Raw genomic sequence first — 278,273 nt, 5'->3', positions numbered from 1 at the left:
AATAGTGACACATTGCAAGAACTGATAAATTTTTTGTATTCAGAAAATATACACAAACACTAATGCTGTGGGGAAAAAATCTGTTTTTTTAAATGATTTTGGTTAAGGCAACAGAGAAAAAGTGAAAAATATTTCCCTTCATTATTCAGAACTTTATTGCACGAACATTTTCCATCTTTATATAAACCGTAATATGCAGTTTCTTGATCTTAAACCTTTTCTAAGACTGTCGTATTTTATTCTAATATATGCAATAATAGGTTGATTATTCAACTGCATAAAAAATGCAGATCGTGCCCAAATCTTTGCAATATTAAAGCAATATTTTCCAAAGTTAGCAAGACTTTTCACATTTTCAAGTATTCATAGATTTGGCAGATAAGAAAGGCTATTTTTCACATTTCAAAATTCCCATCCTCAATAAAAAATAAAAAAAAAAGTATGTAATACATCTGACACCTTCATTATTTCAACCATGAACTCCAACTCACCTCACGCTATACCTTTCAGTACAATCATAACCTGTCTCAGCCGCACAACCACCCCAATCATGCAACCATTTCTGTTACTACAACAATAGGAGTGTATCATTTTACTGAATGTTCATCATTTTCTGTCCAGATTTATTCATGTCAAGATTAATAACTCATTTTAGTGCAAAATGCAAAGGTAATGAGAATGTGACCATGCAGGTCTGCAAAAAATCCAGGTCTTCAGTTCCTGAGGAAGTGAGACAAAAACCCATTGTTGTATACAAAATGTAAACAATAGGAAATTATTTCACAGTTATATATTGTTTTTATTAACAATATAACCAGAAGCTAAGCATAAAGGAGAGATAGAATTGGTGACTAAAATAGGATTTACACTTTATGCGCTAATATAACTGGAAACTGCAAAAACATCCCCTTTTGCATATCCATGGATATATTACCTTTGGCACACCACGAAACAATTTTTTAAATCAAGTACTAGTTATATTCCTGAGCTCTTTTCCAATCCAGAAACAAAACAACTCGATCTCTGAGGCACCGGCTTTCGCCTTTTAATGAAGTCAACCCAGACTCGGCTTCTGCACCGTGTCTGTGTCTCGCCCACGAAAACAAACAACATCCAAACTTTGCAAAGATGGATCTGCAAAATTGTGGTTATAAAAGGAAAGAGTTTTTGCCAAACACTGCTAATTCTGAGGAGAAAGTGTGTGTGTGTGTTAGCCTGGGGGCAGTGCTGGAAATGCAGACTCTTCCTGGAAGGGGCTGTTCTCATGTGTCCAGATCAGCTCGTGAGAACCCTCTGGTTTTCATGAGTTGGCCGGAGCTGGCGATCACAGTGCAGGTTTTCTGAAGAATACTCAGAAATGCATGAACGGATCAAAATACTGCAATGGGGTTGTTTTTCTTTTGAAGAATTAAAATTATATTACGCTTAAAAACTCAAAAATTTGATTTTGCATGACACAGGCCCTTTAGGGAAAAGCAACCAAAAAGGTTGTTCATGTTCATACCACTTTTTTTATTTACTTTTAGGCATGAAATTTGGTGTGGACCATTGACTGTAAATGAGAACTGGACCGAGTGAGTGTGACGTTATACCTTCAGAAAATGACGTGTTTCCTTCTCCAACAAAATTACGTCATTTCAGTCACCATTTTCCAAATTCCAAAATGATGGCACCAGAAATCATCAGTGATCAGTGACTGGTCTGAGTTGGTCTGAGTCCAAATTTCTACTCACTCCAATCAGGCGTGAGAGCGTTAGAAGACCACACCCCTTCCACTGAAAGTGGGTGCGGGAGAACCTGTCAAACGCTTTGAACGTTTGACGTGAGACCACCTACTTAGATTGAGATATCACTTTTCAAACTGGGGCACTTAGCAAGTTAGGAGGGTGGAGGCCGTGTGGTTCGTAGGCTTCAGTGTAAAAGCTTGCTTGGGTTCCCACCAAATGTATCCCTTCAGTTTGAACATAACCCATCCTTACAACTTAGAAAAGGCCTGGTTGTTGTTTTATCTTCACTATTTTCCCGTTAGTTATTTTGAAATGTGGAAACCCCACAAAAGTGACTTTTGGGAGAACCCCACAGAAAACAGCTTAATTTTTCACTTCATTTCATTTGGTTACAGCAGCTCTCAGCTTTGGTGACCTGAGCTGTGTGATTTCCCCCTGGGAAGTCACAGTGTCATTTCAGGGGTGGGCTGCTGTAGCGGTCTGCCGCTTGCATTTTGTGGGCTTCCCCTTCATTCGCTTCCACTGCTTTGCCTCAGACCTCTGCTGAGTCATCAGTGGTGTGATTTAACTGAGAAATTTAAATGCAAGGGATGTTTAGGTGTTGCATGTATGAATGTATAAGTTATGTGACTGGGGGCATCTGTTCCCATCATCCCTTTATGGGATCAGTCTCTCTCCTACCATTTGTTGCGATCAAGGTGTATGGGTCTCCTTGCCTGACGCTGTGCCTTCCCCTCAGTCTTGCCAAAGACATACTGCTAACCCCAAGGGGCAACCCCAATCTTAATGACGCACTGTTCTCTGAAAGCTTCTGGATGCAGTTGGCCCTTCGTTGCTGGGGGGGTTACTGGATGCTGTGAGGCATGGAGATCTGATCTTGTAGGTGGGTGGGAGACCTTGTTGCATGGCCCCGACCCAGCACACTAACCAGCTGGGATTGTTCCTTCAGACATGAAGGAACACACATTTTATGAGTTGTCGTTGGTTGAGTGTGTGAAGTCAACACCCTTTGGTTTAGGTCATTTGGCTGCTAAGGTCTGATAATTGACTGCATATGAGAACTGGACCAAATATGGCGGCCTGTGACTTATACAATTATACACAAGAAATTTTAAAGCACTGAAATATTACATTGCATACGTTTGATCAGGACGAGTTGGGCCACCATTTAGATGTGATAATTGTATGTAGACAAACAGAAAAGTTTAACATCCGCCTTGATATTTAATGAATGAGCTATGGTTGAGTTACACAAATTCAATGTGAAGGAGAGGCTTATGATTCAACAGGCAAATATCTGATTCTTCTTCTTCCACTTTCGGCTTCTCCCATCAGGGGTCGCCACAGCGAACGAGTCGCATGGTAGATTTGGCAATGTTTTACGCCGGATGCCCTTCCTGATGCAACCTTCTCAAACCGGGCTTGGAACCGGCAGAGGTAGAGAAGGGAACAGGGAGCAGCCCGGAGTCGAACCCTGGTTTCACGAACGGAAGGCGCCGCAAACCAGCACGAGCTAAACCGGCTCCCCCAACAGGCAAATATCTGATGATCTTTTTAAAAATCTTACTTCCATCGTAATAGATTTTAGTAAAGGTTTCAGAAGAACCAGGTATGTTGCTGGAATCCTAGTTTCCCTTTAAGTTACTGACTTCTCATTTAAAGATTAATTTGCTCAGTTAGACATTAAATAGGTGGTAACCAAGCATTAAATAGTTATATGATGCCTTTCCGATTCCTATCCCAGAGACACATGCAAATGTCACTTAAAGACAGTTTCATGGGATGCACTTATGCTTTTCATAGCAACTGGGCTAAACAGGTGAGATGATACTCCATCATTATCCCCATGAGAGCAACCGTGTGCTGAAATCGGCTCCTTTGTGCTGAAGTGTAATTATTCCAGAGGAATCTTCACGGGATGAAGTACACCAAATGGCAATAGTTTTGTTTACCCGCCCTATATGTAACAAATAATTGCATAAATGTCACGTTTCAGCTTCAAGTTCTAATCTCACAAATCTACCATAAAACTTGTTCTTCAGCAATGTTACCTAAACTGGGCTAAAGTAATTGAACCATTTAATGTTTTGTTAAGACAATTTTCAGTTCTGAATTAAAAAAAAAAATCAATGGTAGAACCTCTAAACATGTGGTTTAATTGGATTAAGTTTCTTCATTGTGTGAGATTTGCAGAGACTGCAATCACCCAGAGCCAATTCTTGCTGACTTGGGTTCAGCAATGGGGAGAAATGCAGACAAACAAACAGTGTTATATCAGGTTGGATGGCCCGGCTTCTTTTTGAACGAGCTTGTTCCAGAAATTAGCCCCATTAGCAGAAACAATTTCAGTTTTTACAGCTGACTGAAACACTATCAGACAGAGATGTGCGTTTCAGGCAAAGTGAGACAGGAGCACCTAAGGCAGATGTGCAGAATAATTCAAAAAAGGATAAAATGCACAGAGAAACAAAAACTCGCAAATACAATCTGCTTGTATTTTTCTCCTAAATAACTTGATCTGGTAATAGATCTTAAAAGCAGCTTTTGCACACAAAAGAAAAAGCCCACTCGTCTACTATGAAAGTGTTTTGATGGGAAAGACAAATCCTCCATGTCCTCAGTATTTCCTTTCCTTTCATAACACATAAAAATAAAGTTGGATAAGAGTAGAATTAAAGAAAAAAGGTGGAAGACAGCCAAAGGAAAGGAACATGGGGGAGGGGGGTGGCGGTCAAATTATCAGGAAAGAAAATAAGAAAAGATAAAAAGGACAACTGATGAGACTCTGGGACAAAAATAAATTAGTATCCTCAAAACACATATATATACATATTTTTTTTAATTTTGGCTTACATTTTTCCTTAGCAGAGAATTCTTGATCGTATTTATCAATTAATTGGCAAAGAATTTTTAGCAATGTGTAGCAGAAGCTTCTTGAAATCAGCATTACAAAATCTTTATTTATTTCAGGAATTCATTCTATTATACTTGCCTATTGATAGATTGTGGAGAGATTTCGACTGCAACACACTCTATAGCAGTTCAATTTTAACTGATTAGGTTACACACAGACCATCATCTCAACAATGAACCTGCAATGAATAATTTCTAGTCATTTTAAAATTAGAAATTGTGTTTTTTTTGTGTGATTTTCTTTTAAGATGATGGAGGACATACACCATAGTTTCAGCACCAAAGTTTACTTAATTTCTAATGAACTACTGTCACTCTGCAGAAACTGTATCCTGGGAAATGAGACAGGTTTTTTGTTTTTGCCTAAACATTTCATTGTCATAATTAAAAGACCACTGGGAATGCTTTTACTGTAGATCAACAGATGATCGCTGTGGGTCTTTAAAGGGTAACAGGGAGCACTAAAGAAATCTGCTTCATGTTCTTGTTGGATTGCACTTAAAGCATCTTTTTCTTGCCAAAAATGCCAAATAAATTTACTTTTTTTAAAGCTTTTTTCAAGCTCCTTTTTTACAGTACGGTGCATCTGGATAAGTGAAAGGATTTTGGTTGGTTTTGTGCACCATTACCAGAACCTTAAAGGATAAAGTAAGCTACTTTTTTATCTTGCAAGAGACAAACTTCCTTGCTCACAGATCACAAGGTTTTATGTCTGAGAAACGACGTATCTGGATGTGCGTGGATAGTTGGGGGTGGGGTGGGGGTGGGGGGTATTGTTAAATGTGTTTCACAGCTTTTATTTCATTAAGTTTCTAAAGAAAGATTTTTTTTTATTTTATTTTAACCGCCATGAATATCCCCATTGCACATGCGCTTAATCAAAGACACACACTTACAGAACACATTAGTCACACCTGTTCTAATCAATTCTCCACTTACTTTAATACTCGAGATGAACTTCACCACACAACTTAGTGTCTGCAAAAGCCTTAATGCACTGACCCACCGCAATTTGATTGGCTGAGGAGATGTCTGCCTCAAATTGAGTAGGTGTAACTAATGTTCTGACCAGTAGCTCCTTTTGTAAGAGAAGTTATCAAGAGGATCCGATAAATACAGCTGCAGGGGATTTATAATCATATTTTCCTCCTTTTTTACAGTACGGTGCATTAAAGCTAAAACAAAGGGACAAACTGCTATTTGAATGGCTTTGAGTCATCACCTCTGCAACTACACCCCTGCTTTAAAAACGTCTTTAAAAAAAGACAAAAGTGGTATTTGAACAAGTGTAAAATACCAGTTTCTGTTGCAATCCGAAGTATTTGTTTTTAAGAGAATCCAGCCTCTACAAAGAACTCTGCTCTAATTTGTACACTGCAAAAACAGACCCCCTAGAAATAATAATACAACTTTTCAAAAATGTATTTTTAAATAAGCAAAAAAAAATCTGTCAATTGGATAAGAAAATGGTTTTGCCAAGAATTATTATGTTAAGAAAAATATTCTGGTCACTAAAGCTACAACACGCGGTCATACGACCACTTCCAATTAAAAGTGTATGCAAACGTGCAATTTGGGCTTCCACTATCAAAACTATTGTGTTCAAGCATCACTACGCACACTTTTAAGACAATTTACGGGATCTACGCATAAGATGTCCATTCACTGAACACACACTGAAATCACAACTATTTGAAACTTGATCATGAAGAACAAATTAATAATTGTGGTTTGTGCATGGCTGTGAATATATGACACCAAATTAGACCTGTGAAAGGAATTAATAGTAGATTTGTGAGACTTGGACCGCTTCAAAATTTCGCTAATAAATCAGTAACAAAAGGAAAAGAAGAAGAAGCCCCTGCCTGTTTGCCCAGTGCGGACACCATGGGCGAAATGCATGATCATAAAACCCCATTTGGCGCGTTAGTAAACGTGCGTCACACGCCCAGTGTAAATGCAGGTAAAAAGAATCCAGTAGCGGCAAGGAACATTGTTTCAACAGGTACAGTGAAAAAAAGAGGCCACATAAATAAGTCAGAAAGTCATAAAATTGTTTTCTAAAAATAAATAAACTGGCAATTGGATAGGAAAAATAGTCTTAAAGAGAAATATTATTTTAAGAAAAGAATGATTGTCACAAAGACATTTCTGTTTAAACCAAGAATATTTAACTATTGAAAAAGTTTCTTGATAAGATTATTTTTCTTACTAGACATTTCTTCTTGAAACTAAGGTTTAATAACCCTCCCTAATGTGAATATACTAAAAACACAAAACATTTAGAGTTGTAGAACTTTGCCAAAACCTAAACTATTGCTCTAATTTATCCAGGACTATCTGCTGAAATCTGAGCTTTTCCTTTTAATTAAAACAGTCAGAACATAATACCTGGGAGTTTTATGCGCAATCCAAAATCTACCTATGCCCTGTGGCTCTATAATGATATAGGAATATTTATGAACTTTGAACTCTTTAAGCTTTATAGATGAAGATGAAGAAATTAAATTATATTCTGGATTTGTAGCTAATCAAAACTGACTTCATTTGCAAACAAGTGACACATTTTTAAGAACTCTGCAGCTTTTTTAATCAGCTGGAGTCTGCTTACATTAGTTGAAATGCCTTGTTTATGAGTTTTTTCTTTCAAAATTGCAGCCCCAAAATACAAACATGAATTTATTTATCTGCAGTATTTCTACTCCCTATTTTTACCTTGGTAATATTAAGTGAGTGAAAGAAGCAGTCACTCAAACTTTACATGCAATTTGAAAGGCACAAACCCATGACGAACACCTCAAAGATCCTCACAGTGCTGGATTTACCGTCTGGAGATGAGACACAAGACAGAACAGATGGATGTATACCTGCTGATTTTACCTAGCTCTCTTAAATCACCCAACAGCGGGATATTGCTGCCATAGAAAGTGTAATATAGTGTTGCCCATCTCCCATGCAGCACCTCCCTAATCCCTGAAGGTGAAAATCACATCCTGACTATAAGGATGCAACAACATGTGATGATTAAAATGGATGATTCTGTAGAGGCGAGACAATATGAGACTTACAGACCCACCCAGAGAAAGTAGGGAATAGTTGAAAATCTATTCTAAGTGCCTTATCGAAAACAATTTCACTCAACAGATGGGCTATTTTTCAACACTGTATTTGTATTTGCATTTATACCAGATGGTAAATGGGGACAGTTGGCTTGTCTGTTTGCCTGTGTCAACATTTCAACTAAATTTCAAGAAAGAATGTCCAGGATATCATTATAAATGCCATATATTATTTTATTTATTTAAAAATAAGAAATAAATAAAAAAAGCTTAATTTCCTATTTACATGAGGTCTGGAAAAGTGTCTCAACTTAAAATATTATCGTATATTTCATATATTTAATAGTGGTTGAAATGTAAAACTTTGATCTCTCTGCTCTCACAAAACAAAGCAGAACATTTTTATTTAGTTATAAAGGTAGTTATCCCTACAGAGCTTTTATTATAATGGCTAACAAATTCATAAACTGCACATTTAAACTCAATATTAAAAACACTCACACTAAGCATTTCTTTAATATGAGTTTGATTTTGTAAAATGACCAAATCATTCAAAGTTGAGTATGGTTTAAGAAAATTAAATTTATTTTTATATTACAAAAATTATGATTATTGAAAGAACCCAGATTGAGTTGATTCCAGCTTTATGACATGTCACATTATCCTGCTGGACGTGGCCATCAGAAGATTGGTAGACTGTGGTAATAAATGGATGGACATGGTCAGCAGCAATACTCAGGTAGGCTGTGGTGTTGTAACCATGCTCAATTGGTACTAAGGGGCCCAAAGTCGGCCAAGAAAATATTCTGCACACCATTATACCTCCGCCAGCCTAAACCGTTCATACAAGGCAGGATGGATCCATGCTTTCATGTTGTTGACGCCAATTTCTGACCCTACTATCTGAATGTCCCAGCAGAAATCCGGATTTATCAGACTAGACAATGTTTTTCCAATCTTCTATTGTCCAATTCTGGTGAACCCGTATGAATTGTAGCATCAATTTCCTTTTTTTTAACTGACAGAAGTGGCACCTGGTGTGGTCCTCTGCTTCTGTAGCCCATCTGCCTGAAGGTTGGACATGTTGTGCCTTTAGAGAGGCTCTTCTGCAGACCTCAGTTATAACAAGTATTTATTTGAGTTCCTGTTGTCTTTCTATCAGTTGGAACCAGACTGGCCATTACCTCTGATCACAGAACTTCTCTGTAAATCCTACAGATGGTTGTGCAAGAAAATCCCAGTAGATCAGCAGTTTCTGAAATCCTGAGACCAGCCTGTCTGGCACTACAAAACATTTCATGTTCAAAGTCACTTAAATCATCTCTCTTCTCCATTCTAATGCTCGGTTTGAAATGCAGCAAATTGTTTGACCATGTCTACATCCCTGAGTGCATAGAGTTGCTGCCATATGATTGGCTGACTACAAATTTGCATTAACGAGCAGTTGGACCGGTGTGCCAAAAAAGAGGCCAGTGAGTTTATATAAATCCTCATTTGAAAATCTCATAGTTATGTACTTAAATACTCAGATTTATTATAAAAAATTTGACCTTGGTTAAGACTAATATTTTGAAGTAAATTGATACATTTAGATAAATATGCAACATTGCAATGAAAAAAAAAACACTAATTTTTCTGTGAAAGCCTCTGTATTGCATGTTGTACTGACAACATGCGCTGACTCTTGGTCATTCGAGAAAAAATAAGGCACATCACATTCACAGGGTCTGAATGCTCACAACTTTCTAAAGTTTAGGAGGAAAAAAAGGCATGTGCAGTGACTTACAATATGTTAAGTGGCAGTTCTGTTTGTCAATCAAGGGATGCCCGTCATGGCAAGGATGATGACTGGCGAATGGCCCACAATCTATTCCTTTGTGATCGATGTATTGGGCACCCCTCTTCCATATGATTTTTTAACCCACTAAAATGCATCTTTAGATCATTGTGACAACATTCAGATTGCAACCTGAGATGTCGGATTTCACAACATAGGACTAAATAAAAAGAATGTATTACATGTTCATTTATTATTTTCTTGTAATTCTTCAAGAGGAAATGTGTGTCTTTGACTTAACATGCTAAAGTAAGTCCCATCATTTTTCAAGCTTAATGAAGGCAGTGACTTCCCTCATGTCTCCACATAATTTGACATTTAAGCCCTTCAGTTTAAGCAGCTAAATTAAGTGTCTTGATGACCCTCTGCTTAAGCAGCTTGATGAACACAGTTCCACTTCACTTCAGTATTAAAATAACAAAAATATGAAGCTAATTTATTCACGCTTCATGTTTGATAATAGCTGCGCAGAGACCTAATGAAGTAAACAACAGATTCTTTTTCTTGACATCATAATATAGATATGACTTTTCCACGCTTAGTAAAATTGTAGCTATGGATTATTACATTGTCTCATCTCCATGGTTTTCTATTTCAAGCCTGCAATGTTTTTTTTCCATCAGTACCTCTAGAGAGATTTCTAATAGAATAGCTTGAAAACTTTGCAGTCAAACTTGTGACAAGAGAATCCCATCAATTATTTATTGTTTAAAAGCAAAGTAATCATCTGTTTGATCAGGTATTCCACATTGGGCCAAAGCATCGAAATCTTTTTCAGATCTTAGGATAGTGAGGCTCTCATTAATCTGCCCTACATAGGAAAACACTAACAGAATAACGAGTGAGTGTCGGTTAAACCCGGGCAACATTTTCAAACACAATTGCTGCCATTTATTGTATCTGTTATCCATTAGCTTTTAGTTTAGCTATTCTTATGCATAATGAAAAGAAGCCATGCAGAATGGCACAGGGTCTCCTCTTTTAACGGCAATTTCAGTGAAAACTGGATCAAAATAAACTGACTCATCAGCACTCACTTGGTTGTCATCATTTCCTTTTAGTTTCTACATACTGCTCATTTGCACACGCTTGCTTGATTTTGGAAAAGGCTAAAACATTGACAGATTTTTTTTTCTTCCCAATATTTCAGAGGAAAGAGTGACTCCACGGACAGAATACAGAAATGTGCTGAGCTGTAATTTACTTCCAGAAAGAGATGATAGTAGATTGAAAAAAAACAATCAACTTTAGTCACTTTATTTACCTTTAAAAGTGTGAATGCAGGCCTTTAGTTGAGAGGAACAGACTGTTATGTCGTGATCGTATAAGTTAAAGGAAGTTGGTGCTCTTGTGATCCCATCTATTAGGCTTTCTCAGAACTTAGACTTTATTCTGCAAGTGGTTGGAGCAGCACAAATTTTGTTCTGGAGATAAATATGCTAGAACTAAGATGTTCCTTAAGATACAGCAGAACGTTGTGTTATTTGGATTTATTCTTTGAAGTAGTTCACACCTGTGCAGCTTTTGCAGCTTGGGTTGGCTGCGTGTCTTAAAATGGATCCAGTCTTTTGGTTGTACTTGTTCTAAACATTTAAATAAACACTTTGATCATCATTTGATATACTGTAAAGGCTTTCCCATGGATCTTTTAATTAGTATTACATATTCTTTTAGCCAAAATTAGAGAAAAAAATAATCTGTCAATTTTGAAGACACTCTTTCTGCAGAGTGACAATAAAAATATGAAATGAGGAATATGCCTCTGTGTTGGGACCACTGGCACAGAGCAACCCCGCCCCCACATCCCATCACCTGGCTGTTTTACATGCTCTCTCGATACCTCACATCCCCAACATTACCATTGCAACAAAGATGGCAAGCAATATAGAAGCTATCCAGCTGTACAGTTTTGACCCAGATGCCAGGCCAGACGAGGAAAGCAAAAAAGTACAGGAACGTAGTCGTCTACAAGTGGATTCATCATATTGGTGTTAAGCAGAGAGATTGTCCATTTTCTATGTCTTAAATATTAATATATCTTTTTTAATCAAATACTCAGAAGCTTTATTTTAAGTTTAATTTTATTTGTACATGCCCTCCATCATCAGAGAAATGCAACAAGAACTTGTTAAATACACAATTTTCATTGAACTAGGTCTTTAAAAGTAACAACATTTCTGATTCTGTGTTCGATTTTGTTTGTCTTTTATTTTTGTCTTTTATTTACAGACCTGATATTAAATTTCATATCAGATGTTCTACTCAACTCAACTATTTCCAAGAAATATCATCCATTAACTTAGCTTTTCAATCTTTGCATGCATTGCACATTCATCATGTGTGTAGTTTGAATACTTCTAACCACAACTTCTAACCACAACAAAGTCTTACTTATTATTATTTTAACTGTCTCGGCATCCAGAACGTTTTCTTTTTTGCTAATTGCCTTCATAAAGAACAAGTTTTGTGTTTAGGTTGTCAAGAGGTCGTCAAAGTGCTGGAAGAATAATTATCGGTCAATTGATGTCTTTTATTAATTTTCCGCATGAGCGTGTATTTTTTTATTTATTTTTTTGCTATTCACCGGCATTCTAATTAAAGGTGTTTTTTTTCTTTTTCTGGTGCGGTACTGAATGAACTCCACTGGTGTCATTAGTAAAGCCCTTGTTCTGCCTTCACCATGTAACTGTGCTCAGCAGAAGCCTTTTCAATATTAACTGCCTGCTGGACAATGAAAAGCTCAGAGGTTTATGATTCACTACATGACTCAAATGAAGGTTATTCTTTGCTCTCATAAAGCACTTCACATGTGCTCTCAGATCAAATGCTATCTTCACTTACCATCTTTTCAATTTAATTTGTGCTGCACTAATTCCCGATGGAAAGTAACTTAAGAAATGGGCAAATGCAGACATAAGTATGAAGGGAGAAAGTTAAATCCGTCTATGTTTGTGTGCATGTGTGTTTATGGTGGTGTTGGTTTGTCCAGCACCATTATGTCTGTGTTAGCACAGACGAAAAACATTATTCACAAGTCAATAACTAATTTTCCTGTTTTGTCAGGTAGAACAAAATAGAGAAAACACTCTACCACCCTGCCTCACAATCCACCAGTGCCTCTTCTTCGTCTTTTGTGTTTACTTGTCTTCTTTAAAACACATCGTTGTTGTCACATAAATATTTTTACACATACGGAACTGTCTGTCATATCATTGGGATCTAAAAGTCAGTAACAGATAAATTTTGTTTCTTGGTGGCTTGAGGTTCTGCATGCCATCAATCATCCTTGCATTTTGTAGACTCCACTATCAGCCATCATCATGGTCTTTCTAAACTAGCTCTGAATTAGATCATACTGGGCTGATCTGTATGAAAATATTTGCATATAAAAATTCATAACTATTAGACGATTACAGTATTTATTACACTGTGTGGCCCATTTACAGACATCACGTCTATGAAAAAGTTTGAACAGAAGTTTGCGAGAAATTTGCCAAATATTCAAACAAAAAGTTTGCATATTTGGCAAGTGCATTATGCTAAGTGGTTACATTTTGATTTATTTTGTCTACAAATAAACATATTCTTTGATTTGGATTTATAATTAAAAATGTTATATCTATTTAATTTATTTTTCTTTGTAATCTGTGTTTTTACTAATGATTAATAACCAATTCTCGGTTTAAAATCGAACTATATGTTACACCATTGACCTGAACCATGGAGAAAGTACATTTCTACTGCACACGTTTGCATATGCTTCTGTTGAAAGTGTCAAACAAAGGTCTTGTGCTAGATTTAAGGATGATTTATTATATATTTATTGTGCCAGGCTTAAAATAAGCCAACTAATAGCTTGTTTTCAGCTGCATTTGATTAGCTTTCTGCACGGTTACTACTAGGCTTACCATAAATTAATGTCTTTTTTACTTTCTTATAATTTTTCAATAACCAACCCTTTAATATTTCTTTAAAATATGTATTTTCATTTTTTTATAAGCACTTTGATTTTCTTCATGCACAAAATGAGCTATACAAATGAACATTGTTATTTGTTTCATAGCAAATTAAAAAAAGGATTTTTCTGAATTTTGAGGGTTTTTTGTTTTTGTTTTGTAATACCCAAGTCATATACTGTATGTAAACAAAATTCTAACACAAAAAAGTGAGTTCGGAATGGAATCTTGTAGAATATGAATCATTGCATCCCTAGGTTTCAGTGGGTTGTTGTTTTCAAAAAAAGCTGTATTTTTTTCTATTTATTGTAATTGAATTGAAAAGGTAAGCTGTAAGTTTGAAGCACAATTAACTGTTTGAATCATGAGCCAAATGTTTTTATAAAATCAAACTTAATTAATTGTAATAAAATACCTTCTTTCTCTCCATTACTGGTAACCATAATGCAACTTCTGCTTGTACACACTGGTGTGTGAATTTGTGTTCTGGGACAGAAGCTCCACTTATACATAATGTAGAGAAAAAGAAAATATGTATTGAGGTGGAATGGATCGTTGAGGCGAGACGCAAGTATTTCTGGCCTACTTTCCTCCCAGCTTGTTAAAAGCAATTGTCTGGACAATCTGTTACCCAGCCTGTTACTCTTGCAGCTATAGTTGGACAGGACATGCTCTCGTACCATCAAACATTTTATTAAACAAGCAACAAACAAACTGGCGCTGACGCGTAAAGTTTTTCAAACACTGAGGAAGGACACCTTGTAGTAAGGACTAAAAGGAACAAAGAAAAGCACACACATCCATGTGCTGTTGTGTAAATTTGTGTGGATTTATGTTTTTTAGAGACTTCATATTGTATGCCGCGAGCGTTCAGTGTCTTTTGTTGTTAGAAAACCAAGCACCATAAGGTAAAATCAAACAAGAATTGATGTTTTTAGGGGTGTTTTTTTGTCCTCTGAGAGGAAAAAAGGAATTTCGATCCATCTGCAAGCTCCTACTATCTTTGCCTTTCCTTTAGCATTTAAAGAAAAATCCCACAGACAACAGAACCACAGCTGAAATAAAGCCTCTTATAGAGTACCCTTTAGCCGTCGACTGCAGCGACAGGATCAAACTGAACACTGCACTTGATTTTCTCAGCCTCCCAAGAAAGGAACAGAACCACTGTCAGGCATTTGTTCTGCTCCCTCTTTGTCTTCCCCCGAGATCAAAAGTGAAGTTAGAAAATGTTGTGTGGTTATAGGAAAATTCACGGGTCAGAGCTGGTAAAATTGTTCCAAAGGCCTGCATTTATGTGGGAAAAGACGGGGCACCTTCCATTACTTGAGGGTGCACTTTAATAATCGTTTGGGTTGCCAACACATAGTCGGCTCACTTTCAGTTTCAGATGGAGAGCAAACCTCTCTCAAACCATCCCCCAGTTTTGAAAAAAGATCAAAAGGAAGACGAGGCTCTTTTGAGTGGAGGGCTGGAAACCAGGTCACTGTTGTGCATTAAGTAAAGGTTAATGGCCTTCAAGTGTGCATTATCAGAAATTAAAGCATGCCGTGGAAGCCTGAACCACCCGACCAAGGCGGAGGATGGTTGCTTCCAATAATGCATACCATGGCCACCTACAAAAGAAATAAATATTCAACCAGTTTTTAGTACTTTATTCCTGTTCTTTTTTCAGTTTAGATTGCTGTTTTCACAAAAAACTGACTGTTATGTGGTGCGGCGCGTTGTCACAGTAACGTGGCAATGCGCCGCTCCGATCTTGACCGCAGGAAAGCGATATAAATGCTGATCATCACGATGTGTATAAATAAAGCATCAGTTCAGAGAGAAAGTTCACCTCTTACTGTGTGTTTTTGTCCAGATGATGAAGCTAAAGTTTGTTTTAAAGAAGCTACCGCAATTATATAGAACATTTAAGCTATGTGACCGGAACTTCTTTTTAGGTGTTCATTATCCCTGTGTGTTATCACTTTTTAATGCACACCCAGCAGCCAATCAGAATCGAGAATTCACTCGGACTATGGAATAAAGCTAGAAAATGGCATAAACAGGTTTTTAATCCTTATTTTTGTCATCACTGACAAAAGAGGTTGATGAGTCCTGTCCAAAAGATGAAATCAAATGATGATGTTATGTCAAGTAGTGACGGGGAAAGTCATTCGTGAACTTCTAAAGGTTTTTAATAAAGAGATTTTCTTTTTAAAACACTGAAACTAGAAGAGTTGGGACCAAAAAAAAGAATCATGATGGGGGGAAAAAGCAGGGAATGACTGCCAGAGATATTAAAAGCCTCCTCTGGTCCACTGATGAAAGACTAATCATGATAAATGCTTCTTAAGAGTGGCTCATTTTGTGTTGCAAGAGACACACACTCACACACGTGTGCTGAAAGTGTCGAGAACCACTTTGCTTTAAAAACCATTTTAACCCTTTTTTGTGTAAAATCTATTCAGACCAGCTCATGTGGAAAAAAGGCTGCAGAGTAATGGAAAGAAGTGAAAAATATCACCACTGGGTGTTTTACTCACTTCCTTATCATTTACAACACTAAAAATGTGTTAATGGGTCTGTTTGAATGTAATCAAAAATATGCATCAATACAGGCTACAGCTAAACACTGCAACAATATTCTATTTTCTATATTTAAAACATTTTTGGGCATATATTTTCTGCCTCTAGAGGTATGGAATGCATAAAAAGTTGTTTAAATGTATATATATATATATATATATATATTTTATTTTATTTTTTTTAACTTGTCCTGTCCAACAGCTGGGCATGCAGATGAGAGCTGAGGGCCTCTTGTGTTGGACATATTTTACTTTAACAACAGGGGTTATTAATCTTCAGACAAACCAAAGGTATGTCTGAATAAACCCCTTTTGTAATTGAGGCCAAACTTTATTAATTTCAATCATGTTTGAAAAACGTTGGTGTTGGACCAGACGGGAAAGGAAAGACGGGAAGAAGAAAGAGGGATTTTAGAGAGGGGGGGGGGGGTAGGAGGGTGATAATAGGAGGGGGGGATAAGACCATGAAGCAGCATAGAGCAGCAAGTTTACTGGTTGTTTATCATTACGGTAAGGTTCAAATGTAGTACAAAAAGGGCGGGGCCTGTTCACACACACTCAAATATTATCAACACACCTGCTAGCTGCAAAAATGTCCACATGTCAACATGTACACAAAACAGATAGTGTTCACACACGCATACTTATGCCTTTAAAACAACTAGTGTGAAATATTTCATTAGTTCAATCATGCAAACTATTAGTGCAAAGGTGAGCTAACACCTGTGCTCAAGTGAAATTTATATTTCCATATAACGACAAATGGCAAACATTGAAAATGTACAAATCTTTACACTGAACAAATATAAAAATCTACATGCAAAACAACATAAACAACATGCTTTGGTAATGCATCGATTTTTGCATCCAATGAAAAGCTTTTTTTTTTTTTAAATCACATTTTTAAAAACATACAAATTTAGAGTAATTTTAAACATTTGGTTCATATTGTAGCATTATGTTATATAATAAACTCATACCTTTTCTTTGTTTTGACCATTGACTGTATATGAAAACTGGACTGAGTGGCGCCGCCTCCCTTGTGTTCGAAACAGGAAGTGCCCACTGGTCCCAAAAAGCCAAAATCCCTCAGACTTCTATTGAGAAATAAATAGCTATTACTCAGTCATTCTATTAGACAGAATAACCGTTCTTGCTCTGATACTTTTTTTTTTTTACATGTTCTTGTAAATCTTAATTTTTCTTTTCATTATAAATTGTTTTCTGTAGTGCAAGTTAAGTTATAGACTGACCAATCAGATTCCCCCCCAAAAAAGTAGCTGATCTCACGTGGAAACATTCAAAGCAGTTGACAGTTTCTCCCAAGCCCACTTTTAGTGGTGGGGGTGTGGTCTTCCACCAAGCTTACTCCTGACTGGCAACAGTGGTTGCCATAGAAATGCTGACTCGGACAGACTGGGACTAATGACAGCTTACCGACAATTTCTGCTTAAAACATGGCGACATCCGTACAGCGAAAAAAAGGTGAATAAATTGACTTCATTTAGTTGGAGCTTTTTTCATTTTCTAGGGGTAACGTCACAGTCACTCAGTCCAGTTACAGTTTTTATCAGTATGTTTTTTTCAACCATGAGATTTTCATTCATCAAGGACTCAAGAAAAATTCTGAAACTAAATGAAATCTACTGCCGTTTTGTTTCATCTTGACACAGTTTCTCCAGTCCCATCCAAATTGATGAGAATGTAGGAAAACCTAGGGAGCCATTTAAGCCCAGATATGTCAACAGATGCAACCCACAAAGCCAATGACCCACACAGAGGACAACAAGGTTTTTTCAGAAGGATCTCTTAATAGATTTTGGACCTTTTAAAACATTTGGTGCAGCTCCATAACCTCTGTGTTAAAACTGTCAGCTACATTTATTGACATCATAAGAAGACATCTTGTTCCAATTTGATGAAATGGCTTTCTTGTCCTCTTTTTATTACAACAAATATTTTATTTAAAAAGGAAACATTATTAAAAGTAATTCTCTAAAATTCAATAGCACTAAAAGACTTTCACATGCACCTAATATATTAGGAGTGTAAATAATAAATCAGTTCAATCGAAGAATTGATTAATATCCCTGCAATCCCACCTGATACATCTGTTTGACACAACTTGTTTATTGAATCGATCTATATTAAATAATTTCAAAATAAAATAAATGGATCTCATTAATATTGGAAAATTTATTTGGATTGAGGAAGGGTAGGTTTAGTTTACAATAATGCAAAAAGGACCATGTGCCATCACAGCGGAAGACACACATATGAGGGCACCAAAAATGATTTAGCCAGTGGGCTGAACTTTATGAAAATGTGAATGGATTTGCCATTTATTTTTGTTTTCTTGTTTATTTGTACACATATTTAATTTACACTTGATTATCTTGCAGGAAATGGAAATCTTCAGCTGCACTTTAGTACCCAGGTATTTATGTCTGAGTCACAGTAGTTGAAGTTTTGTCTAAAGATGTTCTGGATCGATTTTAGGTCAAAGAATGGGATTGTTCAAAATGAACTAATATCAATTTTATCGAAAACCTCCATTTGTGGTATGAATCGAAGCATCGTTAAAATGAAACGTTACACCTCTAGAAAATTTACAATTACACTACAGACATCATCTCTAGAAGATTCTCCTGCATGAAGGAGATGCTTCCTCCAGTGAAAGACTTCAGCCTGTTTTCAAAAACTCTATTGAGAGGAATGAAAGCCAGTAAAACTGTGTCCGCATCACATTTCAGCTTCTTTTTTGATTTCCCTGCCTGCAGTAATTATCACAACATGGGGAAAGATACTCAGTAACAGCACATGCGGAGGATGTTAAGACCATATTTCTTAACACCCAAAAAAAATATTTGTCTCTGCAGCTCGGGCACAAATATCTTTTATCGCTAATATGTTTGTTGCAAGTTTAACAAAAAATCTCCAAGAGGTTAGGATGTTCAAATCCAGCGTTTTTATTGAGAGAAATGTTGATGTGTATTTTTGCTGTCAGAACATCAGTTTGGGATGTTAACAGATCTTGCTACTTTAGTTTAATTGAGCTCATTGATTTTTCTGGATGCAACCAAGACACAAAGCCAAGAGCCAAAGAATCTTCATATATGTCATTATCCACCAAGTACTAGTAGTTCAAATGTGTTTTTGTTGTGTGCTGTCAAATTATAACATTTTTCACAAACCAAACTGGCTGGAAACTAGTGTGTGGTGCTGATTTACTTTAAAGGCAAATCAATACCAATAGCTGCAGCTCTCTGTGTGGTTTTGGCGTTTTTTGTTGTAAAGTGTTTGACCTTTTGCAGCTAATAGATTAAAGGTTAAGTAGTTAAAAGGTAATCAAACTAATCTATGGTCCTTTAGTCCAAGTGAGTTCAGATTACCTTAATATTCGCCGTCTGTTGTACTGCAATATTTGAAAAACAAGTACAACATAATTCTCATATGTTCATTGGTGCTTTAGTACAAATGAATTACCTAGAAGGTTTTTCATCCCTAAAATTTTAAAACAGTCCTGAATTCAGTTAAATGATCTGTTACCTCTCAATAACTAGGATATGGAATGCCACAATACACTGCTGTTTAAAAATCAAATTGGGTTTTGCCGTTGGTGTTTACATAGCTTTGTTTCTTAGAAAAGGGATGCCAAGTGAAAGGTCAAAGATCATGACTCCACTTCAGCTTAAGGGGATATCTCTGTTAAATGAACTAAACACTGGTGATCATTGCAACCTGGATAAAACAGTAAATATAATAAATAAAATTTTAAAAAAGGACTGCAGTATTTTTTGCTAAGTTTCTGAGTAAAAATACCCTCTAGGGCTAAACATTCAAAAATTAACTTGTATGTGTGTCCCAAAACAACAGTTTTTTTTTCCAACTTTTTGCATGCTCATTTGTGTCTCTTTCTGTCCTCGCTAACCTCATTGTGTTAAAGCAGGTGGCAGCCTTTTTTGAGTCTTATTATTAAGGTTACATTAGCTGTTTGATATTGTTATTATTATTAATCATTGTTAATAGTGACGTGTGAATGCAAGAGTTTAGAAAGCGGAAGCCAAAAGGCGCACATGTTTGTGTTAACATAGACTCTTTATTAAAAGCGGTCACTCGAGCCTGGTATGAACGTAGCACTACGCCGGGCTTGGTGGAGGTTTTCTAAAAAAAAAAAAAAAGGAGGATGAAGAATTCAACAGACTCAGGGATTTCTGGAGTTGTAAAGAGTATATTTGACTTGTTAGCAAGCTATGGTTATCTTAAAAATTGTTCATATGCTGCACTAACATACGATTCCTTCTATGTTTTATGAAGCCTAATAAGCATCAATGTGCTACGGTTAAGGACACATTTATTCAGTATATTATTATCTATTCTGGGATTATGATTTGCCTTTCAAAATTAAATGTCTGCTCTTGGTCCCATATTTTGTTAAATTTCTCCCAAAAGTGCAAATAATATATATTATTTTTAAATTCATTTTTAGGCATTTTTTGGCATCTGCTACGTATACTCCAGAGCAACCCATAAGTCAGAAATATATGATAAATTACGAGTGAATTGGAATTGCATACAGCAATTTACTGTTTTATATACAGTAAGGACCATAAATATTTGGGCAGAGACACCTTCTTTCTAATTGTTATGTCATTATGAGTGAAGCAGATAAAAGGCCTGGAGTTGATTAGAGGACTCGTGCTTGCATTTTGAGGATTTTGCTGTTAACAGACAACATGCGGTCAAAGGAGCTCTCCATGCAAGTGAAAGGAGCCATCATTAAGCGGAGAAAGCAGAAAAAAAAACATGTGAGAAATTGCTACAGTATTAGGAGTGGCAAAATCAACAGTGTGGTACGTCCTGAGAAAGAAAGAAAGCACTGGTGAACTCAGCAACGCAAAAAGACCTGAACGTCCACAGAAGACAACAGTGTTGATGATCGCAGAATCAATTCCATGGTGAAGAGGAACCTGTTCACAATAGCCAACCAAGTGAACAACACTCTCCAGGAGGCAGGCGTATCAATATCCAAGTCTACCATAAAAAGAAGACTGCATGAAACCAGATACAGAGGGTACACTGCAAGATGCAAGCCACTCATAACCCTTAAGAATAGGAAGGCCAGATCGGACTTTGCTAAAAAGTATCTAAAAGAGCCAGCACAGTTCTAGAAAAACATTCTTTGGACAGAGGAAACCAAAATCAACCTCTACCAGAATGATGGCAATAGAAAAGTATGGAGAAGGCGTGGAGAAGCTCATGATCCAAAGCACACAACATCATCAGTAAAACACTGTGGAGGCAGTGTGATGGCCTGGGCGTGCATGGCTGCTAGTGGCACTGGGACACTATGCGATAAAATGGGCTTGCCGACATCTGGCAGTCAAGCCCATGAAATGAAGGGATTGTATTTAAAAATTGCTTTAGTTTTTCACATTGTTATGCAATCTTTTTGTTCAACCCAAGGAATAAAAGCTGAAAGTCTGCACTTCAATGGCATCTGAGTTGTTTTATTTAAAATTCACTGTGGTAATGTACAGAAACTAAATTAGAAAGAATGTGTCTCTGTCCAAATATTTATGGTCCTGACTATACCTTGTTTGCTGTGTATATAACCTCAGCTATTTTGCCATGGAGCCGTATTACAATCATTTTTTACCACTAAAGAAAGAAGTCACCCCTCCTTATGGTGCAAAGAGTGGCGGCGAGCAGAGACAGTCGGAGGACTTTGTCTGGAAAGAAAGTTGCTTTCTGGATTTTTCCTGAAGTGGCTGCAGTAGAAACCGCCTTGGTATGCTGATTCATGGGTGATATAAAAAGAGCGGTAGGACTTTCAAAGTGCAACAGCAGTTTTGTTTTGGAACTTCCAACAGAAGACAGTGTTCGGCTTCTGCTGCTTTGAAGTTTTAAAACAACTCAGGTTGTGCACTTCACCGAGAAGTGTGCGCGATACTGTCAGAGGTTTCCTGACAGGATTAGACGTGTACTTCTCTGTGTACTCATGTTTGGCTGAGTGCAATACAAAAAAAAAAAGGCAGATTTATATCAAATCACATCAAACTCTCGTTCATTCATCTGCCCTCCCACTGATCCACAGAAACAGAAAGTGAGTGACTGTTGGTTGTTCACACATGATTTACAACTCACATTAAAACAGGAATGTATTATATCTCAAATTCAATTTAGCAAGGAGGCAATGTCAGCACTTTTCCTGTCATCTCCAGTGATGGGAAGAGACGGATGGATGGGACGACCTGCTTTTATTTAACTCAGATTCTCTGGTGGTTTTACCAACCGTACACATTAACAAATACATACCGCACTTTAGGCTTAATGCTGCCAGGGTGGTTCTTGATCTAATCTTGGTTAGCATTTGGGAAATAACTTGTTCTGCTCCCCACAGCGTAAGAAGATAGAAATGGCAGGGGTTGTAGGACAAATATCCGTCATCTGGCAGTCAAACGCTATAAAGAGTCCTACATTTCAAGTGCCATCAAACTTTTGTCACTTACAAGCTTTAAATTTTAAAGACTAGGTTCAATACATTGTTTTGTACATAGACAATTATTAAAAGATCTGGGTAAGGGAGAAACAAGTAGTGTAAATTAGTGATCCTCAACCTCCAGGTCATAGACTAGGACTGGTCATTTTTTCCATTGAATTTCTATTCCGGTTCCGAAGAAAGTTTTATTTTGGAAAACAACTCGAATTTCCAGACCTCACCTGCTGCTAATAAAGTTGCTTACATGCTACATTCTCATTCATTATAGAAACTACCAGTTTTAGTGACCATGACCCATTACACCTTAAAAGTTGGACTAGGCTGAAGGTTGCTGTAGCACATTTTAAGGTTCCTACTGAGCACAAATAAAGTTTAAACCAGCTGCAAATGAAAAAAAAATGTTACCCCCAAATTTTAAACAAAACTATAGGCTAAAGAAAAATTGGCACCTCATACAGGCCGGTCTATTAAAATATTGTCTGATATTGAACCAGTCCTTGGCTTGAAAAAGGTTGAAGACAACTCATCAGACTATGCGATAAAATAACTTTTTGGATTTTGGGACTGTGTAGTTATCAATAAGTATTGGTCTGACATACATGAACATCTGCAAAATGTATTTTTTTTATTGTTTTCCCCTTGTCCTTTGAAAGTCTGTTTTTGAGTAAAATTGATGGCCTAGACAACAAAAATAAGAAACTGCTCTACATTCTACTGGCAGCCAGTAAGAAAGCAATAACCAGAAAATGGCTTAAACCTGAGCAAGCAACGACAGAGGACTGGATTGATGTGGTACAACGAATTTGTATAATGGAAAGAATCTCGCACTCATTACAAATACGGCTGGATGTCTTTTACGCTACTTGGTCTATATGGACAGAATATGTTAAGCCTGTAAGATCAGACTTCATCTGAAACTTCACTGAAATCATGTCATATCATTTATGTTTTAAAAATCCCTGCTTCCTTATGTTCCTTTTTTATTTATTTTTTGTTCTTTTTTTATTTTTTCATTAAAAACTGAGAAAGCAAGAACATTGTAATCCGTCAAAACAATGTACAATTTATCAAGTGCTTTTTCAATAAAAAATAAATTTGAAAAAAAAAAAAAATTTTTGGGAAAATAGCTTTTTTTCAGAATTCCAAGATGTCTCAGATAGATAGAAATCCCTTTTACTCCAACCAAACTGCAGTTTATTTCAGGTTTTTGAAAGCGTATGGTTCTACCATAGCACTTTCTTTGGTAGGCAAAGAAAGTGTGGGCACTAATGATAGGAATTCAGAAAAACTGAAAGGACTCAAGCTAATCAAAAAGGCCCTAAAACATTGTGAACAAGCACGGTAGGAAAAGAAAAATGGTAAAAGAATAGTGTGAGCTGAAAAGAAGTTTTCGTTTCATAATAGATGATAAAGTGCATTTGTTCGCTCTTGCAGCTGACAGGTGGAAGGTTTAACCACCAGGTCCCGGGAGGGAGAACGCGGTCCAGACAGAGAGCTGTGATATCTTGGCCGCCACAGGGAAGAGAATGCTTAGCACCTATTAACTACACAGAGCAAAGCTGGAATATAAGGTTGAACCACTGCCTGGAGGTATGGGATACATTTCCTGTCAGATCTTTTATATTGTTGTCAGCTCTAAGGTGACTGGGAGGAATTTAGGAGGATGGAGATGTAATGGGCAAATTGTAGAGCACAGGCAGCTGAGCCGACACAGGCCTGTGGTGTAGAAATGCCTGCTGCTTGGACAAGGACTGGGGCTCAATCCCCGGTGAAAAAAAGACGGATTTGAAAGATGTTGTAAATTACTTGGACTACGTTGTGGCACAGTGAGGTTTCAAAGGTCGACGGTGATCACATTTAGAAGTCTGGCAGTGATGGACTGGGGTCGGGGTAGTTGTATTACGCAAGTTCTGGGGGTCATGGGTTTGAATCAGGGAAAGAAAAGAAAAAACTGCACAATATTTTGATGGTGCCCAAGCTGCTGAGCAGTTGGATAACGAGTGAACAAAGACTTAAAAAAAAAAAAAATCCTAAACACGTCACGATTAGATACGAGACAACCTCAAATTTGAAATGGGGAGTGAAAATGCAGAGAGGCATCCGAGGAACCAGCTTGCAGACAAACTCTTGTTTCAAAATGTGTTGACAGCTAAAAGAAAGGCAATTACAGTCTGTGGAATGGCTGACTGGATGACTGAATAACACGTGTCATTATGATATCAAAGGGTAAAAGGAAGCAGAGACAGTACAAAAGCTTGCTTTTCAAAATGCACCACAGGGAATTCACTGAATAAATTCCGTCTGCTTGACTACCTTTGAAGGTGACAGTCATTGTCATGAAAGACAGATATTTAGAGCGGTTATGAGGCACAGATTTTGTTTTGTTTGTTTCTAACTCTTATCATAAGCACCTGGTTGATGCTTTGAGATGATACTTCCAATCCTGTCAGACCTCTTTTTGGGAAAAATGATGCCGAAAAGGCCAAACTTCACTTGAGTGACACGTGTTTTTTTTTAATGCAGATTGAAACGCATAAAATAATAGGATTACATTTCCAAACAACCCAGGAGTTACCTAGCATCATATTTATTTAGCCATGAAAATAGACAGTACAGCAAAAGTAATAAAGCACTGGAGTCTAATATTGCAGTTCATATTTTGTTGATTGTAAAGTTGTTGTTTTTGTCATAACAACATATTTCCCCCTGCACCGATCCTTTTTCAAAATTACCAAGACAGTAAGTAAATACTGGATTTTCTGCACTATAAGACGCACTTAAATGTTTTTTTCAAAAACATAATCCAGAGTGCATTATATGGATTCATTCTTGTTGTGTTTACTCAGTCTAATGTGGAAAATGTGTAGTGTTACAAAAACGTTTAGTTAGCCTACTGTGAATGCAATCAAAGTCTGACAGACGTACGGACTCATCTCTGACTCTTGTCTCTTGACTTTTAAAAAAAAAACATCGAGATCCCACGGGAGAAGGAGAACACTGAAGACGTCATGGAATGAGGAGGAATCCTGTCAGGAAGATAAACCAATCCAACATCTGTAATCCAAAGGCAAATCACAGAGGCAAAAAGAACAGATCGATACACCAAGAGGACAGACTAAATCCTAATCAGGGACAGAAAACAGGTCAAAAAACAGAAGAGCAAAACTATGAAAACTGTGAAACCCTGGAATATGACCTAAGGCACAACAAACTGGCAAAGAGTGGACTGAACTGTCAATCCCAAATACTGTGGCTCACGGATGGAGAGTGTGAGAATGGAGAGCATGCAAAACAAAACTCACCACCGATCATGAGAGTTCATCCAACCACTTTCAATCTAAACTCTGTTAACGCGCGTAAATGCATATTTCGGGCTTCCACGTTCAAATCTCTTGCGTTAGTGCAACCACGGGAGTTTCTACCATTTTCAGGTCCCACAGCCATTGAACGCAAGTTTTGAAAGTTAAACCAGGTTGAACTTTGACCAATCAGGGACTCGGATTTGATAGTAATGTATGGATGTCATCCCTTTATATCTGTTTGAAAGTTAATCATGGAGGAGGAACTAAAAATTGCGGCCAAAATTCTGTGACACCAAGTCTTTCATATATCGGAATATACTAACAATGCATTCATGAAGGCGTGTTCAGCGCTTTCTTGAACGCGTGTCACATGCTTGGTGAGAACATACTTTTAAAGTTTAGTGAGTTTTTTTGCATGACATAAGTTTGAATACACGATTCATTGACCATGCACTTTTTAATCCAGTGTGACCTATAGTGGGAAAATAAGTAAATTATGATATATTTAGAATTGCTTTTAAATTTGAGTAAGTTATTTCTTTAAAAAGAAATTGCTGTTGCCCCTGTAGTGTAATTAGTAGCAAACCTCAGCTTCATAAATAAACCGCACATTTGATGTGTAGGTAAATGGAGGAGAGCTGCCTCCATTCACTTTTTGTTAAAGTCTGCAGTGCTGTGTTGCCTAACTATTTTTACCTTTTGTTTCATGTATATCTGTCTCTCACCTGCTGTCCTCATAAACTATGCAGCTCAGCGGTGATTTACCTCTACTGCATGTCTGCTCTCAGTGTGGGATTTTCCCTTTGAGACAGACCAAGCCAGCCAATGCAAAAGTGCTGGGTGTTCCTTCTTCCCTCTGAGGGGAGTCAAACTAGGTACGCACACCCATACTGTGAAGACGGGTGAAAGAGACGAAGCAGAGGTGTCGTAAATATCAGTTTTTTGTGTTTTTGCAGCAAAACAAAAGTACCTGTAAATATGAATATGGAAATATAAAAAAAATCTTTTTGTTGCATTACTTTTGGGAGACAGATCAAAGTTTGTCTTTGTCTAGGGTGAAAAAGCACACATTCGGGAAAGTGCTGACAGGTCTAGTGTCTCCACTCATATAGGAAGGTCAACGAGTGTGATGGTGCTGCAAAAGGCCAAATGCATTTGGGATGATAGTAGGGATGGATGAAGTTTGGGTGAAATGATCACAGACTGGGTTGGATTGGGGTAAAAGTGTCAACTAATCGGAGGAAGTGTCAGTCAGGTCGTGGCTTTAATGGCCTGAGAAGACAAACTTTTTCATCAGGCCTACTTCTATGTCTGCTGCAGGCAAGAGGCAAATGGACGTCAGGGGCTAATTTACATATTCATGGAGCCTGAATGCTAAATGAGGCAAAGGTGTAGAATTACAGCCGTACCTTTAAAGACATAAAAAAAAATTTCAGTGGGGGAATTAAAACCTACCAAATAAGTAAGTTCTTAAAAAGCTTTTTCTGGGTTCCTTCATTATCTGAAAAAGTGAGAAACGTGTTGAAGTCTTATGCCTGGCTGCTGGATTAAAATCATTATCTGTTCACCAAAAATAAAAAAATGAGGTGCAAGGCCAAATAATATTGGCCATGAAAATTGTTTTGCAACAAGCTCCCCGCTCTGCTCAATTCTGATGCATCCACTTGTAGACAAACAGATCCATGTGGGTCATCGTTTTCTTCATCTGAGCTGGCATCTGGCTTAAAAACTGTACGACTGGATAGCGCCAATTTTGCTTGCCATTTTTGTTGAACCACTAATGTTAGGTCTGAGTTGTGAGGTTGGAGCGGGACAAAAAGTGTAAACCAGGGCAGGCAGGGTCGTAGATCTCGATGACCAGGAATGAGCAGCCCTGGTGTGAACAGATGAATGACGGGAAATGAGGGAGGACTTGTTCCTCACCAACAGTCCTACCCACAACTCAGAGATGAATTTCTAATAAACCACTGCAGCTCCGCAGAAACTATGTCCTAGAAACTCGCCAAAAGCAATTTATCTAGCCGACTCGTAGAACACTCATTGAGCTAAGAAATGGACTCATAGCTATGGAAACTCTCAAACATGTCTGATTTTAATATGTGAAAACACAGAACTCAGGCGGGTTTTTATTTGTGTTTTTTGGAAAAGGAAGAAGAAGCCGGAACTTATCTTGGTTCTTTTCATGTTATCCGTCACTGAAAATGCACATTAGGATTTTTTATTTATTTATTGCAGGCACAGTTAAGTTTTAATAAAACACCATGTGGCATCGAAATCACCAGTTCTTCTCTGCAAATGTGGAAGATATGTGGACTTACCTCTACCTGGTATTCATTGAAAAGTCAGCTAATGGCAGTTCGGCAGACTAGCATCCTCATAGAAATCCACAATACGTTCATTTATGGACTATCACAAGTCAGTTTGCACAAGTCCACAGTGTCACAAGAATTTTAGATTAGTGTCTAGTTCTTTAATGCAACCCCCCCTCCGCCTTTCAGTAATCCCTCAAAGATAGCTCGTCTGTATGTAAACCTTAATTTCTTATCATTTCCAATTTCTACCCGGAGGCTTTTTTAATACTTTTTAATACTCCACTGTTCCCTTGTGGGTGACTACATGCTGTCTCAGCAGTGGACAGACAAAAGCAGCAAGAGACACATGGTAAGATTTGGGGGCTTAGTGTCTATGGGGGGGGGGTGACCTTATATTGTTCCGAATGCATAAGGGACTCAAAAGAAAACCTAGGGAAGGGAATCTTTGGCTTAGTAGTTCTTAATGCATAAAATGAATTTCTTACCCATGTCAATTTGCCTGCCAGTCATTCAGTCTAATTCCCTCCATTTCACCTATGAATAGCAACAGCCAATGTGTTGTTTCTATGCACTTTTCTTTGCAGCCCATAAACTGATGTCGCAGCAAGACTTTGGGTATGAGATAAAAGTGACGATAAATTAGAAATTTGGTAAATCTGACTGCAAGCAAGAAAGTCTGAAAGGGGTGAAGAGGACAAATTTATTAGTGAGTGTGTTCATGTGAAAGAGATTAAGTGTTTGTGTGACAGAAAGAGATGGTATCCCAGCTTTTAAAGGCAGGTGCAGTTGCAGAACGCTGAGCACAGTTAGCTTTTCTCCCAGTAATTGCTCCTTGCCGTAAATGCTAATTTGGTGTCACGACTGCTTGACTGAGTCCCAGATGGGATTTTAAAAGTAGCCAGCCTCTGTCTTATTTCATTATATTTAACCCACCTATCCACAATCTCTTAGTGCATTCAGTGTAACGTGTGTATACGCTTGCGAGGTTGAGCTTAAACCATCCATTTCATTTGTGATTAAACAGCATTAAAAAGCCTGTGGTCTGTTTTTGCTGCTGAAGTATTCATAAAAAAAGGGCAAAAGTTTACCAATTTTAACCACAAACAAAGCTGAATATTACATTGAAACTGTAAAGACCACCAAAATCCTATTAATCCTTGCTTTGACTACAGGAACCCTGTTGGATATCTGTTTGTCTTCACATGAAGATGCAAAGCATTTTGAGATGTTAGCTGTGATGCATTTGAAGCCTCCCAGCGCTGTGGTAAAATTAAAATCACAAAGCTGAATATGAGAGCATTCCTTTTGAGCTGGGAGATTTAAAGAGTTCAAATTAACTCCCATTACCGTGGGTTTAACCTGAAAATCGTGCCCCATCATTTTGTTGTTTGTTCCAGGTGAACTGCGCAGCTGTGGGCTTGCTCATGCATGCTGGAAGTTAAAGTATGTTGGAGAGATGTTTTATTTATTTTTTTAAAAAGCTTTCATGCATCCTTCTGTAAAAGGAAAAGTATATTTATTTAAATTTGAATTTAATGGTTGCTTCTGCACATTACAGACAGTGTTCACCTCTGTTATAATAGTGAGCATTCTTATTCTTTCATTCAAATACTAACAGAAAACTTAAGCATACAAATTTGGGATGAGGTCTTAACTAAATGGATCTCAAAAAAGGCCCTTGCCCATAAACTAGAAAGCGTCTACATGGGCATCTCGCCAAAACCCTTTTACATTTCTGAATTTAAAAGGTACCTCTATATATGGTGGCTGCAGGGCAGGTTATATTTAAAAAAAGATATTATAAGCTTGCGTACAGCCTTTTTAATTTAAATCTTGATCACTCTAGCATTTGCATGGCTCTCACATAACTCACCAAAATACTTAAAAGTTCATGCACCTTTGAAAATTGTGTATCAAACAGGGTGTTCGTGAGTTATTTTAGAAAGAAATGCTCAAAGCCCACATTTCAAGATGGTGAAAAAGAAACACTTATGGATACAGTAATAAAATGTAACTACCCTACAATTATATATGTTCATAATTTGGGCTCTGAAAACAGGAATTATGTCTATAAAACTATGAAAATTGAAAAGAAACAATAAAAATGTGTGGTTTTAAAATGCAAAAGTCATGTTTCATAGAATCATGACACAGATTGAATTAGTTAAATGTGTTATTTCTTGTATTTTTTATGTTTATTTTGTATTGACAATGAAAGTTTAAAATGTTATGACTAGAAACAGAATATCCTAAAAGATCAATCAAAAAAGATATTTTTCTACACAAGCCTCATGCTATGTACATACCATGAACGGTGTGCGATGCACGTTCAAGAACGGGAAATGTTGAAGTGTCGCAAATCCAGTAAATCTTTCTCCAGCTTGTCAGCAGAAGTGCTCCAGAATTGACTGTAGTGTTCAGACGTTTAAGAGCAGTGGACTAACACCAGCAGATAACACAGTACGTAAAATTATCACTGACACATTGTGTCCAAGGTCTTCGAATTTTATATACCGATACAGCCAAAGACAATCATCTGTATTCCCTGTTGTGTCACCATTTCTTGTGCTTATTTACTGCCTTGCAAAAGTTACTGACATTTGGGGTACTGGATGTCCTATGGAGGTAGTGCTCAAATCAAAAAGATATAAAGAACGCTACTAGGTGGAGTTAAGCAGCTGTCCCCAAGTCAGAACAAATGCACACTCAAATTTTTATTGTTGCACATTGTAGGCAGGTCTACAGGAATCATCATTACAAGATAATTAGCTAAAAGGTGCATATAAAACATTATTGCCAGATTCTGAACTAAGTATTTATAGCCTGGTAGAATACACAAGTTTCTAGCCTCACAAATTAAGCAGCCTGTTTAGCTGAAGTAACTTGGTTGATGCTTGAAGTGATGAAACACAACCCACTTTCAGTGAAGAAAATCCATCTTAATAAATGTCCCACAAGACCAAATGAAAAAAATGCATTTGCTGCATTACGATGTACATTGCTAAATAAATAAATAGAAAAAAAATCAACTGGTCAGCGTTGAGAAACATTGTTCCCTATTTGCGCTTTAAAATTATAAAGGTTTGGTTACTTTAGCATAACTGTTTATCCCACCAGCTTACTTTTTCTTTCCTATAGATTCCAGTTTCTCACAGACAGATATAGGTTTTTATTTTGCGGAAACAAGAATCCTCCTGACTTCTTGCTCTGCAATGAAGGATCCAGTTCTCTATGTATGGCATTCTCCCGGATGGGACATCTCATTATGATTGGCATTAGAGGTATCTTGTAGCATTATTTATTTTCAGGGTGAAAGGACCGTCTGCTCCGAAGGACTCCTCGGACACCAGCCGATGTCATTATCCCCGGGATCAAAAACACATACTTTGCTGACTATCATGAGGTCTTCCTATTTCACATTTTCCTCCATTCTTACTTATTTCCTATCTTCATGGGCGTTTTTTTTCTTCATATTTTTGTTTCAGATGAGAAAACCACAAATTTGACTTTTTTTATCTCTTGAGCACTCTAATTATGCTACATACATGCCTTAGGGCCAACTTTAGGAGGCGTAAGTGAATGGGAAAAAACATGCAATGATGAGGTGGGGCATCAGTAACTGATATCAATAAGAACTGCTCTTATATTTCGTTTTTTTTATTGCCTGATTGTGGCATGGGAGCATATTTTGACAGTAATGATTCATGCCCCCAAGTTTGCAAATAAGACTCTTATATTGCATATCTTTTTCTTTATTTTTGCATATTGTTTATCTTTGCTCTGTGTTCAGTCTGGAGAGGGCAACTGTTCTTTTCTCCTATTTTTCATCTTCCCAGAGCTCTAATGATCTGCCATTTATTTTCCTCGTGGGAAATGGTGATGGTGCATATCAAGTTTAGAGCATTGCGATGATGCAGAACCCCAAGTAAATTATAAGTCTGTGTAAAAATGATAATTTTTTTCTGTTTTGGCTAAATCTGTGGGGAGTCAATACCTCAACAGTGGGTAATGACATTGTGCAGCTGCAGAAGGCTAAAATAATAGAGCTTATAGCTTATATTGCTCTTTTCAAATTATGAATTTTTACCTATGCCTTCTCTGTATCTTATTTCCCCACACTGATATGTCAAAATAACAAACAGAAAAAATATATATAAATGAATTAAGTCGAAATTATATTTTTATTTTTTGCTGCTGCATTGCTCGTTTACTGGAAAGAATCCATAAAACTCAAAGCCATCAGGCAGGCCTAAAGCTCATGATGACATTAAAATGTTTCGTCCGAGGAAAGTCTACAGTAGTCTATCCTGACATTGTCAAAGTAAGAAATAAATTAGTTTGGACGCCCTGTCAAAAATGCAACTTTTTTCTTTTTTTTTTTTTTTTGACTGAAACTTCCTTTCATGGGGAAGAGATGCCACTCTTGGCATCAATGTTGGTCAGAGAAAGAGATTTTCAAGCCCTCTCCCTTGATCAATATGTTTCCTGGATGGATAAACTAGCCGTTTGTTACAGAACTTGTATTCGACTGCCAGCAATCCAAGCAATCAATAAGTCAGTCAGCCCACGGCTCAGAAAAGTCTGCATCTGATAAATCAATTGTGCTCCTCATATACTCAGCCCTTGACTCCCATCAGAGGTCAGTTGTTTATATCTAAAAACACAATGCACACTGCACTCTTATACCATTGGTCAGAAAACAACAGAGTGCTACAATTTGCGAAACTTTGTTGTTTTTTTTGTTTGTTTTTTTCTATGATAAACATCTATCCAATAAGATTTTCACAGATTTATTTTTTTGTTTATGTAAAGCTAGGGCGGTTTAGGGGAAATAACTGGGATGTCCTAATGTTGCAATCACACCCAACGCAACGTCTGCATCAAATTCCCTTTGGACACCTTTTTTTTTTTAGTGTAAAATTTGTTGCAACTCTTCCCCTAAGAAAATGGTCATAAATTGATGCTCCAGACGCATGTGGGAGCAGCAATCGCCTAAAGTTTGCAGCCTCGTCGCTACATGGCAGCATTGACTTTATATGTCATTTATAATACACGGAAGAGGCAAACAAAGTTGAGAAATATGACATTTATATTAACATGTCACGCGCCAAAGCTGAGTCCCTGATTGGTTGACGCCAAATTCAGGCTTTTGAACTCTCAATGCCAGAATCATGCCATGACAGCCAAAAACGCACTTCTGCCAGACCGTGCTTCAAGACTTCTGATTGCGTCTGTACATTGACTTAACAATGAAACTGGACACTCCAGATGTGCAAATAGTGTTGGGTTTTAAAACACCTGTAACAACTGATTTTCCTCCAATTTTTTTAAATTATTACCTTTCAATGAGATTTTAAACCTTTTTTTCGAAGTGTTGAGAGAGCAACACCCAACACATTAATAAATTAATTTCCTTTTGGTGCTAAAGGTTTTGAATTTTACCTTTATTTCCTGCAGTTAGCCACGAAAAAGTGACTTTTATAAACTAGTTTCCAAATGAATCATTTGGCCATGTGAGCTCTCTGCATTTATACATGAAAGGTAATTTTCTAGTTTATGAAACAAGAGAAATGTTTGTTTCAAACAAAAGAAGATTTTTCAGCCAGTGAATAGAGAATCCACAGAAACCTTTGCACAATTTTCATTGACAACTTGAGTCAAAGAGGGGGAAAAAAGGGCTCTCTATATGGTCTCATTCTTGCAGCAACTCCTCATAAAAAGACCGCTGGGCCTTCCAATTCCAAGATGTCAACTATAAAAGACCTGTATTGTAATTTGAAAATGAAACACTCATAATAATACTAAGCATGTTGTGTGTGAGTGTGTTCAGATCGAACCTAGCCACAGTGAAAAGAGCAGAGAGACCTGGTACTTATAATTATTCTTGTAAGACTGAGATATGCAATTATAATAAAAATAGACAAATGTTCTGCAGTAGTTAACCTGTAATTATATTGTACTTTCAAAGATAGGACTTTAATTTATGGTCACTAAAATATCCTACTGTGTAATTACACAGAACTTTGGTATTACAGGCTCAAGTAGTCATCTCTTAGTACCTACTACTAATTTTCAAGAATAACATGCTCAGTGTATGTTTATGCAGGACTATTTGCATAATTCCGTAAGAAGATATTCATATTTATGTACTGTAGATCAGTGTTTTTCAACCTATTTTGAGCCAAGGCACACGTTATCCTAGACAAAAATCCCGCAGGACACAAGTATCAAAAAATTAAAAACCTATATAGTCTGCATTGATGTACAGTCCCTCTGCAATCTCACATGCCTTTTTGTGATAATTGTGGCAGAAAAAGCTGGAAGTTGCAGCTGTTTTTCAACTAAACTGAATTTTCAACTAAATTATTTGAAATTTACCCCGCTAGTTGTTTTGTCCCTCCAGTTTATTAACATGCAATTTTATGTAACCTCACAAAAAAACGAATATATTCTAAGTAGTGATTTATGTTTTTTATATTTATTTCAATGTTAGTACAAAGGCAACCGTAATTTTTAAACAATTATGTGATCACAATATGTTTGATAAATTTTACACAAAAAAAACTAAAATTATATTTATGTTTTCTGTAGCTACACAAAAAGCGAAAATGTTGACGTTTTATTAGTTGCTCTCTTGTCTTTATCATGGATGAAGTCTTTGAAAAATGTTTTATTTCTTTTTAGATGATTAAATTGTTTCAATATAGTTGAATTGTTTTTGTTGGCACCTTGCCTTAATCCTATTTCTTAAATGTTGTTATTACTTTTTCTTAAATTTAACATAAAATGATCCAAATTTCATTAGAAAAGTGTTTTAGTTAGAAAGATAACTTGGACCAAACACTGGGATGTTTGGCTGTTAATAAACACAAACCTTGAAGGAGAACTAAACTGTTGACCTCTGATTTCATCAAGAAAATTCAAAAACTGTTTCATGTTTAACAGGGAAAAATCATTGTACGCTGTCACTTTAAGTAAATGCATCATGGGAGATGTAGTGCGAAAACTGCTGCCGATGGCAGACATACTCGCTTCTCTGAGCTCCATCGTTTTGTTCACTTGTTCCACGGTCTGACACCGGATCCCGCGGAAAGCGACACCACTAAAGACAAGCTTTAGCTGGTATTTTTGTTGGAACTGAGAGAATTTCTGTGCAGAATCAGAACAAGGCAGTGAAGACTTTAACCATTTCTGATTGTTCAGACTGATGATGTATTATTAAGCCTCCAAGAATGATTGGTGGAGACAGTTTAAGGGGCGTGACTTTTCCGAAAACAGAGCTGAAGCTGCAGCTAAATCGCGGTACTATCATTCTTATCAAAATGTCTTTAATAAAATCGAATAAACACAAAGAAAAAAGTGTTTTACGTATGTTTTTAGATCAGAGAAAATGGGTAATTTCCCACAGCACACCTGACCATCTCCTAGACACACTAGTTTGCCGCGGCACACCGGTTGAAAAACAATGGTGTAGATGTTTATGTCTGGAAAACAGTACAAGACACTTTATTTTCTTCTAAAATTGTCAAGTATGTGAAGGTTGAAACTGCTGGAGGTTGCCAGCGGGGAAAGAACTTTGAAAGCGCTCACCCAAACTGTGTCACCTCTTCGTTTTGCCATTACAGTTGTTTTGTCGTACTGCATGCCGTCAGATGTCACACTTTACTCAGAATTTTGTGAATAATTCAGTGGCAGTAAGGATGCTGATGTTTACAGTCAGCCTCTTTCTCATTTTCTCTTTTGTGGTTAATTGTTTCCCATTGTTTTTTGTGTCGATGCAGCACATAAAGATCAATGAGCATTCACAGAAGACGGTTAAACAGCAAACTAGATGCGGGACTGTAGAAAGGTTTATCCCCACAGCTTGAACTCTGTCACAAATTAGTCATGCTGAAAAAGAACTCATAGAAAAAAAAAAAAAGCTTGTCTTTTGTTTTAAAAAATTATTTCATATTATTAAAATTAGCTGTTAGTCCCAGTGTTCTGGACTAACAATATCATAGGGGTACAAGGCAAATAATAGCAAAGAATGGACTGATGCATGAGCTTTTAAGAAGACATTTAAAACTTGTATCTGTTCGGTAAAAAAAACACTTTTTTCTAACTTGAAATTGGCTCAAATTTCCCAAATGGAAGCAATTTTGTCATTCAAACATTTTCAATTATGCTAATTTAAGAGTAAAGTGTTTAATAGAGTGTGTCTCATGTTTTTCATTAAAATAAAAAGTTAGGTTTAGTAAAGTTCAAACAACAGTTTAATGCCAGTAACTGTAATAGCGAGGTCTTTAATAAAAGGGGGGGAGGGGTATAAAGAAAAAAAAAACATTCACATAAAGTTGTCGTACTGTGCAATTTAACCAGGAACTAGACCTTTACAATAAAAATATATGGTTCAAGTAATAGAGTTTCTACGTCCCAGAAGAGTCTTCTGTCTGGCGATGCCAGTTTGGCTCAGAAGGATGATTGCTTTGGGTGCTTGTGCTCATAATTTTGTTTTCTTTCTCCAGTGTCAGTGGCATGAATCTTGAACCCCAACTTCCTTTAGTTATAGTTTTTAGTTGTGCATTTGTATTTAATTAATCTCATAAGTATAACACGATTAAAAGACAAAACAAACTCCATTTGGTGGTAAAATACACTTTTCTAAGCTTTATTTTGTTTACACGCCTTCAATGACTATCGATTTTTCTTCCCACATTGAAGGGCTTTTGCTACTGGCGTGTCGCCTCAGTGCCCAGCAATTCAGAAAAGTCAGTCAGTGAAGACAAACTGCCAACCAACAAAGCTTCTCTTCTGCGGGCCAGTCAATCACTCTCAAGCTAGATGATGAGTTTAGAACAACGTCATTTTTATATATGAGATATTGAATTGTTATCTCATAGATTGTTATTAGAGACCAAAAATGTTACAGTATTCTTTTTAGTTTTGGCACAGCATTTCCCCATTTAACTGATGTTTTCTCTACCTTCAGGGCAATGGAGATGGGAAAACGGACCCAACATGCCATTAAATTAACCAAAACTGTCTTAAGTTTGGAGTTTTTTTCTTTGCTTTAAAAGAAAAAAAGGCCCTCAGATAAACAATTCTTTGCGAATGTGTTGCTTTTTGGAGACGTGATAAAAATTCAGCAGAATAGCATAATCAGCTATAGCCACTGTAAAATTGTTCTCAGTCACATAGAAACAGAAGAATGCATCATTATTCTAACAAGGCTGCAGAGCAAAATGCCAGGGAAAAATCGATCACTGAATGCAGGGTTCAGTTCAGTTAACAACTAAAAATCAATAAGTATTATATTACATTCATCGAGAGAGTAAACACAGATGTCCTCCTCTATGAGCTAAACAAATAGCGAAGATTTATGTCCCATTTAGACTTAGATTTCAAGTTAAAAGCTCCATTTTTTTTGCTTTAGGATACAATGCATTCTGATGAGTAAGAAAGAGATGCATGAAGTTTTTGTCTAATTCCATTTCTGTTTCCTGTTTCAACATTTTACCCCATTTGAACAACAGTTCAAATGGGGTAAAAATGTTTTTAAATATTCTTTAGAGGAAACCGTCAAAAAGAATTACCGTATTTTCCGGACTATAAGTCGCACTGGAGTATAAGTCGCACCAGCCCAAAAATGCATTATAAAGTAGAAAAAAACACAGATAAGTCGCACTGGAAAATAAGTCGCATTTTAACTTGCACAACCTTATATGACACAATCATAGCAGACTGTTTATCTCATAATTTCACAGTAATTCTTTCTCAAACTTATTTATTTATTCCTTTCATGAAGCATCATTGGCCAACTAATACTCTGTTTTCATCCTGTATTTGTAGAAACAGTTGTCATTTTTATTGCATTTCTGAATCTATGAAATCATTGGAAAATAGAATATTATGTTGTTAGCCTTCAAGATCTTACTTTAAAAAAAAGTTTGCTGATTCTCTGAGTCACTTAACATACTCTTAACACTTAACATACCTCATACATCAAATTGACCCAGGAACATCATCTCTGTTCCTCACAAATGAACATAACAGGAGGGTTAACAATGTATTTATTTCCATTTATTTCTAATATAAGTCGCTGCGGGGTATAAGTCGCACCCCTTGCCAAACTATGAAAAAAAGGGCGACTTATAGTCCGGAAAATACGGTATTTAGTTTTTTCTTTTTATAAACAGCAGCACCCACTTTACTTAAAGTGTTACTCTTTTATGAAGTCAATTTTAAACAATGAAACGCGTGAACGCAAAAGTCCTGAATGTGGAAGCCCGAAACGTTCATTTACGAGTCTTTAATTTTGGCTCAACACTGTACAGATAGCTGCAATTTTGCTCACCATTTTTGTTAATGTCAGGTTGGGGTTGTGAGGGACTGCAAGCTAACAGGAAAAAGTGTAAACAAATGGCTGTTGGGAAGTAGAGGTAGGCTTACTCCATGCCAACGGCTCTGCCCACAACTCGAAGGCGAATATCTAAAAAAAACTTCTGCTGCTCTGCAGAAACAATGTCCTAAAAACGACAAGTTATTTTGATTTTGCTTGAAAACTGCATATTAATGCCAATGTAACTGATAACTGGAAGTGATTTTAAAATAGATCAAAAGAAGATCCCACTGAGACTTTAAATTGAATATTAAGACATTAAGAATTTAAAACATTAAATCTAATTTAGGTCGGTATGAGCAAAGAGAATGAAACAAACAGCCAGAGAATGTAATTTCTTGCTCTACACATGATTTGGTTGCCATAATCCCCATTGTACTAAGTTTTATTGGGTTTTTTTAACAAACCATGCAGTTTGCTTCAAGGGGATTTCCACTAACCAGTTTTAACCACTATGAGTTATCCATATTTTCCAGCCATTTCTTCGTAGATTTGAACTTTTCGATTTTCCTGTACAAAAGGCATGAGCTGATTTGTCAGCTGAAGTTGAACAATTTGCAACTAGTTCATGACCTTAAGACACAGTGAATCCTAGAAATGTTTTTTTAAGTGACATCACATTGACAAGAAAACAATTTATGCTCATTCACCAGAATTCAAGCCAATTTAATACTTGTTAAGGGCCTTTTTTATTTGTTCAATTAAATGTAAAATCATTTAAGACTTATATGGATCCACAGCCACCCTGTGTTTTAAAACTAAATACATAAAAATAAAATAGAAAGTACAAGAATGTGAGAAGCGGCTGTGAATTAGTGTGTTATTCTACAATCAGCAGCGTGAGAGTCGAGACTGTGAGGTCTGTTATGCTGTAGTATAAAAGCTCTGCTCCAAGAGACAGCAGAAGTGTTCTACATGCACACAGGCACTCAGGGGGAAGATTGCTTATAGGTTAAATCTTGCCCGAACAGCAGCTCTTGCAGGGTAATCTATTCCACTCTGTGTCTATTCCATTTTCTTCTTTTTGTTCCTTCCGTTGCTTCTTCCATTCTAAGTGTCTTGTATTTCCTTCACGCCTGGCTGATTCTGTCTTTTCTCCATATCTGACGTTTGAGAGCCCAAGATGAGCAAGAATTCATTAAAAAAAAGATAATAAACATTGCCAAGATGCAGAGGAAAACAACCGGGATTAGGAGAGAAAAGAATTGCTCCAAAAAAAGTTTATAAAAAAGTTAAACATTAAATGTTTCACCATGTATTTGTTAGAATTGTCATTCTCTCTCTTGTTGAACCATTTGAAACTTATGTACCTTTAAGGGGAAGTTTAAAAAAAAAAATCTTTGAATTATGTAATACATTTAAAAAAATGTTTAAACTTTTATTATTAATTTTATTATTATTATTCTTTGTCTGTTACATTAACCGTTTGGATGTGGTGTTAGAAATTGACAGTCATATTGCGTTATTGCAAGCCTTTAATTTGACAACAGTATAGATGCAATTACACCGGTGCGCTAAACTGCTTGCTAAGAAAATAGATGTTCATTCACTGTTAGACGTCTCTTTTCCTAAGTGTGATGTTTGATTTTCATTACTAAATATATGCATTAAGCGTCCCAAATACTTAAATTATGGGATCAACATTTAAACCAAAACATAGCTTTTAACATGAGATCCTGCAAACCTGAACCACTGGGAAGCAATCCCATAATTTCAGATTCCTACTAATGCAACAGTCCAGAACATAGATATTAGACTTCATGACCCATATTCGGTAGGTTACACAGAAATATAGATACCACTCTGATAGCTGGAACTTTATACATTTGCATAATTTGCCACCAATAACAAGTGAAAGTTTAACTAATTTCTCCAAAAGTGAAAAAAAAAAAAAATTTATGATAATGTAAAATTGAGTTTTGACATGGTTAGTTAATATTCAATTTTTATTTACTGTACATTTAATTAACATTTTACTATATTCACTTTTACATTTCTTAGTGGAAGTTTAGAGACAAAAATAAATAGGAAAAATGAATTTGGTTTTCTTTGCTTTTTCTAAATGAATTTAACCCTTGTGCTATCCTAGGCCCGTTAACGATGAGTGTTGGGTAATCTAGACCAGTGTTTTTCAACCTTTTTTGAGCCACGGCACACTTTAACCTTGACAAAAATCCCGCGGCACACCAGCATCCAAAAAAATAGATAAATGAAAAAAAAAAAAAAAGCTCAGTCTGTATTGATCTACAGCCGCTCTGCAATCTCACATGCATTTTTGTGATAATTGTTGCAGAAAACGCTGGAAGCTGCAGCTGTTTTTTCTAAAAGATGTATTAAAAATTAAGTCAAAAGATTCAAAAACTGTTTGATGTGTGTTCGTTGTTTTAAGACGTTAAGAGGAGAGACTCATTGTGCGCTAAAACAGTCACTTTACTGCATCATGGGAGATGTAGTGCCCGTAATCCGCCGACCGTAGAAAGACCAGCGTCTTTGAGCTTCATTGTTTTGTTCACTTGTTCCAGTCTGATACCAGATTCTGTGGAAAGCTACACCGCTAAAGACGAGCTTTACTTGGTATTTTTGTTAGAACAGAGAGACTTTTTTGCGCTAAATCGAAACAAGGAAGTGAATACTTTAACCACTTCTGATTGGTCAGACTGATGACATGTGATTTAGCCTTCAAGAATGATTGGTGGAGACAGTTAAAGGGGCGGGACTTTTCCTTACACACTTATAGCTGCAGCTAAATCGCGGTATCCCGTTATTCTAATCAAAATGTCTTTAATAGAATCATATAAACACAAAGAAAAAATAATTTTATGATATTTCACATTCTTAACTTCTCAGTGTTTTATCAGGGTCTGTTTGGATGAACAAAGAGCTGATTTCCTGGAGATGGAAAATGTTTTAGATCAGTTAATGAGGGCAATTTCTCACGGCACACTTGACCATCTCCCACGGCACACTAGTGTGCCGCGGCACACTGGTTGAAAAACACTGATCTAGACCCACTAGACAGTGCTCTGAACCTTTTTTCTTCAATGATTTGTGATCTTCACTGGTGTCCATGGACTACATGAAATCCTCTCCACCTTTATCCACCTTTGTCATGGTAGGGAAAATAGGTCAATACAAGGGTGGGGTCATCTGGACCCCATAAGATAGCACCAGGGTTAAATGCTTTATTTTTTGTTTTAGATTTTATATTGGATAAAACCCAATGACAATAGTTCAACAAACAAAACAACAGCAAAAAAAGCAATGACACAAATAGAAATATAACAAAGAGAAAACAAAAATCACAAGGCTAAAAGCCTGGTGTTTGATTGAGCCCACAATGTGGATGCGTACCTGGTAGGACTGCGTTTAGGGTTTAAAAATAGTCCTGATGTACCATTATCCAAACTAAAAAACGTATTAATTTAACATCAAACACTAAAGAAGTGAACTACTTTGATTCTAACCGCAGTCTATAATCACAATTTGCTGATTATTTTGAGCAGCAGTTGCCCGCACCCCTTGTTTTGGTTTTGCATCAGATGAGCAGTCCGCAGGGGGAGAAACGCCAAACAGCAGGGAAGGTTGTCTCAGCTCATGTGCATGTCTGTTTACAATATACATGAGATTTTTGATCCAATCCAATGGTTCTAGCAGTTCTAAAATGCCAGCATGGGGATGTTCTACATAACTTTGTAATTTATAATAGCAACAATTGTATTAAATGAACCAAAAATCGAATCTGGCAATTATTTAATGTATATTAATTTGTGTCTAATTATTTTTTATAAAAAATAAAAAAAGCACCAGTCCCAATTTTAAACATTTTTTCTTTGTTGTGGTCCATCAGAATCTGAAAGATTCCAAAGAAAGGAATGAAAAGGAACGACGGAAAGACGTTCTGAATGTTATACAAAGGAACATAATTCTAGAAAGAAAACTTTTTACTGATGTGGTGAGTTGGACTTTCTGGGAGTTAAATCCTCCCCACCACTAAGTCAACAGCGATAGAAACATGTTAAGGTAACTCCCTTACTAGTAAGAAAGCGCAAAGCCTGCAAATTACCCTTAAATGTGGCAGCCAAAAACATGTCTCTAGGATCCTCCCCAGATCTATCTGTGCAAAATGAAAGACTGTACCCCTACGAGACAAAAATGGAAGTGCTAAGCAGAGCCTTGCAGCACGACATCTGCAATGCTACAGTGTGGCCTGAACAGGATAGAGTGACTCATCAAATCCCTGTGCACAGGTCTTGGCAGTGGACATTTCCAAAGGCCAGTCGGGATCAAAGCCCCTTGACAAGCTTAGAACTTGTACACACTGATTGGGGACCACTGCTTTTTGACCAAAAAGTCCCTATTGGATGACATGGAAAACCCTTCCAGATTAAACAAGTTATGAACATCAGTTATGAAAGCAAAAAACTAAAAGACATTTAATGAGGTGAACTTTTCTCTTAAGGATTATAACAAACACCTTCACATTGATTTTCCAAACAAATTGTCAATAAGAATATATTCAAGCTGCATAGTTGATTATAAAACAATATTTTGCACATGGAGGCAAAAACATGATGGAAAACAATTTAAAATGTAAAAGACTGCTAATTATTGAGTAAGAAAGCTTGTTGGATTTTGAGAATTGAATGTGCAGATCAAGAAGAACAATAAACAGATTTAGCAGTTTATTAGAGATAAATGTTTTGGGGTTTTTTTGGTCCATATGAAGTGGACTTGAAGTAGATTTCACCAACATTGTTGACTTTGCTTCAGAGAGCTTTGCTAAATAGAATATTCCTGAACATGTTTTATTTGTTACCTGTAATATCCTCACCAAAGACACAAGCCTGTGAAAGAAACTGTAAAAGACTAGCAAATAGCCAGGTCAAGTCAAATTCACAATGAAAGTTGTCTGTGTCATTGGAGAGACACCCTTTCCATGTTATCGGTCCAACAGCCTTATCTAGTCACCATGTCCTTCTCTTCCTTCAGTGTGCAACGTTCACTGATCTGCAGTTGAGAATGATATCATTGTCAATTGACTCTGAGTCTGAACTAATAAAAAATAAAATAAGTTTTTTTTTTTTTATGTAACTTTTTCCTAGAGAGTTCCCTCGTTTATTGCAGGGGTTATTATGTTCCACAGGTGAAATCGGTGAAATAGGATTACAAAAGTTGTAAGCCCCTCACTACACACTTTATACACTTATCAGAAAGGCATGAACATTTTCATGCTTTTCCTTCTTGTAAAAACTTTGAGAAGTTCAAACCTTTGCAGAAAAAAAGTGTCCAGTATTAAAGAATAAAAACAATTAAAGCCGCAAGCGGCGTTGTATGGCCCGCAGACGCAACCCGCCTTCCACGCCCAATTCTACGCACCACCGCCTCCTTCACCGCCCTCACTGCCCAATCTTCATAAAGGCTAGACAAAACGGCATTTGCTAATTATGCTAACTATGCTAGATATGCTCATGTGGCTAAAAGTGCTAGCATTGCAATCAGCATCATCAACTGACTCAGAAAAACACATTACCTAAAATGCTAATTATGCTAACTATGCTAGCTACGCTAATGTGGCTAAAAGTGCTAGCATAGTGATCAGCATCATCAACTGACTCAGAAAAACACATTACCTAAAATGCTAATTATGCTAACTATGCTAGCTATGCTAATGTGGCTAAAAGTGCTAGCGTAGCGATCAGCATCAACTCTCTCAGAAAAACACATTACTTAAAATGCTAATTATGTTAACTATGTTAGTTATGCTAACATAGCTTAAAGTGCTAGCATAGCGATCAGCATCATAAACTGACTCAGAAAAACACATTCCTCCATTGGTGAGAGCTATATGTCATAAGTTGATAAAAAACCCACTTTTTCCAAAATTGTGGCTTTTCTGTTAATTTTATCTCCATAGCAACCATTTTATGTTTCGGTCCCCTCGGGAGGACGAACAGATTGACGTCAGTTTCGGACAAATCGATAAAAGTAAACTTTTTGTTGTCCTTAGCAACAGTGGTTTTATGCTAACCACGCCCACATTCCTTATATGTCCAGATCCAGTGTTTTTCAATGTATTCAGTTTCAGGCATTAATGCATGCATTCAATTTTCACTGTATTGTATTGAAATGCATGGGAATTATAACACTGCGCCACTTTGCTAGCTTGCCACGCGCACGCCATTCAAAATCTACAACTTCTAATTCCAACATTTTTTCCACAGTAGCTTGCCATTGATGCCCAAAAAGTTTCGAGACAATCGATGAAAATGTCAACGACAAGTTTACGTTTGAATCCGGTGGTAAAGGTGTTTTTTATAGAAAATTCAAGATGGCCGCCTTTTCCCGAGGTCAAAGGTCGACGAAACTCCAGAGGTGATTGTAGACTTACGCTAGGGACATGCGCGTCAAATTTCGTGAAAATCGCTCGAAAAAAAGTTCATTTTTCCAAATTGTGTAAAAACGCGAAAAACTCAAAATGGTAGATTTTGGCACAAAATGGCCGCCAAACCGTAGGTCGTGTCGCCATCACGTAATGATTTCAAAACTTTCTTTGGATATACCCGACAAAGTTATCTGGGTTTCGTTAGCCGATTCTTAAAAATAAAATCCGAAAAATTTTTTTTTTGCCGAGTCAGCACTTTTTTTTGCGATCGTTTTTTGTTTACCACGGCCACATTCCTTTATCGATTTTGTCGTATGTGACATCGTTTTGTTCAGTGTGGGTCAGGGAATCGCATATTTCAGTTTCAGGCTATTCCGATAAAATATGTGCGAGCTAGCTAAAATGGCGACGGTTGCGAATTCGCCACGCGCACGCGTTTCAAATTCTACAACTTCTAATTCCAACATTTTGTCCACAGTAGCTTGCCATTGATGCCTGAGAAGTTTCAAAAAGATCGATAAAAATCCCTAGGACGAGTTTTCGTTTGTATCCGTTACTAAAGGTGCTTTTTTATGAAAATTCAAGATGGCCGCCCCTTCCCAAGGTCAAAGGTCAACGAAACTTCATTGGTAGTTGTAGAATCATGGTCTTGGCATGTGTGTGCAATTTCGTGAAAATCGCTTAAAGAAAAGGGTCGTTTTCCCATTTTGTCAAAAAACACAAAAATCGCCATTTCTCTGTGTTCGCCACAAAATGGCCGCCAAGCCGTAGGTCGTGTGGCCATCCCATAATGATTTCATAACTTCTCTGGGATATATCCAACACGCGTGTTTTGGTTTCGTAACTGTATTTCAAAATATTTTTTTTTGGCCCCATAAGCGATTTTCGGCCCATTCATTTTTTTTACGGGAACGCTCGCCGTGATGTCATCGTTGTGGGGGAGGTGACGTTCTCTTTGCCGAAAATTCATTTTTAATTTATCCCAGGTGTGTGCCAATTTTGGTGAGTTTTCGGGTATGTGGCGGGGGTCAAATTTGAGCTCAAAGGCGCGATAAGAAAGCGGAATAATAATAATGAAACAAAGCAGAAACAATATAGAAGTTTTTGCGGTTAGGATTTCCTATGTATTTCAATGCGGCCTGTCTTTTACTATAGGCTGGGCATGTCTGTTTGGCTTTAAACCTGTCTTTTGAGGGCTTTTTGGGGCTTTTTTGTGTTTTTGTCGTCATTTTTGCGACTACAATTTTTACGTTTTTGCGTTAGTGTTGTGCGTGTGTGTGTGTATTTTTGTTGCGTTACACAATTGTCGTGTTGTTGTGTGCTTTGGGCGACTTTTGACCCCATTTTTTGGCGTTTTGACGCGTTTTTTTGACGTTTTGGACCTTTTTGAGTGTTCGACCCTCGTAGCAGTTACAATATGGTCCTTGCACTCTGTGAGTGCTGCGGGCCATAAATATATGAGCACATGAAAGATAAACGATTGATTGACAAGGTCAACACCCATCAGAATGCAGAACACAGTTTAGGAAAAATAGCATGCATGTTCCAAAATCTCCCATGCTGTCAAAAACCTCTTAAGTGAAGAGATGGTGGGCAAATATTTTCTAAAACACTCTCTCAATTGTATGATTTTACCTAAAAATTGCTACGACAATCCTTATAATTAGTATTCAGTGGATGAACCCATTGTTCCCTTGAACTAAAGTCATGTCTGGGTTACTGTTTGCTTCTCGATCATTTCAACTGCTCTCTCACATGTATTGACACCATTGTGCTCAGAAAATGAGAACAATCTCCAGCCAGCAGATAGAACAACAGAGAAGCAGCAGAGCTGTCATCGATAAGAAAAACAGAAGGCAAAAAAGCAGAGAAAGCAAGTTCAGTGTAAGACCTTCAAAGAACCTACAACTTCAGAAATAAAAGCTTCCAGAAACACTCTCAGACACAACACCAACTAAAAACCAATTAAAGTCTTCTTTTGTTTACCTGTCTACTATAGAAATTACATTTTCAATAATGTCAGTTTCTTCTTTTTCTTTTTTAAAAAGAGTAATAAGTCTTATTTTTTAAGTTGAAAAAAATAATAATTTTGGTCAAACGGTTGATCTCAAACAGATGTACAATCACATAATTCGATTAAGATGTAAATGTTGTGTTAAATCAACAAACTTTGCAGAATAGTTTAGGTTGAGGGTCTTCCCAGTCCTGCCAAAAACTGCATTTTTCCCATGTGTGCCAAAAACCGTCACAATGTGAAAGAGTATTTGAGTCTAGGATCATCAGTTTAGAGAAAAAAAGGGAATATCTTGAAATTTGAACTAAACTACATCAACACAATTAAAAAATACTTAACCCATGAGATCCCATGGTGACATCAGTGTAACAGAAAAATATCAGACATGGATTCTGTGGTCCACTTTGTTTGTGATAAAATACACAGAATTTTACTTTTGAGAAAGTGAAAGTAGGTTTTGTTTCTTATGGATTAATATTTAGAAGAGGTGGTCTTGCGTTCAAGTGCTATTTTTAAAGGTTATCTATTTTTCAGTCTATAAGTTATGCTCAATTTAAATTCTAACGAAAGAAATGAAATAAGATGAAAAATATGAAAAATAATCTTTTTTTAATATGCTTAAAAATGAAAGCCACTTTTTAAATGAAATAAAAAAAATTATGTTAGAGCTTTACTAGTAGAGCTTTACTATTTGCTTAATGTGATGAGGCAACAGAAAAAATGCATTCACATATCAGAGAGGGCTTGAAAGATTAAAGTACAAGAAATATCTTCATGTCCCTAAAAGGGCATGAAAGAAAAGTTCCATCCAATATTTTGTGCATGGATTTTCTTTTTCAGAAAAACTGTAGCAAATGTGAATTTTAAAGATGAAGAATTAATACTGCAAATGGTAGTTGAGATTTTACCTTTTACACCGAGCTAAAAATGTCCACTATGTATACGCTACTGATATTAAAAACCTATGAATGCAGATCCTCTAAAGATGGCCTGAGCACGTAGGTTATGAAAATGTATTTCCCCGGTTTATCTGTGCTGCAAGGATGAGGGAATTCGTAATGTCTTTTCTCATCAAACTAAAATTCCATCTTTATAAATGTAAACTCTAGTATCCAAAAAATCAGAGAAGCATGGTCAAGACTAAAAGCTTGGTGACTTAAAGCCAGGCATAACTAACAAATATCTACGTAAAAATAAATAAATAAATAAATAAATAAATAAATAAATAAATAAATAAATAAATAAATAAATAAATAAATGAATAAATGAAAGTGTCATTTTTGACAAACAAGGAAAAAAAATTCAGAAATGGGAGTATTTAAAGTAATTTTACATAATCATAAGGATGATTGAGGGTTTTGATGTGTTCCAGGGAACTCAAAATGGCACCATTATATCTTTGAAATCAGTTTGGCTTTGAACCTCAGTCATCAAAAAAAAAAAAAAAAAAAAAAAAAGGCAAAAAATTAACTTCTCTGAAAAAGCAGATATATTAGGGACATAAACAAGTTTGTTCTAGTCATATCTATGTATGTTCAAAATGCAATATGGATCTGTTAAAATGCCGAGATAAGATCTCTGACATTGAACATGTGGTGATAGCGGAGCCAGTTAGTTTGATCTCTCAGACTAATTGTGCATTTTGTGGTAAAAGCACCAGATTTGGCATGGATGTACTTTTGGATCCCCTCTTACAGAGAAGCATGTTAGTCAAAATGGCAGCCGTTTGTAAAGATGGCCACGATACACTCAATTACTACAAAAATATCCAAGGTGTATTTGGCCCAGTCTCAACAATAGGTGCTGTTCATGGACAAAATACAGCCTTTAAACTTCAAGGGTGCTTACAGAATACTGTCATATACAAATACACACACACACACACACACACACCCACACACCCACCCCCGCACACACACACACACACTTACATATATATGTACATATCAAATCAAATCAAAGTTTATTTGTATAGCACCTTTAAAACACAAGCCATTCAAAGTGTTTTACAAGATGAAATTTAAAAACAAAGGACGAGACAAACAAATATGTAATTAAAAACCGGCACAATGCCAACAGCCTCTCCCCCCTCCTACACACACACACATATAGTTTTTTATATATACACGCACAATTAATATTTAATTATTTTATAACTGGCTCAACCATCAAGTCATTTGTAGATCAAAATTGTGTGAAGGTGAATGTAGGGGTATTTTACCCTCCAATGATTTTTGCACTCTCATTTACTTACTTCATTTTGTTTGTTTCTTTGTATACATATATCACAGTTTTTTTTTCAACGTAATGTATTGTTGTTAATTTTAGTGTAAAACACATTTGTTTTGATTTATTGTTAATGTTTTTGTCTGGAGGCCTCTGGGTGGGAGAGCGGGATAGGGTTATTGGATTGTTTCCTTATTGTGTTTTGAACTGTCACTTGAAATGTTTCGATAAAAAATTCTTAACAAATATATGAATGTATAGAATGTAATTCAATGGATAGATTTGATAAATAGAATTCAAAATCATATATAGACTAAGATGTAGACTAAGTCATCTTTCCTTTTTAAAGGGCTGTGTTTTTCAAATTTGTAAATTTCCCTCAAAAACAGAGAGAAGTGTTCTAAAAGGAAATAAAAATAAAACCCGGCACCACTGAGGCACTTAACCTGAAAAAGACCTTCCTGTGAGGTTAAAGTGTCTGCTTCAGCATGACAATAATGAACTAGAATGGAAATTTATTCTTTAAAGAAAGCAGAAAAGTGAAGAGAAACAGAGTCGAGGCTAAAGGACAGAGGCAAGGTTCAGTGTTTGTGGCAGATTTTAGATATTGAATGGTGTTCAGACTTTCCCACTAAGATTACTGTAAGGTCATGAATGTTTTCACAATGATGGTAATATTGACTTTGATGTGTAAGTGGGAAAAAAAACAAGGACAAATTATGGATTTAAAAATCGAGATTGGTTAAGATCAAGATTGAAAACACATTATGTGTACCGGTAGATTTTGGACTAAAACTAACAACATTTAACTGAATAAATTGATTTAGATATTGTACTGTAAAACACAGGACAAAACTCAAAAAATCTATTTATGAACTTTTTAGAATATTTAAATACATTTTTTTTATCCCTGAAGGCAAAATTTAATAAAATAGTTAATTGTCTGAAAAAGAATTGAAAACTGATGCAACAATTGAAAAACAGAAAGCAGAGGGGAGGGTTCTTGGGTGTAAAGCTTTTATATAAAAAAGTAATTATGCCTAAGAGTCTAAATTTGGTTTGCAAATTTGTAAGATTCTCTGGAGAAAGTAAAAACCAAAGAAAGGCAAGACAAGAGCTATTCTGAGTCCACAAATAAACTGACAGAAGAATGGTGGCAGTGAAACATAAGACCATCCATTCATTAAACTGATTGATTCATTGTCAGACGTTGTGTTGATCTGTGGGTTTAGACAACACAGAAACCCAAGAGCCTGGGAAAGCGAGGGTGAGGAAGATCAATGAAACTTTGACAGAAGAATAAAGGAAAAAGGAAAAGGTAGACAACAAAGGAGAGATTTTTATTGAGATTGATAGAGGTTTCTGTGTCTACAACACAGAAACTGTATCAGTATGAATGACATGCAGACAGGAAATGATTTTATAAACAGTGAAGAACAAAAACATGCATGTGTACTAAATCTACAAGAAATTTAGATTTAGTTTAAGCCGACTATTGTGTTATGACTTCTGAACACTGAGCAACAGTTTATTTTTGACCCTGATACATGGTGTGCAAAAGTCCTTTCCATCTAGCTGTTCAAAATAACCACTAAAAGTTTATCTTCACTTTTGATCCAAGCCCCAGTTTATTGGTACCACTGGGAGTTTAGAAACATCTCCCCCAGGGGCATGACAAGGCACCATGTGCAGCATCCTTCACATGCTTTGGCAGGTCCCACAGTGGCTCTCCCATGAACTCTTCCAACCAGTTCTGGCAGGTCAGTTTAATCCACCCTGGCTCTCTCTCTTTTTTTCTTTTTTTTTTTCTGAGGTGAAACAAGATGAGTGAGAATTATGTGGCGCCTAGTTTTGCACAAATCTGTGTGATATGCCCTGGTGAAAAAATAAAATGATTTTCAGTTAAAGAGTCTTACACCACCAACCCACACGTTCACTACACTATCTGCTATTTTACACCTCAGGGTGAGGCAAACCCCAGGACAGCTGTGTATAATCAGGAGCATTATTAATTGATTATGTGTAAAATTGGTCATTGGCTTTTTGTTAGATTAAAATGTTTCCGTCCAGCAATAATCTGGCAATGGCTGGGATTTGTCGTCACATTTGCCGACCCTTGCAAATCTAACATTTAAGGGTGATCATCATCTCTGCCTTTGACCCAGTACTATTAGATAGTTCAGACTTAATCATCAAAAGCTCAGTGGCCTTGTGTCTGCCCTGAGACTGGAAGGTTGTGAGTTCAAATCCAAGGTAGAGTCATACCAAAGACTGAAAATGGGATTAAGGGGTTGGATTGGGGGGTTAAACCATTGGCTGGATGGCTCAGTTGGATAAATTCAGGATTGGCCAGAGGGTGCGATGAGCTCCATCCAAGTCCCTTCGCACTACTGCCTAACAATGTCACCACAAGGTCCCAAGTATCCCAATTCCAGATAAAATACAGGGTAGTGTCAGGAAGGGAAACTCTCTGTCAAACCACAAATCAGTGAAAGGTGATTTGCAGTGGCAACTCCTGAAGGGATATGACGAAAGGTGAAAATTGGGGGGTGGGGGGGTTAAACCAGCAAATGACTCCTTAGTGCAGCTGTGTCTGCAGCTCACTGCTGCCCCAGGGGATGAGTCAAATGCAGAGAACAAATTTCCATGACTCCCACTGAACAACTATGCATGACAACTAATTGAACTTCAACTTTTTTTTAATGACTACATCTAAAGAAATAGAGATGTATTGCAAATGCACTAAAAATGAACAAGAAAAAGGAATATCCAGTGGTTGTAAACTGTTTGAGGATTCAAGGGTGTTAGCAGTTATTTAACATTCCTGTTGTTTCTTAACTTTATAAAACGAAGGAACTGATTTTATGGCTGTGTTGTCCACACTCTGATTCGCCATCACATCACACTTCATTTCAAAGACAGATGAAAATGGCTGCCCCGTATCGCTCTTGTGTCTGGTCCGTTCCTATAAAAAGATGGGTCAGATTCTTTGGCAGATAAAAACGAAAAGTGGCCTACTTAGTCCCTTTTTAGATGCTCATACCTCTTGCAACTGCATCAAAACGAGCTTGAGGATTTGACCCCAAACTGAGCAGTACTCCCCAATGGCACTTGATTTGGATTGTTGAAATCATTGACACCATAAAAAACAAATCAGCAGAGGTGAAACAAAATGTCGCATGAAAAGTAATTTCAGAAGCCTGAAAGAGGGAAACAAACTGGCCAAGTTCTGAGTAAAGGATAAAATAAATCAGGTGCACTCTGTATATATACGAGGTTATGCTAGATAAAAGATTTTTTTTCTAAACAAGACAAAAGGGAAGCCCAATAGTTAAAAAAAGAGGAATCTTTTGAGAGATGACAATGTAAGTTGAAATAATAATAGGGTGAATTAAAGACAGAGAGTCCATGATAGCAGGAAAAAGTTTGAGTTTACATGCCATTTATGTCTCCTATTCCGTCTCATTATCTGCCACAATGACAGGTGTTCTGAGAAAGGCGTGAGAAGGATAATAATACAACACATGTACCCACGGATAGACAGTGTTCAATTGAAGCAGAAACAAACACCCGTTTCACCGTCAAATGACCTCGACAAGAAAAGGAAATCAAGATGTTGACAGCAGAAGTTTCATGCTGAGCTATTTACAAGCAGGTGGTAATTTAAAAGAAAAATTACAGGTCTTAGAATCTAAGCCACGGAAGTTAACACTGGTGTTTATCACCAATCATTCTCTTATTTTTTTGCAGGTGAGAATCTGCCCTCCTGGCTTCGAAGTATCAAAGAGCAAATGCGATTAGCAGTGCAAATGAGAGAGCTAAAAATGTAAAGAAAAGAAAAAGGAATATTGAATGTTGCAAGAAAGGAAAATTTAAACGCAACAAAAGTTTTCATACAGTTATTTAACTAAAATATGCTTAGAAGAGGTCAAGTAATGTGGACATTTTATGTGTATTTTTTGGTCAAAAGTGACAGAAATTGGAGGTTTTTAAAGACAGCTCATTTGTCACATAAAATTGACAATTCATTTTCATTGCTCAACTTTTGATTTTAAATTTTTTTTGTCACCAGTTTTTGTAAATCACAAGGAACCACACCTGAACAAACAGGTAAAATCTATGATGCAAATAATGTTATTGATGTGAGCCATGAAAGTGAATTCTAAATAAGAATGTAGGAGCCTAAACTTGGGGCTTTTCTCACAACTTAATGCGTTTGCTCAGATTGAGGAGCTGATGTACTTTAAGGTTATGAGGACAGGGTACAAATAAAAGAAGGGAACGGCTGAATTAATGCAAAGAGCAAATGTAAAAGTAAAAAGAATCAACAGATTCTTGATGAGAGCATATTAGCCTGAAAAATTGATAAGCTAGTAGGACAAAGAGGAAGTATGAGAGACAATACAATTCCAGTATTTGAATTAAACTTGTATAAATTGGTGATTCAATAATTCAAATTGTTTTGAAGGAAATTTGATATTTTTGGTTTATTTAACATTGCCATTTTTTGCTGAACTATGTTATGTTTTTGACCAAAGTGGTTTAAATAGAACCAGTGGCAGAGCAAAACATTTTGTATGGGGGTGGGAGGGGGACAGACTATGGAAGGGTGGTAAATGAGAACTGCAGATGGAAGGCCATTACAAATGAAAGGATCAAAAATGTGTATTTAAACTGTTTATTGTTCTTCATATTAATAATAAAACAGCAGTTATTTTCAATGAGCTGCTATCAGAGTAATAGCAGAAAATACAAAAAATTTGTAGAAATTCTAGAGGATGATGTGGAATTCAAGCACAATAAGACAACTGCAACAACAAATATATAAATACACAAATATTCTCAAAACAGTTTCTTTAAAAACTTTATTATTCATTTCCAATAAAGAGTTCAAGAACAATGGGAAATTTAACTATTTAAGTACCACCAAAAACAATGCTCAACTTATTTTTGAGAGAGTTCCAGGCAACAGTTTTTATGTTTTGCAGCACACTATTTCACAAAGATGACTAAGCGGTCCAGCGCTTTTGCACATTTTTTGTCAATACTGAAAATGGCTTGATTTCTCAGCTGTAGTTGCACAAGTGATATTTTAAAAAAGGATTAAAGTTGGAAAGCAGTGTTTACTTCCTGTTGTACTGACAGGTACAACAATAGCTGGTTTGCACAGGCAAAAAAAAAAAGCTACTTGAAAAGGGCCCCAAAATTTCATTTCTAAATATTGCTTTTGTTATTGTTGCAATGCTCAAAGAAGCTTATATTGATGATTTCGTGATCTTTGTCAATAATGATACTAATGTTTATTAAAAAATTAGGGGGGCAAAGTTTTTTGTTTGAAGGAAGCACCCCCTCCCCCCCCCCCCCATAGCTCTGCCCATGAATAGAAAAAAATCTTTTAATTTTAATCAATCCACTTTTTATCTGTGCTGTCAAAAATTCTGTATCTGTGAATATATCTACATTTCCCCCAACATTTTCTCCTTTGACAGCATCCTTTCAGGTATTGCCTAATAACCATTACCTTCTGCAAACAGTTGTGCAGAAAGCTTCCTTGGAAATTCCAAACTGAAGAAACTAGGAAAACAGATGAAGAATTAAATGATTAAAAAAAAATGACAAGATGAGCGGTAAATATTTGAAAGATAATGGACTACAAAGGCTTGCTAGATGTGGGGAGAAGGAAAGACAGATCTGATCAAACATTCAGTGGGTGTTATGGAAAAAAGAAAGGGAAAAAAATGGAGAAAAAACTGCCAATGAAGAATGTGCAGAGTCCAGAATTTATTTATAGATGTATTCATAAAACATGGCTATGGAATGAATGGTTTTTCATAGCATGTGTGGCACACATGCACATGTGTGTGCCCCCCCCCCCTACATTGGCCAAAATGTGCATGCATACCTGTGCGGAACCTCACCCAGACAGGACAAGCACTGACTGATGAGAGCATGTTTGTTTTAACGAGCATCCAAAGTGGATTCACCCTGAGAGAGATTTGCTTTCTCACTTTATGCTGCTCCTGTCTGATGATATGTGAAGCATACACCATCAGTCTGCTGCCTGTGTGTTTGTATACCTATGGGTTGCTTGTGTGTTTTGCTTATGTGTGGTGTGCCTGCATTTTTAGTTTGGAAGCGTTCGTGACACAGCTGAGGAAGAACGGAGTGACAGCATTTGTGTCTGGAAGAGTGAGTTCTAGAGTGTTACATACAATTTGCAAAAAGGTCAACATCACTAAATTTAATTACATGGGAATTAAATATCTTGAGAAGATTTTTGAGATTTTCTGAAAATGGGAAAAAAGTGGGATAAACAAGGTTCAAATTTGCTCAAGTATACTCAGTAAGAGACAGTATGTGTAACTGACAATTAAAGGTCAATCAAATCATTATATTCTACATTTGTTTACTGTTTTGATGGGGAAATTCAAAATAGAATGATGCAATTGTTGCTCCTTGAGGGAGTCAAAGTTTCAAGTCACAACGGACCGGAGTACACAGAATTATCAAGGTTAATCCCCTCCGTTTTTCAGGTGGAGCTAACATTTGACCTTTCACAGTGGAACTAAGTGATGTTAAGCAGTTTTCTCCACACGGTTGTCTGTCGAAAATGAAAGATCAAACCCTCTGACCTTTGGATGTCCCCCCCGGTTGTACAGAGAGGAATCAGCTGTTGTTTACTGCACAGTCCTCTTCTATTAGGAATCCTGTTAAAAATGAATAGTTTCAGTGATGATTTTTTTGTCGCAATTTATCCAGTTTTTGGATATAAACCATGAAGGCATTTGAATTACCTGGTCCAATATGCACTATACAACACCCAAAAATTTACAGACAGATCAAAAAGTGTGAGTCAAAGGTTACTTACAGAGTCAATAAGCCCACTGGGAAAAAATAATTGAGTCAATAGGAAGCCCAAAAGCACAGAACAGGTGAAACAAATAAAGTTGATAACAGAGCAAGCTACCAGTAATGCAAAGTGACATTACAAGAAGTGTAAGGAGATGAAATGCCAGTGTAGATAGAAATGTGTGAAATATTTTTTTTCTTTTTTTTGTTATAGATTCTTAAACAGATTAACACCTGTGTATGTTTTTCCAATTTTTTGTATGTTTTCCAGGTATTTTCCACCAGCAAAACCTCAGTTTTCATCCCATGCCTTCGCCTCTGCTTGGTTGCAGAGCAGAATAGTGTGGACTTGTTCAGCCCGAAGCAGATCTGTAGAGGCTTTTTCCTATTGACACATGGAGCAAGCCAGACTTTTTTGCTGCCTTCTAAACAGCAGGAGACCACAACCGCCAAATGGTGTGTGGAGGCAAAATCCCACTTCTCATTTGGCTGTGTGCCATAAATAGAATCCTACTGGAGAAGTGGGGGTCAAAATTACAAAGATGGCACTTTGTGTGTAACACTAAACAAGAAGCCTTGGATGATTGGGTCCATTGAAAGGATGTAAAGTGCTGCGAGAAAAGATTCCAACAAAGGAGTACAAAGTTAGGAGGAAAAAAAGAATACAGTTAAAAAGAGTTTGATTAACAGTGTTTGACTTAGCGTTCTCTGTGAAAGATCCAGTAGGTATCAAAGAAAAGTGGTGGAAATTTGTAAATGAAAAAATAATCAGGTGTAGATATTGATAAGGGCGTATTATTCTCTTGAAACAGTTTCATGTCACCACCAGATGGGACAGTAGCAGGAATTGTGGGGAAATGGTTTCTGGTTCATCTACCTTGTTAAAGGTCTCCTCTTGTAGAAAGATCAATGAAGCAGTTAATTGCCTAACTGTTATTGCTCCATTAAACCCAATTAGAAAGACAGAGGAAGAAAAAACTTAAACAGATAACACAGTGATATGAACCACTGTAAAAACAGATTTTATCACATGTAAAATCATATTTTATTTTATTTTATTTTTTGCTCATTTTTACAGCAGTCTTAGCACAATGCAATAAAAGTTCCAATCCCTAAAAGTGAAAGTATTTATAGTTAATTTTTATTTTTTATTTTTTTTGTGTTTGGTTACATTTCAAAACACTAACATTTTTAATAGTGTTAAATCATCTTTAAAAAATGACAAACTTAAAAAAGCCAAGGACACATCATGGTTGGTACAGTCTGTGATGTTTATTATATTTATGTATTTATTATTTTTTAAGTTATTTTGATAATTTCATTTTATTAATTTAAATTAATTTTAATGTGTTCTGTCGTGTTGAAAGACCAATTTCTATTGAACAGAAATCTGAAGTGCAGAACCCCCCTGACCTTTAGGTGTCGCTATAAGAAAAACAAGACACTTCTTCCTCTGCTGCGTCGCCTCTATTGGATCCTCGTTTGCACATGTTGGTTGTTTTCAATATTTATGGCGGAAGTTACTTCAACCTGTAAGTTTTCGCTGCACTAATATTAGGAAAAGTTGTCGGAAAACCGACTTGCTTGGAGTCCGCATATCTCAGATAAAATACAGATTAATATGTTCTATTTTTGTCATAGCATTTCAGACTCAAATTGTTTTTCTCCGCTCCGTTATGTTTTCGTGCAGCTAAGGAGTTTGGGGGGATCATTAATCCATTCATCACCAGCAGCACAGCGATGTCGGATTTCTCGTTTCGGGATACATTATTGGCGCATATTTATCTTTTTTCTTATCGTGTCTGTGTAGTTAGAAAGAACATAATCCCCATTGAGCGTCGTTATCCTTTAGCTAACGTTTCAAAGGAAGTCCACGTCACTGAATGAATTTGCTGCCCCAACCTGGTGATCTGACTGCTGTGAGTGTGACATGATCAAAATTTGTCTAAAATACTCAGTAAATTATTGATAGTTTATTTTTTGAGTTAGAGATACTTCAGACTTGCTGCATAGCTCCTTTCATCATATTTAAATGTCTTAAAGTCACATAATAATAATATTAATAATAATACTAAACTTATAGAACTTTTTTCTGACTCAAAATACAAAGAAACAGAGTATTTATTTATTTATTCATTCATTTATAGATTCAATCATATTTATTTGTTGCCACATTTACTTGTGGAGTTCATGTTTTATTTTGATCAGACTGATTGTTTTCTAGAATCGTTAATGTTGAATATTAAATATTAAAGAACTGTTGGCTGCTAATATTAACAAGATATTCGTTTGTGACCCAAAAGTAGTAGTTTCTATTAGAATTATGTTTCTCTTAAAAAGCACTCAGGGAGGTAATGGTTGACGTTTTGTGGCAAAAGGCAGCTTAGTTTTTCTTTACAAATAGTTTGTATGGATAAAAGGGATTCAGTTGTCTTTGTTTTGACAAATAGTCTTACAATTCGATACATTGAATTTATTTAACATTTGTGTTTGGTTTGTTACAACAAACAAGGATATGTATATGAACAATTTGGTCATTTGGGATAGAGACTTGGTATAAACAGTATGCTACTCTTTTTCAGTAAGTTTTCATAGATTGTCTGAGGGGCTCAGATAATCATTAAAACGTAATCTATTCAGTTAATGCTAAACCTGGTTATCGTTTTTTTTTTTTTTTCACTTTGTTCTGAGTTGCTTCTTTCGGGATTATACTTTAACCCCTCTCACCCTCTGTGGGTGGTTTCTCCTCCAACCTCTGGTCCTCTACTAGAGGCCCGGGAGCTTCAGGATTCTGTGCAGTATCTTAACTGTTCCTAGTACTGGAATTATCTGGACGGAGATGTCTGATGTTTTTCCAGGGATCTGCTGTAGTCACTCCTCCATTTTATGGGTTTAGGGATTATTGTCCCCAGGTGCTCTGACTACCGCATTTGATTATCACTTCTGCAAGTGGTTTCCATTGGCTATAAGGGTGGTTTTCCACAACCTCATTGGTTTTCTTACGAAGGCTTTAAGAGTCCTGTTAATGTGGTACAGCTCCAAGCACTCAGTGATCCATGTGTGTGGCATCAGGTCATAGGAATTCTTCTTTATTGTAATCAGTCCAGGCTGTGCACGGGTTCACCCTTCCCTTAACCATTTTGGGTGAGTCCCATCTCTTTAGCAGCTGGTTTATTTGTGCTGCTGAGTTTCTTTAGACCGTATACATGTATCATGTCAGGGCCTGGTGGTGTCCTGTTCTTCATACCTGAGGCTCTCTCTTGGATGTCTGCCACTGTGATGGTTACTGGATTCTGTTCAGGGAGGTTGCTATGTTCTTTTCTCAGAGAAACCAGCCACTGGGCATTGTTGTTACTGTATGTGCTGTCTCTTTCTCCCATATACTTTTCCAGTACTGTTCAGATAACAGTCTTGTTGTGTCTTCTGTTATGACCATGTATTGAGCGTACATTTTTGCAGGTTGAGATGCAAACAGCCTGTTTATCCATCTAGGTTCATTGTCTCTTGTGTATCTCTTAAACCCTAACCCTAAAACAAAAAAAACAAAAAAACATTTATGAAGTTATTATAATTGTATTACACTGCCTTGCATCACAGTCTGTATTTTTTCTTTTTAATCTCTTCCAGGTTTGTCTTAGTTTGCTAAAAAGGACATTTATCTGTGAACCTTCGTCATGGATAAGGAGTGGGTACCTTTGGACTGCCTGTTACCTTCTGGTAAGCCCTTTACACTAAAAAGACGACTACATTTAAAAGTAAGACAGGACAGTTGGAGAAGCAACTGGTTGTAAGTTGTTTATTTACATTTCAATGCTATAACTGGTTAGGCTACTCCAGAATCTTGAAATGGTTCTTACGAAGGCAGTTTTTTGTTACTTGAGAGATGGGTTTGGGATCATTGTCATGGTGGAAGATCCAGCTAGGTTTCACCCTCAATGTTCTCTCTGATGGAAGCAGAGTTTTGAACAAAATCTGACCATAGATGGCCCCATCTATTCCATTGTCCCGTTTGTCCCATTTGCAGAAAATCATCCCCAAACCAGGATGTTTCCACCCCCATGCTTCACAGTTGGCATAGTGTTCTTGGGATGCAATCCAGCATTCTTCACCCTCCAAACATGGCAAGTGGTGTTTATACCAAAGAATTCCTGTTGCCAGCAAAATAACACACACTCTTTGACCGTTGCGCAATTAAGGTCATTTCAACTGATTATGACGTGGAGAAAAGCTGCTTTGTGTGTTGCATAACGACTTGTCAAAACGCAGTGTATTTGAACTCAGAACTCTTTAGGTGATAGAAAATGTTTGTTGTCTTAGCATGGGGTGGAAAGTCTTGCATAGTTTGCATATGGTCGTCTTCTGCTTCATGTTGGACTTCTTGAACCAAAAATCAAACCAAATCACAGCCATCCCCCATCTTTTTGGTAAAAATGCTTCTTCTTGGACTGCGTCTGTTGTAACTCCAGGCATGCAAGTTCAGCCTGTTGCACGCCCATGGTTCCCATTCTCATGAGTCAAATATGTCGCAAACCTACACAAATAAAAGAACAAAAATCAGCATCTTGTCATAAAAACACAAGACAGTTTCTCTGCGAAAAATCTCTTTTTTTTCCATCTTTATTTTTGCTTAAATAAACCGTTATATTGATATATTTGCTGTAATAATTGTTTTAGTTAGGTTAGAAACAACAGAAACAGTAGAAGAGATAGACACTTTTCTATCATCCCAAAGATATGTATCGTCAAATCGCCCAACACTTGGTTGGGTGTTATTTAAGGTTGTTTGACAGTTGTCTTTTATACAACTGATAACCAGTTCAAAGGTGCCTATATACATGTAAAGAGTGGAGGATAGAAGAGCTTCTTAAGGATGCTAAAATGTGCGTATTAGTCCTCATCTTTCGGCAAGTATATTTGTTTGTTTCTCTACTTTTTTGGACTTTTTTAGGCAATTTAAGTATGCATAATAATCCAGCTTCACCTTTATGTGTTTGTATGAGGAAGAAATTGAGCTTGCGTAGAGCTAGAGGACGAGCTTTTCCCAGTTCTGTCAAAGTGAAGTAGGTCGCTTAATATTTTGTCCTGTGGAGCAAACAAAAGGCTCAGTAGGGTTTGTCCCCATGTGTCTCCATGGGAAGGCTTGTTGCATATTTCCATATTTCAAAAATCTCAAGAGTAATCCAAATAACTAACAGACTTTTTTTTTTTGTAGAATAAAAGTTTTTACTCATTGAATTTGCCTTCGATTTCTTATTTGGAGTCAACTATAAAATACTGGTTCAGTCAGTGCATTGTTAAATGCTTTCACTCACTCCTGCATAATAGTGAGGCACATTTTCAATGAAGGTTTTTTTTTCTGTATTTGATGAATTTTTAATATATTTCGGCATTTTCAGTTTCATTTTTTGCAGGATCTTCTTATTTAGACTCCCAGAGGAGATTATAAAAACACCCCCTGGATGTCTGCATTTTAAAAATCCCTCGTGTGCACTGTTAGCCTTTTAAATTTCAACATTTTCATTTTTAAATGCCTATTACTGGCATATATATGTGTGTGTTAGCTTATGGGCTTGGATTTAGTTTGTGTTTGTAGTATTTATGCTGTCTGGCTCTTTTAAGAGGATCCCAAGGTGACATTTCTGTGAACAGAGAGCACGGAGGGCCGCGCTCCTCCTTGTGTTTGCAATTCTCGATGCGAGGATGTGAGTGTTTGTGTGACAAAGGGTTATCTGAAAAGTCACGGCTGGTTGAGTTTGTCTTTTGTTCTCTGCACACTTCCGGGCAATTAAGAGACAAGACTGACAAATCTGCTCCTCCTCTTTTTCTCTCCTCACCGTCCCATGTCCTCCTGTTTTTTTTCTTTCTCCTTCGCTGTTATATCCTTCTCTTTTCTTTCTTTTATTATACTTGGGTGGGGTTGACTTTTGAAGTGACCTTTAGTTCCTTCTTTTTTTAATTTCGACTTCAGAAAATCTCATTCACTCCAATGAAAATTGTTTTTTTCTTTTTATCAGTATGGAGGACATATTTCAAAAAATAAGCTTAAACTGCTCCATATGTTAGCAGCTCCTCTTTTAGTCTTCAGTAGAGGAAAACTTTCTTTTTGTTTTCCATCTAGAGAAGTAAATGACAATTCCAAAGGAATGGTCAGTGCATTTGCATAAAGCCATAGTGAAAACTGCCCTTATGGGCGGATAGGGGCTGTCTTGACAACCTGATGGAGCACGTAGGTGACCCGCTCAGAATATCAAAGTCGTGAACGTAACTCTGTGAGCTTGTAGAGGGAAAACATTCACACAGTTTTCTACAGGCATCCTGCGAACGGCAGGTCGCCGGCGACACTTAGACAACACGTAAGAGTAATTAAGGGTGAAGTAGGTGAGACACAGGCATGTAAGGCTTTTCATCTTTTCAACCCCGACAAATCCTACGCACTGTGAACGTAGCCTGTTAGTGCTGTTCAGGTGATAAGAGTGCACTCTTGTCATGCCCCTTGCAGACTCTGTGTTTGCAAGCTGGCTTTTAGAAATAAGAAAATTGACAATCAGATTGTGTGGGCATCTTCAGCACACCCTGTGCTGGTGGAACTTTGGGGTCAATCAGTAAATGCACCTTACTAATGGTAAGGCCAGGTCTCTGAGCGGTGACAGTGCAGGACGGATGTGCTTGTCAAGGTCTAAAATTATGAACTAAGTCACTATCCAACTTCAAAGTTGAGAACTTCTACTATGTCCTCAGTGAAAAATACTATGTTTATGTACTAATAACTTAGAAGCTACACAGTAAGAATACACAAATCCTTGCGAGGATATAACTTTGGCTTCTGTATGAATGATATTGTTTTAATAATACATGATTAGAATGGTGTTTTATTATAAAAACATAGAAGACAATCGAGTTTCATGCTCTACTGTAAACTGTGTAATGGGGGGGCGCATGAGATTTCTAAAATGCGGTTGGCGTGACCACGGCTGAGCTAACGGCCCCAGCTCCGTGGGCAGGGCTTGAGAAGTGCGTGCCTCTGGATGACGCGGCTGCCTGAGTGGACCACGGAGTCGGCAGCAGGCGCTATGGCAGGACGGCTGGTTCAGACGGTGCGTCTCTGTCTCGCTTCCAATCGAGCCGGCACGCTGGCCGGCCCGGGCCTCAATAAACGCTCCAGTGAACCGGAGTGGTCATCCGTAGGGGACCTGGGCACTGCGGGGCAGATGGCAGAAAGAATGTGCGCTCAGTGTAGTTTAACATGCATTTGCAGTAATGAATGTCTCAGTGGGTGTTCGGCCATTCTGCATGTCAATCAAGTGACATACCTCACGGTGAGAATGATTATTTGCTGATTGCAAATTTCTAAAAATATGATAATTTTTTTTTTGTTTATTTATCTTTGATGGTCCGTGGTCCACCCACACGATCGACGTAATGAACGCCCCTGGGTAAGACTCTAATGGTTAGAGTGTGACGAAAGGGCGCAATATGACTGCATCACCCCTAAGTCATAAGTATGTGCAACTTCCATTATACATCACCAAACTATACATCACCATACACTTACCACACATAACAATTATTTCTTCCATTTTATGACGTCCCTTGAGGTGTCCTCAAAGGAACTGCAAGACACACCTGTGCTCACCTTAATACGACCCTGTCTGGGCCCTGACAACCCAAAAACCTGCAGCATCTTTGGGTCAACACCCGTAGAGGTGCTTGTGGCAAAGGCTTTACTAACAGAGCAACAAAAAAAGGTAGGCGAGGTAATAAATATGCTGCCTTAGGAAAGAGAAAAATAAATCTTCCATCTTCTAGTCCTTCTTCTGTTGTCTTTGTTTGTCATTTGTCACAATGACTGCTTGTCATTTGTCACACAGTGACAGCTGGTGTGCACTCTGCAAAACTAAGTCTTACCAAGTATATGTATCTAATTTCTAGTCAAATGAAACTAAAACACAACGTATTTAACGTACAAAAAACTATTTTCTGACAGAAATACTTGTTTTAGACAGGTTAGAAAGTTGAACATCTATTGCCAATGAATAAATCACATGTTTTCATTCAAACACTACTTGGTGAGTCAGTTAGTTTGAATAGTAATTTAAGTAGGGTTTGATAAGATTTGGATTGGGTCAGTGTAACCCAGATTAAAAAAATAATTTAAAATAGAAATCCAACAACATTTCCCTTTAATAAGTAATTGGATCTTGTGAAACTGGTCGAGGTAAGTGAAAATACTCTAGTCCAGGGAATTTTTTTTTTTTTACAGGGATGCATGTACAAGCATAAAATCCGATGGGGAATGCTTTAAAGTCTCAGAAAAGCAAGACTTGCATGGAAACCTCTTTTCTAATGTTTTTTTTTAATTTCCATCTCCATGTGGAGGGTTATAGTGACCTCAATCTAATTAATTTGTTCCAATTTCCTCTTGATTGAGGTTGTCTAGAGGCATGAACAACAGCTTTCACTCTGTATTTTAAGGATACTGTTTGAAGGTGTGTGATTCTGGTAAAACTGTGCTGATTTTTTTTAGATATATTGTGTTGATGCTGCCATTTATTGTGTCTAAGTATCCACTTTTTTCTGTCATTTCAGGCACACAGAAAATCTGTCTGATCATTCTGAACCAGCCTCTGGATAAAAACTACCTGCATATTCTCTGGAGTAAAGGTATACATCTTCCTGCTATTTAAAAAAAAAATAGATCAGACAAGGCCTTTTTACAAATGTATGGCACCAAAATCCTATTTCAATGCATTGGTTTGCATTGAGCAGAAAATCCCCACTTAGTGAGGCTGCCTGTGTAGCCTACACTCCTTAAAACTTTAATTTGCAGCCATGTTGCTGAAAGTGCTCCTTCTCCATCTGCATCTTCAGCTCCACTGTCTTTTGATTTCTACAAAGAAGAAATATGCAGCCTCGTTCTGAAGTTACCTTTGTTGTTTTTGTAATGATTTCTGCAGCCCCTCCACCTGGAAGCTTATTACATTTAAACCCCAGATCATTTGAACTGATGGGCATTGCCATTAGAAATGGGAAAATAAAGTATTAAACAATTATGAATTGACTAGAAAAAAAGGATTTATTGTTCATTTTGATAATGAAATGTCAGATAGTAATGATGAGTGATGATGAGGAGCAGGGGGTTTGGGCCAAGGATATCACTCATTTATGAGAGGAGCTTCTTGCCTACCTTTCTCTCCCCCCCTTTGTGTGTCTGCCTTTTTGCAACAAGACAGTATTGCACTTCTTAGAAACACAACATGCCGAGTGCTACTGAGAGTAAGAGAACAAAACAGATTTTACATTTTTATCTTTTTGACAGGAATGCTCGTTATCCATAATTGCCATAAAACCCATTATTTCTCAAACGCCTGTTGAACAAGCAGAATATAAAATTGCAGACGTGATATATTTAACCGCTGAATCTGGAGACAAACTGATCGCTGCCATATGGTGCTTGTTATGATGTAAAATTGCGACGAACAACCTCTAGAAAAGTGCTAATTACACTAAATGTAATGACTGAACTGAGTGAAGAGGATGAAGGATGTCATGGGGCTGTCTGTCAGTTTACAAACGAATTAAAACATGCTTGAAGACCCACTTTATCATTTAGGTACAAGTATTAGAAGTTCCGAATCTTTTTTAAACACAGTTGCTAAATTCTGTCTTGGGTTTGAATGGAAAAGTGTGTGACAATATATATTTTTTCAATGACTTTGTTCTTGTTTGCGCTTTTTCTTGTTATAATTTTATCGTGCCGTATTTGAGAGATAGATGACCTCTCAAATGTTGGTGTGCACCCATTAGTTAAAGCGTAAAGTCATAGAAACAATGACAAATTATTTCTGCACCTTTCTGCTGGCTTGACGTTAGGGATACATTTTAGGCATGTTGTGGGCCAAAACCAAAGTCTTAAAAAAAGAAAAAGGGAGGAATTTGGGAAATTAGAGACTGAAATCAACAGTCAAATCACCAAACAATTCACGAGTATTCATTACAGTCAAGGGCCGACTTGGTCAAAGATATGTGTGAAACAAAAACGGGGCAATAACGGCACTTCCTGTTCGAGGTTGGTTTTGAAGACAAATGTAGCTGGGGCTATCTCAGGTCAGCAGGTCACCGCTCGGCTTAAGCATGAAAGTCCCATCAACTCTCACATCTTACACATTGTTTTTTGTCTTTGTGTTTGGATTTAAGTCTAAAATACCTGTTCTGGAAAGGAAATTCAGAAAACTCTGGTTGTTTTATGCTTAGGATTATAGCATGATCTTCCGATTGACTAAAGTCAAACTACCAGACCACAAGAATACCGGTAGTTTAATTACAAGAACGCTCAGGTTTTTCGTTCCGCCTGTTTGCCCAGTTTTGGAAATATCAGAGTTTGGTGTCTTCATATTTGGCAAAGACTATAATGAATCACTGTGGTAAAAGAGTGGGCACTTTTTCTTGAATCACACTGCTGTGATAACTATGTCCCTGTTAGGGCTTCCCCCAAAAAGTTCAATGGGAAAGCAAATCAAACCAAATCAACCAAATGACATTTCTCACCAAATGAAACCACCTGTAAATGTCTTATTAGAACTACAACATTTAAATACATCTGAAGGGATTTATTGTGTTGTGCTTTGTACTTTTGTGTTGTAAGGTTTGAGATGCTAAATACCAGTTTTACTGCTGCATCAGTTTTCTCTTGCTTAACCCTGTAACACTGGAGATGTTGCACTTTGACATACCGTAAAGCTTTTGTGAATCAGCTGATTATGATGCATACAAAAACTATCGGCTTTGCATCATTATGCAGCACCTTACTACTAATTTGTTTCTCTCTGCGCCAGAGTCAGCTGATTTACATGGATTGCATTAACATTTCACTGCTGTGAAGTGTTGCATATCAGCACAAGGCTGTTTTTCTGCGCTGGAACTACATTAATTGCATAAACGATTGAAGAGTTACGGTAGTCGAAAGAAAAAGACAAACATTGGAGCTAAAGCTCAGGTGTTAAGTGGTTAATTTAACCAGATAGGATTTAATGAGTTGCAAAAAGTTAATAAAAGTTGTAACCCTCAGGCAGATACACGGTGAAGCTGGAAAGTGTGTGCACTGCTCCACATCTCTTTGTATTGTACTGAATTTGAAGATTTAATCGATCGTTGGGACAAAGGGTCTTCTTTGCAAGACATGGCTCTTTCAACACTTCTAGAGTTGTGAAGTCAAAGGCACAAGGGTTATTTGAAGGGCACTGTATAATCTTCAAACATGCTCTAGCACAAGATAGCTTCAAAGCACTTTAATAGTAAATTAAAAACTAAATGCATATCTAATATCATTTTTTTTAGAAATGTACATGGTTGTTCATGTACTGGCCCATTGTCCAAGAGAACTCTATCTACATCTGTTCATCTTTTTGCTGTTCCATTCTTACTGAGAGGCAATTAGTCTGAAGAAGACAACATAAAAAGCAAATACTGTGTGCTTGTCTAGGCCGTTACTTCAGCACTACACCCTAAAATTGTTCTCACAGTTGAATAACTCTGGAATGAAGACAGTTAATAACCCATAGGACTCTGAAAACGACTGTTGAAAGAATCCACTGCAAACTCTTAGCTTGACCGTCATATTCAGGTGTGCAAGTTTAATGAATGGCACTTTGTTTTGCAATAGCAGATTAATCTTTCCTGAGGGCAGTTCTATGGTTGTGGTTTAGGACGCTGGAACTTTGATCAATTTCTATCTGCACCCTGCTGATCTTAGGTGTGCTGGAGGCTAATGTGCCACTTTGGTAGCTGATTTAAAAAAAAAAAGAAGTCATACTGGGAAAATACCAAACACAAGCAAAGATTCTAATCATTTTATCTGGATCAAAAAAACAATAAAAACTGCACACATACTAATTATAGACCTTATCACCAATAAGATGCATTCTTGAAAGAATTTTAAATAACCCAAATAACTTTCAAGGAAAACTGATTAGGAGTCATTATAATAACTTCAGATGGAATTTTAATGAACAAGCCTTTGATATTCTTATCAGTTTAGCAAAAGACCCAGGAGGCACCTGAGCTCTTTCCACCTTACAGCGGTCGTGCAGTTAGATAAAAACAGCTCTCTTGGTTTTAGCTGTCAGAATGGAGGACCTCCAAAAATCATTCATGTCATTACAAAAACAAATGGTCTCATCAGATTTTATGCTGAAGGTTGTTTGCCCCCAGAGACAGAAACACTTTGAGTTTCCTTTACAACCCTCTTTCTCTTTTTTTTTATTTTAAAGTGCTCCATTGGTGGTTTTACATATTTTCATGAATATTATTCTATCATGAAAGACATATTGGTTACCCAGCTGCGTCAAATAATGCAGCTTCCTTGAGATTTGAAAAATGGTGGCTTAAACATTTTTGCCATCAGTGCACATGGGAGTTGAGAAAGTTTTGACAGACTGTTTCTTGTGTGTTTTGGGCAGATCTCAGATCTCTCACAGCTTGGTAGTAAACATGCTTGTAGCAAGTTTATCATTCCTCACTTGAAAAGCCATGTTTTTTTTTTAATGGTGCACGGGTGATAAGCAGATGCTGGCATTCTCAAGATGTCTCAGTGCGCGCACCCTCTCCAGATGGTTGTTCACCTGGAGGCATCACAAACAAGTCTCCATCTTTATAGACGCTGACATTACCCGTCTCACACGAACCTCTGATGTGCTGCCCCTGGGCCCCCAATTCCTCACCTGTGGGGAGAGGGAAAGCAGCAGGGTGCACAGGGGGGGGTGATTGGAGCTACAAGAGCGCAACCCTGATCAAAGGAAAACTCATTTACTGATGCCGAGTGTGGTGTTGTTCAGTTGAATCATGCTGCTTATTTCACTCATGCACCCTCTCACTTATTGAGTTCATCAGTCAGATGCTTATTCACTCACTCACCTTCTCACTCAATCACCTTGAGATGCCTCACCTGCTCATTGTGCAACAGCACAAACAAGAAGTACAATACAGCAATCAGTCAAGATTATCCTCGCTGCAGAAGAAGCAACAAAATGCGCCCCTGTTGATTAGAAGTGCCTCAATTCATCATTTAATGATGCTGAGTTGTTTTCTGGAGTTGAAGTTTGAGAACTCACCTTAACTGCAAGACGAACACCAGCCATGTCACTGAAAAAGTTGGACAAATGTTTTACTTTCCTACACCAAGAAGACATACCACGTAGAGTTAGATGAATAAGGTGTCAACATTTTCAAAACTGCCCTTATGGGTGGATATGGGCTGTCTGTGGGCACAACATTTTAGGATCGTGAACCCTGTAGAGCCAAAATGTTCATACACATTTAGCGAAAACGTAACATGCAAGGGGTAAGTAAGGGTGAAGTATGTGAGACGCAGGTATATTGTACAGATTTTCAATATTTTCAATCCCCCATATCCTGCACACTGTGCAAGGGACCTGTTAAGACTGTACTAGTGATAACTGCGCACTCTGTGTTTGCAGCCTGACTGTTAGAAAAGAGGAAATTTGTGTGGACATGCTATGGGCACTTGGTTATCACCTACAAACTTCGTGTATGCAGCATTTGTGAGCAGTCAGAAAGAGGCCAGTAGGCCCACCTCACTAACAACAAGAGTGGGGCGTAAGGGCATCACCCATACGTCATAAGTGCTTGTAACTTATATTACGTCTTAGAAATACTTCACAACACACTTACTACATGCCCAACAATGGTAAGTTCAATTGCCATGGCATCACTTGAGGTGATGGGCCTATAGGGAACTGCTTCTATCTGCGCTCCCTTTAAGAGGTAGCCGCTCCTGTCCATGACCCTCCACGGGTTTGGACCACCCAAAAACATTCAGCACCTGCACTGGTCAGCCCATCACACGCATGTATGTGACTGAGGCATAAGAAGTAGCTTTAACTCAGAATAATGATGAAGGCTGGTGTAGCCTTATAAAGCATTAGAGAACCGTTGGAGAAAAATGATAATGCTGCAGCACCATGTAAGGAAAAGTTCAGAAATGATGATGGAAGTGGAGAAGAATAGGGGTGTAGGGAAAAATTGATCCGGCAGTATATTGCGATATTCCATTTGGCGATACTGGTACGTATTTAAAACGCTGTCAAGACTTTATTTAATTATTTATGGGTGTCATTCAGCATCTAACTCTTGTTTAACACGTAAAACACCGACTGCTAGTTCGTAGCGTCGCACATTGGGCGTCTTTAAGCACCACAGCCAAACAAGATCTTGCGAGAAACAGCTTGTGTTAAATGCTTAATGTTCAGTCAGCCTTGCAGTTTTGTTCTTATTCAATTCAATTCAATTTTATTTGTATAGCCCAAAATCACAACAACAGTCGTCTCGATGGGCTTCAAAGTAAAACATGAAATCAAAAGGATCACGAATACAAAGAGTTCAATAGAAAAATACTAAAATGAACTAACAAACTGACTAAGCTATACTGGCATCCCTGCCCTTAGACCCCCCTTCGCGGTAAGGAAAAACTCCCAAAAAAACCGGATTCCGGAAAAAACGAAGAAACCTCAGGGGTGCCCACATGAAGGAGGGATCCTCCCCCAGGACGGACAGGCGATTTACCAGAAATCTTAGAGAAGAATTAACTTATCTAAATCTACAACTACATATATAAAAGTCCAGCAGACGAGCTTCATCCAGCTGTGGTTGTGGGGACAGTCAAAGGCGCGAGTCGAGCCGGAGACAGGAACCACAGCCAGGTGTAGGAGCAGGAGCAGAGACGAGGTACTCGGTCAGGCACAGAGCAGAGACGAGCCAGAGATGAGCCAGAGGCAGGATCCACAAACTAAATAGTACACGTCTCTTATGAGACGTGTACTACTTAGTTTTTTCTGGGCATGGGTACCAAATCGAAACTCTGTGCCACGTTGCTGCCAGTACCATACAAAAGTGTGGATTGTGGTGCTTTGTATCGCGATATGTATTGTATCAGAGAATAGGGTAGAGATGTGTGCTGATAAACGAAGAGTGTGCATTAGGGCATCATAATGGCTGTAAACTTTTTACACCTCTCTGTGACCATTTGCCCTCTCCTGTTCAGCGCTAAAGCACCATCTTGACAGGCATTAATCCTCCCCACAAACTTCATCAATAGAAGCTTGCCCTTAGATTAGCCTCTCAGCAGTGACGGTAAGTGTGCACATCTACCTTTTTTACATTAAAATCCAAAGGTGTGTTTCAAAAAGAGTACATACAGTTTTTAGCCACATGCTTGGAGATGTATTATCCATCATGTGGATATGAGTGATTGACAAGGAGAGTGTTCAGCAACCTGCTGGGAGGGATTATGATGACTGGTATACTTACAAGGTCATCGCTGTCAACTGTTCCCGCTGTCCCAACCCGCTGTCATACTGCCATCAATCATTAGGCATCTGCATCTGCCGCAACCCGAAATCCACCTGTAAACATTGTTCAAGTCTTGCATATGTGACTTAAACGTTTCACATTTATGGAAATGTTTTGTGCAGTTTTGCCGCTGCACTTTAGTTACTAAAGTGTGTGTTTGTTCTTTGGTTTGCGAGACATAAGTGGATCTTTCCAGCACTTTACACTTGTGAATGCTTATTTTTTTGCATGGCATCATTTGGCTTCTGTGTTATTTTTCAAAGGAACATCCACATGCGATAGGAGCTTCAGGCATTAGTTTCTGCTAAAACATTTGTTTATTTGCAATAACCCGTGCAATAACCCTGTACAACAACTCACAATGCAAAAGATAACCTTTGCACATTTTTATTATCTATTTATTTAGTTTTTTTTCTATTTTGCACATTTCTTTTGCACATCTTTTTACCTGCACTGTTCTGTAAATAGCTTTTTAAATTATACTACCTTGATGTTTGCATTTATGCTACATTTTCTTTGTTCTTGTTTTTTTTTTTTTTTATTTCATTCTAAGTCTTTTTTTCCCCTCTGCTATCAGTTGCTATGGTGACAAACAAATTTCCCACGTGTGGGATCAATAAAGTATTTCTGATTCTGATTCGGATTATTTTCTCAGCAGTTTCAGTAAGAAAATCAAATAGAAAAAGAAATTATTTATTTTCTATAGTTATTCTGTTGTTCCAAGCACATTTTTAAAAGAACATCTGTCAGAATAATGGTAAAATCCAATTTGACTGCTTTAGGGATTAGAATAATATTTATCCTTACAATAAAAATCTAATGAACATTTCACATCACAGCATAGTCATGTTAATAAGATTATGCATGCACATTCCATAACAGTTATGTTCAAGTTTAGAGCTTTTTGACTAAAAGAAGAAAAAGGATCCTAAAATAAATCTCAATTTTCATGCAGTTGCAAATTAATTTTGTCATCTAAAGTTTGTCACCTTATGACACATTTGTTTGTTTTTTTGGTTGACTTTTTGCAATAAACATTTTTTTTTGAGTTAGTGTTGCTCAGCCTCACTCTGATCATCTTATTAGTGACTGAAAAAGCATCTCCTAGTGGTCTTTTAATCATGATTGTGTCCTTTCTAGCCAAAATCAAACAACTTATATCGTCTGCAGAGCAGCAGTTTTTGCCTGCTCCTGATTCACAACAATTTGGATGAAGAAATACTCAGAAATGCAATTCTGAACTTAATCTTCTTTATATGTGTCCTCCATCATGTGAAAAATGCCACAAGAACACGTGAAAAACATCAAAAACATGAGTGGGTCTTTAAGGAAATCAATGACTCTACCTCAGACTAACAATAGTCTCTACTTTTCTCTTCATTGCTGACTGGAAAGGACAGCACCTCCATAGGGATCTTTCTTTAAAAAAGAACGATTGAGGCAAATGCTACCATGTTTTTTTTTGCTTTCAAATAAATACTCTCTGAATACTATTTTCTCGGTCTTAACTTACCAACAATCTGACAAACAATTTGATGTCTTGCAGTCAACAAGAGTTCAGGTGAGGTTTCCCACTTGGCACAAGCAGACTGACGAAACAAACCATGTTTGGAATCAATGTCAGAAATAATGACTTTTCCCAATAATTAAAAAAAAAAAAAACTCTTTTTACCAAAGTTTTGTTTTGCTCAAATTTACTTTTACATTATATATTCATACATATTTCACTCAAAGTCAGCATCATATTCTGATAGTGAAAGGCTTTTGTTTCTAGAATGGACCGAGCTGGTAAAAAGTAAAAAAACACATTTGCAAGTGTTGCCTGTCTCTTTGGTGCAGGCTTTAGTTAGTTCACAACAAGGTACGAGTAGAAAATATCAGCTGGTCCTTTGAAGTTCTCCCCGGTGTGCACCACAAAAGCCCCAAACAGAAAGCAGACTTTAAAAAAATAAGCTTCTTATTCAGCATGAATCGAATCGAAACCATGAAAGAGCATGCATTTGCATGTCATTTATGGCAACATGAATAACATCTTAATAATCATTTTAAATAACAACCTGTTTGGACCGTTTACCCAGGGGGTAGCCAGTGTGGACTTTATTCAAACTTTGGGCTTTTCAACAACATGGCAGAAATAAATGCATTAGAAATGGTAGAAAATAATAGATTTCGTTTTACTTGGTGAGAAAGTGTTGTTTTGTGAACTGTCACACCTTTTCCTGCTATAACCTACAACTGTTCAGAAAAGCCTACATTTAAATTTGAATTTAAAAGCTGAAACTCAGAAACCACACTTTGCTTAAACATGTCCAGCTGTTTTATTGGAAAACCATAGATTTCCTTTCTAAGTTTGACTTTCACTATGGGATTAACTGTCTAAAATGGTAGAGTTAAATAATTTTGTGGTGCTCAGACTAATGTTTTCTCTGCCTGTCTCCCTTTCCTCAGCGCTTTTGAAAGCATGTGCTGATGGAGCTGCCAATCATCTGTATGAAGTAACTGCTGGATGTCATGACAGGTAACTTAGCCTTATGGTCACATTAGGGCTGGAGGATATGAGCAAAACTTGCGATATGCGATATAAGTGATCAATATTGCGATAACGATATAATTTGCGGTATACAAACAAATAGCAAAACAACCAATGCAATCATTGCAACAGTTTAAAAAAATATATACTCCATATGACCCCATTGACGTAGGAGGCAAACATCTAACATAAAAGGACCTCTGGTGGTCGGACGGGGAGACAGAAGCTTGAGTTTTGACAATAAATCGACTCATCGATTTGGTTGATTACTCACACCCATAGTTCTTTGCCAAGAAAAAAAGCAGTCACTGATTATAATTTGTAAAACAGTTTGGTATGACAGTGGAAGCTTCTGAACCATACTGTCCATCCACATCCATGCATCAATTTTCTTAATCAGTTGTATCCCTTTTGGGGTCATGGAGCTGCCAGAGCCTAACCTGGCTCCTGTCTGGCTAAGGCGGTGTATACCCTGGACAGGTTGATAGTCTGTCGCAGAGCCACACTCTACAGTCAGGACAATTAAGAGTAACCAATCAACCTATGAAGCATGTTTTTGGACTGTGGGAGGAAGCCGGAGTTGTCCATCCATAGTTTTCTAAATTAATTCCATGTTTGTGACTGTACACGTGTGCGATTCAGAGTGATAACCCGTTTATGTGTGCACTTTGATGAAGAAGTGTAGGTGTACTACCTGTAGCAGCAGCTTTTTCAGACTAATGGAGGACTCCTGTCAGGACAGCAGATGGATGTGGGGATCATCGGGTCCCTGAAGTGTCGAGACTTTCACATTAACACCCAGAGCATGAGCCTGAGTGAGCATTTTCACCAGGGTGTGAATGGGATGTTGGAGCTCTCTATTTTTGTCTGTGAACATATTCTTGTGATTTTTCTCATCGCAACAACCATTATGAATGTTCCACATTAAAGCTTAGGACACATTTTTGCTAAGTGACACTGTTTAGACACATTTATGTCCTTACAAAGAAATTCTAACCAGTAGTTTAAAATGACAATCCAAAGCTAAAATCCAATAGAAAAAGGTCAGACTCAACAAAAGTCTACTATTCAAACATGTTTTGGGTCTATGTAGCTAGTTTATATTCATGAAAATTGTACTTAAGTGAAATTTTTATCATGCATTTACTTGGAGAAAATCTGTGAGACAAACATATATGTTCTAAATTGTTTTACTGTGATAATGCTTAAATTAGTAATTCTTGAGTATTTTAAAGTGACAAAAATGTACAGCTCTGCATTTTATCAAGAATTCGTGATTTACAATAAATTTACTATAGATATTGTAAAAAAAAAAACATTAGATAGATAGATAGATAGATCTTTGTCATCTTCACACATACAATGAAACTAAAAGTGCCCACAGGTCATTGCAGCAGTCATGCATTTAAAAAAAGGTAAACAACTTACTATTAAAATAATGAATAATACATAAAACTACACAGAAAATGGTTCAATATGTGTTTAAATTGTTAAAAAAACGGATAAATAATAATAACCTGTTTAAGGCAGTTGGGGAAAAAAACTGGATACATTTATTTGTATCTTGAACTAGTGTTTGAATTCATCTTACAATTTTTTAAAACAACATGCAATATTATATAACATGTTTTTTTTTGTCTTTTAATTTGTACTCAGGACACTTTTTGTGAATTCTTGCTATTTTTTTTTTCAACGTGGCACAACATAATGACTGAAATAATGCCCTTAAAGACTTGATAACTAACAGTCACATATTTTAAATATTTGTAAATAACATGTTTGGCAACATCTGTGTTTTGGTATTTGTCATATTTGCAAACAAAAATAATTAAGAGAATGCTATTTTAGTATACTTACAAAAGATGGCAACGAAGGGGGAAAAAATATCCTCAAGTTGATGCAAAATGTTTTATTAATGTACTAGACACTGCAACATTTTACAAAACTGCTTCTTTTTTTGAAAAAAATACTTTGAGAAAACTGCAAAGTTGGCAGCAGTGAGAAGCTGTCAGCAAGTATACAGCTATTGTGACAAAAACAGGGGAAAATGGAGACTGGGTCATCCTATGAGGGAGAAGAAATGCTCAACCTGTCATGGTCTAATGGGTAAGATAGACGTTGGGTTGTATTAACATGAATTAGGGCTGCATGATATGGGGGGGGGGGATTGTATACCTAATTCTATATAGCAATAAACATTATTAATGGTTTAGACGGAATAAAACTGGGCAGTAAATAAGTGATAATTCATCTTTTTTAGGTAAAACTACAAGTAGACTTACAAAAATAGCATACCACACAATCCTAGTCTGGTCCAAAACAAAGTGTAATTGCTTAAAATGAAACAGTAAGTGCTTTTTGAGTTAAGTAGTGAGAAAGTTGTTGTTTTTTTTGCAATAATAGTTGAAAAATCAAAAACTCTTCTCTCGTTCACAGTAATTGGTTATAGATTTTGAATCTAATTGCTTAGCAATTAGCAATATCTTTCTATTAACATTTGGGAGAGTTGAGTAAGTGTGTTGTTTGCGGACAAAAAAAGAGCATGTGTATTTTCAGTGATGGTTTAAAACTAAAGTAGATAATACATTTTAGCCTGTCAAATGAACTGAGCATATATACCACGGATAAGTTTTGGTCTGATGGTAGAGGCATTTTTCATATGCTGTGTGACACTGTAGATTCATCCTGTGACCTCTGTAGTCTGAGCTCTGTCAGCAGTCTGCACAGTGGAGCTGTCAGGCCAGCTCTTTCTTTAAACTCCAAAATCAAACATGTTCTAAAATGTTCTGTATAACAATTTGAGGCTTGAGGAGAGGAAGGAGAAGGGGAAAGGAAACACAAAAGGGTGGGGATGTTCTAATATATCAACAAGCCAAAACGTGTTTAACCACAAATGATAATATTAATGGGCCAAAGAGAAATAATGGATACAGAAAAGCAGGAAAGTGCTTCAAGTAATCAATCAACTCTTATCAAGTTTGATAAGATTGGAGCAGAAACAAGAACAAAACAGTACCTCTTCACCTCAATACAATTGAAGAATTGAAGACTACTGGTAATGTGGAAATAGAGAAGAAAGAATTCAAAAACAGCAAGACTACAACAAAAGGGAGGGTAATTTGCATGAAATATTTCTTAAAAAAGCAAGACAAATAAGTCAAAAAATGTTCTGCTGGACTGTTTGCTGAACGTTTGTGGTTTTTATTGTGTTGCTGGTGTCATTTTGAGATAGGCAATCTTACCAAAGGATTATATCTTCTTTGGGAACACAGATTTCATTAAAACTGTAAAATAACAGTAGTAGTTAAATATTGCGCACAAAGCCTATTTTGGCCTTAAGCTTCGCTCACACCGGGGATTTGAGGCACGTTCAAGAATGCCCATGGTGTTCACACTGGAAAAGCAGGGAGGGCTTTCTTCTTCTTCTTCTTCTTCTACTATTTAGTAGCACATGTTTGCCACCTACAGTATGAAGAGGGTTGGTGAATAATTTCGATGCGGTGCAAATCTCACGATTTGGGCACCAAACGGAAACGGTTCGGTTCATTACCAATGTCTGTGCAATGCTGGATATGGATTACCATCAATTCAGGACAGTAGCCTTGGTTTGTCTTTTATTTGAAAACAAACATCAACATCATCAGGCTCGTGAGTTGGGTTTGGGGGGGCTGAGAGCGCAGGTTTTTAGTAGAATCCTTAGAAATGCGTGAACCCATCAAAATACTACTTTGGGGGTTCTCTTTTGAGAAATGAACATTATAATACAGTTAAAAGCTCAAAAATGATCATGCATGGCATAGACCCTTTAAAAACATTGAGTTTATGAGCTAAACAATACACTTGAAGCTGTTGTGTGATCTGGGCTCAAAAGAAGTTAAGTAAGTCAGGGGAGAAATGAAAGAAAGGTGTTAGAGCTGGTTCACAGTGTAGCTCACGGTTGAACAGGGAATTTCAGTAGTCTGTCATTGTAAATCCCTCAGTCTCTTACATCTGTGCCCTGGCAGAGTTAGCAGGCTGATGCCACTGACAGCATGAAGTTACGAGTTGCTGTTCTCAGTTATTACTCTCACATAGATGTGGTTTCTTACGCTTCACCTATATTTTCATCTAAAAACGGGCACAGGCTTCTCCAATCGGACAGAAACAAATGACGTTGTTGCCATTTTGTGTTACAAATGCTTTAAAGGGGATTTGCGTATTCACCTGAACAAATGAGAAAGCTACACGGTTTGGTCCGTATACTGCAACAAATCTGTGTCATGAAAAGTACGAGACATCAGTGATTGGGCGTTAATTAACAGTTTCTTCATTTTATAAAACAGAGCAGTGATTTTTGAAACGCTGCCTTTCGTAGCTGATTTGTGATCAGTCGATCCTGAAAAACAATCGGAATCGCTGACTGTAAGATATGCAGGATGGACCAGGATTTTAGTTATCCATCTATAATTGTGATTTTCGGCCCCTAAAAAGTGTCTGATTAAAAACTAGACGCTTTCTCACCTGTGGCAGTGCTAATCCGTGCAACTTCATTGCAGCTTTGAACACACAAATAGAAAATCAAATCAAATGAAAGCAGATGATAAGCTATGTTACAATAACAAATATTGATACTAACATAAACCATAGAAACGGTACTGTTGTGGGGTCGGGCATCATTCTGGCTGACATGTTGCTACATGGGAATGGATCGTCTCCAAAAATGCCATCTATGCTCTGCTGTTAATGTTCTTTTTTTAAAATAGCACAATGATATTGATGGACCAATCAAGGAACTCCAAGATGCAAATTTGGAGTTGACAAACAAGTTGATGACACAATGATTGCTACATCCATCATTTCTATACAGTCTAATTGGTATTGGCTACAATAAAGATCTCATCAGTGCACAGTGTTTCAAAAAGATGTTAGGCCTCAGTGCTCAGGGACATTTATATTTTTTCCAGAGCTCTTTTTCTTAAAACTATAAGACTGTTTTTTTCACGGTTTAGTATACTTTTAACATTTTTAGATGCTGCACTTAAATGTTTTTACAGATGCTTAAAAGCAATATAATGGGTTGTAAGAAGTTATTTGGCATTCTCTTAACAATTAGATTTGGTTGGAGGGACTCTTTGTGTTTTAAATTGATGTTTGATACATAAAGGCTGTAACAGGTATCTGAATACTTGGATATTTGGGATTTGTACATTTGAGGACAAATATTTTCAATGTCCGAGATCTTTATAAATACACACAGTCGAGGTGCTGTAATTATTGCTCTTAAATGCTGAATTATTTTATATCCATAAACTAAACAGACCAAATGTGCTTCTCTAACGGGATGTCAATAAATCTTCAAAGGTATCAAGTGTTTCTTGTACACAGAAAACTGAGACTACAGTTTTGTTTACTGAAATAATTTCTGAAAAAAATAGCTTTAAATATAGTTGACAAATTTAAACATATTTAAAATCTTGTGATCTATAATGTGACATCTTTGACTCTCTGCTAGCATGGTGGAGAAGTTGTACCAGAATGTTCCTGTAAATGATACTCAAACGTTTTTGGTATTTCCACTAATAATGGATAAAATCAGTTTTTAAAACATGTTGGTTGCAAACACTGTTGTCAGTTTAGATTAAAGGACAGTGAGAACATTTTCAGGATTCGTTGTAAGATGTTATAGGGATATTTATGTTTTTTTTATTGCTTAGGTTAACCCGGACGTTGACAAAGAATCTTTTGAGTGAAATTATTTAGTGACTAATACCATTTCTTTCTTAAAAAAACTTTGTTTTTACCTGTTATGTTTTGCTGACTCTGATCTACTTTTCTAAATAATGATATAAATGAAGGTACATTTGTGATATATTTATATTAAATAGTCTCTGAATTTGTCAATAGAGATAGCCACCTAAGTAATGATCCACTGCCTTACTATATACATGAAGTCCAGGATCAGTTGAATACCTAAAGTCAAGAAAATGCCACACATCCTGTCGTCATTCAAACCTCGTTTTTAATATGTGTTTCGTGAAGATAAGCTATGTTATTTCCTAAAAATATCTAGTGTAGCTTCGGTTCCATTCAAAGGAAATCATGTAAATAATGACAAGAATTTGGGGAAGAAAAAAAAGCATGCCGGTACTAGGTGCAGTGTAAAATTGTTCATGTTTGCCTGTCACTGCGTGCATCAAAAAATAATGAGGATAATAAAAATTTCTGCTCAGCCTCCACACTCACTGGTGCTGTCACAAGAACAGAGTGGGTGGTTGGCTTCCTGCTGTTAAAAGAAAGGTGCCACATAATTTTCTGTCAAAACACCCTTAATAGTAGATATAGAGTATGTGGAGCGGAAAGGGCGCTTCAGGGGAAAGGCTTTTTGCTTCCTACTACAAGTCAAGTGACAGTGATTCCACTTCTCCATGAGGTGTGCTAAGGAAAACACAGTTTATCTCTCTGATCCTGATAAAAGCTTCATCCTTTTTCTTTGCAAAAAAAAGACCCCTTTTTAAAGCAGTGACATAATCATCTAATGCAGAAGTTATTGAGTGTCTGCTTGTTTTTCGGTTTGTGTGTATGTTGTTCTCTCGCCGCCCTGTTCAGACCTTAATACTTCTAGAGTATTCTGCTCTTTGATGATACGCCGCTTGAATCTATGCCATTTTAAGCTTGAACACTGCATTCTTTTAGGATTTACTTATTTCTTTCCGAATGCTGTTTTTGCTTCTTTTTCTGGTGAATTCTAATGAATGCACCCATTTATGGCTCCAACCCTTCTTTCTTTGTGCTTTAGGTTTTGTTGATTCATTTTTACTCTCTGTATTAAATAACTCTTTGACTTGGAACCACTAAGCAGCAGAGTGATGTTTGTGCCTGATATCCAAGTATCAGAAGGGAGTTTTATGTATTTTGAGCTCTATAGCAGTGTTAGTCATATGTAGATGAGTATTTCTTTTTTCCCCCCCTTTTTACAGTGATCACATACAGTCATAATTTCTTAAGACATTATGTTACTAGGTTATATCGTCAACAAGGTTGCAATAAATTCAGAAACTGAGCTAATTGTAAATATTTATAATATTATTGTCTGTTTCTTAAGAATTGCTAAGTATATTTTATTTATTTTGAGACTTTGAAGTGAACCATCCATTAGCAAATAGAAATCCAAAGCCAGTTGTCTCACACAAGACATTTTCCTTAATTAGTATTCCTGAGAAACATCAAAACAAAATAAGGAAAGGACTCCTCTTTTATGTTTGCTTTGCTAGAAGCTTGGGAGCCAGAATGTTTGCACCTTTCTTTAACTGTTCTTAAGTAGTTCTGCTGGAAGAAGATTTCTGATGTTGTTTCTGGAATCTGCTGGACCCACTCTTCCAGTTTTGCAATTCCAAGTTTCAGCTTCAACTTGTTTTGAGTTTTTCTTTCATGTCTTGTAGAATTTTCAGGCATCAGGATGTTTTTAGCATTCAAAACTGCTGCTTCTATCATCATTTTTCTGACGTTTCCTTTGTCCTATTATGCAGTAGCCAAATCTACAAGGAGATTGGATTGTAAGAACGATGTTAGAACTCGTGTTCCTGAATAATCTTATGACTTTATTCTAACCCTCTCATATAGTTAATAAAAACAATAAAAGAAAACAACATGAAAATATCAGAACCAATTGTTACTATTTGTAAATAGAAAAAATGTCTATGTGTGAGGACAATGCATGTCTATGTAAAGAAACAGTATGTATTTGCAATAAGTGTGAAAATTATAGGTTATACGTATGTCAGAGTGAGAGTCTAAGTGCGTGAGAGGGTCAGAGTGACTTATGTCTCACATGGCCTTTCATTTTATCATCCTACTTTTAACTGGACCTACATTTTTCTTTCTTCAAATCAAAACTGTATTTCGCCTCATTATCACTCTTAATCAAGTCCTCTGAGAAGTCGAGAGGGTGAGGAGATGGATAAGAGGGTGGGAAATGTGGGAGGAGGTAATTTTATTCAAGCAGGTCTTATAACATTTACAGTGTATGATTTGAGGGAGATGCAAACATAAGCAAATGTGATTGTGTCAGTGTTTGACTAAGCTGTGGTGTACTTATGCAGAAGAGGCTTTTAGAGTACAGTTGTGTCAGCATATTATTGTCTGTATCCTGGTTTGGAGGAGAGAATGCTGTCAACCCTCAGTAAACATCATTTTCAAGGGCAATTTTCCAAAGAAGAACTAAAGGAAATACCTCTAAAAGTTGTGCTTTTTTCTTGTCCTTTTGTTTAATCATTATTTTTAATATTTCTTGTGTTTTTCCAACATGAAATTGTAACACACGTCGGATAAATTTTGTACTTTGGAAAATTATTGTTTAAATATTTTTCTTTAGTGCTTTTGTGTTTGAAAGTGACATGCAAAGTGTAGTTGATGAGCATGGGGAACTGGGGTCTGCCAATTTCCATTAAGGCTTTGCACTTTTGAATTCTCGTAACATGTTGCAACTTTTTTTGTGTTTAAATTTCCTTTATTAAAATTGGCCTAATTAAAAAATTAAAATTACATTCATGTCTTTTTCTTTTCTTCTCCCTTGCTCTCAGTGGTGAGCCTTGTAGGCCAAAGCATAATAGAGGCTTAATAAACTTAGCAAATGTGTTTTGCCTGTGGGAGGTGAGTGGAATATTGACGATATGTGGCTCTTACGGTACTAATCAAAGGTACCTGATTAAGTGGGGAATTAGACATTGTTTGATCAGACACGGAGTGATTTAGTAACTAAACAGAAAATACACACATTTTCATATATGTTGGATGTATCCCACAAAGTACTAGGATGTGTGATGTGTTTTTTTTTTTTTTGTAGCTCAGTAAAGTTGATGGTTTCCTGTTGCCGTTGTTTCACAAAATGGTGTATAGACAATATATGTGTATATATATTTAAATTAAATTAGTATTTGTTTGTTTTTTTAATTCAACAATAGCAAGGCAGTGAAGCTACTGTGCCACAATAATCTGAGGAATAGAAAGAGCTGTTAGTGGCAACCAAAATATAATGGATTTTTCCCTTAGCAAAGTGTTTCTCAAACTCTAGCTTTCAGCACAGGCAAAGTATGAAGATGTAAGAACCAGTGAACCCTGTGCATTGTGCATGGTGATACATTACGACACTGTTTTTCTGAATATTTCTCACTTTTCCTTTAAATGAGTGAAACCCTCAAATTTGCTGCTCTGTGTTGCTCTGTTGCATCAGCCAATGCACTGGCATTCATCCTATGATGTGGGAGTTGAGTGTCAATCTTTGAGTCTTTGTGTCAGGTGCTTATTCAAAAATGTATACATTAAACATTAGACTAAATTTGCTTAATCAATTAAACCCAAACCTACTCTTCTTTGTCTTTCAGCTGCTCTCTCTATGGGCCACCAGACTAAATCATTCTTCTCTATCTAACCCAATCCTCTGTATATTCCTTGCTTACACCAATCACCCTCATGCCCTCAGTATTTTCATCTATTAACCTCCTCTTTGGTCTTCCTCTAAGTCTCTTTCCTGGTATCTCCAACCTCAGCATCATTTTACCAACATAATCGTAAAAACATAATGTTTTTATTCCTGATTCTATCCAAAGAGGACTTCGACATCTTCATCTCTCCTGCCTCCACTTCCTCTTCTGGTCTCTTGCTCTAACAGTCTCTAAACCATGGCTGCTGTCACCACAGCCTTCTACAACTTTTCTTTCAGTTTTGTTGACACTCTTGTCACAAATCACACCTGGAACTTTCCTCCACCTATTCCCAAATGCTTACACACACTTCTTCATCTCTTTCCCATACTCTCTGTTGTTTTGGACTGTTAATCCTAAGTACTTAAAGTCCTCGACCCCCCCCCTCTACTCCCTGTTACCTCACTGTTCCTCGCATTTACACAGACATACTCTGTCTTGCTGTGACTGACCTTCAGTCCTGTTCATTCCAGAGTAAACCTCCACCTCTAGATGTTGTTCAGCCTACTCCCTGCTTTTACAAAAAAAGACAATGTCATCTGCAAACATCATGGTCCACAGAGAGTCCTGTCTAACTTCATCTGTCAGTCTGTCCATGACCGCAGTAAACAAGAAGTTCAAAGCTGATCCTCGCAGTCCCACTTTTACCAACTACACTTGGATGTTTTGAAGAAAGCTGAGTCATGAGACAAATATTGAAGAGTCAGATTTAAGCAATGTGTTACTGTTTCAGAATGTGGAACATAGTACTAAAACACACAATCTATTTTGCATTATCTGTTGTACAATTTAGTTTGTGTAAAAGCATAGTTATGTTATTCAGACTATAATTTAATTGTAAATCATAAAAAGTGCCCATGCTTTTTGTTGTTTAGATATGATCACTGATCAAATGCAAACTGGTAGCAACATTGTCTGTGTGAATCTTGTAAATAGTTGTCATTGAAGATGTCTTTCTCAGGATCCCATTTTTTTTTAAACGGTTTGATCAAATGAACACAGCACTATGCGGTTCAACAAAAGAATTGCATAAAAGCTAACATTTTGCGTACGAGGAGTTGTGCAAGTTGTATTTTAAGTCAAACATTAATATGCTGTTTACCCTACTTGTCCATGCTGGCGCGACTACATGAGGTGCTTTTCATTTTGCAAACTTTTGCAACTTCATGTCATTTCTCTCCTCACAGCATGGAAGTCTTTGGTTTTGCAATTTTGCAGTATATTTTTTGCTTTTTTAAATGCATGGAGATTTGAAAAGGGCAGCCCCCTAGAGGGGCTTCGAATGAAGAAATGCACAATGCAGAAGATTTAACTTTTTTGTCCTTTGCTTTGTGTCATTGCTCTTCACAGCCCAGAAACAAGAAAATAAATTAAAGAGACGTGATGAAAAGCATTATTTGCAGTTATTGGGATGTTTCACACAAAAATATGAAAGACAAATGATTTTGTGATTAGTCCTGGTACCTGGTGCTCAAATAAGCTGTTATGAGCAAGAGTTAAACTTTATGTTATGTGTATGAGCTGTAATTGCATTATCCTAAACTCTTTCTCCACTTTTACAGGTTCTTCTCTCTTGATTACATTGAAAGAGGAGATGGATGAAAGAAATAATCAGAGGTGTTTCTCCTATTGAGAAAAAAAGACAGGAGAAGCAATAAGAAATGCTTTTGTAAGGCTGAAATTGCTGACACAAGTAGGAGAATTGAGCATTTTAGGGAATTGCTTTGAATTAAATGGATATATGGGTCTTCTGCATATTAGAAATAGATGTTTAAAGCAAAAGCACATAGGAAAGAGCAAATTTCCTCTCCAAACGATGTATGAAAAAGTAGGAAATCGCAGCAATTTAGACAAATTGGAAAACATTTTCAAATAAAAGCTATAATGGAGAAAAGTATGGTAAACTGGTGGATAACGTGAAGGAAAGCAGAGTAAAAGGATGCAGACAAGCAGGCAGCTTTTAGACACACATACACACATAAGCAATCATGCAAACACCAACAAAGGTCACACTGCCATTCCCACCATTGCTACTCAGACCTACTGGTAGTAAAATGCTCCATTTCCCATTCAAATTAAAGTGTCAGTTAATATTAATGTGGAAGTGAGGACTGTCAGACACACAACATTCAGACACACAAACAGAACGGAAGTCACAGCTGCAAACACCAACCAAAATTTAAACTCAGGCTTGGTCGATTACTTGATGCCAATAGTGTCACGCTCACAGGTCACAAAACCAAGAAAGGATGGAGATGCAAATGTGGCAGTCTGTTTTTTTTTTTTTTTTTAAGTGGAGCAAAATGCACCAGTGCTTCTGCTCCAGTATATTTGCTTTTTTGTGCAAACTGCCCTAAAATGTGTGCCAGCATTAGACTAAAATGCTTACGTTTTTGTTTATTTCAGGTGGTAGTTTTTTTTTGTTTTTGTTTTGAATGAGTCTTGTGGGGTCTGTTTCTGTGGGCACATGTAGTTACAGATGATGTGCATTTTTTTCTTCTGTTGGTCTTTACGCTTCGTGTTGGTGCTAATGGGAACACACAGAGAGGGATCAAATATTCCCTATACATATACTTTTAAACTGACAGGAACGCAGGCTTGGCACCTTTCTGGGGAATGCACACACACACACACACACACATGCAAGCAAACACACAAGCAGAACACCTGGTCAACCATAAAATCATAATGTCAAACCTGTAATGCCGCTAGATAGCAACAACCACACACGGCCCAGCCTCTTATACAAGAACACACACACAAAACTAAAAAGGCAGGGGACATAAATGTGTTCATCTCTTTTAAAAAAAATCTCAACCATCATTTTATCAGTTTTACTTGCAGCAGAAATGATAACCCCAATTCTGCAACGTTTTTTATAACGTAGGTTTTAAAAAAAAAAATTTTCTTTCTCAAGGAATGTATTTTTAAAGGACCTTTTTTAGATTCTAAAACACAGTGAGTCATCTTCAGCAGCTTTACATAAGCAACTGCTAGTGTACTTAGTAAATGTGATCTAGGACTTGATCAATCCTCAGTGGATGATCTGCATCAGAAGGAATGAGGCTGAAAGACCCCAAACCCCAAAGAGTCCGGGAACATCATAGATCAAGCAAAAATCTTTACAGCACGGCTCAACCTAACCTGAAAAAAAAAAAAAGGAGTCAGAGAGTGGACACTTCTGATTCCAGGAGAAGAATCAAAGCCCACTTGGACAGGCTTAACAGCAGTCTGGTCCCCACTCCTACTTCTGGAAGAACTTCATTTTTTCATCTATTTAAAAAGGTCTAAAAGGAAAGTTGAAAAAAAAATCACTGTCTGACAACCCCTTTAAAGCTCTTATAAGTGCAAGTGAATACATTCAAGGACAAAGCAATTTAGACACAGCCTCCACCAGATAGCAATAACTACACTTATTAAAATCATAAAGACATACAATAACACACTCATCTAGCGCCATAAGGGAGTAGACAGGGCACAACGAATGGTTACATAAATCTTTCTGTTTTCTTCTCTTGTTTTTGTTGTTTTTTATACTTTTAGCCGCTGTAGTTATTCTTGAAAAAGTTGCAATACCAATAACACATTTCTTTCTCTGCTTCTTTATCAATGGATATTTCATTTTAATGATTGAAGATATTTTTGTTTCAACCGAAATGAAGTAAATTCACTCGCCACTTTTTCACAAAACAGATGCTGCCATACTTTTATCGAGGAATCAGATTGGCCAGTTTATAACTAGAATAACTTGCACCACAGAAAAAATATGGGGGGAAAAAATCAGGTATAGCAAGAACATGATAAAAAATATATCAGAGAAAGATTGGTTATTCTGTCAATTATAATAGCTGTTTGTTTCTCAATTGAAGTCAATGGGAGTTTGGCCTCTTGGATCCAGCATGTATGTCCTATTTAGAAGGAGGGTCACTTTCTTTAGTTCTCGTATACAGTGAGTAATTTAAATGCAATCCTACTTTCTGTTTTTTTTTTTTTACTATAGAATTTGTTGTTCTCCTGAACTGTGTCAAAATAGGTATTGATTTTCTTTATGCCCATACTTTCTTAAAAACACATAACAGTTTCTGATGCTTGGTTTTAATTGGGAAAGCACCAACTTGAGGAACTGAAACAAATCAATACCAGATCAACATCAACTGGGCCTGAATGTTTGTGCTTTACTATCCAGAAATACTGCACATAGATTCCCATCTTGTATACTTAAAGCTAATTTATTTTAGTCTACAATTTTTATCAGCCGTGTTACAGAGTAATTCTAAACACTGTCTTTTTGAAATGACTCATCATATTGCACCTAGAGTTAGTTCTGTTCACAGTTGCTTAAGCTACCATATTGCAACCATGTGCTTTGTGTCTGTGCCTTTAGACACATAGCAACTGACAGCGATCCAACCCACAGCCTTAATTAATCTACCATGTTGATGTTTGAGTTCATTAGGCTGTAGCTAATTATCGGAGCAAAAAAACATGATGCTTTGTTTATGTATGCTGCAGTGTTTGCTTCCCTATCAGTCTGTGTGTGTCTGCAGTCTGCCATGTGAGTGTGACAGGGCAGAGATCAGCGCCACAGAGGATCACCCTGTCAGTTTCCATGTCTCTTCGTCTTCCCCTGCGGCGTCACTCTTCTCCCCTGCTCCATAGATCAAAGAACTGCCACATGCCTCAATGTCGTCTCTCTTTTTTTCCTTCTTTCTTCCATCTCTACCTCTCTTTCAATCTGAACCCTCTCCTTCTGTCACTCTATCCTCATATCCAGCTTCCTGCCTGACTATATCAGCGGGGATTTTGATTCCATTACTGCTGAGGTCAAGGCTTTTTATGCAGACAAGGTGAGTGGAGCTAAACTTACACACATAGGTGAGCACTGTAACTACTAAAGAGCCAGGGGCTTCAACATCTTGTCAAACTCAATCTAAAAATAAGTCAAAAGACTCAAATGAACAAATGTGCTCCTTGTCAGAAACTTTACTTTCTTCCCAACTTCTACAATGTAGACTTTCTTTTTAAATTGCATTCCAAGAAAGGGAGGAGGAATTTAGGTTTGTTTTCCATTTTGTCAGCTTTTGTTCTACCAAATGCCACTTAGAAAGCAGACAATACCGATATCTGTGCAAAGCTTTTTCAATTACCTGCAGCCATCTAATGTAACTATACCAGTTGGGGCGGCTGGATTTATTCAAGGGGATGTTGTAATCAAGAGCTGGAACGATTATGTTGACTGAAATGTCATGATTGAAAGTTTTAATATAGATATGTGCCAATAACTGTCACTGGTATCCAGCAAAGTTATAAGTTTCTCACAACACAATTCACTTTATTGTTTTTGAAACTGTTTTTTAGATGCAGTGTATCAGTGAATTCTTTACCTTTTTCTTGTTTTTTTTGTGGCTGTATGTAAGAGTGCAAAAACTGACATTCAACGTTTTGTCTACTTGAACAGTTTGCTATTATTAAGTCCCAAAAATGACCAAATTATGTCAAAACAGGAACATTTCTGAGGCATTTATTGAGATTTTGCATGTTCCCTGCAGATCTGTTCCTATTAATTGGCGCTTTGTGCTGTCATTCAGATGAGTGTGTATTGATGTCATTTTATAAAATCCATCAATATTATGGATAGGTGACAGTCTTGTCAGCCATGTTAGCAAAGCAAAGCCCTTTCCACATTCTCTTGCACTGTTATTTTACCCTTAGAGTTTTACCCAGGTGCCAGTGTGTTGCGTTTTCAGTTGTCAGAACACATTGCACACAAGGGATGTTGTGATCCTATGCTGGCTCACCCATGAGCAAACAAGAAAGATTTCTGGAAAAAGCTAAATGTCACATCTGAAAGCAACTTTTCAAGCATTTTGTTAGAAGCTGAGTCGTGCTGAATAGCTGTGAGTGAAACAGAATTTCAGTTATAAACTAGATTCAGCTTTTTGCACTCTTTCAAAAGAACATTGAGACACAATCACCCAAAACTCCATCTAGTGTTATCTATGAATAAAATTTCTTTAATCCACCTTTCTTTTGACATTTTGCCGCATTAAACATAACAACAGTACTTGAAGCCCCACAAAATTCCACTATGGGGCTGTGTAGTGGTTAGGGATCTTGCATCACAGCAAGAAGGCCCTGGTTGAGATCCCAGCTGTGTGAAGATGGCGTGTTTTCCTCCCATTCATGTTTATTTTATTTTTTCTCTGGGCACTCCAGCTTCCTGCACGCTCCAAAAACAGGGATCTTATGACTCTAAATTCTCCCAAAGTGGGAATCTAAGAGTGTGTAGTTGTGGGACCCTGTGACAGTCTGGCGAACTGTTGGGGCCTACCCCGTTTTTGCCCAATGGTGACTGGGATGGGCTCCAGCAACCCTGTGACCCAAAAAGGGATTAGACAGGTTTAAAAGATGGAGAAATGGATGGCAAACAGGACATGATCCTAGCAATTCATTGAAGGCTTGTATGTTCCCAACAGATCTGCTCATAGTTCTCATTGTACAATATTTTTTATAAAATATTTCTAATTTAACTTCAACATAAATAAATTCAAAGTTTAAATAGCTACCAATTATGACTGAAAAAGATTAATACATTTTGCATGATTTTTTTAATCCTTTCATTTATTTGAAGCCAAAGTAGTGATTTTTTTAAATTAAAATTGCTGCTCATGTGCACACCCACACAACACAGAGGAAAAAAATAATGTTCCCAAGACACTAATTTAATTTAATCAGCATAACATCATGTTTTTATTTTATTTTAAATTAAAAACCAATTAATAAATGCCTATAAAAAAACTAAAAAAATAGTCAGCTCCTGCATCAAACGCTCGGTATTTTGTAGGACCACCTTTTAAAAAGGCCCATGTGTGTATAAAGCTTGAGGGGTTTTGTATCTTGTACAACTATGTGATATTACCACTATTCCCATAATGTTATCACGCCTAACCACAATGAGGCACAGACATCACAGATTGCAGAGTGCCATCAGTTTTGTTACTTTTATTTATTTTTTTATGTTCTCATTGCATATCTTTCTTTGTCATCCTAATTTTTTTCATAAATATTACACAGGTTGTTGGGGTGGGGGGGGGGGGGGGCAGCAAATCCTTTTTTCTGTGGGAGAGAAAGGACTACTATGGTAATTCTTTTGAATGAGAACAATAGGGAAAGTTTTGAGGCGTTCCTTCAGAGATTTGCTGCAAACGGTGAATAATTCTGCATAAATGGAAAATCGAGAGAACTGCAAAGCATTCACAAGGGACAGAGAGAGAGAGAAGGAGAAAAAGGGATGGAGAGATGATGGAAGAGAAGGATAAAGCGGAAACGAATGGATGCGATCAAACGGAGCAGAGCGAACAAGTTTGTGGGAACTCACTGTTCCTTTTTGTGTGTGTGTGTCATTGATGAAGGGAAGTCTGTGTGTTTTAGGAGGAAAGTGACACTGAAAAAAGAAAGAGATAAAGGGCGAGAAAGCCAGAGCGTCCTTGTTTACCTACATGTTGCGGTTTGGGGCCACTGGCTTGAAACTCTGCATTATTCAAAAACACAACCTGCAGGCAGCTAGACAACACTAAAGCACTGATTTAGCCTCTCTTTATGTCTCCATCCCGCTATTCTTTTGTCCTTCTAATCCTTATCTCAGCCTGGGTTTTTGCTTTGCTATCTCTGAACATGAACAAATGCTGTATTGTGTTTGTTGCTGTTGCATGATGTTTTTTTTTTTTTTTACCTTTCTTTGTGTGCATAGGGTTGCCCGCTAATAGAAACAGCAGACCAGGATCTAACAGACTTCACCAAATGTCTTGCGGTTATGCTGGAGAAGATTAAGGACCAACAGTTACAGGTAAACTATGCTTTAGTCATTGAACCAGACAGTTTGACCTACAATGAAAAACTAAAATATTTGTTTCTGAAGAAGTCTCATCATTTGTTTGGTTTAATAAACGAAAACATTGCATTTAAAATGCATCATAGCATTTCTTTTCATACAGTGTCTCTATAAAGCATGACCATTTAGTACCACTATGCAAGATCCAGCTCTAATGTACACACTGGGCATGTGTGTACCTGGGTTCTTGAACATGTGTACGATGTTCACACTGGACCTGATACTTGGCATGAACTCACAGTTGGAAGAGTCTCGGTGCCAAATGTCATTGGGGTGAAAATCTTCCGAATCTTGCTCCCAGCTTTTCCTTTCACAGCTCTATACAGATATATGAAAGACTTGGTGTCAAGGAATTCTGGCCAGACACAAACCATAATTAAAAATTTCCCCTTTTATGATCAACTTTGAAACGGTTGGCACTTCCGTGAATTTAAAAGTACACTATCCATTTGTCACCACGAAATCGGAGTCCCTAATTGGTTAAAGTTCAGCTGGCTTACCTTTCAATGAGCATTCAGTGAGCATGCATGCCTTAAAAACTTAAATAGCTATGCATCATCGCCAGAGTTTTGATCACGGAATCACGAAATGCACGTTTGCATAGACCCATCATTGAAATGGGTTGCTTAAATGCGTTTTGCCGAGCCCGGTGTGAACGTAGCATAAGAATCATTTAGTTCAAATATTCTTTGAATAAAAAAGGAAATAAAGAGATAATTACAGATAAAGAGGAAAACATACTACAAATTGCACAACATGCTCCAACTGTGTCACAAAAAAGAAAAGCTGCAGGTTTCTTAAAATAATCTGAAGATTGACAATAGAGACAGTTACTGGTTTAGCAGCAGAGTGTCCAAGAACGATCTTGTTAGTGAGCATACACCACACAACAGTGTGTATAGAATGAAGTGTTTTTGTCAAAAAGTAGAGTGATAAATTGTGTTTAATTTCTTCTCATGCATGCAAATGAGGAGCAATTTGATTTTGGATGGCTGGTGTGGTTATTAAGCCAATAGGGAACAGATAAAATGTTCCAATACCTCTGCAGGAACCTGCACATGTCTAGTGTTTTTTTTCTTTTGTCTGGATAGTTTGTTGCTGCTGGCTTACTTTCAGAATAAAAGTCCTGCAACGTTGGAGTCATCCAACTCCAACAACTCTTTGAGGCTTATTTTGGACACGGAAAAGGGTTGTGTTGCCTTGTTTTTGCAAAGGTTTTCTGATTTTGCCTAATTTTCTGTTTTTGTGGTGCTTCATAACCCTTTTTGCCTGTTTTCATCTTAAAATTCATTAAAGAAGCATTTGTTTTCAGTTTTTTGTTTTAGTAAGTCATTAAAATCTTGTATTAATTGCTCAGAAAATGTAAGCTCTTATTTGTAAGAGCTTATATTTTCTGCAGAAAGGAAGCATCTTATTCAGTTATGCAGAGGTTTTATAATGTCAACAAGTATTTTATGTAACTTTTTTTCTTAAAATTTGTTCTAAAAATTTCAAACTCATTTCCTCTCAGAAGCATTCATGATTATCTGCTTGTTTGGCTTCTTTGAACCTCACCATATATATATATATATATATCTATACATGCATATATCAAACTTCAGATGATTAGTCATGACTTGATTGGGAAAAAAAATACAAATAAAAGTTAATGAAGATACATCTTCATATACCTGTTTAGGCATCCACATGTAAAAGACGGCATTATAATTACACTTAACTGTAAACAGATGTATTTGTACTTGTACCTACCAGACCTGACACATTAAATCCATCAAATGTGCAGTTTGGCAAAAATAGATTCAATATTTTCTTTAAAAGCAGTGGGAGGAAGCAGACTTATTTAATCCCACCCCTTATGTTGAGGATAGCATTGTCCGTTTGTTAGGAAAAGTATAATACCCCCCCCCCCCCCCTTTTTTTTTAAACTACCAGCACCACATTTCTGGCTACGTGTACAGTCCAAAGACAAGTTCGAAAGACACTTAGATTAGGAACATGTTCTTCTTGTCTCTGCGAAACGCATAATGTCACCATGCCGATGCTGTCAATCTCTTCAACAGCTAAATGAATGTCTTCACAGATTTGTTTATTCACATAATGTTTGCAGGAAGATATGTTGCAAACCTAGTATTCTCTTTATCTCTCTTTTTAACTGCTGCTTTCCTTCCATGGCATCTCCTTTTTGGTTCAGGAGTGATTTGTGTATAGCTGCAAAAGTCAGTGGGTTTTGCTTTACTTAGAGTTATAATAGGTAATTTGTAATAAGATGTCCCGAAACACACAAATCATTAACAAATGCTTGACAGGGTGCAAAAAACACAAAAAAAACAATAATTCTTAAAAATTTTGATTGACACTAAAAGGCAAATCTGTATCCGAAAATTTTGACCAAACCATGTCATAAAAAATAATATTTAGTCATTGCTTTATTTGACACCATTTGAGTATCTAGTGTTTCCTGAAATTCGTTTAAGAACAAACATATATATTTGTCTGATGGAAAACAGTACCATACCATCTTTATTGGATTGTAATATAGGTTTCCATGAATTTTAAAGCTCATTTATGAACCTAACTTGCTTTGCCGACTGTCCTTTGGCTTTTACTTTAACAATGTTTGGCATAAATAAGGTAATAATCCTTTCAGCAGTTTTGATAGAAAGGGAAAGAATCATTTCTACAACAATAAACCTTTTTTTTTTCTCCTTCTTGTTCATATCTGGATATAAATGTCATAAAAATGCTCCTAATCTAAATCATAATATTCAGTACTAGAACAATAGTCATTAAAAGTAGCTTGAAGTAAGTTCTCATCTGCTGTCTTAGTCTTTAGTGTTTTCTACAAAGGCGTTTATTCTTCAGGTGCTTTACGAGGTACTCTGAGGTCAGAAATGTCTGACTGTATGTAACTGCGTGTGTGGGCGAATGAATATAACACTGCCTCTATTAAAGAAAGAGATATTATCTTATTATTTCCAACAAATGTTGAAAAACTAGAACCAGATAACTGTCATTTACATATAGGAAACAAAGTCTTATCCTGTTTTGAAAATTCTACCTACAATTATTTTTGGTCTAATCTTACCTGTTATTGGGATAGTATAACATAATTGCCTGATTGTTGAATTTTATGCTAAAGATTTTTTTCTGCTGGATTTTAGGGTTTATATGGTCTGTATTTAAAATGAATTGAGCTAAAACTGCTAACCCAGAACTAAAGACCATATATGGGGGTAGAAAAAAAGACTGACCACTAAATTGAAATTTCCACTTTTTTTGTTCCCTTTTCACAACAACTGTCCGGTGAAATGACCATTAGACAGCAGAAGCATCCCAATCTACCTGTCTATCTCTTTCTCAAGTCTACCTTTAACCCCAAAATACATAAACTCCTCCATCCAGGACATACTTCTGACCTTTCTGACATTCATTTAGCCACTTCGTAATCAGTTGTGATCTGCCCCAATGCAAAGTGGTTGTCCTGGTTTTATCAAGTCAACATGACAGAACAACTGTGTCTGCCAAAAACTGTGATAACATGCTGTGGTCCCTAAACCAGACCCCGCTGCCCCAACCCCAGTCTGTCTCTGGTCCATAAAAATGATGAAAAGAAGCAGAAATAGAAGACAGTGTACAGCTGGTCCACGGTTCCACGACAAGGACAAAAACCACACAGTTGTTCCTGAAGCCAAGGTTTAACTGCTACACTGATGTAATACTTTAAAAGTTATGACTATGAACTTTGAAGAATAGATAGACAAAAGTCCATCAACCTCCAAATGGTTTTGTGGATAGCTCTTAAAAGAACTATTAAGGTTCAGTCCTTGGAAGACAAGACAGACAGCATTATGTGGGCTTCAATGGTCCTGCTTTCTCTGTAGAATAGTGGGCGATGAAGGTGTATCTTACTCAGAGATCTTCTATTGAACTCTTCTCCGGTGGCCACAACCTCCCTCACTTTAGCCTCCTGTCACATTTTGCTACATATCATACCAATCTTCTCAGTCCTGGTCAACAAGTTCAACACGAGTGCGTGTTTGACTGACTTACTATCAGGCCTCTGCGGGGCTGATGTGCAGAATCTGGAGTGATGAAGCAAGATAATTGGAACAACACCTAGGCAGTTGTACTTAAAGGACAAATATTGAAAACTACAGTATAAAGAGTAAAGAACATTTCACATAGCTTTCTATAGGATTAAATCAACCTATGACAAGATTTGCATATTTCAAACTTTAAAACCCATCTGACTCTGTCAAAGTCTGTCTCTCACTGATGTGAGTTTGTTTATGAACTGTTGTTGTTTACAGATCAGTCTCTGCTTAAAGGGATGTCATTTAGATGTTAAAGTAAATCATTCCAGTTTTCTTCCACCTTCATCTCCAGAGACAGGAAGTTGTAACACATTTACTTGAGAGAATTATTTCTGTTCTAAGGAAGTAAGAATAGGTTTACTTTGAGCTTTTATGAACTGGAAGAAGTTGAATACACTGAAGTGTAGCTCAGAGAAGTTAAGTCAACAGGAAATAGAAATAACTGTGACAAATGAACACCACAGGAGGTTGCTATTCAGTTATTTAAAATGGTTTGAAAGATGGCAAGGCATAAAAACGGAAATTAACATTTGTCATTACAAAGAAAAACAGCTTTATTACAGTTAACTGTGCTGGTAAATTAAAGGAAGAATAGTATTTTATTGTTTACAACTGCCTGATGATCTTTGCTTTTTTATAATGATGGCATGCATAGAGAAGTAATGCATAGAGCTAACATTTTTTTATACCCTATTCATTTAAAAGAAAAAAAAAGATCTTTGAATTTGTTATCTATAAAATTTAAAGTTTTATGACACTAATTGCAACCTGTCCTTATCCAAACGTTTGACATATTTAATACTTTGCTGCTGAAATGTCTGTGCCATTATGCTTTCATCCAAGAAGCTCTCTGACACCCTCAAAATAATTTTTAATGCCCATGGAGAAAGGATGGGAAAAGATGTGACAATTTTCAGATCAGTTGGTTTGATGTGAAGAACGTCTCCAAAAACACAAAATTTTCGGTTATAGAACAATAACTACAGAAAAGGTGACCTAATCTTATATGCAAAAACCAGCTGTTTGAAATTATTTGCACAGGACAGAATATTCATCCTGGTATATGTGTTTGATTCTAAGCAACATTTTACAGATTCAAAAAAAAAAAAAACTCACTTGAGTAGTGAAGCTTTGCAGTGGAAATGCTCCAGTTTTCTTTGTTGCCTCGGGTTCCGAGCCGCTTCTATTGGTTCAACCATGAATTTTGCAGTTTATCGAAGAGATCTTGAAGATGATGCCACAACATCTGTCTGTAGGTCGAACTCAAGCGGGTAGACGGCTCCTTAGCAGGATAATGAACCTCTCTGCACGCCCTCTGTGCACAAACACATCCACTGACAAATAACTCAAAACTTTAAAGGGTTAGGGAATGAACCAATCTGAATTGACATTGCATCCTGTGACACATGGAAGAACTCAAAAAGGTATCTGTGTGGGAAAAATCTTAATATGTGTGATGGTGTGTATTTTATGTTAAAAATATAATTACATTAGCAGATCTTACACTTAAAGTTATGCCAGAACTATCAAGGTATAAGGGGAATATCAGTTGTTTTTGCAAAATTCGATATGATTGTGTTTTAATTCAATACTGCGGCACAGTGAATCTTATTAAACATAGGTAATGTAAATATTTGTTGCAGCTTAAATACAGGTTACCTAAGTAATAATAATATAAAATTGGAATTTCAGCATCTGTGTGATTGACAGTCCTCAGTGTGTGACAGCACTTTTGCTCTGGAGTCCCTGTTAAAAGAGTTTAATGCTGTCAGCAACTTTGCTGCTTGGGGACTTAAAAAGAAATAACAGCTGAGAGCTGTAAATATTGTACCGGGTGGGATGAAAGTTTAGCCAGTCTTAAATTCATCTGCAAAGTCTTGGGAAATACTTCTATTCTGAGTTATCCATTAAGCTCACTTGATTTACATTTATTATTTTCACCTTCATTTTTGGAGACATAATTTTGTTTACTCTAAATTTAATAGAGTGCGTTCGTGCTTCCGTTAATGCAGATAAGCTTTTTTAGTTCGCTGTTCTTGATATGTCAATATAGCTTTGTGACATTAGATTTACTGTTCATACTTTTGTGTCTCGAGACAAAAGTTAAGTAGCTACTGCTTAATTTTAAAGGGAAACTCCTAATTCAAAAGATAAACTGCACTACTCATATTAATGCCAACATAAAGATATTAACAGAAGTATGTTGACATTTAAAGGTTTATTGAACTCGGTGAGCCTGAGAGCAATTTAATAAGTTTCATTGTACTTTTCTACCTGGTCTTTTTATGTGCTTGCATTAAACAACTATTTTTCCCTGTACACTATTGAGATGCATTTTACTACAGTTTAATAACAAAAGCTCCATTTGTCAGGAAATCTTAGCTTTATTTCCTTATAGTCTAGGCATTATTCATCTGGAACATTTATTCTTCTTATATTTATTGATTTACATGATGATTTCTCTTTGTTTTCAGATGTCTGTCATTTTTATAGTAAACCAAAGAGCAGCACCTGAGCCCTGCGGTACGTCTCTGTACCTTATTGAAATCTGTTTATCATTTCAGGTGGACACAATTGTGACTCTTGGAGGTTTGGCAGGAAGAATTGACCAGATCATGGCTTCTGTGGAAACCCTTCACCATGCTCTTTACATGACACAACTCCCAGTTTTGGTCATACAGGGAACAAGCTTGGCATATCTACTAAGACCTGTGAGTAAATAAAAAACTCAATAACTCAACTCCTCATTAGTGGCCGCAGATACATGTTCAGGAAAATGTTAGTTATTTCCCAACATGTGGAAATAATGGCACACAAAATATTGTAACCATATGATATTAGCTGAATTAAACTAATTTGTTTCTATCACCCTTTGACATTATCAAATTAGGGTTTAAAACAAAACAAAAAAACTGTTTTGATCCAAGGTCATTTCTGCTGGGACAATGTCTTGGAGGAGGTTAATGAACTTGTCTATTATGTAAAAGAATGTTATGAGCAATCCAAGAAGAGATTGATTGATTGATTGATTGATTGATTGATTGATTGATTGATTGATTGATTGATTGATTGATTGATTGATTGATTGATTGATTGATTGATTGATTGATTGATTGATTGGTTGATTTCAAGCATTGTAGTCAAAACAATAAAGAATTCACACAGATTTATTAAACTCATTACAGAAATGATGAAATGCATAGTTAAAAAAATGGGGGGGGGGAACAAAGACACACTTAAGTCACATTTGCTTAATTAAATATAGTGATCTTTAACTAAAGTCACGTAGAGCTTAATTTATGGCTTGAAAAGAAGAGATCTCTGATTGATGGGTTGCCATATTACCTGGTAAATGCGTTTTATCAAATTAAAACCATGAAAAGCAGATTAAGGCATCAAACATCAAAGAATGTCACATCTAACTCAATGGATTTCAGTGTAGTTCATTACTAAAATCATCAATGTTTTCAAGTAAAAACATTTGGATAAACCCCTGTAAAACTCAAAAACGTAAACAAAAACGGAAAATAAATTTAATTTCTAATAGTGTTAGTTTTGAAGTATTCTGAAGTATTCCAGCAGACCAGCACCTTCTTGTTTCTTTGCTAAACCCATATTTCCTTATCTCAGTTTTTCATTTCTTCTCTCACTTTGAACTGTTTTTTCCCCTTACTTTCACCTTGATTGGAGTGTTGAAGACTCTGTTCCTATAAAGTAATCACTTCAGGAGCACACACACTTCTCTGCTCTTATGATGCCCCAATTTGCTGCCGTGAATGTTGGAGTTTCTCTTTCAGAGCTGCCAGATTGTTTTTCCTCTATGCCAGCCACTTTCTCTTTGCACTCTGTTGATTGAGTTTACAAGTAAACGGAACGTCCTTCATTAAGAACACGTACTACCTTCTACCTATGGTGCGTCTTTTGCAAGGAACTGACTGTCACAGTCTTGACAACGCCTTGTTGTACCATAGGCACACCTCTCTCCTGCATCCTCTACATACATCTTGTCATTATTCCAAAAGCGTGCTGTCATTTGCTGCTTCATACTTCGACACCTCCAATTAATCTTACTTCAGTGAGGGTAAATTAAGCTCATTTGTCAATGCAGCTGCAATACGCCGGCGACTGATGAGCGCAGACACTTGTACATGAAGGTGAGTGCAACCTTCGAAAAGCCCGGTGCTGTTTGTGTAAGTTACATCTGTAATTAAAGTGTTGACAACTTTGGTGGATTTCACCACCACTTGTATTGCATCCAATCACAGGCTCTTTACCTATTTGTTTCAGGATTTATTGGCACAAACAGAGCATATGCTCTAGTGTAAACAGTCAGAGTTAACAAAATAAAACTAAAGCTCAAATAATCATCTTTTTCCGTAGATTTGTCAAAAGTGGCATTGGGAGATAGGTTAATCTAAAACAAGAGTCTCTCAAAATTTGCTTTAAGCCTTAAAGAATTAACATTTTAATTTTCCTTTAGACCTGCTCATTTTACTGAAATGAATAGGATATTTTTTCCTCATTTTGAATGAACTGTAGCGTGTCTAAATCTAAATAAGCTCTGATTAAATCAGCTGTTTGTTCTACTGCGTGTTTCTCGCATAAGATGTCAAAGCATTAATGTGGCATCTCGGGGAGATTCACAGAAGTCATGTATTTTCTATACCTGGCTCAGGGATCTGCATGACTCTCAAATCTCTTATTTAAATTTTTAGTAGAGACACTTTAAAGACTGCAGTTCTTTTGATTTAGAGTCCCCGCTCAACAAAAGAATGTTTTAATCAGTTTGAGTCCCTGGGAAGTGCTAAATTTACTCAATTTGAATCCTAAAAAAGACAGGAAAGGAACTGTAAGGAGTTCATCAACTTTTCATTTGCAAGCAACTCCAGAGGGTCAAAGAGACATCCCCGGGCTCTCTAGATGCTTTATTATAGCAGGGTTACAGAAATGGTAGCCACGGTTCCACCTAACATGCTTTGACACCTGTTTCACAGCAGCGCAAATCAATTCCCATTTAATTTAGATAATGAATTGGCCTAAACAAATTAGTTTTAAAAAATGATACAGATTAATTTCTGCAAAAGATTGGGTAAATAACATTTAAAAAAAACAATAGGTTGCAGAGGTTTTCCTAGCTAAACACCACATTGATGTGGAATTGATTCAAAAATGCATGTTAGGCTATTAAATTATTCTTAACTGACTGCATAGTCATTCGCATTTGGGGTCCTTGTCACCTGTTGACATCTGAAATAGACTTAATAACCAGGAAATCGTTGTTCTTCACTCCTACAGTTTAAACATTTTTAGTAACTTCAATAATTTCATCTTTTTAGCACAAGCAATGCTAAATTTACAGAGACTAAGAAACTAAATTGCTGCACTGTGGTTTCCTTTGATCTGACCTTGATTTAAATAACTCAGAAGAAAAGGGAGGTTTAAAAAGTTCATTCTTTTTCTTCCTGTTTTTAAATGTGCAATAATTCAATTCAGTTTCATTTCAATTATATTTATATAGCCCAATATTACAACAATAGTTGGCTCAATGGGCTTCATACTGGTAATTGGATAGGAACATGAAATCAAGAAGTCATAGAATTCAATAGGTAATGGCTAAACTTAACTAAACAGACTAAGCTAAACTGGGCATCCCTTCCCTTAGATCCTCCTTCTTGGTAAGTAAAACCCTAAAAAAAACAGATTCCAGGAAATAAAGAAGAAAACTCAGGGATGTCAACAAGAAGGAGGGATCCTCTCCCAGGACAGACAGGCGATGTACCAGGACTGTTAAATAGGAGTTAGCTTATCTAACTCTACAACTACATGTTTGAATAGTACAGCAGATGAGCTTCATCAGGATGGAACTTGGGGATGGCTGGGGGTGTGAGACGAGAGGCGAGGTTCACGGCCAGGACAGGAGCAAAGACGAAACAACTGGAATCTGGAATCACTCCCACTCCCTTCCGGGGGAGCGGCAGGGACACCACATGAATGCCATGCACCAAACATGGCGTAAATGGCGTATACTTATATAGCGCCTTTCTTCCTACAAGGACAAAGCGCTTTACAGTCACAGACCCATTCACCCAGTCACACACACATTCACACACACAGTCACACACTGGTGGTCGCTCCGCTGCCAAACACAGGCGCCCGCCTACCACCAGAGGCAAGGTGGGGTTCAGTGTCTTGCCCAAGGACACTTCGACTCATGGGCGTGCAAGGCGGGAATCGAACCTGCAACCTTACGATCATGGGACGACCGCCCTACCGCTGCACCACGGCCGCCCAAACAGAGGCTTTGAGTACTAAATGATAAATAAATGATCAAGAATGGAAAAATTAAATATGCTGTATGTTTTCACTGTCTTTTGTATAGATGGGTTGTTTTGTTTGACAGTAAAGAATCCATTTTGTAATGCATTTAAACGTTTGCTCATCTAAAATCATTGAGTGTGCATTTCGTCCTTGATATTGTGTTAACTTGTACCTAAATGCTTGAGACCAGCAAACTGATAGCAAATATTTTTAACTCTAGCTAAAGAATAAATAATAAATGGATGCTGATTTGCATTCATGCCTATAATAGATCTTAAAGTGTACTTTTTTTCTTTATTTTTCTATTTTCCTTGTTTTTTGTTTTCTGTTTTTGTTAAACATTTATGGCTACATAAATGCACATTACCATGACTGGCAACTTGCTGCAAATCCGTAAAATGTTAATTCTACTGAATAAAATAAAAATGGTAAAATTTCTATAACTTTACAGTGTTTAAAAGGTATGCGTTTTGTAAAGCTTTATTTTTTTATATATGGTAGCAAAAAGCAAATTAAAGACATTTTTATATTTCATGGTTTGTACTTTTGTTTTTGTTTTCTTTTTAGTTTGACATTAGAAGGATAAACTACTATTCAAAAGTATAGAACACAACACAAGACCTAAATGTTACCCAGTATTTATCTGTCAGGATGTTTCTAGCTCAATATTGGGATGCATCTTGTGGATATCTGCATTAGTCGGCATAGCAGATGGCACTGATGCTCTTTCCAGGTTATTTGCGGCCACAATGGTTCCCAAGTTAAGATTTTCAAGATTTCTTTTTGTTTTCTTTTCTTTTCTTTTTTCAGTGTATTGTGAAATAGGGAAATTGTGCCTTGGCCTTTTTTTGGTCAAAACAATGTCATTTATCTCTTCTGGTGTTAGCAGATTAAAGTAATTTTGTAGCTTAATGCATCAGATACTTGCTTTTGCTTTTTGTTTCCTAGGCCTAGTTTCTCCGAAGCAAATGTGGCATTTCAGAAGCTTGTTAGTATTTGCTTTCTGTGTAGATCATTTCTTGATATATGGCATCTTCCTCCAGAGAGATTTGCTCATCTGCCTTTCAGACACCACCGGGAATCATGCATACTTGCAGCTATTTATTATATTGTTACTTCTATTCTTTTTAAGACACTGGAATATGTGACAATATACTCTTAATATGTGATATTTTTAACAGTGTTTTTGCATTAAACCCGGTTGTCAGTGTAGCTCTTTGTGTCAGAACAAAAATTCCTTCGACTTTCTGTCACACACACTACAGTGGACTATAATTCAAGACAACAGGTTTTATTTATTTATTTATTTTTGTTTTGTTAGAGCAGGGTCCTGAAAATGGGCTGGTGTTTTGACAAGAGCAATAATTTAATCAAATGAGCCTTGTTCCCTGTTTGCAGAGGCTCAGTTTCTTCACCGAGGACAGAAAAAGTTTAAGACTCCTTGCTTAAACTTTTATTTCTGCACTCTTTCCCATTCATTTATCACACCACTTTCACACGAGCACACCCTCACTAATCCATTCACACCTTCATCCTTTGTGCCAGCAGGGCAGCCACAGACTGGCAGTGAACACAGGTCTTGAAGGAGACTGGTGTGGCCTCATTCCGGTGGGTGGTCCCTGCCAAACAGTCACCACGGGGCTCAAATGGAACCTGAGTAAGTCCCTTCACAGCCAGTTATTAGTCTCCAGCTTCTTTTGCTACACTTCTTTTGCAGACTCATTATACATAATCTTACAGTATCTAGAGATGCAGTGAGGTGTTACAAGTCTGATATTCTCGCAGAGGTTTGAAGACCGCAGTGATTTTATTACCTTAGTGAAGCATTTCAACTGCTTTAACAAATGTTTCCCAATGAAATCCAAAAAAATTGAGTATTATTTGTTGAAGATACATTACATACCCCAAGGAGCTCCCCGTATTCTTAAGCGTTATGAGGTAATCCTATCGGACGCTAATCTGAGGGCCCCTGAGGTTTCACCCTACTTTAGCCCATAAGGCCAGCTGTGCTCTTAATGAGTTGGCACAGACCAGGCTGCCACCCACACGCAGCAAACCTGGACCTTCTGTCAGTGGAACTGTATAATGTGTGGATGTCTCCTGTCAGTTTCTGCATGTTCCTTGGAATCTGTGCGCCTGAGCGAGCACAAGCACGCTTGTTTGATCATGTTGTTGTGTGTGTTTAATGACGCGCATGTCCGTGCACTTCCAACTCTGCTGATCAGCTTGTTGTTTGTGTATGTGTTGAGATAAAATGTGTTGTATAGTATGTTTACTTTCCCCACCTGTGCTATGGCCTTGTGAATAGTAATGAGTGGGACTGAACACACGAGAATCTTATGGAGATTAGCCAGTGATAACAAGATGCATAATTAACCACATGCATATTTAGTTGGCTTGGAGTAATGATTTCCCTCTGGGTTGAAGGAAGGACCAGAATCTGAAACAAAAAATGAGGAATATCTCTTTTTCTTCTCTCATATCTGACTTCTGCACGCACAGTATCTGTTTTGGTGTAACTATAGTGCCAAACCACCTTCTACTAGTTTTTGTGTTAGCTTTGATTGTTTAAATTCGAATATGTGCAGCAATTTAAATCCAACTTACTTGAAAAAGTCAGAGCAGAGCCATTCAAGTGACACTAAAGCTTTTTAGAAGTTCATTGAAATGATACCCTTCACTTGGGTTTCAAAGCTTTTCTGAAGCCTATATCTTTTTCTATAGAAAAAGTTGTAGGCTGTGGACCAATGCAGCGACTTTCTGGCCCAGAAGACACCTTTTCATTTCTTGCTTCCAGAGGTTGTATTCAATTCTGCTTTCAAATAGGGATATTCTGTTGAAATTGACAATGTTTAAATCTAAGCTTCAATTTTAAAGGAAGTTGTTGAGCTGGCCTGGTTTTGTTTTTTCCAAATTTTGTAACTGCTAAGTTTAACAACTGAGATGGAAAATGAAAGTTAGATTTATCTTAAATGCTTTGATAGACTGGTATTTGATTAGATCCCATTCGATTCTATTTGATTCAATGTATCTGTTCTATTATTACATTGTACAAGGCAATGAAATGCATTACTGGTCTAACCAGAGTGCATTAGCAGTAATGTGCGTTCTATAGTTGTTAAAAAAAAGTACAATACATACAGTAGATGTGACATTGAATAATAAGAACATGATATACAAATTGTTGTCAATATACAAAGTTATTTACACAATGTACATGTAGGGTTCGAATCCGGGCTGCTCCCTGTTCCCTTCTCTACTTCTGTGCCGGTCCCATGCCCGGTTGCTTTGACAAGGTTGCGTCAGGAAGGGCATCCGGCGTAAAACATTGCCAAGTTTACCATGCGACTTGTTCGCTGTGGCGACCCCTGATGGGAAACAGCCGAAAGAGAAAGAAGACATGTATGAATTTACAGATAAAGTTTACCAAAAAAAAGGTATATTTACAGTTTGTGTATGAGCAAATCTGCTACAATGGATAAATAATATACATGATACAGGACTGTGTGAATGGAGCAGAGAATCGGAGTGGGGGAGAGTTAACTAAGGAGAAAAAACAAGAAATCAATATATTTTTCTAAGACAATTGTTTATGTTCCCCAAACAATAGTAAATATACATTTTGCAAATATGCAAACACTTACCTGTCTTTACAGTGTGAGTGGGAAAAATATTTAGTGATGTCAGTTCCAGGGTACTTAGAAAGTTGGACTAAACCAGGGGTGTCAAACTCTTTTTCACTGAGGGCCACATCAGCATAGTGGCTGTCTTCGAAGAGCCAGGTATAACTTATACATGTAACTAAATGTAATGAATTCATGTTAAATACTGTTAAATAATTCATTATTTATTTATATAACTGTTTTACATGACAATTGCAGTTGCATAGAAAACATGTGTTTGCTTGTTACTCTCGCAAAAATCCATTTAAATTTGATTCTGTCAGGTTAGGTGATATTGACAGTGTTTAAGTCCAAATGTATAGTTGCCCAATTCGATATTTCAAGTCTGATTCCCCCTAGATATGAATAGATACACACCATTTTTTTATTTTTATTTTAAGAAATCAAAAGCTTTTATGCTCTCGTGGGCCACATAAAAGGACATGGAGGGCCACATTTGGCCCCCGGGCCTTGAGTTTGACACATTTGAACTAAACCATTGTTAATAAACTGGGGAGGATTGATAAGCTGTAACATGGTTGAACAAAACTGAGGGACGTGATAAAATGGTGCCATTTTATAAATAATCAATGTATTTTTCTCATATTACTTTTATTTGGGTAAAAGTAGAAAGATAAATTATCACATTTAAAAATAAAATTAAAAAAAACTTTTAGTTTCTGGCTATTATTTATTTTATATTCAATAACAAAAATAGCTTTGGTCAGTGGTGACAAGCTCATAATTTTTACAACATGTGTGTGGATGCAATAATGCAGAGTTCCAATGATCTTTCCATTTCACAGGAAAAAATACTTCATGTGTAAAATGAGAATTTACCACTATTTAAGAGCCATATTCAGCCACCAACAGACTGACTGAGAGAATGACGGTACAAGGAGCAGGTGTGTCAGAAAAACCAGGTTAGGGCTGAACAAAGCAGAAAGTCAACTAAAAACTATAGAAATACTATAAACGACATCAAAACCCAGAATAAACCTCAAACTAGGGTATATAACAAACAAATGAAACAACAACAAAAAAGAACACAGTTTATACATTTTTTTCAAAACTGTATTAGTAAAGGGCAGGCTTAGACACAAACTATTCTAAATGAAGCGAGAAACATATCTTAGTCTTTAATTGTTTCAGACACAATGGGATAATCCAGGTCACAAATGTCTGGCCTGAACAAATCTACTGTGAAATCTCTGTGTCAGTATCCTGATGAGGTGTATTTTCCATATGTTTAAATAAGGTTTTAATTTCTTTTAGCTATGTACAATAAGCTTAATGTCATGGGTTGTTAAGATTAATGAGCTGGTGCGTAGGATGGGTATTAATGGGGAAGAAACCAACAAAACGACATCTATGCTATCTAATTCTGATTTCTCTTGATGCAATGTATCAGTGGAGATTACATAATTACACTTCCAACACTCTGACCACACGTAGCATTCTCTATCCCCTCATGTGTGAATTTAATTACTAAAAACAGAACTTTAATTAGATGTCATATTAAGGAAAGGTTTTTGCTCTTTTAGGCTTGTACTGCAATTGTGTGGAAAGCATTTGTTTTTTGTATACCTATACTACCCATTTCTTGTGATGCTACACAGCTTTATTGGACAATTGGCAGAACTGCTAATCAAATTGAATGTACTTCCACTTTCCTGAATATTTCAAGTCTTGCAGCTTTGCCGATCACATTAGATGTCTCAACTGAGTGCTCAACAAAGGGGAAATCTTGCGACTTTCTTCTTGGCGCAGGTTCAAAAATAAATAAAAGTGTAGTTAGAGCAGTTCACCCAGTTAACCGGTCATGTCTAAGGATTGGTAACATTATATCAGAGCTTCATATGGGCCCACGATGAACTACTAGATCCAAGATTACTGAAACATCACTTGATATTTCATATTTCTATTCATCATTTGTAATGTTTTTATGTTGAAAAGAGCTGTCTTTTATCTGTATGTTAGACTATGCTTTACCCTGTAACAAATGGTTTACCCACTGTATTTAGGCGGGTAAAGAAACAAACTGCATTCATGCATTACATTGATTATTGCCTAAAAGAGAATGGAATGAAAGAAGTTGGATCCACTGCCAGAACAGGCTTTTTTCTAACACTTTTTGTGGCGAAGTTCAGCTTCATCTGCACTATTCTATGTATTATTTCTTTAATGGAGTGAACTTTCATTTGGACATCGCTGGCCAAAGTGACAGGAGTCACCCCCACCATGACCTAGGTAACTAAAGCAAAGAGAGGAGAGTTGCCATCTGTCAAGCTCTCTTTTTTTTTAGTTTTAGTGCTGCAGGAGATCTGTCCTCTGGAGGAAAAAAGAAGGGATGTTAAAAAGAAGGATCCTGACAGAATTTAGGGATTCATTAGGCTGTCCATGCTTGTAGTCTGTGTCAAGCACGGGTGCTCTCATGACTGGATCCCTGTGAGGTATTTAACTCTAAAGGGCCAGACCAGTCTACTGATACTTCTCTTGTTACTGCAAAAAAAAAAAAAAAACATTAATAGTAAAGGCTTCAGGAAGGGATATTTACTGAATGTGACAAAAATATGTTGTAAATCTTTCAATGTATGTGGATCATAAAAGAAGGCAGAAAATCCCGGTTGTGTGCAGACAGTTCAGGAGTGCCATAAGCTTGCTGTGCAGTGAGGAAACCAAGACAGAATCAGAGCATTCATCTCTAGGATAACAGATGCAAAGGAGAAAGCCTCTCTGTAGTGGCTGCTGCTTAATGACCCATCTGCATTGCGGAAATGACACAAAAAAAAAGGTGAGTGCTGCTAAATAATGATACAACTGCAGTAAAGAAACAATTTTACAGTGTTGTAACTTCTGTAATTATTGTGTGTTACGTACATTGATTAGAAAGATAGATGGGAGTCAATTAGCAGGGATCTAGCATTTGTTATTTTTGCTTTCACTGACACTGCTATAATTGAAACTGTCAAATTTCCCACCCTTTTTTTTTTTTTTTTACCACTGTCCAACTTAGTCTCTTCTCGTCCTCTTCTCAAATTCTTACTAACATTTTTCCCTCATTAAGGGACACGGTGACAGTTTAAATGCTCATCACATTCTGCACTGTATTATTTTTCAATTATCAATGATACTTCCCCTCTAGGAAATATCATCTCTATATGTCCATAATGCAGTAAACTGTTGTACTGTTGGCTGATCTATTCATCATTCATATTCTTGTATTTTGACTTCTGCATACTAAGATGGTCTCTGGGATTCATGTGCTAGCTTCAGGCGATGTCACATAATGACTTTGTTTCTATTTTTAAAAATCATGCTTGTGTTATACCAAGTTATTTTAGTCCTCTATATATTTTTTTATGGAATGAAAGTAGTCTGCAGTATGCTAGTTTTATGTGTTCTGGCCAAGCAGAAGACTATGTCATAATAAAAGACAGAAAAAGCACACAAAAATCTTTTTTTCTTCTTCTTTGTTTCATCCTTTGAATTCAGTGTTGCAACTGAAGCCTTATGACATGTGTAGTCTTTTTTGTTTTTTGCTGTTGCCTTTACAAGCTTAAAAGTGTGGGCATTAGAGTATTTTTTCCATTTGGTTTCCATCCATCCATCCATCCATCCATCCACCTAACTCACTGTATTCCCCTTTGGGGTCACAGGGTGGCTTGTAGCATAACCAGGTTCTGTTGGGGGAAGGTGGAGGACACCGTAGACACTTTCACCAGTCCTTTACAGAGCAGATTTAATCTCAATCTACAATTTATGATAATTCAGGTCATTTTATTCCAGCATCCAGATTACCATGGACAATTTATGCATTTAGATTGACTGAGAATCGACTCAGGACCACAGGATTCAGTAAAGTCATGATGGTTATGCACATTTGGAAGGCTCCAAGTATAAATTGATCCGCACCAATGGGGATTTACCTTTTACTGAAGACTTTTTAGTCAAGATTTATAGGGAGGAAAGACAGAAAACCAATTAAATTAAGTTTGTGTTTTTCTGCTTGTGGTAAATTTGATTGAGAATAGATTTACTGTGTGGATCTAAAACTAAAAGTTATTGAAATAATATCGTTTTAGAGGTGCAAATTTAAAAAATCACGTTCTTACTGTTTTTTTAATCAGTCTTTTAAAAAATTGTTATTTTGCCACACATTTGTGTTTTTAGTACTTTATATTTCTAGAAAGAAATGATTTTGGTGAACTGAATTTACCTTATAAATATGTACATCTAGTAGATAAAGAGAGTGAAAATGACTCCTGACTATAGCCGTAAAAATGATGTAGCTGATAGTAGTTGGTAATCCAGTATTGCACCCTCAGCAAAGGCCATGCAACAACCCAATTTCATTCATAAAAATGCAGCTTCCAGAGCGTCCGGAAGGGAAATCTAAAAAGGATGTGGCAGCGTGCGAGACAAACGGTGAGGTGATGGCATAGCAGCAGCTGAGTCAGAGGAAATATGTCAAGATAAAAGAAGGATTTGGGCAAAGACGTCGGAGCAGGGAGAGGAAAAAAAAGGCTGTGATGGGATGACATATGAGAGGGAGAGAATGAGACCTGCCAGGTGTCTTATTCATTTGATGTTTCCGGATGCTAACACAGCAGGAGATGACAGATTATCGAAGCTATTGCAAAGCCTGTTGAGGTTGTAAACTGGAGCACAGACAAATTCAATTGTAGCTGTAATTATGTCAGTGTGAAATAAAGTTTTTTTTCTTCTTTTTGAACGTCACTATTTTATATCCTCTTTCTAATCCCTCACCTCTGTTCCTCTGTGCTCATTATTTTTACTGATCCATCATTTGGTATTAGATTACAGTAGCTGTTACAGGGAAAGTGATTTTGCAGTTGAAAAGACTTATACAGCAGAGTTCATTTTCTTCTTGGCTTAAAGTGCCCATCTATTTCTGTACAGTTATGTGAACAGATTTTATTTGGGTTTTTTAATCTTTAAACAAGATACGTTGCAAACCTTTGATGAAAAATGTGCTTTTCACATTGAATCTACAACTGTTTTATGCACAATTTTCCAAAACTCAAAATCTTTGCCTAATTTCTGGTAAGATTAACTTCATATACTTAATGTAACTAACAATCACTGCAATTTAGTCAAACATAGTTGGTATGTACCATTGACTGTATAAGAGAACTGGACCAAGTGAGAGTGACGTCACCGATAGAAAATGGCTTACTTCTGGCTCCAAGCAAATGAAGTCAATTCATTCAAATGGACCATGTTGGACACTAACTTAGGGCGTTCATTAACTGTGGTTGGTCCTAGTGGGTCTGAGTCACCATTTCTATAACAACCACTGTGACCTTTTTAATAATCCACACCCCTCCCACTGATAGCAGGCTTGTGACAATCTGTCAATCAAAACATTTGAACTTTCAATGTGGGACCCTAGATTTTTTTTTGAGTCATCTGATTGGTCAGCTTATAACTTAAATAATTTGCAATAGAGAAAAAAAAAGAAAAATAATTGGGGTTAGCAAGAACATGTTAAAAAAGACCAATAATGGTGATACTGACGAATAGAATGACTGAGTAATAGCTGGTTATTTCTACTTGGAATGCAATGGGGGTGGGGTCACTCAATCCAGTCAATGGTACGTACTTCGAAGAAAATAGTTCTTGAAAGTGCTGGGAGCTGATAAGCTAATTAGATTACATTACATCTTGGCTACTTTCATGTTTTGAAGGATATTAAATCTCTACATGCCTTTTTGTGACTACCACTGTTGCCCCCATCCCCCACTTTCAAATGAGACAAATGAGACGATTACTTCTGGTCAAGGATGGTTTCTTCTCAGTGCTGCCTCTGCTGCCCTGGTTTGACTATGGCAGCACTTTTCTTCTGGCCTGTGACATCTGCCTTGATACGCTTCAGGGACTGTTTTTGGCTTTGGCTCATCTGCTGTGGTCTACAGCCCTCTCCAGGCTTTATCTAATGGGGTAAACCTGGAAAAGAGGGAGAGACACTCTCCCTTTGACTCTGATGCTTCTCTGTTTTACCTCTACTTGTACGTTTTAGTGAATTTTATTCAATTACCGGGAACAAAGTGGAACTCAGAGGTTATGCTGAGGAGTATTCTTTTGTGTATTTGTTGTTTGTTTTATCTGAAAATCTAGGACAGGATGCTTAGTTGTTTTGGACAAACTCTTTTTCTGCCACTGACAGAGAGGTTTGTGGTTGTGGTTTGTTTTTGGGTCTTACATGCTTATTGCTTCTACAGAGTTTAGTCCCGGAGACGTGTTCAGTAGACTTGAAAAAACAGACACAGAATTTGAAATTTTGTCAAGTGCTTTGTTGTTAACGTACAACGATTCATGCAAATATTCCAAGCAACCTCCAAAGTTTCAAAAAGAATTGGAAAATTTCTATAGAAAACAGCTCAGTTGTCAGTAGAAGCTGAGAATGTGAGAGGTGTTTAACCTATAAAGGGTTAAGCCAGGGGTCGGGAACCTTTTTGGCCAAGAGAGCCATAAATGCCACATATTTTGAAATGTAATTTCGAAAGAGCCATACAATAATGTAGTGTCCCTTCCCCACACTGAGGCACGGAGACTTAACCTCTTTTAAAGTTCTTTATTCCGATTACTGCAGACCGCAACAAACGCCGTTCAATTAATTCAGCAACTCCTGAATCTCTCCCGCCGACACGAGAGCGCTTCTCCCAACTTTATATTCCCCTGCTCCCGCTGCAGCCCTCCCATTTCCCTTATTCGGCCCATAGCTGAACCCCATTGGTCCAAACTACCTAACAACCACCTGAGCGACAGAACTGAGAGCCAATCAGATCTCTGCTTGACGCGTTCAATGAACTCCAGAACTTTTAACGCTGCCCAACAGCCAAGTCCAACTCAGTCCGCGACAATTTGTTTAAAACTAAATATACAAATGAATGTGTGCATTTGATTTAATTTCAACATTTTTAAAGTACAATAAGTCTGTGGATTCTTTTTTAATAACATTGTTATTCTGTTGCTAATAAATGATGAGTATTTCTCGTGGTAGTTTTGCTGATGGTCTAGTCTGGTTGATTATACGTGGTGAGTTTCTGCTTCGTTCAGGCGTTGAGACTTTAAACGTCATCGTAGGTCTGAATGTTCTGTAGATGTGACAAAGACTGATCACATGCAGACGGGGAGCCAAACACACACTCACACGCTGCAGTGAGTGACGGGCAGCGGGTTTTACGTTTTTACAATCCCTGCGCGATTCACCTGCTGTCCCCACAACACCTCAGCCCCACCCTCTGCTTTCTCCCTCACACATCCCGTCCCCGCATCTGCGCGCTCTTTCTCAGAGACGGGAGGGCGCAGTTTTAGGCACGGCAATTCACAGGTTTACGGCTGGTACAAACTCTGTGAAATAATAGATAATAGTAACTGATAGCGCTGGCGCAGATTTCTCTCTCTAAGCACTGCTACTACTGCGCGCCTCTGGCATCGCATCGCGTCCGAGAAGGACTGGTCTAATGAAAAAAAAAACTATAATTAAAGATTTGTCTGCGAGCCACATGTGACCATCAAAAGAGCCATATATGGCTCGCGAGCCATAGGTTCCCGACCCCTGGGTTAAGCTGTTCAGGTTTGGCAAGTTTACCCACATGTTTTGATTCATTTCTTAATTGTATATGCGAGGGTAAGCACGGTGTATTACTGCTTTAGCCAAAGGAATAAAATAAGGAAAAAGGCAGATAAGTGACAAAAAGTGAAAATGAATTTATTCCAGAATAGATTTTTTAAAAAGTGAAAAACGTCTGTTTTTTTTTCCAACTTTAATTAAAGTCCTGATTCTCATGTTTTTCTTTAAAATATTCAATTTTTTATTTTCCTTCACAGAAATGTTGCTTAAAAAATTTGTTTTTGTATGATTCTACTGGAATTTTAAACCATTTCAATTTCTGTGATCTTAAAGAAATGTCACATTAACCCTCATCCGTACACGTGCCAAGACTGACTAATCTGTACACGTGGGGTCCATATGGACCCCAACACTTTATTGTGAGCTTTGTTGCTGTCATCGATGCAAGGTTGGTTCAAATTTGTTTTGATGGTGTAACTGGCTAAATTTGTTAATAGCAGAAGGCAAAAAATATAATCAAACAGTTTTTGTAGTTTCATTTCAAAAAAACAGGTTAAAAAAAATAATGATAATAATCAACTTTTTTATTTTTTGAGGGAATTTCAACAAAAAAACTTTCTATGGATGTTTTTCCAGTGTCAGAAAAAATCTGTGGTTATCCAATTTAGGAAATTGAAAGGAAAAAGCCATCCAGGCGCACAATTTTTAGTCTGATTGAGAGTTCTCCAAGTCTTCACTTGGTCAGGATGGGCAGCATTCCACTCAGCAAATACGCGACTAGCTTCTCTGTTTGTCTCCCTCATGATAATGTCTAAGATTTCATTAGTCAGGAATAATCCAAAGGCATTTTTGATGTTGTCCACTCTTTCCCCTGCTGTTACACCGACATGGTGGTGTATAACATCTTGGGGACCTCTTCTGTAGATTGCTGGTGGGGTGATGTTCCAAGCTTTGCTATTTCTGTCATTAATCATTTGAGGTCTCTTTCTCTATACTCCCTGTGCTCTTCATCTCTCACTGGTACAATATTTACCGTCTGTTGTTGAAGACCTGTCCTGCCTACATTCTGCTATTCAACCTGGTCTTTAGCATCAACATCACTTCCCTCCAAGTCTGAACCAGACACATGATCTTCAATTTCAGAATTGTGATCAGAACCAGGTATATAATCATTGTCATCTTCATGATCAGAATTGTCTAAATCTGAAGGTTCCGAGTCACTTTGAAGGATTCTCTCTAAAGCCTGAATTGCAGAATATCTTGCTTGGTTCCTTGCTATGTTTCATTTAGAACCAGAACAAAAAAAATACATGGGAAGGAAATCTATCAACTGGCAATCAGTGCATCAATGTAAAAAAACATGTCTGAGAAAAAAAACTAAAAAAGTTGACAAAAGTGAGAAATATAACATCCAGAAATATAAGATTATTTAGCAGTTTGGATGGGGTCCGCTTGGACCCCAAATAAAAAAATTGTAATAAAATAATAATGAAACACAGGAAAGCAATAGTATTTGGTATGCAGGATGACAACTTGATGTGTGACAACTACCTAAAATACAAGAGAAAAATATTTACATACACATCAAAAAAATGCAAACAATGTAGTGCTGGGGTCTGCTTGGACCCCAGGTGTACTGTTTAGGGTTAAAAGCTTTTTTGTCACCTGTTTGCTGTTTATTTTTCTTTTGTGTTTACATTGGGCTCACAGGAAGGGGATTCTTCTTCTTTTTCTTTTCCAACTGTTTTACTAGCACATGTCTGCCATCTACAGTTGGAAGAGGCTTGGTGCGAAATATTGAAGGGGTGCAAATCTCGCTAATCTTGTACCAGGCTTTGTCTTTCACAGCTCTATTCAGATATGAAAGCTTTCACGTCGTATAATTCCGGCTGGGCACAACCGCAATTATTATTTCCTCCTCCATGATCAATTTTCAAATGATTGGCACTTCCATGAAAAAGAGGTGGACGCCATCCATCCGTCATTACCAACTACGACTCCCTGATTAGTCAAACTTCGACCTGGTATAACTCAACAAGAGTCTAATGGCCGTACGTTTTGTATTTTGAGCCCAAAAATTGTGTTAAAATGTCCGTAGCTATACATGAAAAGTACGAGTTTTGAATGCAGAAGCCTGAAACGTGCATTGCCACGCATTTACATAGACTTTTTATTGGAAGTGGTTGCATGAACGTGTTGGACGGCAGTGTGAACGTAGCTCAAGTCGTACCTGCACACATAAACAGACAATATATTACATTTTTGTTTGCATCAAGTTCTATAGCCTGCAATTTTATCCCCTCTTTTTCTGTCCTGCAGTGCAACACTTTGCTTCACCCCACAGAAACAAGTACCACTGCAAACACGTACTCCAGCATTAGTGTGACACAGAGAAGTATCATCCAGTCACCACAGCAATGATAACAGCAGATGTCTTTACCCACTGGAAACCTCTGCCACACTCAGCTCTCACACAGCGCACACACTCTCCTATAATGTGCATGCTCAAATACAATCTTACAATTTTCATACCAACTCTCCAGTCTAATCAATTTAATTGCACTGATTAGAAATGTTCATCTTCACAAGTTTTTTGTTGATGGAATTTCTTATTTATTTTTGTGCAATGCGTATAATAGCAAAAATGTTGGCTGTGTTATTTATTCACTTTCGTTTCCATGAGAAACAAGGGAAGCAAACTGATTAAGCTAGGGACATTACGTTCCCTGACACACAATTTTACAGCCAGGTGCTATTTTCCACAGCAGCTTGTGCATCTCATAGCTCAAACATAGACCTCCACATGTGCAGTAAACACACTGAAAATATGCTCCATTACTTCATGTAAACCAACACCATGATGCAAAATATCCAGGGAAATAAACAATCATTTTCAAATAGACAAAACTAAGCTATCATGCTGAGGTCATTAAACAAAGAAAGAATGCATTATAATTGTGATTACAATTATTTAATAATTAAAGAGGCAAGTATTGGCTTTTTTAGTCATCCTTTTGTTGTCTTTAGTGGGCATTATTCTAGTAGAATTATTCAGTGCTCATCCATTATTGATGGGAAGTATACTTGAAGATGTGTCTTGTTTTTGGAATTCAATAAAAAGATGAGATATATTGTGTTTATTTTTAAAAATTACTGCGGACAAGCTGGCCTATTCACTCTCAACTGCATTTAAATGCATGTTCACAGAAAGCATTTGTAACCTTGCATTGCATGTGACTACAGACTAGTGAACTGACGAGCAAAAGCACAAGTTAGCAGCAGTATTAAGAAATGGTGTGAAACTTTGGGATGATTAGGATGAACTGCAAATTCTAACAGTTTATTTGAACAAACTGTTTTTCCTCAGCACAAAATATGGGTATGTAGAAACATATTCCTGTGTGTTGCTGTAGTGAATGTGCAAAATTCCTTATTTTTCCTTGTATTTACTTAGGTGGCTTACCCCCCTTTTATTCATGAATAACCAATGACCAAACCTCTGGGAAAAAAAGGGTTTCCATTCAAGCTGAGGTGCAAATAATACATGTGTTCTTTATAGCTCCTATCCTCCTATTCATATTCAACCAAGCTTTTTATTTATTTATTTATTTAGTATATTTAATCTGGTTTTTAAGCATATATATGTTTCTTAATACATGTTTTGCATTGTTTCCACAAGGTTTAAAACCCTTCTTCTAAAAATAAATAAATAAACAAAGTAACGTATTGTTTTAAATAAACTATATAGCAAGACTTTGACATGAGCATTTAACATATTTGAGTAATGTAGTCCTGTAATGGCTCAGTAGCATCCAAACTGTTTTTAAGAACTGGAACTATTCCATTCTCCCCATTGCACATTAGTAGAAGGTGGGAACAGCAGAGAAATTCCGATATGACAAACATGCATTTTAAGTTGTAGAAACTACCGAGTTGAGGTAGCAAAATGAAAAAAAATAATATTTTTTTGTTTTTTGTTTTTTTCTGTTCAGCTTGTTAGCAGTTTGCAGTTCAAGTGTCAGCTTGGTCAAGGTTCAAAATGAAAAAAGTCAAAGTTATAGCAAAGAAGGCAATCATTTGGATGGCAGTCTTAAGAGGCTGATAATTAATCTAATTGGACACAGACAGCATCCTTTTAAATCATGTAGTTATTGTATAATTTACCTTGACTAATTTGCACACTAAAATAGATGTTGCAAATGTCAGTGGCTGAGGGGAAAAACATGAAAAACTTTTTTTTTTCCGTTTTAAATGACAAAAAAAGACAAAGCTGTATAAAGTGTTCACTATTTCATCACAGGGGTTACATTAAATAATACGCCATAGTTAAAATCCACTAAGTTGGATTTCAAAGCGTCATAGAAAAATAAATCCAATATTATAGAATGAAAACGAGGATGTGCTCTCGATCAAAGATTCATGTAACTCTGGCTAGCTGCACGCATTCTGTACAGGAGAAATGACACAGAGGAGAATGATTGACAAGGTCAACAGCCAATCATGACGCAGAATGATGTGCTGTTAAAAAAAAAAGCATGCAAAATTGCACTGTTAAAAAAGGACAGATGTCATACAAGGTGAACCAAGAAATAGCAACAAAACTCTGTACTTGCAAAAATGTGTCATAATGTTGTTACTTTTAAGAATACTGAACTCTTCAAACTCACCGTTTGAAATAGGGATGTGCCCATATCATTTTGTTCAGGCCGATACCATAACTCCAATATTTGCCGATACCAATATTTAAGTATCTAGAATAACCCAAAGTTTATATTTCCTTTGTTACTTTATTAGAAATGCAATTTTCTTTACAATCACATGTTTTAAATATACAGTAAGGGATCTCATAGGAACAAGTATGTCTTAAAACTTTGAAAATAGATCTCAAAACAGTCAGACCATTTATTAACTATCGGACATAACTGTAAACCATACACTTCCAATTGCCATGGATCTATTAGAAAGCAGTACACATTTAAAAAACAAGTGTATTTAAAAACAGTCAGAACAATATCTGTCGATTTTTTTTAATATCGGGCCGATACAGATAAATTCAAATTATGCAAATATCGGCTGATACCGATACTGGCACTGATACCGCCCATCCGTAATTTACAATATTCTATCTGTACTCGTTTCTTTCTCAAGTCACAACATAGTTAAGGTGACTTCTGGAAAAAAAAAATGAGGAGACCCACAACTAAAAGCACACACAGATACAGATCATGGAACACCAATCCGGTGTCCACAGGTGCTGCTTTTGATCAAATCAATTCATAAACACAGATGGATTTCTGCAGCAAAGTCTCTCAGAGAGCCAAAGCAATTGAAAAATCTTAATTAAAAGTAAACTTTGGGCTAGATTAGAAAGCCAGGCCCTACTGTTAATGAGTTCACGGTGTTTATGAAATGGAAACTTTCAAAACACATCAGAATGTAAATGAGACAGTGTTTTAATAGGAGCTTCATTACACATTCCATATTTTTTTGTTGCACTAAAAACATGACATAGAGATGCAAACTTTGGACAATTTCCGCAAGCAGCAAAAGTTGATATGTGCCCAATTAGTGTAATTGTTGTTGTCACATATATTGTGATGAGCATTGATGGTATTTCCTAATGGATTCCCTGATGCCTTCATGGATAATTATCTTCATCTAATGCAGACATTTGACCCAGCTCTGAAAAAAGTTAAGTCAAGTCTTTATCAAGAAGAACTACCAGACACTTGAATCCTAAAAAGAATATTTAAGAAAGCAGATGATGAGTTTAAAAGAAAGAAATCTGAGACTGTTTTTCTGAACAGTCTTTGGTTTATTTGATGAAGCATGACATATTTTGTGCATCTGTATATTTAAGCAGCCTGGAAACATTCTAAATACTTTAACAGACTGGTTTTAAAGAAGGGCAATTTATATTGCACCAGTTTGTGACAAATGGAGTTTAGCCAATGAAGTCTAATCCAGTGTTCCTGCCAGATGTTATAGGAACCTGCAGGTTCCTATAATGGAGTTATGTACTCTGACCTTCTCTTGTTATCCTTTTATTTCTATTTCCCCAGGGTTTTTATGCATGTACTCTTTTTAATTGTTTTTTTCTGTAAAGGATTCAGTCTCGAGATTTTTTTTTTTGTATCCTTTAGCTGCCTTGCTTTCTTTAACATATTCCACCCATGTCTTTGCCGTCCTCTCCTGTACCTTTCTCCATAGTGTTGCCACCTTTTACATTATGTTGTGTCTTTCATTTCCTCTTTCACCTTCACCCCAGCTCAGCAAGTTTCTAGACAGGGGAAATGAAATGTGTATGTTTTCTGTTGCATAGTGTAGCAGCTGGAGGGAAAAAATACTTCACTTTGAATTTTTTTCAGTTTTTTTTGGACAGGATTTCTGCCTCTGTGCTCATCACAAACAGGAGGCGTGATAGGAAATGAAGAGGATAATATTAACTAGTGCTAGTACTCCCAGTGGAGTAACAAAATACAGTAGCAAGGAGGCAGAGTGTGCTGTTAGACTAATAGAAACTAAACCCACATTGCAAAGACAACAGAATGATGATCTGTGTAATAATTGCCATGAATAGAAATTAAAGTAGATATATGATGGATTGTGTGTTTATGAATGCACCACAGTTTAAAAAACTGTTTTAAACATAAAATATTGGGTAAATAATCATTTACCTAAAAGAAGTCAACAATGCTTAACCAGCATGTAATTTATCCAAACATTTGAATCCTGAAAAAAAATTGGAGTGAGTTTCAAAAAAAAAGGAGAAAAAAAAAATTTTGTTAGGCACTAAGATGAAGCATAGAGTGTTTCATATCTCATCTAAATTGAAACATTCTTTCAAAATGACAGTGTATTGAGCTCATAAAGGGGTTCGACAAAGCATAACTCACCCAAGGCTACTTAATGATGATCATAACCCAACAAGAAATAAACATATCAATAGGATTTCAACTGACTGATCAGACCATCGGCACAAGGATCTAACTTCCCAATATACAATTAATAATTGCATTCAAACATGTGATTTTTACTCAAAAGAAATACCCTGATTAACTAAAACTAAAAATACTGTCCATGTGGCAGAAAAACCAACAAAATGTGAGTTTGCAGCCTTAATTTTTCTATGCAAAATGACCTAAAAGTTTATTAAAAATAGTGATGGGGCATTAAGTCTCTTGCCCAAGGACACAACCCCAGAGATTTGAAGCTCGTCATTTTAGTAGACTAAAGACACCCCATACCAGCATATTTGCTGTCTGTTTATCCTTCCTGAGCAAAACACAAGAACAATGACTTGTCTCCAGCAATCACTCCCTAACATTAAAAGGCAATGCAGTCTGTCTCTATGCTCGTCTCCCAGCTGATTGTCACCGTGTCTCTGCAGTCAGAACTTTTCTTATCTGAAGGTTGTCTTCAGCCAGAACAAGGTTTGCCAACTCACACTATAAAAAACCCCACAGAATTTAATGGAAGCAGCTATCATTCCACAGCAGATGGTGCCAACACGGCTTCAGTTCATTACAACTCGTGTCAGGGCCAATAAAGAGCCTTGAATATAAAGGGAATGTCAGGAGGATAAAATGAGTCAGACTCTACAGGTTAAAATCACAGGTCGGTTTATTGTAACACACGTGCTTTAAAAAAATCACTGCCTGCTTTTTGTCTTAACTTTTATTCTGTTAATGTTTTAGTTTATAATGTCCTCAGAAATAAAAACTTACAACTGAAATCAAGGACACAACCCCTTCTTTAATCAACCACTGTTGATTAAAGAAGGAGAGGAGAAAGTGTGTTGATACGCAGAGAGGGAAGAGGAAAGGCAGGAGTGTAGAATTAACAGTTGAAATTTTTAAAAGTAGGGGCTTTGAGAGGTTAAACTAGAGTTGATGAATTGAAGTAAGGAGGTTGTCCTGTGTGTTCAAGAGACAAATATAGAAAGAAAGGCTTATCGATTAGGAGCAGATTCAAGCTGTTTTCTTATGGCATGGATGGAAAACCAAAAGCAGGAATTTTCGGAAGGTGAAGAGTGTTTTAAATAGGGTGATGAATCTGATGCAGGAAGTTGAAGGTGTGATGTTGAGTGTTATCAGTGGTTGTGCCCCACAGTTAGAATGCTAGAGGTGAGGGAGAAATTCTAAAGGGAGATGGATGAGGGGAGTTAGGGTAACCCTAGAGGGGAGAGAATGGGGATCGGGGCAGACATTAACAGGCATGTGGTTGAAGGAAAAGAGGAAACAAGGACTCGATTTGTAAGTCTGGTGTTCAAGACAGGAATGCATAAGGACAAACAGTGATTTGCTAAAGGAATGACTGTGACAAACACATTTTTCTACAAGGGAGGACCAGAGAGGCATACAGGGGAGGGAGGAACATACAAGTTTATTATATCTTGTGCAGATTTAATATGAAAAAGATTAGTGACTGCAAAGTCATGGCTGGGAAGAGCATAGCTAGACAGCATAGAATAGTGGTGTGTAGGATAACCAATGTGACATTCACACCGGCCTAGGCAACACGCGTACAAGCGACCATTTCCTATAAAAAGTCCATGTAAACAGGCGTAAATACGTAGTTCGGGCTTCCTCATTCAAAACTCTTACATTCACGCATAGCCCCACAAGTGTTCAAATCCGTTTTCGGATTCCACGTACAAAATACACAGCCATTTAACGCGCATTGAAGGGGTTGAACTTTGACCAATCAGGGACTCAGGTTTGGTTAATAGATATGGATAGTGTCATCTTTAATTCTAAGAACCATTTGAAAAATGATCATGAAAGGGATTGGCGAAATTTCCACTCCATTGAGAGTTTACACCAAGCCCCTTCCAACAGTAGCTGCAGGCGTTAGTATCAGGAAGCGACAGTCCAACATAGCATAGTGTGGACATAGCATAACAAAAAGATGCAGAGGTTGGACAAAACAGGAAAGACGCCTAGAAGAAGACCAAAGAGGAGGTTCATGGATGTGGTCAAGGAGGACATGAGGGTGGTTGGTGTGAGCGAGTCGAATGCAGAGGGTAGTGGCGTACGGTGACCCCCAAAAAGGGAACAGCTAAAAGACAAAGCAGAAATTGTTATGCATTTTGACAGTACCATCAATATTGTCAGTAACATCATCTGACAAAAAGGAAGGACTTCCACTTAATTGATAGAAGTATAAATTGTCTTTTTGTGACTAGCTATATTGATTAGACGTGTGTGAATAAGCATGTTCACTTATATAAAAATAAAAAGAGATCCTTTTCGGTTGGGTCATGACTTTTAAAAATATATATAACTTGTTTAAATATGTATATTTTTAGAGCTATAAATAAAATTTTTTCAAAATAGAGAACAACAAAAATGTTTTTGAGGTAGCACTAGGCTGACTCCAGAGTCATAGAACCCCGGTAACATATCTTGGAGGTTGTGATGCTTATTAAATTCAGAAAGTAGAACATGATCCTTCTGCATCAAAGGACACAAATATTATTTGAATTTTATTATTTTTACTGCAGACTTGGTGGCTGAGTTTATCCAATTTAATTAGACACATTTTTTAGAGTTCAATTTCACAGAGGTTTCCTGTTTTTTAGTACTAAGGAGGGATCTGATCCCATTCAATAGTTCAACAGCCTCAATATAATCTTAAATGTCTATTAAATTTCCTGCAGCTGAGCTGCTTCTTTAACAAATAAGAAACATGTTAGAAGTTATTCAGGTCAGAACTATCTACCCATCAAATCTGACATGTTCTAGGCAGGGAGCTGTAAGACAACTTTCATTCATTTAGGCCCAAAAATACAACTTACATTGGGGGTTTGGTAGTGACTGTTGATCATAGGGAAGAGTCAGGATGCAAGAATCCATCCCTAAGTTTATTATAAATCTTTTTTAGTTTTACTCATGTGAAAATGTTTAGTGATTAGTGTTAATAAAGACCCACTGCAATGAAAATGGTGTTTTGAAAATGTTCTGGTAGCCTTTTTCTCATGATGCAGGACATAAAATCGTTTGTCTGAGTATTTCATTTATTCAAATTGTTGTGAATCAGGAGCAGACAAAAAAATGCAGTTTGGAAAAGAGTGTTTCTGTGGCATAAAATGGGCAGACCACAAGCTCCCTGCTCCATTCCGGTCCCTTGCATCAACTTCTAGATGACTAGATCCATGAACGTCTTTGTTTTCCTCGCCTGAGCTGGCATCTGGCTCTAAACTGTACGGGTGGATAGCTCCAATATTGCTTGTCATTTTTCTTGCATTGGTAATATTAGGCTGTGGTTATGAAGATCAAAAAGTAATACATAATTCGGAACATTTTCTTTACTATTAGTTCTCTATTATTGGCAATTAGTGTAAATTACTTGAATGTTCGGATGGAGAAACGCATTTCTTTTTTTACTCATCGAAATATTCACAATACAGTACTTTAATTCCATCTTTAAAAGTATGTGAACCATTCTTGCGCATGCTGTTAGACAGATTCACAAAAGTGTCTGCATTTTATTTTGTGTGTAATGCAAAAGGTTTAGATAGGCAGCAGCTGTCTCAACTATTGCCCTGTTTGTTCTTGATATTTCAGTGCCTCGAAATGCTTCAGCCAGCACCTTTAACACATTCTCTGAAAGCCTCTTAACACAACACTGAGAGTAGGCAAAAATAGAGCTGCAACAGTCTTCTCCATCTCTCAAAAATGCCCCAAACACCCATAATTCCCCTCTCTACCTGTCCGCAGAAACATGAGAGTGTGCAAGTCTCTCTTCTGCTCGCCCTGCCTCTCTCCTGGGTAATTTGCTGTGTAAATATGGTCCTACTTACAGCTGACGGGCTCTTTCAGCCGTGGAGCTGGAAATGCAATTACAGGCAGCAAACATCTCCATTGTTATCACTGGAGGGTGCGACGCACATCGCGGTCCCCTCTGCTACGGGGGGCCATTATTGATCACTATCAGCTTTTAGGAGGGGATTACTAATGAAGCTATCTGAAAGCCTTTTGTGATGAGGTAAGTTAGCAGGCGTTTGTGGGTGAGTGTGTGTAGGTTTGTAAACGGATGTGGAAACAGATTTTGTATGCATGTGTGTGAACCTAAATAACACTCTCCTATCCTGCAAAGACCGGCTCCTCTTCTTGCTGTGCTGGGGTGCCTCTAGTGGTAGTTCTGGGAATTGTTCCAACCTGGCTCAGTCCTTGTATGATTTCTTCAGTTTGACATGTAGACTCTCTTCTGATTATCATAACTGCTGTGTTCACAGGAAGCAATCTCTGGATAATTTCACATCTGTGGAGCTTTTCAGTTCCCCTGGCACTAGGAACAGTACAGAGAACACGTGGAGACGTATCTCAACAGAAAATCATATGCTGTCTTTGGACCCTGATGTTCTCAGTATCAGTATGATATATTTAAGATGACTTTGAATTTCCCATTTTTATGTCCCTCTTGTTTTGTTATACCCTTGTCAAAGACTTTTGACCCACTGGAATAGTGCCATAGAGTGCTCAAGCTTTCTCACACATGCAGTACTACCTATAGCTAATAGTGTCACACTGGTAAAAACACAGCTAAAACACGGTGAAAACATACTGTGTACTGCCCCACTTCATTCTCAGGCGCCTGTGTCACAGCGATTGCAGCTCTGTGCTCCAGGATTAAGTAACCAAACTTCACAGAAGAATTCTTTTCCTCCCCATTATGAGTCAAACTGCTCTAATACCTTGCTTGTTTGAGAGTCTTTGAAGCAAAATAGGATTTTTTCTTTGTCCTTGTTTGATGTGAACGCAGGCGCCTGTAGACAAATGATTCACTTCATTCCCTACCATCTTTGTTGTTCTGTGCTCATTTTTGCCTTTGTGATTTTTCTTTTTTTTTGCCTACTTTATTTGCATTTTAATGAGAGAGTTCACAAAGAAAATGTGTTTTCTATTGGGCTCTATGTAAAATCTCACCTTGTGATGCACAAATGATTTTGAGAATGGTAAGAACAGAGGAAGTGGTCAATGACCTGAAGAGAGTAGGGGCCAAACCGCATCTTTATGAATTCAAATCCTGCAGAGCTCCAAAGGTCCACCTGCTAAAGCTAGCGTATGTCCAGGCCACTCTAGAGTTTTACAGAGACCATCTAGATCAGGGGTGTCGGGCTCCAGGCCTCAAAGGCCGGCGTCCTGCTCTTTCTTTTTTAGAAACCCGGCCCTACTGTTTTGCCTATGCAAAGCTACAGTGGCTTCGTCTAGGGGTGACTTTTTTTTGTCATTTTCTTATCTATTTGCATCTGTTTTGGTATTCTTCTCATTTGATGTTAAAGTAAAAAAGGATTTCTCTCTCTTGTTTTTAGGGCATTTTTCTACAATGTTGGTTGAAGACGGCAGTCTGATTTAAGGCAATTTATCTTCCTAATAATTTAGATCTTTATTTTTGGACTTCGTGGATGTTAATGTTTGTGTGACATACTCTAGTGACATGTTACCTAAGTTCATGTTGCACACTTTAAATGAACAGCCGACCACTGAACATTTTGTGAGTTTTATTCACGGGTTCTTCCAAGTACAGCAGCGTATGCAAGCTCATACATGTGTTTTTTTTTTTTTTTTTAGAAAACGAACTCTCAGCACTCCTCAGATCTCTTTTCTCTTCCCTCTCATTCTATTTTTTTTTTTTTTTATTGAACAATTGCAACAACCTCTTCCCTCTCATTCATGCTGCTCTGCGCGCTCTAGCATGACGTCATTCTAGCTCGACAGCGCTCGTTCCACTTGCTGGCCATCTACAGTACTACACGATTTGTAATGAACCCTCAACCACTTGAAAGAGTTTTAAAATTAAACAATTATAAACTAATTAACAAGGGGATGGCTTATTTTCACTGTCCTTACATTCACCTGGTTACTGCAGTCTGTTAAATATTTCAAACCAAAAAGGAGAGTTTTTTAATGATAAAGTGATTAACAGATTGCACGACAGGCTCCCTGTGGTTTTTGGGTGGAGGTTGAGAAGGTGATGTTCTGAACACAAATAGTCTCTAACACGGGTTTAAACCTGACCTGGCCCACTGACACTAAACAACCAGAATAGATCATTAGAGTTCAAAGATATGACGGGAAAAAAAAGAAGCTTCTTAGTTTGTTGAAATAATTCAGCATAAACAGAGTGGCTTCCAGAAAACTTGAATTCAATAAAGCAAAGCTGATGGGATGTGAGTCTATTGAAGCAGACTTTTACAGATTTGCTTACATGTTCAATCACAGATCGAGTGTTTGGTTTGCAACTGGTGCTGATAATAACCCTTGTGCTATCCTAGGCACTTTAAGGTTGGGAGTTGGGTCATCTAGACCCACTGGACAGTGCACTGGACCTTTTTTCTTCAATGATTTGTGATCTTCACTGGTGTCCATGGATTACATGAAATCTATCCACCTTTGTCATGGTAGATAGAACACGTGAATTTAAGAGTGGGGTCATCTAAGATAGCACAAGGGTTAAACCATGAAGATGAAAAAGAAGCCCAGAAAAAATATTCTTGTTGAATTTGATCTTTTCTTATGAGTCACAAATGTACAGACCCATCATCTGGAGGTTTATCCAGAGCTAATGATACATGAAGAAATGGAAACAGTAACTGAAAAAGGTGACATGTATAGTCTTGTGTTATTTGCGGCCGTTCAAACATGATTTTTTAATTTATTATTGTCCAACAAGACCATTTGAGTTGCACGTTTGAATCCTTGAATCATTTGAATCATTCTGGTCTGTATGGAGATCAGTTAGTGTGTACAAAAGCTTTACAGTCTTCTAAACAATATAGTCATGGATATGGATTATTGCTAACCCAACACAACTCATTTCTGTTTCAACAGTTTAGCTCACAGTGACTCTTTTGCCACTTTACAGGACAAATTCTACTCAATACTTTTGTAATGGGGTAAGCATTTCTTCACTGCATACTGCAATCATTTAACATAATATTTAAGCAATACTCTTTTCTTTAATCATGAAACACAAGAAAGACACCTGTGAGACACCATAGAGAAAAGTGAAAGAAAATAGAACTTCCAATAAAATCCAAGACATTTAAATGGTGATTTGGAAAACAAAAAATTAACTTAGAAAAGGGGGGGCAAATGTTCGCGTGTCCTACATGAGCTTTGGTGATAGTGAAGTCATCTTGTGAGCTCAAACTGTACAAAGAACTGCTGCAAAAAACATGAAGCGACACATTTACGAAGCAGCTAAAACTGACCTTTTTGGTACATTTGGAGTTTTAGAGTTCAAAGGAAGGTTCAGCTGCAATTTGAAGTCACGGAAAAGGAAATTGATAGTGCCGTTTCCCCAGGATTTTGTAAGAAAAATGATTTCTTCTGTTTTAATCAGTACAACAGGAAAAACAATGTTCTGTTAGAAAGCACAGTTGGGTTAAGAAAAACAAAACAACTGAATAAGCATCCTGTATGAGCTCTGAATGCTGCTTTTCAACCCGCTGTTGCATAAAGCCAGGATCCCTTACAACCGGCTCGTCTCCCACAGGAGAACGGCAGATGGCAGAATTTGTCTTGTGGTCTTGGATTTTCTCCACATGGTGTCACCCTTTAGCTCATTGCAGCAATGGAAAAGGCACAAAATGTCAAACATTTAATCTGGAGTTTGACTTAAAAAGTTACCAAGCCACATAAAGCTTCCAAAAAGTCGTTCATTGTTTTGCATAGAATTGCATTGTTGTGTTGAACTGGTTTTTCATCTCTCCAGATAACCAGATCCTGAAATTTGGGACCCTGGTCAGCACCTCCAACTCCTTTGAGCCGACTGCCCCCGGAAAGCGCAGGAATCTGGTTACTGTGACCACAGACCAGCCTTTGCTCTGGACCATGGCCATCCAGAAAAAGGGAGAATGATTTTGAACACGCCCTGGTCAATATTAACTAGATCATTATGGGGTACGAGAGGACTGGTGTGGATATGCTGGGCCAAAATTTGTACTTTGTCACAATTAAATTGATGAAATAGAATCAGAATTGAAACATTACTTGAATGTAATTATGCTTTACCTTCCAGCCTCCTGTGTGCCTTAGACATCCACTTTTTTTTAAAAGAAATAGTATAAACTTGATTTTAGGAATAAAAAAAGCATGCCAATAAAACTAACAACCCACATCCTTTAAAGAGTTTAAAGTTACACTTTTATGGTTTGAAATGAATGTTTTACTAATAAAATTTAATAAAAAAAACCCAGATGTTTGGCTTCAACTGATTTATTTACACATCAAAATAGAAATGTTGAGCTCAGAATGTAAAAATGCCGTCACACTTGTCCTTTTGCCATAGAAACCGAATCACGTCTTTACTTGTCCAGGATTTAACCACCACTAGAAGAAAGACAAGCACAACAACATGTCACAATATGAGCAAAAGAAAGACGAGCATAGTAAAGAAATATAATAAATCAAAGTAAACATCTTCTATATTGTCATCACAGCTGCCTGATCTTCCTCGCCATTATAAAAAACACTTTGCCTCTTTTTTGGTGATATTTTCTTTTCTTTGTCATCTCCCACAAAAAAAAGCATGAAAACAACAAGACAACAAAAGTTATAATAATATCCCTTTGGGAGTAGGATGACAAATTCATTGAATTTGCTATAAAAATCTGACAGTTTGAAGTAAAAAAAGATATCTGAAAGGGAAATGAGCAACACTTGAATACTGTACAGGAGTTGCAATAAAGATCTATGGCACACGATCATTTCTAAAAGTTAATGAATGTTTGGTAAATGTAAATAATACAAACCAAAAATTAGTTAAATATTTTAGACTGTAACCCTTGTGCTATCCTAGGCACTTTAACATTGGGAGTTGGGTCATCTAGACCCACTAGACAGTGCTCTGAACCTTTTTTCTTCAATGATTTGTGATCTTCACTGGTGTCCATGGATTACATGAAATCTTTCCACCTTTGTCAGGGTAGGGAGAACACGTCAATGTTAGGGTGGGGTCATCTAAGATAGCACAAGGGTTAATCTTAAATTTCAAATTGCCAATGTGTGCTACAAGTAGTGAGGTAAAAAAGGCAAAAATGGCTTGTTTTTGCTTTATTTTCTTAGCACCGATATCAGATCTAATGAGATTGTTTTAACAATGACACTAAACTGAACTCCGAACAGCTCAGAAGTCGTTCTAGGTAAAGCTCACTTACACAATGATGTTGTTGATGGGGATGTGGATGAGCTTGACAAAGAAACCAATGAAGCCCATGATGGCAAACCCGATCGCCGTGGCCATTGCAATCTTCTGGAATTCTAGGAAAAAAATAATCCATGTCAAACTTCAATATAACAATTCTAAAAAAAAATTAATGAAATAAAATATTTAAAAAAAACGAGGGAGACGAAGGAGATAGGGAGGTAAAACTACCTTTTCGGTCGGGTTTTGTGCACCTTTTCACCAGCCTTATAGAGTCTTTGACGAATTGCCGGCTGGGTTCAACAAACTGCATAACCTGATCCATGATGTTCAATCTGCGGACAATAAAAACAACGAACATAATCTTGATGATGATGAAAGTTTTCTTTAAACTTCTCTTCTGGTGTTGACAGCAACTCCAAAACACTCATTCATAATAAACTGGCGAGTTGATGATAATATACAGTAGAAATATTTCATCTAAAACATAAATAGATATATTTATCGTGTTTTTATTTTCATAAAATCTAGCCAATGCTATAATCTTAGAGCAAAATGTACTGCCGACGTACGTAGCTCTGTTCAACAAACAAGTAAAAATTAAATCTGAAATACTTTAGTACTATTCGACAAAAGCTTACTTTTTAAAGTCCAAAACATATAAATACAAAACGAAATCATTTCATTTGTACCTTTTTTTCGACGGGGAGTCGACGAGAAGTCAGAAGAAAAGAGGACACGTCGCCTTTACGCTGCGGAGAAGAAAACCCAGAGCTGACGTAGATTTAAAGGGCGCATGCGTCAAGTGTTGTTTCCTATTCCTATTATGGCTTGCATTGTCTGCAGCGCCACCGTCAGGTTCGGAGGTTGAACAGCGTTTTATTATAAGATTAAAAGTGGGATTAGATTGATGGATTTTCACAGTATTTTCTTTCACTGGTATATCTGAGTTTATTTTTACATATATAATCTCCTTTCACAATCTAATAGGGATTATAACAAATGTGCTAACATTTTAGTACAAAAGTTGAGTAGAATCCTTTTAGTCTTGAAAGTAATGTGTTCAGTATTCACTACAAGGTAACATATTTACCATGTCTAGCAATACTGAAATTCTATTAAAAATACATGATGAACACTAAGTCTTGAGGTAAAAATATTCATTATTATATTAAGAGTTTGGGAGAATTTGTTTTCCCAAAAGGGTAATAAACCAATGCTGCAAATTAACATTGATCCATCTATGAAGTTTTCCAAAAGTGTGAAACCTGTGTTAAACAAATGTATTTTTTTGTGTTGCAATAAATTACAATAATATTGCAAATGAGATGAAGTTTGACATATTGCACCTCTTTAGACCTTATTTGGTCAAAGCACATTCTTTAGGTGGTAAATGCTTTCCATGTGATGAAGATTAACATGTGATGAAGATTGTTTCTTATGGCATTTCTTTCTTTGGCATTGAATTGATTTGCCCACTGATAAGTTAGCCAGCAAAAGGATTTGATAGCAAGATTTCACGCTTGTCACTAAAATTTAATTCATAAAATTCAGTCATCTCTTTGGGTGGCATTGGCTAATACTTTAATACATCCTATTCATCCATTATTCTGATTCCAGACAGACTTAATGGTGTCTAACCTGACCAAGCAGCAGAACGTTCTTTCACACGAGGCAGACTGCATGAAGGAAAACATAGAGAATGCCTTAAATAGCCACAGTAAGGTTTCAAACAAGCAGAATTGTGATATTAGTCTGTTAAAGAACACATTTCCAAAGATGCAATAAACAAAATCTAATCACTTTTTGTAATTTGTGACCTTATAACATCACATTAAGTGTTGCTATTTTTTCCCAGGTAAAGAGGAAAGGCATCTGAACATAGCACACAGCAGAACATATAACCCAACCAAACTCAATAAAACCAATTAAATGTATTTATTTACACAAATGGATTTAAAAATAAAACACAGGAGAGAGAGTTTTGACCTCTTTTCTCATGTACACAAAGAAATATTATCTTTAAGGCTTCAATCTCCTAAACGTTGAGCTAATATTCAAAACACTACAGAAACTGTAGAAATGTAATCAATAACACATTCAGGGCAAATACAATAGTCCTGCAACACTCCTTATAAACACACCAAGCCAGAATTGGTTTCTAAAGGGCTTTTCTAAACTTTAAAAATAGATTAAAACCCAGGGAAACACTACCGGAATGATAAGGGGGGGGATCACTTTACATCTAATTTAAAATAACAAAAAAACAAGTTTTATATTAAAAACCTTTCTTCATTTAAAAAAGGCTAAAATGTAACAAGTTAGAACATCATTCATTATGATATAGATCACAATAACCTAAAGGTAGAATTTCATTTCAAACTATGACTATGGTCATGTCAACACACAAAGAAAGGATGAAAATCAAAGTGTATGAATTAAAAAAAATGTAATGCTTTAATGCTGTTAAACCTTTGTGACAAATTTAGATTTTGTTACTAAAAGCAAAAAAAAAAAAAAAAAAAACATTTTAATGCAAGAATGAACTTCATACAGGTATGGCTAATATTTGTCTTAAACCCTTGATTGGTGTTGCAATAATAAAAATAAATCAATATACTAAAGGTCATAATACTTTTAGATTCTATTAAATTAGGTCATACAATACCGAAATGTCACTGAAGTATTTTTGAAATGTCTATGAAAGTGCTTGACAGTGCTTTTCAAAGATCCTGTTTGTACAGAAAATAATTGATTTTGTTTCCCGGGTGATTTCCAGTCGCTCACTGCCAAACGATGCCAAGCAACTCGCAGCTGATCTCCCATAGCCTCTCTGCCAGAGCGTCATCAGCAGCCGCCCTTGAGCACCTTGCAGGGGCGCAGTCACTGAACACAAACAGACATTGAGGGTCATTTACATGTTGCTTTATCAGTGTTTTTTTCTTTGCTTCATACTCATTTTTAGAAGATAGAAACCATGAGTGGTGAACCTTTACTATGCAGAATAAATATTAATTGGCTTAAAATCACCTGAAGTACTCTCCACTAAGAATCTCCAGGCCTGGCTCCACGGCACAGTAGATAGTGGTCTGAGCTCCTTCCACTGGCGTCTTGGTAAAAACCCTGAAGATCTTCACAGCTACCTGGATACACTGATGCTGGTGCCGCCACAGGTCGGACTGCACCACCCCCGGGTGCAGAGAGAACACACTTACTCCTGTTGCTGCAACACAGGTACTCACTTAAATAAAAGGACGCAATCCAAACTTCTTTTAACTTCAATTCTGAAGGCGAAATCCTTCATTAAAATGGAAATGCTTAGGGGAAAATAAGTTTCATATTTCTTTATGTTTTGTGTCCTTTCTTGAGAAGCTTACCTTTTAACCGCTTGGCGAGAGAGCGTGCAAACATCACGTTAGCTAGTTTGCTCTGTCCGTAGGCCTTCATGGTATCATAACTCTTCGCACTGTTAATGTCATCTAGTCGAAGTCCAGTCCAGGTGTGGGCCACCGACGCCACGACGACGATCCGAGCGGGAGCAGAGCGCTTCATGAGATCCAGCAGCAAATAGGTCAGGAGGAAGTGACCTGAGAAAAGTCATCATACAAAAATGTTGTAGCTACTGCTTTGATGTCTAAACAACATGGTCTGGATTTTTATTTTTATTCTCTGGGATTGCACATTACAGTGACAACTAAAAATAATTTTCTCCAGTTGACATTACATACACACACCCACATACAGTTTGTGATCTGAAGACACTCAGATACAACCTAGTTAGTCACTTATTCAGCTTGAAAACTGCTTAAGTATTTCTGTTGATGCAATAAACACAATATCACCCATACACAAGTCAAAATATAGTACTTTAAGAACCCACATGAAAATGGAGAACAAATGTTTTTAGTGTTTTGAACATGTTCTTGCAGCACTTTTTCTCGTGACAAAAGTTGGAGGCATTTGGCTAAAATTTTGTACAATTGCAGAGGACATATCAGGAAAATTGACTATTTCGTTTTTCAGATTATTGTGAATCAGGAGGACACAAAAAAATGTGTAAAAAAAATTTTGTAGATGTGACGTAGAAGCTACAATCGGCGGCGCCCTGCTCCGGTTCATTACATACATAGATCCATGTACGTCTCTGTTTTCCTCGTCCGAGCGGGCACGTCTGTACGTCTGCATGGCTCCAATATTGCTCGCCATTTTTTTTTTTTTTCTGTTGCACCGGTAATGTTAGGTTGGGGTCTAAGTGGCTGTAAGCTAGCGGGAAAGAGTGTAAACAGATAGCTCAGTTAAGGGTAATGGGAAAAGTGTTTGTGTGGGGGGGGGGTTGCTCTGCGTCAACATTCCCACACAAAATTTAGAGGCAATTCCTAAAAAGCTATTGCCACTCTGCAAAAACCAAGTCTTAGAAAACAACAGTTTTTTGTTTTATTTTGGCTAAAAATGACCTAATCATAATTGAAAAACACTTTTACAAAAGATTGAAAGATGATCAAAGTGGGACTTTAAAAGTAAAGCCAACAACGGAGTAAAGCGGAGATATGGAATGTCTGCTTAAAGCACAAATAGGCTGTTCTCATGTGAGCATCCCATGTAATAGGATTGAGTTCTCTTAATGCACTTAAAAATGATTTTCAGTTGCTGCTTTACTCTTAACAAATGCACAAAGGCCCTTTATAAATGCAAGTAGGTTTGTGTGCTCTGTATCTGTTCAGGAGTCCATATGCATGTGGGCGACCGTGTTCTAGGACAGACTGTTCACAGTGACAGCTTTTTGACAAAAATAACTCGGTTGAAAATTTCACCTGGTAAGGAGGCACAGTCTGACGCAGAGGGGAAAGTGCTAAAGGTTAGAATGAAAAGGCTTCAACTCCACTTTGTGTTCTGGCTGATGCAATTTTTAAACAGTTTATTCGGGCAGTAATAAAAAAAATAAAAAAAATTAACCAGATTTTACAAAAAATAATCACCATAGGTGTTGTCCGATCCACAGCAAGAAATAGAGAAAACTGTATAGTGCAGAGCAGCTTACCCAAATGATTGACGCCCAGCTGCATCTCAAATCCATCAGCTGTCTTGGAGTAGGGGCACATCATGATGCCTGCATTGTTTATTAGGACATTCACTTGTTTCTCTTCTGCAAACACAAAAATATGTACAAAAGGCTGACGGTTAAAAGATGGGCGAAAAATAATGATCTTGTAAGGACTGAGTCATTCAACAGAGATGCAATGAATTAATATGTAGAGTCAACATAAAAAAAAAAAAGTTAAAAAAATGACCCAGTAAGATTCAGACTAGCATCCCTTTGCCCTTTGGGTAACATTTATTTTCTTACTTCAATACATTGTTCCCTTTTTTTTTTGATTACTCATACTTCTTAATTTTCCTTTGCTACTTACAACCTCAGAAATTTCTTCCTCAGTCATAATACTATAATATATATATATATTTTTCAAAATCCAAATATATTTCATCACCTCTATTTTTAATCTCAGGCATGTCCCTTGCCCGGTTCTGGGCTATAAGCAGCTTGCATTCAAATTTCTACCTGGCCTAAAGGTTTCTGTCATTCAAATCAATAAAATGCAGCCCCCAACACTTTCTAAAAAAATTATGTGGAGGATTTCTTGATTGTGGTTGGCTAAATTCTGTGGCAAAACAGTCACAGGACCATTCTGTGACACTTTCTAAACAAAATTAGTATTTGTCTGATAAAATCCAGAGTTTTATACTCCTAAATAAATAAATATTTGTGTTATTTTCTCCTTTACATGATTTAGAAGTTTAAAGTTAGCATTTAATAATGAATAATACGTTACATTTATTGTGAAGCCAGATTTAACGTTGACATTTTCTTCATTTTATTTCAGGTCTTCAAATACCAACTTTACAGTCATTTGGTAAACATGTATTTAGATGCATTTCTGGTCTATGAAGAAATGAAAAGTATCCCATTAAAAAAATAATTCATTTGCATTTAGTTATATCTTAAGGGTTCAAAGAAAACAGGCCATTTGTTTGGCCTTCGTCCATTTTCACCTCTTTAAAGAAAGTCTGGATCCCCCTGGTTTAACTTATGTGTTTTGAAGGTTATACCTTTGTTGATGAGTTCAGCAAAGGCCTTTATTGACTTGGTGTCAGACAGATCCAACTTCCTGATGACCATGTTCTCATTTCCTGTGTCCTCAAAAATGTCGGTCCGTGCCTCCTCTGCCCTTTCCAGGTCTCTGCACGCCATGATAATACGAGCACCTATGAAAACAAGCAAAACAAACTAAGAAAAATGTTTGTGTTTCCCACCCACACGCTTAGCAGCTTAGCAAGAAATTGTACTTTAAAAAGCTGCTCGTTTGTGTAAATGTGTGAATTCAGGCTTTTTAGACTTCACAGATCGCATAAACCGATGCAATAAAAGAACAAAAAGGTCAAATGAGGCACCAGAGAGGTTCAAATCCTTCAAAGTTTTCCTCCTATGAAGGCATGAAAACCTTCTAGTATAAAAAAAAGTCCTTAAATCTCTGCGTACTTTTGATCACCCCTTTAATGATTTCTAAGCTCCCACTCAGAATCACATTTAGCCCACCACTCCACTGCTACCAACACAAGACCTTGTCAACTGTGTCATTTTCAATCGCCTCTCACACAAATTACTACGCATTTGTCTTGATGAGCCCAGAAAGGGGTTTTGAGGACACACGCACACCCACTCGCCGAGCCATTCACAAACAGGCACAAAAAACCCAACATATAGAGAGAGAACACTTCCTGCACCACAAACACACACCAAATACGCTGCTTTGCTTAGCAATTAAGGCAGGGCCATTAATTAGTTGGAGCCCAGCTTCTATGTTTTGTTTCTGCCTTCCTTCCTTCACTCATGAGAGAGGACGTTAATGGCCACCCCCCACCCCCCCACACACACACATTTTCAGGGTATTCAAGTTCATTTTCTTCAGTGAGATAGCAGATAAACCGTATAGGTCGCATTGTACAAACAGCAAGAAAGCAATCAATCATTGCGTCATCATTCTTTCTACTTAGGTTGTAGTATGATGTCACTTTTTCGAGATACTAGACAGTGTTGTTGGGGGGGGGGGGGGGGTAACATGCAGCCTGTTATGAATCTGTGCAAATCGGATCACGCTGTCATCGTGTCAGGACGAAATCCCATTTACTGAAAGATGACACTATTGTTTGAGTTCACCAGAGAGAAGTGCAACTGCCTTTTTTCCTTTTTTTTTCACCTCCCACAATGCATTTTGCTTTTATTTGATTTTACACACACACATACGCACACAAACAGTAATTTACTGAACAACATCACAGAGAAATTAACTGCTTTCATATAGTTGGAGGGCTATATGCATCATGCTGCGCCATGGATGAATAGGCAAACTGAATCACGTAAATGAGCCAAGTTTCTATATTGCTGTGTGTGTGTGTGTGTGTGTGTGTGTGTGTGTGTGTGTGTGTGTGATCATGTGTGGCTTCCCCCTCCCAAATGGCTTTCTTGCATGTCTATCTCAGGAGGGGAGCACCCCTCCTTACAATGCTCCCCTCTGTCCACACAGCATCTCATATTTTACATCTCCATGGTGGTACATTTAGGTAAAAGCCATAAACTGTTGATGTTTGACGCCTTCATTTATCTGAAAACTTTAAAAACCATAAAGTGGGATAATAATTCAAGACTTTTTATACTTTTAAAGTCACCAAAAGAGCTACAAACAGATGTTCTGAATGCTTATTGATGCAACTATACACATTAATTAACATTTACTTGAAAGCAAAAAGTTATTTTTTTATATCTGGAAATAAATTCAGGGGTCAAGGCGTTAAATTGAAGTAAACACAAAATTGCAGCTGGACTGTACCTCTCCTTGCCAAGTCCCTGGCAGTTTCCTTGCCTATGCCAGTGTTGGCTCCAGTGATGATGACTGTTTTCCCATCAAGCCTCTCTTCAGATGACCAGTGGTTGCAGCATGCACTCCTGCACAGCCAACACACACAAATAATCAATCCCAAGACGTTCTTTGTTCAGGTTTTGTTGTCCAGCTCACTTCTGTTTGAGCAACAGTCAATTTAATTGATCATTATTAGATGAAAATCTTGCAATGCCAGACTTTAGGGACATTTAAGCAAACCTGAAAGAAGCAGAAATGTTTTTCTTTCCACCATCTGAGAACTCTGGCACAAGCAGAAACAGCTCCAACAAACCTGGAGGCACTTTGTAGTTTAATCTCCTTAAAATTTCTCACATTGTTTCTCTACTCTACTGGCTGTACATACATAGTCAGGAGTTGGTGGGAGAATGTCCCTCCTCCTACCTGCAGTGCATTCTTCCTCCAGAGCAGTAGATTCTCCTCTTCTGCACCTGTGCGCGCCTTGGCCCTGAAATAACCCACGCACGAACACCCTTCAGCTTCCAACAAGCACTTTTCCTTTTTTTCCACGGGTTTTGAGCTTGTCACCTCTCTCTTTTCCCCTCCCCTTCTTCATGTCTTGCTGCTGGGCCAATCAGGGCGCGAGTTGACGCAGAGTTGATGGGAAGGTTGTGCTGTCTCCCCCTGCTGTCGCCTGCTGAGGATTCAGCACATGGAAAAAAAATCACTTCATCTGCTGCACGGATTTAAAAAAGGAAAAAGAAACAAAAAAGGAGGTCTACTTCTTTTGCAGGAAATAGCACTTTGTGAAGAACTAATTTTTTAAATAATAGTTAACCTTGTATGCAGAATATGTAAAAAATAAAAAGCAAATAGACCACATAGTAATAAAACCTAAAGCTATCTTAATCAGCCAAAACATTAATTTAACATTGGAAATTTGGCCACTTTATTTATTTAATTACTTATTGATTTATTTATTTACTTTCTTCTTTGGTTTCACTGATTTATTAGTGGCAGTAGTAGTAGTTGTTGTTGTAGTAGTTGTAGTTGTAGTAGTAGTAGTAGTAGTATTTTGTCTGCCGTTGCTTGCTGTTGCTATTTGCTGCAAACAAACAAAATGGTCAAATTAGTTTTAAAAACCCAGAAGTTCTTAGTTTGTAGGGTTAAAAATGTGAAATATAAAGTTTATTTTGTCACAGTCTAGCTGAAAGATTTTAAGGTTACTTGTTGTTTTTAATTTTTGTTTTTAATTTAACTAGCTGTATAAATGTGGGTCATGATCTAGTTGAAAAGAACAGATTTTTTTTCATTTCTATGACTCCTGGATTGTTTGTTTTTATTTTTATTATTTTTAGTTAATAATTATCTAGTAATTTTCAAATGGGGTAAAAACTAGATGATGTTATTTAATATTAATTCATATTTATGTAAATTTTCATCAAATATGTAAGAATTTGTAAAAGGTTTGAATTTATTATGCAATTTACTAATCAAGTTGACCACCCAGCGTACATTTCTAAACAATTTTGCATAAAGCATGCGTTTTTTTCCCCCATGCACTGTGATGGATGCAGCAAGAAAAACTGGGTCATCAACACCTACATTTTCTGTACAGACCAGGTATTGGACCCCCAACCCCCTGTTGGTAGATGACCTTTCAAGAATTAAAGATCTGCTATTTTAGCAGAACCTGCATGGAGAAACTGGTTTATGAGATTATATTTAGTCGACTCGAATACTGTAAGTGTTTTTATAGGACTACCAAAATAATTCATAAGGAACTTCAGCTTATTCGGATCTCTGCTGGTTGGGTTCTCACAAGGACTAAAAAAGCAGACATCAGTCCAGTTCTGAGGTCTTTACACTAGTTTCCTGTCTGCCAGGGGATAGAAATTAAAAGTTTAAAGACTTTAAGAAAACCTTAGATCAGCTTAAACACTATTTCAAATCTAGGTTAAAGATCTACCTGTTCTCATTTGATTAGATCTTGTTTAAAGTTTTACATCCACGCTGTTATTAATATATTTCTTTTTAATCGTCTTTGCATTTTAACTTTAATATTTTAATAATTTCTTGTCTATTTTTTTATGTTTCATGTAAAGCACTTTGAATTGTCTTTGTACATGAAATGTACCATACAAACTAACCCACCTTGCCTTGAAGAAATACATAACATTTTAACAAAATGACCGTATTATTATTAGCAGAATTGATGTAAAGGGAAAATGTCTAAAGATGAAACACTAAAGCAAAAACAGGGGCAATAATAGCCAGAAAGACACATAAGAATGGTTTGTAATACGTTTAATGCAGTCTGCTGTTATGGTCTCAGCCTCCCTACTGTACAGTAATTCTGTTACACATTTATCAAAACAATCATTTTCAATCCCACAAATTTTTTGTGTGTTACTTAGAAACCACAAATATTGTGTCAAAAGGGTGTGACTGACAGTATATCTGAGCATATGGGAGAGTGGTTTATTTCCAGCGGATGCCAAGCATGCGGCAGCTCACGGCCCACAGCTTCAGGGCGGTGCCATCATCCTCGCCTGCTCTGCAGCTCTTCGCACTGGCACAGTCCCTAAAAAAGAGGAGATGGAAATGAAAGAATGAACAAAGTCGTATTATACTCTACTAACTTCTAGGATAGTTTTTTTTTTAATCCATGTACTGTGTACTATCAAGGCAAAGACCTGTAGTATCCACCAGATATCATCTGGTTCTCAGGAGTGACGATGCAGTAGATGCTGGTGGAGGCTCCCTCTGCTGGGGTCCTGGTCAGAAAACTGAAGGTCTTTATGATGTCCACAAGAGGGCGCCAAAGGCTTCTTGTTATATCAGTGTTGACAATCCCAGGGTCAACTGAGAAAGTCAACACACCTAGAGCTGGACAGAAAGTAGAGAATGAATAAAAATGTATAAAAACGTCCGCTTTCTTATAGTTTGGTTTGTTACAACTTAACCCTTATGCTATCTTAGATGACCCCACCCTTACATTGATGTGGTCTCCCTACCATGACAAAGGTGGATAAAAGTGGAAAGATTTCATGTAATCCATGAACACCAGTGAGGTTCACAAATCATTGAAGAAAAAAGGTTCAGAGCACTGTCTAGTGGGTCTAGATGACCCAACTCCCAATGTTAAAGTGCCTAGGATAGCACAAGGGTTAAATCACTTACAGAATAAACATGCATCTAAACAGTTCTGAACTCATTTGACCACTAGCTTACAAACAAAGCTTGTTTTATAATAATGACATCTGTCTTTACCAGGAAGCATTTAGGCTTTATTTTTCTGCCTTAAGCAGTTGTGGTTTAGACATGAGACTCTCACACTGACAGGAAATGCAGCTCATTCTTTTCATTAGAATTTTTTAAAAAAAAGATACACAGACAGACGAACTGCTGCTCTTGCTTTACTTGTTTTTTTTTCTTTCCAGCCACACACCTTCAGTCCTCCTGGCCAGCTCTCTGGTAAACAACACATTAGCCAGTTTGCTTTGAGTGTAGGCTCTGAACGGGTGGTAATCTCTGTCTCCGTTCAAGTCATCGAACTGGATCTTGCCCATGGCGTGGGCGGCAGATGAGACGTTTACAACACGCGATGGGGCCGAGTGCTTCAACAGGTCCAGCAGCAGGAAGGTCAAAAAGAAATGACCTGAGGAGACGGAAGGGAGGAAAGGTTGCTGCGCCGGATTTATCACAAGCAATAACTCCATAAACATTTTTATATCTTTACGTCCTACCCAAGTGATTGACACCAAACTGCAACTCATATCCATCAGCTGTTTTGGCATAAGGACACAGGGCCACGCCTGCATTGTTGACAAGGTAGTGAAGAGCTTTCTCCGCTGGAAAACAGGACAATATTCTTGTATCTTTCAACGTTTTGTGAAGACATGTCAAAATATGAATGTCAAGTGTGACCTACTGCTATAAATACTCTCGGCAAAAAGGCAAATGGATTTGGTGTCAGCCAGATCCAGCTGCCTGAACACTGCGTTTGCTCCATCCACCTCCCTCCTGATGTCAGCGGCAGCCCGCTCTCCTTTTTCTACATCCCTGCATGCCAGAATCACCCGGGCTCCTGTGCAGGGAGATCCGAACCCCCCTATGATGAATGACTTTGCATGCACAGGCAGGCAGAAATTTGAGCAAGACAAGTGTTCAAAGAGTCCTTTTCTGATCATTCACCCCTGGAAGCCACTTTTCACCCAAAGGGTACCAAAAGAGAAAAGAAAAAGGGTTTGTTTGTCATGTTTAAATGTGCAGATGAGTTTGCTTGCCTCTTTCGGACAGGTTTTTAGCTGTTTCTTTGCCTATTCCGGTGTTGGCTCCCGTTACTATCGCCGTCTTCCCATCCAGGCGCACGTCTGAGGAGCACTTGCGAATGAAGAAAGATCTGGATGATAAGTTTAGTACACATTAAAGGAATCAAAGATGCTCATTTGAGAGCAGCTTGTATGTTTTCACTACATTTACCATTCAAAGTCAGAAAGTCAATGAAACAAAACAAAAACATGACACATCCGTCTCCAAAAACGTCAATTAAAGTCTCCACCTTGCAGATGCACATAGCTGGTCTGTAATGTCATGAAAGTGTAAAGTTTTTTTTTTTTTTAGCTTACCTGATAGTTTGCATTTCTGGAGTTGGTAATAATTTAAAAGTCCTTAAAATGACTTGAGTGGCTTATTTTTTTAGTCTGACTTTGTATCAAGTCTCAGACTTAATGATGAGAGGATGATGAAGATTTGAATGAGTAAAAAGAGGAGCCTTATTTATTGGTGAACAGCTCTGGAAAGTCACCAATCATCACAAACGCTCCTCTGTCCGAAAGCAGTTATTGTTACTAATCAATTATGGCTGAATTTCCAATAGTGATTTTGTCAGCATTCATGTGATGAGTTATGTTAATATAATAAAGTCAAAGAGTCTGTCTCTTAGACTGCAGGCTTTTTGTATGTGCTTGCAATTTCATAAAGTCTTCAATAATGAAAAAAGTGCAAACTGAACCTTCAACAGCTGTTTTTTTTTTTTTTTGTGATGATCCAGGTGTTTGCTCGTTTAAACAGATTTGACCTCAGTTCTGATATTTGATCACAACCTGGTAATCACAGTTATATGAATATCCTGTGACCTGATAGCAGTATTGTTTATGGTGAAACGACAGGGGCTGACTAACCCCAACAGCCGAGACCTTGTTCATGTCTCCAGGTGAAACCCAAAACTCGCCTCTGCAGGTGAGACCACTGTAACCTCAGCACTTCATTAATGTGGACTTTCTGGTGCTTTCCATGCGTCTACATTATCTCCTGATACAAATATCCTGGGCTGGTTGCGATGAACATCACAGCTGAATTGTTTTTTTTAAAGGGGTTAATACAGTATTATAAGATTTGCATTCTGGATATTACTGAAGGGTGGGTGGGTGGGTTTCCCCTCCCTCAGGTTACTCCTGGAGTCCTCTCCTGTTGATAAGAATAAATAAAAAAAACTGCATGATGGGTAAGTGGGTGGGTGCAGATTTGGGCTGGACTTAAAACATTCTAGAAAACAAAAAAAAGTAATTCAGAATATTAGCCAAAATAATAAAAAATAGAGAAAGATAGTACATATATACATCTAAATAAATTGTTTTGGTGGAAGTCAGTGGATGGTTACATAACATTCCTTTTCACACATGCCTTTGTGCTTGCATAAGCTTCCTACATTATTGCATACTGCCTCCATCCTGTCTTACAATGATTCTTTAGACCTTTTCCTGGTAGAGTTACCACCAGATTTTCAGTTTTTTTTTCTCTTTAGGACTTCTCAGAATGTACACAGTCCCATTGACAGCTGCAAGAGATTTTTACTTTTAAGAATCTGAAGCTAAACATTCCTCCCATTTTCTCCAAATAAATATTGAGAGCAGCATGGATCCGTGAATGTATTTGGTTTTGTGACATTAATGCTCAGGGTAGCTGTTGAAGGCTTCCCAGTGAGTTTGAAGACATTTGCGCCTATATCCAGGCATTGTTGTGTGAATTGCAAATCTTATAATGAACACAGGAGTAAGTCTGAAGTTTGACAACAGAAACATCCTTGCCCAGGTGATAGATACAGAAAATTCTGGGAAAAACAGTCTCCTGGTCTGTGGAGTGCTCTACCTTTGCTGAACATAGAAATGCAGGTAAACAGTAGCGAATGCATGGAGTATGGTTTTAAGATATGTAAACCTTGCTTATCATTTTAATCTACAAAACCAGGGTGTACTAAAGACATTCAAAAGCGTGGGGGTTCAACCATGAACGTTCTTTCTGCAAAGATTCTTTAGTGTTTTCTGCAATAGAAATGACCCTTTGCAAAGATATATTGTTCTGAATGTCAAACCTAATCCAACAAATCTTTCAGAGTATCATATGAGATATTTTTATTCCATTTTACACTTTTGGTCAAATGCAAAAACAATCAATTACACATTTCAGCAAGAACTTCAGGTCTTTTCAAAGCCTCATCCTTCGGCCTCACACAAAGACTAAGATTCAGGTTTTCTTTCTCAACATCTAGACAGAGTTTTCAGTGTTTATTTTGATACTATTGGGGTAGTGTTAAAGCAAATCTGCTTCCAAAAGTCCATCATCCCTTTTTCTCTGTTTGTTTTTGTCAAATTGTTACCTCTACCCTGAGCAGGGTTCTGCAACTTTTAACACAAAAATACCATTTGACCGAAATTCTTTGTTGTTTAGAGAAATACACAGGATTTATGTTTTTGTGACCATTAAGCCATTTATTTATAAAATGAAGCTTTTTAAATATTTACTATGATTGAATTATCACAGTGTCATCTTTTTCTGTATAACCATTTTACCTTTGTATACTTTAGACGGCAGGTACCTTTCAAAAGAAAATACACCTTGTGTCAAATAAAATCCTCCTACTGCAGCAGATTTACTTAAATTAAAAATGTAAGAAAGTCAAACATGACTTTTGTATCATTATGACTTTGGTGCGCTGTTATTTTTTTTACTATTGAATATAAATATGACAACCTTCATATGTAAATGCATTTATATAAGAACATTGCTTCTGAACGGAGACACTTTTGTGCAGCAAAAGATTTCTTTAATTAATTCCTTCCTTTTACCATCATTTTGCTGTTTTTTGACATGTTAGAGTCTATGAGGAGTGGAAAAGCACTTCAGTGTAATGTCAACAGTTGCACAAAAATACTATTTGACTGATAGAAGATTGCCTCAGTTTAAAAATACAATGAAATAATCTATATATTTTTAAAAAAATGTTTCATTTTTCTTTAAAGCCAGAGAGCTACAATAGTGGAATAAAAGTTCCACATGTGGTCCAGAGCCTCCGGTTGCTGATCTGGTAGTGCCATAAACAAATCTTGATAACCCATTAAAATCTCTTATTACCATTTTGCTTCTCCAAAAATGTTTGGAACTACATTTGATTGAAAATAGGCTTTTTTTAAATAGTGAATAGCAACTCCTAAAACCTATTTCTCATGTATTTGTCTGGTTGGCAATTCTATTGCCTATCAATGTTCAACTTCATTGATCACCTTCTTGACTCACATGTCTAAAACATTATTTTCTTTCAATAAACCCACGTAGTATTTGTTTGCCAAACTGGATGTGTGATGATTCTTACTGAACATGTTAGATAATATGTAAAACAAAAAAATAGAAGCCATAAGCTTATCTGCTGCAAAACTGGCCATTTAAAAAACAAAATGCTTAAATTGATGCTTTTTCTATGTTGTGTGGAAAAGTCACACTTCATAATAATTTACACACAAAAACTTTAATGATAGATTGGATTGTTAAACAAATAGTTTTATATTATTTCAAGCTTTAATTTTACACAATTTTTCTTTCATATGTGCAGATGTATAAGTATTAACCCGCTCTTACCTCTAGAGGGAAGGCTATAGCCTCCACAGTAGTTGTAAACTTTCTACATAAGTTTGGAATTATTTCTCATGCATGTTGGGGATGGGCGTCGCTGCCTTCATTAGAACTGTATAGTTGGCTTTCTGTTGGCTGCCCAGCCATTTTTCTTGTAAACTTTGTGAAAGCTAGTCATAACTTCCTGTTTTCTCCAAACAACTCTTATAATTTGCCAAGAAGACACACACACACACACAAACACACATGCATAAACACACTCCTGTTGATCCAAACCAGGCCTAAATGAGGGCTGCCAGCTCCTCTCATGTGGTCTGTGATGCTGGCTGCTCTGACTCTTCCAGCAGTTTCCCCTCACAGCTGCTCGCCATCCCCTGCCCTGATGAAAGGCCGCCCGTCTGTCAGCACCGGGACAGAGACAGAGCCGCCTCGCCACATATGCAATTAGCATCACTTCACAGAGGTTCTGGCTCATCCAGATGAGAGCAATGACTTTTGCTTGTAATTTGCCCCTCCACAAAAGAAGAAAGTTGACAGAGAAACGCCACAGAATGCCGGATGGCAGCCATCCATGAAGGAGTAAAATGAAAACATATTTATTTCTAATCAAAATAGTCTTTCATTTATTCATTGCATCAGAAATGATTATTATGTACATATTTCTTTTTCAAACGCTGCATACATTTGGTGAGCCTGTGGTTGAACAGCTTTTAAGTCCTGGAATGTGCGCATCTTCGTCATTGGTACAATGTGATTTAACCCCCCCAACCGCCACCAACACCACAAATAAAACACAAAGTGTATTAACTGTCCATTCACAAATACATCTCACTCTTTGGAATGCATGCAACCACTGAGCACATATGCAGCTTCTGAAATCAAACCCTTTGAAGGGACTTAAAGCAAACAATTAGGGATAGTTTCATTTCTTCAAAGATCTCATCATATTTATATATGATTAAAACAAACCAGTAATAAGGTAGCTTATCAAATGCATAGCATTTTATTTTTTGACCAAAACCGCATTTGTGGTCTTATAAAAAGTCTATGTACAGTCTATGTAATAGCTAAAAAAGCCTCACATCAAAACTTGATGTACTTTGTTTGCCTCAGTTAAATCATGCGCATATAAAATAAGCAAAGATTCAGTAAAATGTTAAAAAATTCATTTGAATTTTAAACAACTTTTAAATCAATTCAACAATATTTTACTGGAAAAAGTAAGTTGATTTCTTTAAACACTGAAAAACCGTAGGAAAAAAAGTCTTAAATTTATCCAGACATAACATTAAAGTGAATAAATCCAAAAGGTGGACTCTTTTAGTCAAAAGTAAAAACTGAAATACACATTTTACAACTGAGTCTGAGCAACAAATGTTTTGCTCTTCCAGTCTGAACCCAAATTCTACACCAATTCAAAATTCTCCAAAATGATCTCAAAAGGGAGTTTCCACTGTAGCTTTCAGCTGGAAATAAATGTCAGGCAAGATCCATTCAATCTATTTAGAAAAACAACTTCCAGAAGAAATTCCACTGAAGAATCTTTGTCCTACTTGTGAAATTTCATATATAAATCACTCCAATCTCACTGGGAGCTGCAACACTGATGTTACCATCAAAATGTTCAGTAGTGCAAGTTTATCCAACAGCTGCAGAGATTGTTGGTGTCCTCCACGATTTTGTTTTACTTTCCCTGCATCATTGGCATTGTCAGTTCTTGCAAGGTGTTATGGGTAGTGTAGTTCCCTTGTGATCTACACCTGCTCTGGAAAAACTGCGCCGTTTGGGTAGACTCCTCCTGCACAGGGCTCCCAATAGCGTCACCCTGCCTCTCCTCGTCACTGTCATGAGATGTTTGGCTGACACACACGACAATGACATCACCGCTGAAATTCATCACCTGACCGCTGGAGATGAAGGTAGTATTGTTGTTTCCAGACACCAGACCTAAACAGAGAAAATGATGAATTTGTGAGTAAAAATGCAGTCAAAGTGGACATTTTCAAAAAGAACTTTGAACATTTTCTTACAGGTTCAGCTAAATGCTGCAGACAACAGTAGCAATGTAAAGAAATATGAAGTATAAATCTGCAAAACAGCCAATTTACTCCTTCACAGGTAAATAAATATACTTTCCCCTCATTTTATGGCATGATTGAAAAAAGGACAAACACTTGGCCTGACTAAGGTGAATAATGGATAGTGGGTGTAATGACAATGCAGCATGACCACAAAAAAGCCACACTACATAGACTACCCTATCATTCCTCGCAAGCCACAATAGGGCGTCCAGCACTTTTTACCGTGAGAAACTAAAAAACCAATGTCCTTGTGAGAATTATGAAAGAATTTATAGATAGGTGGCACCTTTTTCTGCCCTCTACTGCCCTTCTACTAAAATATGCTCCAAAAAACGTTTTTTTTTAAAAAGTTCAATAATTGATTCTTAGCTTCATAATAGATAAGTACGCAATTTGTTAAGCTCTCAACAACTTTCCACATGAAGAGAAAAATAAGCAATTTGTCATTTGTTTGGTCCTAAAAATACACATGAACTGCAGAAGGGATTCTGTAGGCCTTGGGCTCGACATAGTCAAATCATATGAAGGAAAGCAATACCTCTGCAAAACCAAGACACAGTTATGCAGTAAAGGAAGTATAGCTGTCCTATAGGCAATTTGTCTTTTCAAGCCTAAAATGAGAAAGAAACTGCTTCAAAATGTGTTTAAAATAAATGATAGGTCAATATTACTTCATAGGTTTAAATATGAACAGGAAGTTCAGTCATGCTCTGCAAAACAGGACGTTTTACTACCCTAGATACTGTTAAATAAAAGGTTCACAGAGAATATTTTTAAAGTTTTTTACAAAGTATTTAGTACATCACTGCATGGTAGGACAGGGAGCTATGTTATAAATAGTTAAAAGTCATAAACTAGTATTGTAGAAACTCACCACACACAAATGCAACATTTTACCAAAATGTTTTTTTCTTTATCTGTGTTTTTCATTTTCTTACACAGTGGCCTTGAAGTTTTACAAAATAAAAGCCCTTGAATATAGGATTGTAATGAAAATGTTCAGATGAAAATAAAACAGAATAATACTGATTGTTGTCATAAATGAACTAACTGTGTGAATTAGCAGAGTAGCTGCGTTTGTGTGTTTTGAATGACACATTTTACTTCATTAAGCCTCTGGTTCCTATTTTAACCCGCCTCCTGTCTGACTTTCCAGCCGACAGGACAAGCCAAGTCTGTGTGACTCACAGCTCCACGTCTCATCTGTTCACAGACTCCAAGCACGCACGCTCATGAAATCACACCAAGTGTGAGCAATCACATTGAACTGGACACTTTTGAATCTGCATAAACGCACACACTGAGCAGCACACAAATCTGTTAAAACAAACACCATCACACTCTCAGAGAGTTTCTTTGTGTTCCCAGAGGCTTTCCCGGAATACAAGTCAAAGAGGTCCAGCTAAAAAAAAAAGTCATTTTACCGCAGCTTTGAAAACAAAACTCAGAGGAATCTGCTTGAGTTCCTCAGTTTATTTGTTGGTAACTCCACTCTTTTCAACAACTGTAAAAGTTTGTGATGTGATTATGCTTCTTTAAAAAAAAAAAAAAAAATCCTGTCTGCTGGAACACTGAGACCTTGATTCTCTGCAGAAACTATAAAAATAGTTGCTCAAAATAACAGATCAAAACTGCTGTGGACCGCATAGTTTATGCTTGTGGCTGTAGGATGTAACGAGTTTAAGGTGGGCAGGTGAGATTTCCTTAGTTACACGTGCGGGAAGCGCACTCAATGTTATTATTGCATGATGGGAAATCTTTTGAAGAAACCAAGTGAAGGTAGATACCCAGTAATCAGTGAGAGTAAAAAAAGCTCTTCAAAAGACGATGTGTGTGTGTTTGTTTGTGAGCGGGGCATATAAAAGTATTACTCAAGTTCTGCACATCTTGCTTCAATTAAGGCTGTGGTCACTTTGCCCCATGGAACTCTGGGTAAACAAGGGCTTTGTCCTGTGCTAAACGTTGATGCAGGCGCGCACAGTGACTATCGTTTGAGTGTGGTCCACTAATGTATCAAACATACACATACGTCTCTTTTTCCCGCTCCCTGTGTGGACCCCCCAGAATTTGCCGTGCAGTGATCGGTACTGACTTTAAGAAAACATATTTCTTGGAGAAAATCTCGAAGACCTCTTGCTGTTTGGCTGAAACCAATCTCCTGTTTTGAGTTGGCTTCAGCACATTCATCTAATGCTCCGGTTTGAACTAACCCCTGTCCCTATCACACAGTTACTGCTTTTACAACTAACCATCAGCACTCAGCGCGCGGAGCAGAATTTATAAATATGTTTCCCGCAGGTTATTATTCTTTGGCAGAACGCGGAGAACTCTGCGAGAACAATGCAGGTTCAACCATGTGACAGCTTAAACTTTCCATTGAAACCAGTCCTGGGCTTCTTGTGTTTTTCTTAGAGGTTGGCCCCACCTATGCTGTGGAAAGAGAAGTGTATCGAATCACGCATGTGTATGAGCTTGTGGCAGGGTAGCGGTAACCACCTACACAAACAACCAACACACAAACCTGCAGAAAAACTCAAGAAAAGCTACTTTGTTGAGTCATGGAGTCCAAAAAGCAGAGTACGTCCAGTTTGGAGGAAAATGATCATGAGATCAGAGTGAAAAGGATCCAGGTCAAAAGCACCCTTGAGTGGATCAAGATGCTACGATTGACTCATAAGTATTATGAATTCAAATGTAAAAGAAGGACGTTTTTTGCTAAATCATCACACTTATTTATAGTTGTTTTCAAAAATTCATTGATTTTAACCTAACTCCATTTATTTGTATTTTTCATTTATTGATTTAGCGGTTTAAAGTAGACTCCAAGCTGTCTGCAAGATCTCAAAGTGGTTCCACTTCCACCTTAAGTTTCACTTGCCTGAGGTAGGAGTTGGTTCAGCCAGCTGACTGTGGAGACTCTCTGGTGAACAGTCCAGTTCCGAGTCTCCCAGAGGAAACCTTTTCTCCCTGCTATTCCTCCAGGAAGGTCCCAGGCTTTGATCTGCACTTGAGGACTCAGGCGGCTTTTCCAGGTAAAGATCTCCAACCGATGCTGAAGTTAATGAGGGGCTGGCTAAAGTCACAGTGGAGGTTGTGCTATTTCCTTTAAAGGTGGAGTGTAAACTTGTCTGTGTGTATAATTCCACTGTTTTTACCGGTGATCCGTCCGTCAGGTCAGATCTGGACTGCTCCATCATCTGAGCCTGGGAGGCTGGCAGACAGCGTTCAGGAGGACTGGATGGTGGAACCCCACAGGAGGTCAGAAGAACCTCACATGTCTCACTTGTGGTCAAAGCCATCTTTTCTTGACTTCCATTGGCCCTTTCTCGCTGCCTTTTGCTTCTGTTCTCGTTTCTGTCTTCCAGAGCCCCACACGAGCAGGTTCCTGTCATCCCAGGACTCACAGCCTGGCTACAGTCCTCATTCTCCCCTACTTCCAGTGGCTCACAGACTGGAATGACACACACACAGGAACCTGCCAAAAGTGGAGAGACACTTGAAAAGTCTTCTTCTGACACCTCTTCTGGTTCTCCATATCCCTCGCTCTGAGTTTCTGCAGCCGTCTTTTCCTCCATCCCTCCTTTTTCTGTTGGTTGCTCTGGTAACAGCAGGCAGGCGCTGGCACCGATGGAGGCGGATGGGCGGAGGGGCTCATTCTCAGGACTGTGGGGATCTTGACAGACGAGTTTAGTCTCTTGACACGGGAAACATCTGGGATCTCCAGGAGCTGCTTCAATTCCTCCACCTGCTGGTGCACTGTGGTAAAGAGGGGCCAAAGTCTCCTGCAGGCACAGAACCAATGCCGTTAACCACTGAATAGTTAGTGGTGAGGACTTATGTAATTTTGTGTATTTTATAGCTTTTTTGTTCATTTCAGAAGTGTTTTAGATATGAAAAATCATTTTTCTACATCACCAATAATGTTTAACTGAAACATTACAGCACCTGTTGAATCCTGGTCCTCTTCAGATTCTGGACGCAAGATCGCAGATTAACTGCAACAAAAATACAAAATATAACAAATTAATGGTAATTCCAACACGGGAAGGAAATAGATATTGCATGGAAATTCACACAGTTTGAGCTAATTTTTAGATATTTATGATATATTTGGAGAATAAAAACTTGAAGCATTTTGGCCTATTTTGTTAGGATAAACTCAGCAAAGCAAAAACTTACTGGAGAGCAACTTCAGTTTGTCCTTGTAGCAGAGGAGCCGCAGAAGGAGGAGACACATAACAATTAGGACTGACAGCACAGAAACTAAAACCCAAGGGGGGGTTGTACCTGCAAGAAAGACAATTCAAAGCTTTCTTTTCTAGTTTGCATCAACTGTTTGTGAGTAAAGACTCCTTCATGATGCAAATCTAAAGTGTGGGAATTCATATGTCTGTGCTTTCAGTGTGTCCACGTCTTACCGGGGTCAGGAGGTCCACACACTGCATCCGCCCGGCTGCTGCCCGGCTGCGTCTCACTTCTTCCCTCTGCCTTACAACTGGAAAACAAGAGGATTGGAACTTAGGCTAGGAATCATTACAAAACCCTACACCCGTTTTTGTTCATTTCATGTAAAGAAAAGAGCTAAGAGGGAAGGAAAAAGTTCCCTTTCAACGTCCCTCCTTCTCTGTCCATCGTCATCCCCATTACAGTTGCGGCCGGCAGTGGTCCAGCCAGGATTCCAGGGGAAGTGGTGAACAACTTACTCATTCGGGCTGATGCATTTTCCCTCCACAACATGTTGAAACAGTTTCAACTAAAAATGTCCCTGCGCATGTTTGTGTGTGCACTTACTTGGTCCACTCTTTGCATTGCTCAGAATGACGATGAGCGGAGAAAAAGCCGCTTTTGCACGGAGCGCAGATCTTTCTTCCATTATTTGAGCCTGAAGGGAAGCAAACAGATTCTCAGTTATTATTGCTGAAAGACATCTCTTTGTGGTAATTCCATTAAACTTTGTTTCTTGTTGGAAAACCTCACCGGGGTCATCTTCGATGCCAGAACCAGGGTCACAGGTGGGTAATTTTTCGCAGAATTCACAATTGATGTGGAAACACTGTAAGTTGGGCCTACAGCGGCATGGTTCCTCAGCCACAGGGTTCTCTTTATTCACCATAAAACCCTTACCTGAAAATGAAATGAGTAAAAAAATATTTTAAATTATAAGCTAGATCATTTACCCTCTGATGCTATTGATGCAAATATGCACACAACAGCTGCAGCTCCAAAATTAACTTAAATTAGCATTAACTTGAAATCAAAAACATAACAGATATTCTTTTTTTTTTGGTAAATAAAATAAATTCAAGTGTCAAGCAGTTACAATAAATAAAAATGTGAGTCACATACAAAAGTCTAAATGTCACAATATTGACAATATATTTCACAATTATCAGAATTACTTGAGCATTTGTGTGTACAGTTTGTGACTCAAGTCAGACGAATATATACACAAACCTGAGTCTGACTTCTGGTAGAAGCACATTTTTGAGCTATGTTTAAAACTGGATGACCTTGTTAGTTTATTTATTTGATACTTAACATACAGGCACACACAACCATCACTCGACACAGGGCTGCACCAGTTCTGTGCTATGGAAGTGGAAGGAGCTTTGGTGTGAAACGTGAACCCATGATAACAGTTCCAAAACCTCCAACCGTCGGGGTTGAAACTGGTGTAATTATCCCCAATAAAATTGTTGTGACATGAAAATATAATTAAATTTAAGGGGGCTATCGTGGTTTAAATGTTTGCTCTTATTAATCAGAAAAAAATTAAACACATACAGAAACATTAGAAAAAAAGCAAAACTTTATATGGTTCAGGATTTTACAACCTTAGAAATGTCAACAATTCTTACTCCATTGACAGATTTTCTTTAAATTGGCAAAATAAATATACTAATGGGGTAAGAAAAATGGTTTTACCAAGAGAAGAAAAAAAAATGATTCTCAAACTAAGATTATTTTGCTATTAAAAAAATTTCTGGATAAGATTATTTTTCTTGCAAGAAAAATAAAAGACATTTTTTTTTTTTTTTTAAACAAAGGTCTTTTTCCTATAAATTTTTTGCAGTGTGTCGTTTCTTTTGGAGGCGTCAGTACTGACCTGGATCACAGAACTTCTGCCGAACGCACTGCATTTCTTCTGTCCAGACAGGCTGATATTCACCATAATTGCATTTGACACATTTAGTCCGCTGAGAATCAGTACAGTGAGAGTACACATGGTAACCTAATAAAAAAAAAAAGCAGAATCAGAAAGGGAGATGTGTTTATATACAAATTGTATGGAATGTCATAAAATTCAAGCCCTAAGTGTGCTTTGCAGAATCATGTTTTAGTCAAAACATCCCTTCCCTCTCTTTTTTTAATATTTATATATATTTTCACCCTGTTCCATTCTTGTACACATTATTTACTTTTATTTTTTGTATGTGTAATTACCTGGTTGACATTTGTCACAACACTTGGAGCCTTCACGGTACTGATTCTCTTTACACTGGAGAGTTTTGGTGAGTGCGTCCTACAAAAATAAACAATTGGTCATATAAACACTTTACACACAAATAAAATCAACAAAAAAATACAAAAATACTTCAAAATGTTATTTTTCTATGATAATAATAACAGCAAATTATAACAAAAATTGCCAGTCTGAGTAATGATGAGTTTTAAGATTGGAATAGTTGGTTTTAAGAATCTTTAATAGAATATTGAAAATTCTAGAGTCTAGATTTTTTATTTTTTATTTGATCAAATTAAGTCTTTCAACATTTTTCACCATGACAACCGATGAAACGTCTGTCTATTTGGTTCAGCTTTACAATAAGCCCGTGACATGGGATGATCATGAGTAATGAGAGGAAGAGAAGAGCCGAAACATTTCCAGCAGGAGTTGTTTCCAGACTCTGAGAAGCACCTGACCAAAGCAGCACGCCACACTCGCACAGTCACATAAGAAGACCAAACATTAATGAAAAACAATCTCATTCTAGCTTTCAGAATGAAGACATCGGTGTCATCACTCAATAACTCCGTGCGGATCTGAACATGCTGCACGGTCCCTTCAGTCGCCTCAGATTTGGGGCGTGTTACCTCCTCACCACACGGCTGAATTAGAGAATCTCTGTTTTGACAGAAATGATCCCAAAGCCACAGGGTCTTTTTATAAAGGAAGGAAAATACAACTTGAAGGCTTGACTTTGCTGTGACCCCACATCAGCCTCTTTCTATGTCTCATTCAGCCCTTTTTGATTTCATTTTCCCATGAACGTCTGCATGTTAACATTCCTGCTGTAGACTGTCCAAAAAAAAAGTACAAAAAAGTTCAAAATGAACACCTTTGAATTTGTGTACCTGTGATTTATTCCTGTTCTATTCACAGCGAACTAAATACAAGCTAAATATGTAATTATTTTCTTTAAAAAAACATGTATCATTCTATTTACTGTAAAAACAGGCGATTTAGAAATATGTCAAAAGTCAATACCAAATTGGAAGATCTTCTTTAAATAAACAAAAAATAAATCTGCCAATGGATAAGAAAAATGGTTTTACCAAGAATTCTTATTTTAAGAAAAACAAATTCTAGTCACTAAGCCCTGTTTTCTCAAAATAAGATTATTTTGCTTTTTAACTTTCGTGATAAGATTAGAAAATAGAAAATGAAGGAAACATTCTAAATACAACAGTCTGGACCGAATGATACCAAAAACAAACTGGTTTCAGACTTCACTTGTAATCACTGGAAAAACCTAGATTCCTGGATTCCTCCATCATTTGTATTTATCCAAAGTGTAGTATTTCTAACAGAAAAACAACGTTTTGTTGTGCATGTCCTTGCTTTTAGGCCTTCAGGCTCAACTCATTTCACTTCCTTGGTGAGTGAATGCAGCCTCGGGCAACAAGTGTAAGAGTAGCATGCATTTAACTGCCAAAAAAGTCAAATATCAGCCAGCCTTTGTTTTATAGCTCAACCAGGATAGTGATGCTCTGTGCTTCTAGCCAACAGGTAAGCAGGACTGAGGACACTGGGTTTCAGAGATTCAGAAGTGACACCGATTCCTGTGAAAAGCTCAAAAAACACGACTTCTGAACAATCCAGAAAAAAGATTGTTACTCCATTTATGTTAAAGACAGAAAATCTACTCCCACAGCTAACTTTATTTTGGGAAAAAATACATTCAAAAATGAAGTTGAAAATGTGAAGAAGAAAAAGTAGGCAAATGCGTGGATGGATGAAATATCAGAGGTTAACATTGAAAACCCCGCTGATACAGTCACTTTCAACAACAACCGCTATTCCATCGTGTTTTCCAGACTGTTTTGTTTAATTTTTACAAGCAAAGCCAAGCCTTCTCCACCTTGATGATCCCGTCCGAGCCCACTGGGACACAGAGCGCATTCCATTTGCTTCCAGAGAGTGGGAGAATTTGCATAACGGCCACAGCAGCTGGAGGCGCAGAGCCAGGAGTGGAACGATGTGACTTTAGACATGGGGGGGGGGGGGGGGGGTTAACTGATGATTGATAAGGTGCAGTAAAAGGATGTTGCGCAACAACTGTAACGCTGTATGATGTTTGCACCTGCCTTGTTTTTTGGAATCCCAGTTTGGACCCTGAAAAAAACACGCAAGTGTTTCCTGTTTAGAAGAAAGCAGCAAAGCCTGATTAAAAGACCAAAAATGTTTTAAGTAAAGGTTTTACTGCTGTAATTTATGATTCCCACAATAAAAGGTTCAAAGGAGTGAAGATTATGAATCACCTTCCTTTTTTGGGTGGCAAAACAATACAGTTTCAGTAAGGAATTGCAACATTTCTGATGTGACTGAGCCTGCAGATAAATCAGAGGTGAGTCTCGCCTAATACTTCTGATTATATGTGGATCAATGGACATGCAACACTTTTAAATACAAATATTTCCAAAAAATGACTGCAGGAGATCAAATGAACCTTGACCGATCAGATATGCATTCACAAGAAAGTACCAATCAATGGGAAAGGTGGCCAACAGAAACACCAATGGAAAAGCATGAAAATGAATCCACCGAAACTCTGATTGTTAGAGATTTATTCACTTAAACTCAGAACATCTTGAAGTAATTCTGTGGACCATTGCTCAATGTCTTGCAGACAGTTAGGAATGAATTTGGAGTGAAGATGAAGAAGTGGTTGAAAACCATGAAAACAGAAGGGGAAATTTCTTAAGGGGATACTGTGAGTCAGTAATGGCAAGACCGTGGTGAGAACAAGCCAGAGCCAAAGGTTTGCAAAGTCACCTAAAACAAATGAAAAAAAAAAAATAATAAAAAAGAGCCTTTTCCTTCCACAATCTGATTATTTTTCCAGTCATCAAGTCAGTGTTTGCTCACTTCACAGCCTGTAAAAACCTCTCTTTTTTTCCTTGTTCCATCAATCTTCCAGACATCCAAAATCCAGAGCCGCTTCTTCTTTAAGCATGTTCTGTTGTTTCAACACAACTTGGCAGAGCGGAAACGGAGGAGCAGGGAAAAAGAGGAGCATCAGTTCCAGTCAACGTCGGAACAATGCTGGTTTACAGTAACATCAGTGGTGCCCAGCAGTCCCACCACCACAACCACATCTTGTAAACCCCGTCCACCTGGATGGCGTTAGCTGCTTGGACTTCACAACTGGAATAACAGATCAGATCATAGCAGGGTACTTTTGCCTTATTAAGTGTGAATGATCTTTGATCTGAATATTGCAGAACTTTAAGTGTTTAAAACTACATCTTTATTTCGTTGGAGCCTTTGTGGCATGGGTGAGGCAAACTTTGGATCAAGAGGAAGAAGGACATCAACATCAAGTGAGCCAGTGATCCCGGTTTGAAAAGTTCTCAGTCACTCAGTCAGTGGGGCTTGTTGACTACTGTGTCATGCAAATTCTTGCAAATAAGCCAAACTATGAATCGTAGTACTTTGCATTAACAATCAAAACAGCATTACGATGTTCATATAGCAGCAATATCGTGTGTTTTAAACGCGTAACTAACGGTGTCTCCATTGCATAACAGATAGTTACTTTACCTGTGCGCAAAGGAGGATGAGCCACATGACCAACGCTGGAAGTCTCCATCGCGCAGGCAAGTTCTTCTTCCCCATTTTTGCAGAGTTATAAACGTCTGAGGTTAACTTTATGCTGTCCGTCTGACAGGGGAACACACCGGGATCAGTTACCAGCAGCCTTCTTCAGACACAATCGAAGCAAGTCACATCTTCTGCCGTGCGTAAAAGGGGGTCGAGCCGAGCCGCATCTCACGCGGTGTTCCTGTGGCTTCATTTAGGCTGCTCCTCCGGCGCTCATCCATTTGCTGTGAAGAGGCGCGGCGCAAGTAACAGCATGTAAGAAGTGTCTCACGGAGACAGGAAAGGGGGGGGGGGCAGAGCTCCTCCCACCTAATTAGATATGCAAATAAAAAAATCTTTTTTTGTTTGTTTGCGCGGCCCACCCACTCAATATGATAGTAAGGATTCAATATTTGCGCAAACTTAAAAAACAAGACGCACAATTTCCCAGTGAGAAAGTGGATATTTCAATTAGTGTCATAGGTCAGGTAAGTTCAGTGATGACCTCACGTCAGGTGTTATCCACAAAGGCAAAGCGTTTGGCCTTCTCAGGAACAGGGTGGGCTCCCAGCACATTTCCTGGAGCGTGGGCTTTTTAAACAGCCGTGACCATCTCCACACTGTTCCAAAAGTCAGCTATGTAAAAAAAGTGAGTCCAGGAAATGTTAGGGCTGCCTTTGAAGAGTGGAAAAGCAGCTCTGGCTCCCGTTTCTCTGGGGATTTGCATAACCCAGCCCACGCTGGCAAGTACACAAGGAAGGTTAGGCAGAGTTGGAATCATGTTCTCTTTAAGATGACAGTTATGCAAATCCTAAATTGGTACATCCTGGAGCTTAGATACCTGGAAAGGGAATGAAAAAGGAATTGTGAAATCTTTCCGTCATGATGAGAAAGTGAGAAAAACAAAGATCCAGAGTTTAATGTTGTTTCTACCTTCTTAACTTTCTGCCTCTGGTTGTAAAAACATGCAGTGTGGAGCAGGTTTGTAATGAAACCTCTGCTGTGTGCACAATTGAGGTTTCATTCTTGCCAATCCAATTAAAATGTACAGAAAACAGTCATGTCAGATAACTATGGCAGGAAAATTAAAGTGTGGACTTTGAGAGGCTGCAGTTTAACCAGACTTTCATGAAAAACAGCTTGAGGTTTAAAAGCCCCCTCGCTGTAGAAAAAAAAAGTGTGGGTTAATGAGTTTTAAACTAAAGATGACCTGAGCCACACAACTCTGGAAGAGTGGTGTGAAGGTTGTGTTGGTTAGCACAAGTCATGGCGTGCGTTCCTTCCACAAGACGCACATAAATTAAGATTTACACTACAAAGAGGATGCATGGTTCCGATTAATTACAAACATGCCGGATCCACAGAACAAAAGCTGCAGCTTTAAGCCTGACTTCCCATAAACAGTAAAAAAACAAAAAAACATTTGGCACAATAGGGTTCAAGTCACACCCACAGAAAAAAAAACATAGCTGCAAATTTTCAGCAACTTTTTTATGATCAAATCTGGTCCCTGACAACAAAATATATGAATATTTTTGTCAGTAGAAGGCTGTTGTGGCATCAGTTCACTCATTTCAGGCGTGTTTGACAACCAATACATATCTATACACAGATATGCCCCCACCTCCCCATTTCCCGCCCCAGGTTTTAAATATTTGCCCACCTGGCTACTTATCAGTGATGAGAGTCAAACATTAACCCAAAAATGCAAATTTAAGCCTTTATAGCCGACATAGTTAACTAGACTATTGTTCAACTATTAAGTCAACACTTCAAGGTGCAATGAGAACAAAGTAAAATGTATTTGGGGATCTTGAACTAAAAGATTTCTTCTTTTATAGCTGCAATTCTCTAAATATACTCTCAATCTTTTAAACAAATGTGAAAATTTAACCTTTTTTCTTCTTTTTTTTTTAATGACTATCACCTGCTGGGAATGTCCCTAAACCTGGACAGTCAATAAAAATTCCATAAGTGCATTAAAGTACACAACTGATGTTCATCTTTTATTACACCATGACACAAATTCAAATATACATAACAAGTACCAGTGTCCTCACTTCTGTGTATGATACAGTTATTTACGGAATTCTCATCAAATCCCAAAAAAAAAAGAGAAAAAAAAAAAGGAGAAACAAGGAGAGTAATCAGAAACACTGCCACACTGAGACATGATGCAACACAGAAGGAATCATTTTTTCTCAACTTCAAACTGCCGTCGCAAAAAGAAAAACAAAGGTGATAATTATTCCATATCAGACTTAAAATTAAAATCCATGAGAAACCCCCCCCCCCAATAAAGTTAAGTGCAAATTTCTTTGGAAGTGGGGAAAAAAAGTGATTTATCCTTCATTAAGACATAAAATAAGTTATAAAATAGTAGCTCTGAAAAGAAAAACAGACTTTAAGGACATAAAGGCAAGACAGTTTATTTGAGCTTCAAGTAGGCAATAATTGGGAGTCATAAAGACACTGCATGAGGCCGGCTAAACAGATGTACAGCAGTTGTGTGGTTCAAACTGTCGCTGTTATTTCCTTTATATATGCAAATCCGTGCAACAGCTTCAGAATATTTTTACTCAAAGTGGTGGCTGCTAAAATTCTTCTTGAAATCCAGCAATCTCTAGCTCAGAGCGTCGTTTCCTGGAGGCGAGGAAGTCTGTTCTGACACAAGAAGATGCGTTTGTGCCGCTCTAAGAAAAATCAAAATAAGTCGTGTCGCTTTTTAGTTCAGAAACGTCCCCGTTGGTTTATTGTTTTTAGTTCCTCTCAACTTCTGAAATCAACACTGACAACAATGCTGTCGTCATGGCAATGGATGAGGGAGAGGAAAAGTAAGCCGAAGATAAAAAAAAAAAAAAAAAACTCTGTATGCTGTCGATGCAAAAAAGCTGCTGGTCTTTTAAAAGTATCGAGGAGCTCCGCCGCATTAAACGTGGTCAACCCGATTTTCTTTCAGTAAATCAAACTTTACGTGTCACTTTCTTCTTCTGTCGGCAGAACCAATGCTTTCTCCTATTAAATGAAAGGCTCCCATAAACAGGGCGGGCTTGTCAGATTTTCATAACAGCTGATTAGTCAATGCCGCCATTATTTCTTTCTCTGGAAGACGTTGGCCAGCATGGCACCAGAGGTGGTCAGCTGGCCCATCTTGCTCAGGAACTTAGTCTTTGCATCTTCACCCACCAGACTGGATGCTATGGATATAGACCTACAAAAAACACATAGATTATTTATAAAGTTTATATATATATATATATATATATATATATATTTATATATTTTTTTTTCAGAAGACAGTAACCCTTTTGTTTTCTAAAGAAAAGCTTCCTGGCAACGTCTAGCATCTTAATTTTTTATAGCCCAATGGCTCCACTAGTTCCTCTTTCAGTTCAGCTGGGATTAACAGAGCGGAGAAGTTGTACTGCTCTGGTGAGCAACTGTATTGCTCAAGAGTAGGGAAAAAAAAAAAAAAACTGCAACCCTAACAGAAATACTAATGCAGTACCAGAATTGAGTCTGAAGATCAAAACTTTATGTCAACAACTCAAGGATTTAAACAAAGTTTAATGCACTTTTCCTACGAACAGCAGTTTGACAATGACCTCTTTTTTCCCTTTTTTGCAAATGTCAAATTCATCCAAACAGTCAAACTTGAGTTTATAAGACTGATTGACTTTCCTTCTTTTAGATGAATAATGAAGAGCTTGAGGAATTTCAACAGAATCAGTGCATATGTGTGTGTGTGTGAGTGTGACTGAGCGACGCCTCTCACCCTTGAGCATCAGACATCCCTCTGTTTTCAACCTTGATTTCACACTCTTTTATCATGGAGCTGAGGATCACCTGTTAAGAGCAGAGAACAATCGTTAAAAACGACACAGAAAGATGCTCGAAAATAAATGGAAATAAAATCCTGCTTCACTGAAAGAGCTCTATATCAAACAAATGCCATTTTAACAGAGATTCTGAAGTAGACCAAAGCTGTCATACATATGGGTTTGGGTTTTATATATCATGATGACATTTCTAATTTTGTTCCTGGTATGTAGAGCTTGCAGACGGGGCGGATGTACACAGAGCAAAGAGTCAGCTGATCATTAGTCACCTTTGGAAAATGCTCACATGAATTGCATCGCGTGAGACTGTGAGACGCAGAGAAATATGGTAGGTCTGTGTGTACGGGTTTGTTTGTGAAGGAGGTAAAGAGTCAGACTATCCCGGGATACAAAACAGGCAGTCAGACGGGCGCAGCAGTACATAAATATGCAGATGAGATACCGTCTTTGTGTGTGCAAGGTGGGAATTTAGGGTTATTACCAGATAGGGCAAAAGAAGTGTGCGTTTGTGCATTTCCTGACCTCGTGCTCTGGAGACAGTTGTTCCATGTCGGCATGGAGACATCTGAGGCCCGGCAGGAAATGGTTGACCATCACCTCCTCAGAAATGACTGCACGAGATGTTAAGGAAGGGGGAAAAAAATGATGCAGCGGGACGCTCAGTGGTGCTGGGGGGCTTTACTCTGTATTTGGGGTCTTTCATAAAAATAAGCCTCTCATTTTGTCTAACAAGTATGGCTAGCTACATCAAGGTCACTTGAGAGTCACTTTCAAATTTTTAGAAAAGAATGATGGCAACCTAGGAGTCAAATCAGCAGCCCACCTAGCAGCACAAGACTTTTGGTAACATTACGGCTCCACTCAAGCTGGAGCCATTATATATGCCAGTGGATCCTATGTCCTATAGGGAACGTCATCCATTCATCACCACCAAATCCTGATGGGTCAAAGATTGATCTGGTTTAACGTTCAACACGAGTTCAATGGCCATGCGTTTTGAATGTAAAGCCTGAAAATGGTCTTGCGTGGCAACATGTGAACACAAGTTTGCACAAATTTAAATAGACTTTATTGGAAGTGGCTACTTGAAGATGCCTTGTTGAGGGTGGTGTGAGCGTGGCATGTGGTAGTTTAGTCCCACCTAAAACAAGAATTCCCTTGGTTTTCTTGACAAGTCTTCGACCCTCTCAATGACTCTGTATGGGTTTATGCTAGTAGAAACTGGATCCTATGGGTGGATGTCTATCTTTGAAAAGACAAGAAAAAACAGTGACCCGACCACTGGGATTGTTTTACAAATCGCTCAGAAGATTGGAGTGGCTTTTTTAAGTTCTTTTTCGGGGTTCACTTTTCTGGATGTCTCCCTGTACGCTGATGACGCTGCATCTTTTTTTGGGGCCTTTAGAGTCCCTCTTACAAGGACCATCCGCAAGTTCAGGGAGGGCCCTATACCACCTCTAGTCTGAGACCTTGTGACTGCAGCACAAACAATGCCCAAGTAAATCTCACTAAAGAGGGAAATCCCCGTCCAGACTGCAATCCACCAGCATGTTTTCAAATCCTGCAACTTCCAAGAAGAGAGCTTGATCTGTGACACCAATGGTTACTTCAACTACACCTTACAGTCTCCATGAACAATGTCAGTTTTATTTCTATACAAAAGGTCATGTTCTGGTAAATAGCACATCTTTACCAAAGACAAGAACTTGCACTGTCCAGCAGAACAACAACAAAAATTCCATTAACAGACTCTGGATAATAAGAACTTCTGAAGTTAAATGTTGTGACTCTCTGAGGTACACAGCAAAAACCAGACAGTTTAGGTTTCTTAAGGGAACAAACAGAAGCTTTGTGTCCAGGCTGTTGGCAAAAATAACGGATAAAAGTGAATCCTCCAATATTTTCACTTTGCTACAGTCTTATTCACTCTGGAGTTGTTTCTCTGCGCTTCTAGTTTCTGTTTCAGGGCTATCTCCAAGGTCGTGATAACTAAATTGCTGCTGAATCCTTAAGCCACAGAAGGCTTGTGCTCCCATGTATGTTGATTAGAGGGTAAAACCTGCTTCAGAATGATCATATGACTGATATCCTTCACATCGCCCTTGTCCAGCTTCATGCATCATAGATAAAAACCCCTCAGACAGTAAATAGCTCTGAGTTGAGAGTTCTTTCAGTACCAGAACCGCCACATACAGGTCTATGCTGCCAGGACCAAAAGATCTTCCTTGAGGTTTGGATGAGGACCTAATAGATCTTCATCCATCCTTACTTCCTCCTCATCATCTGGTTCATGCCGACTGTGATAAAGTGGCAACGAAGAGGCTTTACTAGGAGCTGATTGCAGTGACCCAGAGGGCGCACTGACGGAAAACTGTGCCTAGGCAAGGACAGCTGTTCTTAAATTCTACAACTCAGCTGTTAAAACTTCTTTCACTTTCACTCAATAACAGTACCAAATGAGTGTGGAAAAGCCAAATGATGAGGCAGACAAAATGTCTTGTGGGCTGGTGTTGATAAAGAAGCAAGATAATTTGTAATTTGAAAAAAAAGACCCCCCAAAAAAAAACTTTAAATTAGAGCTTTCTGAGCCACACTAAGACTATGTAAGCTTTTGGGACAACAGATAACCAGGTGGACAGTCATCTAAACACCCAGAGATCTCTATCAAAGATGGATAAACCCTACAGAGGGACAACAATCCACTAAAAATAGCTCATGTGGGAGTGGCCAGACTGAAAAATGGTTGCAACTTTGTCCACATCTGAATGTGCTGTGTCCACATGTTAAAACTGGTGGAACCATGTGGCAGTCTCAAGGAGAAAAACATATTTTTAGAAGTGGGAATGTACTGATTGTCATACTGATTACAAAAATAAAAAAAATGTGCAGTGGGAGGTAAAGCTGTTGAGGTTGGAGCTATACATCCTGGACACTGTTGCCTGTAAAATGACAGCCTGACAAAAATCCACAGGAATGAACCTCAAACCCAACGATCCTTCATCAGTGTGTGCATGCTAGACCTGGGTGGGGCACAGCTGACTGAGGGAAAGCAAAGTAGAGAGAAGAAGAAGATCTAACCGGAGCAGAAGATCTAACCGGGTCAGATGCTCAGTCCTTTCCCTCCTTTCATGGGCCTTCTGCTCTTATCCTTTCCTTCGCTTTGACAAACCTGTAATTACTTCTCAAAATGGGAGAAATCTATTTTTTCGTTTCTCCCTGTGCCAAATAAAAGGTAAGCCATGCCAATGCACACAGTGGAGACAAAACAAGACCCACACTTACAGGAGTGAATCAAACCGAGCACTAGGTAAACCATTCCAACAATCTGACACTGACTCATTATTATGATAAGCTAAACTGGATTGTGCCCAGCAGTGACACATACTTCTAGTAAATCCTCAGGAAACACTTTAGAGCGTGAGAAAGTAGAACTAGTGGCTGCATATATTTTCTTTTGGGTTCAAATCTGCAAATATAAACAAAGTTGGAATTGAGAATGGAAATATTAAGCAGGCTCTCGTGTCTCAGCTTAATACAACAGTTTCATGTGACAGAAGGATACAGCAGCAGGACAGGGCACTGTAGGCCTCAAACAGCTGGGTGGCGATGTCAATCCTCTTGCTTTCCACCGCATGGCTGTTGTTAGCTAGCGCAAGCTTATGAAGGTGTGGGAGCACGACTATAGGGATGCAGAAAAGATGTTTGCATTAAAACTATGGTAAAGTATTGAGGAGGTTGGAAATGTTTTTTTCTAGTTTACTTACACTCGTCTCTGAAGCGGGGCTCTGCATTTGGTCCAACTCTCCCGAATGTCCTGATGATCTCTATGTGCAAAGAGTGCTGATCTTGGTACTGGGGGTCTTCCAGGAAGGATGCCAGCTGCATTTTTACACGCTCCTGCAGCTACACACACATTAAGTCATTGATTATAACCTGATTAAATGAATCTCAACATTGAATAGGTGAGGTAATATAAGGTGTGTACTTATATATCAGGCTATGTACCTCTTTTTGTGTGACCGTCTCCATGATGGTGCCAAAAGCGGGAATAGTGGAGATCCTCACAGAACTAAAAACAGCAGGAAGCAATTGTCACTTTGACCGTATATTATTGTTATATCCATCTATCAGGTACTTTCCACATTCTTCATAGCGTGCCAGAAACAGAATGACTCAATTACTCTTGAAGAGAAAAATCATATGTGTTTTAAAATGTTGCAATAATCCTTTTTAGGTTTAAACCACATCACAAATAACTCAGATAGTTATTGGGTTTATCATTTACAAGAAGGCATGGAATGGTTTTTCCCAGGCCCTTTAAGAAAAAACTGATTCACTGACTTACATTATCTATTATCACACAGGACTTTATTCTAATTTCACAAAGAAGTAGAACTGAGATTCGGATTTGTTAACTAGTGGTAATTTAGATATTTTAATTCTATTCTAGACCAAAAGTTTAGTTACAATACTTGTTGTAACTTTAAATATTATGCAGTTAGTACAAAGAATCCTAGGATTATTTTGTTCAAAATATGTAACTAAATTAGAATAAAAATGCATGAATCAGAGGAATGCTGAAGCAAGAAATGTTTTGATTTTGTAATTGAATAAATGCACCAATTCGTTTTTATTAAATCAACTTTATCTGTTGCAATGTGAAAACTGTAGACAATAATCTAGATACTAAGCCCATAATGGTAGAAATTTAAAACCATCTTCTGCTTAGTACTTGTGTCACATCAGTAAGTATTACAAAATATTCCTGAGGCCACATGAATAAAACGATTTTGTTTTGGTTTTTAATTGTTTGGAGACACAAAAGCAAAGTGCAAAAGAGTTTGTGCTCTATAGGTTGTGGAACACGTGAGTATGTGTGATTTCTTTTTGGAAAAACAAAACAAACGAACAAAAAATTAAAAAAAATCGCACCAACATTTAGTTTCCTTATATGGACAGAGGTGATATTTAGTCAGTTTTAGCTATAAAAAGACAAAAATGTGGCAGCAGCTGATTGCATTTAAAGACTCACTCCAATAATCTTTTTAAGAATTGTAAAACATAGCTTCTGCAGAGCGGCAGGAGTTCATCAGAAAGTTGTGAGCGGGACTGTTGGCAGAGAGTAAGCCCGTCCCACTTCCCGTCATCTATGCATTTACGCACTATCCCGCTAGCTTACGGCCTCTTACACCCCCAACCTTACATCACCGGTGCAACAAAAATTGCGAGCATCATTGGAGCGATCCAGCCATAGTTTTGATGCAAAAGAAATTCTGTTTGACTCTACCTTGTGGTAGAGTGTCCGCCCTGTGACTGGAAGATCGCCTAAAAGACTCTAAAAATGGGAGCCATTGCCTCTCTGCTTCACACTTAGCATCTAGGGGTTGAATTGTGGGGTTAAACCACCAAATGGTTCCTAAGAGCGGCTGTGTCTGCAGCTCAAATGCAGAGAACAAATTTTACACATCTAGGTGCGTGACGGATAATGGGACTTTAAGTTTAAGATCCTACATTGCAAATATAGATAAAGAAAAATGATTTAAACAAAAAGAGGAAAAGTGTTATGTTATTTCAATTAAAATCTGCTGCTTCATAGATGATTATGTTTGGTTCATAAGTCAAACGTGTTCAAATTGGTTATGTTAGCTCACTTCTTAAACCTAAAGAAAATCATGGTTGATAAACACAGACCATTTGCACCAAACCTGCATTTATGTATGCCTCATAATTCTAACAAAAATATAGTATAGTAGTATAGTATAGTAATATAGTGCAAAATTCAATTTGTTTCTAAGAAATATAAGAATTTAAACCCAAATTTAAACAATATTATTCCTTATTCTTTTTTTTTTTTTTACTTTTTATTTTGCTTTACGAGTGACAACCAGGCTAAGTCAATGCATGTTTTTTTGTCATACATGTGGCCTCAGGAGCCACAGCAGAGATCATCAAGGCAGAATTTTATTGAAAGGACACAGCCCAGAAATGACAATGTTTTCAGACAAGTTCTTGTGTCGTTTGACTCACAATTCAGGCCCACTGCACAGTGTTATAAGGGCTGGTGCCGCCCGGCGATCTATTAATGCTTCGCTCATGCCTCGGAGAACCAACTGCAAACCCACCACATAGCAGGATGAGAGTGGGAGGGGTATGGTGGGAGACCAAGGAGGGGGACAGGTGAAAATTGGGAGGCAGATTGAGGGGGACAACAAAGAAGAGACGGAGCGAAAGGAAGAAAAACAGAGTGGCAGAATAAACGAGAGATGAGGTAGAGATAACCGGCCACTAGTTGATGTTTCTGTGTGGAATGGCCCTGCGCCAACGAGGAAGGGTAAGGGGGGAGGAAGAGGAGGAGAGGTTGGGTCACAGATATTCATGCAGGGATTGTCAGATGAGGTCAAAGCACACCGGTTCATCTGAACGAGGACTGTTGAAGCGATGAAGGCTGGTATTAGTTAGATCGACCATGCAGACATGTACAGTGTTAGTGTGAACGATGGTTGTGCAGAAGAACCACCCTAGCACAGCCGAACCCAAGTGGGAGCCACACAAACCAGTTTAAATGAACAAAAAAGAAATACAAACACAAGTACCCACTATTTGTCCTGGGAAACTGGAAATTTATGGAAATAAAATCCAATCATATTAGAGTCAGGGTTACTAATGGACTGAAGTTGCTCCTCACAGGTTCAGGCTTGTTTTAGTGTGATAGTTCTCAAGCAGCGCAGAGAAGGGGGGGAGAGACGCGGCGCGGTTTGTAGCTGTTGTTGTTGCTGTTCCACTTACATTTCAGGGTCGGAGGACAGTGTGATGAGAGCCGGCACCACTCTCTGAGCAACCAGCGTCTCATTCACCCCCTTCACCAGCAGCTGATCGGATTGGACAGAGCCAGCCGTGATGTCACAGAGGTGTGGCGAGGGAACAAGAGCGAGCAACACCGCCAACGGACAAGAGATAAAAAAAAAAAAAAAAGCAAAACAAATAGGAAGGGGGGGGGGGGGGGACAAACACATAGAAAGAAAGTGATATACAATGAAAAAAATCTATAGCTGCAAGGTGCAGGCAGAACGGCACTGTATGTGTCAGGCAAATGTGTGTATACTCGTATTCACACTCACAGACACACACATACACACATGCTGTCACAGGGAAGACATGGCAAAGGTAGGCGTCCAGCTGGGGGCTCTTTCAAGACACTCCAGATCAAACTACAAAAAAATTGCATGTCAATTTAGAAAATAAAAGCCAAATCCATAAGGCAAATCGTGCAAGAGCCCCTTCAATCCAGTTTTAACAATGGCAGACAATTTCACACTATGGGATGGTAACGGTGAAGTGTTTTGGGAAAAGACAAGTAACTTCACGGAAGTGGGGGGGAAACAGCCGACCACTCCTCCTCTCCCCGGTACATAACAACAGAAGCCAGTCTCCACTCGTTTAACTCATTGATCCAAACTTGGACCTAAAATGTGCACAGATTTCCATTTTATTATTATATCACAGAACCAAACTGCCAAGAAAACTCTTTACTGTCTTTCAAAATGATTACAATGTTTTTTTCTTTAAAAGTGCTGAAATGGCGCACCAAATATTCCTACTACTTCTTGTTGATTTGGGTCTTTTTCTGACAATTGTCAGAAACTAAGTGCACAGTTAAAGGTTCAAGGCTGGCTCAAGGAGAGTGTAGCTATACAGTCAGAAGCAGAGCGCTGAGAAAGGCTGGTCCTTGCATTCAAAAGACAGAACAGCATGAGGTCAAATGTATATTTAAGAGCAGCAGCCGGCAGAGCTCGCGCAGCAAAGGAAAATAAAGACGTGTGCGCCCCGAAGGATAGCGTTTACTTATCAAACAAGGTAAAGAAAGGATTGGAATAACAGATTATAGGAAAATTAGGTGATAAAAACTTGTGAAGAGAATTTATCAGAAGCAGTACATTGATTGACAATAAATGCAAAAGTAAGCAGTTGATATTTAGTTTTATAAAACAGTGATTAACAGCAGCTGAAGGTGGTTGTGTTTGTGTACCTCAAACATCCGTGCTGCAGTACACCGCACCAGAGCGGAGGTATGGACCACCCCGTACCACAGAACTGTGAGCAGCAGTTCATGGTACGCAGGGTTGGCACTGACAAAAAAAAAATGGAAATGCCGTATCACTTGACAAATACTCCTTCAAACCATTAGGTAGATTATCAGGAAAACAGGATTAAAGCCTGTCTGTAACGTGTGTGTTGGAGTCTCACCCCAGTTCTACAAAGGAGGCCTTCAGGCTGTCGAGAGGCGCGTGTGACAGAGACAGGGTCGTCATAACATCCTCCAAAAAACCCACCAGCAGCTTTCGATCCTCCTCCTTTTAACATTTTATAGCATGTTTGTGTTAAAGTCAAGGCAGACAACTTAAAAGCATGCTTCTTACAAAGTGAGCTGCCCTGAAAACTGATTTGGTTTTTGGGACAAATTGTGTTTAAAGTTTACAATACAACATTCCTGAACTCCACTGTGTTTTGCAAATGCTGCATATTTTTGTAAACCTAAAAGGAAAACAAAAATATGTGGTAAGTTGTGTTGGTATGGATTTTCCCTCTGAACTGAAAGTAACTGAAAGTTTGACGGCTCCTGTTGGCTTCAGAAACAACTTTACAGTGAAAACATAGGAATCAATGAGAATGCATGTTGATTTATAAAACAATTAGATTAAAGCTTGACTTTCCTGAAATTGGGACCTAGGATCTAGAAATAAAGACATTATTATTAAAATGAGTCCAAATCGTTTGGCTTGACAAACATGGCTACATGGAGTTTGACTGTCAAAAAAAAGAATTAAAACACAAAATACTCATTTTAAGGTTTAATTTTAAGGATGTTACTTTAAAGTTCAATGAATGCTGACATGTTGTAGAGCGTGTCCGAATTCACACCCTAATCTCTAACTACTAACAAACTATATAGTGTGGGATTATGTAGTGTCCTGGATTTTAAAAGCAATTTCTATTTTTAAACTGCAAATATGACGCCATCTTCTCCCTTGTAGTAGTGAGCGCTATGTAGTGAAGCCATTCAGACAAAGCCATAGAGAGGAATTCATTGTCAATTACTTAAGAAACAAAAGTTCTATGTTGTAAGAATAATTGATAGTTTGGGATTTTATACAAATTTATTAAGCTGGGCCAACCTCTGCAAAGATCATATTGTCTTTTTGTTCACATTTTAAACTGATATTAGTAATTTCCATTTATGACACTAGATTTTTGACACTGTAGTCAAAATAAACTACAAACAAACTACATTTGGGTACATAAAACTCAAAAAATACAAACCACTTGCTTAGAACTAGCAAAGAATATAGATTTATTTATTTATTCAAGTAATTCTATCAAACAGTTGACAATTTTAGCTTCTTTTTCTCTTTTGAATGCTTGTGTGAAACTAGTTTAAAGTTGGATTTATTATAATGTGTTTTGTTTGGTGACAATGACTTGCTGCCTGCATGTAAAGATAATTTTACTACTTTCTAGTGATTTTCTTCTTAGGATCAGATTTCTATTCCTTTTTTTTTTGAGGCTACATCTTCTGGCTGTGCTCATATTGAATTAATTTATTGATCATTTTTTTATATACCACTAACATAACTTGATTTTATAATTCAATCATCAATATAATATTTCAAAGACCTTTTGCATCTCAACTGTGTGAAATATATTTTCATTTCTTTTTTTCTAGGTAAGCTAATGATACATTAAGCCTTTCAAAAAATGACAGAACAGCAAATATATGAGCAGAGTGGTTGTTGCATGGATTATTGATTAAAATCTGAAAGCTGCAGCTTGGTTACCTGGTTATAGCATGTCAGTACTCCAGTGGCATAAATGGGGACTGTGGCTTTAGTGAGAATCCCATTTCCTGCTGACGCATCTAACAACAAAACAAAAACGGAACAATGAAAACTTTGTGTGGCATTTGTGTGAAAGTAAATATGTACAAAATGTACAAAAAATGTTATTTCTTTGTACATCTGAGGATAAAATGTCTTAAAGACAAAGTTGAAGACCTAAAGAAACAAGCCGGTGAAGCCCCTATATGCGAGAACAAAATAAAAATATCTAGAATTAGAAAGGGAAAAAGAAAGAAGAAAAGGCCAACACCCTTTTTTCTGTCTCTAAACAGCTTGTGTAGATCAGCTGTGACTGCATCTGAACACCACCTATTTTTGGCATAAAAGAAATGAACATCTGTTTGGCAGAAAACGACTTACCAACATTCTCTTCTGAAAGTCGCAGGATTTCTTGGAATTGTGGTTTAACCTATGAAAAATAAAAACAAAGAAAAATGAATTTTTTTAGCAATCATAAATGGATTTGAAAGATATATTAGAATAGCAGGAAATCAAATAATGACAGCTAACCCTGTGCTATATTATCAACAGACGAGTTCCATACTTCTTACTTTTGCTAAATAAGGAAATGTAATTCTAGTAGATTCTATTCAAATTGAATTATTTACAAAGATTTTGAAAATATAAATCTGATTTCTTTTGGTAGCTTCAACCTCTGATTTATAGTTGACGTGACAGAAGGGTACCTTAGTGTTAGTGAAAATTTTCCCAAAGGTGCGACACAACCTCCAGAAGAAGCGAGAGAACTCGTGAACACAGGTCGACGAGGTCACATTGATGCGACCTACGATCTCTATAAGTTGAGGCAACCTGGAAGAAGAGCAGACAGGAAGACGTTTGTCACTGATACAGGTCAACGAGCCGCTTAAACTCTAAACATAGTGAATTAAATCCTGATTTAAGATCGATTTAAAACCCTAAATTAAAGATATGTACAGTATATATATATAGAGAGAGAGAGAAAAAGAAACGTAAATTATAATCAATATATAAAACTTCAAAACAATAATAGTTAATTAAAAAATCTCACATTCTAACATAAATTTCATTCAGAGTAAATAAAATCTTCATCTTTTAAATATTTCTTTTCCTTTTTACTGATAAAAAAATGATTCGAACTGTGAGTTTTGTGATCCGTTGCACCCCCACTGATCACAGAGCCTACATGGAGTTTGACTTGAAGTTCAGTCATTTGAGAGATTACCAGTACTTTAGTAGTGTGCCCAAGGCTGAGGGTAAAGTGTTAAAAGAGTGACTGAATGTCAGCAGCTCTTACAATTGGTTGACAACCCATAGGAGGCTGTCCCAGCCGGTGGTTCCTTCCAGCTCCAGCTGGTGGTCGTAGAGTTGGAGCAGAACACTTAGTACCTCCCTGCTGCCGATGATGGTAGCTATATCCTGGAGAGGAGAAGCTGGCCTGGGGAACCGGGTGACTGCAGGACCAGAGACAATAAAACCCCAGAGGAAATTATATGGATTTGCTGCTTAAAGTCCCATTCTGATTTTCATTTGATTGAATAAATCTATTTATCTATTAAAAGCATTTCCAGTGGTCTACAAATTTTTTTTTAGATACCATTAAAAAAAACCTGTCTTTTTCTGCAGAGTGGCAAAAGTTTGTAAGAAATTTGAATTGTGAGAAGGATCATTGGCACGGAGTAAGTCAGCCCCCATTTCCCATCATCCATCTGTTAACACACTCTGGACCTATTTGTCTGCAATTAGATGCATTCGAATGGAGCAGAGCAGGGAGCTTGTGGCCCACCGATTGTAGCTTCTACGTCACAGCTGCAAGTTTTTCCCAATGGCATTTTTTGTCATCTCCTAATTCACATTGATTTGAATAAAGAAATACTCAGAAATGCAATTTTAAGATCAATTTTCAAAAAAACATGTCATACATTATCAGAAAAATGTTAAAAGAAGATGTTTAAAAACACTAAAAATACAATTTTTCATTGGAGTGGGCTCAAAGATTCAAAGTATGTATTATTTAGGTGTTGCTGGCAACATTTCCAGTGTTAAAAGGTTAAAAACTGAGAGAGCACAAGTGCCTGCTGTGGTAAAAGCTGTACATTGTGTGTGAAAATCATCTCCAACACTCCGTTTCTGTATGTTTGTGATGAGCGGTCATACCTTCAATGGCAGGTGTGTCTGCATGGACTGCAGCTCTGCTGGTGAAGGGTGCGTTCTGCAGCACCAGAGCAAACAGTGGAGGGATGAGCGACTGAAGGGCGGACAGGAAAATATGGAGTTTGTGCTCATCCAGACCATGTTCCCCCTGCTGCAGAACGATTAATCACAAGTATGAACAGCAAGTAGAAGAGTAAAAAAGCAAAAATCAAGACTACAAATGGTTATATGGAATTCATAATCATAAAGTTCCTTTACAGGCAGGAGCTTTTCTATTCGCGTCAACAGAGAAGGAATGAGTGCAACGTGAAGGTTCCCCAGTTCAGTGCTCCATGCGGAAAAGGCAGGGATGAAGACCTGGTGGACCGCATTGACCACTCTCTCTGATGGATCTCCAAGTGATAGCAGCATTAATTCAAAACCCTAAAAAAAAAGATAAAAAAAAAAAAAGCAGCATTAGGAGCCAACAACTAGTATAGGCAGCATTGTTAGGAAGCAATGCTGATTTTTTTTCAAAACAATAGATCAGACTGCATCTTTGTTCTGCTTAAAACAAACAAACCTGGGGGTACTTGTCAGCATCATCAATGTAACCCATGATAATCCCCAGACTTTTGACCACAGCCTCCCTGACCATGTCAGCCTTGTCCTCTGCAAGCATTTGCTGCAACATGGACAGCACCAAGGAGCTGCGGATTTCTTTCTGCGGAGACAGGAAGTGATGGGGGGAAACTGAATCCATCTTTATGCTCCATGTATCCTTTAAAGATACTACTGCATGGAAATGTTCTCACAGGCAGGTAAGGCGCCAACGCTCCACAGGACTCAGCCACCAGCAGTCTCCTCTCTGGATACTTGTGGTTAATCTGTGAAGGCCAGATTAGGACAACGACCCGTTTGGAAGCGAAAGAGCGTGGATAAAGGAAAAAGAAGAATAAAAGGGGAGTGCCGTCACCAAAGAATGGAAACAACATGAGAATCATCAACATCCTGACCCTGTAGAAACCACAATTTGTCTTTCTCTGCAGATTCTCAGCCTCCAAACGGCTGGCAGCTGCCGTTGCCATGGCAGCAGAATTTGTTTACCAAGAATGTGGTGACACAGGTGGCAATAAAAACAAAACCATGAGTCTATATTTGTCAGACGCAAACAAGACGGATTTTTACAAACATGGAATAGAATGACACTGTATTCTACACAAGTGGCTTTTTTCCTTACATGAAATGTATATCTCTGCCTAAATTGATCACTTTTCTTGGTGGCTTTGACTTTATTCTGATAGTTATTATTTAAAATAAAAAAGCTTTCTTGCTCAATTGACACTGCTGTACAAGACAACAGACCACGAACTGGAACTTAAGTAAACAAAAAGTGATTTTAACTACAAACACTTAATTTAAAAATAGAAAATATGAAGAAACTGTGTCAAAAATTTTAGTTGTGTACATTTTAGAAAAGAAAAGTGATTCTACAGATGGTGGGGACAAAAGAATTGGAATAGAAAAGTGTTGAATTGTGAAGGTCACTGCACCTGTTCCCAGCACTGAGGAAGAAGCTCAGCTTCAACTCGAGTAGGACCAACGTGTCTTGCGAAAGCGACACAACCCGTCAAGATCATTTGTCTGAGGAAACACACATATATTAAAAAAAAAGAAAACCTCAAATATTCATGTAAAGGCTTTGAAATGCAGTTTACCAACCTCTGCTCATCATCTGGCCTCTTAATTAGATTAAACAGGATGTGGAGGAGCTGGTCCCTTTCTTTAGGCTCTGGATGAAGGCATGCGGTACACAAGATGAGTGGAATCAACTCCTGGAGAGGTGCAGAAGACAAGAGAGATAGAAATAACCAACATTAGATCAAATCATTTACAAGTTTTCAACAGCTGAGAGACAAAAAAAAAGAGGGGGGTTGGTATCAAGCAGAGTTATAGACTGAAGAAAGGAAAAAGGACACTAACGATGGGATCATCACAGGGAAAAAACAAACAGGGAGTTCACCTTAGAAACCCAACAGAGGGCCATTAACATCTAAACTCTGAAAGACTTTTTAGCTTCTGATTTATTTGCATTTATAGTCACATATAGGAGAAGCCACAAACCATAAAGGCCAACAAAGAGCAAAAGCAGGCCTACACACAGCTGACGCACACATGCCTAATGATCCAGTTCTGCACCTAAAAGTGAGCCCTGCCCCACAGTTCAGTCAGAGTTCATGGGCCCTCCTGCCAGAGAGAAGAAAGCTCAGCCGCCCTGGATACAGGGCCTCCATGGCCAAACTGCGGCCAGCTCGACATTCCCGCTACACATTCCCAAATTAGAGAGTGCACACGGAGTTAAAAATATTTCGTTTTTCAAGCTTTGCTTCTTTCCCAGATAGACTATTTTCCTACCAAGACTTAGAAGAGTCCAGAGCAGAAATGGATAGATGCACCCAAAGGCAACTTGGGTAAAAAAACAAAAGGATTTTCTTGAGTTATCTATTTTCCTAATTTGGAATTACTCTTTTGATCCATGTTTTTGTTCTTGATGGACTTTTTACAAAGATTAAAACTAAAAGAAGGGTAACGGTGTATTTCACAATAAGTGGCATCTGGGTTCATTTATTTAAGTGTCTAAAACATAAAAGAGAAAAGAAAACCAAAAGAAAGTGAGTTTAATCCCCTTTAATTATCAAAATAAATAACATTGTTTTTTCAGACCTTTAAAAAAATACAAACCTTCACGAGTCATATTTAATAGCCTAACACCACAGAACAGAAAAAAAGAGGAATTCTTTAAAGGTTGCACATCTGAAAGCCAGAAACTGTGCTCCCTTTAAGTATAAAAGCCAGCCTTCCCCATGTAAAATCTTCTTCAGTAAGGTCAACATTTACTAATTCTAAAGAAAACACTGTGGGCAGGTAGGGTGGACACCTTAATCCAGGAAGACTGCCCCTCTGAGAAGCCACACTAATGTCAAACACCAAACAGTCAAGGATGTTCCGGTAAAATGTTAATATGTCAACATCTGATTGAATTTCCTTTAGACCCCATTGCCAACAAAAACACACGAGGCTAAAGATCTAAATTATTTCTCAGAATTACAACGTTTTTTCGGCCGTTTCTGAACTTTGATTGACAGTCTTGTTTTACCATCAAATGAACATGCAGTTACACCAAAAAAATAATCTCGACTAACTGCACTTTCCAAACGGTTCAAACAAGAATTTAAGTTCCCTTGAATCTACTGTTTGTTCTTCTCTTTAAATTGTTTTTTCAATGCAACTATGAATATTTTACTGTCACAATTTTATTTTCTAGAGTGTTTTGAGGAACGCACAGAAACACTAATCAGTTGTTCGGCCACCTAAACCCTATTAGGCGCTTTCCATTCAAAAATCTTTTTAAAAGTTAGAATATTCTGTTCATTTTCTCTTGAAATAAATTTAAAAAAAAATCATCTAAAACTACAAAATAATATAATTTTGTTTGTTTATTTAGGCCAAAAGCAAAATCAAGGTCATCAGGCTGCAGCAAATGATCACAAATCAATGCCTTTTTACAGGACGGATCTAATGCAAATACTATAAAACTACACATAGTCATTTATTGCATTTGAGTGAGATCCTCAGTCTACAAGCAAAACATAATGTTTAATGATTGACTGAGACTGATAATATGAGCAGGTGGCAGCCGCAGACTCCATCTCTAACTCTTCTGTTTTGCGTTAAACACCTTCTGTTGGTGAGCGGGTGTCGCATTCAAACGGCTTAAGGCGTGTCTGCAGGCGTGTGGGAGTGTAGAAGCCTGACAAGAAGAGACAGCAGCTCGGTGGGTTTTGAACCTCCAGCGTCTTGGTCGGTTAATGTAACAGTCACGGGGGCAAAGTCCACTGCAGTGAGCTGCAAGGAGCCTGAAGTGATGATGTTCGGTGCAGGTTTTGATTTCTTGCCAAATCCTCCCAGCAGACTTGTTTGCATTGATTTAGTAAAGAGATAAGGTTCTTGTAACGGCTTGTGGTTGACGGCGACTACACAACCATGACCATATGCAAAGCAGGCAAACCGAGAACTTCTGTACCTGCATTCAGACAATTTCATCTCTTCTGTTTCAACACAGCAAAGGCCAGTCACACGTTCAATGTGTACAGACGGACAACACATACACGTACATATACATTTATATATTGCATGCAAACAGTGTAAACACCGCACCTGTGCAGGTGTTTGCACTTGCTTATAGCAAGAAAAGACTTGGGGAGAGGAAAATTGTCCATTTTTTGGTAAAACAGTTTGGAAAAACAAACACAATGGGAGATCTAGAATCAAAACAGATTTGGGTAATAACAATAACTTAAAACATGTGAAAAAGTCGCAAAAAGGGGTTTAAATTTGAAATGACCACAGAGCATTGTTTCTGCTTAAAAAAAAATGACGTTTTTTAAAAGACCCACTCTGATGAAAGTTGTGTTTCTGTGGCATTTTTTCTCATGATGGAGGACATGTTGAAGTTTAAAACTGAATTTCTTTATTCAAATTGTATTGAATAAGGAGCAGGCGCTAAAACGAGGCAAATTTCTAACGAACTACTGCCGCTCTGCAGAAACTATGTCCTAAAAAAACATCCCAGGGTTTTGGATTTTACCTAAAGACGGCATAATCATAATTTAAAGACCACTGATGATTGGAGTGGGAGTTTAAAATCTAAGTATGATAAGGTTTTGTTAAAATATTAGATTGAATATTACAACCACTTTAAATTTTCTTTCACTTACATAATTAAGAGACTCAAGCTAAAGCTAAATAAACAGACAGGATAACATCAGGAATAGAGTGTAAACACATTCTAGATTTAACTTTGATACGAGGCAACCTGACACATCACTGCCTAACTTAGGCTAACCAGGCATGTCACAGGGGTTCATGCTTAGGTTATCCAGCAGTGTTAGTTCACCAAAGTGTATAATTTATTAGCAAAAATGACAGAAGCAATAATAAAAAACATAAAAAAATAAGCCTAAATCAGCATTTTAAGCATAAAACCACTGCCAATAGTTAGATTTTTTTGGGATATACAGGTCATGTCACAATCATGCACATGAGTGAAAGACTCACCTGGCAAAGATGTGCAACCATTCTCTAGAAGAGAGGCATGCATGAGAGTGAGAGAATGAGTGAGACGAAAAAAGAGGAATAAAATAAAGCCAGTGAAGGCAAAGAGGGCAGCAAATGCGACAGACCCAAAATACAGCCAATGAGAAAGAAAAGAAAAAACCATCGTAAAAGAAGACCAAATCCCAACGAATAGATGGAACACAAGACAACAGGGCATTTGCAGGTTTCAAATAAAGCCACTTTACTCGTGCCATCTTTCATTTTTAATCAAATTTGCATCCATTATTAATGAAAAGAATCCCAAGAAAAGAGGAGTATTTGATCAAAATGATGTTTTACTGACAAAATAACAGTAGCCAAATGTCATATTAGCCACAAAAGTGAAGAAATATCAAACTGCCTATAAACTAAGGGGATAGTTTACATAAACTGCACAATACATCATTATGGTACTTTTACTGCTACATATTTAAAGCTGGATGCTGTGTAGCAGATTAAACTGATGGGAAGCTGTGCAGACTTCCTGTTCTTTGAACTGCCCCCCCCCCCCCCCCCCCCACCCCCCCCCCCCAGACTTTCACCCTGCTCTGCCTTCCTGCCCTGTGTGCATCTATTGATCATTAACAAAAGATGTCACAGATGATGAGGATAACAATAGAGGATACGAGGACGTGAGCCTTAAAATGTGGAAAAGTCGGATTACCTCTCGTTTAGCAAGAAGAACATTAGGGACAATGTGAGGCAGACAGCGTCCCAGCATGAGCATGACACTCTCCTCACTGTCTGCTATACGGGACACCTGGAGGAAACAGGAAGATTGTGCACGACTGTTGCTGGAGTCTCTACATGTACAAGGAGGATGTTTGATTGAAATGACAGTGTAGCTCACCTCTGCTCCGAGGCGGCTGTCCGAACACATTCTGCAGAAAGACAGTAAGGCTTGCTGGAAGGCTGGGGATAATTTCCTGGAAAAAACAACAGCCAATGCAATGACTGTGGGATCTGTGTCATTTACTCAGAACTCTGATTTGGAAATCGTCTTGACCACTAAATGACAGAGGAGGGGTCTGACTTTGCTGCCAGAAAATCTAATAACTGCACTGTTTGTAATTTTGGTTATAAAAGTATAAGAAGTAGAAGTAAATTAAATTAACCCTAAAACTATCAAAAGAATACTATTGTTTATTTTTTAATTAATAGGAAGATAAAAAATGTTGCATTTTCCAAAAGGAAAGAAGCTGTGATTTAGGATTGCGCAAAAAAAACAAAACAAAACAAAACTGCCACGTACCGCCATCTAGTGGTCATATAAAAATGACACTCAATTTGAGGGAGTAAATATGAGGTAAACTGGTGTCAGCTGGTACTTAGTTAGGTGCACATTATTATTAAATGCATTTTATATATACAATACTATTTAAATTCATATATTATAATTTACAACATGTTATAATCATATAAATACATTTACAAAAAAAAGGGTTTATGACATACATATGTGTCTAAAACTAAACTGTAGATGAGTACCAGGATGGTAGAAAACTACAATATAAAATAATGAGTTGTTTTTTTTAGTTTTTTTTAAGCGGAATACTTTGATGCCTTTTGCAAAAGAAAAAGTCAATTTTGTTCAAAGAAAATGACCTCTACGTACAGACTCAACAACAAACGGTCAAAACCTTTTTGTATAGTCTATTGCAGCCTTTAATGACTACTGATTGAACAATCAATGCACCTGTTAAATTCAGTCATTACTGCGGTTATATATCATCATTATAATGGAGTAGAACAGAAAGAAAAAATTATGAGCGAAGGATATTTAGCCTGTGCTGTGAATACAAAACAGTAACTCAATGGCAAGAGATAAATATGATTGAGATATTGAAAAGAAATAAAGTCCCTAAGTCATTAAGCATGAAATGAGTGAATACAATTGCTCATCAAGCCCACAGAAATAAAAAACAGTGTTTGAATTTGTTGTCAAGTGTGTATTGTTCCTTTAGTACCAAGAAAGGCAACTAGTGGAAAAGCTGAATGTTAAACTTAAGTATTTTTTTCTTTAAATAATAAGTACAAGTCACAAACTGACTTTATGAGAAGGTAAATTATTTGGTTGGCTTCATGCTGCCTTCAAATGTAATCGGTGAAATGCCTTTCACTGGGCTTGAAAACAGAAATGCTCATTAAAAGTAAAAATTCACCTTTAACAATAATCTCTATGGACATTTATCCACCTTTATGAACATGGCACTACGCAGCCATGGGTAGGGCGGTCGACCTCTGATCAGAAGATTACAGGTTCGATTCCCGCCATGCCCACCCCACATGGCTAAGTTTTCTTGGGCAAGACACTGGACCCCACACTGCCTCTGGAGGTTACAGGTTGGCACCATTGTTCAGCAGAGAAGCCCCCATCAGTGTGTGTGGATGGGGGACTGTAAAGCACCTTGGGCCTTCGAGGAAGGTAGAACAGCGCCATACAAGTCTACTACCAAAAAGATATTCTCAGTTGTTGGCTTGTTGCATGCCAGCATTTTCATTCACCTGTTTGGCTGATCAAAGTGAACATGTGTCTTGTTGCAGGACTGTAGCTGGGATGCTTTCTGCTTAGAAGGAGGGTCTCCCCCATTTCCAGCCTCTGAAACCCCTCGGCCTTCAAGAGTCTGGCTGTTATCCTGAAGGTAATCAACAGAATAAAACATTAGCATATCTAGCTTCCTTCACGGGAGAAAAATCTGTTGGTTTTAACGTATGCTAAGCACCGATTGAAATAAAAGACATTAAAATCCGTGTAGCTGGTCACAAGGTATTAAATTAAAAGATACCACAGAGGGAGAGTCAGTGGAGGAAGTGATGATGTTAGAAGAGGAGGAAGGGTGGGATGAATTCTGGGAGCTCAGGTCTAGTGTAGCTGGAGGCGGAGAGGAGACGGTCCTTTTCAGAGTCTGAATTTCACTGTGAAGGAATTTCAAGAAAAACAGGAACATTTGTAATAAAATGTAATAAATTTCTTCTGGTAGAAACACAACTCAACAACTGTCAGGACGGTTCATTATTGGTATATAAAGAGCTATTGAAGCCTTTTGGGCCTCAGCAAACCAGAGTTACAAGCAGTCACCTACCTCTGCAGCTTCTTGATCTGATCGGCCAGGCTCTGCTTCTCGCTGCTCAGAAGACCCAGCTGGTACTCCAACTCCTGCACAACTTCTGTTTGTTGCTAGAAGAATAAAAGGAGAAAGGAGAAAAGGAAAGAAAAGGAGAAATAATAATCTCACTTTGTTCAGCTCTAAATGAAAAGTAATGAAGACTCCAGTTATTATAAATCTATAGTACAACTTTAATTTACATAAACAATCATTTTAATAGTACACTTCTGCTCTAAAGTGACATTGCTTAGACTGAAAAAGCAAAATAAGATCCTTTTTTAATACTTTTAAATAGTATGCCTCAAACTACTATCTTTTTTGTAAATAAAAGGTTTCAGCAAAACAGCCATATTTGGAATCAAAGTACAGGAACTTTGTTTTTCGTTCTACTTTTCATCTCATTTGGCGAAAATTGAACTAAATACGCAAACGTTTTATTTCTTTGTTGTGGACAAATAGAGAAATAAAAAACAAGTAGACAAAAGGAGAGTTTAAAAAGAAAAGGAATTTTGAGGCCATTAGTATAATCAACCCTGAATTACTTATTGATTTCCTAATAGGTCAGGTCCCTCTGCTGATTTTATCATTAAGAAGCAACTCGTCAGCAAAAACAAGACAAAATGGAAAACAAGTAAATCTGTTAGTCAGGGAAAATGCATTTTCGGCAATGTGTCAGAGATCATCATGAGCTGCTCTAAAACAAAACAAAACATGGGTGATAAAATGCATTTTGGACACATTTTTTATGTCCTGCAGGGATAATACGGTAAATGTTTTAGGTGATAAATGCAACGTTTCAGTTCACTGGAAAAACAGGTTTAAAGCAGTAAAAGCTGCAAAGTTGAAGGGTGGTCGGCGTGTGCGAATTAACCTGAGGGACTGTCTGAAAGTTAAAGCATTGATAGTTTGCAACAATGCTTAAAAACTATGATAAATGGGCAAGTTTTGGTGAATAACGGGTACAAATATTAGATAATTGGACACTTTTTTCTTTTTTCAATCAACATGAATAATATGAATAGTTGTGATGTAATAGGAAAACTGAAGTCCGCCGTGCTTTGACACTGACCTGCTGTGACAGGCCGGGCTTCTTAGAAGACTCAGATGCGACGCAGTTCCCCAGAAGCTCCGAGGCGTCCACCGCTACCGACACATCAACCATGTTTCTCTGTGAAGGGGGAACGTTTCCACAGTTTCTGTAGAGATGCAACAGACCAGGGGGTTTTGGGATGTTGAGGCCAACGTCATCCCACAACTCAAAGTCCTACAAAGACAAAGTAAATAAAAGAGCGTGTTTACTTTCTATTGTATGTTTGATACAAAAAACAGTTCACAACGGGACAGCTGAAACCAAAAATGATTTACGAAACATCAGTGTCAGCGCAGTTTGGTTCAACAAGTACATTTTCTATTATTTGATTAGAATCAAAGAAAACGTTTTGACCTTTTAAGACAAAAAAAAACTTTTACCTGATCATCATTTTCATCAGAAAAAGTGATAGAGGAGAGCTTGTATCCATTCTTTAATAGATACTCATTGACGAGGAAGTTTAAGGCTCTTTTCTCCAGTTGACGTATAGGCTCCTAAATAAGAAAAAGTCAAAATAATTCATCCAACCAAGCCTGCTAATATTTACATTTGAAAAAAAAGAGAGAGATTTCTGCATGTTTGAATGCACCCTACCTGAATTTCAGGGCATGATTTTAAGTTTTTCCTCTCCTGTGAGAGAACATCACTCTCTGGGGAGATGAAAACACACAAGATTATTTGAAAAGACGGGGATTATAAGTCTTTTGGAAATGTTTACGTGGTAATAAAAAACAATTAAAAAAAAATAAAAACGGGGAAAGCTGTAACAAAAAGTGTTCGGGTGAAGAAGAATTTAAAAGTCCGCTACACCTGCTGCCTGAGTCAAGTTGGCGCGCAGAGCCTGAATGGTCTCCTTTGCTTTCCGTAGCTCAAACTCCAGCACTGGACAGGAAATTACAACACACACAGGAAGTGGATCCAACCAAAGACAGGAAACAAACAAAACAAAGATGGGTGTGAAAAAAACTTAGAGATGAAATAACAGATTAGAGGTTGAAGAGCAAAAAAAAATAAATAAATAAAAGGCTTGCATGCAATTTATAGTAGAAACAAACACATGCAGCAGAGGATCATGGTCAAGCTGTCAATATAGTTTTGTTACTTGAGGATTTCCTGCACACATTTTTACACTTTTGTGCCAAAATTAATAAATGGCGGGGAAGCAATCTTCAATTAATCTGTAACAATGATAATTTCAATCCAATTTCTATTCTGAAACGCATGCTCGGTATCTCAGAGCTGTCTGACACAGGTTGTTTTCCAGCAAAAGGTTTACTCATTTTTGTTGCAAGCCACTCAAAAACCAGAAACTGCCCAGAAAGAGTCTAATTGACATATAAATCAATGACATATAGTCATTTAAGATCAGAGATACTTTTATTTATTTTCAAAAAATACATCAACAATTGTGATGAAAGGGATCGAGCTGCTCTCATCGTATGGTGGGATTACATTTGGCTGTCAGGTTTCAGTTTTGCCAATTGAGATGGAAATTACAAGATTGACATTGAATGCAGCAAAACGACACACAAGATACGTTAGAGTAACACAAGCAAAGTGAGCAATGGAGCTGGAAAAAAAAACAATATTGCATAGCTGTGCACTTCAAATCTGCCTGTCAACGAAACCCCGTAACCACAGGATCTTTCACTGATGCTGTCATAATTGACTTGTTTTAACTGATGGAAATATAATATACATTGGCAAGTGGATACTGAATTAGCTCAATTTGATGCATTTTGTCCGTTAAGTAGTTATTTTTTTAACCCCAAAAATCTATCGTTTTTATTCTGTAGAATTTCTTTCTGCAGATTACGAGGGCACAGATTGCAATCGCAAAAAAAAAGGAAAAAAATAAAACAAGAACTGAATATTGGGAGAGCAAAAGAACAAAACCAAAATCAAAATAATATCTAGTCTGGATGGAGTGACTTGTCCAGAATTTCACTGGGGTTTGATCAACGTCAGGAGAAAGCCAGAAAACCCAGAGTCAGACAGCTGGGAGTACAGGTGGAGCAGAACAGGAATACTGAAAAAGTCAAGGGTGGGTGGGGGGGTGGGTGGGGGGTTTAATTCTGCAAAAGGGAAGTGAAACAGAGGCAACTTAGAAAAAGGTGCTTCATTGTTGGGAGTTCGGTGAAACCACCACCTCTGCTGCATGGTTCATCTGTGCACTAAACCTTCAAAAGCTGGTGGGGAAAGGTCCCAAACCACAAGCAAACCGCTCAAATGTTCAGAGAGAAGATGTAAGTGTAAACACTCAAGACTTCACTGAAAAATACTCTGCTGTTATCATTAAAATCACACATTTAAACAATAACGGAGGTGAGTTTGTGGACAGCGCTCTAAATGTGTACTTTTTATTGTTACAAGCTCAATGATGATGCGCTGATGAATGGAAGGGAAAACAAAATACTGCTGTACATTAACCATTATATCACAGTCAATGGTCATGACTGACTAAAGTAATGGTTTCCATTTTCCACTGCATAAAGACTTTGCAAACATAACAAAAATGGCTCCTGCTAGACGAGACGGTCTACTTAGATTTCTGCAATAAAACAATAAAACTGCTTTATTTCAGACAACATTAATAACCGTAAAGCAATCTAAAAAGAACCCAGAAGGGTTCATATCTACCTTATATGTTGTTATCGTGCCTTACACTAACATAATGTGATACAACAGAGATAGAGGGTGTAGCGAACATCTTTTTGGAGGATGCTGACGAATCCTGTACCAAAAATACCAGCGACCTACTCTGCACTGTGATAACTGACAGGATAAAGTGCAGTCACCACCAGAAAAACTCACTGCAACTGATAAAAAAAACAGGAGCATTGATCAGAGTTTACATTACCACGTTTGAATAATTTGGGGATTTTAACCAAAGACAATATGGAAAAAAATACAAAAAAACGTTTTAAAGTGGAGCTAAATCTTTCCGTCCCCCCTAAGTTCATTTAAATATTCCATTTCTAGGCTGTAGCACCCAAAGAAGCAAGATCCATCATTTTTTAAGCCAATGTATCATTATTGCATGAAAGAAATTGTGTAAAATTCTTCAGTTTTGCATCACATGGCATGATTGTGGACTTTCCTTGTGCGATGATGCCTTTTCTTTAAACATTTCTCTTTTTGCTCTGTGCTTTTCCAGAGGGGGGATTTCATTGGTCTTACCTGCCACCCGTTCGTCTGACTCTCGGTTGCCGTCATCCGAGTAACGCGCAAAGTCCAGGGAGTCCAAGGTGCTGATGCTGCCTGCTCGATCTGAATGAGACCGGGACACAAGGACAATCACAATCAGATCATCAAAAACACTGTCTATTACTGTCCTCGCATGAGAAAGAATCATTTCTTTTTAGTCAAATTAACTGGCAGATTGTTGTTTTTTCCTTTTAGAAAAACAGAATTGCTATCAAATTTTACACTATGGCTCAAAATTATACATATTTGTACTTTGGGCCATATCCCCATCCTCTAAGTAAAGGGGATCATAAGCTTAATGAAAGAACTTAAATGAAGGCAAATGATTTAATTGGGTGACCCTAAAAGGTAAAGAGGATCCAGCCTGATAACAGTTCTATTCCAGCTCCCAACCGGCCTAACAGGAACCTTGTTTAACCTTTGACCACATCAACCTGACTAATAGGAAGAGCCACGCTCATATTTCACTGAACTAGGCTGCCATGGTACATTGGTGGTGTTAATTTCCGTCCCATTGACATTCAAGGATAAAATGGTTTTATGCTCACTAGTATCAAGATGGAGTGAAAAGTCAAGTCAAACTGGTTGGAAAATCTTCTTAGAAAAAGTGAAAAACTAAAAACAAAAGCTGATCTATGAAAACATTTGGAGCCCACCATAGAGCTGTGACGGTGTGGGATTTTTGATCACAGCGGTGAAGAACCAGTGTGTCACAACCACGGTGTCGCAGTTAACCGCACGCCCCGGGATACGAATACAATGGAAATTAATCATTAGAACGCAGTAAATTTGTTATATTTCCTCACGAGACGCCTGCGTGTGTGTAAGAAAAGGGAGCGCGAGCAGCGCAAGAGGGAGTGAAGGAGAACAGTAATAAAAGGTTTCCCCAGAAGCCCTTGAAGTCTGAACACAGGACTAGCAGAAAAAGCAAAGATGAATGTGTTGAATGTGTTTATTATAGTTCCAATCACGCACCATATGCAGAACTTAAAAAAAAAAACGTGCGATGATGCAGTGATAACCTCATCACTGCGTCATCACCACGGTGATGTGGTTATCGTCACACCCCTAGCCCACCAACAGAAAACTTGCATTTTTCGAATGACTTTCAATACATTTTCTGAGGGCTTCTGACAGAAAAAAAAATGTTTTTGTAAATGTCTATGACACATTTAAGATCTACACAAATACATACTAAAGACTTCTTCCTTTCTTCTGATAATAAATACATCTAAATAATATTATAAAGAGTGTGTTGATATCATAATCACATTTTGTAACTGAACCTAATGATTAATCACTCAGTTCTCCAACCTGTAGATATTAAGACGAATATGTTGGAGTGCCTAAAACCTTTTATGCAAAAAATTCTTTTTTTTAATGGTTTTTATGCAAGCATTAAGCGGCAAAACTTTTAGGAACCAGTCCAAAATGGTACACAGTCCTCCTACTATATCATTAATCATCCAATAATGTGATGCACAAAGATAATAGGGTAAAAACAGTCCGTCTTGATTGCACCTTTTCAAAAACAAACATTACATTAGTCTGTATTGCTGATGAGAGGCTAAGCCACTGAAGTCAGTCTACTAATTTTATGCAAAACATAAACAAAAGAGCATGCTACAGGCAAAGGCTGGTCATGATGCCAGCAGCAAAACACACTTTTACACTCACTTTTCTATTTGTTTCTCACTACAGTGTGTAAAGTACATTGCAGCCAAGCTGTCATTAGAAATCAAAAAAGGATTTTTCTTCATTTTTAATTTTCTAGTTGCGTTGTAGAACACAAATCATTTATCAAACCCAAACAAAACCGTGACCCAAAAATGGAGATTTGACGCAAAACGTGGGGATAGTGAGTCATTGCATCATTAATATCATCATAAGGGAATACTAAACTTCTTGTTACTGCATCACTTCATGTGTTACTCCATTGATAACTGCGAGGTTATCATGTGACGGCGAGTCACATCGTGCTACAGAATGGTTCTGATCACATGCTTCAACACTGTCATGTTAAAACAGAGTCTATAGCTTTCCAAAGTAAGAAATACTTAAAATATTTTAGTTGACATGTTTTGTCAAGCATTAATAACAAGCATCTGGCAATTATTCCAGCAGAGCTACATAAATATTTTAGATGCTTGGGAAACTCTTCAAACAGAAAAGAAACCAATCCAGTCACTGTGATCTTGGCAACTAATTAAATAAAGGTGAAAAAACTGTTTGTCCCTTAGGCAATATTTCTTGTAGCTCATAACTTTACTCATGTTTGATTAATATGGATTTTGTTGTAAATTACCTTCCAAAATATCCCAGTTTTAACTATCTTGGCATTCCAGCAGCTATTAAATCAGAAACTCCCACTGGACAACTTTAGTAGTTATGCAGTGGAAATGTCTTCTTCTCTGCAGAGTTGTACAAAAAACACCACAAATATACGCCTAGCACACAGATCAATATTTAATTCTATAGGTTTCATGGGAATGCCAAAGAATCCTACTGAAAAACAACAATCTGTCAGTCGGACTGGTTTTTTTCTAAATCACTCCTGTTCTCTGTCACCGGTTGATTACTTTAAAGTCCCACTCCATCATTTTTTAAACTATTTTAAATGTGGCCTTTTAATTACGATTAAACTGTTTTTAGGCAAAAATTAAAAATAAAATAAAAAATACTTGTCGTGTTCAAAATCATAGTTTCTGCAAAGCAGCAGTAGTTCATCCAAAATTCTCCTACAAGTTTTGGGCGCAGAGTAAGCCTGCCCTCATTTCCCATCAATCCCTTGTTTACACTCTCCCACTAGCTTACAGCCCCTCACACTCCTAACCTTCTGATTTACCAGGATTTGAATAGAGAAACACTAAGAAGTGGAACTTCAATCGAGATTTTCTCTATACATGTCCTCCATTAAGAAAAAAGAATTGCTACAAAAACATGTTAAAAACAGGGTTTTCATTGGAGTGGGTCTTTAAACCCAACCATATGCCATAGCATTGTTTTTGGTTATACTGTGATGCGTGTGACAAACTCTCCCTCACCTGACTACATTGGGGCTGCTTATCCTCTCAAATTCCCATTATAATTTAATTAGTTACATAAAAAATAACAATGCCCATTTCAAGCTGATTTTTAGTTCATTACAATTAAAAACGCAAACTCTGTGGTTTAGCCTCATAATGACCATTTCCATGAGAGGAATGTTACCAGGCCAAAAGGTCATCAAAGGGTAAGTGTGAATATATACACATATCCTTTAAGAGTCAACATATTGATTGTATTATTAGTCATTTATGGATGAATCTAGCTATTTAGGGAACCCCTAAGTTTATGGAATACAGCTAGAAATATGCATATCTGTCGACTTGGGTGTCACTTTGTTTAAACACATATATTTTATAAGTCTCAGTGGATGAATCCACATTTCAAATAGAAGTGTTCTTGCCTAGTCACATTTCATGGATTCTCTGGAGAGCTCCTTTCCATTTGCCATGACAGCTGACCCACAAAACCCGCTGGATGACTGACTGCGGCCCTCAGCAGGGCAGGAGCAGCAAACCGATATCTCAAGATCAATTGACTCCCCCACAGTCAGTGTACAAGCTAATGGTTGCTGCTAGCTGCCTTTGAATTTATTTTATTTTATTTTACTTTTTGTTGTGGTTTTAAGGTTAAGGCCAATATAGAGTGTGGATGATGTACAGGTAGCTGCTAGTGTTACTCACTCAGTGGTCCTCCGGGTCCGAGAACCTGGTCTTTGGCAGGTGGAGTGCCGCCTTGTCGTTCGAAGTTGCCAGGATTGGAGAAATAATCCCTCAGTCGCGGAAGCTCTCTACCTGCTTCCAGCAGTTCAGTGTGAAATTCCAAGGCCGTAAGGATGAATTGGTCCCGTAACAGCTGAGCAGCGATGAGATCTACAGACACCCGCGCCTCGGTGCTGCCTGCCATAGCGGAGGTAGCCGGGGCCGACACAGAGATGCCCTCACCGTTTGGGCTCGTCCGGTTGCTAGACAGCAGGGGCGTCGGGGGCTCAGCTTCTGCAGGTGAAGAAAAAGGATTCCCTGGCGGCGGCCCTGGCGCCCCTTGGCTTGGGCTTCTCTGTGTGTCAACGCTTTCATTTGGACGGCGTTCGGCTTCTTCCTCCGAATCGCTGAGATTGAAGGGATTCACCGACGCCATTTTTTCCCACTGTAAAGATTTTTAGCAATGTAAGCTAGCTAAGCTAATCAGACCCGCTTCTTCCTGAATGGATACATTCAGCTGGCGTTTGCAGCGCAGGGAATGTGGGGCTATGATTGGCTGATTTAGATGGATGTTATCCTGAAGCCCGCCTTCTGAATGGCAGACTAAAACATAATTGGCTACCCCTCAGTCACTAGGCGGGGCACGTTTGACAGCTCGTAGCTTCTGGTTGTGGATGAAGGTTTTTGTAAAATTACTGAAACTACATTTTTATTATAAAATGGGCAGCTTCAAAGAAAACAAAGTTTATATAATGTTATAGTGAAAATCATAAAGACAGAAAACATCTGAGGATAGTGTAGCAGACACACGAGCTTTGCGCATGCGTAAGAAAAACGTCAGTCACAACACGGAAGTGAATGCTCGTGGTACCTGTATTTCTTGAAGTAATCTTATTAGAAAGCGGGGTGGTTGTTGGTTTTTTGCTTAAAGTAGCATGTAAATTGCGCTGATCTTGTACAAGCAACTGAGTAGTAATCTTTATGTTTCGTAAGTTATAGATAATATTCGAAGATGTAATACAAACTAGAAAGTTGGTCAAGATGTTGAATGAAATTTAAGTTAGCAGCTACGTCCTATTCAACTAAACTTAAAAGATAACATGTCCTCGGTTTTGTTATATGAATCAATTAATTCAATATGAAGGTAAGGATATATATGTTGTTGTTTTTTTTTTATTTGGACTCTCAATAGTTTTTTTTAAGTGCAGTTTTTCTCCCTAAGTGGTTGATGCCACTTAAGAGCACAGTAGGAAAATCTAGTGCGTCGTTTTAAATTTGGACACTGACATATGGTGAACAGATTAGTGATGTCCTTAAGCAGCCTTTCAATAGAACAGTAGCTCAACTTGATCTAACTTCTTAATCTGCTATCGAAAGCCATAATGTTTGATGTCCTACTTTTGATAACTGCACTTTTATTTTCTCGAAAAGTTTCTGTCCTTTTGTTTAGGTTCTTAATGTTGTTTTTTGTCCTCAATGTCAAGTAATCTCACTGCTGTTTCTGGGATCCAGTGTTCAGTACGCCATTGATTGATAGTCAAGATGAGAGTGATCACCTTTTTCATCGTGGGACTGACGGTCCACGTGGTCTTCTTCCTATCCATCTTTGACATCTACTTCACATCTCCCCTGGTTCACGGCATGACGCCCCAGTCCACTCAAATGAATCCTCCTGCCTCCAGACTAGTTCTCGTGGTTGCAGATGGTCTCAGAGCCGACAGTCTTTTCACCCTGCTTCCTAACGGTTCATCGAGAACGCCGTACCTCAGGTTAGGAAACTGAATGAATGTGTATGGATTATTTGAGGTTGGGTTCATTTGTACACCCTTTAATCGTGCAAGTGTAGCTGTTCTGCTCTGTTGTTTGTTATTCTTAAATTTCCTAACCCCTTTTCATGAGCATATGCAAGTTAAAATGTATGTTTTTCACTAACAGGAGGGTAATAGAGGAGAATGGTACATGGGGTGTATCACATACACGTGTGCCGACTGAGTCTCGGCCTGGTCATGTTGCGCTGATTGCAGGATTTTACGAGGATGTCAGTGCAGTTGCTAAAGGTAGGTGTATGCTGACATTTATTGACAGAATATTAGTATGATTAAAAACTAGTAAGAGAGTGCATTCTCATGTCCTCATACATGTGTCTCAGGATGGAAGGAGAATCCTGTGGAGTTTGATTCAGTGTTCAATGAGAGCAGACACACTTGGTGTTGGGGAAGCCCCGATATCTTGCCAATGTTTGCAAAAGGTACAGACACACAATCATGCTTTCACAGTCACAGTCACATAGGGCCTAAATATCTTTAATTGAAACACATTATAAAGATTTATGAACCTGATTTATGCTCCAATATTTTACGACCCTTTATGCTCAAAAAATAGATAGATAGATAGATAGATAGATAGTCTTTATTGTCATTGCAACATTGTACAACGAGATTAAGGTGCAAAAATAGTCTGTTGCAGGAAAACTTGCTTGACATAAATGATTGTATCAAATGTCAAATACAGATTTTAAAAATCTCTATTGTCAGCCCTTCTTTTTTTATTGGGATTTCTTTTTATTTTCACTTTTTTACTTCTTTATTCTTTATATATTTATCACTTCTATTGTTTGTTTTTGTATTGAAACAAAAATCCCAGCCAATAGAGTGCCAGATGTGTTTGATTGTGCCTTTTCATACTTTCTTTCATACTTTTCAGTATAACACAGTAGTGTTATATTTCAAATAAAAACGTGATTTATTCAACCTCACTTCAGTTTTCTTTATGTGGGGCTGATTAGTATAAAAATAGGTTGTATTTTTTTCCCCCAAAACAGTTTTACAGAGAGGTTGGTTTAATGATACTTTCACAAAAAAAACATTGAATGCTTTGGACTATATTCATTTAAAATTTTACTGGAAATGTTGTGCGACAAACCTGGCTGGGACCTTTCTGTTTGGAGTTTTTATGTTCTCCTCATGCATATGAGGATTTTCTCCAGGGCACGTTTGCTACCTACCACAGTCCAAAAACGTGCTTCATAGGTTAACTGGTGACTCTTAATTTGTCCCTACCTGTGAGACCCTGTAACAGACTGGCGATCTGTTCAGGATATATACTGCTTTCGCCCAACAGTAGCTGGGTTGGCTCCAGCAGTCCCGTGACCTTGAAGGGGATATGCATGGATGAAAATATTGCTGAATGACACAAAACCTCATTTCCTGTTATTGGCTCTTTCAGGTGCCAGTGGAGACCATGTGTATACTCACACATACCCAGCAGTGGAGGAGGACTTTGCTTCCACAGATGCTTCTAGACTGGACAGCTGGGTGTTCACTCAAGTCAAAGTATTTTTTTTTATTTTATTTTAACAAATATGTTCTGATTGGTTTGTTAATAATATTTGACTAATTAGTAATACAAAAAAAAACACTTCAATATTGCTTAATGAAGCTGTTTTGGAAAATGTGTTTGCACTCCTATTTTCCTGAAATGAATGAAGCCACATTTTCCTTTTTAAAGTCTTTATTTGAGTCTGCAAAGTCCAACTCTACACTGAAAGCCAGTCTGCTTATGGATAAGAATATATTCTTCCTGCATTTGCTGGGCATTGACACAAATGGACACGCTCACAGACCCATGTCCGAGTAAGTGCCCTGCATGGACTTGCATGTTTCTTGCCTTTTTTTGCATTTAGTATCGTTTACAGTTCCCAGTAACAACAACATTTATCAAAGATCTCACATTTTGCATTTGACGTCTATGCAGGGAGTACCTAAACAACATTGGCCTGGTGGATAAGGGTATAGCTGAGCTTGTGCCCGTCATGGAGGAGTTCTTTGGTCATGATGGCAGAACAGCATATGTGTTTACCTCTGATCATGGCATGACCAACTGGGGTAAGATTTTTCTGTGTGCTTGAAAAAAAAAAGCATTGATCAATACTTGAATTTTGGCATTTTCTGAACACATTCCTCCAGGTTCCCACGGTGCAGGCCACCCATCTGAAACACTAACCCCTTTAGTGGTGTGGGGTGCTGGCGTCAATGTGGCCCAGAGAGTCACAGAACCCCAATCCTATGAGGATCATTTTCTTCAAGGTATAGTAGAGTCATTGTAAACAGCACCTTTACTTTTCATTCAATCAAACTTTATTTATAAAAAAAAAGCACTTTTCATGTGTCGCAGTTCAAAACGTTTACAATTAAAAATAAACAGATGACAAAATACAAAAAAGAGAAAAAAGTAAAACCAGCCCACCTGCTCTCCCCTCCGTTCAAACACACACCCCCATGACCCCACACACAATGCATACAGGCACGAAAAAAATGACTATAATTAAAAAAGAGACGTAGGGCTTGGCTCTGCTGTGAGGGAACAGTACATCAGGAATCTCTCCTACGAGGAATCACCTCATCCACAGAACAGCGCCCATCCACCCTGGACAGCAACAAGGTCCAGTCCACAGCCGTGAGGCTAAAATGTTAGACCCCGCCGCCCCAGCAAGGCCGAGCAACGCAACAACAACCCCAGACTAAACCGGCGAGCCCTGGTATAAAAGACCCCCATATGGGAACACTGGGGCTAAAATCATAAGTTAAAAATAGACACATAAAATATATTTAAATATATAAAAGAAAAAGTAATTAGGCAAGCTATTCCAGGGGCGACGACCATAACAGTAGAATGAAGCCTCACCAAAAGTTTTGTTTCTCATCTTAGGAACAACTAAAGGGTCGGCACTGGAGGACAGCGAGGGCTCGAACTTTAAAAGAAAATAATTGAGATAAGAAGGCGCAAGACCAATAAAACATTTATAAACCATTCAAATAATCTCAAAATCAGTCCCGAAACGAAAAGGATAGATTGGCACAAACTGTTAATAAATGAAGCTAACCAGTTGCAGTGACCTTTTTGACCTGTTCTTTTCTCAGAATGGAAATTGGAGCACATCCGTAGAGTTGATGTCAATCAGGTAAGAAATTCCAGTGAGACCCATGTTGTCATCATGAATCCCACACGTCCAAACATGTTTGTCACCTGTCAAGCTTAAATTTCACCTTTTTTTCTTTTTCAGGCAGACATTGCTCCACTAATGGCTTCTCTTGTTGGTGTACCTATTCCTGTTAACTCTGTGGTAAGTTTCTGAATATGTTGACAGTAAAGAAAATATTTCCATTTGCTGTGGTTTGAGCTCACCACAGGTTCGAAAAAAGAAAAATTCCTTCTCATTTTGTGTGTGCAGGGTGTTTTACCTATCCTCTACCTCAACAATAGTGGTCAGTTCAAGGCAGAAAGCATGTACACTAATGCGATTCAGGTTCTGGAGCAATTCAAGGTATGATAGCAGGGATCTTTTGCTACACAGTCACTATTCTACTTAAACAACTGGGGGGAAAAACAGCTGGATGTTCGTGTGACTTAACAGCTAATAATTACATTAATAATATTCACAGCATCATACTGCGGCTGAGCTTTTTTTTTTCTTTTTGCAGATAAAAATGACGCAGAAAAAGGAAACAACACTGTCTTTTTTCTTCACACCCTTCAAGTATGCTTAATGTACTTCATAAGAAAAGACAATTAGCCAATTTTACCCTTACCTGCAATGCTTTGTTCCTTTGTTTATGCAGGCAGCTAACTGAGTCCAAACAAGCTGAAATCACCCACAAGGCGCGAATACTGATTCAGCTTGAGAAATACAACGAAGCTGTAAGTATTACGGGAAAGACGTTGCTGGAACACGAATATTCGAGCCAAATATAGATTTCTTGTAGAGACTGGTGAATATTACGTATGGTTTAAGGTGCAGCTTAAAGCTTTATTGACTAATCACTTGGCTCCATCCATTATTTTTTTGTGCAGCAACAGGCTTTCAAAAGGAAGGAACTGATGTTCTCTTTGTTTTTATTCATAATCCATTTCCAACATTTCATTTCTGCTTTTGCCAGAGATTTATTACCCTTTTTCTTTTGTTTATCCTGCCAGATTTCCCTGTGCCAGTCGCTGATATCCCTCTCTCTGGAAGGCCTCCTCTACTATCACACCTACGACAGGTTCTTTCTGGGTTGCAGTGTGGTGCTGGGATTCGTTGGCTGGACCTCATATGTTATCCTAGTCATACTAAAGACTCACGCCAGCCTCAACAGACATCCTCACTTCTCAAAACAGGTTGGAGGACCATTTTGTAATTCCCTTTGACAGTGCTTCTTCCACATCAACAGGTTCGTGAAACGGGATTTTCTTGTTAAGGTGGTATTTTTGCTCTCTGTGTTCAGAGATCCAGTCGCACTGTGGCCAAACTGTGCATGTGTGTGGCAGTGATGATCACAGCGTTCCTGCTCATCCAAAGAAGTCCAGTCACCTACTATATTTACTGTCTGCTGCCTGTGCCTGTTTGGTTTTTTGTTTATAAAGAGTAAGTAATAGGCAAACACATGGAGATATATATATATATATATATATATATAATATATATATATATATATATATATATATATATATATATATATATATATATATATATATTATATGATAAAAGAGCAGCCCATAGATCCTGTTTGCACAGCCTGTATTGAGTTATAACCATTTATTATTACTTCCCTCATGAGCTCAACATGCAGCATTGCTAATCTTTTTTACAAATTTATTACTTATTACAATCTTGCATTTTTTTCCTATCTCTGCAGAACTGATTTTGGTTTACGATGACACGAATAATAACATTTAAATCATAAAAAAAACAAAAGAATTGTGGGGTTCTGTATAGATTTTTTTAAGTGGGAGCCATGATATTAAAACGCATCCTAAGAAAATAGAGGCAGGTAACAGCAGGCTTTTCAGGCTTAGGTGTGGTAAAATGTCAATGAGCCTCCAGGGTGGTGTTGCAACCATTCATATTTGCCCAGAGCAAAGTGTACCCTATACTTCTATGAACGTTTTTTTTTTAAATCTTTGATCTCCCTTTTTCAATTTTTTTTTTTTTTTTCTAATTTAGGTCTGGAGCTCTCAAAGATCTCGTTCGATCAATCCCCTCTCTACCATTATGGAAATGCTTAGGGTATTTCGTTTTGGTGACATTTGGCATCGAGTTGCTGGTAGGTGATTAAGTCTGTTCATCCAGCTCTTGCTTTCTGTGAAATTTGCTTCTGTGAAGTAAAAATGTAAAACAAGCATCTTTTTGTATTCGTTTTTGGTTGCGGTATCATGGTTCTTATGCTGTTCTTTCTCTCTGCTGCCCCCAGGTGGTGAGCTTCTTTAACCGCGCCGTGCTGACTGTAGGACTGGGTGTCCTCTCCTTGTGGCCAATTTTGACCGGACTTTTTACCAAAGCAAAGGTAGCAGTGCAAGAAACTATATTCCTGCAGGAACACAAAATAAAGAAAAATTATATTGATTTGAATATAATTTGATTTAATTTAAAAAAAGGTTATTTAGGGTAAACTGGATTTTCTTTAAATACATTTAAAAACCTTGCATTTTATGTGAGTTGTATATTTAAATATGCCCTGAATCATCATATAAGCAGTTGTAAGAACACAATTCCATCAATTTTATCCAATTATTACTTTCAAAATTCTAAAAGCTGCCACAGCAACAAAGCTGTTGAAGCTTTCAAATGCATTTTAAAGGAACTTTAAACGGCTGTGAAAGCTATAATTTGTGTTGTGTTTGTTGGCTCTCAAATGCTAACAATCTAATTTACAAGTTGCTTTTCTCTTGTTTTTGAGCAGTTTCGTTCTCTGAGCTGGTTTCTGGGGTGTCTGTGCTTGTCAGCTTTCCCCCTGATGCCTGTCGTGGGTAGAGAGCCTAACCTGCATCTGGTGTGAGTACTTCCTTCATTTGCCTATTCTAGTCGTCATGGTAAGCAGTTTCCCCCTCAGCATCACTCACTTCCATACAGTTACATCATTTTACTTTAGAAATTGGTCAATCTCAAACCCCATAAGACCAAGGGTAATTCTGTTCAGCGAAAATTTGATGGATGTGGTATGAATCAAAAATGATTATTTAGAACAAATATATGTCTGATTCCACTTTACATCCAAGGTGGCTAAGCTGTTTTAGGATACATAGCCGTGGGTTATTATAGAAATAAATATAAAAATCAACTTACATGGATTCTAATGTTTATTTACATTGTTGGTTTAAGAAGGTTGGTTGAATAAACCGATATATAACCAGTAACAGCCGCACCTGCTGCCCAGAAGTTGAATTTAATCACAAATCATCAATTTTAAGTTTAATATGCTAAAAATAAACCCAGTCAATAGTTTCCAAGCTCATAAATCTAATCACACTTGTTAGCGAGAAGCCAATTATTGGAACCAGGGTGTCGTGGTGTCATGGAAGCAACAATTTATCACACTACATCAAAGCATTCATCTTGTTTTACAAGTTTGAATTGAAAATGTAATTATTCATAAGAAGATTATCCATATTTGTGTATATTTATCACATGTTTGAAGAAAATCACACCGATTCTAAGCTTTAATTTTGTAGCATTTGAAGATTTTGACCCAATCATAAGAAGCATTTGTACTTTTTTTTTTTTTATTATGACCATGACACTGCCATCACTACATTTTTTTCTGTTAGCATGATGTTCTCAAGATGAGATGAGATGCATTCTTTCATTGGCAATGAAAGTTCGGTTAACTTGTCAGATCAACATAGAGTGACTGAAGCTGCCGTCAAAAAACACTCGGAACTAAAGTTTGTGAAGACAAAGCAAAAGTTTCTTCTCATGCTTGCTGAAAACAATACACTTCCAAAAGTAATAATAAGGAAAGGAAGAGGGTTTATTTTATATATACTGGCCTAAACTCTTGTCTGAGTTAATCTGCACAAATAACAAAAATAAACTAATTTTTGCCTATAACTTCAAGTGTGTTTTTGTCAAAAGTGAGATAAAGCTTTGTTTTTTTTTCTGGGAAGGACCAGCTTTTTCATTAGGGTGCTTTTATTTGAGCCAATGATGAAGGTGAGAGCTTGGAAAAAACCTGATTACCAGCTGTAGTTTACACATCACTTTGACATGAAGTAACAGCTGTGTGTGTTTGCTCAGCACCGGCGGAGGTCTGCTCACCCTTTTCTCTTCAGCCTGCTTCTTCTGGTCATCACGGCAGAGGACACCGCTGCAGTTTAGAGACGGACGGCAGTTTTTTGCTCAGGTAAAAACGAGCGCCGTATCGTGTTAAAGTGCTGTTGTGGATCCTCCATTGCTGTTGCGAAAAACCTTAGCGTGATTTTTTTTCTTAAAACCCCACAGATGCTGCTTGTGGCGGTGTGTGCATGCGTGCCGACTTTCACGCACTCCAGCCTGCAACAGAAGCGGGGCCTTCCTCTTCTTAACCAAATCATCAGCTGGAGCACTTTAGGTAGGTAGGTGGGTAACCCAGTAAAAATTCCACTGTAGGTTGAATTCAAATTCTTAAAGAAAATCCCTTATTGCTTCAAAAAAAAAAAAAAGATGTAGAATTTAAAACAAATTTTTACTTTGACACATCTTGTTTTTTTTTTGTGTTTTTTTTTTCTAGGTTCTTCAATATGTGTTCCATTGCTGAGCTCATCACGTCTTTTCCATCGTCTTCTCAGCATATTTTTGTCTCTCACGTCCACATACCTTTTGCTTAGTACTGGGTGAGACAAGACACATCATGCAGAGACATCAATATTTAAAATTAGGCTTGTTAGAGAGTTTTCCACTGTGTTTATCTTTTTCTACCTAGGTCAGAGGCCTTGTTCCCTCCTGTGTTATCTTGGTTAATGTTTGCATGGATCAACATTGAACAGGAGGCTTTGCTCGCTCAAGGCGTCTCTGGCAGGCTAGAGGTAAAGTAGATCTGCTGTCTTTAAATTATAACTGGTTTTATGAAGATATCATTAGTTCACCCTCAATGAATCATTCCAAGATACAGTACACATTTTTTTCTATTTTTGTTTTAAGAGTTCCCTCGCCTAATCCTTTAAAACAAAACAGCTAAGGGACATGACAAATATAAAATTTGCTCAGAAATCAGACTTGAGGATGACAAGTCCAGCTATCAAGAGAATTTCTTTGTTTGTTTTTTTTATTCTTTGCCCTGCCCTGAATGGCACCCCCTAACAATAAGTAGTTTATTTAAATTAAATCAAATTTTATTTAAAAAAAAAAAAGAACTTCTCATACTTTATGCAGCCTGAAGCACTTTACAATTAAAAGCAAAAGAAGCGAACTGCATGGAGGGCACCAGCCCTCAAAGTCTGAAGTTTGGTTTGTAGTATGGTTTGTAGTATACATGCTATACAGTGGGACAAAAAAGTATTTAGCCATCCACCAATCGTGTAGGTTAAAAAGATGAGAAGTACATATATCTCATAATAGGTATACATTCCGTATGTGAGACAAAATGAGAAAATAATACAGAAAATCACATTGTCTGATTTTTAAAGAATTAATTTTCAAATTATGGTGGTAAAAAAAAGTATTTGGTCACCTACAAAAAAGCACGATTTCTGGCTCTCACAAACCAGTAACTTCCTCTGTGAGAGGATCCTCTGTCCTCCACTCATTACCTGTATTAATGGCACCTGTTTGAACTTATCTATAAAAAAGACACCTGTCCACAACCTCAAACAGTCACACTCCAAACTCGACCATGACCAAGACCAAAGAGCTGTCTGAGGACACCGGAAACTAAATTGTTGACCTGCTCCAGCCTGGGAAGACTGAATCTACAGTAGGTAAGCAGGTTGGTGAGAAGTGGGAGCAATTATTGGGAAATGGAAGACATACAAGACCACTGATAATCTCCCTTCATCAGGGGCACCCCGCAAGATCTCCCCCCGTAGGGTCAAAATGATCACAAGAACAGTGAGCAAAAATCCCAGAACCACATAGGATGACTTTGTGAATGACCTGCAGAGAGCTGGGGCTAAAGTAACAAAGGCTACCATCAGTGACACACTACGCCGCCAGTGACTCAAGTCCTGGAGTGCCAGATGTGTCCTCCTGCTAAAACCAATAAATGTGCAGGCCCGTCTAAAGTTTGCTAGAGAGCAGTTGGATGATCCAGAATATGATTGGGAGAATGTCCTATGGGCAGATGAAACCAAAATAGAACTTTTTGGTAAGGAGGAGAAAGAATGCTGAGTTGGATCCAAAGAACACCACACGTACTGTAAAGCATGGGGGTGGAAACATCATGCTTTGCGGCCGTCTTTCAGCAAAGAGACTAGGACTTCAGACCATGTAAAAGAAAGAATAAATGGAGCCATGCATCATCAGATTTTGAGTTAAAACCTCCTTCCGTCAGAAAGGGCATTGAAGATGAAACATGGATGTGTCTTACAGCATGACAACGACAATGACAACCAACACTCTGCCTGGGTAACAAAGAAGTGGTTTCATAAGAAGCATTTCAAGGTCCTGGAGTGGCCTAGCCAGTCTCCAAATCTCACTCCCAGAGCAAATCGTTCAAGAGAGTTGAAAGTCTGTTTTGCCCAGCGACAGCCCCAAAATATCACTGCTCCAGAGGAGATCTGCATGGAACTTTTGAAGACTTACAGTAAATGTTTGACTGCTGTCATTGCCAACAAAGAGTATAAAACAAAGTATTGAGTTGAACTTTTGTTATTGACCAAATAATTATTTCCACCATAATTTACAAATGAACCCTTTAAGAATCAGACAATGGAATTTTCTGGATTTCTTTTCTCATTTTGTGAGGAAAATTACAGGCCTTCATGAACTTCAAAAATAACTTCACATGAACTACTTATTGTTAATGGACTTACACCATTTTTTCCTAAAAGCCCTACAAATCATTTCAGTATTTACCGTTGCTAACAGAAAATATCAAGATGAAAGTACAATGTAAAGAAATAAACCCTGATTCTCTGAAACATGACTAAGGTATTTTTGGGGACAGTGCACAGAGGCGTGTTCCCATGGTGACATACTGAAACAAATGTTGAAAGAGAACCCTCAGCTCTGTGCAATTTTTTTAAAGAAAAAAACCCTCCACTCCATTTACTTATAAAACCTAAACAGAAGCAGCGCTGCACTATTCTACTCCCAAAGATCTACCACATCCTGCCTGTTTTCCAGCGCTCCCTGCTATTCCTGCTGCTGATTACCTGGATCAGGTGTGTTTTGTCAATCACATTGAGGAGGGTAAGCTAGCTAACAGAAAGCAGTGCAGAGAGAACTAGAAAACAGGCAGATGGCAAAAGGACCAAGATTGGGCAGGCCTGCATTAAGGCAACCAACAAACACTAGGGGAGTTTTGAAAAGATGTCACTGAACACAAATCCAATCCAAATATAAGAAGAAGAAGAATACATTTAACTTGTAGAAAATGATGGTCTTCTGATCAACCTATATATGCTAAGTTAAGGCAATGTAAGCTATTTTTTTATTTTTTCCCTTGGGTTTTACACCCCTACTGTCATACTGAGATACTTTGCATTTGTATTGAGTTTTAAATGCCTGTGTGCCTCATTTTCTTGCAGTTGTCCACCATCGACTTCTCAGCAAACATTGACATCAGCAAGATCCGACAACTGAAACTGGATGACATTCGAAGATCATATTTTTTTGTATCCTGTTTCCCATGAATTTCAGCAGAACTGACGGCCGTTGCAAAGTCATAAAGAAAATACAGAAACACAGCAGTAATGCTGCCGCTGTTACATTTTGTAGAGTTACAGGATATTTGAGGGATTATTAGTTTAATTGCCTTTATTTAAAATGCATAAAATCACAAAAAACACTTAATGTATTTCCTTGACTCCACATTTTGTGCAGGTGTTTTTTATAATTACAGCTTTCTTTGGTACAGGAAACATAGCCTCCATTAACAGGTATGCTTTAAAGTGAACCATTTCTTTATTGGCATGGGGAAAGGATGAAGGGAGGAAGTTCTGTTTTCGATACGCAGGGGTTTCAAATGGTTGCACTTAAACAAATCTGTCTGACCGACATCCTTTTTTTTTTAAAGACATGCAGTGCATCACATAAAAGAAGACAGTAAATCAATTTTAGTCTTCTGTGTTGTTTATTTTTTGTGAATTATGTACTCTAGTTTCTGTTCATATTGCACATTCCTGCTAAAAACATAATTGGATTAGTTAAAACAGTTTTCTTTGTGATAACTAATTGTGTTTCTGTTTTTCTTTTTGTCTAGTTTTGATCCAGCTTCTGTTTATTGCTTCTTGACTGTTTTCAATCCTTTTATAATGGGAGGTCTAATGATGTGGAAGGTACTGCACTTGAAAATGTTTCCTTTTATAGCAAACACTGTATTTACTTAAAGGAGAAGTTGTATTTCCTGCCTTGCCACTCAATTCCTATAATGCTGTCTGACTTAAAATCAGTTTAAAAAAGATATAAGCCTTTAACTTAAACTCCTGTTTGACGATTGTGTACCTTGTTGAAGGTTTTCAACAAAATGTATTCAGTATTTATTTATTTTCATTATGACTGACACAGAAATTTGTCTTTTTATATCAAAACTTTATTAAAGCACACTTATTCATGAAATCAATACTTTATGTTGTATATTCTTGCAGGTCATCATACCATTCATCATAGTAATGTGTACATTTGAGAGCATTCAAGTTGCAACACAGCTCTCATCAAGAAGGTAAGCTCTTATCCCCCTACTAAAATGCAATTGCAAAAAATAGTCTTTTTTTTTTTTACTTGTACTATTTTAGTTTGTTCAACTACATGCAGACCATGAAACATTAGTCATCTTAAATAAGTAAATTATTTAGCATGAAAAAAGAAGAAAACAGTGAAGATGATGTAAATCCTTTGTCCATGCAAGCATGCGGATGTAGGATTTTATTGCCATTCTAATGATATCTACTTTTTCTTTCCAGTTTGTTTCTCATTGTCCTTGTTATCAGCGATGTAATGGCTCTGGTAAAAAAACAAAATCCCAGAATTTTTTTTTTTTTTTTAATTGGTTTTACTGATGACATCAAATGTAAATTTAATTCAGTTCTTCTTATCCTCAGCATTTTTTCTTCATGGTGCAGGACTATGGCAGCTGGTTGGACATTGGCACCAGGTAAATTGGGATATTATCTAGTTTTTGCATGATATAACAAACACTAGTCCTTTTTTTAGGCTTGGGTTCTAATTGAAACCGTGTTTGCTCAATGACCTGCCTCTGTCTGTTGCAGTATCAGCCACTATGTAATAGTGATGTCAATGACGATCTTCTTGATGCTTCTCAGTGTGGTCACACATATTCTCACCTCAAAGCGACTAACCTTGTGTGCAAGCCCCAAAATGCACTTCCCTTAAGCGTGTTTGCAATTCAAATTATATTTCCAAATGGTTGTTGTTTTTTCAAGTTGCTGCATATGTGAGTTACTGTTTACTTCATGGCTATATGCTGTAGTTGAAAAACCCTTCTTACTGAAGTGGGTCAATGCTTTTGCATAATCCCATTTTCACTGAAGTCATTTGTATCCGTTTTAAGCACATCTTTGTATTAATCTTAATGACTTTTCTAATGACTGTGTCTTTAGGTTGCAAATTTGATAAAGGGTGACTATAACTTTTTTACTGCTTATATATATTTATTTCCTGGTAACATTTTTTTTTACTGTAGAAGGTGAAGGGTTGCTGTACTGATCTACTGTCTTGTAAATTACTAATAAAAATTTAGGATCATAGTGGAAGATTTATGTCTGCTATAATCCACTTTTTACACTACAACTGATATAGGAAATGTTGTGGTATTGGGTTAAAACCACCATTTGCAAATACGACTCCTGATGCAAGGACAAAAAATTGTTTGCACCCCCTTAAAAATGAGGAAGATTTGTTGTACATTAGACCTCACTGGCGCACAGTGCTATAAACTGGGTTTATGTTTTTCAAGCTACCAAAATGTAATTTTTTAAAATAAAGCAGATTTTCTAGCAAACTTTTATTCGTCTTGTTGTTTTCTACTTCTCTTGGTAAATGGTTAGCACACTGAAGCTGGGAATCACTGGACCTTTTTTGTAGGAAAATTATTAAATGACACTATCACTTGTTCATTTACTGCTGGAAGTTTCCAAAATTGTGATTCTCGCTGTGGCGGTGAACTTTGCATGTCCTGCCCGAGTTAAAAGCATTATTCCTTGTCTGTGTGTGCCCTTTTCACGCCTCCAGGTGTATTTTTACCTGACAATGACATCATAGATGAACAAAATCCCTTTTTGCATATCGGAAAAAAGAAGGGGGAAGATACGGAATGAAAAGAAGAAGTAAAAAAGAAAAAAAAGCCGATTAATGCCAAACCAGACTGGACCTTATGTTTACCTTTCAAATGGTTGCTACATGACGATGAGTTTGGAGCAGGTTTGATGCATATTTACATCAATAGGCACCAAATGGTTAAGATATAGCATTAGATAATTCATAGAAAAATATCAAAAAGATAAAAAATACACACAAAAAACTTAGCCTTTAAAGTATGGATACATAGTCTGTTTCCTGCAACCCCTTCAATTTGATCTGAAGACAAAAAAAACTGCAGCTACTACTTTAACCCTTGTGCTATCTTACATTGACGTGTTCTCCCTACCATGACAAAGGTGGATAAAGGTGGAAAGATTTCATGTAGTCCATGGACACCAGTGAAGATCACAAATCATTGAAGAACAAAGGTTCAGCGCACCGTCTTGTGGGTCTAGATGACCCAACTACCAATGTTAAAGTGCCTAGGATAGCACAAGGGTTGATGCTCTTTGGTCAGAACCTAAAGACAATCCTTCAGTTTATAAGACCTGAACTGTAAATGGGGAAGGCCAAAATGTCATTGTCCTTGTGGGATTGGTTGCACATTCAACAGCCTATTGTTTCTCACACTTTTAACCGTACATTAAAACACATGTCCGTTTCTCTAAATTGCATGCATTCACGAGCTAAAAAAATGAATGTAGCTAGAAAAACAAGGAGAAAAAAAATCATTTTTGTGAAACTATAACATGCATGTCCACATTTGACCCTGGGGGAGTAACAAGCTGCAGTTACAGGTGCACTGGGAGACCATTTTGATGGTTTAATCCCCAAATCCAACCACTTATGATGGGTGTCAAAAAGACTGTAGAATTGAACCCATGACTCCAGAACAGACACTTTCCCACTTGGTCACTGAGCTACTTTTTCAGATGTCAAACAGTAAGGACAGCTGTCAAAATGAAGACAAAGTCTTTGCAGAGGTCAAATGACTTTTTATATAAATATAATACAATATAATATAATAATATGGAAGTCTTCGTCTTTGGTCCACAGAAACAAAGAGAAAGTATCAGCAGTTACCTTCACTCTCTGTCTCTAAAACTCTGACCTGAACATTAACAGCCATTTCAAGTCAGTCAGTAACATCAGCAGCATTTTACCATCTAAAAAACCTGTCTTCCTGTAGCTCAAAGAATAATCTTTAAAGCAGCTCTGCCTGTTTACAAGTCTCTCCATGACTTTGCACCAAAGTACATCTCTGACATGTTAGCACCATATGAACCATCTTGGACTCTGAAGACCTCAGGGACCGGCCTCCCGTGGGTGCCCAGAGTCAGGACTAAACAAGGGGAATCAGTGTTTCAATCTTATGCAGCTAAAAGCTGCAACAGTCTCCCTGAGGTTGTGAGACAGGTCTCTACTGTGTTATTGTTCAAATCTAAACTAAAAACATTCCTGTTTAGCTGTGTATATAACTGAATGGTACTGGCACATCTTTTCATTTTCGTTGTAGTATCTCCGCGGGTGGTTTCTCCTCCAAGCTCGGGTCCTCTACCAGAGGCCTGGGAGCTTGAGGGTCCTGCGCAGTATCTTAGCTATTCCTAGCACTGCACTTTTCTGGACTGACAGGTCTGAGGTCTTTCCAGGGATTCGCTGTAGCCACTCCTCCAGCTTGGGGGTTACTGCCCCGAGTGCTCCCATTACCACAGGCACCACTGTCACCTTCACTTTCCAGGCTTTCTCCAGTTCTTCTCTGAGTCCCTGGTATTTCTCCAGTTTCTCAAGTTCTTTCTTTCTGATGTTTCCTTCACTTGGTACTGCCACATCCACCACAACAGCTTTCCTCTGTTCCATTACCTTCCTTTCAGTCTGGATCTGGAAGTCCCACAGGATCTTTGCTCTCTCATTCTCTACAACTTTTGGAGATGTTTCCCATTTTATACTTTGGGGTTTCCAGTTCATATTCTTCCCACATGTTTATGTATATTATTCCACCAACTTGGTTGTGGCGTTCCATGTAAGCTTTCCCTGCCAGCATCTTACAGCATCTTGCCAGCATCTTGTTTCGGGCGCCTCTTTGCACAGCCTACACCTTGGGTCTTGTCTGGTGTGGTAGATCTGAGCCTCTATCACTCTGGTGCTCAGGGCTTGTTCCTGAGCTGCCAGGATGAGCGCTTCAGTGCTGTCCTGTAGGCCAGCCCTTACTAGCCATTGGTATGTATTTATATATGGAGACATGAGCTGCTTACCTGTTACTCTGTTGCTTGTCATACAAATTAGTTAGAGCTGGTCAAGCTTTACAAAATAAGAAACACATAACAGGAAGAAAATGAGTACTTTTAATTCTTCCTTCTTTTCCACACCTATCCTTATTTCAATTGATATGCACTTTATTTAGCATTGTATGTTCCAATAAAACTCATATAATTGTCTATAAAGGGCAGAGGTGAACATTCAAAAGTTGAAGTCAACTTAGATAACAAAGCTTCACTGAGGTAGAAGTAAAAAAAGTCATCCAAATAATTTCTTCAGAGCAAAAAAGTAAAAATTAATAAATAAATAAAAAACAAATTATGAAATGTATTTTGCATCGTACAAATGGTAACTTAAATGTACTGAACCCTTATCTGATAAGATGCACAAATGTTTGTCTTAAACGCAAATTTTCACACACAAAAAGATGCACTCGTGATGTTTTTGGCTTGTGGCTCTTAGATTTATTTTCATCCTAGTCAGTTAGCACCACCACATCCTGATTTACTTCTTTTTGCTTAATGTTGGTCCATTGCAAAGTTTCCATTTTGATAGAAAAATATCAATTCACTTTTTTAAATCTAAAATGCTGATGGTTTTTCCGTGTTGTTTTAAATTTTGTAAAGAAAATCTCATAAACGTTTTTCCAAAACAGTTTACTGGGCTTCAGTGATAATTCCATAGAAAATACAGAAATTATGCATTTTAAGATTGTGAGCCGAGCTGATGTTTCACCTTTTATGCATGAAAACTGGCTCGCCATTTGATCTTGCACATTGCAAAATAAGAAGAAAAAAAATCGAGAAGGCAAAACGAGAAGGAAGTGGCCCTGAGTGGTTTTACTGAGCAATCACCTCCTGTGTTTGTCAGAGCAGAAGGGCAGTATATGCAAAGGCTGTGGCTTTGTACGCTGTGCATTTGTCTATCTTCTAACTAGATGTATATAAATAGCAAAATTTTATTCTCGTAGCCATTCCTAACAGAAACCCACCCAATAATGTGGTTGTCTTGAAGAGATGTAATACAGAAGGGAGGCAGTTTTAAAGTCAACATTTTGAAGCAATCGATAGACTTTTGTTCAACAGAACGGTGAGTGCTGTTTAACTATTTACTTTTTTATTTGTGCTTCTTACTTTTCCATAATGAACATTCAATGTAGTGTCTTGATGATTGCAACATTTTTAATACCGTGCATATGCATGTAGCAACTGTAAATAATACATTTCTTGTTAGTTAGTGTTGCTACAGTAAGGTTGTGGTTTATTGATTTTACATTTTTCCTTGTGAATCAAACGTATCATCTTCTAGTCCACCTTGATCAGAATCATGAATTCAAATAATTTTCTATAATATATATATATATATATATATATATATATACACACACACACACACACACATATTTATAGATATATACATATATATATATATACACACACACACACATATTTATAGATATATACATATATATATACATATATATATATATACATATATATATATATGTATATATATACACACAACTTTCAAATTTTTAAAATACCAAGGCCCTGTGATAGACTGGCAACCTGTTTAAAGTTTACTTAGGGGAAGTTACTTTCTTAACTTCCCCTCACCTTAACTTCCCTTCACCTCAAACGTTGATAGAATAGGCTCCAGCAACCCAGTAACCCTGAAAGGGATTAAGCAGTTGTGGGAAAACGGATTGGTGGACCACGGGAATCAATACAAAGTTTTCATTCATAATCTTCTTCCATTTTGTCCGTTTCGGCGTCACGGGGCTGCCAGAGCCTATTCCGGCCACTTGTGGGCGAAGACAGGTGATGTCCTGGACGTCTGTCACAGGGCCACACATCACACATCCATTCACTCTCACACTCACTCCAATTGACAATTTAGAGTTGCCAATTGATTTTGGTCAAAACAAAATGTTGAATATTTTGGGTAGAAAACAGTGACCAGAACTTCTGAGGAGCACAACATTTAAACCTGATGATCTGTTAACAGTATCATTCTGTTGAGTAAAATATAAATCCTATCTTGGTCACTACTAACCCAAAACCTAGGTCTGAAGTTTAAAAGTTCATTAAAACTTTCAAGACTGCTCTTTCTATGATACGCTGTTGGGCATTTTACTTAAAAAAGTACAAACAAATTGCTTCTGCATAATTACTTAAACAAATCAAATGAATTTTTAAAAATTTGATTATATCTGAAAAAAGGCAGAACATAGTTATATCTACATTTTCTTTGTTGCCTTTTCAACTTGGCTAGTATAAGTTGTTTTTATTATGTGATAGTAGCATGTATGCTGAAACTTGGACATTTCATAACAAAGCACTTATTGGTCACGATTCCAACTTATTTCTCTGAAAACGGTAAGGTCAGATTTTATACTTTAAAATTAAAAAAAAAAAAGTTATAAAGTAAAAAAATATTCTAATTCTATCACCGAAGTAGCTGAAATTTTCACCATAAACACTGACTTTCTACAACTCCGTCTTTGGTCATTTAACATTTTTCTATTTTCACTTTGAAAAAAATAAAAAGCAATGCAAGAAGGGCAAAAAAATAAACGTTTCTGGCATTTACTTTTCCTCAGACTAACAGTTAGCCAGTAAAAACAAAAGAACAAACACGGTGGGGGGGGGGGGGGGGGGGGGGGGGCTCATCTAGGTGATGTAAAAATGTCACATTTTTATGCATTGTATTATACAATATCAATGTATTGACTTGTCAATTGACATTTTTTCTTCACCTCCTGTCTCTATCAGGGTGCTGTCCATCTTCTCGTCTATATTTTAAAATGTCTCACAACAAGTCCACCACAGAATCCCTGGATGCTTCATCAACAGCATTGATGACCTTGAACTCCATGCAACCACAAAGGTCAACAGACTACCACACAGCCCTGGTAGCCATCTATTCAGTGGTTCTGCTCTCTGGTACTGTTAGCCTGAGCCTGATGATGCACGCCATGAAGGACAGCCCTCTTTCCACCACATCCGTCGCTGTCCTCAACCTGATCTTTGCTCACTTCATATTTCTTTGCACTGTGCCCTTCCGAATTTACTATTACGCAGTTGAAACATGGTACTTGAGCTCTCATTGGTGTCGAATGGTCAGTGCCATGATCCACATGCACATGTACATGTCTTTTGCTCTCTATGTGATTATCCTCCTCTCCCGCCTTTTGACATTCTACAACAGAGATACGCAAGTGTCTTCCTTCAAGAGGATCCACGCAGTCATCGCGAGTGTTGTGGTGTGGATCATTGTTCTCGTTTCAGTCCCGTGTGGCATCCTTTATTCCTACGGCAAAGGCGGAACAGACAGTAATGGGAGCATGCTATCGAATCAAAACACCTCATGCTTCAAATTTGGAAAATACATGGAAAACTTTAAGGAAGTCAACTACACTGTAAGCGCGTTGATCATTGTAGTGGCCCTGTTACTGACGATGCTCCAAGCCAACATCTTGCGTGTTTTGTACAGGAAGTACCAGAAAAAAAGCAGCTCCCAGCAGGATTTTGGAGCTCAGCTGAAAAGCTTCTTTTTCGCCTTGATCATGGTGATTTGTTTTGTTCCATACCACATTTTTCGGATGTATTACTTGGAGCATATTGACATGGAGGACATCAATGAGGTGCTTTTAAGTCTGACCACTTTTAACTGTTTGGACATGCTCACCTTCTTAGGAAGGAAAACGTGCTATCTGTTCTCCCCAAGAAGAGTTTGAGGGCAATAACTTTTTAAAAACAGTTCTTTGAACCCATTTCTGTCTATAGATTCACATTTAGTCCTTGGCTGTTGTAGACTTTTTTTTCTTTCATCTTATTCAGTTTTAAAATGGCTACATACTTAAAAAAAAAGGGTTAAATCGAAAGAAAAACATAAAGGAAGTGAAGTATGTTTCTATGCAACTGAATGGTGCCAGAAAGTGGTTAAAGTGAGAGGGGAAATGAAAAACTGTTGGCGGAGATGCAGTGTAACACGAGACGATGACTTCCTGAAGAACATACATTTTTTAAATGTATGCTGGAAAACCGCAGATGTCTCACACTAATTATATAATTTGCCCATATTTTACCCTGTTCAAATTTCCATTGTTTCACTTGTAGCAGTTGTTCTTTTCAGTGTGATTTATGATTTAAAGTAAAGTGGACTATTGTCATGTCTTTATTAATGTCATTTTATTTCATCTAAAAAATTGTTTAAAAAAAGTTGTTGCAAGTTTTCCTTAAATTAATAATGTTTTATTATAACAGTATTTTTGTAGAAGAGATCAAGAACATTAAGTTTTGATGTGAACAAAAGTGAATCTATACTGCTCTCTGCTGGCCTGTGTTTGTACTGCACATTTTTTCAGAAGATGTCATTTGTCTGAGTATAAGAAAATCTGTTGTTTTTCATTTCTTTAACTTTAAAAGACTTATTAAAAGAAGTAAAGACATATTTATATTATAGTGGAGATACAATATTTTTAAGAGAGAGAAAAACACATTTTTACAGAGAATAACATTTCCTTATTGAACATGGTTTTACCCCTAAATATTTTGTGAAACACGGCCACAAACGTCTTGAATGAAGTAGCTTTAAAGGTGTCATGGAAGCTTTGTCCAACATTCACATACACATAAACTCGTACTCTCACAGGGTGATCTTTCCCTTTTGGTTTTTATGGAGCCGGGTTACTGTTTAACATCCCCACCCTAGTTTGAGTTTGTTTAGTAAATCGATCTAATGACGGGGCTATGTTGGCGCCATCCAATGTGTTGCTTCATGAATTATAAGCCGCTCCACTTTCCAACCTACCCTTTTATTGTTGTAGAGCACCTTTACCAATTTTCTTTCAACGCTCTTTTCTTTGTCCGGTTTAATGGCACTCTGAAAGGCTAACCATTGTCGGAGTTTAGTGGCACACCTGAGTAAATGCACATACAACGCAGGAAAAGAAACCCAGGTAAGTCCAGCTTTTCTTTCAGTATGAAACAGTGATTGTAATACACAGATGTTCAGATATGTGGAGGGTTTCATCGAACACTTACTGTGTCTTCACCAGTTTTCATGGAGGGTTTTCTTGAATGCCTTCCTTTCTTTGGAACTAGTTGTAGGAGTTTTCTGAACATTTGTACCCCCGGTTTGCGCTTTGCAGGGCAACCTGTAACACAAACATGACAAAACAGATAAGAAAGACACACTTTGTCATGAAAGTTGTGTTATAAAGATCTTGCGATAATGGATTTCACCACCACCGAGGCAGAAACAGGAGCAATAGTGCTCTCCCCCGGTGTACCACCTCTCGTCTTCACTACCGATAAAGAATTGTTGTGACTTGACATACAGAAAAACCATAAATTCATTTTCAGCTATCACCTTCATCCAGTGAGCAATAAGGATTTAATGTCAGTGAGAAGATTCCAGCTTTTCAAATGTGTCACCTGCACTTCACTTTAACTAAATAAGATCACCAAGACAAACATGGAGTTGTTGATTGACTGTGTCTGCACTGTTGATACTGTGTAGCTTAAAATGTAAAAGTTATGTTGAAATTAAATCGTTTGAGAAACTCGTTTAACATTCATTCAGCCAGAATGTCCTACATTTGTTCTCAAAGATATTGTTCAGCAAAATCAGCGTAGGAGAAAATATGCATTCAATAGCATAGAGCTTTAGGCTGCTATTGCGTTGAACTGTGTACATTTTAAAGTTGCCTGGGTTTTAGAAAGTGGGGATTTACAAGAGTGACCCGGGTGGCTGATCATCCTCTGCAACTATTAAATCCTCCAGTTTAAATAGAGGCAGCAGTGTTATGGCCTGTTCACACAGAGATTGCCTCTTAACATGGGGGTTTTATTGCTGCACGAGGCTTTTGGTTGGTAGACAGAAGCAACGTTTCTCAGCTATGTCCTAGAAGAAGTCATAATATTGGCCTCTGTGAATGCACTAACCATTTTTTTCCTCTCAGCCTTGAAATACATACGTATATTACACTAGAGGTGTATTTTTGTGAGGGAACGGTATCGCTCCAAAATGTTTTGCAATCCTCAGTGTTGTGGAAATGTAACCTAAACATTAATAGAAGCTTTTATTGAGTTTGTTTCCTTTTCACCTGGAATCTATTTTGCATTTCTCCTACAATGACCTCTTGGAAATAACCTTGAGCACTTCAGTTTCTTCATAGTTTTTTTTTTTTTTAATTACAAGTCTCCTTCACCTCAAAATTGAACTGAAAGGCTGCAACAGCAAAAGACGTCTTAGGAGATAATTGTAAAAACAAATTCTTCTCCACTCTCGGCAAACTTGATGAGTCAGTAGGTCTGACCTTACTGCCTAGTTAAAATGTAATCGCTGTATCACTCATCTCACCCCACCTTTCTTGTCTAATGCTTCTGCCTTTCATTGCAGCTTTGATTATTAATTATTGTGTGTCACTGTGACCAAATGCAATTTCCTTTTTATGCACTTTTTTTTAGATAAATCATGTCTACTCTGACATTGTACTACTACCTTCGTGTCTGCTGAAATACAACTCTGCTTTTCTGGTTGGCATCAGTCATTAGTGATGCAGGACATCAGGACAACAATAATACCCCTACAGTGTTCTCTAACACAACGCCCCAAACTGATTGCCTCTAAGCTGCACACAGTGATGGAAAAAAGGGTACAAGTGTTTGCAATGGGAGCCCCATAGAGGAAGTTTGAAAGAAAGTCCTCAGAAAATTAGGTTAAAAGGAAAAAAGGGGGTTTCCCTTTTCTTGAGAATTACGTTTTTAAAGTTGTGTCTGTGGTTCTCATGAAATCCAAATATCTCACAAACTGATGATGACGACAGCTCCAAAATGATTAAACACATTGATATTTACTGTTTTTTAGACATGATCATCAAAACGTATTAAAATAGTTATGATGATGGGTTACAAACTTGGAGTAGGGGATAAACCCAATGTGTGTGTGTGTGTGTGTGTGTGTGTGTGTACCAGGTAAAGAAAGATAGCAGTGTTCTCTTTTCCACATTGTGTCTTTATAGACTATATCTGCTGAGGTAATGATACTATTACTCTTCTATTGATTAGATTAGGAAACCTGGAAAGGACCCCCCCCACACACACACACACAAACACACAAACACAAAGGAGACTCATTGACACCTTTATATAAACTGGAGTTTTAAGCGTGCACAAATGAAGCCGCTGATTCGGATCCACGCCTTCACTCCCAAATAACAATATCATAGATAAAACTGAGAATAAATGAAAAGGAAGAAAATTAATATCACCTTAAACATTATCTTTTCCTGACTGAGATAAGTGTGAGGCAGGAGGACAGATAAGTAAGATGCAATAAGGTGAAAAGTCTTACCTTTGACTCCACCCTTCTCCTTGTTGATGGCCCAATCAAGTCTGATTATAGGCATTTGTTTTCCAAGGATCTGCATCTTCTAATCTGTAGCTGTTAGATGGGACAGACAAGGAAAGGCTGAAACAAGTAAGAGTCATCTAACAAGAGAAGAGGAGGAAAGGCAAACTTGGTAGAATCAGGAATGAAGTATCCAGCTCTCCAAAGTAAGTCTCTGTTGGACATGGATGTTGCAAACTACTGTGAAGGCCTGGATCCATCTTACAGCACACTGGGCTTTGAGAACGCAGAAGTACTCTATGGAGGAGGGGGTGAGTGAGTTTTCATGCAGGCAGAGGTCCTGACTGAACATCAGATGTTAGCATAGGACTGCAAAAGTTATCTTCAGCATTCACATTACTAAAAAAAATGTCTGCAATGAATAAACATTGCCTATCGACACACAAACACACAGCAACACACAGAACTTTCATTCCATTCATGAAAAGTCAGAGAGTTTCATGTCTAAAATGTATTTCCTTCACTCGCATTTAGGAATTGAAGGTGCTTCTGTAGATGGATGCAGATCCTTAGTAGATGCAGGTCTGAAATGGATGATCACACTCAGAGCTGGATGAAGAAGTATGATGAATGAGGCACAGCTGGCAGATAGGGTCCAGTATTTGAGGCAAACCTTAAAATGGAAAAAAATCACACTAACATGTTTTCAGCAAAAACTTTAGTTTTCATTGACTGATTCCAGATGGACCATCCTGCTGATTCATCAGCTTTTTAAATTCTGCATCACTTAAAGGCATTTAAAGTCCATTTCATCCCATTTAACATCAAAAGTGTAAAAAAAATACAGGAGAAAAAAAATAAACATCCATTGCTATACTAAGATTTTTAAAAGAATACTCATTAAAATTATATTAAAGATAAGAGATTTCAGCTCAGAGCTACCTTTGATCAAGTTCTCACATCTTGTTTTGAGATCTATTGGTCTTATTAAAAGAGTTGGTAACGACTGAATGTTATTGAATAGTTTCCAAAGAACCAATCAACAGTATTCAACTCTTTCAGAAACTTACTCAAACTTGTAGAAAATCTTTTCACATTTGACCTTAGTTTAATCAGGAGGGGATCCCTGTTTAAAATGTGCAACTTCATCAAATTGACTAAATATATTATCTGAGAAAATTACATGTATGATTGCAGAAAAGCATGAGTATCCCTATGCCTTTACTTGTGGATTAACAAGACGTTTGTGTGACAAGAACGTTTTCCTTCATCTGACTGAAGAAAGCCTGATGTAATGTGGAAATCAATGACTTGGGTTGATTAACTCACAATCAAATCCTAGGCCTCAAAGAACTTAGAAATAAGTTTAAAAAAAGTAATTGTGCTGTGTTTTAAATGAAAAAACATCACTCTAAATGTTAAATAGAGCAATAAAAAAGCCTGCTATCTGTGCCTTATAGCTGGAATTAGTTAGAATATCCTCAGAGTTTTTGTCAAAGAAAATGAAGAAACCATTTAACTTTCCAAAGAAAAATTTTGTTATATAATTTTTGTCTAAAAGCTTGATCCTAAAGATGATTATTTGAATTAAATTCGCTGTGTAAAAAGTGTAGTACTTAAAAGAAATCAGCTTAAAGTTTGTGGTGCTTCTCCGACTTTGGTGGAAAACAAGAGGATGAGGCTAAAGAAGGGAAGAAAGCAAACACTTTAGCTTTCTAATCCAATACGGACCTGATAAAAGGTGAAAAAAATCTTACCCCCTGGTAGGTACTAACAAAAAATGTCCTTTCGTTGAGTGAAAAAAACTAAAACTTCATGTTTAATGACAGAATTTATTTCTAAATCCACATGTGCATTCTGTCCAGGGTCTGAGGAGGGGAAAGGTTGGTCACTTTGACAAGCAGGTTACTTCGTAAACAGGAAACCAAGCCGATTAAAGGGCACCACAGAAACATTTATTCATCTTCTGAACCTGTTTTGTCCCTTTCGGGGTCGTTGGGCTGCTGGGGCCAATCCCGGTCACTCAGGGGACATCCTGGATAGGTTGGCAGTCTGTAATGGGGCCACAAATCACACACCCATTGCACACTCACATTCGCAGCTACGGAAAATTTAGAGTAACCAATGTAGCATGTTTTTGGACGGTGGGGGAAAGCCGAGGTCCTTGGGGAAGGCCCACATATGCTTGGGGAGAAGATACCAACTGGCACTTGAACCGGGGGCCTTCTTGCTGTGACCACTGTCACCACTGCGCCACAGTGCAGCCCTTTCATTTAATAAATCCAAAAACCTCGACATTTTTAAAACTGAATGTCTGTCAAGGAGTTTTAAGGGCAGATTTTTGTCAACACGGAGAAGCTGTGTGTGATAAACGTGGCTTGCTGGGGAGCATGCGCTCTCTTCACTGATACAATGATGTCAGGTTGTCACTGAGCAGAGTTAGCCAAACATTAACCAATTTCTCCCTGGTACAGCCTGGTGGGGCACTGAGAAAGAGACGTGTTGTCCTGTAAAGATGTAAACGCAGATCATTCGTTTTAAGCTGTATATTTGCAATACAACCATGCTTTTTTTGTTCTTCAACAAAAACTCTAGGGACAGTCCTGCTTCTGTTGGTGTTAGTAGGGATCACAGAGTTTAAAAATAAATGATAGTGAATTGTGGTTTTGTTGTCATACAAATAAATTGGCACATATTTAAAAAGTGCTATATTTGTAGCAACAGTTTTTGTTACTTGGATGATACTTTAACACATTTTTCATGAGATACTATGAGAGTCTCCCAATTGTTGTTTTGTTGACATTTTTTCAACCTAAGCTCTATGAGGACACCTCAAACACTTGTTTACCTGCATGACTGTGTGTGTGTTTCAGACGGTATGCCGACAGAGCCGAGCCATCCCGGTGCAGATGGGCTGAGCAGTAACTGTGCTATTTGTGGAGATAAAGCTACAGGAAAACACTATGGGGCCTCCAGCTGTGACGGCTGCAAAGGCTTCTTCAGGCGCTCTATACGCAAGAGCCATGTGTACACATGCAGGTACATAATTTACATACACTCAGGACACAAGTACACACACAGACTGGATTTTCCATGTGTATTTAATGCATGTAGAACATTTAATGTAAAAAAAAATCATTTTTTACCTGCTTTTGCTTTTTATTTAGTGTATTTTAAGTGTTATCTATTTTATATCTGCTATTTTTGATAACGCTATGGTAACAAGGTAATTTCCCCTTTGTGGGATCTATAAAGTCATATTCAATGTGATTGTATGTTTTGGCGTTCTAGATTCAGTAGACAGTGCATTGTGGATAAGGACAAAAGGAACCAGTGTCGCTTCTGCAGACTCAACAAATGCTTCAGAGCTGGCATGAAGAAAGAAGGTAAAGTAGAGAACAAGGATTGATGACAGATAGCGATTGGATCCTTTATTGTGTTGCTGGGAAGCTTATTTCTATTTCTGCCTTGGAGACAAACAGTCGGCTTTAAGTGGTGGCACTGCAGGAAAAAAACTGCTGTCACGTAATCTCAAAGCTTCGAAGATAGTTGAAATTGGCTGAGCAATAAAACAAATGATTGCTTAGTGTGTATGTGTATTTATGAGGGGTACAACCTTGACAGGGAGTTTTATGAGACCTCATCGTGAGCTGTTCAAACATGTTGTTTTGGATTGTGACAGGTTAACGTTTGACTCTTTTCTGCTGATGCCAGTCTGTGTGGCTATTTCCCCAAATAATACCTATTCAGGTGTTCTTTGTTATCACCTGCATTCACGATTCCAATCCTAACCCCCACCACACTATCACAAATAAAAATGTCGCAACACATATGGTATCTTTTTGAAGAACTTCTTAAAATAGCAGACTGATTATGACTACATTAATAGGACAATAACTTAACTTTTTGCTCCTCACACGTTCACAAAAAACTGTAAGCTTTTTTTTATTTTTATACATCTCAGCTGTACAGAATGAAAGAGATCGAATCAGCTCTCGAAGGAGTATTCCTGACTCCCAAGACCTTCCTCCTATCACTATTCTGGCACAGGCAGAGTCCTTATCCCAACAGGTAACAACCCCATTTACCTACATTGAAGTTCCAGAGACCTTTGTGTGGTGACGTGTGTGTGTTTGGTGTTACCACAGAACAGTTTTATTCCCGTTTTTCCCTTCAGATCACTACTCCAGTGGCACTAACAGACACATCGGAGCTGAAGTCAGCATCTGTAGCGGATGTGTGCGATTCTATGCGGCAGCAATTGTTGGTTTTGGTAGAATGGGCTAAATATATTCCTGCCTTTGGGGAGCTGCCACTGGATGACCAGGTAACACATAATAAGTCAAGTTCTGAATTATTATTGTGGTTAATTTCAATAAATAAATAAATTTGTTTGTTGAGGTTGCAAAAAAAAACAACTTTTTAAATTGATAAACAGTGTTTTAGTAGGTAAAAAAGTTTCACTGTTGCACCTTTTTGTTTCTTTATTTGTGTTTATGACCAGGTGAGCTTACTCAGAGCTCATGCAGGTGAACACCTCTTGCTTGGAGTCGCAAAAAGGTCAATGCGATTCAAGGACCTACTTCTTTTGGGTAAGAACTGACCATTAGAAAAGCATCTTATTTATTTTTGGTGTGGTCACATGGGTCTGCAGTGATGTGTGAAGTTTGGCAATGATTAACCACATCCTCATGTTACTTAATGACTTCAAAGGCGTCTTTAAAAAAAGATATATATCTTTCATAGCTTCATGTATCAAGATCATAGAGTGAATATAGTTTCAATTACAAAAACGCAAACATTCTCTTTGTTGTATTTCTCACCACAAGTATTTACTATAGCCTTGACTTGGAATGTGACCTCTCAAGGCTGCAACAATGCTCACAAGCACACTCCACCGCCCCACCCGTTACACACCCACATACTTTCATTTTATATCTGTGTCCACTATGTCTACAGGTAATGGCTGCATCATACACAGGAACAGCCCTGAGCCTGAGATTTGTCGGGTCGCCAACAGAGCCCTGGATGAGCTGGTCGTACCTTTCCAAGATATCCAAATAGATGACAATGAGTATGCAGCTCTCAAAGCAATTGTCTTCTTTGACCCAGGTAATAAGAAAGTATATTAAACCAGAAACAATCAAGCGGCTGAACATTAAAAAAAAAAGAGTGGCTATTACAAGCTTCTGAAAAAAAGTACTACTTAAATGTCAATCCTGAAGAGGTATCATCAGTGTGGAGCTGCTCATCTTGAAGTATCATTCTTGAGGTCTTTTTTTTTTTGTTCTGACGGAAAACACCCCCTCTTGAGTGCTCACAGCTTGTCCTTTCCAGTCATTTTCTACCCGCACCACACAACTTAATTTAGTCAGATAGGGTTAGCCTCTCAACAATCAACATGACAACCTGTCACACTGAAGACTTTCCGTTTGATTCGAATAGAATCCACCTTTCCAGACAGTTGAAAACGCAGCTGATTTTGTGTAACTAATAATTCGATGTGTCATGGAAAGAGTGATGGATGGCTGTGGGCTTTTATTTAGAGATGTGAGAGTAATTAAATAAAGCTATTAAAAAAAACAGATTACTGAAGTTTCAATGTGAAAAATTCATTGACATTTTGCTGTTAAGGTGATGCTAAACTAAATAGAGTCCTAGATGAAATGCTACACTGCAAATTAGTCTTTACTTTTCAGATTGACCATGATTGTATTTTCGTTAAATTTTTGTTTTTTTGTATTTGTCCTTGTTTATCATAATGCCCCCACCTTTGTCATGCTTTGTTTGCCTTTCAATCTGCAGATGCCAAGTCTTTGCGAAACCCCTCAAAGATTAAGGCCATGCGTTTGCAGGTAGGTTGACCTTTGCCATTTTTAACCAAATTAAGCAATATTAAAACATTTGCACCAAGTTATCACACCCGTCATTCTCCTTTTATGCAATTCGGCATATATTTTTACACATTTGTCCTGAAACTGAGCAAATATTACTCACAGTAACCAGGGCTTGGCCTTGTGCGGATGTGCTTTACCAGGTTCAGATGAGTCTAGAAGACTACATTAATGACCGTCAGTATGACTCCAGGGGTCGTTTTGGAGAGCTCCTACTTCTGCTGCCAACCCTGCAGAGCATTACCTGGCAGATGATTGAACAGCTCCAGTTCATTAAGCTCTGCGGCCTGGCCAAGATAGACAACCTCCTACATGAAATGCTGCTGGGAGGTGAGTTTTTCCATTCTTATAATTCTGTATGACATTCAGCAACTAAATTCTTCCAGTTAAACTGAAAAAATAAACTTCACAAGACTGCAAAAATGGTAAAAATCTACAATATCAGATACGTTTTTTAAATGTGTAGAAAGATTTCACAGCTTTAAATAATTCAGATTTATGTCTATATGTAATTCTAAACATATTTTTTTTGCTAGATGATATGTCGGTAAAGACAAACAAATATAAATGTGGGCAAACAATAAAACAAGAATGCATCAAATACAATTAAAGCGTTAGCTGCGGTGCAACAGAATAAAAATAAAGTCATCTCCATATATGTCCCTTTGTTTTACCATATAGGCTGTAAGAAAAGACGGCTATGACAGCTTGACTTGTATGACAGCTAGCAGAAAGTGCTGCATTTTTTTTAAAGAAATCTGTCCAAATGGAAAACGATACGCACAGCGACTGAACAGCAGCACCAACAAAACCATCTACTGTCGAAATACTGCTTAGGCATGTCTATATTTGGTCATGTGAAAACATAGGTGACAGACAAGTTAAAACACAGAAAATAGATGGAGATAGATGTTTATAAATGCTTGTTTATGATCATATATATATGACAGATTTGTTTTTAAGTCATATTTTGTCCCAACACCAAATACTGAGAGAAAAAATAGATTTGGACAACACTGAATTATGTCTCAGAAGACCCAAATATATGTGTGTATGCGTGTCTCAGGATTTGAAAACCCTGTTATGTCTCCAGGACTTGCATCAGAACAATCACACCTGCACCACCAGGGACACACCCAGCTGGCTCAGGATCCTGTGACTGGGCACACGCTAGTCATTAGCACCGTGCCCGTCCTTCACGCTCCACAAATAGGTAAAAATGTAAAAAAAACTGCAATAAAAAAAGTCTGCAAAAACCAAATAATTTCATCTCATGTCACATGTTGAAGCAAATGCATAATACAATTTAGTTTCACAAAGAAACACTTTGATATGTGATGCTTTTTTGCTTATTACAGCTTCCCCAGACACTCCCATCCCATCACCCCCACAGGTTCCTGCCTCAGAAATGTTCAAACCCTTTCCACAGCCTCTGTGTCCTCCAACCAGCCCGTCGCCGTCCACACAGACAGATCCCTGATCAACCACATTTGTTTTCTGTTTATTACACCAGTATGAAATGAATGAAGCACCCTATGATATGTGTGTTTACTTTAACTTTGCCTTGTATCTTTTGTAAAAATGTACAGCACTGATGCTGTTGCTGCAACAACAACCTGAGAACAATTATTGCAGCTATCTTTAACATTTGGAGGTCACCAGCACACATTTGTCAAGAAATAATTGAAAAATCAACAGGATATACTAAAAAGGTGTAAGCTTTACTATTACTGCAGATTTTATCATCATCAAGAATGATGTGCATGTCTTTGCACATGTTGTTTTCAATGAGGGCACTGCAATAGCTCTAGCACCCAATGGTCAGTTCAGTAACTACATTTGGTTAGATTGTAGAGTTGATTCCTGAGCTCCATCAAACAAGTGCATGCACACATGCCCCCCCCCCCCCCCCACACACACACACACACACACCCACACACAAACAAAAGGAGAAACATTCATATGAGTTTTTTCAATAAATATTTGGTCTTTCTCCAGCTATTAAACTCACTTGCCAGGAACAAATATAGTATGAATGTGCACTTAGTTCAAAGTTCTTTTGTTTTGTAAAACAGAAAGGCAATAGGCAAACAGAACGAATACCTGCAACAGTTTGCCCTGTTGGTCTGACATGACCTGACCATCAGCCAAATCTGGGGTCAAAGCTGCTTGGTTGGTGGAGTGGGGAGGAAAACCATGTGAAGATCTATAGGATTAGGCTGCCTGATTGGTGCTTTGTAAATTTACACCAATTTATAATAAACACAAATTATACAAGGGGTCGTCCTTAGCAATTTAGGGGGAAAAAAGTGTCTGGCATTTGAGCGCCTCCTTTTAAAGGAGAATGAGTTTATTTCATAACTATATAGAAAAGTTTTTCAAAGAAACTTGAAAACTCAGATTGAGATACCTCAGATGTTGAACAAAAAACATATTTAAGTCACCACCAAGTCTGAAGTTATAATTTTATTAATTTACTAATAATTTAACCTAAGTAGTCAGACTATCTTTCTCTGTTTTATCTGTTATTATAAAAGGTGATTCATTTGCATATAATGCATTCTTTGAATAGTTTCTGATATATCTGCTCTTTGTGTATGCAGGAAAAATACAAATTTCAGTCATTTGTGTAAAAAAAGGGGATTTAAGTTTTTTTTAAAGGAACAGAATGTGTGTGCTTTTTTAAATTTATGGTTAGTCTATAATAAGTCAATGTTATGGCATTGATGTGTGGACATTTCTTTCTTAAAAATGTCTATGTTTCAACAGTTTATCAAGTAATAAAATTTGAAAATATGTCAAATCAAACAAAAGGATGTGGAATCATAGATTCCACAGGAAAACCTGGCAACCTGTAAGTAAAAAAATTAAACCTTAAATCAACATGTTCAACTGAATATAATACTAATTTGCTCAAAAGTAATTTTGGGGTTTGAATTTTTTTTTAACTTTAAATAATCCTAATATAAAGCAGGTATGAAAACTTATTGTAAAAAAAAGTCTTGAACTTATTTAACTTTTGAAGTGTAAATTGCATAAATATCAGTGATTCTGTTGTCAACCTTCTGTAATAACTTACTTTAATCAAGTACATTTTATGGTTCAATAAACAATGTGTGCATTGCTTTAAGTCATACATTGATTTCATTTTTGTTGTATAACTTTATGTTAGTTTTTACTTTTCTGAGGTCAAGAAAACATTAAATAATATATAATATTTTGTGTGTATGTATTCATTCCTCCTGTTGTTTTGATAACAAAGAAAAAGAAAACAAATTTTAAGATGATATTCTATCCCATTTATTTGTTAAAAAGGTTCTACAGCAAACAATCAAGTTAAAACGGATAATGGGGAACCTGCAGAAATGCAGTCCAAAATGTTTTTTCTATGATGGTGTGTGTGGTTTGTCCATTACTCCTTTCATGAAAGTCTTCACGCTCCATCAAAGCTGCCCTGCGTCTGAATACACCTGCATTTTCTAAATCCTTATTGGCATGTAATTGAGACTTCACCACCTGATGATGCGGTTCGTCTTCATCAAACAAGTTCCCTGTTCTCAGAAATCACATGTAATTACAGACAGTAAAACATACTGGAACCCAAAGTGCTCATTTACACTGAAACTGAGCCGTGCTGGGACCAAAGCTGTCTTTGATTTGGAGATTTAGTTTATGTCCATCTTCACACAATCATTGTTGTGTGTCCATGTGTGCGCGTGAGTGTTTTTGTGCAGTGGGTGAGATCAGGAGATAAAGCTTAGAGCTCTTATTCTCTGTATATTGCTTTGTGACTCAGAGAAAATACTCGGGTTATTTATGGCAGCGGAGATGATGTTGTCTAGAATCAACATGTCCAAATCCTTCTATCAACTCTATAATGGACAAGCTACCTGGCTCAGGTCAAAACAACACCACCTACAATGGGAAGATGTGTAGGTGCATATACAGTATGTGTGCATGCTCCTACCTGCAATTTATTTATAATCTGAGCGAGTGCATGTGCGTACACTCTCAATTGTGTGTTTGCTTGTGTGTGTGTGTGCCCAAGGAGCTTTAATCAAAGGCCTACGGTGAGGAGATGAGGGGTCCTGTCTCTCCCTTTTTCCTCAGATAAAACTGTGTGTTAGCATGCCAGTCACATATCTCATCTGAGATGCACAGCTCTACTCCGCACACCTCACTGCGGCCCACACTGACAGCACACTATTACACACCAGTGTGATGCTCGCTCCACCTGAGGAGGATGACAAGAAGGAAAGAGAAGAAGAGAGGAACAAAGGTTGGACGAGAATAGGAAAATTCTCCTCCTTTTCTTTAGCTGCAAACAACTTTAAGACATTTTTGTGATGACCGCAGTGTCAGATATAACACAAACTCACACACACACATGTGTTTTATACACTTAATCTAAACATTCTTAATTTTAAGATCAAGTGAAAAAGATTTATTTACATAACTTAATGTGGTACAGGAATATGTTGGCCTTGCTGGACACTAATTAACATTTTTATCTTTCTCAGACTTTATAGTAAATCAAATCAATATTGTGTCAATATACTTATATCTGCTCATGAACAGTAGGTGGCAGTATAAGTCTGTGCTTCACTGAACGTTCAAACGCTGTTACAGAAAAACAATATCCTTCTGTCATCCACCTACAAAAATAATAAGTAAATCTCCATGTCATAAGCACCACCTATGCAAATGCTGCATTCAAGATACACTTCTTTGCTTTTTATGTCCTGATTTGGCTAGTTTTTCCAATCAAGAGTAAGTGTTTTATGAAAAAAGTATGTTTAAAATGTTTAAATTAGCTCAGTGATTAAGCTTTTGTTTGATTTGACAGATTATGGCACCGAAATAATCAAAGATAAAGTATTTTAAAGACACATTGGGGCATTGGGGCCACTGATGCAGCAAGAAATGACTGGCCAGAAATGACATGCAGCAGCTCCAAAATTCCATCCAGAGCCTGCAGATTATTATTCCTCACCAGAGCATTTATCCATAACTCCTCTCTGTCTCTGAAATTCCTCATGTTTCTCGCTCTTGGAAAACAAGGCAAGGTGGTCCCCAGCTCTGGAATACCTTTGAAATCTCTGCTGAGTGATTTTCTGTGTCTCTGTCCTGCGACTGTGTGGGTTAAATACACGTGTGGTTTCAGATAATGCTGTGTGTGATGTGTGAAAGGGAGGGGAAAAAACAGCGACAGCTTCATTTTCAAAGCTGAGTTCACATAAATGAGGGATTAAAGCAAGCAGGAGGTTGAGGGTTCACCTCTGCTTCCAATGACAGCTTTCCCTCCTTAAAACCCACATTTTTTCCCCCATTCTCTGTCATCCTCTTCCTGCGATTTCTCCCATTTTTCCCCTGCTCAGTCCCTTTTTGGGTTTATCTACTTTACATTGCGACTGCTCATTTTGTAGCAGAGATAACCACAATGAAGGGGTACACTGAACTGTTGCTTGCACTCATAGATTCAGTGATTTACTTAGTTTCAATAGTGCCCTCTGCATCACGTTGATGGGAAATGGGTTGGAGCAATGAAATTAGGGGTTTGGACCATACAAAGGTGTATTTGTGCGCGTTTGTTGGGGTACATTAGGGAAATGAAAAGGGGTGGACCACTGATGGGCTCTGAGATGCAGACTCGTTAGAATAAAGGAATAAAAAAAAGAACAGGAGACAGAGGAGATGACAGGGTGGATAAAATGAAGAGTGGAAGTATAATGAAAATGGTCCTGTGTACCCCAGGATTAGACCGGGAATGAGATTGGTGAGACAGCAGGAGGAGGAGGTGTGCTCTAGAAGAGGGAATGGGAATGCAGGGATTTCGAAAGGGGTGGGGGGAATTGAGAAATATGGAGACTCATACATAATGAAAGTCAACAGACATGGCTTGGTGGATTGAAAGGGGGGAAAATAGACCAGAGAAGAAGAGAGGAGAGGGGAAGAGAAGAGGTATTACAACTTGGGACGATGCAGCTCCACTCTGAATGATAAGTGTCTCACACACTCCGGGTTATGGGAAGTTCACACAAACAAATGACTCCCATTTGCCGGAGGCAAAGGACACAATTGAGAAAGACGAGGGGAGAAAGTAAAAGAGAAGAGGAGAAACGGAGGAAGGCGGTAAAGGACTGAATGCGAGAGCTATGATTTCAGATAACTCAATATGCATTAAAGAAATTCTTACCTTTTTGCACATCTAAGTTGTCCATGGTTTGAGGCGGGTACTGCGTTACCCCTATTTTTGTATTCTGCTGTGAAACTGGTGGTCAGTGACTTAGTACCCTAAATTATAAGAGGCCTATGAACCTTAGTCAATAAAGCTGGATCTACATCAAAGAGTTCAGTTTTATTTTGCATGAAAAATACTATCAAACATAAACAAGAATGTTTGCACATTATTTAAACATTAAGCATAATAGAGCTAAGGTCAAGCAGCGCTGTGTAGCTTTCAGTGGAGCTGCTTTTACCCTATGATCCTCATTTTTTTATGCTAATCACGTGGATGATCTGATTTTTTGCATCATAGCTGAGATGGCGGGTGCTTTTACTTCATTTAAGTGAACCCCCAACAAAAACTGATCAGAAAAAAGGAAAAAAATGCAGATAAGTTGAAGATTTATTTATAGTGGAATGAATTAAATGTGCTTAGAGTGCACGTTTGCCCAATGGGCTTGTAAAACATGAACAATGTCACAGCTAAACATGTCTGACAGGAATTTGCCATGCATTTCCTTGATGCCTAAGTTGCAACTGCCCTCACAGGTGGATATGGGCAGTCTGCGGGAGAAAATTGGGCAAACCTGTATGAGGCACAGAAGTGGCCCGCATGAAATTTGACAATCATTGACCCATTGGTGGGCAAAAAGGCTCATGCACATTTTTTCTACAGGCAAGCTGCTGATGACAGGTTGTCGTGAAAAATTAAAACAACATGTAAGGGTAGTTAAGAGTGAAGTAGGTGAGATGCAGGAACGTCATACGGATGTTAATTTTTTTTTTTACTCCCCTGAACCTTGCGCACTGCGCCTGTCAGTGCTGTTCAAGTGAGAAGTGCACACTCCTTGCTCCTCACCCCCTATGCCAGAGGTGTCAAACTCTAGGCCTCGGGGGTCAGTGTCCTAAATATTTTCCAACCAACCTGCTACTGAAGCTCCTCATTGGCTAAACAGACCATATCCAGGCAATCAGTAGCAGGTAAGGAAGGATTTCTGGAATACCCACAGAAGGCCGGCCCTCGAGGCCTTGAGTTCGGCAACCCTGCCTTACGCACTTGCAGCCTGACTGTTAGAAATAAAGAAATTAGATAATCAGAACGCAGCTTATGTTGGCATCCCACGGGCACTTACGTATCATTTTCAGACCTTGTACGTGCAGCCTTCGTATGCGGTCAGTATAGGAGGCCAGTAAACGCACCTCACTCATGACTGGCGTGTGGTGTAAGGGCACCATGAGACAGCATCACCTGTACGTCAGTGGGGGCTTACAAATATCCTTACAAATACTTCACAATACACTTACCACACGGACAATAATGGTACGTTCTATTTTCATGACGTCCCTCAAGGTGGCCTCAAGGAAACTGTAACCTTTTAACTGATGTTAAAATATTTAGAGGTTAGACTCCAAAAAAGTAAAGCCACAAAGTAATAAATAAACCTTCTCTTAGTCCCCATCTTTTATTTGCATGCTTTCTCCAAATAGTAGTAATTATGTCCTTCTGGTTCAGCTGCTTGTGATGGACTTTGTGCTGGTCTAACTATGTTAACCCTCCAGCATCTTGTTCTTCTGGGCTAACTTATGGACCCACAGCCTTGTAACTGGTATGTGCAGGAGAATACAACCCCACTGAATACAATACATTTACATTGAAAACCAAAAACACAGTGTCAAGTACCAAGACTTCTATGTTTACCAGCTGCTTTTCGTGTAAAACATGAGTTAAAATTTTCTTTTGCCAACTATTAGCTGAAATGCAGAAGAGCTGGCAAAATAGTTTTTGTTGACTTACTTCAAGAAATACAAACTAATTTAAACTGTTTTTTTTATGTTAAAAAAAATGAGAATAACAAATTCATCACAATTTCCAAAATTGTTTCTTTTAGATCAGCTGTCCAAGACAAAGCTCATCAGAAAGACTCTCAGGTGTCAGTTATGTGTGTGTGTGTTTTTGTGTTGTGTGTTTGTATAATAATGCAGTCATAAGAATATAGCCATTTTTGCAAAATGCATTCCCAACAACCGATGATTTCAACAGGGTCAAGAAATTTGCCTTAATCCTTTAATAGTGAATTTACTGGAATCTGCCAATGGCTTTATATGTAGACAAGCTCCCATGAGTATCAACACAAGCAGCAAAAGACTTAAAGAATGCACCAGGCAGTGGTGGCTCAATTGGGTAAAACACTGAGAATAAAAGCATTTCTGAGGAAATGAGGTTCAGGTAGGAAGAAAACAGCTAAATGCACCTGATGAAATTCAGTAAAATTAGACAATGGACACTTTTATCTCCAGTTCACAAGGCTGTTGGGTCTTCATTTTGAATTTTATCATCAGAAACAAACCAAGTGTAAATAATTTGTCTTTCATGGGAGAGGTGAGGCGTTTCATTTCCAAAACAGCTCCGGATCTAATTATTTTTCCTTGAAATTAAACCTGAGCTAACTTTAAAAGGTACAAAGGAATTCACTGTAAGCGTGTAATTAATTTTATTACTATTTACTTCTACGCTACTTAATTATGCTTTCTGAAAATGGATGCTCCAGACACACATGGATGCACGTTGCTGCATATAAAAAGGGAGTAGTGGTTAAAAAAAAAGTGTACGTTTTATGCACATGACTTCCTGTCCTAATCAAGAGCTTTCTCAGCTTCTATCTCAAAAGACACACATGACTGACTCCTTCAGTGGGATAGCTACCCAGCATGGATGTGCAATGGAACAGTGTTAGTGTTCATGCACGCTCTCAGAGGCTTGTCAGCCCTGCAGTGGACTGGTAAAGGATATTAGGCCACAACTACAAAAGACTGGAGAAGTGACATCCTCAATACAGGAAGTTTACTGTGAGCTACATACCTTTGATTTGAGTTGAAGACATTGTTCGATCATGAACACGCTAGAAAAGTCATACATGGAAAAGAGTTTATGTTCTGTGCCAGACCAGTATTTGTTTACCGTACATTAATGTCATTAGGTATACATCCTGCAGAGTGAAATATATATTCATCTCTGTGACATCTATCTATCTATCTATCTATCTATCTATCTATCTATCTATCTATCTATCTATCTATCTATCTATCTATCTATCTATCTATCTATCTATCTATCTATCTATCTATCTATCTATCTATCTATCTATCTATCTATCTATCTATCTATCTATCTATCTATCTATCTATCTATCTATCTATCTATCTATCTATCTATCTATCTATCAAAAAATAAATCCAAGTAAGAGTAGTAATATTTGAAGAGGTTTGCATCCGTAAGGAACATCAAGAAACACGTGCTGGAAGTTCTTGCTGAAATGAAAAGTTCTACGGATAACTTATTTCATTTTGCAGCCCAAACATTAAAAATATTTCACAAAAACATGAAGAGCATCTCTACTCTTGTTTAATTTAAACCATTTCTGCATCAAGGGTTTACAAAATATAAGTCAATGCTTTTCTACAGTAACCAACAACAACCAAAAGTTTTTGTTGACTTATAAATAGTACCTACTAAAAGGCATGTCTTTGATTCCCTAAAAAAGACTGTTATTATAGTTGGACGATACACAATGCACAATTTGTCAGCTGCCAAGTTTATAGGCCAAACATCTTTGATTAATTAGAAAAAAGGACTACTTCCTAGAGGGTTTACATCTCATTTCTGCCTTTTTAAAATAACAGTCACAAGCACAACACTGTTTAGTGCAGCTGGTGTCAAGTGCAGTATCAAATCTGGGATTGTTCCAGGGGGAAAAGATGTCAAAATAAAAGTCTCCCATCTTAGGTCAAAATATTCTCAAATCCCTGAGGTGGAACTTCAGAATCAATCAGAAATAAAGTTTGTCAGTGTCAAACATGGCATCTAAGCAGGAAAAAAGTGCCTGGGAGGTCCTTTATTTTGCCAGTTGCTCTGTTCTCCGTGTGTACATTATGCTTTGATACGGCCTTGGGGAGATGCGTGTTTTAATTAGACCTGAGCAAGCTGGTTGAACAGTTCATAGGAAACTTTGAACATTTTTGCTGAGAACCTCTCTCTCTTTGTGACAGGCGTTGTGTAATTAGTGGCATATGTGCATTTGCATATATGCACTCTGTGACATATTGCATCTTATTTGAATAAGTAGACGTGTCTCGATGTGATATCCCTGAAGTGAATACATGAATATGAGCCGCTAATTATACCAATCTTGCAAATGATCTATTTAAATATTAATATCCTTTCACTTTGCATTGTTTGCTCATAGCTTTCTTTTTTTTTAAGTCAGTCATCTGCTTGTTTGTGTCACTTCCACCTGGGCTGCTGTGGGTTTTGTCCAAGTGCTTAAAAAGTGTTTCTGCGCACATTGTTTCATGATATTGTCTGAATGTACAAAATTGGTCTCTAGTGGAGACAAACATGTCATTCTGACTGCTTCAAAGACAATAGAGGCTAATATGTGAAGCTGTGTTCTATGACAGACTGTGGAACTAGTACAGTCACCATGAGATTCCAACCTAATTGAAAGTTGCATTATCTGACAAACCAGATAAAGGAAATGGTCATCTTTTGGAGGCAAACCTTTGTCACACTTTCTGTTCTATCATATTTTTGTATTTTCTAATAATTGAAAAAATATCTCCCACTTTAACATATCATTAGAGCCGTTGCATTTTACAATCATAATTTTTTTCATCACATCTGTTCATTGTGTCAGCCTACATTTAATGTCCCTCTCCAAACATCTTCTGATCTATTGTAAAAATGATCCCAGTGGTCTTTTACTTATGATTGTTGATCTGATTATTTATTTGCATTTATTAAAATAAATAGATAAAAATAACAGTATTTTCTAGGACATAGTTCCTGTAGAGCAGCACACAGGTAATTAGAAATATGCCACTGAGTTGTGGGCGGGACTGTTGGCACAGAGCAAGCCCACACCCACTGCCCGTCACTTATCTGTTTACATGCTCCCCTGCTTGCTTACAGCCCCTCACAACCCCAACCATAAGTTATCTGTCCCCACAAAAATGGCTACTCATATAGAAGCTATCAAGTTGTACAGATGTGACCCAGATGCCAGCTGAGACAAGGAAAACAAAGACGTAGATGGATCTATTTGTCTGCAAGTGGATGCATCACAATGTAGCGGAGCAATGTGGCCCAGCAACCGTAGTTTAACGTTACAACTGCAAGCTCTGTCCAAAAGCATCTTTTTCATCTGTTCCTGATTCACAACGATTTACATAAAGAACTGTGCAGAAATACAATTCAGAGTTTAATTTTCTTTTTGTCATCAATCATGAGAAAAATGCCACAAGAACATGTTAAAAAAATAACTAAAAACACAATTTTCATTGGAATACCGGTAGATATTTAAAAAAAACTGTAAGTCACTTTTGCTGCAGTCAGTGATGTGCAAAATAGCAGGATTGGAGGCTTTTGAACCCAAATGGATTATAATCTTAGTGGTGGTTCACTTGCTTTAGACACCATCTGTCACGGTGCCCCCGGCCGGGCCCTCTTCATCAGGTCCACCTGCTGACAACGGCTGCGCCTCGTCAGCCTCATCAGGACCCAGGCTCTTAAGGAGAACCAGGACCTGTACTCGACGCTAGTTCGTTGTACTCCACGGTGCTTCACTGGCCACCTCATGTATTGTCTCGCTCTGGTTCTCGCTTCCTTGACTAACCCCTTGCTTTGTCTACTGCCCAGGATTCTGCCCTCGTCTGGAACTCTAAGGCCGCACTCACCTCTCGCTGCTTCCTGTCTCGGCGTCCCTCTGGCGTCCCTCTGGACCACGGTGTTCGCCCTCAAGAACCTCCAACCATCTCCTATGTATTCTGCCCTGCAAATTCTGTTTTCCAGAATTAAATCTATTTATACTTACCATTCTGTCTGCCGAGTATCCTTCCGGGTTCCAGCATCTGGGTCTGCCACAGCCTGCTAGCCATGACAGAACGAACTAGCCAGAACCCCGACCCAGCTGACCCGGAAGGACTCCGCCTGGCCATATCCCAGCAAGGTATGTTGCTCTCCCGCCAAGCTGATGCTCTCACGCAAATGTCCGCTACCCAACAGGAGTTATTTCGTCGGTTGGATAACCTCACGCAAACCCTCGCCGGAGTTACTAGCCAAACCGCTAGCTCAGTCACCGCTGCATCCCCGGTTTCCGGTGACCTCACCACCGTCATGTCCGCCTCTCCGGATGAAAACATCCGGTCACAGCCCGAGCCGTTCCATGGCAACATGGAGGCCTGCGGCGGATTCCTACTACAATGCCGCCTGATATTTCAACAGTCACCCAGGTACTATCAGTCTGATCAACGTAAAATTTCTCTGGTTGTCAACTCACTCCGCAGCAAGGCACTGCAGTGGGCTCAAGCTTTCTTGGCCGCTAACCCTGTCTCTCATCTCCCCTTCGAGCGATTCATCTGAGAATTTCGGCTCGTATTCGATCAGCCGCGAAAGCAGGAAGAAGCCACCCGGCGGTTACTCAGCCTCAAGCAGCGTAACCGTCCGGTAAGTGACCACATCATAGACTTTCGCATTTTAGCGGTCGAAGCTGGCTGGCCTGATATCGCGCTCAAGGGGGTTTTCTATCAATCATTGAACGAAAGGATCAAAGACCATCTGTGTACACAACCGGAGGCCGATAACTTCGAAGAACTGGTTACCGCCGCTCTCCGTTCCGACATACGGATTCGTGAACGCCAAGCAGAACGGAGTTGTGTAACTCGGCGTCCACCCTCGGAATCTTTCTTTCACTCTCCTCTGTACCACCCACAATCATCTGTCGGCGCTGAAAACACCTACCTTCCTACCGAAGAGCCAATGCAGATTGGTCACTCAAAGCTCTTACCCGAAGAAAGACTCAAGCGCCGTAATGAGGGGTTGTGTTTTTATTGTGGAGATGCCAGTCATATTGTTTCTCAGTGCAAGAACCGTTTAAACTCCAGAACCCCTCGCTAAGTGACAGGTCGCGAGGGGATCCGTCTGAAAGTAAATCCAAGCCTTTCCTTTTCATGCCTGTCAAGTTCCCTAGTATTAACCATGTTCATGAATGTTATGCCCTCATAGATTCAGGAGCTGAACACAGCCTCATCGATTCTGGTCTTGTTCGCCAACTCGGTTTACCTGTCGAGTCTCTTGATGCCCCTGTAAAAGCTGCCGGGTTAGGAGGGAAGTTGCTGTCCAAAATTACTTCACGCACCGAACCCGTCCAGCTAATTACTTCCGGTAATCATCGTGAGTATCACCAGTTTTTCATTACCGACTTTCCTCAAACTCCCGTTATCTTGGGGTTTTCCTGGCTATGCTTACATAATCCACAGATTGACTGGTCAAATTCTCGGATTACTAATTGGAGCACCTATTGTATGGCAAACTGTTTACATTCTGCTCTTCCCACTACTGCCTTGACTAAATTCCCCGAAAATGAGAACATCGATCTGTCTAAGGTGCCGTCATGCTACCACGACCTCAAATCCGTATTTAGTAAGACTAAGGCGTGTGCGTTACCCCCTCACAGACCCTACGATTGCGCCATAGAACTTCTCAGCGGTGCCTCCCTCCCTAAGGGGAAATTATACAATCTATCCGGTCCTGAAAAACTCTCTATGGAGAACTACATTCAGGAAGCCTTATCTCTTGGGCACATCCGACCTTCCTCTTCCCCTGCGGGAGCTGGGTTCTTCTTCGTAGAGAAGGACGGGTCCCTCAGACCCTACATTGATTACCGTGAGCTCAACCAAATAACAGTGAAGGATAAATACTCTCTACCTCTCCTTAATTCCGTCTTTGATTCCGTTCAGGGTGCTAACATCTTTTCCAAATTAGATCTCCGTAATGCCTACCATCTGGTTAGGGTCCGGGAGGGGGACGAATGGAAAACTGCCTTCAACACCCCTCTTGGACACTTCGAGTATTTAGTCATGCCATTTGGTCTCACCAACGCCCCGCCATTTTTCAGCGTCTGGTAAATGACGTCCTTCGTGACTATCTCAACCGTTTTGTATTCATCTATTTAGATGACATTCTAGTCTATTCCAACAACCCCACGGAAAATCGCCACCACGTCAGGCTGGTTCTCGAGCGGCTATTAGAAAATCAGTTGTTTGTGAAAGCCGAAAAATGTGAATTTCACGCTAATTCGGTTTCTTTCTTGGGGTATATTCTCGAGGCCGGTAAAATCAAACCAAACCCATCCAAGATCCAAGCAGTCTCCGAGTGGAGTATCCCCGAAACTCGTTCTCAAATTTTTATCGCCGTTTCATACGCAATTACAGCCAAATCGCAGCCCCCCTCACTCGACTCACTTCTGTCAAGATCCCATATGTTTGGAACACTGCCGCAGACTCCGCTTTCAAGCGACTCAAAGAACTGTTCACCTCGGCACCCATTCTGATCCAACCTGACATCCACAAACAGTTTACAGTGGAAGTCGACGCCTCGGACTCCGGAGTGGGGGCCGTGCTGTCCCAGCGAGACTCCACCTCAGGCAAACTCAAGCCATGCGTGTTCTTTTCAAGGAAGCTTAATCCTGCAGAGCAGAATTACGACGTCGGCAACCGTGAGTTATTGGCCATCAAGCTTGCTCTCGAGGAATGGAGACATTGGTTGGAGGGGGCTGAACTACCGTTTATTGTATGGACTGACCACAAAAATCTGGCTTATCTACGTGCAGCTAAAAGGCTAAACTCCAGACAAGCACCCTGGTGTCTGTTTTTTGACAGGTTTAAGTTCACCATCACCTACCGCCCGGGCAATAAGAACGGCAAACCAGACGCCTTGTCCCGCAATTATTGCACCTCGGACGACAACACCATCCTCCCCATTATTCCGGACTCCTTCTTTGTGGGCAATCTCACTTGGGATGTAGAAAACCAACTACTACAGGTCCAAGGTGAGAAACCTGACTCTGTTGCCTGTCCCCCCGGCACTCTGTTTGTTCCTGACAGACTCAGGTTCGATGTCATCACCTGGGGTCACTGCTCCAAGATTGCCTGCCATGGTGGTGTTCGTCGGACTCTCTCACTCCTCAGACGCCGGTTCTACTGGCCCTCCATGGACGCGGATGTACGTCAATACATCGCCGCCTGCACCACCTGCGCCAGGGCTAAGTCCTCCAACTCGCCTCCTGCCGGTCATCTCCAGCCTCTGCCTACGCCTCATCGACCCTGGTCCCACATCGCTATGGATTTCGTCACAGGCCTGCCTCCTTCTCATGGGTTTACGGTTATACTCAGTTATTGACCGATTCTCCAAAGCTGCTCAGTTCATCCCCTTACACCAACTACCTTCTGCTACTGAAACTGCCAACATTCTAGTTAACCATGTCTTCCGTCATCACGGCATCCCTTCCGATATTGTGTCTGACCGCGGTCCACAATTCACCTCGCAGGTTTGGACGGCTTTCTGCTCCGCCCTCGGAGCTTCCACCAGCCTCACATCTGGATACCACCCGCAATCCAATGGCCAGGCAGAGAGGGTTAATCAGGAGTTGGAGGCTACCCTCCGCTGTTTGGCGGCGCAAAACCCTGAGGACTGGTCGGACTACCTCGTCTGGGTGGAGTATGCGCACAATAACCACCCATCCTCGGCTACAGGCATGTCTCCTTTTGAGGCCTCGTTGGGCTACTCACCACCTCTGTTCCCCTCACAGGAGCTCGATCTGGCGGTACCATCTGTCCAACTACACCTGCAGCGCTGTCAGGACGTTTGGCGCCAAGCCAGGGCCGCCCTCCTCCGGACTGCAGAAGGTAACCGCCAGATCGCTAACCGGCACCGTACTGCCAGCCCTAACTATGTGCCAGGACAGCAAGTGTGGCTGTCCTCCAGGAACCTCCCACTCCAGGCCACGTCCCGGAAATTGGCACCGCGTTTCATTGGCCCATTCCTCATTGAGCGCATTATCAATCCCACCTGTGTCCGTCTGAAATTACCCGCCGCACTCAAGATCCATCCGTCATTCCATGTTTCCCAAATCAAACCTGTCCACCAAAGCCCCCTTTGCCCGCCGTCCGCTTCCCCACCACCCGCCCGGCTCATCGACGGCGCCCCGGCCTACACCGCCAGCCGAGTCTTGGATATTCGGCGCCGGGGTCGTGGATACCAGTACCTGGTGGACTGGGAGGGTTATGGCCCGGAGGAGCGGTCGTGGATTCCGCGCTCTTTCATCTTGGACCCCTCCCTCATCGAGGACTTCTTCCGGGCCCATCCCGATCGCCGCCCTGTTCCGCCTGGAGGCGGTCGTTGGAGGGGGGGTACTGTCACGGTGCCCCCGGCCGGGCCCTCTTCATCAGGTCCACCTGCTGACAACGGCTGCGCCTCGTCAGCCTCATCAGGACCCAGGCTCTTAAGGAGAACCAGGACCTGTACTCGACGCTAGTTCGTTGTACTCCACGGTGCTTCACTGGCCACCTCATGTATTGTCTCGCTCTGGTTCTCGCTTCCTTGACTAACCCCTTGCTTTGTCTACTGCCCAGGATTCTGCCCTCGTCTGGAACTCTAAGGCCGCACTCCCCTCTCGCTGCTTCCTGTCTCGGCGTCCCTCTGGCTTCCCTCTGGACCACGGTGTTCGCCCTCAAGAACCTCCAACCATCTCCTACGTATTCTGCCCTGCAAATTCTGTTTTCCAGAATTAAATCTATTTATACTTACCATTCTGTCTGCCGAGTATCCTTCCGGGTTCCAGCATCTGGGTCTGCCACAGCCTGCTAGCCATGACACCATCATCTTTTATTCATGCAAAAAAAAGTACAAATGACATTTAAAACACATTTTCTATTTTGTAAATAAACTAAATTTCTTGTTGTTTTTGGCAATAACAGATTAGGTTTGTGCTTTTATAATAAATATATATAATATGAAAAACTCTGAGAATCCCCCTTGTCCTATCCTATGATCCCACCCTTACATTGATGTGTTATTCCTACCATGACAAAGGTGGAAAAAGGTGAAGAGGTTTTCGTGTAATCCATGGACACCAGTGAAGATCCCAATCATTGAAGAAAAAAGGTTCAGCGGACTGTGTAGTGGGTCTAGATGACCCAACTCCCAATGTTAAAGTGCCTAGGATAGCACAAGGGTCACATGAAAAGTCTAATATCTTAACTGCAAATGAGCCTTCTTTCATGAACTGCTTGTCTTTTCAGGAAGTTTACACACTGATGAGTGAACAGCTGAAGACAGTTCAAGGAAGAGGCCTGTTAGAAGTAAGCAGGCATTTGTGCATCATATTTACAGTCTGTACGTTAAACTTAATCTTCCATTTATTCGGGGGGTTAGGGACTGACCTTTTTATTTTTTAATACAGACTGGTGATATGTAATTGCGCTCATTTTTGAATATCTCTCTGATGCTTTCTGCCAAGTGTCCTGGACAATAAAAACCCCGTGGACAAAGCAAGGCCAGGCTGATGAACACTACTCAGCCCTAATTGCATGCTACTTTTGATGTAAGGCAATCACAAGGTCATCTGTTTGAAGTGGATAGGCTTGTTTGATCCATCTTTGTGTGCGTCTGTGCATGTGGGTGTTTGAACGCCTTATCGTCAGCTACCTGGTGTGATTAAGTCTGGCATAAAAAGAGACAGCAAAATATGTTTTTGTATGCATCTGTGAAAGCAGGCCCGAGTATGTACGTCTAAAGTTTAATAGAGGTCTGAGCCGGCACTGTATGGTTACAGCAGTCAATCAATCAGCGTGGCCAAATACAAGAGACTACTGCCTTCAAACTCATTAAAATGAGCATGGCGTAACTGCGAAGTATACCCTTTGCAAATTAAGTTGTGTGTCCTAATTGTTTTCATGTTTGTGGGCCTTTCGACAACTTCAGAAGGCATTTTGTTGTTGCTTGATGTATTCTTGCTGCGCCCGAGGCAGTGTTTTTTATGACCATTATTATTCAAATGAGCCAGAAATGTGTTTTGAAAGTCCTAAATCATTGAGCATGAATGGCTACCCTTGGCGTTTATAAATGACTTTCCACACAAGCAAACCTCCGCCTGCACGGCTTACTCCACTGAGCTCATTTGGGTATTTGAGGTCTGTCAACAGAATTTGTGTCAGTCGTCCACTGCCGTGACAAGTTGCAATAAAAAGTTTGATGAGATTTTTCACTAAGGTTTTTGACTTTTTGAGTGAAAACTGTGTTGTTTTGGTAAATAAAAATGCTGGGTTAAAAAAAAAAAGAGCTTCAGCTGATGATCAGAAGGTGAAAAATTGACGTGGCTTTTTTTTATGCTTCTCATAAAATGCTATACAAGGTGGCGGGTTGTTTTGCTCTGGTCTAGGAAACAAAACTATAAAGAACAAAAGATTGATGACAGCACTGCTAATAAGAAGTGTGAGTGAGGTTCTTTATTCTTTTGCTTTATTTGGTAAGTTTTATTACTAGCTTTTATTGCTTGTTTGTCAGAAAACATATTTTAACGAATAAAAGTTTATTAAGTTAACCATGAGAATATCAAAACAGTGTTAATGGATTGGCTTCTTTGTCTTGAAAACAATACTTTAATATCATGCCACTTGTTGTTTTGCCAGATATGTTGATGAGTAACCTGCACTCACTAAATTAGACCCCTTCAATCAATCAATCAATCAAACTTTATTTATAAAGCAATTTTCACATAAAAGTATGACACAAAGTGATTTACATTAAAACAAAACAAAATAAATAATCTAAAAACAAGCATGAAAAATTAAAATAAACAAGCACAAAAATAAATAAATAACAATAAAAATAGGGCCCCCCTCCCTGTACCTACACAACCCCCACTTCTTTCGCATCTCCCACCCCTAACTAATGGGGAAAGACAATGAGAAATGACAAATAAGAAAAACAGGCTGAGCACGAAAACAAGATGTTGGAAACGCTGATAATTGGAACATCCCTCTCTGTGAACAGCCGCATAACCAGCCAAATGCAGCATCACAGGCGGGGACCACTCCACCACAGCAAAGAGGTGATGCAGGTCCCCATCCAGAGCCGCAGTGGCTGAACAGCAGCCGACCCAGAGGGAGAGGTCCCAATAAATAAATAAATAATGAAATAAAATACAAAAAAAGAGACTGAAAAAGTGAACATTGATAAAAGCAATAAACAATAAAACACTGAAATAAGGTAAATTAAAATTAAAATAACACATTAAAATCTAGTGTAAGTTCATAAAACAAGAAGCAGACACAGTTAAGTGATAAGCACAAATATTGCAGCCACAAAAGAGAGTTGTGATAAATTAACTGGAACAACAGCAAACTGGTTCTTAAGGTTTGCTTTGTTTTTGCTGGTGAAATCAGGTAAAAATAGGCATGCATCAGCACAGAAATACACATTTTTGCTCTAAGAACTCATTTACCAATCCAAATACTTGAACTGAGATGTTTCAAATCATTTCCACACAGGATCATTTGGATCCTGTAAAACTTGTATGAAATCAGGAGCTCATTGAATACCTGCAGGGTACAAGCATGGGATGCCGTGATATTTCCAGACTACTAATAATTCCACAGTTAGCCGCGTCTCATTTTGTGGGAATCGTTTAGAAATGGCCCCTATGTCCATAGAGACATACACTGGACTTTGTGGGGACATTCTAAACTGGCCTGCACAGATCCCTGACCTCAACTCTGTAAGACTGGGAGCCTTGGCTAAGCAGCTGGGTGGCTTAGTTGGATGTGTGTTGACTTGGCGCATGGGAAACTACGGTTTGTTTCCCAGGGGACACGATGAGTTTCTTAGGCAAGACCCTTCACGCTACTGCATAACTATGTAGCCACAAGGGGCCAAAGTCTGGTTCTCCCTGTGCCGATCCCTAAACCAGATTGAATACAGGGTTGTGTCATGAAGGGTATCCGGCGTATAAATGCCAAAACCACATGTGCAAACTGAAAGCTGTGAAACCTGAATTGCTGTGGCGACAACTAGGAGCCTTGCCTTAACATTTGACATCAGCATGCCATATTAAACCAAGAGACATACAGTATAAACACCGGACATCTAATCGCTGATGTAATTGGATTGTCAAGATAAAACAAAGCCTAAATGGGCACATTGACCATACCCACAAAAATGTGCAAAATCAAGCTCTTATATAGTCAATATTGCTGTTTTAATAACCCCAGTTTACACCAGTCAAGGGGAAAACTTTGTTCTGACATCTGCTTTCAGTGGGCATTTAAGGAGCTCCCATTTATTTGTGTCAAATTTGGGAATAAGAAGTCAGGTCTCAATTAAATCATATGGAAAAGGTGTGGATGTCACCTAATTTCACATTTGAGTAAAGGTAGATGAGTACTAGGAACAGTTTGCCAGCGGAAAGAGACGACCAGTTTGGGGAGGGAGTCACTGGCTCCCCAACCCCTAGCTGAGGACAAAGGACTCTTAACAACCCGAAACCATGTAGGCTAAGTTGACAATACCATCCAGTTTCAGGTCTGACTCCTCCCCCATGAGCGCATATATACCAGCTCTTCGACCAGCTTTTTCAGAATTGACAAAGCCTCTTGGATAGGAGGTGAAACATCTTCTAACTTTAAAAACCAAGTCCAGATGACAGCCCCTAAACCTACTACAATGGAACCAACCTGGATGAATGAGAGTCTTCACAGACACGTAGATGAGTACAGTTTAGGGATGAAGAAGGTACAGCTATGTGTTTACCAATCGATCAAGCACTGGGACTAACAGCAAAAACAGCAATATTGGTTAAAACAACAAATACGAACAAGACTATGTTGGTACAATTCTATAGAATAAATCTGGAAGTACATAATCCTTTTTTAAATGCCAAATTAATAATATATGGACCCTTTCAAAAAATGTATTGAATATCATGGAGAAGTGCATCAATTTTTATGATTCCATAAAAAAAATCATAGACTAAAGCAGGGGTCGGGAACCTTTTTGGCCAAGAGAGCCATAAACGTCACATATTTTGAAATGTAATTTCGAAAGAGCCATACAATAATGTAGTGTCCCTTTCCCACACTGAGGCACGGAGAATTAACCTCTTTTAAAGTTCTTTATTCTGGTTACTGCAGACCGCAACAAACGCCGTACAATTAATTCAGCAACTCCTCAATCTCTCCCGCCGAGACGAGAGAGAGCGCTTCTCCCAACTTTATATTCCCCCCCTCCCACTCCAGCCCTCCCATTTCCCTTATTCGGCCCATAGCTGAACCCCATTGGTCCAAACTCCCTAACAACAGGCTGAGCGACAGAACTGAGAGCCAATCAGATCTCTGCTTGATGCGTTTAATGAACTCCAGAACTTTTAACGCGGCCCAACAGCCACCCAGTCCAACTCAGTCCGCGACAACATGTTTAAAACTAAATATTCAAATTAATGTGTGCATTTGATATAATTTCAACATTTTTAATGTACAATAAGTCTGTGGATTCTTTTTAATAACATCGTTATGCTGTTGCTAATAAATGATGAGTATTTCTCGTGGTAGTTTTGCTGATTGTCTAGTCTGGTTGATACGTGGTGAGTTTCTGCTTCATGCAGGCGTTGAGACTTTAAACGTGATCTTAGGTCTGACTGTTCTGTAGATGTGAGACAGACTGCTGACATGCAGACGTGGAGCCAAACACACACTCACACGCTGCAGTGACTGACGGACAGCGGGTTTTACGTTATTACAATCCCTGCGCGATTCACCTGCTGCCTGTCCCCACAACCCCACACCCCCACCCTCTGGTTTCTTCCTCACACATCCTGTCCCCGCAACTGTGCGCTCTCTTTTTCAGAGACGGGAGCGCACAGTTTTAGGCACGGCAATTCACAGGTTTCCAACTGGTACAAACTCTGTGAAATAATAGATAATAGTAATCTGATAGCGCTGGCGCAGATTTTTCTCTCTAAGCACCGCTACTACTGCGCGCCTCTGGCATCGCATCGCGCCCGAGAAGGACTGGTCTAAAGAAAGAAAAAAAAGCATAATTAAAGATTTGTCTGCGAGCCACATGTGACCATCAAAAGAGCCATATATGGCTCGCGAGCCATAGGTTCCCGACCCCTGGACTAAAGATTTGGGGCAAACTGTTTAATTGATTTCAAGTATGTTTTGTTTATTTTATGTCAAGTTATGTTCCAGCTAATAAACTCTCAAAAACAGAAAATAAGAATACTGTGGAAAAATCTGCCCAAGTTCTACATGACAGGAATGTTTTAAACTAAGTTTTACAAATTAATCCTCTATTAAACTTCAAGAGCCTGCACAGGTTCCACACATGTCATTAAATTGGTTCAGTTTGGTTCAATTGACTTCAGACTTGACAACTACCCAGAAGACCATCATTGGTCCCTTCCGTAGTCTGGGTTAACCACAAAGGTTCCTAGCTAAGGAGGCTGGCTGTGCTGTGTTCAAGCAGATCAACACAAAGTCTAATGGAAGGCAACATGTGGCAGGAGAAGACGCTCCAGGAAAGAGATGAACGTGGGTTTCAGTGGATTATCAAAAGGGGAAGCTTCAAGAACCTACAGACATCCAGAAAGAGTGGAATGAGGTGGAAGAACAGCTTCAAAAACCACCACATTCAGATACATTCAGGGGATGGGCTACAACTGTCGGGTTCCTCGGGTTAAGCCACTTTTGAGCCTGGACCAACATAGTAAACGTCTCTGGGACAAGGAGAAGAAGGACTGGACTGATGGTCATGTGGTTCAAGGTCCTGTAAAGTGTCTTTCATTTAAGAATCAAGGTCCAAGGATCTGGAGGAAGACTGGTGAGGCGCAGAACCCAAGCTGCTTGAGGTCCAGTGTGAAATCTCCACAGTCAGTCAGGATTTGGGCTGCAATGTCCATAGATGGTGTTGGTAAATTCAGCTTCCTTCAATCCAAAATCACTGCAACAGTCTATCAGACTTTTTTAGAGGACTTCATGATTCCTTCTGCTGAGGATCTGAATGGAGATGCAGATTTCATCTTCCAGCTGGACTTGGCCTCTGACCTACTACTATTGAATTATTGAAGATGGACATATCATTTTAAAAAATACTTTATTTTGATTGATCATAATCTTTGTCTTTAATGTTTTCACAAAAACTGAGAAGTACGTAAATGGAAATGGTGATCTCTCCAGAGTATTCTATTTTTGAAATCCTATTTCTGTTTGTTTTATAAGCTGGAACCCCAATTAATGTAAAAATAAACAAAGTAATACTTGAAATAATTAAACAATGGAATTATGGAAATGAATACACTTTTCCATTATATTCAAATTTTTTAGAAAGGATCTGTTTATCTGGATCATATCGCCACATTAGGTGACCCTTTTATGTATTGATTCTTGGTCCATGTATCCGCTTGCACATCAAATTATGTGAAAAGGGAAAGATACACGACCCTAGCACATTTTCTTTGAATATAATGTCACTGGAAATAAAGCAAGTATAGGTTGATCTCCAAGACAAGAGTTAAACAAAAGTGCCATAAACAATGCAGTCCATTTTTGTTTCCACCATTCAAGTTTAAATTCACGTTTCAGTAACAAACATGATTTGCTTCCTAACTGAGCAGAACGATTGAACTTTAATTGTATTTTGTCGGTCTTTGCAGTTTTTTTTTAATTAATTCAGGCATAATCAGATTCATTTTTAAAATAATTTTGTGTAATGGATAAAAATCAAAGCCTAAAGCTTTTGAATTGTACTGAGATTACAGTAGAACATAGATAGCACTTTGCTTAGTTTTAAAATGAGAGATTCCACACTGGTTTGATGAAAGGCAGCAGTGACCAGGAATCAAAAACATTTTTTTCATTAAGAATATGTCCCTCGTCTGTTGCAGTAGTTAAAACAGAACCAACTTCATTCTCTGGTGATTAGATTTGCTTTTAGATATTTCTATAATCAGTGTAACCCGCCAGAGTCAGTGTAGAACATCCTGCTTACGCTAAAACAGAAGCTGCAGTCACATACACCCACAAACTTTATTGCTCATCTTGTGTCCAGAGACATGCACACACACACACACACACACACCCACACACACACACACAAATACACGTGCAGACCACATCTTGATTAGGTTTTCATAAAGTCTGGAACTGTGCTGAGTCTGTAATTGACTTTGACAGCAGAAGCCTCTATGTCCTATGGCTATGTTAAACGAACAATTTACATCTTCATTTCAAATTCTACATGGATAAAAAGCTATTAATTACATTAGTCTGTGGAGAGTCATTCCAGCTGTGTAGAATACGGCGTGTGCATCTGCCTGTGTGTGTTTCCCATCTTTACATATATAGACTTTATAACATTTGTATATTAATGCTGTCTGGCGGCCAAACAATGCGTGGTAAGTGCTCCTCCAGAGATGAGTTTATGAGCACAGAAAGGACTTTGCAAAGTAAACAGATGACTCCTCCTCCTGTATGACCATTTTATGGACAGAGGAACATTTATCAAAGTCCCATTCCAATCGTCTTTTGATCTATTAAAAAAGTGTTCCAAGTGGTTTTTTGATTATGATTCTAGCATTTTTAGGCAAAAAAAGAAAAACCTGTGTCGTTTTCTAGAATGTAGTTTCAGCAGAGGTGCAGAAATGTGCCTCTTTGGGCAGGAACACTGGCGCAGAGGAAGCCTGCCGTCATTTCCCCTCATCCCTTTGATTACATGCTCTCTCACTAGCTTACAGCCCCCCCCCCACCCTAACATTACCAGTACAACAATGAAGGCACGCAATGGTGGAGCTTCCCAGCCGAACAGTTTTGAGGCCGATGCAAGCTCGGACAAGCAAAACAAAGGTGTACATGGATCTAGTAGTCTACAAGTGGATGCATCAGAATAGAGTGGAGCAGGGAGCTTGTGGCTTAACGATTGTAGATTTTATGTGACAACTACAAGCTTTTTTTCAATAGCACCTTTTTTTGTCTGCTCCTAATACACAACGATTTGAATAAAGAAATGAAATTTTAATCTTAATTTTCTTTATATATGTCCTCCATCATAAGAAAAATGCTACAAGAACATGTCTAAAACATCAAAAACATGATTTTCATTGGAGAGGTCTCTAGATCTATTGACTTGGCACTAGTTGCACAGGTGCGGAGCTTCACATGGCTTTTAGTCAGAGCAGGAGAATGTGGTATCAATCATGATATGAATACACAGATAGGTAGACAGACCGACAGACAGCTGCTTTGTGTCAGCTTCAAAGAGTGCTTTAAGAGGCTCCAAAAGTGGTTTTCTGCACAAGAGCGAAAGCAGAAGCATCTCACCATCATCTCTCTGCCATCTGCATGATGAGGAGAACAACACAGGCCCGTGTGTTTGCTTTGGAGATAGAACGATCAAAGAACAACACTAACCATATAATGAAGGGCCAGATGGACCTCATATGAAGTGGAGAGAGACGACGGAGGGGAAGAACTACGGGAAAGACGGAGAGACGTGTGGACAAAATCAAACTGCGAATGCAACAATCTTTTTAGCATGGTGGGGGGGGGGGTGGGGGGGGATTGAGAGGTGCAAGGAGGGGTGGGGGGTGCATGATGTGGTGAAAAAGTGTGAGCCATCTCGTCGCATGCACGCTGCCTGCTCTGAATGAGAAAGCTAAAAGGTAATTTCACGGATAAAGAGGAGGCCTAATGCATAGAGGTAATGTAGCAGGGGATGGAACAAAGGCAAACTTTCATCTCTTTAAGCTTGGATGGAGGGAGAGTGAGAGAAAGCCAGAGAGAGAGCTTTGATGCTTTGAAAATGATAATAACAATCTCAAAGTCAGGCTCAGAAGAGAATGTGCCCCCCCCCCCCCCCCCCCCCCCCCCCGCAACTCTCCCTCTCTACCTCTTTTTGCCACATCTCCTCCTCTTTTGCCCCCTGCCACTTAATACAACTGCACAATGGCTGTCTGGGACAAGGTGGGCTGTGAGTGTTTGTTAGTGGAAGAAGGAGGAGATGAGGGCAGATTGTGATACTTAAGGCATCCAAAATTACCAGAGGAACAAACACAAAGATGATACGGAAAAAAAAGGGACTCCTTGTTATCTGAGATTAGAGGACTTTTGTGCACTCACAAAGGGACAAATTTATGTCAAAAGATTATATTTGCATAGGCAGGGCATGAAGGTGTACTGATATATGAATGCTTGTTAAGGATTTATGAAGTGCTTTTTAATAATTCGAGATCAAATGTTGAAGAGTGGCAGTATTTAAAAGCTTTATCCCTGAAAAATAAATAAATAACTAAATAAAGAGTTATTTTCTTTTCTTTTTCAGAACATGATTATTAAACTTTGCTAAGTTATATTGGCAGAAAAACTAATGTGCGCTGTACGTCATGCTTCTTGAGAGGGATGATATATCCTTAAGACAGAGAGCAGGCTGCTGCTGATCGTCAGTGAATGTATTTTCAGGCTTCTCTAGTAAAATCCTTTTGAAGTCACACCTGGTAAAAAAATGAGAATTTGTCATTCAGAGTAAATTGTAATGGTATAAACTAGGGCTGCACGATATAAGGAAAACTTGCGATATCCGTTATTAGAGATTAATATTGTGATAACGAAATAATTTGCGGTATACAAAAAAAATAACCAAAAACTTCATTCCCATTCATTGCAACAGTTTAAAAGTTATACTCCAAATGTCCCTCGTCGACATAGGTGACAAACATCTAACATAATAGGTCTCCATCCGATTGGTCAACAACTTGATGGTTTCCATCCGATTGGTCAAATGCATAAAGGGATTTATTTGATTCGTTAAATGCTTCAAGCTGAGATAAGATTGTTTTAATACATTTAAGGTTTACAATTTATTGTGATTTTCGCCGTCTTTTGCAATATGCATATTGCAGAGCTGGACATTGCGATAACAATACATTTGCGCTTTATTGTGCAGGCCTAGTATAAACCCTCATTTTCTAATTGAAAACATATCTTTTGTGATATAAAATGCTATATTTTACATTTTTAAATCTATTTTTTAAGCTTTTTAAGCTAACAGGTATTCTAATAGTAATGTTTTGTCTAAAGAAAAGCTCCAAAATAAAATGCAGCACAATACATCCAATTATCAGCAAGGTATGGACCATTCTGATTGCCTTTTATTGTCTTTAAATTGAACAGATGATGCATCTAACTGCGTCAAACCGATTGAGTGCTTGAGCTCACGATCTTTGACCCTCCAGTGCTGGAAGGGTAAACCATTAGCTGATGTTCTGTCATTTTGAGGATTCTGTGTGTGTGTGTGTGTGTCTTTCAAGTAAATCACCTCCCCCACTTTTCTTTCATGAAAAAACACAATTTAACACCCAATCTTCAATTATTCAAACCATTTACTTCAGTGCAATCTGACCCACTAGCGCTAGCACATATCTCTAGAGATCTCATAGTTGGCTTTAAGACTTTAAATGTATAAGATTCATACATTTTGCTTAATGAATGGTTGTAAATGTGTACGGTAGTTTAGGACAACAAGCAGATATGTTGTCAGAGACTGGAGCACTCGTTGAGAATATTAAGTAATCAAAACATTTGTTTCACAATCCCACTAAAATTGTCTGGAACATTTATGCTTCTTTGTTACCCTGAGGTATGGCCTTCTCCTGTTGATGGGGAGAATTTAATCTCTTATCGCAGATTGAATTCCTGCATGAAATGTCCTTGTGTCTTACCTCATTGGCTATTCAGTGCTGGTTAGCACCAATTGCACATAAAGAAAAGATCTTTTTTTTAATCCTTTCTTCCCCATTTCCTTTTTTTCCCTCTTCTGACCCCTCACAGTATCACCAGACCTCAAAATTACATTGAATATATAAATGCTAATGCTAATAACTGCTAGCAGGAGAAGATAATGTCCTTGACTGGTACAAGAAAAGATCCTTTTCTTTTACATGACTCACTGCCTCTGAATAACATTAGGAGAGTTCACACTCCGGCCTCTTATTTCTCTACCACTCTTTCTCATTCACTTTACTTTTTTCCTAATTTACTTGACACCCTCCCACCCCCGACTCTAGCTTTCTTGTAAAAGAAAAAAAATCCAGCTGAAGTGTAAAATATTAATTCATTTATCTGAGTGATATGATCTTGCTGGCTCGCTCTAAAAATTCCAATGACATCCATTTGCCATTAAGTCAACGCATCCCGAAAGCAACGAGGCCTCTGGAGCTCGTCTCCCTTTTCCACCCGCCTCCACATTGTGGTTTCCTTTTAATGTCTCTGGAAGCTTTTCATGGTAGGAATTAAACTATAATACTTGTTTCAGTGGTGTGCATGTTAAGGGATGCAGCAAAGCTGTCATTTAAGAGACACCAGGAAACAGCAGAACTGAACAAAATGGCCTCTCGTGGAAACAGCCAGGATGTCTTCGGAACTTTTGATAACGTCTCTAAAGATGGAGATCATCCTGATGCTGAAATCCCTTCAATTTTGGAGTGAATGCTCCATTGTTATAATGCATTCCGATTGGTCTTTGCTGAAGAGCATCCAGTAGAGTCTAAAAAGCCTCTTAGACCTTCCCCGCGGGGCTTGTCAATAACAAAAGAAGAATTAAAATGCCCTCCTCTAGCAAAAAAAAAGCCCTATGACATGAACAAAAAACCCCGACATATTCCATTGTTTCATATAGGACTAGCTTCTCTTTGAAGGTGGATGTGAGGAGAGCTACGCGGCAGATTTGCCCTTGCCTAAGTTTCTTAAAAGCAAATTATTTCTCATCTGGCAGGCAGCTCTCCGAAGGTGAGAGGCTGCCTCTTAACATGAGCAAGTATCAGTCTTAAAACAGCTCAAAGTAATTGTAACTTTGAAGTCACACACATCACAGATGGCACAGTCAATATTGCAATGCGTCTGGTTGCTTTCCTCCGGTCTCTACTTTACTTTTACACTTTTTTTTTCTTTCTCCCTGTGACGAAAAATACATTATTTGTCACAAACGTTTTATTAAAAGAGGCCAACCATCAATCAGTCTTGCAATCGCTCGTGCAATCACATTAATCATTCCTCTATGCCTTTTTTTTGCATCATTTGGTATCAGAACGCTCAGTCCCCCAGAGAAATGTGCTTCACAGCAACTCCTGGTTCTACATAGTCCTTTGACAGCAACGTCCTCACATCAAGTCAGCGATGTTCAGTAAGAGCAATAGTCACTGATAACTGCCATTAGATTTCTCAGAATTTCAAATGGAGTAACTTTTCTGGGCTGTTTTTTTCTTCCATTCTGTTCCATCAACTTTACCGAAGCCTAAAACTGGGGAAACTAAGAGTGTTTTAGAATTTTGACAATTGCATCACCACAAAACATCTAAAACTATCTTCCTGAAATACAAATCTGTCCTTTATCATTGAGATAATTTAATTACACAAATTAATAAGGATAATATATTTATTAATTCATCAAATCTTTAGTTAAGAACATCTAAAAAAGTTAAATAGTAAATAAATAGTAACAGTGATCTAAAACAACCTTTAAGCTAAGTCAAATTTTTGTACGAACTGGCTCATTTCAGGTAAAGAAGTACAAAAACCTAATCAAGATGGGGATCTTTTTTTTTTTTTTTCGGGGGGAAAAAAAAGATGAGGTTCCTCTGCTTGTTAGACTACAGGGGTAAGCAACTGCAAGTTTTAAAGGCTCACTCCAATGAAAATGGTGTTTTTAACATGTTCTTGCAGCATTTTTCTGATGGTGAAGGACATATATACAGACAGTTAAGCTTAAAGTTGCATTTCTGAGCATTTCGTTTTTCAAACTGTAGGGAATCAGGGACTGATAAAAACAAATGCAGTTTAAGAAAACTTGTAGTTGGTATGTAAACGCTACAATCAGCAGGCCACAAGCACCCTGCTCCTCTCCTTTCCAGTGCATCCACTTGCAGGTAAATAGATCCATGTTTCACACTGGGATTTTCTTGTCTGAGCTGAAATCTGGCTCAAAACTCTATGGCTGGATAGCTCCAATATTTATTGCCACGTTTGGTGAATCGGTAACATTAGGTTGGGGTTGTGAGGGGCTATAAGCTATTGGGAGAGCGTGTAAACAAAGGGACAGTCAGGGCAGGCTCACTCTATACCAACAGTCCCGACCACAACTCAGAGGTAAAACGACACAGGTTTTGTTTATTTATTATTTGGCTAAAAACTGCATCATCATAAGTAAAAGACCACTGAGAACAGTTTTACAATATATCAAAAGATGATTGGAGTGGAACTTTAAGATCTGTTATCGTGCTTCTTATCCAACCAGCACAGTCACTGGACCCTTTGACTGGTGAATATCTGATTCATATAATAAAAAGTGGTAGAACAAGAATATCTGGAAAACTGGAAGGGAGGACTGTGGTCATTGAGATGTAAGATACTAAGTCTTAGTTTAAGTGAAACCTGTACTAAAGCGCATTCTTCTAGCAACAAAGACAAAACAAAATCCCTTACATAATACAAAGAACCTATATTTGGATCTAAATATGGAAGCGGCCACAAAGCTATGAAAGCTTGGTTTGGGAACATTCAAATAACCAAGACACTGGTAAAACACCATAAACAAGAAAGTATAAAGTAGGGTTAGAAATTGTTAGGAACTCATACACGGCTGCATTTAAAATAGGAAGATGAAAGAGATTATTGGCAGAGATGCATGGGTTCTTGGGTGACGGCAGGTACAATGCTGAAAACCATTACCACATTCCCGAGCCGCTGCCAGAGCAGGTGTTGTTATAAAAAATCCCCATGCTGCCATCTCATCTTCCCTGAGACAAAATTTATCAGCAAAGGATGCAAGTAAAAGAAGCGGTAAGGTAGTCGCTGTCGGCTCAAAAAGACGAGCAAAGGGCGGGAAAAAAAAGAGACTATCAACACAAACAGAGAAGAGCTCTGAGAAGGAAAAGCAGACAACACAAGAAGACAGTGGATAAAGTCAGGCTTGAGAGGTTACACGAGTTTCCTGCCTTGATTAATAAAGTCTGGCCAGGGTTCAGGTCAGCCCACTGCTCATTTTGTGCTGCGCCGACCTCAATCGCCTGCTGCTGTCTTCTGGTTTACTTGTACAGACTGACAAACGCTGGCCCCTTTTAATTGTTTTTCAGATGGAGCTGGCTTTAAGGCAGAATCAGGAATTCAATTCATGTGTCTGGTTGTGGTACTGCAGCATCAAATGTGGTAGCATTGGGGTTTTTAATGTAATACTGCAGGTAGCATGTGAGTGTGCAAATCTGCTGGCCATTCAGCACAACCATTGGTAACACAATAATAGGGTCATATCAGTATTCATCTAACAGGGAGAACAGGGGTGGAGTGTTGATAGAAATTATATTAGACCAACCAAGATTAAGCACATTTACTCAAATACATACTCAGGTACTTTAAGCCTAACCCCTTATAATGGGTCCATTCAGCTAGTGCATAATGGAGATCTTATTTCAAAATGCATCTAAAAAAATCAAATAAAACATGTCATTTTGATCAAAAAGTAAGAAACACTCACCAAAATGCATCATTAGGAAAGCCCTTGCCCCCAGTTTAAGACATTAGGGGCGTTTAGCCATAAGGAGTGGTGAACATAATGGGCTGGGTGTGGGTTCATCGGGTTGTCTGCTAACATTTTTATTGCCTTTTTGCTCCATACTTTACCCATTAAAGAGTTGGAAATGTGCAAAAATTGTGTGCCAATTTGCCAGTTATTTGCCCGCTAAATGTTGAAGCACTTTGCTGTCATTTGGGGTGATCAATGCTTAATGAATTAGTCTGTTTTTCACCTCCGTTAAAGGCAGGCGCGCTTAGCACCTTCTCAATCCCTTTGTGACCCAGTCTGATGGAAGCCTTCCACCCTTAATTTATGAAAAGTGAGGAGCTAAGCAGTTCATGCGTCGAGAAGTGCTAGCTTTTTTGGTAAATTGCTTTTTGCGAATTCACTTATATCCAAAACGGAACTCAACCTCAACTTTTATTAAACGAAGAATGAAAGAATGTCTTGAGAAGTGGCAGAAATGAAGGGAAAACAGAGACAGAGAGCCTTTGAGATAAATGGCAGAGGCTCTGAGCAATGTTTACATGATGGGAATGAGTGTCCTAATGCAGTGATGATTGCAGAGTGTTTCCTATGATTCCATTTAGCCTATTGAATTAGCCAGAGCTGAAGTCAGCAAGCCGGCCCCAGTGCTCCAGAAACAGACACCCAGGCATCAAAATCCAATTAAATACATTTGTTAAATAATGCAATGATTGCCTGAGCATACTCTTTAGTGGGACTCCATTTATTTTGAACCATAAAAATGCCATTGTTTTCCGAGCTTTGGGAAAGGTTATGCAGATTGATACAATTAATTGTCTGGCAGGCAAAAAATGTCATTAGAACACTTAGGAGACCATGATGGCCCATTTATATCCTAGGTCTGTTGGTGGCCAGGCATTTTAATTTGTAACTTGACATGATAATGTGGCTGGTCTCCAACTCACAGCCACAAATATTACTTTGATTAAAAGCCACCACCACTTCCTCCTCCATGGTCTCTGCACATGCTGAATCCACACTCCGTTAACTTTGTCGGGGTAATATTTAGCTTGCGTGTAATAGCATCAATCAGTAATTCAAAATTCAAATAGCCGAGAGCTAATGGGTATCGGCACTAAAGATTGTAAAAAAAGATTGGTTTCGTTCTTGAAAGAAATAAAATGCCCTAGAACGCAAGTGGAGCTTAATGATGGCGACAGAAGGTGGCAACATTTAGAACTCATTCCTCCGTCAGACTGATAGTTCTGCATTTAATGTTAATACTTTAACACTAAAATAAAAATTAAAAATCCAAACAACAGCAAACGTGTCTATGGATTTACCAACTAGACCCTGAACATCTCTTCAGTGGTCCTGAACTTGGCTGGAAACTGAATTGAGGCACTGAATGAGAACTCTGTTGCATTATTAGTGGGGTAAGGAGCTAAGTTTCCACGGAAACATGTTCCAGGGTGCGAAGAGGCCTGAATCATTAAAACTGGCTGGAGATTTGAAGGTGAAAGGTTAGAGGCACTGCCACCCAGTGGGAGCAGCTTATGAATCTACCTTCGCACAAAGCTCATCAACATAAGGCACACAACACGCAAGTGAAGGAGTACACGAGTACAACTTGAAAAACACATCTTGATTCCTGGCAATTAGAGAGAAGAAGCTCTCCTCCTGAGCAGCCTCGGCTCATTCTCTTCCTGGACCTAACTTACTCCCCTCACATCCATCTCTCAAATATTAACCTGCAATGAGGACGTTGCACTGTAGCTGCAGAATGTTTTGCTAAAGCCTCAAAATAAAGTTTTGAATTAGAAAGTTTTTTATTTGCATAAAATTAATAGTCACATGTGTCCTATGCGCTGTATCTCCAACAATACATGAAAAAAAACGACAGTTTTATTTATTTGACAACAGTGAGAAGAGATGCGCACATGTCTGAATTTCACTGTAGTACTACGACTGTTATAAAAACGTGAGATTTTTGTCTTTTTTATTACTGAAAGAGGATTCTTCTTTTATTAAGTAGATTCATACTTAAGGGACAGCAAATTTCTGCTTCTTAAAACTGCAAAAACTGTAAAATACCAAGTGAGAACCAGCATGTCTGGTGCTTCAGGAACATGAAAAAAAGCTTGATTAATGGTCTCTTTTTCACCAAGTGTCACATTTGCTTTTCAATTCCTGCAGTTTTATCTTTGAAACTGAAAAGCAGAATGATCAAAATACTTGCAGCAAAAAAAAAGAAAAGCTTCTGATTTCTTGTTTTGATTTGTGAGACAGGAAGGCACAACCCAAAGAACAACTGATGACAGTCTCCAGTCTGCTGCTGTAAATCATTATCAACTTTTTTTCCTTCCATGTTCAAAGCAGTCTCATGTGCTCACTTTGTTGGAGTATGTAACACAAAAAAGACAACAGAGTTTCTGTCATGTAAGAAGATGTATTTGAGCAGACAAGTAAAATTAGGATCCATTCGCTAATAAACAGAGTACTGAGTATTAGGAATGGCAGTTTAATAACAAGCCCACTCTGATTTCATGCCATGAACATGCCGATCTGCAAACCCCTTTTCAACCTGTGCCTTTCGCAAAATATGAATTTGACCTCAGGAGAGATGCAACCTAAAAAGGAAAAATCAATAAAGAATCGAAACTTTCATGTGGACTACCTTGATCTCTGGGAAAAAGTACATATTCCTTATGTTTTGCACAGTTGGTTTCAACTACATTTTGACAGGGTAGAAAAACAGCTGAGACCATCTTGAAAGACGACTATCAATGACTCAAAAATCAGTACAACTAATACATTATTAACTATACGCAGACCTAGATATACTGTCTCTGATTTTCATGCATCATAAACAACTATATATGAGCTACTTCAGCATTCTTTTTGACCTCTACAAAGAAACGAAATTCACAAAAAATTTTTTTATTTGGAACTGCTATGTATGAATATAAAAAGAAAAAGAGGAAAAAAAAACATTTCTGCAGAAAAGGGCAGAGTGAGCAGAAAATAAACAAAAGCACACAGAGAATGCTCTAATAGTGCATTGAAATGAGGCCCATGCATGACACATATTAGCACTTTACAAAGATTAGTTTGTTTTTGATGAGTAATAAAGCACCACTCCCCCAGAAAAGGGGGCAACATTTCAATTTTCTTAGATAACTTTTTTTTGTTCCACATGAAAACCCAACAGAGAAGATTTTTTAAAGGTTTTGCTCTTGCTGTGTCAACAGATTTTTTTATCGAAATATTTGTCATTTTATGCTATACATAACTATTTCAAACAAGAGATGAAATGATAATCGACAGGTACTTATGTAGGACAGTCCACAAGGTCTTGTCAGGTAATAGAAATACATACAATATCAAACTTTATGTTTTCTAAATGTGAACCCACGAGTGGGTGGCATGGGCTCCTGCAGCAGCATGACCACAAAAAGGGATAAACATGCATGGCTTTTGTAGCCTACGAAGGACTACAGTTACTAGTCTTGTGTTCATGTCAAAGTCTTGCTGATTTTTTGAGGCTACCAACATCTGCAAGACGGCATTCTCTGGCACCAGCATTGTAACGGCTATTTTATTGGAAATTTTCAAAAGCAAAATCTTTCTTTTTGGTGTTTTTAACATTTTCTTAAAGCATTTTTCTCATAATGGAGGACATATATAAAGGAGATTTAACTCAATATTGCATTTCTGTATATTTCTTTATTCAAATCTTTGTGAATCAGAAACAGATGGGGAAAAAATGCCATTAGAAAAAGGTTGTAAATGTGACATAGAAGCCACTGTACAATCAGCAAGTCACAAGCTTCCTGCTCCACTCAATTCCAATGCGTTCACTTACAGACAGTCAGATCAGATCCATGTATGTCACGTCTTTGTTTTCCTCATCTGAGCTGGCATCTGGCTCAAAACTGTACAGCTATAAATCTCTGATATTGGTCCCGTTTTAAGGTTGAGGTTGTGAGCGGCTGTAAGCTAGCGGAAGAACACATAAACAAATGGATGATGGGAAATGGGGTGGGCTTACTCCATGCCAACAGCTCTGCCCACAACTCAGGGGACAAATTTCTAATGAATCACTGCTGCTTTGCAGAAACTAAGCCCAAGAAAACAACATCGTTTTTTTTATTTTTATTTTTTTATTTTAGCTAATAATGGCATCATCACAATTAAAAGACCACTGGGAACACTTAAGAAATAGATAAAATGATGATCGGAGTGGGACTTTTAAAGCAGCATGAGAGGAGCTGTTGGGTAAGCTGTACTAGCATTTACTTCACCTTCCAAAATTATTAAATTTAGGATACGTTATGATAAAAATGTCTTTAAAGTTTTAAATAAACAATTACCTCCTTGACTGAACATAAAAATAAAATCCATATCATTTGCAGCACACCTGATGGAGTAAAAGCTAGGCAAAAGAGAGGATTTTAACCAAAAAACAAAACTGAAAAAACGTTTGACTTAAAAGCAATGTTGTACTGAGCTTTGAGGACCATATATACACACAAGACATGAACACAGTGTTCCCTTTTGCTAAGCACATCAAAAGCTTTTTTATTACAAATCGAACTGGAGATCGACATACTCAGATTTTTTTGGGTTTAACAATGATTACAGCTTTTCAATATCTGATAATGTACACTTCTAACTTCAGAGGGGACAAATAATGATCTAAAGGCTTTCTGAGAAAAAGTACCAAGTCTTAAGTCATTCTCCTGTTGATAATGAAGAGGTGCTGATTAGCAGCTTTATTTAAAATTGAATGCTGAGAAGAAGAAAAAAAAGAAATATTCGACAAAACACGATTCCACTTGTCTTTTCCTTACACTACTATTGTTGGCTGCTTACAGCTGCTGTGTGGAACCTCAGAAAGGTGTTTAGAATGAGCCCCATCATATCCAAAGATGACTGGATAACAAGTGTGAGGTAGTGAGAGAGAAAGGTGGAGAAAATAACCTCAATTTACACTCATTTTCACATTTCTTTGGCAAATGTTGCAACATATTGTGTTTTGCTGTGGCAGAGCCTGCTTTCTGTCCAGCGGGTGTGTATGTGTGTGGCGTGTGTGGACAATGGGCAGACTCTCCTGGTCTCCTAGTTGTCCTAACCCCCTGCAGTGAGGCTGAATGACACACCTCATCCTGTGCTTCTTTTCTCCGGCTCACTCATTATCGCAGTCATCTTTTCTCTTCTTCCAAAAGGCTGAGACAAAAGCAGGCCTGTGCTATTGCCATTTTGTCTGTGTGTATGTGTGTGTGTTAATGCGCGTGTATGTAAACGTCCTGTCTTGTTCTTTCAGGGAAATGGTGCAGAAATGGCCTTCATGTGGGTTTCTGACTACCAGTCACTGGTCGTCATTCTTCTGACTGTGTTCCAATAATGAAATTTAAACTACAATAACTGAATAAAATTTACTTGGGTGGTTTGTAGGCAACTGTTGAAAGTATTGCTGACATGACATTCAACGTTGTCCTTTTCTTATGATTTAACAAAAAAGTATTTTGCAAGCACCAACTCATTTTATAGAAAATTATGGCAGTTGGAAAATAAGAAAAACTTAGAAACATACAAAAAAAGAACTTATAAAAGTAGTTTATTTTGTTGCCAAAAAAGTCTGTGCCTTATAAATATAAATTGTTGTAAGGAGTAAGATATTATAGTTATAGTTTATAGTTTAGGGGAATTTTCTGTCAAAAATAAAAAGAGGGACGTGGCTACAGATAACAAAAAAGGTTCCGGATATCATCAGCATGAAGTGGATATAACAGAACTTTAGGCAGAAACAAATGTCTATTTAATAATAAACCAATAAAACTTCTGACAAATAAATCCAATATTTGTCTCAAATATTGGATTTATTTGTCAGAAGTGAAAAGTAGGTTTTTTCAAATAATGCAGTCAAATAATCATTCAACATGCATGAAAATGTTGAGTGCATTGTCCGCAAGCTTTATTTTGAAGATTTGAAGTGGAAGTAGATCATGTTCTTTAGTGAGGATCTGCGATCTGCTCTTTGCAGAGTTTTTTTTTTTTTTGTTTTTTATGAATTTCAAGAACAATCTTACAATGTCTGTCCAAACAGCTGACAGGCTTGTTGATCCTGCGAGTTATCATAGGTATAAACTGTAATAGCTCAATCCAATGTTTCAACTATTATGCCAGTGGTGTTGGCCTGATGTCTTGAAATGCTTGATGCGTCCCACGGAATAAACGCCATTTCCTCTTAACAGATCTAGGGTCTGTTCAATGTTGCAAATCAAAGCCAATATCGATTTATTCATTTCTGTACTGAGGATCCAAAACTAACAGAGACGTTTATTTTGCTTTGTGGCAAAGATCTAAAACAATTTTAACCCCTTCAGACCAACACACCTTTAATCACAGATTCCACCTCTATTTCACATGTCAGTTTTCACGACCAACGGAAAAAAATATATATATATATATTTCCAAACTAAATATTTTGGGGAATTTTGAGAATTTGGTCTCTTTCAACCCCAAATGCTGATTTTGTCTGAGAAAAGAAGTTGCTTTTTTACACTTTAAATCTTTTTGATAAATACTGGTAAGCTGGTACATTTTTCTTACATTTTCCTTTTTTTAGTCTATTTGGGTTTGTTGCCAGTTAAACAAATAAACTCTAAAATGATGCAGATTAAATAATAATCTATTTCAAATAGAAGTAAAGTTTGAAAAAGAAAATCAAATGCGTGGTTTGTTCTTTCAACAGAAACAAGTCTGCAAAATGCAGACTCCACTTTTATAACACTCGTCACCAAATTCACATCATTTTCCTTTGAATGGTGATCCTTCTATAGTTTCCTTTTTATTTTATTTTTGTCAAGAAAACCTAAATCAATGCTTTAGGTCAGACTGCTGCAAACTTCACACTGAAACCACAGAAGTGAAAACATCAAAGTTTCCACAAAGCAGGAATATCAATACTGAACTGCAATATATTGAACAAAACTGAATTCTCTAAAGCTGCTGCACGTTTCTTTTATCTACAGAAGATTTATTTTATTTACTGTGAAAATAAAGTTTTCGATAAAAGTCATTCCTTGTTAATTCAGGAATGACTGCTGCTGTAACAAGGACGCAGCGATCAAACACAACCAGGGATTTACATATCTGTCAGTTTATCTCTGGCCACATTACCTCACATATATTACATCTTAATGCCACTATTTCATCTGATTATTCGGCAATAAAAGGCAAATCATCATGAGATTTTTTTTATTGGGTTGGTCTTTACATTCTAAAATTAATCATTTCACCAATCTCGCCGATCTTGATATCTGTCTCAAAGAATCATTTTATGGCTGTTTTCATTTTTCATGGGACTTGTGATGAAGTGGAATATTAAACCAGGTAGAATGCTCATTTTCTACTCTTCAACAGGCCCAGCATGTGAATGTGAGATTCCGGCATGCTGTAAAGAAAGAAACGGATCGCTGAGTCTCCCTAAGGTGCTGCAGAGTGATTAGGCTTCAGATAGGAGATCATCAATTCATACTGGGATCTATACTGGTCCTAATGATGGGGGAGTTTGTGGCTGTCTGCCGTATTTGTTTGTGTGCCTGTGTTTGTGTGTGTGTGGAGGGGGAGGGCAGGTGGGAGATAGTCAATTAAAATGTGAGGCAGGCTAAAGAGAGTGATTATGTGCTGACCTTTCCAGAAGTTTTAGACACCCTGACCGTGAAAGGGTTATAAGGGACTCTAAATAGAAGCCACGCACACACACGCATACTCACACACACAGCATGCCCTATGGATTGAAATTAATTAAACTTCTAGGTGATTTAGCGGAGGCTGATTGGAAGCTAATGTCCTTCTGACTGTTTACCTGCCCTGAGCTAAAACAACACAAACCATATCTAATAGGCTGAGGAGTGGGTGGAGGAGTCCGCAGCCGTACACATGCTCTGGGAAACTCTCCCACACACTCCTGGGCAATTAAAGATCCCCCTAAAGCTGAGACTCAGGGTGTTGCAACAACAATTGCAACTCTACAACCGATTGATAGTACATCTCCTGAAACCCTTCGTGTCTTGATCAACGTGTCATACAAGTTGACGAAAATAACAAAAACAGCTGTTGAGCACAGAGATAGTCTCAAATTCAAAATCTTTTTATTTTTTGTCGTATGTGCTGCATATCAAGTTAGATTTGTTCCAAAAGTATTGTCTGTCCGTAATAAAGTTTTGTACCTGTGTGTATTATCTGTGAAAAGATTTTAAAGACCCCCAAAATAAGGGGACAGGCACCCAAAATGAGCTCACCTTTCTGCATATCCTTTTAAGCGTCGCCACAGCGAATTGGCGTTCACTGATTCGCACAATTGGTTTGCCAGAGATTTTTACGCCAGATGCCCTTCCTGACACAACTCTGTATTTTAACTGGGTTGGGGACCGGCACAGGGAGGTCCGGATCTGGGCCTCCTTCTGGCTAGATAGTGCGACGGGTCTTGCTCAAGGACCCACACTGGATCAAGCTCATAGCGCCCCCAGGAATCAAGCTCTGACTTCTCCTGTGCCAGTCCCGGACTTAACCAACTGAGCTATCCAGCCTCAATACACCCAAAATAAGGTGATAAATGTATTTCATGACGCCATTGAAACAACAACAACAAAAAACCTGTTGATTGTTATTACTTTCAGGAAATTCTGATGATATCTTCCCCTATTTTGTCTTGTCTCATTTGTGTAGAATGAAGAAACCTTTCTTGTATGTGTGTTTGTTATGCATCTGATTGGCTGGTTCAAGCAGCACACTCATTAGGTGACAGTGAAAGGCTGCTGATTGATTGATTGAGAAGCAAAAGAATTGTACTTGTAACTTGGGTTTTGTCAGTGTGGATCAATGGGTCCGTATTCGTATGTGCGTGTGACATTTTACACATAGGCAAAGCATATTTACGGAAAGACAATTTTTTTTACAGGTATAAAAACTGTTATAGACTCACAAATCTCTTATTAGAATTACCTAAAAAAACTTTTATACAGACATTTTTTCTCTATAAATACGAAATAGTTTTGCAGAGACACAAATCTCTTATAAAAAGCATTAAAACCTTTTTACAGATGGACAATACTTCTGCAACAAATCTAACTTCATAGCTGTATCTCAAAATTGAAACTTAGAATTTCTTCATTGTGGTATTTTGTATAGAGCATGTCCTCTAAAGTGTCACCATTTTTTTCATGTTGTCTGCACTATGTGTGTGTGTAAAGTGATTTATTGCGAGCTGAGGGAAACACAATTAAATTCTGGTCACTTTGTTGGGTACAACTGTCGAACTGTTTATTGATGCAAAATTCTAATCAGCGCTTGACATGGCAGCAGCTTAATGCATTCTGATACGAAGACATGGTCCAGGCGACCTGCTGAAGTTCAAAGCCAGCATTATAATGGGGAATAAAAAGTGGTTTAAGTGACTTTGAACATGGCACGATTGTTGATACACGGCAGGATGGATTGATGCTTTCAAGTTGTTCATGCTAAATTCTGACCTGTAAGTTCAGAGTTTCACAGCAGTAATTCAGACACTTCAGACCAGGCAACACTTTCCCAATCATTTATTGTTCAATTTCAGGAACTAGAGCATCGGTTCATTGCAGGCAGTAGCAGCAATCACTGTGGTTTTTTTTTTTTTTTTTTACTCATCTGCTTCAAGGTTATGTATTCAAAGATAGTCTTTCATGCCTTAATTTTTACCAACTTACTGGTTGAGTCACTACCACTTTTCTGTCATCTATTTCCTGTCTGACCTCACTCCTAAGGCTTCAACAAAGTAAAGAACTTGTACTAAAGGTTCTTTTTTTTTCTAGAAGCCTTTGCAGTACAAATTAAAGATGTCTGTATCACAATAATTTTGGTTATTTCTAAAAAGAAAGTTAATTAAAAAAATGGAGCAATCTGTCTGGAACCAACCCCCCTAACTATCTCACAGTCACTTTATTTCTAATTATTTTTTCAAACCTCTTTGCTAGTGTAGAAGTTTGACGTAAAAAACAAAATAACAGTAATGGTGTAACATACACATAACTTGCCAAACAAAATTAATATTTGACTGACAATTTAGTCTAAAATCTTAAGGCATAAAATACATAAAAAACATGTAAAAAAGGAAATATTGAAAGTTTAATACGACATTAAAAGTTTAACTATTTTGTAGGACTCAGCTTCTAAATTTGGTCATCATTTACATTTTTTTCAACAGTTTGTTGAAACAATCACCTTCTTGAAGTAAGGGATGCTTGTTTTATATGGTTGATTTTAATATTTTAAAAAAATATTGATATACTTCATTGCTATCAGCTGAAAAATTCTTGGGAAAGCTTATAAAAATGTTAAAATTCTGAGGGGCTGTAATGGAGTCTTGTGAAATCAGAGGCATTAATGAAACTAAAGTCAGTGCCATTCATACATTTATTTCATGTTATCTCTGCAATCATATTTTAATAAAATGATCTATACTACATTTCTAAAACTATTTGTCAGTATTGTTACTTTGTCCTGACAGAAATACACATTGTGATGCAAAAGTCTTGAGATTACTTTTTTAATATCCTGAAATAGAAAAGAACAAAAACACTTTTTGCTCCAGCTCTAAAACACGAGTTTTATATGTATTCATTTTACATTTGATATCCTTTTATGTTTGTGTGCGTTGTTGTGTGGCCCTTGGTGTACGCTGCCTTCACCTAGCAGCTAGGATAGGCTCCACAAACCATCCGACACTGACAGGGCTAAAGTGCATTTGGAGACTGGATGACTGGACTTCTTTTTATTGTAGAAAAATTAGCAAGTGACATTGTGGTGGTGCTGACGCAGATCGGACCACCAACCGTTGGAAGATTGCAGGTTCGGTTTCTGCCCTGCCCTCCAATGTGTCCAAGTGTCCTTGGGCGAGACGCTGAACCCTACATTGGCAGCAGTGCAGTGCTGTCTTGTCTGTGTGTGAATGTGTGTGTCAATGGATGAATGGGACTGTAACTGTAAAATGCTTTGGACCTTCTAAAAATGTTGTAAATGAAGGATTGAAATGAATTAATAAATGAAAGAAATCTTCCCAAACGGATTAGTGTTTGAAAAAAAAAACAAGTTGCATCGTGTGTTAATATTTTAGTAAATTAAGGTTTTCAGACAATAACCTAAAGGATAACTAAAGAAAGATAACTGACTAGAGCTCAACATTTTAAAAGTAAGTGATAGTTTCATAAAATCTTTAATGTGGACTTTTCATTTTATAAGCTCCCACTGCTGTAGGTCTCTGGGTGATGAATCAGCCATGAGGGTGATGGCATGCCAGCTCTCCTGATTTAAAGCACTAGACACCATTTCCACAAATGGCATTAGCACCAGTCCTACAGAAGCCATCCTAAATGAGCCACGCAGTCATGAGCATTCAGGACAGTTGATGTTAAAGCTCTATGCATTTGCTGCTTACTGCAAGGGCGACGTTATATAGAGAATAACAAAGAGCTTGATTGACACTAGATGGTAAAAATAAATAAAGAACTAAGAGACAGGGGACAGTGATAAAGGGAATAATAGCAGCAGACAGTGAAGGTGGACGTCCTGTGTCGGAGACAATCAGCCCGCAGGTTGGCTGTCCTTTATGACTCTAGGGGCTCATAATAACTAAACGTTTATATTAACACAGCATATCAGCCTTGCCATCAGAGCAGTCAATGATAGAGAAAGAAACCACACGTAATTATACTCGGGGCCGGGAAATGAACTGTCGTTAGTTTCATACACATACAGGGGGAGGGAGGGGAAACGTGAGAAAAGCAGAGAGAAAGGCAAAATCTAATTTACCCCTTCAAATCACATTCATAGGCTGGGACTGCCTGGCACCTCCTGAGAGGAAAAGATGACAGAGAAACACAGAGAGAAAGACTTAGGAGGTTGAATAGGTCAGGGGACCTCAGCTTATGGGAGATAGCCAAATATTATGTTAATATGGACTTCATTTCACATACAGAGCTAATCAGCGTGGCACAGAATTAAAAGGGCAGATAATTAATTCTGGAGTAACGGGTTATCCTCCGTGGCTATTGTCTTGTCAGGAAAGAGGAGGGCGGAGGGAAAGAGGAAGGACGAAGAAAGCCAGAGCAGTCCCTCGGCCCGTGTTGAACACGCAGTGATAAGGGACGAGCTGGGACACGGCCGCAGGAGGCAAGAAGCGACAGGACAGAGGAAGGGAGGAGAAATTCAAAAGGGGAGGTGAAAAAGAATGTCGGATTGCAGTCACACACAAAGACAATAATAGAAAAATCTGGTGCTGTACAAATGAAATCTGCAAGGGTGACTTTTTCGCACCTTCTTCACATCTGTTCTTTCATTTCTTTCAATGTGAAAAGAAAAAAAAGAACATAGTGGGGAAGGAAATGGCTGGTTTGGACAGGTTGGGTGACCAATGCACCAAAAGGTGTAAAAAATGCTGTTTGGTAAGTGAACTTCATATAGACCTTGTTAACACCGCTGTCAGGTAAAGATTAAAGGTTGTTTTCACTTGAAGATTAACAATCAGTAAACTACTCTGAGCTGTAAAGTAAAGTTTTTGAAAAGATTCAGATTCATCTTGTTTTAAGTTAAACACATTGATCTAATTTTGGCTATAAAGGCTTGACATTGACTGATGATCAGGATCTGAGATCCTGACATAAGTTGGTTCAAAGTGGTCTTTTAATTAAGAAAATGCCGTTTTTAGCCATGATCAAAACACCTGTGTCATTTTCTAGGAGGTAGTTTCTGTAGAGCAGCAGTGATTCATTATAAATTCCCATCCGAGTTGTGGTGCGGACTGTTGGTGCGGAGTAATGCTGTGTTCACCGGGTTTGGCGGAATAGTTACAAAGCAACACAGAGGATGAAAAATTCAGTGGATTTAGAGATGTGAAGTGGGGATTTTGGCTGTTGTTACTTATACTGGTATGAGTTCAGTGGTGATGAACTGCTTATATTTAACATACAAGGTAGGAAGTCCTGTATGCCTTTCCATCCACTGACCTCCCTCCCACTGTAATGATTTGACCCCCCGGTTTCAAAGGAGCTCCAATGAGCAAACCCACACAGACAGCAATTATACTTGCTTGAAAGCTTACTTTGCAGAAAGTAAACAGATAGCCAGCATTTTAATGTATACAAAGCATTATTATTACCCCCCGTTCTGCTCTTTGTCATGTGCCACCACAACATCAGAGCTTCTGTAAAACAGCACTTCCATGATGCTCTTTGCCTTATGTACTAAAGCGCAGGCTATTCAAGTGTGCAAAATGAATCCATGAAAAGAAGTAAAAAGGCATTTCTTTTCTGCCACAGGGTTTTCCTTGCAGTAAAATGTAGCAAACTGTTACACAGCCGGAAGCTAGGCCCCTCTTTATTTCTCTGCCAGAAGAAGCCGAAGCGATTCTCTCTGTCTCCATCTTTTTGTGCTCATGTTTAAACCATAAGGGCGACAGCCTCATTACATATGACTCCCTCACCTGCCACTACATAGGCAGTACGACGTGCAAACACACATTTTTCAACGTGCGCACACACGATTGTTGTCCAGAGTTGCATGACAGAATTTTTTTTTCAAAGATAAAAATAAAACCGCAGCCCACTACAGTTTATAATTACATTAATATGCCACCGAGTCTTTGCAAGCAGATAAAAATACAACATCCCCGATGTGCATGTGTGCAGACATTGTGATGCACACCCGGCTTAGGTAGAGTATGCCCTGTTTACATGGACTAATGTGCGTTAGCAGGTACTTACTTTGAAGTATCATCCTTCATGCCTGTAGAGCAAGCTCAGATTATGTTGAGGCTGTCACTAAAGGGTATAAACACAGGCCTACACACACTCAAAAACCACACTCGCTCATGCACGTCAAACGCACACACATAAACACTCAGAGCTTGCATTGTATCAGTCCCCCTAAGCAGTCAGAACGTGCCGCCTAGCAGGCCTCAGAAGGTGTGCATCAGTGTTCTGATTTGCATACATGAAGTGCAGCAAATGCAGCCTGATGTTTTCACCTCTGCAAAAAAGATTACAGCGGCTGGCGCTTTGCTACTTGAAACGTTCCAGCTAAAATGTAATTTTTACCCCCATTGTTGGGAGATGAAACCAGGCAAAACAACAAAAGGTGGGATACGACAGGGAAGATGTGGCGGTGGGAGAGAGGAATAAAAGGCTGGAGAGATGGGGGGAGAAGGATTAAATAAGCAAGATCGGAGTCTTTGATATTCCCAAAATTTGAACCCAGTGGAAGGAGTTACGCTTGTTGCTAGAACACGTGAATCTGAAGGAAAAAAAAGGAAAAAATAAAAACAAAGAGTGGTGTAAAAGTTTAATGTAAAGCCTTTACTACTTCATTCCCATCCCCTGCTATTTGAAGTTTAATTTTTAACAGTATATTTAACACTTTTAATCAATTGACCTCCATTGTGGGCTAATCCCTGTCTGTGCCAAATTCATTGAGCTCATAGTGTCATTCGGTTAAGCTCTGTTCAATATATTTTCATTGACACTTATCCAAATGGGACTAATATGTCCTCAGCAGACGCATTTAATTTCCATCTGCTCAATTTAGTGGTGAATGAGAATTAATATGAAGAGAAAGAGACTGGATTTAGCCTTCTTTCTGTTTTATCTGCATGAACTGAAGCAACTGCCTCTGTTTCTTCAGTGGCAGTTTTAATGTTGAAGAAAATGTAAGAAAAAGAGAGTCTTCAAAGCGGATAAAGAACAACACTTTTGAAGACTTCCGGTTTTCCTGTGTTCGAGGCTCGAGGATCAGTGTCTTCATGAATTTGAGCCCATGCATTTCATGGAAGCAGTGTTTTGCTGGTCAAATCTGAGCCCTGTTCAATAGTAATGTGATCATCTAAGTTTTACTCCATTTTCTGTCTCTTCTAGATGAAAGATTGGATTGTAAAGCTCAGACAGCATCTTGTAGAAATACTTGCAAAAAAAACCCACCAACAATAAATACACCCACATATGCGCACACACACATTTACTATATTTCAGTAAAGCCTTCTTTTGTCTTACTATCAATCCCTCCTCTCCTGGAGTCTTTCGCTCTTATCTCGTTTATCCCAGCTCCACATGGAGCTGAGATGTTAAAGAAGAACACATATAAGGAAGATACAAAGACAAGTGAAAATAAGATAGGAGAAACAAGACAAAGGGAATAAAAGGACTGAAAAGAAAGGAGAAAGGTTAGAAAGGGGGCACATGGTGGAAACTGATGGGTGGAAGAGGGAGGCGAATGCAGAACGGGCAGAAGAAATAGATAAAAGAGAAATGCTTATGGTCAGTCATGTAGATAATATTCTGGTGTCGTGATCATGCAGTGGAAGTACCTATTAGACTCCTCAAACATCATCTGATTTTATAGATATTCTGGAATCTAATGAAGATAATACAGCTCTGCGATGGTGCTAATCAATACAAGATGCCCTCAAAAAGATTTTACCCCTTCTGGAAATCACTGTGACATAATTAAATTGGGAAGAATAGATAGAGCCACGTTTTTATTTTCATGTGAAATAGGCCAAAGATTATTCAAATTTATCAAGATATCATTAGTATGTTAGCGTAGTGTCATTAGTGTTAGGTTAGCAGTGTAAACAATACACTACTTTGTAAAATGTTGTTTGTGGAGGAAACATTATTTCCAATTTGCCTTCACATTGCATAGCATCTCATTGAAGCACTAGTGGCTCATTGGTTTGGATGAATAAGGACTGAAAAAAACATTTAGTGGAAAACTGGCTGTTGGCAATAACCCCCCCCCCCCCCATCGCCCAAATGAACTGCAGCTATGTAATTGTAAGAGGCATACTTTGTTGTTGCTGTAATTGAGGATCATTTTTGCACAATTATTTCCATTTCCATTGCCAGATACATAAACCATTGGATGGAGTAAAGTTTGAGATGGTTAGGATAACTTAGAAATGCATAAAAAATAATAATAACTCCACTGCAATTGTCAAAGACAATTGTGCTTAAGAACACAGTCACACGCAATGAAGCACTTTGGTGCAGACACAAGCAAAAAAGAAGGTGTTCCTGCAGATAGTGGGGTCAATGTTCTTAATCCAAAACACACCCCATCTGTCTCCAATTAAAGCCTTAGCCGCAAGAATGTCTACATTTCATAAATATTATCTGGGCCTGGCAAAGCTGGACGGACAAAAGCCAGAGTAGTGTTTCTCAGGGCCGCATCAAGGAATAATTAACAATCATAACATCATCCCTGCATGCCATAAAGTCTTTTTTCTTTTCTTAAAGCCTTTTATTGCCTTGAGGTTGAAAAAAATATGAGACGCAGTCTGAACCTAAAAAAATTCTAGTAATAGCCTAAAAGCAGTTCAAAAAGTTGTCAACAAATGGCAACAAAACACTATTGAAAAAACAGTTTCTGTTTTATGGCCTCTGATCTTAAAAATGAATATTTCTGGCCATCTTTTTTTACTGTGTTGGAAAAAACTATAAATAAATGAAATGGGTGTAACGATTCATTTTAACAATTCAATTCGATTCATATCATAATTTATGGTTGATGATTTAAAGTCAATATTTGTTCATTTTGAATGATCCAACTCACTAACCCAAACTTGATCCAGGACATCTTTAGCCAAAAATTCAACAAGTGTGACTCAGAGTTAAAAACCTTTCCTTAACAGTGCAGGCAAATTTTTTTCAGATTCCTTGTATTTCTTTCAAGATAATCAAGTGTGAAATAAATATGTGTACAAACAAACAAGTAAACACGATTTAATGGCAAATCCATTCACATTTTAGATTTATGAAGTTCAGCCCACTGTTGTTCTTCCACATCAAAATAATACAAACGGAACATTATCAGAACATTTTACCACACTGTATGGTCACATGTGTTTCCACACATTGTACTGGAGTGATAGCTTGATCGTTTTTTGCTGCCATCGCGTGTGTGTTGTCCGCTGTGATGCCACTTGGTAGTTTTTATGTTATAATGAAATAAACATACAGTTCCTCAATTCAAACTGTATTTGCAAACATCAATTATAATCGATGTATGTCATCTGGAAACAATTTTATAATAGTATAGGTCAATGAGATTACAGGGCTATACCTGCTATTGCTAAGCCTTTTATAGTAAACAATATCCATGTATGTGATAATATTACCTTTAGCGCACAAAAGAACAACATTTTTATTAAATATTAGTTATTTTGCTGAGTCAATTTTTAACCTAGAAGTAAAACGGCTTGACTTCTGAGGCACCGGCTGTCGCTCTTTAAGGGTGCTGCCCATTTCATGGCGTTAATCTAGAGTTGGCCTCTGCAGCGTGTAAGAACATCCAAACTTTTGCAAAGATGGATGTGCGTATTGTGTATTAAGAGGAAAGAGTTGCCAAACACCGCTAGTTAAGTGGAGAAAGTGCGTGTGTGTGTTAGCCTGGGGGCAGACTCCTTCTGGAAGGGGGAGTTCTCACTTGTCTACGTCGGTTTGTGAGAAGCTGGCCATTTTCGTGGGTTGGGAAGGGCTAGGGATCAGACGGCAGGGTTTTAGAGGAATGAACATTATAATCCACTTAAAAGCTCCAAAAATTGATTGTGTATGTTACAGGCCCTTTAACAACTTGCTTCAAACAAATCGATCTGGTTGGATTGTAGGGATACAAATCGATTCATCAGAACACTCCTAATAAATAAAAAAAGGTCATTCCTCTTTCTTTTTTTGGCAGAAAAAGGGTAAAACAGCAGATGTACATGGAGGAAAGCAGAGGGTTAAAAGATGTAAGCTCATTACTGAGACAAGTTTAAAAACCAGAGACTTAGAAAGGAGAAAGTAAAAGTTGAGCACTTCCTGAAACTTTGGCTCCCTTTTTTTCCTGTCTTTCTTGAAGAGTTTACCCCTCCCTGCCATCGCCACTATGCCACCTGTACTCCTCCGCACTCCCACCCCTCTCTCTTACTCATTCGCTCTCCCTGCTCTCTTTGAGTTAAGGAGGGTAGGGTAATCGTAATGAAATGACCCCGTGAGGCACAATGGCAGCCCTCGCCTGATAAGTTATTCCTGACTGGCTTTTAAGCTGCTGTCAAGCAATTTCTCTTGAAACCTTGCTTTGTTTTTTAAAGGATAGTGTGTAGATGTGTCGGTGGTGTTGGTGGTGTCTTGTGAGTGTGTGGTGACGATGGTGGTGGTACTGGGGAGGGAGAAAAGGGGGGATGCTTTGACACTCCTGCTTGTCTCCCATGAGAGGTACAGATGACAACCTCAAGGTATAGGCATGTGTGTGAGGCGTTGTGCACATGTGGGTGTGTCTATGCATGTGTGCAGCGGGAGACATCTCTTAGATGACAATCCCGCTAATTGAAATGACAGATTATTCTAATGTGCAGAAAGTCATTAAAAACCTGCTGCCGTTTTTCCTTCCTTCTCTCTGTTTCCTCTTGCAGAGAATATTTCTGACTCTAAGTCTGAGCTGGAGGAATCTGCACTTAAAGGAGATGTTAGATTCCCTTCCTTCAAGCTCATGATGATTATCAGGATCACCTGCCACATAGTTAACATCCGGGAGACACTTTTCTAACTTTCAGTGAAATTACTGAAAGTGCCATAGGCGACAAAATATGCTGGGTTGGACCATAAAGTTTCATTTCTAGCTGCTTCTGTCGAGTGCAAAGGCAAAGACTGATACTTCAAAGGATTTATAATTAGTCAAGGGCAATAACTGCATGCACATCTGGACTATTTGAGCTTGTCAGTGACTCTAGGAACAAAGGCAGTGTCCCATTTATATCTGTATCATTTCCCTAAACACGTCCCATGCATTATAATTAAATCTCTTTATGTGACAGAACTAAAGAAAACCAAGTGTGAGCTAAAATTAACCGCAAACTAACTTTGGAAATTAAGGTAGAGCATCAAAATGTTTACTTTTGCTTGCAAAACCATTCTGAATATTTTACACTTTCTACCAAACAAGTATGACAGAATTGTTGAACTGGTGGGGTATGATAATAAGGCCAGTCTGAGCTAAAAGCATCCTCCCAAAAACACATTAGTCAAACTTTGATCCCAACCCACAACAATCTCTCGTGGTAACTGTTGATAGGGTTTTCCTGAGATTCACTACAAGGTGGCCTTCAGTTCATTTCCACCAAAGGCTTAAATGGAAAGTGGCTCTGCCGCATTGCAGGTGAAAATCCCGAATGAAGACAGTCACAGTAAATTTTAGTGCATCCAAATAGCTCCACTTCCCTGTCTGAAGGCACAAATATCCAACTATTCTTTTTTTTTTCAATTTCCAGTTCTTGCGTTTTTTGCTCCTCACTTGAGCAAGCAGATACACTGATATGGCGTCACAATATCCTAAAACATTCTGCTGGCTGATATGGAATTTCCCAGCGCAACAGATCCAGACAGCTAAAACACCAGCCGGGGACACATTTTTCCATTTTTCCCCTCTGTCTCCTACTCTCTCCACCCACTCTGCCTCCACTGACATTCAGCAGAGGTAAATATTTAACAGCATGCTATTGAGTGCCGTGTGCAGCGTGGCACAGGCCCGGCTGCGGTAGAGATATGTATATAGACAAGACTGTTTTATTAAGAGTCGCTGCAGACATATTAAGGTAAAGTATGCCTGACACCTGGGGAGGAAATTGCCAGTATATGACACTATTCCTCAATACTGTGGCAGCTCGCTTCAGTGCAATTTTGCACAAGGCGAGTGACAGAGAATGACATGCAGAGGGGGAGGGAAAGGGAATGAGAGATAGATGAAATAGTGAATGTGAATGCTTGGTGGTTCGAAACTAAGGGGTGTGTCTCCAGGTGTGTGTGTGTGGGTGTGGAAGTGGCATGGTGTGGTGACATGCAGAGTTTGTAATTGCCTCACCCCATGTGAAGGATTGGCCCAGAGATAGTGCTGTTTACCGGTGCTCTGCTATAGTCACTGTTTGTGGGTGTGATGGCGGGAGAGAGCCTGCGCCGAATGATAAGTTGGTGACATTGGTGAAGAACATGTAAGCCAACACATACGGGGTTAGAAAAAGACATAATGTCTGCGCTAACGCACACCCAGCACTTTCTACATAAACATGTCGAAGTGAAAAGCAAGTTGGTTTTGTTTTGCTTTTCTTTTTCTACGATTTTCAAGCAACTGAGAAAATCTTTAAATGTCCTGTCTATTTGTGTGGAGGCAGAATGGTCCATAGCGAAAGACCTCTCTACAGTCCCAGTTAGTGTCACGCATCATCAGTCAGGCTGCGACAACCAAGTGACCCCAAGTGTGGAGGGGTTGCCTCATGAGTCTCCATTGCTCAGGTATCATTCTGTGGTTGTGAAGTGAATAGTGCTACTTAGTGACAGCCCGAATTACTGTGGTTGATGCCTACGGTTTATAAAGTTGTCAAACTAAATGATTCTTTGTTTAGTTTGGGGGACTCTACTGGCTACCTGCAGGCCAATCAGGGCACTGCTTGGGCAGAAGCTAAAGCAATAACTGAAGTGTGGAGAAGCCAAAAAGAAATGCTGGCAAATAGACAAAGTAAAGCGAGAAGAAGTGCCTCCTCCACAGTGAGTGGAGGGCTGTTGACCTCAACTGGGGATACTCTGGTTTTTTATCTTCTTATTTTTAATTCTTCAGGGATTTTTCCACAACTGGCACATGACAGAATATCTGCAGAAAACACCTTTTAACCTTTCTATTAAGGGAACCATTTTCATAAAACTAATTTCATGTTCCAGAGGCTCAAGAGCTTGGGATGTTTGGTCCACAAATGATCACAAACTGGAACTTGCAGGAGACACACTTCAAGGGTTACATTTGTAAGATGCTAATGTTTATACCAACCTTCTTTTTTCCTTTCATCATCATAACCACAAATCCTCGTCTGAACCTCCTTCACCAGGCCACATTCATTTAGGACCCGTGTTGAAGGATCTTAACAGTTAACCACCTTTTTAGTTTTAGATTAGCCCCCGATACACAAGTTGTTTGGCAGGAAATTTGGATGATTCATTTTAAAAAGCAGACAACAATTTAAAAGACCCACTCCAATGAAAATTGTATTTTTGGTGTTTTTACAATTTGTTGTGGCATTCTTCTGATGATTGAGGACAAAGTAGGCTCAAAGTTATATTTCTGGGTATTTCTTTATTCAAAGTATTGTTTATCAGGAGCAGAAAAAAAAAATTATTGTAGTGTGACGTAGAAACTACAATCGGTGGGTTACAAGCTCCCTGCTTCGCTCCATTCCGATGCATCCACTTGTACCCAAATAGATCCATGTACGTCTTTGTTTTCCCCGTCTGAGTTGGAATCTGGCTCAAAAATGGCTTGAAATAAATAATCTTAATAGCAAATGTTTGCAACAACAATACAAGATCAATTAAAATATTGTCTCTAATACCTGTATTATCCTCCCTGGCAAGCCCAGATTCAACACAGAAATGTGGTTCTACTTTTGTCATCTAGAGGGCAATGTTGGCCAGTTTCACCCAAGCTGTGCTGCCTGAGTTGTGTGTGATGGTCTGCATTTCCTTTTTAAAAGACACCATTTCACACAATTAAATTCTAATTAAAAAGAACAACCTACTTAACCCGTGGAATGTGTTCCATAATTCTGTAATATTACCATGATCATCCCAGTGCTTGTAAATGATTGGTGATAAAAGCAAAAGCAGAAATTAATGCCACTTACTAATTAAAATGGGGGCGATAAACATAGGCCTTTGAAAATGAGGGAACCGGGAGAGACTTTTTAGTTTTAAGTAGTTGTATTAATACAGTGTCAAATATGAATTTGAGTCATCAGAATTTACTTTAGGACTCAAAGCTGTGATGGGGATGAGAGGAGTATCACAGAACACAGTCTACTCCCTGCCAACTCCCCAAAGAGACAGATATCCAAGAGCTGCACCGTATCTTAAACGCGCAGAACAAGAGCTTCCCTGAAAGTGATGAACCAGATAAAATTACTAACATAAATTCTTTATAATTCAATAAAAACAGAGTGCAGACTTTGTGTTACTAATACATTTCTGACGTCTTCCCTTAGAATTTCGAGGCACATCAGTGTGCGCTGGAATGGCAGCACTTGACTGCTTCTGACTTGTGATTTGAAAATTGAACCAAAGGACAAAAAGGTGAAGCGACAATGAGGGGGAGAGACACGGGGAGAGAATGAAAGCGCAGAATAGCAGCACGCTTCTGTGGCTCATCATCACCACCCATTCCCGCTTGGCAATATATCTGTCAAAGCCCTCATCACCATCACAAGGTAGAGCCTTCCACTGATAATGACCCATTTAAAGTAAATAGCTCTGATCATCAGCATAGTAACCATTATCACAGATATATGGACAAGCGTGGGACTACTGAGGTGTCACCATCAAACTGAATATTTGTAATTTGTAGATCTACATGAATGTGTGCGTGTGATGTAGACACCACTAAACATCCAGTTAAGCATCATTAACATTTAGCTTTTGACTTGATATCTTTAAAGTGATACATTTGGCAAATAGCTTTACCATTCTAGAATGTCTTTCTTTTGTTATAAACCAAATGTGATTCATTTATTGTAATGACTAATTGAAATATTTAAAAAGAATCATATTCCAAGTACTTTTATGGAAGAAAATCTCACCAGAAGTCGTAAAGTCTGCTTTATGTGCAAACTGGAGTATTTCTAAAGCTGAAAGACTTTTTTATTAATACGTATCAGCCAAAAGTGAAAAGTCAAAAGGTTTGGTGACGTTTTTAAAGGTAACGTTTTTCTTAAGTTGATGTCTTGGCAAATTTTCACTTTTATAAAACATTTTTTTAAATGCTTTCCAGTTTTATGAGGAACCAAAACAAAAGGATTTGTATTTTAACAGTTTCAACTCATAACAGACATAAGCAGTAACAACAAAAATATCAATATGTAAATGTAAATGAATGCAAATGTGCATTATTAGTTTAATTTCTTGGATATTTGATGCCTAGGTGTCATCTTTTAGTGCTGGTCATAATCAATTAAAGGACAGCATAAAATTGAGTTCTTGTTTTGATAAATTATTCTGCTGCAAAACTACCATTAGAGTGCTGATTGGAATGTTTATTAACCAGATGATATGTCTGAGAATTAAAAGGGTATGATTTGTGGAATGTGCATGTTTCCCTGTCCTCCACCAGAGGTGTAATAAATTATGAAAATGAAGCATTTCAGTGTTAATAAAGCGCTGTAATTAAAATGAAAAGCTTTAAAGAAGTGTTCTCTATTGATAGCCTGTGCGGTTGATATATATCTACAGACTCATACATCAAATCAAGCAGACACACACACACTAAAGAGTTGAGGCGGTGTGTGGCACAGCCTGAGGCTATCTGTCTGCCGCGGTGACTCCCGATGCCCTCCTGCCTCCATCCCTCCCGTCAGTCATAGACAGAATAAAAAATAAAAAAAATTGTCTGGGGACAGAAAACGTTTCATACAGGTCCCTCACCGAGAAGACCTCAGTTTGTTTTAATGACCTGACAAGGACGTGAATAAATGCCCTCGACTTCTTATGTCCAAAGAAAAAAAGGGGTTTAAAAAAGTAGCTGCTCTATAAAAACCCAGAAAAACTGGCATTAAAAATATCTGCAATCAGAGAGAATACCAGAACGTTCAGCACTCCAGCTTTGACTGCATGCAGTATACTGCCTAATATTTGGTAAATAATGAATGAGTGTTTATGTTTGATCCCATCCAAGTACTCGTGTACTACATGACCCAGCCAGTTTACTAGCGTTCATCTGTTTTTAATTACAGTTACTGTACTGCATGTGGAATTGCAAGTGTTGCATTCCAGGCTGCAGGCCCTTTACACTGTTTTCTCTCCTTTTCATGTACATAACTTATTGTGCATCAGCATTTTCATTTGTTAAACTGCAGGAACTACACAGATGTAGTTATGGTTCTGTCTTTACACTATATGTCATATGATTCCTTGAGCCTGAGAACCAAATTTCTTTGACAGGCTTGATGTAGCCTTAAGAAACCCAACGTTAGTGTTAATTAAAAATATTATCAGACTAAAACTTTCTTTTGCCCTGCATATTCCCTTCATTCTGCACACACGGTTCAGTTTGAGGTTTGGATAATGAAGATTTACTGTATATCATGGAGATAGGAACCAACTTTCCTGCAAATCAGCCAATAGGAACTCGTTCCAACCCTCTCTGTGACAAGGTACATTCAGAAAATGAAGCTATAAAACCTGCACTTGTCTATATAAAAGTTAATGAATATAAATATAAACAGTGGGCCATCAGCATAATTTCATGCAGCCCCCTCTGAATGGGGCTTCAGGTAGTCTGTCTGGGCTGCACTGGCAGCAGTGAGTGTGCAGAAGAGGTAGTTAGGGTCTGGTGTTCTGCCAAGCCAAACTCCTGAAGCATGCAGAAGGCTAATGCTCTGCCTCTGATGTGTTGCGCTGAAAAACCACAGGACCATTCACAAGGTCCACTAAAACTCCATCACTCACTCACACCCTGGCAGAGGCAGAAAGATGTTGGAGGGAAGGGGAGCAAAGAAGGTGAAGGGGGGTAGGGAAAAGGGAGTGTACAGTCACAATCTCACAACCGCATGATTGAGGACTGGCTGTGTACGAAGAGAAAAAATGTGAGAAGCAAGGCGGAAAAATAGAGTAACGGCATACTTTGGGTGTCTTAATGTGTATTCCATTCATCTTTTCTGCTCTAAAATTTCTCATTCCTCAAAGGCATGGCTAAATCAGATAGCCTGTATCAGATGGAAACCGGTGGGAGATCAAAGGTGTGGCTGTGGTTTAGATAAGTCATCCACATGCGGTTCATCTGTCTTAAATGTCTGCTCATTTCTCTTGTCAGATAGGAGAAAGACTATTTATAGCTAGAATGATTAAGATGTTTGGAGCAACTCTCGTGGTCTAAAGTCAACACTAACTTCTAAAGTCTTTAGTGTACTTCTTTTAATCGGCTATTCCCTTGAGAATCAAATTTTTTGACATGTTGGTTATCACACTCGTCGACCCATTTCATGTAAGCGTTTTATAATTTTCTTTTTTCTTTTAAAAGGCTGAGATTTTCCGTTTCCCTTTAATCGTTCACTCTCTAACCATAAATTCAAGAAAAGAAAATGTCTGATAATTAGAGATAATTTGTTTTTCCAACATGCCTGAAGAAATAAGGGTTTTATTAAAGCACAACCTCTTTACATAATCCTTCCTGTAATTTCCTGTTGGATTTTAGGAAAAAAAACTCATTTGGTTAGGATAAAAAAAATCCTAACACAGTTTTTTGATTATGGTTATGCAACCAAATGAGTCAAAAAATGCACATTTGGTTTGACAGTGATTTTAAATGGCCTATAAAACTGTGATGGACGGCCGTGCAAACCCATTGTCCTTCAAAGACAGCTAGCATAACAACCTTCCCCATAATCCGTAAAATAATGAAAACAGATATTTTAAAGAACCGAAACATGGTTTGGTTAAAATGAAGGATGAAAAATAAAACAAAAAAAACAATATCTTAGAACAAAAGAAAATCTTAATGTTATTATACACATCATGTTAATGTATTACATTAATGCGCATCACATAAAGTACCAACTATAACTAATAGTTGTTACGTTTTTATTTTTCAACTTATCCAAAACAACTTTTTGGAGAAAACGACAGAAAACTACTACTAATAATAATTATAAATATAAATTCAAACGTATAAATGTATCCAGAATCAAAACATATTTCTTCCCAACATTTGGTTTCTTTCATTTTAAAGTTTAACATAATACCTTTAAAAAATAGTCAAGAGGTAGTTTTTGTATTAATTTCAACATTTTACGTTTTTGTATGTCTATTGTTATGGTCGGAGTGACTTTCCAGGGCATCGGTTAACATGAGATGGCACGCAAAAGATTAGGAAAATAATAAAAAAAACAAAAGCGGATCAATGCCATAAGTTTTTATAGAAGCCTTTGTCTCAGCTCGTTTGCTGCCTGAATCCTACAGAGTGTTTCTGTGGTCTCCATGGCCCTTAACCAGTTTAATAGGCCACAAAGACAGCTCCCACACTTTAGACGTTGAGTCCCGTGCTCCATGATGTCACTGGCAAACACTTGATGTGGGGAACACACGGCCAAACAGTGAAACAATTTGTTTAATCATAAAGTGCATTTACATAAGGCAACGGCTGCATAAATGAATGCATAATTGAGCAGGTTAATGCATAATGTAGTGCTCCCCAGGGACAATAAATAAAGTGCCTTTTGAAAACACGCGAGACAAAAAAATAAAATAAAAAAAAAGGACGGGAGAGACAACACCACCCGCCAAGCTGCGACAAAAACTGAAGCATGTTCAATGAGACAATACCAAGGCCACCAAGGTAAAGAGAGGAGAGACAGGAAGAAAGGAATATGGCAGGAAATAAATAAATAAAAAGGTGAAGCCTTGCTAAGAGGATTTCAGGACATGCTTCGTTTCTTTCCATAATCTGTCTATTAGCACCAAAGTATTTCCAGCTCTCATAACCATGGCAGGGACACTATTAGTGACAAGTTCACACACCAAAACAACTTAACACAGTCTCATGGGAATTTATCCTTTCCCTCTGCATTCATCTTTTCTTCCCTTTCCCCCTCTTTTTACA

The 278,273-nt window shown here is 38.1% G+C and overlaps 9 protein-coding genes across 21 annotated transcripts; 4 read left to right on the top strand and 5 right to left on the bottom strand.

Moving 5' to 3' along the window:
• Nucleotides 1-57,489: 57,489 nt before the first annotated feature.
• On the top strand, nucleotides 57,490-128,149 carry tpk1 (thiamin pyrophosphokinase 1). Of its 3 annotated transcripts, none has more exons than XM_004080990.4 (9): nucleotides 57,490-57,559; nucleotides 59,655-59,744; nucleotides 64,614-64,688; nucleotides 73,839-73,908; nucleotides 88,153-88,225; nucleotides 91,129-91,224; nucleotides 97,928-98,074; nucleotides 103,230-103,338; nucleotides 127,665-128,149. In XM_004080990.4, the coding sequence occupies exons 2-9, from the start codon at nucleotides 59,702-59,704 to the stop codon at nucleotides 127,808-127,810; spliced, it is 759 nt and encodes a 252-aa protein (XP_004081038.1). In that variant the 5' UTR covers nucleotides 57,490-57,559; nucleotides 59,655-59,701; the 3' UTR covers nucleotides 127,811-128,149. The 3 variants fall into 3 exon arrangements, with proteins under 3 accessions (XP_004081038.1, XP_011487137.1, XP_011487138.1); XM_011488835.3 differs by having other exon boundaries at nucleotides 103,227-103,338; nucleotides 127,665-128,147; XM_011488836.3 differs by having other exon boundaries at nucleotides 57,521-57,946; nucleotides 103,227-103,338; nucleotides 127,665-128,147.
• Nucleotides 128,150-128,151: 2 nt separating this feature from the next.
• Nucleotides 128,152-129,910, bottom strand: sec61g (Sec61 translocon gamma subunit). Of its 2 annotated transcripts, none has more exons than XM_020712749.1 (4): nucleotides 129,788-129,910; nucleotides 129,327-129,430; nucleotides 129,109-129,211; nucleotides 128,152-128,281 (listed from the first exon to the last, which is right to left on the bottom strand). In XM_020712749.1, exons 2-4 carry the CDS (start codon nucleotides 129,418-129,420, stop codon nucleotides 128,272-128,274), a joined length of 207 nt encoding a protein of 68 aa, XP_020568408.1. In that variant the 5' UTR covers nucleotides 129,421-129,430; nucleotides 129,788-129,910; the 3' UTR covers nucleotides 128,152-128,271. The 2 variants fall into 2 exon arrangements, with proteins under 2 accessions (XP_020568408.1, XP_023805834.1); XM_023950066.1 differs by having other exon boundaries at nucleotides 129,327-129,432; nucleotides 129,791-129,907.
• Nucleotides 129,911-130,662: 752 nt separating this feature from the next.
• On the bottom strand, nucleotides 130,663-137,557 carry LOC111946613 (retinol dehydrogenase 12-like). Of its 2 annotated transcripts, none has more exons than XM_023950064.1 (7): nucleotides 137,432-137,557; nucleotides 136,979-137,094; nucleotides 135,201-135,356; nucleotides 134,134-134,238; nucleotides 132,473-132,682; nucleotides 132,126-132,318; nucleotides 130,663-131,981 (listed from the first exon to the last, which is right to left on the bottom strand). In XM_023950064.1, exons 1-7 carry the CDS (start codon nucleotides 137,440-137,442, stop codon nucleotides 131,879-131,881), a joined length of 894 nt encoding a protein of 297 aa, XP_023805832.1. In that variant the 5' UTR covers nucleotides 137,443-137,557; the 3' UTR covers nucleotides 130,663-131,878. The 2 variants fall into 2 exon arrangements, with proteins under 2 accessions (XP_023805832.1, XP_023805833.1); XM_023950065.1 differs by lacking the exon at nucleotides 137,432-137,557 and adding an exon at nucleotides 137,249-137,350.
• Nucleotides 137,558-139,277: 1,720 nt separating this feature from the next.
• Nucleotides 139,278-141,774, bottom strand: LOC101164264 (retinol dehydrogenase 12). Its single transcript, XM_023950063.1, has 7 exons — nucleotides 141,619-141,774; nucleotides 141,277-141,392; nucleotides 140,922-141,077; nucleotides 140,737-140,841; nucleotides 140,439-140,648; nucleotides 139,684-139,876; nucleotides 139,278-139,571 (listed from the first exon to the last, which is right to left on the bottom strand). Exons 1-7 carry the CDS (start codon nucleotides 141,630-141,632, stop codon nucleotides 139,469-139,471), a joined length of 897 nt encoding a protein of 298 aa, XP_023805831.1. The 5' UTR covers nucleotides 141,633-141,774; the 3' UTR covers nucleotides 139,278-139,468.
• Nucleotides 141,775-145,478: 3,704 nt separating this feature from the next.
• On the bottom strand, nucleotides 145,479-157,351 carry tnfrsf11a (TNF receptor superfamily member 11a). Its single transcript, XM_023950062.1, has 10 exons — nucleotides 157,025-157,351; nucleotides 153,424-153,502; nucleotides 153,086-153,211; nucleotides 151,957-152,103; nucleotides 151,771-151,861; nucleotides 151,398-151,474; nucleotides 151,159-151,266; nucleotides 150,925-150,974; nucleotides 149,858-150,761; nucleotides 145,479-146,845 (listed from the first exon to the last, which is right to left on the bottom strand). Exons 1-10 carry the CDS (start codon nucleotides 157,097-157,099, stop codon nucleotides 146,583-146,585), a joined length of 1,920 nt encoding a protein of 639 aa, XP_023805830.1. The 5' UTR covers nucleotides 157,100-157,351; the 3' UTR covers nucleotides 145,479-146,582.
• Nucleotides 157,352-159,042: 1,691 nt separating this feature from the next.
• Nucleotides 159,043-189,765, bottom strand: kiaa1468 (KIAA1468 ortholog). 7 transcript variants are annotated; one of them, XM_023950056.1, is made up of 31 exons: nucleotides 189,197-189,756; nucleotides 185,442-185,531; nucleotides 183,072-183,143; nucleotides 182,856-182,911; nucleotides 182,642-182,755; nucleotides 182,241-182,435; nucleotides 181,148-181,242; nucleotides 180,851-180,980; nucleotides 180,570-180,700; nucleotides 178,915-178,990; nucleotides 178,729-178,824; nucleotides 178,026-178,049; nucleotides 174,630-174,742; nucleotides 174,461-174,551; nucleotides 173,723-173,794; nucleotides 173,491-173,631; nucleotides 173,187-173,351; nucleotides 172,932-173,079; nucleotides 172,072-172,228; nucleotides 171,482-171,605; nucleotides 171,156-171,204; nucleotides 170,736-170,815; nucleotides 169,147-169,253; nucleotides 168,929-169,028; nucleotides 166,930-167,012; nucleotides 164,908-164,971; nucleotides 164,667-164,805; nucleotides 164,465-164,581; nucleotides 161,425-161,513; nucleotides 160,839-160,909; nucleotides 159,043-160,274 (listed from the first exon to the last, which is right to left on the bottom strand). In XM_023950056.1, exons 1-31 carry the CDS (start codon nucleotides 189,648-189,650, stop codon nucleotides 160,154-160,156), a joined length of 3,564 nt encoding a protein of 1,187 aa, XP_023805824.1. In that variant the 5' UTR covers nucleotides 189,651-189,756; the 3' UTR covers nucleotides 159,043-160,153. The 7 variants fall into 7 exon arrangements, 6 of the variants coding, with proteins under 6 accessions (XP_023805824.1, XP_023805823.1, XP_023805826.1 ...); XM_023950055.1 differs by lacking the exon at nucleotides 166,930-167,012 and adding an exon at nucleotides 167,689-167,771 and having other exon boundaries at nucleotides 189,197-189,754; XM_023950058.1 differs by lacking the exon at nucleotides 178,026-178,049 and having other exon boundaries at nucleotides 189,197-189,754.
• Nucleotides 189,766-190,018: 253 nt separating this feature from the next.
• On the top strand, nucleotides 190,019-204,132 carry pign (phosphatidylinositol glycan anchor biosynthesis class N). Its single transcript, XM_023950061.1, has 29 exons — nucleotides 190,019-190,358; nucleotides 190,727-190,983; nucleotides 191,150-191,271; nucleotides 191,364-191,462; nucleotides 192,440-192,546; nucleotides 192,722-192,846; nucleotides 192,968-193,098; nucleotides 193,180-193,299; nucleotides 194,134-194,174; nucleotides 194,277-194,336; nucleotides 194,445-194,537; nucleotides 194,695-194,750; nucleotides 194,833-194,911; nucleotides 195,188-195,370; nucleotides 195,478-195,617; nucleotides 196,197-196,296; nucleotides 196,444-196,536; nucleotides 196,933-197,024; nucleotides 198,267-198,372; nucleotides 198,471-198,579; nucleotides 198,739-198,841; nucleotides 198,931-199,033; nucleotides 201,695-201,781; nucleotides 201,990-202,045; nucleotides 202,369-202,444; nucleotides 202,754-202,827; nucleotides 203,069-203,111; nucleotides 203,207-203,259; nucleotides 203,375-204,132. The coding sequence occupies exons 2-29, from the start codon at nucleotides 190,757-190,759 to the stop codon at nucleotides 203,496-203,498; spliced, it is 2,802 nt and encodes a 933-aa protein (XP_023805829.1). The 5' UTR covers nucleotides 190,019-190,358; nucleotides 190,727-190,756; the 3' UTR covers nucleotides 203,499-204,132.
• A 2,883-nt stretch (nucleotides 204,133-207,015) lies between these two features.
• gpr141 (G protein-coupled receptor 141) lies at nucleotides 207,016-210,860 on the top strand. The gene is made up of 2 exons (XM_023950285.1): nucleotides 207,016-207,770; nucleotides 209,456-210,860. The coding sequence occupies exon 2, from the start codon at nucleotides 209,488-209,490 to the stop codon at nucleotides 210,418-210,420; it is 933 nt and encodes a 310-aa protein (XP_023806053.1). The 5' UTR covers nucleotides 207,016-207,770; nucleotides 209,456-209,487; the 3' UTR covers nucleotides 210,421-210,860.
• Nucleotides 210,861-211,399: 539 nt separating this feature from the next.
• On the top strand, nucleotides 211,400-223,068 carry LOC101162560 (hepatocyte nuclear factor 4-gamma). Of its 3 annotated transcripts, none has more exons than XM_023950283.1 (11): nucleotides 211,400-211,644; nucleotides 216,914-217,079; nucleotides 217,332-217,426; nucleotides 218,005-218,111; nucleotides 218,218-218,367; nucleotides 218,545-218,632; nucleotides 219,000-219,152; nucleotides 219,846-219,895; nucleotides 220,078-220,264; nucleotides 221,028-221,147; nucleotides 221,293-223,068. In XM_023950283.1, exons 1-11 carry the CDS (start codon nucleotides 211,614-211,616, stop codon nucleotides 221,412-221,414), a joined length of 1,269 nt encoding a protein of 422 aa, XP_023806051.1. In that variant the 5' UTR covers nucleotides 211,400-211,613; the 3' UTR covers nucleotides 221,415-223,068. The 3 variants fall into 3 exon arrangements, with proteins under 3 accessions (XP_023806051.1, XP_023806050.1, XP_023806052.1); XM_023950282.1 differs by lacking the exon at nucleotides 211,400-211,644 and adding an exon at nucleotides 214,102-214,351; XM_023950284.1 differs by lacking the exon at nucleotides 211,400-211,644 and adding an exon at nucleotides 214,104-214,246.
• Nucleotides 223,069-278,273: the final 55,205 nt, after the last annotated feature.

This window comes from Oryzias latipes, chromosome 20, assembly GCF_002234675.1.
Source record: "Oryzias latipes chromosome 20, ASM223467v1".
Classification (NCBI taxonomy): Eukaryota; Metazoa; Chordata; class Actinopteri; order Beloniformes; family Adrianichthyidae; genus Oryzias; species Oryzias latipes.
This window is presented reverse-complemented; position numbering and strand designations above follow the sequence as displayed.

Bases quoted from the DNA above. Each gene is read 5' to 3' on its own strand.
- tpk1 (XM_011488835.3), top strand. From the start codon at position 59,702: ATGGATAAGGAGTGGGTACCTTTGGACTGCCTGTTACCTTCTG. The intron at 98,075-103,226 runs GTGAGTAAATAA...CCTTTGTGCCAG, and splicing joins TGGCATATCTACTAAGACCT to CAGGGCAGCCACAGACTGGC. The intron at 103,339-127,664 runs GTAAGTCCCTTC...TCATCTCTCCAG, and splicing joins GGGGCTCAAATGGAACCTGA to ATAACCAGATCCTGAAATTT.
- sec61g (XM_020712749.1), bottom strand. From the start codon at position 129,420: ATGGATCAGGTTATGCAGTTTGTTGAACCCAGCCGGCAATTCGTCAAA. The intron at 129,212-129,326 runs GTAGTTTTACCT...TTTTTTTCCTAG, and splicing joins CACAAAACCCGACCGAAAAG to AATTCCAGAAGATTGCAATG.
- LOC111946613 (XM_023950064.1), bottom strand. The intron at 134,239-135,200 runs GTATAACCTTCA...TTGTGTTTGCAG, and splicing joins TGCTGAACTCATCAACAAAG to AAGAGAAACAAGTGAATGTC. The intron at 131,982-132,125 runs GTGATTTTAAGC...GTTTGTGTTCAG, and splicing joins CTTAGTGGAGAGTACTTCAG to TGACTGCGCCCCTGCAAGGT.
- LOC101164264 (XM_023950063.1), bottom strand. The intron at 140,649-140,736 runs GTAGGACGTAAA...CCGTCTCCTCAG, and splicing joins GTTTGGTGTCAATCACTTGG to GTCATTTCTTTTTGACCTTC. The intron at 139,572-139,683 runs GTCTTTGCCTTG...CCTCTTTTTTAG, and splicing joins ATATCTGGTGGATACTACAG to GGACTGTGCCAGTGCGAAGA.
- tnfrsf11a (XM_023950062.1), bottom strand. From the start codon at position 157,099: ATGGGGAAGAAGAACTTGCCTGCGCGATGGAGACTTCCAGCGTTGGTC. The intron at 153,503-157,024 runs GTAAAGTAACTA...TTATTTTTGTAG, and splicing joins TCATCCTCCTTTGCGCACAG to GACGCACTCACCAAAACTCT. The intron at 150,762-150,924 runs GTGCTGTAATGT...CTGTGCCTGCAG, and splicing joins AGAGGACCAGGATTCAACAG to GAGACTTTGGCCCCTCTTTA.
- kiaa1468 (XM_023950056.1), bottom strand. From the start codon at position 189,650: ATGGCGTCGGTGAATCCCTTCAATCTCAGCGATTCGGAGGAAGAAGCC. The intron at 171,606-172,071 runs GTAAGAGCTGCT...CTCTTCTTCCAG, and splicing joins CTATGGGTTGTCAACCAATT to GTTGCCTCAACTTATAGAGA. The intron at 161,514-164,464 runs GTATCCTTCTGT...CATCTCGTGCAG, and splicing joins CAGTGCCCTGTCCTGCTGCT to TCATTTCTGAGGAGGTGATG.
- pign (XM_023950061.1), top strand. From the start codon at position 190,757: ATGAGAGTGATCACCTTTTTCATCGTGGGACTGACGGTCCACGTGGTC. The intron at 195,371-195,477 runs GTTGGAGGACCA...CTCTGTGTTCAG, and splicing joins ATCCTCACTTCTCAAAACAG to AGATCCAGTCGCACTGTGGC. The intron at 198,842-198,930 runs GTGAGACAAGAC...TTTTCTACCTAG, and splicing joins TACCTTTTGCTTAGTACTGG to GTCAGAGGCCTTGTTCCCTC.
- gpr141 (XM_023950285.1), top strand. From the start codon at position 209,488: ATGTCTCACAACAAGTCCACCACAGAATCCCTGGATGCTTCATCAACA.
- LOC101162560 (XM_023950282.1), top strand. From the start codon at position 214,225: ATGAAGTATCCAGCTCTCCAAAGTAAGTCTCTGTTGGACATGGATGTT. The intron at 218,368-218,544 runs GTAACACATAAT...GTTTATGACCAG, and splicing joins AGCTGCCACTGGATGACCAG to GTGAGCTTACTCAGAGCTCA. The intron at 218,633-218,999 runs GTAAGAACTGAC...CTATGTCTACAG, and splicing joins CAAGGACCTACTTCTTTTGG to GTAATGGCTGCATCATACAC.